Source organism: Ranitomeya variabilis, chromosome 2 (genome assembly GCF_051348905.1).
Source record: "Ranitomeya variabilis isolate aRanVar5 chromosome 2, aRanVar5.hap1, whole genome shotgun sequence".
Lineage (NCBI taxonomy): Eukaryota > Metazoa > Chordata > Amphibia > Anura > Dendrobatidae > Ranitomeya > Ranitomeya variabilis.
In genome coordinates, this window is record NC_135233.1 from 1078407181 (window position 1) to 1078695538 (window position 288358).

The 288358-nt window shown below is 46.3% G+C and overlaps 2 protein-coding genes across 2 annotated transcripts; both read right to left on the reverse strand.

Moving 5' to 3' along the window:
- Positions 1-47690: 47690 nt before the first annotated feature.
- On the reverse strand, positions 47691-185357 carry LOC143808709 (cytochrome P450 2K4-like). The gene is made up of 10 exons (XM_077291640.1): positions 185268-185357; positions 165700-165887; positions 164443-164608; positions 163645-163794; positions 158399-158559; positions 157548-157724; positions 154793-154934; positions 51529-51710; positions 48359-48500; positions 47691-48072 (listed from the first exon to the last, which is right to left on the reverse strand). Exons 2-10 carry the CDS (start codon positions 165871-165873, stop codon positions 47894-47896), a joined length of 1473 nt encoding a protein of 490 aa, XP_077147755.1. The 5' UTR covers positions 165874-165887; positions 185268-185357; the 3' UTR covers positions 47691-47893.
- A 62717-nt stretch (positions 185358-248074) lies between these two features.
- LOC143810211 (cytochrome P450 2K4-like) lies at positions 248075-270606 on the reverse strand. The gene is made up of 10 exons (XM_077293085.1): positions 270587-270606; positions 263995-264182; positions 261895-262057; positions 257908-258057; positions 257618-257778; positions 257237-257413; positions 256507-256648; positions 251772-251956; positions 249456-249597; positions 248075-248384 (listed from the first exon to the last, which is right to left on the reverse strand). The coding sequence occupies exons 2-10, from the start codon at positions 264166-264168 to the stop codon at positions 248206-248208; spliced, it is 1473 nt and encodes a 490-aa protein (XP_077149200.1). The 5' UTR covers positions 264169-264182; positions 270587-270606; the 3' UTR covers positions 248075-248205.
- Between the last annotated feature and the right edge of the window lie 17752 nt (positions 270607-288358).

Sequence of the window (288358 nt, forward strand, 5' to 3'; positions counted from 1 at the left end):
TTTCTGCCAATTAAACTGTGTAGTGTAATACAGTGGGCCTGATTTTCCTGCATTCTCCCACACATAAAAAAGGGAGATTTATAATGCTAGTGTGTTCATCTGCGTCAGTCCTGTTAGTGGCATATCTGACAGCCACTTTCTGCCAATCAAACTGTGTAGTGTAATACAGTGGGCCTGATTTTCCTGCATTCTCCCACACATAAAAAAGGGAAATTTATATTGCCAGTGTGTGCATCTGCATCAGTCCTGTTTGTGGCATATCTGCCAGCCACTTTCTTTACACAGAAAGTGGTCACAGTTCACAACAGTACCCCCCCCTTGAGGAGGGGTCACCGAACCCTCACCAAGACCCCCAGGGCGATCAGGATGAGCAGCATGAAAGGCATGAACCAAATCAGCCACATGAACATCAGAGGCGACAACCCAGGAATTATCCTCCTGACCATAGCCCTTCCACTTAACCAAATACAGAAGTCTCCGTCTAGAGATACGAGAATCCAAGATCTTCTCCACCACATACTCCAACTCGCCCTCAACCAAAACCCGGGGCAGGAGGCTCAACAGCAGGAACCACAGGCACCACGGACCGCCGCAACAAGGACCTATGGAACACATTATGAATAGCAAATAACACTGGAAGGTCCAAACGAAAAGACACCGGGTTAAGGATTTCCAAAATCTTATAAGGACCGATAAAGCGAGGCTTGAACTTAGGAGAGGAGACCTTCAAAGGAACATGCCGAGAAGACAACCAAACCAAATCCCCAACACGAAGTCGGGGACCCACACCGCGGCGGCGGTTGGCAAAACGCTGAGCCTTCTCCTGTGACAATTTCAAATTGTCCACCACATGGTTCCAAATCCGCTGCAACCTATCCACCACAGAATCAACCCCAGGACAGTCAGAAGGTTCAACCTGGCCCGAGGAAAAACGAGGATGAAAACCAGAATTGCAGAAAAAGGGCGAAACCAAAGTGGCAGAACTAGCCCTATTATTAAGGGCAAACTCGGCCAGTGGCAAAAAGGTCACCCAATCATCCTGATCAGCAGAAACAAAACATCTTAAATAAGTTTCCAACATCTGATTAGTTCGCTCGGTTTGGCCATTAGTCTGAGGATGAAAAGCCGACGAAAAAGACAAATCAATACCCATCTTGGCACAAAAGGATCGCCAGAATCTGGACACAAACTGGGATCCTCTGTCAGACACAATATTCTCAGGGATGCCGTGCAAACGAACCACATTCTGAAAGAACAAAGGAACCGAATCGGAGGAGGAAGGCAACTTAGGTAAGGGCACCAAATAGATCATCTTAGAAAAACGATCATACACCACCCAGATGACAGACATTTTCTGAGATACTGGAAGATCCGAAATGAAATCCATGGAAATGTGCGTCCAAGGCCTCTTCGGGATAGGCAAGGGCAAAAGCAACCCGCTGGCACGAGAACAGCAAGGCTTAGCCCGAGCACAAATCCCATAGGACTGCACAAAGGAACGCACATCCCGCGACAAGGAAGGCCACCAAAAGGACCTAGCCACCAAATCTCTGGTACCAAAAATCCCAGGATGCCCCGCCAACACCGAAGAATGAACCTCGGAAATAACTCTGCTGGTCCATCTATCAGGGACAAACAGTCTCTCTGGTGGGCAACGATCAGGTCTATCAGTCTGAAATTTCTGCAGCACTCATCGCAAATCTGGGGAAATGGCAGACAAAAACATTCCCTCTCTGAGAATACCAGCCGGTTCTGAGACTCCCGGAGAGTCAGGCACAAAACGCCTAGAAAGCGCATCAGCCTTCACGTTCTTCGAACCAGGCAGTTGGAGCGCCCCCACTGCCGCACGGCTGAGGGGTACCCGGTACCGGGCCTCAGAGTCTCTGTTCTGGGAGTTGTCACGGTGGCTAGACCCGATCCGTGGCCCTGCCGGTCAAGGGGACGTCCGGTGAAAAGTGGTGGAGAATGATGGTGTGGTTGTGAAGTGTCGGTCGCAGCAAATAATGAGGACACCAGGTTGCAGTCTCTTTACCTCTTTACTGAAGGTTTTAGAATCCTCAGTCCAGAGCGCTGTCAAAAGGGCTGTTTGAGACCGGCCGGTCCAAAGGCACATCAGGAGTTCTCTTTACAGGTGGGAATCAGTGTCTACCTTCTAGCGCTGTGTGTTGTAGTCCTTCCCTGCTGAGCTCCCGGGATAGTCCTCACAACTGATTCTGTCTGTCTCTGATGTTCGTTCTCTCCGTCCCCCAGGTGATATGGTAGGACGCACCCGTATGGTAGGCCTGGAGTTCTTCCGGGACCCTAGGGTCGCCCCTCTCCCACAGCTGCCTCCGTTGCCTGCTTAGGTGATTTTAGTGAGACAGCCCGCCTATGACTGACTGTCCTGCCGTGGTTTGCAGTAGTACTTAGAGTCTCTTACTTCCTCGGCGTTCCGGCCACCGACTGTTTGCGCCTCAGAAGGATGTTGCCTCGGTCTAACAGCACGACTCCTTCTGGTCCTAATGCCTCTTTTCTGTATTCCCGTTGTTCACTGGTTAGTTCTGCTCTTAGGAGTCTGCCAGGATCCCATCCCTGACAGGTCCTCTCACTAGCTCTTCCCAGTTACTTCTCCCTCTTCTTCCTGTCCAACCCCCAGTTTTACCAGAGTGTGAGGAGTGGCCTAGTAGATAGAACCACCCCCCCTGGTGGCCGGAGTGTGAAGTGTAGTGTGAGTGTTACCTGGTCAGAGAAACTCCTTTAGTGCAATCAGACGTAACATCACTCCCCTTAGTGGCAGAGCGACATTACTGCAACGACCAGGACTCTGGGGTGCTGCACTCCCCCCCGGTTAAATCCAGTACTCCCGGACTGGGAAAACAAGAACAACAATACATGTTAACAGAAAACACACAAAATTTTGAAATAGCATAAACAATTAAACATAACAGTGCTTCCCTTTATGGGAGGTGAGGACTCTTGAATGTTGCGAAAGTTAGGTCATGCACAGTTTATGACTCTCAGTTCAGTGGTTGAAACAGCGGGGACCCCGGGTAAACAAAGGGGCCCCCCTTGTGAAAGTTTTTGAGCAATTCACTGTCCATTACTCTATTGTCCATTTTAAAACCTGTAACAAAAGATATGCACACAAACATTTTCAACTAAATAGCAGCCCTCGCTAATACCTCCAAGTTTTGTAGCGGAGGGGAGTTTGGTTCTGAGTGCTGCGTGTGGACCTTCGCAGCGCAGGGGTTGCTATTGGCCTAACAGGGCCCGCTATGCTTGCTACCGCTGGTGTAGTGCACTGTCTTCTAGCTACACTTCTAGTGAGTCTGGGTAGCACTGGCAGGTTGGGGCTCTCAGAGCTGCTACTATCAACAGTGGGTACAGCAGATTCACCGATAGCAGAGGGAGGATTTGCTGGTTCAACGGTTGGCATGGCATCTTCAGGTAGGGCTTGTTGAGGTTGCGGGGCCGGATGATCTGGCACCTCCATTGTTTCTGGTGGGTCCGGCTGTTGAAACATTAGAACAGGTACCACGATGGCCTGATTTATCTGAGTCCAGGACTGGGGAAAGTCACCAAGGACGGTATGGATCATCTTCTCCTTTTCCACCAACGGGGAGATTCCTGGGGCCGTGTCCCTCTCCCTCAACTTGTCGGGGCAGACCTTAAGGTGATCCCTGGATACCGCTGTCGAGGTCTCCCCTCTGTCCTTGCTGATGAGACAGACCTTCGTGTTGTCGAAATCGGATGGCAGGATGGTATACGGTTCCGCTTCCCATTGGTCATCGAGCTTGTGTAGTCTCCTCTTTCGTTTAAGTACTTGCTCACCAGGTGACAGGGGAATCGCAGGAGCGTGCTGGTTGTAGTCCCTTTCTTGTTTTTGCCTAGCCTGGGTGAGACGTCTTTCCACACACTCCTGTACTTTGCGGTACCTTCGCTGCCTTTCTGCATCCCAATCTGCATCCGGTGAGGTATCTTCGGGGACTAGGACCCCCATGTCCAGATCAACGGGTAACTGGCTAGGCCTTCCCCCTCATTAGGTACGCTGGAGTACAGTTGGTGGAATTTACTGGGATGTGATTGTAGATATCCACCAAGTCAGGCAACTTTGTCGGCCACAGGTTCCGTTCCTCTATGGGCAAGGTCTTCAATAAGTCGATCACCACCTGGTTCATCTTTTCGCACATCCCATTGGTTTGAGGATGGTATGGCGTGGTTCGGATCTTCTTACACCCGTACAGTTGGCAGAACTCTTGGAACACTTCTGCTTCGAATGCTGGTCCCTGATCGGTTAGCACCTTCTCCGGGTAGCCATGGGGCCTACAAAAGTACTGCTGGAAGGCCTTGGCAGCAGTCCTGGCCGTTAGATCCTTGACAGGTACAACCACCAAAAATCTGGAGTAGTGATCTACGATGGTAAGAGCGTAGATATAGCCTGACCGGCTAGGTGTCAACTTCACATGATCCAGCGCGACCAGCCCGTTGGCTGCCACGGTCCTTCCTGCGTAGGCTACATGGACCGCACTCCCGACACCACTTCTCAATGGCTCTCTTCATGCCAATCCAATAGAACCTCCCTCGGAGTAGCCTCTCTAGCTTCCTCCATCCGAAGTGTCCGGCTCCATCGTGGTAGGCTCCCAGAACCATGGGCGCATCTCGCCTTGGCACCACTATCTGCCACACCAATTCATGAGTACGTGGATCGATGCTCCTCCTGCACAGCTTGCCATCATGGATAAACAGTTTGCTTCTCCCCTTCCACAGCTGTTGGGTTTCCTGTGGATCATCTGGGCCAGGATGCAACTGCCTGCGTCAAGAGCTCTTTCACCCGACGGACCGCGGGGTCACCATCCTGGGTCTCCGCTGTCATGAATCCCCAATGGCTAGGGATAGCACAGGACAAGCAAAGTATAACAAATATCGGACGAGCTCTAGGGTGATGGAACCTGGGCTGACCGCTGCCCTACGCCTGACAAACGCAACTAGAGATAGCCAGGGAGCGTGCCTACATTGGTTCTAGACGCCACGCACCAGCCTAAGAGCTAACTAGTACTGCAGAGAAAACAAAGACCTCACTTGCCTCCAGAGGAATTAACCCCAAAAGGTATAGTTGCCCCCCACATGTATTGACGGTGAAATGAGAGGAAGGCACACACATAGAGATGATGTATATAGCTTTAGCAAATTGAGGCCCGCTGAAAACTAGAAAGCAGAATGATACAAAAGGGGACTGAGCGGTCAGCAAAAAACCCTAAACGAAAAAACCATCCTGAGATTACAAGAACCCATGTGCCAACTCATGGCACATGGGGAGAACCTCAGTCCACTAGAGCAACCAGCTAGCATAGAGACATTCTAAGCAAGCTGGACCAAAAACCAAACAACTAAAAATCAGCACTTAGCTTATCCTGAAAGATCTGGGAGCAGGTAGGCAGGAACCAAACAGAGCACATCTGAACACATTGATAGCCGGCAAGGGAAATGACAGAAAGGCCAGGTAAAATAGGAAACACCCAGCCTCTGATGGACAGGTGGAAACCAAAGGCCGCAACCCACCAAAGTCACCCAGTACCAGCAGTAACCACCAGAGGGAGCCCACAAACAGAATCCACAACAGTACCCCCCCCTTGAGGAGGGGTCACCGAACCCTCACGAGAACCCCCAGGGCGATCAGGGTGAGCTCTATGGAAGGCGCGGACCAAATCAGTCGCATGAACATCGGAGGCGACCACCCAGGAATTATCCTCCTGACCATAACCCTTCCACTTAACCAAATACTGGAGTTTGCGTCTGGAAACACGAGAATCCAAGATCTTTTCAACAACATACTCCAATTCTCCCTCCACCAGCACCGGAGCAGGAGGCTCGACCGAAGGAACAACGGGCACCTCATACCTCCGCAACAATGACCGATGGAACACATTATGAATAGCAAACGATGCTGGGAGATCCAAACGAAAAGATACAGGGTTAAGAATCTCCGAGATCCTATAAGGACCGATGAACCGAGGCTTGAACTTAGGAGAAGAGACCTTCATAGGGACAAAACGAGAAGACAACCACACCAAGTCCCCAACAAGAAGTCGGGGACCCACGCGGCGACGGCGATTAGCAAACTGCTGAGTCTTCTCCTGAGATAACTTCAAATTGTCCACCACCTGATTCCAAATCTGATGTAGCCTGTCCACCACCACGTTCCACTCCAGGACAATCCGAAGATTCCCCCTGACCAGAGGAAAAACGAGGATGAAACCCCGAATTACAAAAAAAAGGAGAGACCAACGTGGCAGAACTAGCCCGATTATTAAGAGCAAATTCGGCCAGTGGCAAAAAAGCAACCCAGTCATCCTGATCAGCAGAAACAAAACACCTCAAATAAGTTTCCAAGGTCTGATTAGTTCGCTCCGTCTGGCCATTCGTCTGAGGATGGAATGCAGACGAGAAAGACAAATCAATGCCCATCTTGGCACAAAACGTCCGCCAAAATCTAGACACAAACTGGGATCCCCTGTCAGAAACGATATTCTCCGGAATCCCATGCAAACGAACCACGTTCTGAAAAAACAAAGGAACCAACTCAGAGGAGGAGGGCAACTTAGGCAAGGGCACCAAATGAACCATCTTAGAAAAGCGGTCACACACAACCCAGATAACGGACATTTTCTGTGAAACCGGGAGATCAGAAATAAAATCCATGGAAATGTGCGTCCAAGGCCTCTTCGGGATGGGCAAGGATAACAACAACCCACTAGCCCGTGAACAGCAAGGCTTAGCTCGAGCACACACTTCACAAGACTGCACAAAGGTACGCACATCCCTAGACAAGGAAGGCCACCAAAAAGACCTGGCCACCAAGTCTCTTGTACCAAATATTCCAGGATGACCAGCCAACACAGAAGAATGGACCTCGGAGATGACTCTACTGGTCCAATCATCCGGAACAAACAGTCTTTCTGGTGGACATCAATCCGGTTTATCCACCTGAAACTCCTGCAATGCGCGTCGCAAGTCTGGGGATACGGCGGGCAATATTACCCCATCCCTAAGGATACCAGCAGGCCCAGTGTCTCCAGGAGAGTCAGGCACAAAACTCCTGGAAAGAGCATCTGCCTTCACATTCTTTGAACCTGGCAGGTATGAAACCACGAAATTGAAACGAGAAAAAAATAACGACCAACGAGCCTGTCTAGGATTCAAACGCCTGGCAGACTCAAGGTAAATGAGATTCTTGTGATCAGTCAAGACCACCACGCGATGTTTAGCACCCTCAAGCCAATGACGCCACTCCTCAAATGCCCACTTCATGGCCAAAAGCTCCCGATTACCCACATCATAATTGCGCTCGGCGGGCGAGAATTTTCTAGAGAAGAAAGCACATGGCTTCATCACCGAGCCATTAGAACTTCTCTGTGACAAAACCGCCCCCGCTCCAATCTCGGAAGCATCAACCTCCACCTGAAAAGGAAGTGAAACATCTGGTTGACACAACACAGGAGCAGAAGAAAACCGGCGCTTAAGTTCCCGAAAGGCCTCCACGGCCGCAGGAGACCAATCAGCAACATCAGCACCCTTTTTAGTCAAATCAGTCAAAGGTTTAACAATACTGGAAAAATTAGCAATGAACCGACGATAAAAATTAGCAAACCCCAAGAACTTCTGAAGGCTCTTAACAGATGTAGGTTGTGTCCAGTCACAAATAGCCTGAACCTTAACGGGATCCATCTCAATAGTAGAAGGAGAAAAAATGTACCCCAAAAAAGAAATCTTCTGGACACCGAAGAGACACTTTGAGCCCTTCACAAACAGAGAATTGGCCCGCAAAACCTGAAACACCTTCCTGACCTGTAGAACATGAGACTCCCAGTCATCAGAAAACACCAAAATATCATCCAAATACACAATCATAAACTTATCCAGATATTCACGGAAAATATTGTGCATAAAGGACTGAAAGACTGACGGAGCATTGGAGAGTCCAAAAGGCATTACCAAATACTCAAAATGGCCCTCAGGCGTATTAAATGCGGTTTTCCACTCATCACCCTGTTTTATCCGCACCAGATTATACGCACCACGAAGATCTATTTTAGTGAACCACCTAGCCCCCTTAATGCGAGCAAACAAATCAGTAAATAATGGCAATGGATACTGGTATTTGACTGTAATCTTATTCAGAAGGCGATAATCTATACAAGGCCTCAGGGAACCATCTTTTTTTGCCACGAAAAAAAGACCTGCACCCAGAGGGGACGAAGATGGACGAATATGTCGCTTTTCCAAGGACTCCTTAATATAATTCCGCATAGCAGTATGCTCTGGCAGTGACAGATTAAATAAACGACCCTTAGGGAACTTACTGCCAGGAATCAATTCTATAGCACAGTCACACTCTCTATGAGGAGGGAGCGAATTGAGCTTAGGCTCCTCAAAAACATCTCTATAATCCGACAAAAACGCAGGGATCTCCGAAGGAATGGATGAAGCGATAGAAATCGGAGGTGCATCATCATGAACCCCCTGACATCCCCAACTTAGCACAGACATTGTTTTCCAGTCCAGGACAGGATTATGAGTTTGTAACCATGGCAGACCAAGCACTAGTACATCATGTAAATTATACAGTACAAGGAAGCGAATCACCTCCTGATGAACGGGAGTCATGCGCATGGTCACTTGTGTCCAATACTGCGGTTTATTCATAGCCAATGGTGTAGAATCAATTCCCTTCAGAGGAATAGGAACTTCCAGAGGCTCTAGACTAAAACCGCAGCGTTTAGCAAATGACCAATCCATAAGACTGAGGGCAGCGCCTGAATCCACATAGGCATCGACGGAAATGGAAGACAGTGAAAAAATCAGAGTCACAGACAAAATGAACTTAGACTGCAGAGTATCAATGGCAAAAGATTTATCAACCCTTTTTGTGCGTTTAGAGCATGCTGATATAACATGAGCTGAATCACCACAATAAAAACACAAACCATTTTTCCGCCTATAATTTTGTCGTTCACTTCTGGACTGAATTCTATCACATTGCATAGTCTCAGGTGCCTGTTCAGAAGACACCGCCAACTGGTGCACGGGTTTGCGCTCCCGTAAACGCCGATCAATCTGAATGGCCATAGCCATAGACTCATTCAGACCTGTAGGCGCAGGGAACCCCACCATAATATCCTTAATGGCCTCAGAAAGACCATTTCTGAAGTTTGCAGCCAGGGCGCACTCATTCCACTGAGTAAGCACCGACCATTTCCGAAATTTCTGACAATATATATCCGCTTCATCATGCCCCTGAGAGAGGGCTAATAAAGCCTTTTCAGCCTGAATCTCTAGGTTAGGTTCCTCATAGAGCAATCCCAATGCCAGAAAAAACGCATCCACACTGAGCAATGCAGGATCCCCTGGTGCCAATGCAAATGCCCAATTCTGAGGGTCGCCCCGTAGGAACGATATAACAATCTTGACCTGTTGAGCAGGGTCTCCAGAGGAGCGAGATTTCAAAGAGAGAAACAATTTACAATTGTTCCTGAAATTCAGGAAGGTAGCTCTATCTCCAGAAAAAAACTCTGGAATAGGAATTCTAGGCTCAGACATGGGAGTGTGAACAACGAAATCCTGTATGTTTTGAACCTTTGCAGCGAGATTACTCAGGCTGGAAGCCAAACTCTGGACATCCATGGTAAACAGCTAAGATCAGAGCCATTCAAGGGTTAAGAGGAGGTAAGAAGCAGCTAGACAGCAATTAAGGGCTAGGCAGCAAAACTCTGAAGGAAAAAAAAAAAATTCCCTTGAACACTTCTTTTTCTCCTACTTCAGCCCAAACAATTAACACTTTGTGGGCCGGCTATACTGTCATGAATCCCCAATGGCTAGGGATAGCACAGGACAAGCAAAGTATAACAAATATCGGACGAGCTCTAGGGTGATGGAACCTGGGCTGACCGCTGCCCTACGCCTGACAAACGCAACTAGAGATAGCCAGGGAGCGTGCCTACGTTGGTTCTAGACGCCACGCACCAGCCTAAGAGCTAACTAGTACTGCAGAGAAAACAAAGACCTCACTTGCCTCCAGAGGAATTAACCCCAAAAGGTATAGTTGCCCCCCACATGTATTGACGGTGAAATGAGAGGAAGGCACACACATAGAGATGATGTATATAGCTTTAGCAAATTGAGGCCCGCTGAAAACTAGAAAGCAGAATGATACAAAAGGGGACTGAGCGGTCAGCAAAAAACCCTAATCGAAAAAAACATCCTGAGATTACAAGAACCCATGTGCCAACTCATGGCACATGGGGAGAACCTCAGTCCACTAGAGCAACCAGCTAGCATAGAGACATTCTAAGCAAGCTGGACCAAAAACCAAACAACTAAAAATCAGCACTTAGCTTATCCTGAAAGATCTGGGAGCAGGTAGGCAGGAACCAAACAGAGCACATCTGAACACATTGATAGCCGACAAGGGAAATGACAGAAAGGCCAGGTAAAATAGGAAACACCCAGCCTCTGATGGACAGGTGGAAACCAAAGGCCGCAACCCACCAAAGTCACCCAGTACCAGCAGTAACCACCAGAGGGAGCCCACAAACAGAATCCACAACACTCCGCCCACCCGTGATGGGGCAGGGGATTCAGCGTGGCATCCGGTTGGTTCCTGTGCCTGTTCTTCACATGATGAGAGTTCTGAGTGGCTTTGGGGCGATGGAATGCAGGCAGCTCCACCTCTTCAAGTGCCTCTGGGTCTTCTCCCGTTTCTGGCAAATTGGGCATTCGGGACAAGGCATCGGCATTGGCATTCTTGTGTCCTGCCCGGTACTTGATGGTGAAATCATAGTTGGACAGCCGGGCCATCCACTGCTGTTCCAAGGCCCCGAGTTTGGCAGTATCCAGATGCGTTAGCGGATTGTTATCCGTGAAGATGGTGAATTTCGCGGAGGCCAGGTAGTGTTTAAACCTCTCTGTCACTGCCCAGACGATGGCTAGGAATTCCAGCTTAAAAGGAACTGTAGTTGTCAGGGTTTCTTTCCGTGGGACGGAGTTTCCTACTGGCGTAAGCGATCACCCTTTCTTTGCCTTTCTGGACCTGGGACAGCACGGCTCCTAATCCCACATTGCTGGCATCTGTGTACAGCACAAACGGTTGGTTGTATTCTGGGTAAGCCAGTACCTCTTCTCCCGTCAGTGCCGACTTCAAACAAGTGAAGGATTCCTCCAGCTCTTTGTTCCAATCAAAGGGGGTGTTCTTCCCCTTGGTCTTCTTTGGTTGGCCTACCAACAGGTTTTGCAAGGGTGCGGCCTTCTTGGTGAAGTCCTTAATGAACCTCCGGTAATAGCCTACCAGCCCGAGGAACTGCCGGACTTCGTGGAGGTCACTCGGCTTTGGCCAGTCCTTGATCACCGTGACCTTGTCGGGGTCTGGGGCCACTCCTTCGGCGCTCACCACATGGCCCAGGTACTGCACTTTAGGTTTCAGCAGATGACACTTGGACGGTTTCACCTTTAAGCCAAAGTTGGACAGGGCTTCAAACACCTCGGCCAGGTGCTTCAGATGGTCTTCGTAGGTCTTAGAGAAGACAATGACATCATCCAAACACAGCAGCATGGTTTCGAAGTTCATGTGTCCCAGGCAGCACTCCATCATCCTCTGGAACGTCCCGGGAGCATTGCACAATCCGAAGGGCATGTAATTGAATTCGCAGAGACCCATTGGCGTCGTGAAGGCCGTCTTCTCTTTGTCCGCCTCCGCTACAGGAACCTGCCAGTACCCACTGGTGAGATCTAAGGTAGAGAAGTAGTTAGCAGATTTTAAGGCATCCAGAGACTCCTCTATCCTGGGCAGTGGGTATGCGTCCTTATGTGTAATGCGATTCAACTGCCTATAATCAACACACATCCTCATTGTACCATCTTTCTTTTTAACAAGGACTAACGGAGCTGCCCAGGGGCTACAGCTGTCTCTCACCACCCCAGCCTCCTTCATTTCCCGCAACATGTCCTTGGCACACTGGTAATGAGCTGGAGGTACAGGGCGATATCTCTCTTTTATGGGTCGGTGATCTCCCGTGGGGATATGATGTTGGATCCCTTTCACCTGCCCAAAATCTAAGGGGTGTTTGCTGAATACCTGCTCGTACTCGTGTACCACCCTGTAGGCCCCCTGTTTTTGATGGGATGGGGTAGAGTCAGTGCCCACATGCAATTCCCGACACCAGTCTTTCGAGTGCCCTGCAGAACCGTTGTCCTCCGCCACGTTTGACGGGACCAAGGGTTCAGGTGTCTGTATCACACTATTATTAACAGTGAACAATTTGGCGAGCGTGGCATACCTGGTGAGGTGAACCTCTTCCTCCCCACAGTTGAGGACACGTACGGGCACTCTCCCCTGGCGAACGTCGACCACCCCCCGGGCTGTCAGAATAGTAGGCCTATTGTCTGAATATACGGGTTCTACCAAGGCCTGGTAGTCTTTTCCCCTGAGGCCTATGGCTGCCCGACACCAGATTAACATTTCACTCCGGGGGGGTATCGCGATGGGGTTTGAATCACTCACAGTGACACGACCAATCTCACCACCAGTCAGCTCTACCTGCTGTCTCTGCATCAGAGCTCTGATTTCCTTCTGCAGGGCACGTTGCTCACTGTGGCCAGCGGTTTCTGCCACCTGTTGCAACAACACAATAACTTCTGCAAGACAATTTTCTATAACATTAGTACCAAGAGTCATCATGGGATTACATTCTCGATGATCAATATCAACAATCACAATCCCTTGGGCTTTCAATTCCACCCGCCCCACCTTGATGGTGACCTCCTTATACCCCACTTGTTGCAACGGCTGACCATTACTGGCTATTATGGTGAAATCATCGTCAGGGCCACGAGTAATATCGGTGTCCTCCCAATACCGTTTATAAAGCACGTAAGGTATAGTCGTCACCTGAGAACCGGTGTCCAGCAAAGCGTTCAAAAGGATTCCATCAACCACTACAGGGAGAACTGGTCGTCCTCCAATGTACTTGGTTCTCCAATGCTGCGGGCCTGACCGTCCTACTCCTGGGGGTTGGCCCTTTGCCCCAGGGGTTGCTCATTTAAAGGACAGTACCTTGCAAGGTGGCCCACCTGGTGACAGCGGTGGCAGATGGGTCGTCCGTCCTGGTGGAAGCGATCGTCATTCCGGCCTCTGGTCGGCGGGGTCCTCCTCTGTCGCATCCAAGGGACATCCTCTGGTCGGGAGGCCAACTGGATCTTCTCCTTGGGGGCCTCCTGTAGGGACTGCACCGTTCGGGCCAGGGCAGCAACGCTCTTGGTTAGCTCCTGCATCTGGAGGCGAAGTCCTGCAGGGGAGTCATCCTCTAGGCTCTGGGCATCGGCCTCGGCGGCGACTGGGGCATCCGACGCCACCTCCTGGTGGTATGTGAGAGCGGGACGCCGGGGAGGTACTGCACGGCTGGGCTGTCACTCCTGCAATGCCTGGATAGCTTTATCTTTGAATTGCGCAAAAGTCAAGTCTGGATTTTGCATGGCCAGGAAGTGCAATTGGCCCCGCTGGTGACTGCACAGGAGCCCCTCAATGAACCGCTCCTTCAGGATTTTATCCTCATCCTGCATGCTGCCGCGGTCACTATGCTTAATGGCCCGCATCGCCTCCTGGAGATTAAGGGCATAGTCCCGTAAGCTATCCTGCGGTCTCTGTTTGTATCCATAGAAAGTCAGTTTAATTTCTGTAGCAGTGCGAGTATCGAAGGTAGCTTTAAGCTTTGCAAAAATCTGCTGTGCAGTTCCCTTATCCTCGGCGGGCCAGGACTTCAATTCCCTCAGAGCCGCCCCAAAGAGTTGGCCGGTTATCATATGAACCTTCTGCGGCTCTGTCAGGGGATAGAACTCGAGCAGGCTGCAGAGCCCTTCCTTAAAGTCAGTGAATGTATGCGACTCCCCAGAGTATCGTGGGAGCCAGGCCGCTCCGGGCAGGTACGGCATAGAGAAGGGCATTATGGCTTTTGTGTTAGCGGCAGCGTCCGACTGGCTGAGGGGAACAGTGGGTTCTGCGGCAACCGGTGGTTGTATTAGGGCCGCGGCTTCGCCCGCTGCGGGGCCCGGAGGTGCCCCTGCGTCCCCGGCTGCGGCCTCTTCCTCCGCTCCTCCCAACATGGCTGGCCCTTCCTCCACTAACCTGCTGGAGATCGGAGTTCCTCTTCCGGGATCGGCACGTTACCGCGCTTTCTCGTTCCGCGCTTCTTTTTGGCCGGTCCCGCCCATGATGCTGAGGCTCCTCCCGCCGTACACTGCGATGGCGAATCGTGGCGGGAACTCCTGGCGGCAATTGTCAACGCACAGTCTTTGCAATAAGTTACAGTCCAAGCACAATAAATCACAGTTCCAAGGCACACATGACCTGATTCTTCAGGTTTAAGTAGATCCTGTTCGTGACGCCAAGTTGGAGCGCCCCCACTGCCGCAGGGCTGAGGGGTACCCGGTACCGGGCCTCAGAGTCTCTGTTCTGGGGGTTGTCACGGTGGCTAGACCCGATCTGTGGCCCTGCCGGTCAGGGGGACGTCAGGTGAAAAGTGGTGGAGAATGATGGTGTGGTTGTGAAGTGTCGGTCGCAGCAAATAATGAGGACACCAGGTTGCAGTCTCTTTACTTCTTTACTGAAGGTTTTAGAATCCTCAGTCCAGAGCGCTGTCAACAGGGCTGTTTGAGACTGGCCGGTCCAAAGGCACATCAGGAGTTATCTTTACAGGTGGGAATCAGTGTCTACCTTCTAGCGCTGTGTGTTGTAGTCCTTCCCTGCTGAGCTCCCGGGATAGTCCTCACAACTGATTCTGTCTGTCTCTGATATTCGTTCTCTCAGTCCCCCAGGTGATATGGTAGGACGCACCCGTATGACGGGGTAGGCCTGGAGTTCTTCCGGGACCCTAGAGTCGCCCCTCTCCCACAGCTGCCTCCGTTGCCTGCTTAGGTGATTTTAGTGAGACAGCCCGCCTATGACTGACTGTCCTGCCGTGGTTTGCAGCAGTACTTAGAGTCTCTTACTTGCTCGGCATTCCGGCCACCGACTGTTTGCGCCTCAGAAGGATGTTGCCTCGGTCTAACAGCACAACTCCTTCTGGTCCTAATGCCTCTTTTCTGTATTCCCGTTGTTCACTGGTTAGTTCTGCTCTTAGGAGTCTGCCAGGATCCCATCCCTGACAGGTCCTCTCACTAGCTCTTCCCAGTTACTTCTCCCTCTTCTTCCTGTCCAACCCCCAGTTTTACCAGAGTGTGAGGAGTGGCCTAGTAGATAGAACAACCCCCCCTGGTGGCTGGAGTGTGAAGTGTAGTGTGAGTGTTACCTGGTCAGAGAAACTCCTTTAATGCAATCAGACATAACATCACTCCCCTTAGTGGCAGAGCGACATTACTGCAACGACCAGGACTCTGGGGCGTTGCACAGGTATGAGACCACAAAGTCAAAACGGGAGAAAAACAATGACCAACGAGCCTGTCTAGGATTCAGGCGCTTGGCAGACTCGAGATAAATCAGATTTTTATGATCAGTCAAGACCACCACACGATGCTTAGCTCCCTCGAGCCAATGTCGCCACTCCTCAAATGCCCACTTCATAGCCAACAACTCCCAATTACCAACATCATAGTTCCGCTCAGCAGGCGAAAATTTTCTTGAAAAGAAAGCACATGGCTTCATCACAGAGCCATCAGAGCTTCTCTGCGACAAAACGGCCCCTGCACCAATCTCAGAAGCATCAACTTCAACCTGGAAGGGAAGAGAGACATCCGGCTGTCACAAGACTGGCGCTGAAGTAAACCGGCGCTTCAGCTCCCGAAAGGCCTCTACGGCCGCAGGAGACCAATTAGCAACATCAGAACCTTTCTTGGTCATATCCGTCAAAGGTTTAACTGCGCTAGAAAAATTAGCGATAAAACGACGGTAAAAATTAGCAAAGCCCAAGAACTTCTGAAGGCTCTTAACAGACATGGGCTGAGTCCAGTCATGAATGGCACGGACCTTGACTGGGTCCATCTCCACAGTAGAAGGGGAAAAAATAAAACCCAAAAAAGAAACCTTCTGTACTCCAAAGAGACATTTTGAGCCCTTCACAAATAAAGCATTATCACTAATGTTGAGCGATACCGTCCGATACTTGAAAGTATCGGTATCGGAAAGTATCGGCCGATACCGGCAAAATATCGGATCCAATCCGATACCGATACCCGATACCAATACAAGTCAATGGGACTCATGTATCGGACGGTATTCCTGATGGTTCCCAGGGTCTGAAGGAGAGGAAACTCTCCTTCAGGCCCTGGGAACCATATAAATGTGTAAAAGAAAGAATTAAAATAAAAAATATCGCTATACTCACCTCTCCGACGCAGCCTGGACCTCACCGAGGGAACCGGCAGCGTTCTTTGTTTAAAATTCGCGCTATTACTTGGTTACGTGAATTCCCGGCTTGTGATTGGTCAGGTCGGCCATGTTGCCGGGACGCGGACCAATCACAGCAAGCCGTGACGAAATTACGTCACGGCTTGCTGTGATTGGTCCGCGTCCCGGCAATATGGCCGCCCTGACCAATCACAAGCCGTGACGTCACGGGAGGCTGGACACGCGCTCATTTTAAAATGGGCGCGTGTCCAGCCTCCCGTGACGTCACGGCTTGTGATTGGTTGCGCCCCGGTCAACCAATCACAAGCCGGGAGGCTGGACGCGCTCATTTTAAAATGGGCGCGTGTCCAGCCTCCCGTGACGTCACGGCTTGTGATTGGTTGCACCGCGGTCAACCAATCACAAGCCGGGAGGCTGGACGCGCTCATTTTAAAATGGGCGCGTGTCCAGCCTCCCGTGACGTCACGGCTTGTGATTGGTCAGGGCGGCCATATTGCCGGGACGCGGACCAATCACAGCAAGCCGTGACGTAATTTCGTCACGGCTTGCTGTGATTGGTCCGCGTCCCGGCAACGTGGCCGACCTGACCAATCACAAGCCGGGAATTCACGTAACCAAGTAATAGCGCGAATTTTAAACAAACAACGCTGCCGGTTCCCTCGCTGAAGTCCTGGCTGCGTCGGAGAGGTGAGTATAGCGATATTTTTTATTTTAATTCTCTCTTTTACACATTTTAACATTAATGTTGTTGCGATACCCGATACCCGATACCACAAGAGTATCGGAATCCCGGTATCGGAATTCCGATACAGCAAGTATCGGCCGATACCCGATACTTGCAGCATCGGAATGCTCAACACTAATTATCACGCAGAACCTGAAACACCATCCTGACCTGGTTCACATGGGACTCCCAATCATCAGAAAAAAACAAAATATCATCCAGATAAACAATCATAAATTTATCCAGATATTTTTGGAAGATGTCATGCATGAAGGACTGAAACACAGAAGGAGCATTAGAGAGTCCAAAAGGCATCACCAAGTACTCAAAATGACCCTCGGGCGTATTAAATGCTGTTTTCCATTCATCTCCCTGCTTAATGCGCACAAGGTTATATGCACCACGAAGATCTATCTTGGTGAATCAACTGGCACCCTTAATCCGAGCAAACAAATCAGACAACAATGGCAAAGGATACTTAAATTTGACTGTGATCTTATTCAGAAGACGATAATCTATACAAGGTCTCAAAGACCCGTCTTTCTTGGCCACAAAAAAGAATCCTGCACCAAGAGGGGAAGAGGATGGGCGAATATGTCCCTTCTCCAAAGACTCCTTTATATAACTCCGCATCGCGGCATGCTCTGGTACAGATAAATTAAAGAGTCGACCCTTAGGAAATTTACTACCAGGAATCAAATTAATAGCACAATCACAGTCCCTATGAGGAGGAAGGGCACTGGACCTGGGCTCACTAAATACATCCTGGTAATCCGACAAAAACTCAGGGGTCTCAGAAGGAGTGGAAGAAGCAATAGACACCAACGGAGTATCGCCATGAATCCCCCGACAACCCCAACTTGACACAGTCATAGCTTTCCAATCCAAAACTGGATTATGGGTCTGTAGCCATGGCAGACCCAAAACAACAACATCATGCAAATTATGCAGTACAAGAAAACAAATCACCTCCTGATGTACAGGAGTCATACACATGGTCACCTGCGTCCAATACTGAGGTTTATTCTCCGCCAATGGCGTAGCATCAATTCCTCTAAGAGGAATAGGAAATTCCAAAGGCTCCAGGACAAAACCACAGCGCCTGGCAAACGACAAATCCATCAGACTCAGAGCAGCACCAGAATCCACAAAAGCCATGACTGAGTAAGAAGATAATGAACAAATTAAGGTCACAGACAAAATAAATTTAGGCTGTAAAGTACTAATGGCGACAGGATTAGCAACTTTTTTTAAGCGTTTAGAGCATGCTGAGATAACATGCGTTGAATCACCACAGTAAAAACACAACCCATTTTGACGTCTATGATTTTGCCGTTCGGCTCTGGTCAGAATTCTGTCACATTGCATAGAGTCAGGTGTCTGTTCAGACAGCACCGCCAGAGGATTAGCAGATTTGCGCTCCCGCAAACGCCGATCAATCTGAATGGCCAGAGCCATTGAATCATTCAGACTTGTAGGGATAGAAAACCCCACCATCACATTCTTAATGGCTTCAGAAAGACCATTTCTGAAATTTGCGGCCAGGGCACACTCATTCCATTGAGTAAGCACGGACCATTTCCGAAATTTTTGACAATACACCTCAGCTTCGTCCTGACCTTGAGAGATAGCTAGCAACGCCTTTTCAGCCTGATTTTCAAGATTAGGCTCCTCATAAAGCAAATCAAGCGCCAGAAAAAACGCATCAACATTCACCAATGCAGGATCTCCTGGCGCCAGAGAGAAAGCCCAATCTTGAGGGTCGCCACGCAAGAAGGAGATAACAATTTTAACTTGCTGAGCGGAATCACCAGAGGAACGAGGTCTCAGAGACAGAAACAATTTACAATTATTCCTAAAATTCAGGAACTTAGATCTATCTCCAAAAAACAGCTCAGGGATAGGTGTCATGATCTCCATGGCCAGAGAACTAGCATAAGCCTCTAAAGGAACAAGCTCTTGGAAGATGTAACTGTACTGACCATGAACTAAACCTACCGCATCATCTAGAAGTAGCCAGGTAGCATGTCCTACTTTTTATCCCTATATGCCCAGCGCCGGCCGGAGAACTAAATAATGCTAGCAGAGGGAAATATAAGACCTGACTCACCTCTAGAGAAATGCCCAAAAGGAGACAGAGGCCCCCCACATATATTGGCGGTGATATGAGATGAAACAACAAACGCAGCAGGAAAATAGTTTTAGCAAATTTGAGGTCCGCTTTCTAGATAGCAGAAGACAGAAAGCATACTTTCATGGTCAGTAGAAAACCCTAACAAAACACATCCAGAAATTACTTTAGGACTCTGGCATTAACTCATAATACCAGAGTGGCAATTCCTGATCAACAAGAGCTTTCCAGACACAGTAACAAAACTGCAGCTGTGAACTGGAACCAAAATACAAAAACAAAACATGGACGAATGTCCAACTTATCTAGTAGATGTCTGGGAGCAGGAACAAGCACAGAGAGGCTTCTGATAACATTGTTGACCGGCAAGCATCTAACAGAGAAACCAGGTTATATAGCGACACCCAGATCTAATCAGAACAGGTGAACAGGGAAGATGATGTCACAAGTTCAATTCCACCAGTAGCCACCGGGGGAGCCCAGAATCCAAATTCACAACAGTACCCCCCCCTCAAGGAGGGGGCACCGAACCCTCACCAGAACCACCAGGGCGATCAGGATGGGCCCTATGAAAGGCACGAACCAGATCAGAGGCATGAACATCAGATGCAGTGACCCAAGAATTATCCTCCTGGCCGTATCCCTTCCACTTGACCAGATACTGGAGTCTCCGTCTGGAAACACGGGAGTCTAGGATTTTTTCCACAACGTACTCCAACTCACCCTCAACCAACACCGGAGCAGGAGGCTCAACGGAAGGCACAACCGGTGCCTCATACCTGCGCAATAACGACCGATGAAAAACGTTATGAATAGAAAAGGATGCAGGGAGGTCCAAACGGAAGGAAACAGGGTTAAGAATCTCCAATATTTTATACGGACCGATGAACCGAGGCTTAAACTTAGGAGATGAGACCCTCATAGGGACAAAACGAGAAGACAACCACACCAAATCTCCAACACAAAGCCGAGGACCAACACGACGGTGACGGTTGGCAAAAAGCTGAGTCTTCTCCTGGGACAACTTTAAATTGTCCATCACCTGCCCCCAGATATGATGCAATCTCTCCACCACCGCATCCACTCCAGGACAATCCGAGGATTCCATCTGACCGGAGGAAAATCGAGGATGGAACCCCGAATTACAGAAAAACGGGGAAACCAAGGTGGCAGAGCTGGCCCGATTATTGAGGGCGAACTCCGCCAATGGCAAAAAAGCAACCCAATCATCCTGGTCAGCAGACACAAAACACCTCAGATATGTCTCCAGGGTCTGATTAGTCCGCTCGGTCTGGCCATTAGTCTGAGGGTGAAAAGCAGACGAAAAAGACAAATCTATGCCCATCCTAGCACAAAATGCCCGCCAAAATCTAGACACAAATTGGGTTCCTCTGTCAGAAACGATATTCTCAGGAATACCATGCAAACGAACAACATTTTGAAAAAACAGGGGCACCAACTCGGAAGAAGAAGGCAATTTGGGCAGGGGAACCAAATGAACCATCTTAGAAAAACGGTCACACACCACCCAGATGACAGACATCTTCTGAGAAACAGGCAGATCTGAAATAAAATCCATCGAGATGTGTGTCCAAGGCCTCTTAGGAATAGGCAAGGGCAACAATAATCCACTAGCCCGAGAACAACAAGGCTTGGCCCGAGCACAAACGTCACAAGACTGCACAAAGCCTCGCACATCTCGTGACAGGGAAGGCCACCAGAAGGATCTTGCCACCAAATCCCTGGTACCAAAAATTCCAGGATGACCTGCCAACGCAGAAGAATGCACCTCAGAGATGACTTTACTGGTCCAATCATCAGGAACAAACAGCCTATCAGGCGGACAACGATCCGGTCTATCCGCCTGAAACTCCTGCAAGGCCCGCCGCAGGTCTGGAGAAACAGCTGACAAGATAACTCCCTCCTTAAGAATACCTGTGGGGTCAGAGTTGCCAGGTGAATCAGGCTCAAAACTCCCAGAAAGGGCATCCGCCTTAACATTCTTAGAACCTGGTAGGTACGATACCACAAAATTAAACCGAGAAAAAAATAATGACCAGCGCGCCTGTCTAGGATTCAGGCGCCTGGCGGTCTCAAGATAAATCAAATTTTTGTGGTCAGTCAATACCACCACCTGATGTCTGGCCCCCTCGAGCCAATGGCGCCACTCCTCAAACGCCCACTTCATGGCCAAAAGCTCCCGATTCCCAACATCATAATTCCGCTCAGCGGGCGAAAATTTACGGGAAAAGAAGGCACAAGGCCTCATCACGGCGCAGTCAGAACTTTTCTGCGACAACACTGCCCCAGCTCCGATCTCAGAAGCGTCGACCTCAACCTGAAAAGGAAGAGTCACATCAGGCTGACGCAACACAGGGGCAGAAGAAAAACGGCGCTTAAGCTCCTGAAAGGCCTCCACAGCATCAGGGGACCAATTAGCAACATCAGCACCCTGTCTAGTCAAATCGGTCAATGGCTTAACGACATCCGAAAAACCAGAAATAAATCGACGATAAAAGTTGGCAAAGCCCAAAAATTTCTGAAGACTTTTAAGAGAAGAGGGCTGCGTCCAATCACAAATAGCTTGAACCTTGACAGGATCCATCTCAATGGAAGAGGGAGAAAAAATATATCCCAAAAAGGAAATTTTCTGAACCCCAAAAACGCACTTAGAACCCTTGACACACAGAGAATTAGACCGCAAAACCTGAAAAACCCTCTTAACTTGCCGGACATGAGAGTCCCAGTCATCCGAAAAAATCAGAATATCATCCAGATACACTATCATAAATTTATCCAAAAAATCGCGGAAAATATCATGCATAAAGGACTGGAAGACTGAAGGGGCATTAGAAAGACCAAAAGGCATCACCAAATACTCAAAGTGGCCCTCGGGCGTATTAAATGCGGTTTTCCACTCATCCCCCTGCCTGATCCGCACCAAATTATACGCCCCACGGAGATCAATCTTAGAGAACCACTTGGCCCCCTTTATGCGAGCAAACAAATCAGTCAGCAACGGCAATGGGTATTGATATTTAACCGTGATTTTATTCAAAAGCCGATAATCAATACATGGTCTCAAAGAGCCGTCTTTTTTTGACACAAAGAAAAAACCGGCTCCTAAGGGAGATGACGATGGACGAATATGTCCCTTTTCCAAGGACTCCTTTATATATTCTCGCATAGCAGTATGTTCAGGCACAGACAGATTAAATAAACGACCCTTTGGGTATTTACTACCCGGAATTAAATCTATAGCACAATCGCACTCACGGTGCGGAGGTAGTGAACCCAGCTTGGGTTCTTCAAAGACGTCACGATAATCAGACAGGAACTCAGGGATTTCAGAGGGAATAGATGATGAAATGGACACCAAAGGTACGTCCCCATGAGTCCCCTTACATCCCCAGCTCAACACAGACATAGCTCTCCAGTCAAGGACTGGGTTGTGAGACTGCAGCCATGGCAATCCCAGCACCAAATCCTCATGTAGATTATACAGCACTAGAAAACGAATAGTCTCCTGGTGATCCGGATTAATACACATAGTCACTTGTGTCCAGTATTGTGGTTTATTATTAGCCAATGGGGTGGAGTCAATCCCCTTCAGAGGAATAAGAGTTTCCAAAGGCTCTAAATCATACCCACAACGATTGGCAAAGGACCAATCCATAAGACTCAAAGCGGCGCCAGAGTCGATATAGGCGTCAGTAGTAATAGATGACAAAGAGCAAATCAGGGTCACAGACAAAATAAATTTAGACTGTAAAGTGCCAATGGAAACGGATTTATCAAGCTTTTTAGTACGCTTAGAGCACGCTGATATAACATGAGTAGAATCCCCACAATAGAAACACAACCCATTTTTCCGTCTAAAATTCTGCCGCTCGCTTCTGGACAGAATTCTATCACACTGCATGCTTTCTGGCGTCTTCTCAGTGGATACCGCCAGATGGTGCACAGGTTTGCGCTCCCGCAGACGCCTATCGATCTGAATGGCCATTGTCATGGACTCATTCAGACCTGCAGGCACAGGGAACCCCACCATAACATCCTTAATGGCATCAGAGAGACCCTCTCTGAAAGTAGCCGCCAAGGCACACTCATTCCACTGAGTAAGCACAGACCATTTACGGAATCTTTGGCAGTAAATTTCAGCTTCATCTTGCCCCTGCGATAGGGACATCAAAGTTTTTTCTGCCTGAAGTTCCAAATGAGGTTCCTCATACAGCAAGCCCAAGGCCAAAAAAAACGCATCCACATTGCGCAACGCAGGATCCCCTGGTGCCAATGCAAAAGCCCAGTCTTGAGGGTCGCCGCGGAGCAAGGAAATCACAATCCCAACCTGCTGTGCAGAGTCTCCAGCAGAACGAGATTTCAGGGACAAAAATAGCTTACAATTATTTCTAAAATTCTGAAAGCTAGATCTATTCCCTGAGAAGAATTCCGGCAAAGGAATTCTCGGCTCAGATACCGGAGCATGAATAATAAAATCTTGCAAATTTTGTACTTTCGTGGTGAGATTATTCAAACCTGCAGATACACTCTGAAGATCCATTATTAACAGGTGAACACAAAGCCATTCAAAGATTATAAGGAGAGAAAAAAAAAAAGAAAGACTGCAGCATAGACAGACTGGCAAGTGATCCAATTAAGAGCACAGAAAAAAAAAAAAAAAAACTCTCAGCAGACTTCTTATTTCTCTCCTTTCTCAGCCAAGGATTTTAACCCTTTAGTGGGCCGGTCAAACTGTCATGATCTCCATGGCCAGAGAACTAGCATAAGCCTCTAAAGGAACAAGCTCTTGGAAGATGTAACTGTACTGACCATGAACTAAACCTACCGCATCATCTAGAAGTAGCCAGGTAGCATGTCCTACTTTTTATCCCTATATGCCCAGCGCCGGCCGGAGAACTAAATAATGCTAGCAGAGGGAAATATAAGACCTGACTCACCTCTAGAGAAATGCCCAAAAGGAGACAGAGGCCCCCCACATATATTGGCGGTGATATGAGATGAAACAACAAACGCAGCAGGAAAATAGTTTTAGCAAATTTGAGGTCCGCTTTCTAGATAGCAGAAGACAGAAAGCATACTTTCATGGTCAGTAGAAAACCCTAACAAAACACATCCAGAAATTACTTTAGGACTCTGGCATTAACTCATAATACCAGAGTGGCAATTCCTGATCAACAAGAGCTTTCCAGACACAGTAACAAAACTGCAGCTGTGAACTGGAACCAAAATACAAAAACAAAACATGGACGAATGTCCAACTTATCTAGTAGATGTCTGGGAGCAGGAACAAGCACAGAGAGGCTTCTGATAACATTGTTGACCGGCAAGCATCTAACAGAGAAACCAGGTTATATAGCGACACCCAGATCTAATCAGAACAGGTGAACAGGGAAGATGATGTCACAAGTTCAATTCCACCAGTAGCCACCGGGGGAGCCCAGAATCCAAATTCACAACAGATAGGTATTTTTGGTTCAGACATAGGACTATGAGTGACAAAATCCTGAATGCTTTGCACCCTTGCAGCAAGCTGATCCACACTAGAAGTCAGAGTCTGAAAATTCATGTCTGCAGCAGAGCTCAAAGCCACTCAGAGTATAAGGGGATGAAAGAAGCTAGACAGACTGCAGCAAGGAAAAACAACAAAAAAAACAAAAACTCAGAACTTCTTTTTAATCCCGCTTCTGCGATGCATTAAACATTTCCTTTTTGGCCTGGTATACTGTTATGATCCTAGTGGGAGAGGATCTCTTGTATTTCAGCTAAGTTAGCAAAACATTGAACCAGCTCTAGGGAGGTGGTAACTGGGCTGACCGCATACCTGATCCTATCCACACACACTAGAGGTAGCCGGTGAACATGCCTAAAAAATTCCTAGACGTCTCGAGCCAGCCTGAGAAACTGACTACCCTAGAGGGAGATTAAGACCTCACTTGCCTCTAGAGAAAGTAACCCCAAAGATATAGAAAGCCCCCAACAAATAATAACGGTGAGGTAAGAGGAAAACACAAACGCAGAGATGAAATCAGATTCAGCAAAATGAGGCCCACTAATACTAGATAGCAGAAAATAGAAAGTGGACTATGCTGTCAGCAGAAAACCCTGTAAAACATCCACGCTGAATATTCAAGAACCCTCGCACCAACTAACGGTGTGAGGGGAGAATATCAGCCCCCTAGAGCTACCAGCAAGCAGGAAATCACATTTTAGCAAGCTGGACTAGAAACATGCAAAAATACAAATGATCAAAAGTATGCAAACAACTTAGCTTCTCTTGCTAGAGACAGATGGCAAGGAGTCAGGAGGAATCAGATTTGGACTGAATACATAGATACCAGGCAAGAGACTGAGTCCTAAGGAGAACTAAATAGGAAACACCCACAGCTTAACGAAAAAGCTGAAGCCCAGGCCTGCAGAAAGACATGACTCATACAATACCGATCGTGACCATAAGAGGGAGCCCAGAAACACAGTTCACAACACCTCAGAGAAATAACCCCAAAGTTTAGACAGCCCCCCACAAATAATGACGGTGAGTTAAGGGGAAAATACAAACATAGAAATGAAAACAGGTCTAAGCAAAATGAGGCCCGCTAACACTAAATAGTCAGAAGATAGCAAGGGATCTGTGCGGTCAGTAAAAAGCCCTATCAAAAACTATCGACGCAGAGAACACAAGAACCCCCACACCGACTCACGATGTGAGGGGCGCACTCTGCACCCCAGAGCTACCAGCAAGCGAAAAATCACATATAAGCAAGCTGGACTGAACTCATCATATAGTGAGAAACATTTTCAAGGAAACAAGAGCAAAATGAACTAGCAAGACTTAGCTTCTCCAGGAGGAGACAGGTCACAAGGGAAGTCCAGGGAGGAAACAGAACCAGTACTGAGTACAACGACAGCCGACAAAAAGTAAAGGTCCAGGTGAATTAAATAGAGCAGGAAATGAGACAGCTGGGCCAGTTACAGACCAGCCGTATCGCTAAAGGCCACCAGAGGGAGCCCAAGAAGAGAACTCACACAGTACCACTCATGACCACAGGAGGGAGCCCGAGAACGGAATTTACAACAGTACCCCCCCTTGAGGAGGGGTCACCAAACCCTCACCAGAGCCCCCAGGCCGATCAGGACGAGCCAAATGAAAGGCACGAACCAAATCGGCCGCATGGACATCAGAGGCGACAACCCAGGAACTTCTGAAGACTCTTCACCGGTGTAGGTTGAGTCCAGTCATAAATAGCCTGGATCTTGACTGGATCCATCTCAATAGTAGAAGGAGAAAAAATAAAGCCCAAAAAGGGAACCTTCTGGACTCCGAAGAGACATTTAGAGCCCTTCACAAACAAGGCATTGGCTCGCAGGACCTGAAATACCATCCTGACCTGCTTCACATGAGATTCCCAATCATCAGAAAAGACCAAAATATCATCCAGGTACACAATCATAAATCTATCCAGATACTCTCGGAAGATGTCGTGCATGAAGGACTGGAACACAGAAGGGGCATTAGAAAGCCCAAAAGGCATCACCAAGTACTCAAAATGGCCCTCGGGCGTATTAAATGCTGTTTTCCATTCATCGCCCTGCTTTATACGCACAAGATTATACGCTCCACGAAGATTTATCTTGGTGAAACAACTGGCCCCCCTAATCCGAGCAAACAGATTGGACAACAGCGGCAAAGGATACTGAAATTTGACCGTGATTTTATTTAGAAGGCGATAATCAATAAAAGGTCTCAGAGAACCATCCTTCTTGGCCACAAAAAAGAACCCCGCACCCAAAGGGGACGAGGACGGGCGAATATGCCCTTTCTCCAAGGACTCCTTTATATAACTCAGCATAGCGGCATGTTCTGGCACAGATAAATTAAAAAGTCGTCCCTTAGGGAACTTACTACCAGGAATCAAATTTATAGCGCAATCACAATCCCTAGGAGGAGGTAGGGCACTGGATTTGGGCTCGTAAAATACATCCTGGTAGTCCGACAAAAATTCAGGGACTTCAGAATTAGTAGAAGAAGCAATTGACACCAAAGGAGCATCGCCATGAATTCCCTGGCAACCCCAACTTGACACAGACATTGCTTTCCAATCCAGGACTGGATTATGAGCCTGCAGCCATGGCAGACCCAACACGACAACGTCATGCAAATTATGTAACGCAAGAAAGCGAATCACCTCCTGATGTGCAGGAGTCATACACATGGTTACTTGAGTCCAGTACTGAGGTTTATTCTTGGCCAATGGCGTAGCATCAATTCCCTTTAGTGGAATAGGGAATTGCAAAGGCTCCAAGATAAAACCACAGCGCCTGGCAAAAGACAAATCCATCAAATTCAGGGCAGCACCTGAATCCACAAAAGCCATAACTGAGTAAGATGACAGAGAGCAAATCAAAGTAACAGACAAAATGAATTTAGGCTGTACAGTACCAATGGTGACAGACTTAGCGAAGCTCTTTATACGCTTAGAGCATGCTGAGATAACATGAGCAGAATCACCACAGTAGAAGCACAACCCATTCTGACGTCTGTAATTCTGCCGCTCAATTCTGGTCAGAATCCTGTCACATTGCATAGACTCAGGCTTCTGTTCAGAAAATACCGCCAGATGGTGCACAGGTTTGCGCTTCCGCAAACGCCGATCAATCTGAATGGCCAAAGACATTGACTCATTCAGACCCGCAGGCATGGGGAACCCCACCATAACATCCTTAAGGGCTTCAGAAAGACCCTTTCTGAAAATCGCTGCCAGGGCACACTCATTCCATTGAGTGAGCACAGACCATTTCCTAAACTTCTGACAGTAAATCTCTGCTTCATCCTGACCCTGAGAGAGAGCCAGCAAAACCTTTTCTGCTTGGTCTACTAGATTTGGTTCCTCATAAAGCAATCCAAGCGCCAGAAAAAACTCATCCACATTTAGCAATGCAGGATCTCCTGGCGCCAGAGAGAATGCCCAATCTTCAGGGTCACCACGTAACAAAGAAATAATAATTTTAACTTGCTGAACAGGGTCACCAGAGGAAAGAGGTCTCAGAGAAAGAAACAACTTGCAATTATTCTTGAAGTTCAAAAACCTAGATCTATCCCCAGAGAACAATTCAGGAATTGGTATTTTAGGCTCTGACATAGGACTACGAACTACATAATCCTGAATGCCTTGTACCCTTGTAGTGAGATGATCCACACTAGAGGACAGACTCTGAATGTCCATATTTGCAGCTGAATTCTGAACTACCCAGAGATTAAGAGGAGGAGAGAGGCTAAACATACTGCAGAGAAAAAAAAATGAAGTCAGGATTTCTCTTATCCCTCTTTTGCGATGCATTAACACTTTTTGGCCGGCTGTACTGTTATGGATCCTGGTGGTTAGGATCGCAAAACTGACCTGATAGGTAAACCAGACTATTAGGACAAGCTCTGGGGATGTGGGAGCTATACTGACCGCAACCCTGATCCTATCCACACACACGAAAGGCAGTCGTGGAGCGTTACCTAAAAACCTAGACGCCTCTTCACAGCCTGAGAAACTAGCTACCCCTAGAGAGAAAGCAAGCCTCACTTGCCTCAGAAAAATAACCCCAAAGTTTAGACAGCCCCACAAATAATGAAGGTGAGTTAAGGGGAAAATACAAACGTAGAAATGAAAACAGGTCTAAGCAAAATGAGGCCCGCTAACACTAAAAAGTCAGAAGATAGCAAGGGATCTGTGCGGTCAGTAAAAAACCCTATCAAAAACTATCCAAGAATACAAGAACCCCCACACCGACTCACGATGTGAGGGGTGCACTCTGCACCCCAGAGCTACCAGCAAGCGAAAAATCACATATAAGCAAGCTGGACTGAACTCATCATATAGTGAGAAACATTTTCAAGGAAACAAGAGCAAAATGAACTAGCAAGACTTAGCTTCTCCAGGAGGAGACAGGTCACAAGGGAAGTCCAGGGAGGAAACAGAACCAGTACTGAGTACAACGACAGCCGGCAAAAAGTAAAGGTCCAGGTGAATTAAATAGGAACCAGAATAGCAGGAAACGAGACAGCTGGGCCAGCTACAGACCAGCCGTATCGCTAAAGGCCACCAGAGGGAGCCCAAGAACAGAACTCACACAGTACCACTCATGACCACAGGAGGGAGCCCAAGAACGGAATTCACAACAACAGGGTGCCAATGGCAGTAGCTCTGAAGCGGAGGAGGAGCCACAGCAGGCATCAACATCGCAACAGCTTTCATCTGGCAGGCCCGTATCTGGCCAAAAACGTGTGTCAAAACCAAAAACAGTTGTAGGACAGCATGGCCATCCAGTTAAAGTAGCACAGTGTGCAATGCCTGAAAAGGTATTCGATAGTAAGAAGAGTGCAGTCTGGCAATTTTTTAACCAAGATCCGAATGATGAGCGCAAAGTGATCTGTAAGAAATGCTCAAGGACCTTTAGCAGAGGTCAGAATGTCAAAAATTTAAATACAACTTGCATGCGTAGACATTTAACCCCTTCATGACCCAGCCTATTTTGGCCTTAATGACCTGGCCGTTTTTTGCAATTCTGACTAGTGTCCTTTTATGAGGTAATAACTTAGGAACGCTTCAACGGATCCTAGCGATTCTGAGAATGTTTTTTAGTGACATATTGGGCATCATGTTAGTGTTAAATTTAGGTCGATAATTTCTGAGTTTATTTGTGAAAGAAACGGAATTTTGGCAAAAATTTTGAAAATTTTGCAATTTTCACATTTTGAATTTTTATTCTGTAAAACCAGAGACTTATGTGATACAAAATAGTTAATAAATAACATTTCCCACATGTCTACTTTACATCAGCACAATTTTGGAAACATTTTTTTTTTGCTAGGAAGTTATAAGCGTTAAAATTTGACCAGTGATTTCTCATTTTTACAACAAAATTTACAAAACCATTTTTTAGGGACCACCTCACATTTGAAGTCTTTTTGAGGGTTCTATATGGCTGAAAATACCCAAAAGTGACACCATTCTAAAAACTGAACCCCTCAAGGTGCTCAAAACCACATTCAAGAAGTTTATTAACCCTTCAGGTGTTTCACAGCAGCAGAAGCAACATGGAAGTAAAAAATGAACATTTAACTTTTTTTGTCACAAAAATGATCTTTTAGCAACAATTTTTTTTATTTTCCCAAGGGTAAAAGGAGAAACTGGACCACGATCGATGTTGTCCAATTTTATCCTGAGTATGCTGATACCTCATATGTGGGGGTAAACCACTGTTTGGGCGCACGGCAGGGCTCGGAAGGAAAGGAACGCCATTTGACTTTTTGAATGAAAAATTGGCTCCAATCTTTAGCGGACACCATGTCGCGTTTGGAGAGCCCCTGTGTGCCTAAACATTGGAGCTCCCCCACAAGTGACCCCATTTTGGAAACTAGACCTCCCAAGGAACTTATCTAGATGTGTGGTGAGTAGTGTTGAGCATTCCGATACCGCAAGTATCGGGTATCGGCCGATATTTGCTGTATCGGAATTCCGATACCGAGATCCGATACTTTTGTGGTATCGGGTATCGGTATCGAAACAACATTAATGTGTAAAATAAAGAATTAAAATAAAAAATATTGCTATACTCACCTCTCTGACGCAGCCTGGACCTCACCGAGGGAACCGGCAGCGTTGTTTGCTTAAAATGCGCGCTTTTCCTTCCTTCCGTGACGTCACGGCTTCTGATTGGTCGCGTGCCGCCCATGTGGCCGCGACGCGACCAATCACAGCAAGCCGTGACGTAATTTTCAGGTCCTTCTAGGCATTCAGTATTTTAAAATTACGTTCCGGCTTGCTGTGATTGGTCGCGTCACGGCCACATGGGCGGCACGCGACCAATCAGAAGCCGTGACGTCACGGAAGGAAGGAAAAGCGCGCATTTTAAGCAAACAACGCTGCCGGTTCCCTCGGTGAGGTCCAGGCTGCATCGGAGGGTGAGTATAGCAATATTTTTTATTTTAATTCTTTATTTTACACATTAATATGGATCCCAGGGCCTGAAGGAGAGTTTCCTCTCCTTCAGACCCTGGGAACCATCAGGAATACCGTCCGATACTTGAGTCCCATTGACTTGTATTGGTATCGGGTATCGGTATCGGATTAGATCCGATACTTTGCCGGTATCGGCCGATACTTTCCGATACCGATATTTTCAAGTATCGGACGGTATCGCTCAACACTAGTGGTGAGCACTTTCAACCCCCAAGTGTTTCACAGAAGTTTATAACGCAGAGCCGTGAAAATAAAAAATAATTGTTTTCCTCAAAAATTATGTTTTAGCAAGTAATTTTTTATTTTTGCAAGGGTAACAGGAGAAATTGGACCCCAATAGTTGTTGCCCAGTTTGTCCTGAGTACGCTGGTACCCCATATGTGGGGGTAAACCACTGTTTGGGCGCACGTCGGGGATTGGAAGGGAGGGAGCACCATTTGACTTTTTGAACGCAAGATTGGCTGGAATCAATGGTGGCGCCATGTTACGTTTGTAGACCCCTGATGTGCCTAAACAGTGGAAACCCCTCAATTCTAACTTCAACGCTAACCCCCAACACACCCCTAACCCTAATCCCAACTGTAGCCATAACCCTAATCACAACCCTAACCCCAACACACCCCTAACCAAAACCCTAACCCCAACACAGCCGTAACCCTAATCCCAACCCTAACCCTAATCCTAACCCTAATCCCGACCCTAACCGCAACTGTAACCCCAACACACCCCTAACCCTATCCGTAACCCTAACCACAAGCCTAATCTTAACCCTATTTCCAACCCTAGCCCTAATTCCAACCCTAACTCTAATTCCAACCCTAACCCTAAGGCTATGTGCCCACGTTGCGGATTCGTGTGAGATTTTTCCACACGATTTTTGAAAAATCTGCAGGTAAAAGGCACTGCGTTTTACCTGCGGATTTACAGCAAATTTTCAGTGTTTTTTTGTGCGGATTTCACCTGCAGATTCCTATTGAGGAACAGGTGTAAAATGCTGCGGAATTCGCACAAAGAATTGACATGCTGTGGAAAATACAACGCAGCGTTTCCGCACGGAATTTTCTGCACCATGGGCACAGCGGATATGGTTTTCCATAGGTTTACATGGTACTGTAAACCTCATGGAAAACTGCTACGAATTTGCAGCGGCCAATCCGCTGCGGATCCGCGGCCAATCCACTGCGCATCCGCGGCCAATCTGCTGCGGATCCGCACTCAAATCCGCACTGTGTGCACATGCCCTAATCCTAACCCTACCCCTAACCCTAACCTTAACCCTAGTTCTAACCCTAACCCTAGTGGAAAAAGAAAAAAATATATTTTCTTTTTTTTATTATTGTCCCTACCTATGGGGGTGATAAAGGGGGGGGGGGTTATTTATGATTTTATTATTTTTATCGCTGTGATAGAACTTATCACAGCAATCAAAGTGTACTTGTAACGAATCTGCCGGCCGGCAGATTCAGCGGGTGCACTGCGGATGCGCCCGCCATTTTGGAAGTTGGCGGTGCCCATGGAGAAGACGGACGGGCACCGGGAGCCTCGGAAAGTATAAGGGGGGGAGATCGGGGCACGGGGGGATGTCGGAGCACAGGGGGGTGGCATAGGAGCACGGGGGGAGCGGACAGGAGGACGGGGGAGCAGAGCACAGGACGGAGGGGACTACGGGACAGATCGGTGGCTTGGGGGGGGCGATCGGTGGGGGGGGGGGGTGCTCACATCAGGGTTTCCAGCCATGGCCGATGATATTGCAGCATCGGCCATGGCTGGATTGTAATATTTCACCAGTTTTTTAGGTGAAATATTACAAATCGCTCTGATTGGCAGTTTCACTTTCAACAGCCAATCAGAGCGATCGTAGCCACGGGGGCTGAAGTACCACTCCCCCTGTCCCTGCAGATCGGGTGAAATTGGAGTTAACCCTTTCACCCGATCTGCAGGGACGTGATCATTCCATGACGTCACATAGGCGTAATGGGTCGGATTGGCACGGGTTTTCATGACGCCTACGTGGCATCATGGGTCGGGAAGGGGTTAACCACCATGCACTTGCAAGCCTGGACTAACTACCAAACGTCTTGTAACATTGTTGCACCCGCTTACAATGAAGCTAGTCAGCAACGCTACATTGCTTCTCTCACTGTAAGCCCACCGTTTACGACACCACCAGCAGCAAATCGTCGCAAGGCCAAAGCAGTCAGGGAATCACCAGGTTGTTGGTAGGAATCACTGTATGTAGGCCAACAGCAAGAATACCATCACCAACCCTCTCTCATGTCTGCCTGCCATGTCTACCACCACCCCTGCTAGTTCCACTATATGCAGCTCTCCAGTCGAGCTCACCCTACAAGAGACTCTCATTAGGAAAAGGAAGTACTCAGCCTCTCATCCGCGTACACAGGGTTTGAATGTGCACATTGATAGACTAATCTCATTAGAGATGATGCCCTACCGGTTGGTTGAAAGTGAAGCTTTCAAAGCCTTGATGGCCTATGCAGTACCACGCTATGAGCTACCCAGTCGAAACTTCTTTTCGAGAAAAGCCATCCCAGCCCTCCACCAGCATGTCAAAGACCGCATTCTCCATGCACTGAGGCAATCATTCAGTAGAAAGGTGCACCTCACAACTGATGCATGGACCAGTAGGCATGGTCAGGGACTTTATGTGTCAATCATGGCACACTGGGTTAATGTGGTGGATGCAGGGTCCACAGGGGACAGCCACAGTGGGACAGTTCTGCCTAGCCCACGGTCTAGGAAACAGTTGGCAGTAGGCGTTAGACACTCCTCCTTCTCCTCTTCCAGCCAAAGCAAAAGCTTATCCACAGAGCGCAGTCGCATGACCACTCCATCCGCAGCTGCCAGAGTTGCACATGTGGTGTCCCATTATGGAACAGCTAGTGTTAAGCGTCAGCAGGCTGTGTTGGAAATGAAGTGGTTGGGCGACAACAGACACACCGTGGAAGTCCTGGCCGAGTTCTTGCAGCAAGAAACTCAGTCACGGCTGGCAGTGTACATCTTGAGGCAGGCAAGGTAGTCAGTGATAACGGGAGGAATTTTATGGCTGCCATAGCCATTTCAGAACTGAAACACATACCTTGCCTGGCTCACACCTTGAACCTGGTGATGCAGTGCTTCCTGAAAAGTTATCCGGGGTTACCCGCCCTGCTCCTGAAGGTGCGAAGACTTTGCTCGCACATCCGCTGGTCGCCCGTACACTCCAGCCATATGCAGAACCATCAGCGATCGTTGAAGCTTCCCCAGCACCGCCTAATAATCGACGTTGCAACAAGGTGGAACACTACACTGCACATGCTTCAGAGGCTGTGCGAACAGAGGCGTGCTGTCATGTATTTGTGGGAGGATACACATACATGGGCAGGCAGTTGGATGGCAGACATGGAGTTGTCTGGTGTGCAGTTGTCGAAGCTCCAAGACCTCTGTCAAGTCCTTCAGTGTTTTGAGGAATGCACATGGCTGGTCAGTGCGGACGACGCCATCATAAGCATGAGCATCCCACCAATGCGTCTGCTGATGCAAAGTTTGATGCACATTAAGGAGCAGGCGTCTGCAGCTGAGGAGGAGGGAAACCTTGATGACAGTCAGCCATTGTCTGCTCAGGGAAGTCTCGGGGACGAGGTTGGGGATGAAGAGGAGGAGGAATATGGGGATGATAATTTATTGGAGGAGGAAGCTTCTCAGGGGGGAATAGAAACTGTTGGTGGTGCAAGTTCAGGTACAGGTTTTTTGCGGGACACAAGTGATGTGGATTTGGCAGAAAGTGCTCCTCAACCCAGCACAAGCAGTGAATTGACACCTGGAACATTTGCCCACATGGCGGATTATGCCTTGCGTATCCTAAAAAGGGACCCCCGCATTATCAAAATGATGACCGATGACGATTACTGGTTGGCCTGCCTCCTGGATCCACGCTATAAAGGGAAATTGCAAAATATCATGCCACATGAGAACCTTGAGCAAATATTGGCTACCAAACAAGCAACTCTTGTAGACCATTTAGTTCAGGCATTCCCAGCACACAGCGGCGGTGATGGTTCTCACACGAGCTGCAGGGGGCAACATGCAAGAGGTGTTAGAGGAGCAAAAATCAGAAGTGGCGTTGGACAGAGGGGTTTTATGACCAGGATGTGGAGTGATTTCGCAATGACCGCTGACACGACAGGTACTGCTGCATCGATTCAAAGTGACAGGAGACAACATTTGTCCAGTATGGTTACTAACTATTTTTCCTCCCTTATCGATGTTCTCCCTCACACGTCATTTCCCTTTGATTACTGGGCATCTAAAATAGACACCTGGCCTGAATTGGCAGAATATGCATTACAGGAGCTCGCTTGCCTAGCTGCTAGTTTGCTATCAGAAAGAGTATTCAGTGCTGCTGGTTCAATACTGACAGAAAAAAGGACTCGTCTGGCTACCCAAAATGTTGATGATTTAACCTTCATTAAAATGAACCAATCATGGATTTCTAATTATTTTGACCCACCTTCCTCTGCTGACACCTAGCTTTCCTTTTAAAAAGGTTTTGCTTTTGGACTCCTCTTAGTGACTGCTCCAATTCCTCCATTTGCAGCTGCAGTATGTCATCATAGGCCATTTTAACACCTCCCTAAATGGCCTGACTCCCCCCACGGGGCCGTGATCACCACTTTGCGCAAGCACCCGTGCGAGTGCCGTTTGCCTGGACAGGTGGGTATGCCCACTTTTGGGCGACGGCACTGGCACAGGGTCCCTCATAGTACAATGACGTGTCTCTGGTGGTGGTTGTGCACACCCAACGTCAGACACACCGTCGTAACATGAGGGGCCCTGGGCCAGTACCGCCGTCCACAAGAGAGTGTTCCCCCCCAGCTCAAACAGTGCTCTACCACTTGCAAAATTACCTCTCACTGCTCCCCCACTGTTTAGTGTGTGCCGTTAAATCCTTCAATGGCACTGCCAATACCAATTTTTGGACATGATTGTTGCTAGTAAAAATATTCAGGGGCCATGTCCTACATTTACACCAGTTAATACTTTGCGCCAACTACCACTGTCTGCAAGTCAGCAGAGGAGCCCACGCCTGTACCTAGGTATTAAATATTCATTAAAAATAACACAATAAATACAGAATAGGTACCGGATACAGAGGGAAACAATTGAAGCACCATGTGATGGTACAATACACCAAAGGACTCATGTCCCCCTCACTGCAGCATGTACACCAACATTATTATAAGGGGCCCATGGCACTATAACGATTAAGATCAGTGTCCACAGAGTCATGAATAGCCGTATCAAACAGCATGGCCAGAGGCACCCATGGGTGGACTCTGGACCGCTCACTGCATTATTATCAGGTAAACTTATGTGTACATGGGTGCCTCTGGCCATGCTGTTTGATACGGCTATTCATGACTCTGTGGATACTGATCTTAATCGTTATAGTGCCATGGGCCCCTTATAATAATGTTGGTGTACATGCTGCAGTGAGGGGGACATGAGTCCTTTGGTATATTGCACCATCACATGGTGCTTCAATTGTTTCCCTCTGTATCCGGTACCTGTTCTGTATTTATTGTGTTATTTTTAATGAATATTTAATAAATTTTAACTTTTTATGGGATCTTGAACTGCATTTTGTGAGGTTGTTTATTTGTATCAGTGGCAGTTTCCCGAACTGATGCTTTGAGAGAGAGGGAGATATATATTCATGCTAAATATTTTTTGCACATAGATTGTAGCATTCTCATTGTTGCATGGATAATGTGTTTAACAACTTTGTTATTACTGTACCTAGGTATGCCACCTGTTTATTTGTGAATTTTTTTTTTTGCAAGACATTAACCTTACTTTATTATATTGGCCTACTAACTGTGTCGGACACTCTTTACAGTTGTCCTCCACTGAACAAAGCAATGCCGCCTGCGTACTCCTGTAACCTATTTTTAACTGCATTTTGCCTATTACTTTTTTGGCCCTACGAACTGTGTCTGCCCCTCAGTGCAATCGTCCTCCGCTGACCACACCAATGCTGCCTGTGTACCCCTGTAACCTATTTAAACCTGCATAGAGCCTACTTTTTTATTTTAGGCCTAGTAAGTCTGTCTGTGGTCCCTCCTTGCAATCGTCCTCCGCTGACCACACCAATGCTGCCTGTGTACCCCTGTAACCTATTTAAACCTGCATAGAGCCTCCTTTTTAATGTTAGGCCTAGTAAGTATGTGCCACTCCTTCCAATTGTCCTCCGCTGACCACACCAATGCTGCCTGTGTACCCCTGTAACCTTTTTTAAACTGCATTGAGCCAACTTTTTTGTTTAAGGCCTACTACTTGTGTCTGTCTGCGCCACTCAATACAGCTGTCCTTGTTGTGAATTGGACTTTTTGGCTCCCTCTTGTGGTCACTTGCGTCATGACACTTTGAGCTTCTTTCTCCAGCTTGGTACCTCCTGGCTCGTTAGTCCAGGGGCGTTGCTATTTAAGCTTCCTGGATTTTCAGTCTGGTGCCTGGCATCGTTGTAATCAGTTCCTTTCTGTTTGCTCCTGGCTGCTGGTCCTGGTTCTTGCAAAATAAGCTAAGTCCTGCTTCCTTATTTTTTGGTTATTTGCATTTGCTCTTATTTCTGTCCAGCTTGTACTAAATGTGATTCCTGATATAGCTGGAAGCTGTAGGGGGCTGATATTCTCCCCCCGTGCCGTTAGACGGTTCGGGGGTTCTTGAATATCCAGCGTGGAAATTTTGATAGGGTTTTTGCTGACCGTATAAGTCATCTTACTATATTCTGCTATTAGTCAGTGGGCCTCTCTTTGCTAAAAACCTAGTTCATCCTTACGTTTGTCTTTTCTTCTTACCTCACCGTTATTATTTGTTGGGGGCTTGTATCCAACTTTTGGGGTCTTTTCTCTGGAGGCAAGAAAGGTCTATCTTTTCCCTTCTAGGGTTAGTTAGTTCTCCGGCTGGCGCGAGACGTCTAGAACCAACGTAGGTACGTTCCCCGGCTGCTGCTATTTGTGGTGCTAGGATCAGGTATACGGTCAGCCTAGTTACCACTGCCCTATGAGCTGGTTTTTTGTGTTTGCAGACTTGGTAATAAGTTCTGAGACCCTCTGCCATTGGGGTCATAACAGTATGCCAGGCCAAAGGTGAATGTTTAATGCATTGCAGAAGTGGGATAATAAGAAAGGAAATTCTGAGTTTTTTTTTTTTTTTTCCCTCTTTCTTCCTCCCCTTTACCTCAGAGTGGCTTGAGCTTGCTGCAGACATGAATGTCCAGACCTTGATTACTAGTGTGGATCAGCTTGCTGCTCGTGTGCAGAGTATTCAAGATTTTGTTACCAGTAGTCCTATGTCAGAACCTAAAATACCTATTCCTGAACTGTTTTCTGGAGACCGATTTAAGTTTAGGAATTTCAGGAATAATTGTAAATTATTTCTATCTCTGAGACCCCGTTCGTCTGGAGACTCAGCTCAGCAAGTTAAAATTGTTATCTCTTTCTTGCGGGGCGACCCTCAGGATTGGGCCTTCTCGTTAGCGCCAGGAGATCCGGCATTGGCAAATATTGATGCGTTTTTTCTGGCGCTCGGGTTGCTTTATGAGGAACCCAATCTTGAAATTCAGGCAGAAAAAGCCTTGCTGGCTATCTCTCAGGGCCAGGATGAAGCTGAAGTGTATTGCCAAAAATTTCAGAAATGGTCCGTGCTTACTCAGTGGAATGAGTGTGCTCTGGCCGCAAATTTCAGAAATGGCCTTTCTGAAGCCATTAAGAATGTGATGGTGGGTTTCCCCATTCCTACAAGTCTCAATGATTCCATGGCGCTGGCTATTCAAATTGACCGGCGTTTGCGGGAGCGCAAAGCCGCTAATCCTCTGGTGGTGTTGTCTGAACAAACACCTATTTAATGCAATGTGGTAGAATTCAGACTAGAAATGAACGGAAAAATCATAGACGTCAGAATGGGTTGTGCTTTTACTGTTGTGATTCTACACATGTTATATCAGCATGCTCTAAACGCCTAACAAGGGTTGTTAGTCCTGTCGCCATTGGTAATCTGCAACCTAAATTTATTTTGTCTGTGACTTTAATTTGCTCATTGTCTTCCTACCCTGCTATGGCGTTTGTGGATTCAGGTGCTGCCCTGAGTCTTATGGATCTGTCATTTGCCAAGCGCTGTGGTTTTGTACTTGAGCCGTTGGTAAATCCTATCCCTCTTAGAGGTATTGATGCTACGCCATTGGCGGAAAATAAGCCGCAGTTTTGGACACAGGTAACCATGTGCATGACTCCTGAACATCGGGAGGTGATTCGTTTTCTTGTTCTGCATAAAATGCATGATTTGGTCGTTTTGGGTCTGTCATGGTTACAGACCCATAATCCAGTTTTGGATTGGAAGGCAATGTCTGTGTCAAGTTGGGGCTGTCAGGGAATTCATGGTGATTCCCCGCCGTTGTCTATTGCTTCCTCTACTCCTTCGGAAGTTCTTGAGTATTTGTCTGATTATCAGGATGTATTTAGCGAGTCCAGGTCCAGTGCTCTTCCTCCTCAAAGGGATTGTGACTGCGCTATAGATTTGATTCCAGGTAGTAAATTTCCTAAGGGAAGATTATTTAATCTGTCTGTACCTGAGCATACCGCAATGCGTTCGTATATCAAGGAGTCTCTGGAGAAGGGGCATATCCGTCCATCCTCTTCCCCTCTTGGTGCGGGATTCTTTTTTGTGGCCAAGAAGGACGGATCTTTGAGACCTTGTATAGACTATCGGCTTCTGAATAAAATCACTGTTAAATTTCAGTATCCTTTGCCTCTGTTGTCAGACTTGTTTGCCCGGATTAAGGGTGCCAGGTGGTTCACCAAGATAGATCTTCGTGGTGCGTACAACCTTGTGCGCATTAAGCAGGGAGATGAATGGAAAACTGCATTTAATACGCCCGAAGGTAATTTTGAGTACTTGGTGATGCCTTTTGGGCTCTCTAATGCTCCTTCTGTTTTTCAGTCCTTTATGCATGATATCTTCCGGAAGTATCTGGATAAATTTATGATTGTTTATCTGGATGATATTCTGGTTTTTTCTGATGATTGGGACTCCCATGTTAAGCAGGTCAGGATGGTGTTTCAGGTTTTGCGTGAGAATGCTTTGTTCGTTAAGGGCTCAAAGTGTCTCTTTGGAGTACAGAAGGTTCCCTTTTTGGGTTTTAATTTTTCCCCTTCTGCGGTGGAGATGGACCCAGTCAAGGTCCGAGCTATTCATGATTGGACTCAACCCACGTCAGTTAAGAGTCTTCAGAAGTTCTTGGGTTTTGCTAACTTCTACCGTCGTTTTATCGCTAACTTTTCTAGCGTTGTTAAACCTTTGACGGATATGACCAAGAAAGGTTCTGATGTTGCTAACTGGGCTCCTGCAGCCGTGGAAGCTTTCCAAGAGCTGAAGCGCCGGTTTACTTCGGCACCTGTTTTGTGCCAGCCTGATGTCTCACTTCCCTTTCAGGTTGAAGTGGATGCTTCTGAGATCGGGGCAGGGGCCGTTTTGTCGCAGAGAGGCCCTGGTTGCTCTGTAATGAGACCATGTGCTTTCTTTTCCAGGAAGTTTTCGCCTGCTGAGCGGAATTTTGATGTTGGCAATTGGGAGTTATTGGCCATGAAGTGGGCATTTGAGGAGTGGCGTCATTGGCTCGAGGGTGCTAAGCATCGTGTGGTGGTCTTGACTGATCACAAGAATCTGATGTATCTCGAGTCTGCTAAACACCTGAATCCTAGACAGGCCCGTTGGTCATTGTTTTTCTCCCGTTTTGACTTTGTGGTCTCGTACCTACCAGGTTCAAAGAATGTGAAGGCTGATGCTCTTTCAAGGAGCTTTGTGCCTGACTCTCCTGGAGTCTCAGAGCCAGCTGGTATTCTTAAAGAGGGAGTAATCTTGTCAGCCATTTCTCCGGATTTGCGACGTGTGTTGCAGAGATTTCAGGCTGGTAGACCTGACTCTTGTCCACCTGACAGACTGTTTGTTCCTGATAAATGGACCAGCAGAGTCATTTCCGAGGTTCATTCCTCGGTGTTGGCAGGGCATCCGGGGATTTTTGGCACCAGAGATTTGGTGGCTAGGTCCTTTTGATGGCCTTCCTTGTCACGGGATGTGCGGTCATTTGTGCAGTCCTGTGGGACTTGTGCTTGGGCTAAGCCTTGCTGTTCTCGTGCCAGCGGGTTGCTCTTGCCCTTACCTGTCCCGAAGAGGCCTTGGACACACATTTCCATGGATTTCATTTCAGATCCTCCAGTGTCTCAGGGCATGTCTGTCATCTGGGTGGTATGTGATCGCTTTTCCAAGATGGTCCATTTGGTGTCTTTGCCTAAGCTGCCTTCCTCTTCCGATCTGGTTCCTTTATTCTTTCAGAATGTGGTCCGCTTGCACGGCATTCCTGAGAATATCGTGTCTGACAGAGGATCCCAGTTTGTTTCCAGGTTCTGGCGATCCTTTTGTGCTAAGATGGGCATTGATTTGTCGTTTTCGTCTGCCTTTCATCCTCAGACTAATGGCCAAACGGAGCGAACAAATCAGACTCTAGAGGCTTATTTGAGGTGTTTTGTTTCTGCAGATCAGGATGATTGGGTGACCTTCTTGCCATTGGCTGAGTTTGCCCTTAATAATCGGGCTAGTTCCGCTACTTTGGTTTCGCCATTTTTCTGCAACTCTGGTTTTCATCCTCGTTTTTCCTCGGGACATGTTGAGCCCTCTGACTGTCCTGGGGTAGATTCTGTGGTGGATAGGTTGCAGCGGATCTGGAGTCATGTGGTGGACAACCTAAAGTTGTCACAGGAGAAGGCTCAGCGTTTTGCCAACCGCCGCCGCGGTGTGGGTCCCCGACTTCGTGTTGGGGATTTGGTGTGGCTGTCTTCTCGGTTTGTTCCTATGAAGGTCTCCTCTCCTAAATTTAAGCCTCGCTTCATCGGTCCTTATAAGATTTTGGAAATCCTTAATCCAGTGTCCTTTCGCTTGGATCTTCCGGTGTCGTTTGCCATTCACAACGTGTTCCATAGGTCTTTGTTGCGGTGCTACGTTGTGCTTGTGGTTCCTTCTGTTGAGCCTCCTGATCCGGTGTTGGTTGAGGGCGAGTTGCAGTACGTGGTGGAGAAGATCTTGGATTCTCGTCTCTCCAGACGGAGGCTTCAGTATCTGGTCAAGTGGAAGGGCTATGGTCAGGAGGATAATTCCTGGGTGGTCGCCTCTGATGTTCATGCGGCCGATTTGGTTTGTGTCTTTCACGCTGCTCATCCTGATCGTCCTGGTGGTCTTGGTGAGGGTTCGGTGACCCCTCCTTAAGGGGGGGTACTGTTGTGAATTGGACTTTTTGGCTCCCTCTTGTGGTCACTTGTGTCATGACACTTTGAGCTTCTTTCTCCAGCTTGGTACCTCCTGGCTCGTTAGTCCAGGGGCGTTGCTATTTAAGCATCCTGGATTTTCAGTCTGGTGCCTGGCATCGTTGTAATCAGTTCCTTTCTGTTTGCTCCTGGCTGCTGGTCCTGGTTCTTGCAAAATAAGCTAAGTCCTGCTTCCTTATTTTTTGGTTATTTGTATTTGCTCTTATTTCTGTCCAGCTTGTACTAAATGTGATTCCTGATATAGCTGGAAGCTCTAGGGGGCTGATATTCTCCCCCCGTGCCGTTAGACGGTTCGGGGGTTCTTGAATATCCAGCGTGGAAATTTTGATAGGGTTTTTGCTGACCGTATAAGCCATCTTACTATATTCTGCTATTAGTCAGTGGGCCTCTCTTTGCTAAAAACCTAGTTCATCCTTACGTTTGTCTTTTCTTCTTACCTCGCCGTTATTATTTGTTGGGGGCTTGTATCCAACTTTTGGGGTCTTTTCTCTGGAGGCAAGAAAGGTCTATCTTTTCCCTTCTAGGGTTAGTTAGTTCTCCGGCTGGCGCGAGACGTCTAGAACCAACGTAGGTACGTTCCCCGGCTGCTGCTATTTGTGGTGCTAGGATCAGGTATACGGTCAGCCTAGTTACCACTGCCCTATGAGCTGGTTTTTTGTGTTTGCAGACTTGGTAATAAGTTCTGAGACCCTCTGCCATTGGGGTCATAACATGTCCTCCTCTGAAAAAAGCTGAGCTTCAATTGTCAGGTTTTCAGCCTATAGGAATTTGAAACCTGCATTGGGGCTACTAGTTTGATTGGGCCTACTAACGGTGTCTGCCGCTCCCTGGTATTGTCCTCCACTGAACAAAGCTGAGCTTCAATCTTCAGGCTTTCGGCCTGTATTTTTTAATATGAAACTGCATTTGGGATACTAGTTTGGTTGGGCCTACTAACGGTGTTTGCCGCTCCTTGGTGTTGTCCTCCACTGAACAAAGCTGAGCTTCAATCTTCAGGCTTTCGGCCTATATTTTTAATATGAAACTGCATTTGGCCTACTAGTTTGGTTGGGCCTACTAACGTTGTCTGCCGCTCCCTGGTGTTGTCCTCCACTGAACAAAGCAGTGCCGCCTTTTTACTCCTGTTACCAATTTTGAACTTTATTTGGCCCACTATTATTTGGGCCTACTAACTGTGTCTGCCTCTCCTTACAGTTGTCCTCCACTGAATAAAGCAATGCCGCCTGGTTAGTCCTGTTACCAATTTTGAACTGCATTTAGCCTACTTTATTATTTGGGCCTATATCTGTGTTTCCTCCTCATCCTGCCCATTGCCCAGCCAGTGCTACATGAGTCTGCTGGTACATTGACCCAGACCACTACATTCCCCTTGCACTCTACACAGCCAGAATCTGACCCTGCTGAAAGTCAGGTTCCTCTTCCCGCATACTATACCACCTTACACGGGGACAAAGAGGAAGGCGCAGATGAAAGTGCAGGTTCCTTCATCAGGTGGGGAGGGCATACTCGCTGGCAACGTCACTGTCACAGGGCCCCTCATAGTACGCAAAAGTGTCTCTGCCGGTGGGAGGCGCCCCCGCCGTCAAACACAACGCCATACTTTGAGGGGCCCTGTGCTAGTGCCAATGCGAACGAGTGTGCCCCCTGCTTGCTCAGGATCACAGCACTTGCAAAGTTGAAATACTGACCTCTCCCTGCTCCACCGCCATGACGTAGTCCGCGTTTCCTGGGCCCACGAAAAACTTGAGCCAGCCCTACCCCCCCCCCCCCACAACTTTAGCCAAATGACCCCCAATTTTAAATGCCTAACTATTATTATAAGGTAAATTAAGATTCACAAGCTTAAGTGACACAAATTGATGTTTTTGACATTAAAATGGGCACTGTAGGCGTTTTCCTGTCCTCCACTCACTGCTGGCTTTGCTTCCCCATTGACTTGCATTGGGTTTCGAGTTTCGGTCGATCCCGACTTTGCGCGATAATCGGCCAATTTCACTCGACTCTTGATAAAGTTGGGTTTCGCGAAACCCGACTCGATCCTAAAAAAGTAAAAGTCGCTCAACTTTAATAAACAGTTTTAATGCGCAAATCAAGTTAGGCTTTTGGTGAACAAACAGTTATTGAACAGAAACTCGAACAGCTGAATTTAAGCAAATTGTTCGAGTTCGACGAACGACTCGAACACCGCCCAAAACAGCTCGAATTTGAAATTGGCGAACACTGCTCATCTCTACTTGTGACCATTACCTCTGACTTCCGGTCAATCAGAATCTGCAATCACAAGATGTTGGCTCGGGACTGGAGCAGTGCTGATAACAGATGAACGCAGAGGCTGGTAAATATAAAGACTCATTCACATTTGCGATTTTCATACATGGGTGCTATCTGTGCTTTTCGCTTATAACACTCGTACCAAGGTTTATTGGTCCATTTAGGGTCGCCGCCGTCATTAACCCAGTAGCTTACCGATTGGAGCTTCCTACAGTGTATAAGATACACAACGTGTTCCACAGATCGTTGCTAAAAAAGATGGTGGGTCTTGTGGACGCTACACCGTTGCCTTCTCCAGTCTTGGTGGATGGTAATTTGGAATTTGAAGTCTCCAAGGTGGTTGACTCTCGTGTAGTGCGCCACACTTTACAGTACTTGGTACACTGACGTGGTTATGGGCCTGAGGAGAGGTCTTGGGTACCAGCATTGGACATTCATGCGGATCGGCTGGTCAGTATGTTTCACCGCTGCCATCCGGACAAGCTGGGTCCTATAAGCCGTGAGGGCCCTGGGGTCCATCGTAAAAGGCGGGGTACTGTCATGTCGGATGCTGTTCATACCAGGGCATTCGACAGAGAGCGGTAATTCCGCTTTTGTCCACTATGTGCTCAGTGGCGTCGGCTAGATTTTACCTAGCTAGTCCGGGGTTAATTTAGCTGGTGCTAGGATTGGAAGCTGGGTCACGCCCACTGCCTTTAAATAGTTCTGCTGAACATTGGGCGTCGCCGATTATAGCTTCTGTCTTGTGCATCTCGGTCTGGAGTAGTGGTCTAGGAGAAGGAGTATCGTATCTGGTGTTGTATTTTCCTTTGTCATATTATCTCCTTCCTATATTTGTATTTGTTTTGCCCTGTGCACATTTAGTGTATTCCTGTGTGACTGCGGCGTGGTGCATATTTTCCGTTATCCTTGTCTGTGCTATCTGTGGGTATTGGTGTGTGGTCTCTTCACTGGGTGTTGGGTGGTCGTTTCAGCCTAGGGTTGAAACAGGAGACAGGGTGAGGATGGAGGCCCAGACATGCACACCATCAGTGTAAACACTGGGAGAGGGTCAGTCAGGGTTTCCCAAGTCTGAGGGAAATCGCAGGGGCCCAGGTTATTAGCTTTTGCCTACCTCGGCTTCCCGTGACAGAATTAGGGAGCAATGTGTTTGATGTAAGTGAAATAAAAACCCAAGCTGTTCTTTGACACATAAATTGGAAGTTGATCAACTCATCTTTTGACTATTCAAAATTAATTCTGCTATTTTGACACTATCTGGGGTCTGAATTATTTTTGGGACTTATCTGAAATCCTGAATTATTTTAAGGTCTCATATGGGCTAAGATTTGTGGCCATTAAATTTAGGATTTCAATCAACTTGGATGTGAAGACTTGGATCCGAATTCATTTATGGCCAACACATAAAGTAACACTCTGTAGCGGTATAGCATACAAACATGAAATATATGAAATTTGATCTGCCTTACTGCACTAGAAAATATGAAAAATTGAGAATATTTAGCACATAAATTGGCCAGTTCATGTGTGCCAGGAAGCCACGATAGGTTGATTATCTTTCTTGGGAACCTATCTATTTTGGATCCTCTCTTAGACTGAAATCTACATTTATATGGGAAGGTAGAATCCTCCTGTAATTAAAAACACCTGAGGCTGAGGGGTGGAGTGCTCAGTCATAAAGCCTATGTAATGTATACAAATATCACATCATATTTACATTAGATAGGTTCACAGCAACGAGATTTGCCTTATCGTGGAGGTGTTCTGTGGTTTTCTGTAGTAAGTGTGTGTTTATCTCTTGGTCCCTGATCCTGTTTAGTTTATTCCTCCATGTCCCTATCCTTCTCATTATTGTTGGTTAGTGCTTTTATATGATAGATGATGATTTTCTGTTATCCTACTTTTGTCTTTTATGTCCTGTTTACATTAAATTTCTGTCCCAGGCTCCTTGGGTTGAGGGAAGACCAGGGATTATCAGGAGCATAGTAAGGTTAAAATCTCGGGCCTCTCTACCATGAAGAGCACCAAGTCTGATTCTACGCCCACTGGGAGTGGCATTTTTTTTTTAAAGGAGGCATCTCCATGTGCCTTATTTTGCTACAAATAACAGACCCTGTATGTGTATGTGTATAGACTGTCCTGAGGAAGTGGTGTGACCACCACGAAATGCGCAGAAATAAAGTCTATTCTCTATTACATCTACTTGGTCTTCTCTGGTACATTATCCTGACAGGTGAGCAGCGCAGTCTGATGCCCCATTCTCTTCACCTAGCAAAAGATCCCTGTTCCAGGGACAGTTTGAGGCCCTCCTCCCCTACCTAAGACCGTCATAGCATGGCAGTCAAAATACAGCAAGATTAAACATGTGAATAAATGAAGTTAATTACCAGAAAGGTGGAAGAAGCACTTGTAAGATCATTACTTGTTTCTAGTGTCATCCGGCATCATTACATGCAAATATTCATATTCTTAATGTTCTGATTATATGTGTAGTCATCCTAGATGTTATACCTTGACATGACTTTAGCTTTTTTCTGGATCTAAAGAATACTGTATTGGGTGAAAAGTGGGTCATTTACTCATTTTCTATGTGAAGCAGAACTTTCTAATTACACCACATTGGATTTGATCACATTGTGATGTGCCTGAAACATTAGAAAGTCCACCAAACTGTAGATCTAGATATCTAGATCTAACTGAAAACTTTAAGCTTGGAACAAATGTATTGGGATGTTTTCCTCATGGCCTGTTAGATGAGTTTTCTCAATGTCTACAAAAAAATAGAACCCAAACTAAAACAAATTGTATAAAGTTTATTTTATTATTATTGTTTTTATTATTCTTATTATTATTCATTCATTTTTCATTGTTATTTTATTTAAAACTATTACAATACAAAAATTTCCTGATAGATGACGAAATTGTTGAATTATTTACAATAATTTTTTTTCTATGACGTGAAGTATCTTTTGCATTAGGATTGAAGGTGATCATAGTCTATCTGCGAGACACGGCACACATTTTATAAGGTTGTGGGGCATTTGTAACCCCCAGGGCAGGAGTAAGGTCCAGTTTCGCTCCAGGTGGTGGATGGAATGTGAAATTTTGCAGCAATGACGTAAAGAAGAGAAATATCTCCATTTTAGCCAAGGTCTCTCCAGCACAACTTCTTTTCCCTGTAAAGCAAACCAAAATAATAAATACATGAAGGTGTTATTAGATTCAAAGATCTTTTTATCTGTGTTTTTCCTAATATCTCCTTCAAAGTTGGTTCCATGGAAACATTATCCACTTGGAGACTAGGCCAATTTTGGCCTTGAGGGCATGCTCATTTTTTGTCAATGTAGCTGTAAGAGATTTTTTTTTTCTGAAGGAATAAGCATTGTATTGTTAGTAATAATTCTATTATTAATGCACTGATCTTATCCCTCCAAAGAATAAGCCATGTATTATTAACGATACCTATTGAAAATGCTATGAAGGCCTCATTCTTCTTGAAATTTCCATTGGAGTCAAGAAAATGTTCTGGGTAAAACTCATATGGTTTCTCAAAGTAATCTTTATCTCTGAGAGCCGAATGGAAAAGAGCAATCACGCATGTTCCCTGAAAGAAAAGGTTGCATAAAATTTATGGTAAGGAATACACATGTTGTAAAAACCCCCACAAAAGCAATACTATTTAAAAAATTGGAATGCAATTAATTTAGGAGGTACCATTTAAAGGGGATCCTTTAATGGATAAGTTCTATAGATGAGCTCATTTATTTGAGTGTAATTTAATAATACAATAATTTAACATAATTTCATAGCCTCCAGAATACAGATTTTCATGTAAATATGCCAGCTAGCTGCCCAGCAAAAGTTGAAAAAACCTCACTAATATTAAAGCTCACCTTTTTCCCTTTCCTCGCTGCTCAGCATCCGGTTCTCAGCGGTTCCTCTCTCCACCATCATGTCACATGCCCGGTTTCTTCATTCTAGAATGGGACTTCAGGCAGCGATCAAACCTTGGAGGTTACTATGAGTCGTAAAATTGTGATGGACCATGATGTCACAACTTATGCCACTTCGGCAGGGTGCACAGTAACCTCAGAGGTCTGCCTGAAAGTCACATCTATGAGCGAATAGGCCGGAGATGCAGAATTTTGTCAGATCTCATCACTAGTCAGTTGTAATCATCTCTAGATTTTATAAGGGAATACATTCTAACTTCATGGGCTGGGAGAAAGGAAAAGTTTTGTCCACCTCCTGTTTCTTGAGATGTGCTATGGTGCTTATTTGTACTTTTACAGTCAAAAAAGAAGAGTGGTGTATGTGCTTTGTAGAAGAATTGGAAGGTTTACCTTAAGAAAGGCGATTTGTGATTTAGCTTCTGTCCTTTCAGTGAAACATAATCTCATTGATAATGTACAACCTCTTGAGACCATTCTCCTTTTTAGTCCTATGTCTACCTAATGATGTCCTAATGTTTCTCTCTGCCATAGTTGTATCTTGTAAATGTTTGGCTTCCACTTAATCTTTCTGTTCCATAGCCTTCATAAACTGATGCTACAACACTATACCCTATCACATTTGAGAATTTTCTTGATGACCTAACACCTGTTCACCTTTATTTCCTTCTTTACTTTCCCATTTAAGACATACCGTATATACTCGAGTATAAGCCGACCCGAGTATAAGCCGACCCCCCTAATTTTGCCACAAAAAACTGGGAAAACTGATTGGCTCGAGTATAAGCCTAGGGTGGAAAATGCAGCAGCTACTGGTGAATTTCAAAAATAAAAATAGATGCTCCATACCGTTCATTATGGCCCCATAGCTGTGCCATATAGTGCTCTGCACCATTATTGCCCCATAGCTGTGCCATATAGTGCTCTGCACCGTTCATTATTGCCCCATAGCTGTGCCATATAGTGCTCTGCACCATTATTGCCCCATAGCTGTGCCATACAGTGCTCTGCACCATTATTGCCCCATAGCTGTGCCATATAGTGCTCCGCACCGTCCATTATTGCCCCATAGCTGTGCCATACAGTGCTCTGCACCATTATTGCCCCATAGCTGTGCCATATAGTGCTCTGCACCGTCCATTATTGCCCCATAGCTGTGCCATACAGTGCTCTGCACCATTATTGCCCCATAGCTGTGCCATACAGTGCTCTGCACCATTATTGCCCCATAGCTGTGCCATACAGTGCTGTGCCATACAGTGCTCTGCACCATTATTGCCCCATAGCTGTGCCATATAGTGCTCTGCACCATTATTGCCCCATAGCTGTGCCATACAGTGCTCTGCACCATTATTGCCCCATAGCTGTGCCATATAGTGCTCTGCACCGTCCATTATTGCCCCATAGCTGTGCCATACAGTGCTCTGCACCATTATTGCCCCATAGCTGTGCCATATAGTGCTCTGCACCATTATTGCCCCATAGCTGTGCCATATAGTGCTCTGCACCATTATTGCCCCATAGCTGTGCCATATAGTGCTCTGCACCATTATTGCCCCATAGCTGTGCCATATAGTGCTCTGCACCGTTTCCCCATAGCTGTGCCATATATATAGTGCTCTGCACCATTGCCCCATAGCTGTGCCATATATATAGTGCTCTGCACCGTTATTGCCCCATAGCTGTGCCATATAGTGCTCTGCACCATTATTGCCCCATAGCTGTGCCATATAGTGCTCTGCACCATTATTGCCCCATAGCTGTGCCATATAGTGCTCTGCACCGTCCATTATTGCCCCATAGCTGTGCTGCTGCTGCAATAAAAATAATAAAACACATACTCACCTCTCTTGCTTGCAGCTCCTCGGCGCCATCTTCCCGGCGTCTCCCTGCACTGACTGATCAGGCAGAGGGCGGCGCGCACACTATATGCGTCATCGCGCCCTCTGACCTGCACAGTCAGTGCGGAGAGACAGCGCCCGGCGTGTGGAACGTGGACAGGTAAATATGCGATACTTACCTGCTCCCGGCGTCCCGCTCCTTCCCCCAGACAGCTGGTCTTCGGTGCCGCAGCCTCTTCCTCTGTCAGAGGTCACCGGCACCGCTTCATTAGAGAAATGAATAGGCGGCTCCGCCCCTATGGGAGGTGGAGCCGCCTATTCATTTCTCTAATGAGCGGTCCCACGTGACCGCTGAACAGGGGAAGAGCTGCGGCACCCGGAGACCGTGGGACTGCAGGGACAGCGCCAGGAGCCCCGGAAGCAGGTAAGTATGCCTCAGCGCCCTCTCCCCCTCACCCGCCGACCCTGCCACAGACCGTGACTCGAGTATAAGCCGAGGGGGCACTTTCAGCCCAAAAATTTGGGCTGAAAATCTCAGCTTATACTCGAGTATATACGGTATTACTTAAGTCTTGTGTCTAGTTCTCGAAGTTGAGTTCTCATTCTCTAGTCTACTGTGTGTCACCATCCAGTAATGGATCTGCTTTCTACCTGTATAATCTTATTAGTCTTTTATCCTCTGGACTTTGCTGCTTTGTTCACAGATTACCTTCCTCTTTTCCAACATCCTTTTCTCTACGTCCATGTTTGCTCAGGTAATGTAGCTCATGTCTATGTCTGAAATTACAATACCATTCAATTTGTAATGGTCCAAAAGAATAAAAAAAAATGGTGGCACTACCTTTGGAATAAAATAGCCATGAAAAGTGACATCTTGAGAGGTAGAATGCGACACAATCGGCGCAATATCCCCAAACCTAAGGATTTCATGGATGACGGCATCAGTATACGGCATTTGTTTCCTGTGTTCTGTCTGAGGTTGTGCCGACCCGATGACTCGTTCAATTTCATTTTGCACTTTTACTGTCAAAACAGATATGTACAAATAAGTACACATTATATTCTATCTTAAAACACTTATAGAAGGCAGCAAAAAATAATTTCTAGGGGGTTGATTGATATATCTTAAAAAATAGTTGCAAACTGCTAAGAATAAACCATCAATATATTTTGCAATATCTATTGAAATTCAAGCAATATTCAAGAAATTGTGATAATGCAGAGCTTGTTTCCCATACCGAGCTCCTTGGAATCATGGAATTTTTCAGTAGACAAAAAACAACTTTGAGACTTCTTTACTTGAATGGGGTTGAGCTGCAGCACGAAGAGCAGCCACATCAAGAGACTATCACTGTGTCTAGCATAGAACAGACCATAATCTCCAGCGAGCACCATAGACTATTGGTTCTATCAAAGTCACAGACCTCTGGGACCCCCACAACTCAAACATTGATGTCCTTTTCTAAGGCAATCAATTTGTAATCCCAGAAACACCTTTAATACATTATTCTTTGATAACCAATTTAAGTTTACCTTCAAGGTCTTTCCTATAGATGCTATAATCTGGTACATTACCCATATGTTAGGGTTGAATTTCTAAATTTTATGGAAACTTTCTCCTATCACCACAGACATCTTGAGCATCTGCGCAATTTCTATAACTCTTGATCCACGTGACGCCACATCATTTGACCATGTCTTTCACTAGTCCCCAGCGGTAATCATTATTTTTTCTATTGGGATGTGTTAGGGCTGGCAGATTGCACCAAATAATATAAAGGAAGAAATATGGTGTGTTCGCAGCCCGGGGTCCACTGTGCAGAGATGACACCTGCTGTTCGGTAATGGCGGACTATACGGCAGTATAATATGAACACACACGGGTTAACGTCTCCCAGTAAGTAAGGAGGCGAACCCTGTTGCTTCACAGGGCCGCAACACCACTGAGTGAATGCTAGTGTTAGGTGAAAGGACTCTGCCCCAAGGACACAGGGTTAGAGTCCCTCTAGACCCACTAGCGCTTGGAGCCGCAACTGCAATGCCAGGGAGAAACCTAAATAATAAAGATTTAGCGCACTGAGTGTGTGCAGCACCGCTCTGATGGATGCCACTAACCGTCCTAGCTAGGGACCAGATCGCGCACTAGATGCATATGTGGCCACACTGGCAGATGCTGCTGAGACGACGCAGTACAATCATGCCTTGTGCAGGATGGCACAGACTGGCGCTAGTCAGTTCCAACACCCAAACCATATATAACAACGCTAAGGAGGGATTGATTAGGAGATTTCATCAGATATCAAAAACTCATCCACACACACACAGTATACGTTTTATACTAGTGCATGGCTGAGCGGCCATGCGATCCTTTTATAGCGGCGTCCTTCCGGGACCTTCCCAGTCATCCAATCAGGGCTGCTTCAGGACCTGAGCATGTAACCCCCGAGCTCCAATGGGAGGTCGTCCCATGGGCATGCTTTGTTGAGAAAAAGCAGGACTTAGTCCCAGGAATGTCTGCTCGCTGCTGATCACTGTTGGTTATAATAGCAGAACCAGGAATGATAGTGATAAACAGACGCACAGCATCAGGTTGAGCAAGATGCTGGGACCAGTGTCTCTGCTGAGCAGGCTCCTCTGTGGCAGGGGAAGAATGGGAGACCACAGAGGACATGGTTCGAGATTCCCCCTGTGCAATGTTGGGAGCACAAGACTTAACAGGATGTGAATTTTGTAGCCACTGTTGAAGGACATGGTCAGTTGATTATACCAGCAGACATCTTGTTAGGGCTGACAGAATGCACCACATAAATATAAAGATAGGAATAAGGTGTGTTGGCAGCCCCGGGTCCACCATGCAGAGATGTAAACTGCTTCACAGCAATGGCGGATACTTAATACCGAACACACACGGGTTAACCGTCACCCGGTGTGTACTGCAGTGAGCCCTGTTACTTCACAGAACTGCTAATTATATTTAGCGCATGGGGTGCGCCCAGAGCTGCACTGGCGATCGCCACTAACACACGCTAACTAGTTACACAGAAAAACGCCAAACTGATGCTAGCTACAGTGGAGAGTGGACTGAGTGCACAGTGGCGTACAGACAATGCCAATACTAGGCGCTCTCTCTGATTCCAATCACCCAATTCATAGGAAGCTTAGGAGCTTTCACCTGAGCCATAGATGCTTGCATACACACCACAATTATAGGATATACTAGCGCACGGCATTGCAATCCTTTTATAGCCTCACCCTGTCGAGATCTTGCTGATGGTCCAATCTGAGCTGCTTGAGGATCTGAGCATGTGACCACTGACCACCAATAGCGTTCGTCTCATGGGCATGCTCAGATGTAGAAAAGCAGGACTTAGTCCCAGGAGCTTCTGCTCGCTGCTGACTAATGCTGGTTAATCCAGATAGACTATGACCGAGGTGTATAGCATATCCCAGAAGATATCGTTCACAAAGTATTCATAGTGGCCGTCCATGGTGTTAAATGTCGTTTTTCCACTCGTCCCCCTCACGGATGCGTATCAAGTTATAGGCGCCCAGCAGATGTAATTTTGTAAGTACCCTTGCTCCTCGCAACCGATCAAAGAGTTCAGAGATTATAGGCAGATGATACTTTTTATGGTAATAGCATTAAGACCCCTGTAGTCAGTGTATGGATGTAATTTCCCACTCTTCTTCTGCACGAAGAAGAAATGAGCTCCTGCTGGTGACGCTGACTTCCTAATGAATCCTCTTTCCATATTCTCCTTGATATACTGAGAAATTGCCTCAACAGGGAGATTATCTCCTGATCAGCTGGAGACATGGTGAGATTGAGTGGGATGGTCTGGTGTGTGATCTGTGAGGGTAGTGTCGACCCATTTACCACTCGAACGTTGACTGGCTTGGTGAGCATCACCAGAGGTATTGGTATTACATGCCTTTGGGCAAAGGCCACAGACATGAAATTGCCCTCCGCCCCAGAATCCACACAAACCTCCACCCCGAGAGTGGATGGGCCTATTCTAAGTGTCCCCTTGAAAGACAATTTGGAAGAAAACGCCACTGTGTCTAGAGAGCCTCCTTCTACAGCCACTAGACGGGGACATTTTCCTTGCCACTGAGGACATCTGGAGGCAAAATGTCCTGACTGCCGGCAGACATGCCAAATCATGAGTGCATGAGCGATCCGGGACTTAGATCCCACTTGTGACACCTCCATGGCCTCTTGAGGCTCAGACGCCTGATCTGGGGATTCCAGAGGTCTGGCGAAGTTAGGAGCCAGCTGAAACATCTGCCGACACTAGGCTCACCGCAACCTTCGCTCAGAGAAACAAAGGTCGATGCGAGTGGATACGGATATTAGCTCTTCCAATGTGGCTGGAATCTCCCTAGTGGCCAGAGCATCTTTCACATGGTCACCAGCCCCCTCCAAAAGACAGGGATGAGGACTTTATCCTGCCACTCCAGCTCAGATGCTAAAGTCAGAAAGTGGACGGCAAAGTGACTGACCATGGATGAGCCCTGTGTCAATTCCAGCAGTTGGAGCACCGTATCATGGGTGACTCATGGTCCCAAGAAGACCTGCGACCACTGTGGGATCGGCCATGCTGTCGGCGGTCTTCGTACCAAAGTGGCGTTTCATGTGACACTTTTAGTGCCATTTCTCAGCCAATGAAGGAGGACGCAGAGTGTGGGCAGCATGATGACATAGGTCTCAGTCCCCACCATCTTAGAGAAGGGCATGACAGTGATTGGCTTGCTTTCTGCGGCATCACAGGGGCTATAAAGGGGCGTGCACGCCGACCGCCATCTTACTTCTGCCGATCTGAGCATAGGGAGAGGTTGCTGCAGCTTCGTCAGAAGCAGGGATATAGTTAGGGAGGGAGGATTAATCCCCAAACCGCTTGTGCTGTAGCGATTTCCACTGTCCAACACCACCTTTTCTTTGCAGGGACAGTGGAGGCTAGATGTTTGTGCTTCAGCTCTGTAGCTTATAAGGCTCCCTGATAGCTGCATTTCTGTTTGTATGCCGCTGTGCAAACCAATTGCTTTTTTAAAGCAAAAATCCTGTTGCTCCTTTCTACACAGTTCTATTGTTTATTTGTCCACACTTTTGTGTGCAGCAGTTCTTTTTATTGCTGCCATACTTGTCCTGAGATCATTGTAGGGAGATTGTTATTGTAGTATGGGCCCTTTTATATATATATATCTGCCTGCCACATTCTGCCACTTACATTGTGTAGTATAATACAGCAGGCCTGGTTTTTTCCAGCAGTCTCCCACATAGTAAAGGGAGATTTAAATTGCCCCTAAGTGGACCTGCGTCAGTTCTGTTTGTCGTATATCTGCCTGCCAAGTTCTGCCACTTACATTGTGTAGTATAATACAGCGGGCCTGGTTTTTAACAGCAGTCTCCCACGTAATGAAGGGAGATTTAAATTGCCCCTAAGTGGATCTGAGTCAGTTCTGTTTGTCGTATATCTGCCTGCCATGTTCTGCCACTTACATTGTGTAGTTTAATACAGCGGGCCTGGTTTTTGCAGCAGTCTCCCACACAAAAAAGGAAGATTTAAATTCTCAACAAGTTTATATACACCTTCTACCTTGTTTTATAGTACCATATAATGGTTGTTAGTTTGGTTACATTTTCCCAAAAATGAGGAAGTCTGGTGGAGGAGGCCGTGGGCGGTCATTGCCATCTGGTAATGATGGTGGTGGTGGTGGAGCATCTGATGGTAGTGGGAAAAGCAAAATAGCACCTAAGGCTCGAGTTGTTCAGACAGCGTCATCGTCTAGCTACACAAGGCCTCGAAGGCTCCCTTATCTGGGAGTAGGAAAACCCCTTTTAAAGCCGGAGCAGCAGGAACAAGGTTTGGCTTTCATTGCTGACTCAGCCTCTAGCTCTTTCGCCTCCTCTTCCGAAAGTTCGAAATATAAAAGCAGCGAGTCATCAGTGGATGCTCCCGGTCAGCAACAAGTCGCTTCCTTGTGTCCTTCACCCAAAGCAAAAGTGAAGGATGCAGCAGGCGACGCTACAGTTTACTCCTTGGAGATCTTTACACATACCGTACCAGGGTTAGAAAGGGAAATAGTTAACAGCCCATTACAAGATGAATCGGACATGGAGTGCACAGATGCACAGCCACAGCTAGATTATTATGCTGTTTCATTGACTCAGATCACTATATTGCCCTCGCAGTGTACTGAGCCAGTATCTGACCCTGATGAGACCATGGTGCCCCGTCCCAAACACTATAGCACCTTACACGGTGTCACAGAGGACGGTGCACAGGACATTGAAGAGGAGATAATAGATGACCCAGTTGTTGTCCCAGATTGGCAGCCATTGGGGGAACAGGGTGCCTCTGGCAGTAGCTCTGAATCTGAGGAGGATGATCCACAGCAGGAATCAACATCGCAACAGCTTTCATCTGGCAGGCCTGTATCAGGCCCAAAACGTGTGTCTAAAACAAGAACAGTTTTAGGACAGTATGGCCATCCGTTGAAAGTAGCACAGCGTGCAATGCCTGAAAAGGTATGCGATAGTAGGAAGAGTGCAGTGTGGCAATTTTTTCACCATGATCCGAATGATCAGTGCAAAGTTATCTGTTAGAAATGCTCAAAGACCTTTAGCAGAGGGAAGAATCCCCTAAATTGAAATACAACGTGCATGCGTAAACATTTAACCAGCATGCACTTGCAAGCCTGGACTAATTACCAATCGTCCTGTAACGTTGGTGCACCCGCTCAGAATGAAGGTAGTCAGCAATGCTACATTGCTTCCCTCACTGTAAGCCCACCGTTTAGGACACCACCTGCAGCAAATGTGGAGGAATCGTCGCAAGGCCAAGGCAGTCAGGGAATCACCAAGTTCTTGGGAGGAAACACTGCATGTTGGCCAACATCAAGAATACCATCACCAACCCTCTCTCAATCTGCCATGTCCACCACCACCCCCGCTTGTTCCACCATATGCAGCTCTCCAGTCCAGCTCACCCTACAAGAGACTCTCGTTAGGAAAAGGAAGTACTCATCCTCTCATCCGCATACACAGGTTTTGAACGCCCACATTGCTAGACTAATCTCGTTAGAGAGGATGCCCTACCAGTCGGCTGAAAGCGAAGCTTTCAAATCCCTGATGGCATATGCAGTACACTTTTTGCGAGAAAAGCCATCCCAGCCCTACACCAGCATGTCTCAGACCGCATTGTCCATGCACTCAGGCAATCAGTCAGTAGAAAGGTGAACCTCACAACAGATGCATGGACCAGTAGGCATGGCCAGGGATGTTACGTGTCCATCATGGCACACTGGGTTAATGTGGTAGATGCAGGGTCCACAAGGGACAGCCATAGTGGGATAGTTCTGCCTAGCCCACGGTCTAGGAAACAGTTGGCAGTATGCGATTGAAACACCCCTCCTCCTCCTCCAGAAGCAAAAGGTCGTCCACAGAGCGCAGTCGCCCTACCACTCCATCCGCAGCTGCCAATGTGGCACACGAGGTGTCCCATTATGGAACAGCAAAAGGTAAGCAGGCTGTGTTGGAAATGAAGTGTTTGGGTGACAACAGACACACTGTGGAAGTACTGGCCGAGTACTTGCAGCAAGAAACTCAGTCATGGCTGGGCAGTGTACATCTTGAGGCAGGCAAGGTAGTCAGTGATAACGGAAGGAATTTTATGGCTGCCATAGCCCTTTCAGAACTGAAACACATACCTTGCCTGGCTCACACCTTGAACCTGGTGGTGCAGTGCTTCCTGAAACGTTATCCGGAGTCACCAGCTCTGCTCCTCAAGGTGCGAAGACTTTGCACGCATATCCGCCGGTCGCCCGTACACTCTAGCCGTATGCTGAACCATCAGCGATCGCTTCCCCAGCACTGCCTAATAATCGATGTTGCAACAAGGTGGAACTCCACACTGCACATGCTTCAGAGGCTGTGCGAACAGAGGCATGCTGTAATGCATTTGTGGGAGGATACACATACACGGGCAGGCAGTTGGATGGCAGACATGGAGTTGTCAGGTGTGCAGTGGTCGAAGCTACAAGACCTCTATCAAGTCCTTCAGTGGTTTGAGGAATGCACATGGCTGGTAAGTGCAGATGACGCCATCATAAGCATGAGCATCCCACTAATGTGTCTGCTGATGCAAAGTTTGACGCACATTAAGGAGCAGGCGTCTACAGCCGAGGATGAGGGAAGCCTTGATGACAGTCAGCCATTGTCTGCTCAGGGAACTCTTCTGGATGAGGTGGCAGATGAAGAGGAGGAGGAGGAAGATGATGGGGGTGAATATTTATGGGAGGATGCTTCTCATGGGGCAATAGAAACTGGAGGCGTTGCAAGGTCAGGTACAGGGTTTTTGCGGGAGACAAGTGATGTTGATTAGCAAGAAAGTGCTCCTCAGCCCAGCACAAGCAGGGAATTGACAACTGGAACATTGGCCCACATGGCTGATTATGCCTTGCGTATCCTAAAAAGGGACCCCCGCATTATAAAAATGATGACCGATGATGATTACTGGTTGGCCTGCCTCCTAGATCCACGCTACAAATGGAAATTACAAAATATCATGCCACATGAGAACCTGGAACAAATATTGGCTACCAAACAAGCAACTCTTGTAGACAGTCAGGCATTCCCAGCACACAGCAGCGGTGATGGATCTCACACGAGCTGCAGGGGGCAACATGGCAGAGGTGTTAGAGGTGCACAAATCAGAAGTGGCGTTGGACAGGGGGGTTTTATGACCATGATGTGGAGTGATTTTGCAATGACCACAGACATGACAGGTACTGCTGCATCAATTCATAGTGACAGGAGACAACATTTGTCCAGTATAATTACGAACTATTTTTCCTCCCTTATCGATGTTCTCCCTCACACGTCATTCCCCTTTGATTACTGGGCATCTAAAAAAGACATCTGGCCTGAATTGGCACAATATGCATTACAGGAGCTCGCTTGCCCAGCTGCTAGTGTGCTATCAGAAAGAGTGTTCAGTGCTGCTGGTTCAATACTGACTCCACTGAACAAAGTTGAGCTTCAATTTTCAGGCCTTCAGCCCATATTAGATATTTAACTGCATTTGGCCTACTTGTTTGGTTGGGCCTACTAACGGTGACTGCCGTTGCTTGTTGTTCTCCTCCACTGAGCAAAGCTGAGCTTCAATTTTCAGGCTATATCAGATATTAAACTGCATTTGGCCTACTTGTTTGGTTGGGCCTACTAACGGTGTCTGCTGCTGCTTGGTGTTCTCCTCCACTGAACAAAGCTGAGTTTCAATTTTCAGGTGATATCAGATATTTAACTGCATTTAGCCTACTTGTTTGGTTGGGCCTACTAGCGATGTCTGCCGCTGCTTGTTGATCTCCTCCACTGAACAAAGCTGAGCTTCAATTTTCAGGCTATATCAGATATTAAACTGCATTTGGCCTACTTGCTTGGTTGGGCCTACTAACGGTGTCTGCCGCTTCTTGCTTTTCTCCTCCACTGAACAAACCTTAGCTTCAATTTTCAGGCTTTCAGCCTATATCAGATTTTTAACTGCATTTGGCCTACTTGTTTGGTTGGGCCTACTAACGGCGTCTACCGCTGCTTGGTGCTCTCCACTGAACAAAGCTGAGTTTAAATTTTCAGGCTAAATCAGATATTAAACTGCATTTGGCCTACTTATTTGGTTGGGCCTACTAACGGTGTCTGCCGCTCCTTTGCTTTTCTCCTCCACTGAAGAAAGCTGAGCTTCAATTTTCAGGCTTTCAGCTCATATCAGATATTTAACTGCATTTGACCTACTTGTTTGGTTGGGCCTACTAACGGTGTCTGCCGCTGCTTGGTGTTCTCCTCCACTGAACAAAGCTGAGCTTCAATTTTCAGCCTATATCAGTTATTAAACTGCATTTGGCCTACTTGTTTGGTTGGGCCTACTAACGGTGTCTGCCACTGCTTGTGTTTCTCCTTTACTGAACAAAGCTGAGCCGCAATTTTCATCCTGTTTCGAATATTAAACTGCATTTGGCCTACTTGTTTGGTTGGGTCTACTAACGGTGTCTGCCGCTGCTTGTTGTTCTCCACTGAACAAAGCAGTGCCGCCTGTTTACTCCTGTTACCAATTTTGAACTGCATTTGGCCCACTTTATTATTTGGCCCTACTAACTGTGCCTGCCACTCATTACAGTTGTCCTCCACTGAGCAAAGCAATGCCGCCTGTTTAGTCCTGTTACCACATTTCAACTGCATTTAGCCTTCTTTATTATTTGGGCTTATATCTGTGTTTGCTCCTCATCCTGCCCATTGCCCATCCACTGCTCGATGAGTCTGCTGGTACATTGACCCAGAACACTACAATTCCATTGCACTCTACACAGCCAGAATCTGACCCTGCTGAAAGGCAGGTTCCCCTTCCCGCATACTATACCACCTTACACGGGGACAAAGAGGAAGGTGCAGATGAAAGTGCAGGTTCCTTCATCAGGTGGGGGGCATACTTGTTGGCGATGTAACTGGCACAGGGCCCCTCATAGTACGCAAAAGTGTCCCTGCCGGTGGGAGGCACCCCTGCCGTCCAACACACTGCCATACTTTGAGGGTCCCTGTGCCAGTGCTAATGCGAACGAGTATGTACGAGTAATTTGCAGCACTTGCAAAGTTAAAATACTTACCTCTCCCTGCTCCACCGCCGAGACGTAGTCTGCGTTTCCTGGGCCCACGGAAAACTTGAGCCAGCCCTACCCCCCCACAACTTTAGCCAAATGACCCCAATTTTCAATGCCTAACTATTATTATAAGGCAAATTAAGATTGACAAGCTTAAGTAACAAGAATTGATGTTTTTAGCATTAAAATGGGCACTGTAGGTGTTTTCCTGTCCTCCACTCACTGCCGACTTTGCTTCCCCATTGACTTGCATTGGGTTTCGTGTTTCAGTCGGATCCCTGACTTTTCGCAATAATCGGCCGATTTCACCCGACCCGACTTTTGACAAAATCGGGTTTCGCAAAACCCGACTCGATCCTAAAAAAGTAAAAGTCGCTCAACTCTACTAAGCACCACATGATCGTCACTCTCCCACAGCGGCGTAGCCCACTTCAATGCCCTGTCCGACAGAAGGGAAATATTAAACCCCACTTCATCCCTCTTGGAGAGAAAAGGTGCAGCCAGTAGCACCAGGTGTATCACACACTGGTTCACGGATCCCCTACATGACTTGCTCTAACCTGAGAACCTCTCAGGCATGCTAGAGAGCCACCAACCTGCCCTCCAGCTGCTGGATGTACCGCTGTAGTTGCTGTTTGTCCGCCATTACTAACCAGACCATGGCGCTAGTATAATGTTAGGTTAATGGCAGACACTAAATGGTGGCACATTGGGTGACAAACCGCACAATGCAGAAGAGTTGTGGACAGCGCTGAAAGAGCATTCAGATGTTTGGATGACACCACTGAACCTACAGCCTGGCATGGTCATGTGTGACAATGGCCCGCTACCTGGAGCTGCCTGATCTACTAGTACGCCATCTTTCTGCCCATTTTAGAAAGTCAGCTACAGCTTCAGCCGCCCTTGCCGTTCTACAGCAGCGGTTTCAGCTTCAGGCTAACCCACTGTTGTGTGATGTCCCCACGTGCTGGAACTCAATGCTGCATATATTGGAAAGGATTTGTGGGCAGAAGAGGGTAGTTGTTGACTATCAACATCAACAAAGCCGTCAAATTTCAGGTCAGACTCCACACATAAGACCTCAGGAGTTAACATGGATGTCAGACATATGTAACATCTTCCAAAACTTTGAGGACTGCACCAAGATGATGAGCGGCGATGATGCCATAATTAGCATCACCATCCAGCTTCTCTGCATTCTGAAAAACTCTGCTCACAGTCAAAGAGGATACATTGCAGGCAGAGCACGAGGATATGGAGCAAGGAAACATACAGGGGGATTACACTCAGCCCAGCCTCATGTCTTCTCAACTTGTATTGGTAGGCAATGAGGAGGAGGAGGAAGAACAGGAGCTACTTTCATGTGCTATAGACGGTACTACAAAAACATCTGTATTAGCATCTGTTCAGCGGGGATTGCCTGAGGAGCATAAGGATGAGGAGGAGGACAGCATGGTCAGTCATCCTGTTGGTGAGGACACAGAAGTCTTGCCTGTTAGCAGTCTGGCATGCATGGCTGACTTTATGTTTTGCTGCATTTCATGTGATCCTCGGATTATAAAAATTTTGGGTGACACTCATTACTGGTTGGTGACACTTCTAGACCCACGCTACAAGGAGAACTTTCAATCTCTTCTGCCTGAGGCAGAGAGGTGTACAAAAATGTTGCCGTACCACAGGGCCTTAGTAGCAGAATTACTTAGAAAATTCCCATGTGACAACGCTGGCTGCAGCAGGTTTTTTCGTGCAGCCAATGACTCCAAGAGGGAGAGACAGAAGTATAATCCAGCTCAGGCAGGAGAACAATGGCCAAGTTCAGGGACAGTTTTCTCAGACCCTCCCATCGTGGCGGCACAGAGGCAAGGGGTGCTGTTGTGAACTATGTTTCTGGGCTCCCTCTAGTGGTCACAAGCGGTATGGTATGAGTCTTGTCTTTCCTCAGGCTTGGACTCAGCTGTTTTGTTAAGCTGTGGGTGTTTTCCTATTTAGCTTTCCTGGAAACTCAGTCTTGTGCCTGGTATCGATGTATTCAGTCCAAATTGGTCTCCTCTTGATTCCTTGCCATCTGTCTCAAGCAAGAAAAGCTAAGTTCTGTTTGCATACTTTGGATCATTTGCATTATCAATGTTTTTTGTCCAGCTTGCCCAAGATGTGATTTTCTAGCTTGCTGGTAGCTCTAGGGGGCTGATATTCTCCCCCCACACCGTTAGTCGGTGCGTGGGTTCTTGAATATTCAGCGTGGATGTTTTTGTACGGTTTTCTGCTGACCGCATAGTTCACTTTCTATTTTCTGCCTATCTATATTAGTGGGCCTCACTTTGCTGAATCTAGTTCATCTCTACGTTTGTGTTTTCCTCTTACCTCACCGTTATTATTTGTTGGGGGCTTTCTATATCTTTGGGGTTAATTTCCCTAGAGGCAAGTGAGGTCTTATTTTCGCTTTAGGGGTAGTCAGTTCTCCGGCTGGTTCGAGACGTCTAGGAACAACGTAGGCACGTTCACCGGCTACTGCTAGTTGTGTGTTAGGATCAGGTATGCGGTCAGCCCAGTTTCCCACTCCCTAGAGCTGGTTCTATGTTTTTGCGGACTTAGCCGGAATACCAGAGATCCTCTCCCACTAGGATCATAACAGTATACCAGGCCAAAAGGAAATATTTAATGCATTGCAGAAGCGGGATTAAAAAGAAGTTCTGAGTATTTTTTTTTTTCCCTTATTCTCTGAGTGGCTTGGAGATCTGCTGCAAACATGGATGTTCAGACTCTGATTACTAGTGTGGATCAGCTTGCTGCAAGGGTGCAAGGCATTCAGGATTTTGTTATTCGTAGTCCTATGTCTGAGCCAAAGATACCTATTCCTGAGCTATTCTTTGGAGATAGATCTAAGTTTTCGAATTTTAGGAATAATTGTAAATTGTTTCTGTCTTTGAGACCTCGTTCCTCTGGTGATTCTACTCAGCAAGTTAAAATTCTTATCTCCTTCTTACGTGGTGACCCTCAAGATTGGGCCTTCTCACTGGCGCCAGGAGATCCTGCATTGGTGAATGTAGATGCGTTTTTTCTGGCGCTTGGATTGCTTTATGAGGAGCCTAATCTTGAAAATCAGGCAGAAAAGGCGTTGCTGGCTATCTCTCAGGGTCAGGATGAAGCTGAGGTGTATTGTCAAAAATTTCGGAAATGGTCCGTGCTTACTCAATGGAATGAGTGTGCCCTGGCCCCAAATTTCAGAGATGGTCTTTCTGAGGCCATTAAGAATGTGATGGTGGGTTTTCCCATTCCTACAAGTCTGAGTGATTCTATGGCTCTGGCCATTCAGATTGATCGGCGTTTGCGGGAGCGCAAATCTGCTAATCCTCTGGCGGTGCTGTCTGAACAGACACCTGACTCTATGCAATGTGACAGAATTCAGACCAGAGCCGAACGGCAAAATCATAGACGTCAAAATGGGTTGTGTTTTTACTGTGGTGATTCTACAAATGTTATCTCAGCATGCTCTAAACGCTTAAAAATAGTCGTTAATCCTGTCGCCATTGGTATTTTGCAGCCTAAATTTATTTTGTCTGTGACTTTAATTTGTTCATTATCTTCTTACTCAGTTATGGCTTTTGTGGATTCTGGTGCTGCCCTGAGTCTGATGGACTTGTCGTTTGCCAGGCGCTGTGGTTTTGTCCTGGAGCCTTTGGAAATTCCTATTCCTCTTAGAGGAATTGATGCTACGCCATTGGCAGAGAATAAACCTCAGTATTGGACGCAAGTGACCATGTGCATGACTCCTGTACATCAGGAGGTGATTTGTTTTCTTGTACTGCATAAAATGCATGATGTTGTCGTTTTGGGTCTGCCATGGTTACAGGCCCATAATCCAGTTTTAGATTGGAAAGCTATGACTGTGTCTAGTTGGGGTTGTCAGGGGATTCATGGCGATTCTCCGTTGGTGTCTATTGCTTCTTCTACTCCTTCTGAGATCCCTGAGTTTTTGTCAGACTATCAGGATGTATTTAATGAGCCCAGGTCCAGTGCCCTGCCCCTTCATATGGATTGTGACTGTGCTATAGATTTGATTCCTGGTAGTAAATTTCCTAAGGGACGACTCTTTAATTTATCTGTGCCAGAGCATGCCGCGATGCGGAGTTATATAAAGGAGTCTTTGGAGATGGGTCATATTCGCCCATCCTCTTCCCCTCTTGGTGCAGGATTTTTTTTTGTTGCCAAGAATGACGGGTCTTTGAGACCTTGTATAGATTATCGTCGTCTAAATAAAATCACGGTCAAATTTCAGTATCCTTTGCCATTATTGTCTGATTTGTTTGCTCGGATTAAGGGTGCCAGTTGGTTCACCAAGATAGATCTTCGTGGTGCGTATAACCTTGTGCGTAATAAGCAGGGAGATGAATGGAAAACAGCATTTAATACGCCCGAAGGCCATTTTGAGTACTTGGTGATGCCTTTTGGACTTTCTAATGCTCCTTCTGTGTTTCAGTCCTTCATGCATGACATCTTCCGGAAGTATCTGGATAAATTTATGATTGTTTATCTGGATGATATTCTGTTTTTTTCTAATGATTGGGATTCCCATGTGAAGCAGGTCAGGATGGTGTTTCAGGTTCTGCGTGATAATGCTTTATTTGTGAAGGGCTCAAAATGTCTCTTTGGAGTACAGAAGGTTTCCTTTTTGGGTTTTATTTTTTCCCTTTCTACGGTGGAGATGGACCCAGTCAAGGTCCGAGCCATTCATGACTGGACTCAGCCCACGTCTGTTAAAAGTCTTCAGAAATTCTTGGGCTTTGCTAATTTTTACCGTCGTTTTATCGCTAATTTTTCTAGCGTAGTTAAACCTTTGACGGATATGACCAAGAAAGGTTCTGATGTTACTAATTGGTCTCCTGCAGCCGTGGAAGCCTTTCGGGAGCTGAAGCGCCGGTTTACTTCAGCGCCAGTCTTGTGCCAGCCAGATGTCTCACTTCCCTTCCAGGTTGAAGTTGATGCTTCTGAGATTGGTGCAGGGGCTGTTTTGTCGCAGAGAAGCTCTGATGGCTCTGTGATGAAGCCATGTGCTTTTTTTTCAAGGAAATTTTTGCCTGCTGAGCGGAACTATGATGTCGGTAATCGGGAGTTGTTGGCTATGAAGTGGGCATTTGAGGAGTGGCGACATTGGCTCGAGGGAGCTAAGCATCGTGTGGTGGTCTTGACTGATCACAAGAATCTGATGTATCTCGAGTCTGCCAAGCGCCTGAATCCTAGACAGGCTCGTTGGTCGTTGTTTTTCTCCCATTTTGACTTTGTGGTCTCGTACCTGCCTGGTTCGAAGAACGTGAAGGCTGATGCTCTTTCTAGGAGTTTTGTGCCTGACTCTCCGGGAGTCTCAGAGGCGGCTGGTATTCTCAGAGAGGGAGTTATTTTGTCTGCCATTTCCACAGATTTGCGACGAGTGCTGCAGAAATTTCAGGCTGATAAACCTGATCATTGCCCACCAGAGAGACTGTTTGTCCCTGATAGATGGACCAGCAGAGTTATTTCCGAGGTTCATTCTTCGGTGTTGGCGGGGCATCCTGGGATTTTTGGTACCAGAGATTTGGTGGCTAGGTCCTTTTGGTGGCCTTCCTTGTCACGGGATGTGCGTTCCTTTGTGCAGTCCTGTGGGATTTGTGCTCGGGCTAAGCCTTGCTGTTCTCGTGCCAGCGGGTTGCTTTTGCCCTTGCCTATCCCGAAGAGACCTTGGTCGCACATTTCCATGGATTTCATTTCAGATCTTCCAGTATCTCAGGGAATGTCTGTCGTCTGGGTGGTGTGTGATTGTTTTTCCAAGATGGTCCATTTGGTGCCCTTGCCTAAGCTGCCTTCCTCCTCCGATTTGGTTCCTTTGTTCTTTCAGAATGTGGTTCGTTTGCATGGCATTCCTGAGAATATCGTGTCTGACAGAGGATTCCAGTTTGTGTCCAGATTCTGGCGATCCTTTTGTGCTAAGATGGGCATTGATTTGTCTTTTTCGTCGGCCTTTCATCCTCAGACTAATGGCCAAACCGAGCGAGCTAATCAGACGTTGGAAACATATTTAAGATGTTTTGTTTCTGCCGATCAGGATGATTGGGTGACCTTTTTGCCACTGGCCGAGTTTGCCCTTAATAATCGGGCTAGTTCTGCTACCTTGGTTTCCCCCTTTTTCTGCAATTCTGGTTTTCATCCTCGTTTTTCCTCGGGTTAGGTTGAGCCTTCTGACTGTCCTGGGGTGGATTCCGTGGTGGATAGGTTGCAGCGGATTTGGAACCATGTGGTGGACAATTTGAAATTGTCACAGGATTAGGCTCAGCGTTTTGCCAACCGCCGCCGCGGTGTGGGTCCCCGACTTCGTGTTGGGGATTTGGTTTGGTTGTCTTCTCGGTATGTTCCTCTGAAGGTCTCCTCTCCTAAGTTCAAGCCTCGCTTTATCGGTCCTTATAAGATTTTGGAAGTCCTTAACCCGGTGTCTTTTCGTTTGGACCTTCCGGTGTCGTTTGCCATTCATAATGTGTTCCATAGGTCTTTGTTACGGCGGTACGTGGTGCCTGTGGTTCCTGCTGTTGAGCCTCCTGCTCCGGTGTTGGTTGAGGGCGAGTTGGAGTACGTGGTGGAGAAGATCTTGGATTCTCGTATCTCTAGACGGAGGCTTCAGTATCTGGTTAAGTGGAAGGGCTATGGTCAGGAGGATAATTCTTGGGTTGTTGCCTCTGATGTTCATGCGGCCGATTTGGTTCGTGCCTTTCACGCTGCTCATCCTGATCGCCCTGGGGGTCTTGGTGAGAGTTCGGTGACCCCTCCTCAAGGGGGGGGTACTGTTGTGAACTATGTTTCTGGGCTCCCTCTAGTGGTCACAAGCGGTATGGTATGAGTCTTGTCTTTCCTCAGGCTTGGACTCAGTGGTTTTGTTAAGCTGTGGGTGTTTTCCTATTTAGCTTTCCTGGAAACTCAGTCTTGTGCCTGGTATCGATGTATTCAGTCCAAATTGGTCTCCTCCTGATTCCTTGCCATCTGTCTCAAGCAAGAAAAGCTAAGTTCTGTTTGCATACTTTGGATCATTTGCATTATCAGTGTTTTCTGTCCAGCTTGCCCAAGATGTGATTTTCTAGCTTGCTGGTAGCTCTAGGGGGCTGATATTTCCCCCCACACCGTTAGTCGGTGCGGGGGTTCTTGAATATTCAGCGTGGATGTTTTTGTACGGTTTTCTGCTGACCGCATAGTTCACTTTCTATTTTCTGCCTATCTATATTAGTGGGCCTCACTTTGCTGAATCTAGTTCATCTCTACGTTTGTGTTTTCCTCTTACCTCACCGTTATTATTTGTTGGGGGCTTTCTATATCTTTGGGGTTAATTTCCCTAGAGGCAAGTGAGGTCTTATTTTCGCTTTAGGGGTAGTCAGTTCTCCGGCTGGTTCGAGACGTCTAGGAACAACGTAGGCACGTTCACCGGCTACTGCTAGTTGTGTGTTAGGATCAGGTATGCGGTCAGCCCAGTTTCCCACTCCCTAGAGCTGGTTCTATGTTTTTGCGGACTTAGCCGGAATACCAGAGATCCTCTCCCACTAGGATAATAACAGGGTGCTGTCACAAGAACTGCAATGTTTGGGAAGATGGTGAGGGAGTACCTTGCAGATTGTACAAACGTCCTCCGTGATTCCTCTGTGCCTTTTAATTATTGGGTATCCAAGCTGGACACGTGGCATGAATAGGCTCTCTACACCTTGGAGGTCCTGGCATGCCCTTCTGCTAGCATTCTGTCAGAGCGGGTTTTTAGTGCTGCTGGTGGAATTATAACAGATAAGCGCATCCGCCTGTCAACTGAAAATGCTGACAGGCTGACTCTTATCAAAATGAACAAGGCCTGGATTGGGAAAGGCTTCTGAACACCACCAAGTAAAACAAGCGAAACATAACTTCAAATACATTCTCTGTTTTGGGGAGGTGTATTCTCATGCACCTCTTCACAACCACACATGGGTATACGCTTCCAGATTTGGTCTGATTGTCTTTCTCCTCCTCTTTATCCTCCTCCTCTTCATCCTCCTCATCCAGAACCACTATAGCACCAGGGTGAACGTGGTCTGTACGGTGCATTTTGGCCAAGGGTGCTGTGATGGCACTCTTATTTTTGAAAAAAAGCACAAAACATTGGGGAATTGGTCATGACTAGTGTTGAGCATTCCGATACTGCAAATATCGGGTATTGGCCGATATTCGCTGTATCGGAATTCCGATACCGAGTTCCGATATTTTTGTGATATTGGAAATCAGAATCGGAAGCTCCTATAAGTTCCCAAGCGTGTGCGGTGCGTATGGTTCCCAGGGCCTGGGGGAGAGGAGACTCTCCTTTAGGCCCTGGGATCCATATTCATTTAAACAATAAAGAATAAAAATAAAAAATATGGATATACTCACCCTTCCGACGGACCTTGGACCTCAGCGGTGCAAGCGTCTGCCTCCGTTCCTAAGAATGCAGTGAGTGTAGGACCTGCGATGACGTCACGGCTTGTGATTGGTCGCGTGAGCGGTCACGCGACCAATCACAAGCTGCGACGTCATCAAAGGTCCTTCACTCTGCATTCTTAGGAACGGAGGCAGACATTTGCAGCGGTGACAGCCAGGGGCCGTCCGAGGGTGAGTATATCCATATTTTTTATTTTTATTCTTTATTTTTTACATGAATATGGATCCCAGGGCCTGAAGGAGAGTTTCCTCTCCTTCAGACCCTGGGAACCATCCAGGATCACTTCCGATATTTGTGTCCCATTGACTTGTATTGGTATCGGGTATTGGTATCGGCGATATCCGATATTTTTGGGATATCGGCCGATCCAATCCGATACCGGTACTTTCAAATATCGGAAGGTATCGCTCAACACTAGTCATGACATTTCTTTGCACCTACTTCTTAACTCGGTCTCCTGCAATCTGTCCTGTACCTGCCAGTATATCACCAGGGTGAACGTGCTCATTACTGTTATAGGCCGTTGATGTTTGGGCTAGGGGCATGCGATAGCACTAGTGTATTTTTAAAAAAGGCACTGCATTAAAAGTCTTGGAGAACCACACCACTACATTAGCCCTAATTCTTAACTCTGACTCCTGCGCTGTCTCTTTCTTATCTCCGACGATATGACCTGGGTGCATGTGCTCAGTACTGTTATGGGCCGGTGAATTTTTGGCACGGGAGCTGTGAAGGCACTATTTCATTTTGTAAAAACAGGACCCCACATTGGGCAATTGGGCATTACATTACATTGGGCCTACTTCTTCATTCTGTCACCTGCAATGAATCCTTTAACTGCCACTAGATTGCCAGGGTTATTGTGCTCTGTACGGTGCATTTTGGGCAAGAGGGCTGTGATGACCCTCTTTTATTTTTTTAAAAATGGTCCCCACATTGGAGAATTGAGCATGACATTCCATGACATTTTTAACTTGGTCTCCTGCAATCTAAAAAGTACCTGCCTCTAGATGACCAGGGTGAACGTGTTCAGTACTGTTATAGGCCATTGAAGTTTGGGCTAGGGGCATGCGATGGCACTAGTGTATTTTTAAAAAAGGTACCCCCATTGGAGAATTGTTTGGCAGATCATGCACTGCATTAGAAGTCGCAGAGACCCACACCACTACATTGGCTTTAATTCTTAACTCTGTTTCCTGCAATCTGCAATCTTCGATGACATGACCAGGGTGCACGTGGTCAGTACTGTTATAGGCCAGCGATTTTTGGGCACAGGGGCTGTGAAGGCACTATTTCATTTTGTAAAAACAGGACCCCAAAATGGGGAATTGGGCATTACATTACATTGGGCCTACTTCTTAAGTCTGTCTCCTGCAATGTCAACATAAAATTACCACTCAACTTAGGATGCTGGAACAGAAGAATTTATTTTGCAGTATACTCAAAACGTTAGTCTCTAGCGGTGGACTCCGTGTCTGGCGGCATGCACGCCTACACCTCGCTCTCCTAAAGCATTTCTCTCTGCATACCTCGGCTGTAGTCCCCCAGCATAGAATTTGTGTGGCCCACTGACTTCTGGCCCCATTCATCACATGTATTCCGTATACATAACTGAAGAAGGTTGTCAGGACTCTGAACATTTTTTACCTTTTGTGCATTACTGCCCTTTTCCAACATGGCGTCTTTGGTCTCATGTGCACTTGTCTTCCTGCTATAAAACTCCACCCCAGCCTTCAGTCTGTGCTAGATTATTCTGCTTTGCATCCAGCTCCTGATTACTCCCTGGCCTTTCACCTGCACCTGCTCCTGCGAACCTGTGTTGGAGATTCTGCCACTCTGCTCTGAGTTCCTGCTGCATACACCAGTGTTCAGTAATCCTCCTTCATCTGCTGCTCATGTTACTTCCATCTGCATTTGCTGGACATGTAAGCTGTTTCTGCTCTGCAAAACCTGAGACTATTAACCAGGCCTCCCTGGTTGAGCCAAGATATGATTTGAACTGCCTAATAGCATATCTGTGTCTGGACTAAGTCAAGGATCTATTCGTGTCAAGTTTCCTCAAGAATAACTGTGCTTCATAGACTTTGTTTGTTTGCATCTACCTCTGAAGTTTCCTATTGACTGCTAAGCTGCATTTATTATTTGCACCAAGTGTTGTGGACTTGAGTTTCTCTCTGCACCTGCTTGAATCACCGTGTGATAATATAAACTTTACCACTTATAAACTGTGTCCTGTTGTCTTGTTCCACGCAAAGAGTCTCCTGAATTATCCCTTATAATTATTACAGGATAATCTAGCCATAAAAAAAAGGAGACTGCTGGAACAATGACTGCAGAGAGCAGATTAGAGCAGTTGTTTTCCATAATTAGATCACTGCAGAAAGATGTGGAAGGTCTGCAAAAGAAGTTTGGAAGCTTTGAACACAATCAACAAGTGTTTGGACAAACTTTGCAGGACTTGAGCAATCGCATGGCAGCCCAGGAAAACAAACTTGCTGGCATAGAGTCCCAGTATGGACGGGCTTTTCAGGACATAAGCACGCAAATAGCTGCACAAGTGACTTTACCTTCTGGGCAACCGCCAACAGCTAGCCCACCTAAGTTGCCCCCATTCAGATTTAATGGTGATCGTGACAAATTTCGTGGCTTTGTGAATCAATGTATGCTATATTTTGATGTGCGTGCTGACCGTTTTCCTACTGATAGATCCAAAGTATTGTGTGTAATAACTAGTGTTGAGCATTCCGATACCGCAAGTATCGGGTATCGGCCGATACTTGCGGTTATCGGAATTCCGATACCGAGATCCGATACTTTTGTGGTATCGGGTATCGGTATCGAAACAACATTAATGTAAAAATGTGTAAAAGAGAGAATTAAAATAAAAAATATTGCTATACTCACCTCTCCGACGCAGCCTGGACCTTACCGAGGGAAGCGGCAGCGTTTTTTGTTTAAAATTTGCGCGTTTACTTCCTTACGTGAAGTCCCGGCTTGTGATTGGTCGCGTGCCGCCCATGTGGCGGCGACGCAACCAATCACAGCAAGCCGTGACGTAATTTCAGGTCATTCAGTATTTTAAAATTACGCTCCGGCTTTGTGATTGGTTGCGTCGCAGTCACATGGGCGACGCAACCAATCACAGCAAGCCGTGACGTAATTTCAGGTCCTTAAGGATTTTAAAATTACGTCCCGGCTTTGTGATTGGTTGCGTCGCAGTCACATGGGCGACGCAACCAATCACAAGCAGTGACGTCACGGGAGGCTGGACACGCGCGCATTTTAAAATGCGCGCGTGTCCAGCCTCCCGTGACGTCCCGGCTTGTGATTGGTTGCGTCGCGGTCAACCAATCACAAGCCGGGAGGCTGGACACGCGCGCATTTTAAAATGGAAAGTGGATTTCCAGTTCAGCTATGATTGACTCTGGTGCAGGTGGCAATTTCATGGATATCACATTTGCCAAGGAACATGGTATTAAAATTCAGCAAAGAGCCTCTCCAATTACCATTGAAACAGTGGATGGATCACCTTTAATCTCTGGGCCTGTGGATCAGGAGACCGTACCCCTTGAAATTTTGTTGGAGCCTAATCATCAGGAGCAACTTTTTTTCTTGCTAATTCCTTCTCCTCATTTTCCTGTGATTTTAGGCATTCCTTGGTTGCGTTCTCAGAACCCAATTATCAACTGGGAGACCAAGGAGATTATCTTTCCAACAAGGAGCAACTCAGCGTTAACAGAAGCTGTCCCTGAGTCCACGGCTACGGAACCACATGTACAGGTATCTTTTTTACCTCCAGCATATAAAGAGTTCTCTGACCTCTGTGACAAGAAGAATGCAGATCAACTTCCTCCACACAGGCATTATGACTGTTCCATTGAGTTGCTTCCTGGGGCAGATATTCCTTTTGGTCACGTATACCCTTTGGCGGCACCTGAACTTCAAGCCTTAAAAGAGTATATTGATGAAAATCTGGCCAAAGGCTTCATACGTCCTTCTTCCTCATCAGCAGGGGCACCCATTTTTTTTGTAAAGAAGAAGGTTGGGACCCTGAGACCCTGTGTTGACTATCGGGAACTCAATAAGGTAACCGTACGAAACCGATACCCTTTGCCTCCGATTCCTGAATTACTGGAAAGAGTTCGCCATGCTAAGGTGTTCTCTAAGCTGGATCTTCGTGGGGCTTATAATTTGGTGTGTATTCGTCCAGGGGATGAGTGGAAGACAGCATTCAGATGCAGGTATGGACACATGGAATCTCTTGTGATGCCCTTCGGGCTTTGTAATGCCCCTGCAGCATTTCAACACCTTGTTAAAGACATCTTCAGAGATTTGTTGGACCAGTTTGTGGTGATCTATTTGGACGACATACTAATCTTTTCTGACTCTCTACAGGAACATGAAGAACATGTCAAAACTGTTTTAAGACGTCTGAAAGAGAACCAACTGTATATCAAGCCGGAGAAATGTGAGTTCCATCATTCTGAGATACAGTTCTTGGGTTATATCATCTCTCCCCAGGGGCTAAACATGGAATCTGGTAAGATTCAGGCTATCCTTGACTGGCCGGCACCCAAGAACGTTAAGGAGGTCCAACGTTTTATTGGTTTTGCAAATTTCTACAGACGCTTCATTCGAAATTTTTCTGATATTTTCTGTCCCATTACTTCCTTGACAAAGAAGGAAAAGCCCTTTAAGTGGTCATCACAGGCTCAAGAAGCTTTTGATCGGCTGAAGATCTGTTTCACATCAGCACCGCTGTTGATACACCCAGATCCAACACATCCTTTCATTGTGGAGGTGGACGCTTCTGATAATGCTTTGGGGGCTATTCTCTCCCAAAGAACTGGAGAGAAGGGTCTGCTACATCCTTGTGCTTTCTTTTCTTATAGACTTACCTCAGCAGAGAAGAATTATGACATGGGAGACAAGGAATTGCTGGCTATTATTGCGGCTTTCAAAGAATGGAGGCATCATCTGCAAGGAGCTGCACAACAGATCATAGTGCTAACTGACCATCGCAATCTAGAGTTCCTTAGATCCGCTAGATGTCTTTCTCCTCATCAGGCTCGTTGGAACCTATTCCTAAATCAATTTAACTTTGTTATCTCGTACCATCCAGGTTCTCGTAATGGGAAGGCTGATGCTTTATCCCGAATCCATGCTGCGGATTCCATACCTGGAGCCCCGTCCAAGACCATTCTATCTGATGCCAATTTCATCGGAGTTATCCACGATCAGTACTTGTGGAAGGAGTGCAGGGAGGCCTATGAAGGTGATGTATTTCTGGCCAACCCACCTGTGGATAGTAATCTTGTCTTTAAGGGTGGCATGTGGTTCAGAGATCGACGTATCTATGTCCCGGAGGTCGTCCGTCTGCAGATCCTCAAGTTGGTACATGACTCCAAGTTGGCTGGTCACAGGGGGATACAGAAGACACAAGAGTTCCTGAGCTGATTCTTCTGGTGGCCAACTTGCCTGAAGGATACCAAGGACTATGTTCTCTCTTGCGAGGTATGTGCCCGTTACAAGACTCCTCATGTGGCACCTATGGGTCTTCTACAACCATTACCTGTTACATCCCGCCCTTGGGGGTCTATATCAATGGACTTTATTGTGGAGCTGCCTACATCGGGGGGCATGAATACAATCATGGTGGTAGTGGATCGCCTGACTAAAGCTGCTCATTTTGTTCCGTGCACCTGCCTCCCCTCTGCTAAAGATACAGTGAACTTGGTTGTACAGAATGTCTTTCGGTTGCATGGGGTGCCGGATGAGATCATCTCTGACCGTGGAGTATAGTTCACTTCAAGATTCTGGAAGTGGTTTTGCTCTGCACTCAATATTAATGTCTGTTACTCTTCTGCTTACCACCCCCAGACAAATGGTCAGACTGAGCGTACCAACCAGACACTGGAACAATATCTAAGATGCTATGTCAGCCATCTCCAGGATGATTGGCTGAAGTTGTTGCCGTTAGCCAAATTTTCATATAATAATTCTCAGAGCGCCTCCACTAAATTTACACCTTTCTTTGCCAATCTGGTTATCATCCATGTATTTTACCTAGGTCTCCAATTAGTTCTCCGGTTCCAGCAGTGGAGGAAAGGCTGACTGCGATGAGACAAAATCTGGAGGTTCTGAAGGAGTCCCTGACCACGGCTCAAGAACATTATAAGAGATCGGCTGATAGATTCCGTAAACCTGCACCCATGTTCAAGGTAGGAGATTCCGTGTGGTTAGCAACTAAGAATCTAAAGTTAAATGTTCCTTCAAAAAAACTTGGACAGAAATTCATTGGCCCTTTCAAGGTCAACGGTATTGTGAGCTCTGTGGCCTGCCGGCTGAAGCTACCTAGGACAATGAAGGTACACCCAGTTTTTCATGTATCTTTACTAAAGCCTGTATCTCCTAATACCTTCCAGGGATGTGTTGGGCCATCTCCACAGCCTGTGGTGATTGATGGGCAAGAACAATTTGTGGGGGAGGAAATTATTGATTCCAGGATTCGCAGGAATCGGCTCCAATATCTGATAAGATGGCAGGGATATCCCCCTGAGGAAGACTCTTGGGAACCTGTTGAAAACATCAATGCCCAACAGAAGATTTCTCGTTTTCATCAGAGATTCCCTGAGAAACCAGGTCCAGGATCGTCCTGAGGCCGCTTCTAAGGAGGGAGTAATGTCAGGACTCTGAACATTTTTTACCTTTTGTGCATTACTGCCCTTTTCCAACATGGCGTCTTTGGTCTCATGTGCACTTGTCTTCCTGCTATAAAACTCCACCCCAGCCTTCAGTCTGTGCTAGATTATTCTGCTTTGCATCCAGCTCCTGATTACTCCCTGGCCTTTCACCTGCACCTGCTCCTGCAAACCTGTGTTGGAGATCCTGCCACTCTGCTCTGAGTTCCTGCTGCATACACCAGTGTTCAGTAATCCTAATTCATCTGCTGCTCATGTTACTTCCATCTGCATTTGCTGGACATGTAAGCTGTTTCTGCTCTGCAAAACCTGAGACTATTAACCAGGCCTCCCTGGTTGAGCCAAGATATGATTTGAACTGCCTAATAGCATATCTATCTGTGTCTGGACTAAGTCAAGGATCTATTCGTGTCAAGTTTCCTCAAGAATAACTGTGCTTCATAGACTTTCTGTTTGTATCTACCTCTGAAGTTTCCTATTGACTGCTAAGCTGCGTTTATTATTTGCGCCAAGTGTTGTGGACTTGAGTTTCTCTCTGCACCTGCTTGAATCACCGTGTGATAATATAAACTTTACCACTTATAAAACTGTGTCCTGTTGTCTTGTTCCATGCAAAGAGTCTCCTGAATTATCCCCTATAATAATTACAAAGGTTCATGTTGAACTGAAACGTTTTGAGTAGTGTTGAGCGATACCGTCCGATACTTGAAAGTATCGGTATCGGATAGTATCGGCCGATACCCGAAAAGTATCGGATATCGCCGATACCGATACCCGATGCCAATACAAGTCAATGGGACACCAAGTATCGGAAGGTATCCTGTATGGTTCCCAGGGTCTGAAGGAGAGGAAACTCTCCATCAGGCCCTGGGATCCATATTAATGTGTAAAATAAAGAATAAAAATAAAAAATATTGATATACTCACCTCTCCGACGCAGCCTGGACCTTACTGATGTAACCGGCAGCCTCTGTTCCTAAGAATGAGTGCTTGAAAGACCTTAGATGACGTCGCGGCTTGTGATTGGTCGCGTGAGCGGTCACGTGACCGCCACGCGACCAATCACAAGCCATGACGTCATCTATGGTCTTTCAAGCGCTTGAAAGACCTTAGATGGCGTCGCGGCTTGTGATTGGTCGCGTGGCGGTCACGCGACCGCTCACGCGACCAATCACAAGCCGCGACATCATCTAAGGTCTTTCAAGCGCTCATTCTTAGGAACGGAGGCTGCCGGTTACATCGGTAAGGTCCAGGCTGCGTTGAAAAGGTGAGTATATCAATATTTTTTATTTTTATTCTTTATTTTACACATGAATATGGTTCTGATACCGATTCCCGATACCACAAAAGTATCGGAACTCGGTATCGGAATTCCGATACCGCAAGTATCGGCCGATACCCGATACTTGCGGTATCGGAATGCTCAACACTAGTTTTGAGTATACTGCAAAATGAATTCTTCTGTTCCAGCATTCTAAGTTGAGTGCTAATTTTTATATTGATTAAGTATATGGCATGGGAGCATAACTATAGCACCACTTTGTAGCTGTGCTCACGGTGTTGTTTCACATACAAATGTCTCCTGCAATGTGTCCTTTAACTGCCAGTAGATGACCACAGTGAACATGGTCTGTACGGGGCATTTAGGTTTAGGGGGCTGTGATGGCACTATGTTAATGAGTCCAAAAAGGACCCCACATAGGGGAACTGGGCATGGCATTCCATTGGGCATACTTAACTCTGAATTCTGCAATGTCTCTTGTTTAACTGCCACTAGATCACCAGGGCGAATGTGCTTTGTACTGTTATAGGCCGGTGAAGTTTGGTCAAGGGAGGCTGTGATGGCACTAGTCTATTTTTACAAAAGGTACCCCCCCATTGGTGAAACCACATCCTTCTTGGAAAACACTTCAGAACATTTGTGTACCTTAAAGAGCTCACTTGAAAAGCTCTTTTTTGTGTTGCCTGGTTGCTAACGTTGGACACAATACACTTCATATAAATTTGATAAAGCAATGCTTTTACTTTGCCTCAGTAGTTCATTAAAAATATAGCTTTGTCCACTATATTTGTTTATCTCCTTGTGAGCCTTAACTTTCTCTGCCTCAAATGAAGAATAAAAATATACAAATGGCGATTTGTGAACAAGATTGAAATACTGTACACCGAATGGATTCAGACAATCACATAGCTGCATTTCTTGTAAAACATTTAGAGATTTGACAGACAATGCTCATAGTGACACAATCTTAATGAATGTTTGTTTATTCACTTCACAAACAGTTCTAAGCCTCTATATGTTTGCTGTTTGTCATTGTAAAACATTAAAGGCCCAAGTTTTGTGACGCAACAGCGACCTCCATAGCGATCTCGCTATGTGTGACACGTACCAGCGATCAGGCCCCTGCTGCGAGATCGCTGGTCGTGTCAGAATGGCCTGGACCTTTTTTTGGTCGTTGAGGCCCCGCTGACATCGCTGAATCGGTGTGTGTGACACCGATCCAGCGATGTCTTCACTGGTAACCAGGGTAAACATCGGGTTACTAAGCGCAGGGCCGCGCTTAGTAACCCGATGTTTACCCTGGTTACCAAAAAAAACAAACAGTACATACTCGCCTTTCGGTGTCCAGGTCCCTTGCCGTCTGCTTCCTGCTCTCACTGACTCCCGGCCGTACAGTGAGAAGTGAGAGCACAGCAGTGACGTCACCGCTGCGCTCTCACTGTACGGCGGCACTCAGTCAGAGCAGGAAGCAGACGGCAAGGGACCTGGACACCGAAAGGCGAGTATGTACTGTTTGTTTTTTTTGGTAACCAGGGTAAACATCGGGTTACTAAGCGCGGCCCTGCGCTTAGTAACCCGATGTTTACCCTGGTTACCCGGGTGCTGCAGGGGGACTTCGGCATCGTTGAAGACAGTTTCAACGATGCCGAAGTCGTTCCCCTGATCGTTGGTCGCTGGGGAGAGCGGTCTGTGTGACAGCTCCCCAGCGACCACACAGCGACTTACCAACGATCACGGCCAGGTCATATCGCTGGTCGTGATCGTTGGTAAATCGCTTAGTGAGACGGGGCCTTAAGGTTTACTGAAACTATGCTGGTGGTGGTTTGCTCAAAATCCTTGTGGCTTTTATTTTCTTGGGGTTAATGGCCCCTCGTCTGATGACTCCATGATATCTCAGTTTCACCCAACCTTGAAAAGTGGCCACTTGAAGGTGTGGCTGAAACTAGAGTTACTACATAGTGTAAATCACTATATAAGACCAGAGAAACATGACTAAGACAGATGCCAAAACTGGGGTGCCTGTACATGTACAGTGTGCTGATACCTGCATAATTGGGGACGCCCATGCAGTGTAGGTAATCTCCCAGGGGTTCTCTGTCTTGGTGTTGCTTCTCTGATATTCCAGATGGATGATGTTTAAAAGCCTCTTGGTGATGATCTAACTATACTGTATGTAGTTAATCTTCATATATACATAATATCACATTTATTTTATCCTTATACGTACTTATTAACCTGTGTATGTTAACACATACAAAAGTGTACGTACTCACATTATTCAATCATAATATTCCTTGAATTTTGTAGTTTGCAATAAAATTGCCTTGTATTGCACGTATCTGCCTTTTTTAAAGCCGTATCTGAACCTTAGTGTTAAAAACATGTCAAATAAAATTGAAAAATTCTCATGTAAATAATTGTGCAAAGAGGGAACCATCATACCATTAAAAAATATGAGTGCATTTTCCTGGGCCCATCTAGTCTGTGGGTTCCAAGGCCTAATGGGGTGCATATGATTATGCAGCAGGGCTCGCCTTCCTGCCAATGTATAAGACAAAGGAGTATGGTGCACAAAATGCATATTGTGAAGTGGATTATCGTGGGCACATCCACTATGTGGGTTCCAAGGCCTAATGGGGTGTATATGACTATGCAGCAGGGCTCGCCTTCCTGACGTTGAATAAAACAAAGAAGCATGGAGCACAAAATGCATATTGTGATGCGGATTTTCATGGGCCCATCCACTATGTGGGTTCCAAGGCCTAGTGGGGTGCATATGACTCACTATGCAGCAGGGCTCGCCTTGCGGCCAATGTATGAAACAAAGGAGTATGGAGCACAAAATGCATATTGTGAAGAGGATTTTCATGGGCACATTCACTATGTGGGTTCCAAGGCCTAATGGGGTGAATATGACTGACTATGCAGCATGGCTCGCCTTCCTGGCAATATATAACACAAAGGAGTATGGAGCACAAAATGCATATTGTGAAATGGATTATCATGGGCACATCCACTATGTGGGTTCCAAGGCCTAATGGGGTGCAGATGACTATGCAGCAGGAATCGCCTTCCTGCCAATGTATAAAACGAAGGAGTATGGAGCACAAAATGCATATTGTGAAGCGGATTTTCATGGGCACATCCAGTATGTGGGTTCCAAGGCTTATTGGGGTGCTTATGAATTGGTAGCAGGGCAGGCCTTGCATTCAATGCAACATTTTATTCAGGAGGCCCTCCGGGACATCTTATGAAAGGGGTATTGTGGTGAGTCGTAATTCTTGGCAGCCCATCCACTCACAGCATATGCTACAATAGCTTAGGAGACCCACTGTTTCATAATGGCCCTTTAAGAAGATCAATGCCACCTGATGCACCAGTAAAAACAGGCCCTGTGACTTTAAGAGTCCCTCCTTCGTACATGAAACAAGATGGGTCTGCTTATGTGTCACACACCACATGGCCAGCTAGGGATGTTAAATGTTACAATGACATTTCCCAGTGAATGCATTTGTAGTGGTTGAAAGCAATGTTAAATTTGAAAAACTCTTCAAAAACGCTGCATCTGAACTAAGCCTAAGTGGGAGAGGAAATTTTCAGTCTGGGGTTAAATATTTGGCCTTACAGGCAAGTCATTAACCTGCAAAGGATGTACCTTCACATATTTTAAAACAAAACCAATTTTGGTTTTCTTTTCATGTGTTTTTTGTGTCACCAGGAAAAATGGCACTCTCAAAAAAAATGATTAAGGCTGTGAACTAGGAGTCAGCAATAGGGTTGAGCGACTTTCATTTTTTTAAGATCGAGTCGAGTTTTGTGAAACCCGATTTTGTCCAGAGTCGAGTCGAGTGCAGTCAGCCGATTGTCGCTAAAAGTCGGGGATCGACCGATACACGAAACCCAATGCAAGTCAATGGGGAAGCATAGTCGGCAGTGAGTGGAGGCCAGGAAAACACCTACAGTGCCCATTTTAATGCCAAAAACATCCATTCTTGTTTCTGAAGCTTGTCAATCTTAATTAACTAATAGTTGGGCATTGGAACTTGGGGGTCATTTGGCAAAAGTTGTTGGGGGTAGGGCTGGTTCAAGGTTTTAATGGGCCCAGGAAACGTGGACTACGTCACGGCGGTGGAGCAGGGAGAGGTAAGTATTTCAACGTTGCAAGTGCTGTGATCATGAGCAAGCAGGGGGGCCCACTCGTTCGCATTGGCACTGGCACAGGGCCCCTCAAAGTATGGCGGTGTGTTTGCATGGCGGGGGCGCCTCCTACCAGCAGCGACACTTTTGCATACTCTGAGGGGCCCTGTGCCAGTGACGTCGCCAACGAGTATGCCCCCCCCCACCTGATGAAGGAACCTGCACTTTCATCTGCACCTTCCTCTTTGTCCCTGTGTAAGGTGGTATAACATGTGGGAAGGGGAACCTTACTTTCAGCAGGGTCAGATTCTGGCTGTGTAGAGTGCAAGGGGAATGTAGTGGTCTAGGTCAATGTACCAGCAGACTCATCTAGCAGTGGCTGGGCAATGGGCAGGATGAGGAGGAAACAGATATAGGGCCAAAAAATAAATTAGGCTAAATGCAGTTCAAAATTGGTAACAGGACTAAACAGGCGGCATTGCTTTGTTCAGTGGAGTAGCAAACCCAAGAGCAGCAAACACTTTTTCAAGGGCCCAACCACACCAGTAGGCCAAATGCAGTTTAATATCTGATACTATAGGCCAAAAGCCAGAAGGTAGAAGCTCAGATGTATTCAGTTGAGGACAAACACCAGGCAGGGGCAGACACCGTTAGTAGGCCCTAAACACCATTTTTTTAAAAAATAAACAGCACTTAATGAGAGCCAAAAGGTTGAAGCACAGCTTTATTCAGTTGAGGACAACACCAGGGAGGGGCAGACACCGTTAGTAGGCCGGAACCACCAATTTGTTTAAAACCAGCAGTTAATCAGAGCCAGAAGGTAGAAGCTCAGCTTTATTCAGTTGAGGACAACACCAGGGAGGGGCAGACACCGTTAGTAGGCCCTAAACATCATTTTTTTAAAACACAGCACTTAATGAGAGCCAGAAGGTAGAAGCTCAGCTTTATTCAGTTGAGGACAACACCAGGGAGGGGCAGACACCGTTAGTAGGCCCTAAACACCATTTTTTAAAAACACAGCACTCTATGAGAGCCAAAAGGTTGAAGCTCAGCTTTATTCAGTTGAGGACAACACCAGGCAGGGGCAGACACCGTTAGTAGGCCGGAACCACCAACTTGTTTAAAACCAGCAGTTAATCAGAGCCAGAAGGTAGAAGCTCAGCTTTATTCAGTTGAGGACAACACCAGGGAGGGGCAGACACCGTTAGTAGGCCCTAAACACCATTTTTTTAAAACACAGCACTTAATGAGAGCCAAAAGGTTAAAGCACAGCTTTATTCAGTTGAGGACAACACCAGGGAGGGGCAGACACCGTTAGTAGGCCCTAAACACCATTTTTTTAAAACACAGCACTTAATGAGAGCCAAAAGGTTGAAGCACAGCTTTATTCAGTTGAGGACAACACCAGGCAGGGGCAGACACCGTTAGTAGGCCGGAACCACCAATTTGTTTAAAACCAGCAGTTAATCAGAGTCAGAAGGTAGAAGCTCAGCTTTATTCAATTGAGGACAACACCAGGGAGGGGCAGACACCGTTAGTAGGCCGTAACCACAAATTTGTTTAAAAACAGCAGTTAATCAGAGCCAGAAGGTAGAAGCTCAGCTTTATTCAGTTGAGGACAACACCAGTCAGGGGCAGACACCGTTAGTAGGCCGGAACCACCAATTTGTTTAAAACCAGCAGTTAATCAGAGCCAGAAGGTAGAAGCTCAGCTTTATTCAGTTGAGAACAACACCAGGGAGGGGCATATACCGTTAGTAGCCCGGAACCACAAATTTGTTTAAAAACAGCAGTTAATCAGAGCCAGAAGGTAGAAGCTCAGCTTTATTCAGTTGAGGACAACACCAGGGAGGGGCAGACACCGTTAGTAGGCCCTAAACACCATTTTTTAAAAACACAACACTTAATCAGAGCCAGAAGGTAGAAGCTCAGCTTTATTCAGTTGAGGACAACACCAGGCAGGGGCAGACACCGTTAGTAGGCCGGAACCACCAATTTGTTTAAAACCAGCAGTTAATCAGAGCCAGAAGGTAGAAGCTCAGCTTTATTCAGTTGAGGACAACACCAGGCAGGGGCAGACACCGTTAGTAGGCCGGAACCACCAATTTGTTTAAAACCAGCAGTTAATCAGAGCCAGAAGGTAGAAGCTCAGCTTTATTCAGTTGAGGACAACACCAGGGAGGGGCAGACACCGTTAGTAGGCCCTAAACACCATTTTTTTAAAACACAGCACTTAATGAGAGCCAAAAGGTTGAAGCACAGCTTTATTCAGTTGAGGACAACACCAGGCAGGGGCAGACACCGTTAGTAGGCCGGAACCACCAATTTGTTTAAAACCAGCAGTTAATCAGAGCCAGAAGGTAGAAGCTCAGCTTTATTCAGTTGAGGACAACACCAGGGTGGGGCAGACACAGTTAGTAGGCCCTAAACACCATTTTTTAAAAACACAACACTTAATCAGAGCCAGAAGGTAGAAGCTCAGCTTTATTCAGTTGAGGACAACACCAGGCAGGGGCAGACACCGTTAGTAGGCCGGAACCACCAATTTGTTTAAAACCAGCAGTTAATCAGAGCCAGAAGGTAGAAGCTCAGCTTTATTCAGTTGAGGACAACACCAGGCAGGGGCAGACACCGTTAGTAGGCCGGAACCACCAATTTGTTTAAAACCAGCAGTTAATCAGAGCCAGAAGGTAGAAGCTCAGCTTTATTCAGTTGAGGACAACACCAGGGAGGGGCAGACACAGTTAGTAGGCCCTAAACACCATTTTTTAAAAACACAACACTTAATCAGAGCCAGAAGGTAGAAGCTCAGCTTTATTCATTTGAGGACAACACCAGGCAGGGGCAGACACCGTTAGTAGGCCGGAACCACCAATTTGTTTAAAACCAGCAGTTAATCAGAGCCAGAAGGTAGAAGCTCAGCTTTATTCAGTTGAGGACAACACCAGGCAGGGGCAGACACCGTTAGTAGGCCGGAACCACCAATTTGTTTAAAACCAGCAGTTAATCAGAGCCAGAAGGTAGAAGCTCAGCTTTATTCAGTTGAGGACAACACCAGGGAGGGGCAGACACCGTTAGTAGGCCCTAAACACCATTTTTTTAAAACACAGCACTTAATGAGAGCCAAAAGGTTGAAGCACAGCTTTATTCAGTTGAGGACAACACCAGGCAGGGGCAGACACCGTTAGTAGGCCGGAACCACCAATTTGTTTAAAACCAGCAGTTAATCAGAGCCAGAAGGTAGAAGCTCAGCTTTATTCAGTTGAGGACAACACCAGGGTGGGGCAGACACAGTTAGTAGGCCCTAAACACCATTTTTTAAAAACACAACACTTAATCAGAGCCAGAAGGTAGAAGCTCAGCTTTATTCAGTTGAGGACAACACCAGGCAGGGGCAGACACCGTTAGTAGGCCGGAACCACCAATTTGTTTAAAACCAGCAGTTAATCAGAGCCAGAAGGTAGAAGCTCAGCTTTATTCAGTTGAGGACAACACCAGGCAGGGGCAGACACCGTTAGTAGGCCGGAACCACCAATTTGTTTAAAACCAGCAGTTAATCAGAGCCAGAAGGTAGAAGCTCAGCTTTATTCAGTTGAGGACAACACCAGGGAGGGGCAGACACAGTTAGTAGGCCCTAAACACCATTTTTTAAAAACACAACACTTAATCAGAGCCAGAAGGTAGAAGCTCAGCTTTATTCAGTTGAGGACAACACCAGGCAGGGGCAGACACCGTTAGTAGGCCGGAACCACCAATTTGTTTAAAACCAGCAGTTAATCAGAGCCAGAAGGTAGAAGCTCAGCTTTATTCAGTTGAGGACAACACCAGGCAGGGGCAGACACCGTTAGTAGGCCGGAACCACCAATTTGTTTAAAACCAGCAGTTAATCAGAGCCAGAAGGTAGAAGCTCAGCTTTATTCAGTTGAGGACAACACCAGGGAGGGGCAGACACCGTTAGTAGGCCCTAAACACCATTTTTTAAAAACACAGCACTTAATGAGAGCCAAAAGGTTGAAGCACAGCTTTATTCAGTTGAGGACAACACCAGGCAGGGGCAGACACCGTTAGTAGGCCGGAACCACCAATTTGTTTAAAACCAGCAGTTAATCAGAGCCAGAAGGTAGAAGCTCAGCTTTATTCAGTTGAGGACAACACCAGGCAGGGGCAGACACCGTTAGTAGGCCGGAACCACCAATTTGTTTAAAACCAGCAGTTAATCAGAGCCAGAAGGTAGAAGCTCAGCTTTATTCAGTTGAGGACAACACCAGGGAGGGGCAGACACCGTTAGTAGGCCCTAAACACCATTTTTTAAAAACACAACACTTAATCAGAGCCAGAAGGTAGAAGTTCAGCTTTATTCAGTTGAGGACAACACCAGGCAGGGGCAGACACCGTTAGTAGGCCGGAACCACAAATTTGTTTAAAAACAGCAGTTAATCAGAGCCAGAAGGTAGAAGCTCAGCTTTATTTAGTTGAGGACAACACCAGGCAGGGGCAGACACCGTTAGTAGGCCGGAACCACCAATTTGTTTAAAACCAGCAGTTAATCAGAGCCAGAAGGTAGAAGCTCAGCTTTATTCAGTTGAGGACAACACCAGGGAGGGGCAGACACCGTTAGTAGGCCGGAACCACCAATTTGTTTAAAAACAGCAGTTAATCAGAGCCAGAAGGTAGAAGCTCAGCTTTATTCAGTTGAGGACAACACCAGGGAGGGGCAGACACCGTTAGTAGGCCCTAAACACCATTTTTTAAAAACACAACACTTAATCAGAGCCAGAAGGTAGAAGCTCAGCTTTATTCAGTTGAGGACAACACCAGGCAGGGGCAGACACCGTTAGTAGGCCGGAACCACCAATTTGTTTAAAACCAGCAGTTAATCAGAGCCAGAAGGTAGAAGCTCAGCTTTATTAAGTTGAGGACAACACCAGGCAGGGGCAGACACCGTTAGTAGGCCGGAACCACCAATTTGTTTAAAACCAGCAGTTAATCAGAGCCAGAAGGTAGAAGCTCAGCTTTATTCAGTTGAGGACAACACCAGGCAGGGGCAGACACCGTTAGTAGCCCGGAACCACAAATTTGTTTAAAAACAGCAGTTAATCAGAGCCAGAAGGTAGAAGCTCAGCTTTATTCAGTTGAGGACAACACCAGGGAGGGGCAGACACCGTTAGTAGGCCCTAAACACCATTTTTTAAAAACACAGCACTTAATGAGAGCCAAAAGGTTGAAGCACAGCTTTATTCAGTTGAGGACAACACCAGGCAGGGGCAGACACCGTTAGTAGGCCGGAACCACCAATTTGTTTAAAACCAGCAGTTAATCAGAGCCAGAAGGTAGAAGCTCAGCTTTACTCAGTTGAGGACAACACCAGGGAGGAGCAGACACCGTTAGTAGGCCCTAAACACCATTTTTTAAAAACACAACACTTAATCAGAGCCAGAAGGTAGAAGCTCAGCTTTATTCAGTTGAGGAAAACACCAGGCAGGGGCAGACACCGTTAGTAGGCCGGAACCACCAATTTGTTTAAAACCAGCAGTTAATCAGAGCCAGAAGGTAGAAGCTCAGCTTTATTCAGTTGAGGACAACACCAGGCAGGGGCAGACACCGTTAGTAGGCCGGAACCACCAATTTGTTTAAAACCAGCAGTTAATCAGAGCCAGAAGGTAGAAGCTCAGCTTTATTCAGTTGAGGACAACACCAGGGAGGGGAAGACACCGTTAGTAGGCCCTAAACACCATTTTTTAAAAACACAACACTTAATCAGAGCCAGAAGGTAGAAGCTCAGCTTTATTCAGTTGAGGACAACACCAGGCAGGGGCAGACACCGTTAGTTGCCCGGAACCACAAATTTGTTTAAAAACAGCAGTTAATCAGAGCCAGAAGGTAGAAGCTCAGCTTTATTCAGTTGAGGACAACACCAGGCAGGGGCAGACACCGTTAGTAGGCCGGAACCACCAATTTGTTTAAAACCAGCAGTTAATCAGAGCCAGAAGGTAGAAGCTCAGCTTTATTCAGTTGAGGACAACACCAGGGAGGGGCAGACACAGTTAGTAGGCCCTAAACACCATTTTTTAAAAACACAGCACTTAATCAGAGCCAGAAGGTAGAAGCTCAGCTTTATTCAGTTGAGGACAACTTGAATTAGGGACTGAAGACAGACTTAGCAGGCTGTCCCCTGTGTGGACCATGCATCCAATACATTAACCCATTGAGCCACAAAGGACACGTAACCTTCCGTGGCTATGCCTACAGGTCCATGTGTCTGTTGTCAGGTGTACCTTTGGACTCACAGATTGACAGAATGCAAGGACAATGCGGTCTTTAACATGCTGGTGGAGGGGTGGGATGGCTTTTCTCGCAAAAGAATTGTCAACTGGGTAGCTCATAGCGTGGTACATCGTAGTCCATCCTGGCTTTATTAATATTAAATAAAATAAAAAAATAGGCTCTATGCACTTTATAATTGGTTCCAGGGGTACACGGGCAGCAGTGGTCTGGTCAGTGGAGTCCTAGTGGAAGGAGGGACCGCAGACAGGCTTCGAAGGCCTAACACAATAAAATGGGCTGGCTGGAGGCACTTTATAATTGGTTCCAGGGGTACACGGGCAGCAGTGGTCTGGTCAGTGGAGGCCTAGTTGAAGGAGGGACCGCAGACAGGCTTCGAAGGCCTAACACAATAAAATGGGCAGGCTGGAGGCACTTTATAATTGGTTCCAGGGGTACACGGGCAGCAGTGGTCTGGTCAGTGGAGGCCTAGTGGAAGGAGGGACCGCAGACAGGCTTCGAAGGCCTAACACAATAAAATGGGCTGGCTGGAGGCACTTTATAATTGGTTCCAGGGGTACACGGGCAGCAGTGGTCTGGTCAGTGGAGGCCTAGTGGAAGGAGGGACCGCAGACAGGCTTCGAAGGCCTAACACAATAAAATGGGCTGGCTGGAGGCACTTTATAATTGGTTCCAGGGGTACACGGGCAGCAGTGGTCTGGTCAGTGGAGGCCTAGTGAAAGGAGGGACCGCAGACAGGCTTCGAAGGCCTAACACAATAAAATGGGCTGGCTGGAGGCACTTTAGAATTGGTTCCAGGGGTACACGGGCAGCAGTGGTCTGGTCAGTGGAGGCCTAGTGGAAGGAGGGACCGCAGACAGGCTTCGAAGGCCTAACACAATAAAATGGGCAGGCTGGAGGCACTTTATAATTGGTTCCAGGGGTACACGGGCAGCAGTGGTCTGGTCAACGGAGGCCGATTGTAATGATTGTCTGCCAGTTAGTAGTCAAAAACAACAATTAAATGTGAATGTCTCGCATTAAAACAAAACAAAAACACTAAAGGGTGCAATCATTAGGTTCAGGGGTGGGATCCTCTGTGTTGTTTCAGACCTACTAATTTAGCGCAAAGTATTTACTGTGGTAAATAGAGGACACTGCCCCTGACTATGTTAAGTACCATCATACATGTCAACACAATGGTATTGTCAGTGGCAGGTATGGAAGGATGTCAGCGCATAGACTAAACATTGGTGGAAGTGTGAGAGATAACTGTGGAAGTGGTAGAGCAATGTTTGACCTGGGGGTGGGTGAACTCTCTTGTGGCCGGCGGTACAGGCCCAGGGCCCCTCATGTTACAACAGTGTGTCTGACGTTGGGTGCGCACCACCACCGCCAGAGATACTTTATTGTACTATGAAAGACCCAGTAGCAATGCCGTCGACCAAAAGCGAGCACACCCACCTCTTCAGACAAACAGCAGTCTCACGGGTGCTTGCGCCAAGTCGCGATACCACGGCCCCGTGTGGGGAGTTTGGCCATTTAGGGAGGTGTAAACATGTCGTATGCTGGACAATCAGCTGCAGAAAATTAGACATTAGAAAAGTAATTCACAGTAGTCCACAGGCAAGAGCTTTTCATAGGAAAGCTAGGTGTCGGCCGGGCAAGGTGGGGCAAAAGATTTTGAAATCCAGTTGTGGTTCATTTTAATGAATGTTAGATCGTCAACATTTTGGGACGAGTCCTTTTTTCGGTTAATATTGAACCTGCAGCACTGAATACTCTTTCTGATAGGACACTTGCTGCCGGGCAAGCAAGCTCCTGCAATGCATATTCTGCCAATTCTGGCCAGGTGTCTAATTTTGATGCCCAGTAATCAAATGGGAATGACGGTTGAGGGATAACATCGATAAGGGATGAAATATAGTTAGTAACCATACTGGACAAATGTTGTCGCCTGTCACTTTCAATTGATGCAGCAGTACCTGTCCTGTCTGCGGTCATAGCAAAATCACTCCACAACCTGGTCAGAAAACCCCTCTGTCCAACGCCACTTCTGATGTGTGCACCCCTAACACTCCTAGTCTGCTGCCCCCTGGAGCTCGTGTGAGAACGATTACGTGCGCTGTGTGCTGGGAATGCCTGAAGCAAACGGTCAACAAGAGTTGATTGTTTGGTTGCTAATATTAGTTCCAAGTTCTCATGTGGGATAATATTTTGCAATTTGCCTTTATAGCGTGGATCAAGGAGGCAGGCCAACCAGTAATCGTCATCGTTCATCATTTTCGTAATGCGTGTGTCCCTTTTTAGGATACGTAAGGCATAATCCGCCATGTGGGCCAAAGTTCCAGTTGTCAAATCTCCGGTTGTGATTGGTTGAGGGGCAGTTTCAGGCAAATCTACGTCACTTGTGTCCCTCAAAAAACCAGAACCCGGCCTTGCCATGCAACCAATTTCCAGTGCCCCCGGGAAAGCTTCCGCATTAAAAATATACTCATCCCCATCATCCTCCTCATCCTCCACCTCCTCTTCGCCCACTACCTCGTCCTGTACACTGCCCTGACCAGACAATGGCTGACTGTCATCAAGGCTTTCCTCTTCCTCTGGTGCAGACGCCTGATCCTTTATGTGCGTCAAACTTTGCATCAGCAGACGCATTAGGGGGATGCTCATGCTTATTATGGCGTTGTCTGCACTAACCAGCCGTGTGCATTCCTCAAAACACTGAAGGACTTGACACATGTCTTGTATCTTCGACCACTGCACACCTGACAACTCCATGTCTGCCATCCTACTGCCTGCCCGTGTATGTGTATCCTCCCACAAAAACATAACAGCCCGCCTCTGTTGGCACAGTCTCTGAAGCATGTGCAGTGTTGAGTTCCACCTTGTTGCAACGTCTATGATTAGGCGATGCTGGGGAAGGTTCAAAGACCGCTGATAGGTCTGCATACGGCTGGAGTGTACAGGCGAAAGTCGGATATGTGAGCAAAGTCCACGCACTTTGAGGAGCAGGTCGGAGAAACCAGGATAAGTTTTCAATAAGCACTGCACCACCAGGTTTAAGGTGTGAGCCAGGCAAGGAATGTGTTTCAGTTGGGAAAGGGAGATGGCAGCCATGAAATTCCTTCCGTTATCACTCACTACCTTGCCTGCCTCAAGATCTACTGTGCCCAGCCACGACTGCGTTTCTTGTTGCAAGAACTCGGACAGAACTTCCGCGGTGTGTCTGTTGTTGCCCAAACACTTCATAGCCAATACAGCCTGCTGACGCTTGCCAGTAGCTGGCCCATAATGGGACAACTGGTGAGCAACAGTGTCATCTGCCGATGGAGTGGTTGGCCGACTGCGGTCTGTGGAAGAGCTGTAGCTTCTGCAGGAAGACGAGGAGGAGGAGGAGGAGGGGGTGCAAATGACTACAGCCAACTGTTTCCTAGACCGTGGGCTAGGCACAACTGTCCCGAAATTGATGTCCCCTGTGGACCCTGCATCAACCACATTCACCCAGTGTGCCGTGATGGACACATAACGTCCCTGGCCATGCCTACTGGTCCATGCATCTGTAGTCAGGTGCACCTTTGTACTCACAGATTGCCTGAGTGCATGGACGATGCGCTGTTTAACATGCTGGTGCAGGGCTGGGATGGCTTTTCTGGAAAAAAAGTGTCGACTGGGTAGCTCGTATCGTGGTTCAGCGTACTCCATCAGGGCTTTGAAAGCTTTGCTTTCAACTAACCAGTAGGGCATCATCTCTAACGAGATTAGTCTAGCTATGTGGGCGTTAAAACCCTGTGTACGCGGATGCGAGGATAAGTACTTCCTTTTTCTAACCAGAGTCTCATGTAGGGTGAGCTGAACTGGAGAGCTGGAGATCGTGGAACTTTCGGGTGTGCCGGTGTACATGGCAGACTGAGAGATGGTTGGAGACGGTATTGTTTCCGCCGGTGCCCTAGATGCAATATTTCCTCCTACAAAACTGGTGATTCCCTGACCCTGACTGCTTTTGGCTGGCAAAGAAACCTGCACAGATACTGCCGGTGGTGCGGAAAACAGTGGCCTTACAGTGACGGAAGGGATGTTGCGTTGCTGACTAGCTTCATTGGCCGAGGGTGCTACAACCTTAAGGGACGTTTGGTAGTTAGTCCAGGCTTGAAAATGCATGGTGGTTAAGTGTCTATGCATGCAACTAGTATTTAGACTTTTCAGATTCTGACCTCTGCTTAAGCTAGTTGAACATTTTTGACAGATGACTTTGCACTGATCAATTGGATGTTGTTTAAAAAAATGCAAGACTGCACTCTTCCTAGCATCGGATCCCTTTTCAGGGATTGCAGACTGAGCTTTAACCGGATGGCCACGCTGTCCTCCAACAGGTTTTGGCTTTGACACTCGTTTTGGGCCAGATACGGGCCCGGTAGATGGAACCTGTTGCGATGTTGATGCCTGCTGCGGCCCCTCCTCCACCTCCGCTTCTGAACTACTGCCGCCTGCACCCTGTTCCCCCAATGGCTGCCAATCGGGGTCAACAACTGGGTCATCTCTTACCTCCTCTTCGAGCTCGTGTGCAACTTCGCCTGTGTCACCGTGTCGGTCGGTGGTATAGCGTTCGTGGCGGGGCAACATAGTCTCATCAGGGTCTGATTGTGGATCAGTACCCTGAGAGGGCAATGTGGTGGTCTGAGTCAAAGGAGCAGCATAGTACTCTGGCTGTGGCTGTGCATCAGTGCACTCCATGTCAGAATCTACTTGTAATGGGCATGGCCTTTTAAGTGTTTCACTTTCTAAGCCAGGGACGGTATGTGTAAAGAGCTCCATGGAGTAACCCGTTGTGTCGCCTGCTGCATCCTTCTCTCTTGTTGTAGTTTTTGCTGAAGAGGACAAGGAAGCGACTTGTCCCTGACCGTGAACATCCACAAGCGACGCGCTGCTTTTACATTTACCAGTTTCAGAAGAGGAGGCAAAAGAGCTAGAGGCTGAGTCTGCAATGTAAGCCAAAACTTGCTGTTGCTGCTCCGCCTTTAAAATCGGTTTTCCTACTCCCAGAAAAGAGAGCGTTCGAGGCCTTGTGTAGCCAGACGACGAAACTGGCTCCACAGCTCCAGACTTAGGTGGAATATTTTTATCCCCACGACCACCTGATGCTCCACTACCACTACCATCATTATCAACTGACAATGAACGCCCACGGCCACGACGACCTCTTGCACCAGACTTCCTCATTGTTTTAAAAACTTAACCAAAGTAACTTTATTTGTTGCTGTCAAAGAACTTACACGGTGAGCTATAACTTCAGTATGATTTCAATATCCCTTAACAGGTTGGTGAGACCACAAGGAAAATCAGGCACAATGTTACACACTCTGTTTTCTGTGGCACCAAATCACAGAGATGCCACACACGCAGGACTGTCACACAAGCACAAATGTCAATTTTAATCTCCCACTGTTTTATTTTTTTTTTCTTTTTCAGGGAGACTTTAGAAACCAAATAATGAAAAATAAATAGGCTTTCTATGGCCCACTGAGTGAGAGATGGCACACACAGGAGTCAGGAGTGGCACACAAGCCCTGACTGAGGCCAATATTTTTCTCCCACTGATTGATGTAGTGTTTTTTTTTCAGGTAGATTTTAGAACCCAAATTAAGCAAAAAAATAAATAGGCTTTCTATGGCCCACTGAGTGAGAGATGGCACACACAGGAGTCAGGAGTGGCACACAAGCAGAAAGGGCAATATTAATCTCCCACTGTTTTATTTTTTTTCTTTTTCAGGGAGACTTTAGAAACCAAATAATAAAAAATAAATAGGCTTTCTATGGCCCACTGAGTGAGAGATGGCACACACAGGAGTCAGGAGTGGCACACAAGCAGAAAGGGCAATATTAATCTCCCACTGTTTTATTTTTTTTTTCTTTTTCAGGGAGACTTTAGAAACCAAATAATAAAAAATAAATAGGCTTTCTATGGCCCACTGAGTGAGAGATGGCACACACAGGAGTCAGGAATGGCACACAAGCCCTGAGGCCAATATTAATCTCCCACTGATTGATGTAGTGTTTTTTTTTCAGGTAGATTTTAGAACCCAAATCAAGCAAAAAAATTAATAGGCTTTCTATGGCCCACTGAGTGAGAGATGGCACACACAGGGATGGCACTCTAGCAGAAATGCCAATCTTAATCTCCCACAAAAAAACAAAAAACAAAACAGGGACTGTCCTACAATTACTATCTCCCTGCAGTAATCTCAGCCAGGTATGGCAGGCAGCAATAAGGAGTGGACTGATGCACAAATTAAATAAAAAGTGTGGACAAACAAAAAAGATAGCTGTGCAGAAAGGAAGGAACAAGAGGATTTGTGCTTTGAAAAAAGCAGTTGGTTTGCACAGTGGCGTACACACAGCAATACAGCTATCAGGGAGCCTTCTAGGGCAGCCCAATGAGCTACAGCGCTGAGAGAAAAAAAAATGTAGCTTCCACTGTCCCTGTGTAGGGGACGGGGATCTGTCGAGCCATACAGACGGGTGGAACCATTGTTGCCGGGAGTCGGGGTTCCGGGGGATGGATTTGAAGGGCGGAGAGGCCAGGCTGAGGTGACAGGAGACAGAGTGATGCAGGGAGAGGGAGGGATAAAAAGGAAAGAGCGCAAAAGCAGGGGGAGAGAAGCGCGGGAAAACTCTGAGGAGAGGGAACTGCAGCGCAGTTGTCGTGTGTGTGCAGGCCGCAGAGAGACTTGTTGGAAGCAGGGGGAGAACGTGCAGCAGACGTTGCGGGCAATTACCAGAGCCCCCAGAAAGCGGCGGATCCGTCGTCAGCGACCCCCAAAGCGGAGGGGTAGTGCTGATCATCTCAGAGACAGTATCACCACGCTCCCCGGGAGTATCTTGCCAGAAAGTGCTCCGGTTCCTCCTGGGTTTGTCACAGCTGTCACTGATACGGATTACTCCGCCAATTCTCCTCGAAAAGACTCCTCTTTGGACTTGGAAACCGTTACCCCGGATCAACGTCCGCCTGCAGGTGGTGACGCAGCACCACAACAGACATTCTGGACTCGAATTTGCACCTGGGCTCGTCGACAGAGGACACCTCCTTCCCCCGCCATCAGGACTACGTCGCTGATGGAGCCTCACCATCAGGACTGTATCGCTGAAACAGCGCTGATAAGTGAACTTTGTTGACTTTTACCTGTTAGGGGGTCACTAGTGAAGCGCTGTCGCGTTCCGCGGGTATAGTTCAGGGCGCCTATATAGTAGATAGGATTTACTGTGAAATTGTGATCGTGTATTTAAGTTCCCTGCGTGGAAAACTGTTGTTATCTTTGTTGGGTTGGAAGTTAAAGGAAAGTTAAAAACGTTACTTGCTTTCTGGCTCCTTTTTGTCCCTGCATCCTTCTTTACCTGCGGTCTCTATATTTGGCGTAGTCGGCAGGATGCAGGATCCAAAGAGGGAGCCAGAAGATACGGAGGATGGGGCTGGGCCGAGAGCGTCTCTCTCATTGGGGGCCATGTTAAATAATCTGCCCAAGTTTAATGGGAGCAACATGTTGTTGTGGAGCTGGACTGAAAGGATGCGGGGGCTGCTGAGAATGCATCCTATGACCCCGGCCCTGGAAGCAGAGGTGGCCATTATGGCCTTAGACGGAGAGGCCCGGGATTCAGTGATGTTGAGACCCCCCACAGAGCGGAATACTTTTACCCGGGTGTTAAATGTGTTAGAGGGGACGCACGGGGATCCCACCGACGTGGGAGAGCTGCGGGCCCGGTTGTTTAGACGGCGACAAAAAGAGGGCGAGACTGTCACTCAGTACATGAATGCTCTGCAAGAGCTAAACATTGCAATCGTGCGGAAAGATGGTATGGGGATGGGACATGTTGACGTGACCCTGCGCGACCAGCTGGTGACGGGACTGAGAGATGAGTTGACCAAACAGGCTCTACGTGAACGAGTGCGGGTCGACCCGCGCCTGACTTTCTCCGACATAGGCAATGAAGCCCGCACCCGGGAGCAAGAGAGGGGGGTGACGGTCCCGACAGGAGAGACTCGGGTTATCCAGACCGCCACCGCAGGAGAGGGTGAGCCGTCGTGGGTCCAAGAGATGCGGCAGGAGCTAAAACATCAGAGACGAACTGGCTGAAGTTAAAAAGGATGCGCGAAGCCCAAGGGAGTTACCCCGGGGGCAAGGGTCTGGGAGTCCAGCTCGTGGCGCTCGTCCAGGATATTATCCGGTCCCCGGTGCTTGCTATGGTTGCGGGGAGGCCGGACATTTCGCACGGGAGTGCCCCCAGAGAGGGAGGGCCTCGTCTCGTCGGGCGTTAAACTAGAGGGCTCCGAGCTAAGGGGACGACGCTCGGAGCCAGAGTCCCCGCGGATGGGTGGTGAAAGTCCCGGAAATTTGGTTGCCAGCTGCCCCCTGGTTTGGGCAGAGTTTGAAGGGCGGGCTGTACGTTGTCTGGTGGACACCGGGTCCCAAGTCACGACTATGCCCGAGGCTTATTTTAGAAAACACTTTCCTTTGACAGTCAGACCCCAATGGGGTCCCGTAATTCGGTTACAGGCCGCCAATCAGCTGCCCATCCCAGTGGAAGGGGTCACCTGGATGCAAATATCTTTATGTGGGAAGGACCTGGGCCGCCGGGGGGTTGTGTTAACACGGGGAGATCCCAGCCCACAACATACCGTGACTTTGGGGATGAACGTATTGAAAGATTTTGGCAGTTTTCTGTTAGGGGAGACTACGCAAGAGACACTCAATCAGTGGGGGACCAGTACACCTCAGGGCTCCGTGTTCAGACAGTTAGTGAGGGAAGTCCGGGTACAAGAGACCTGTCAGGAGGGAGACATACTAGGGAGAGTAATTACTTCCCCGACAGCAAAGGTGACGTTCCCCCCAGGAAAGACTGTTATATCCCTGCCCATACGAGCTCGCATCCCTCTAGAAGGAGTACAAGTACAGATTGAGCCCACTTTTACATCCCCTTTGCCCACAGGACTGCTGGTGGCCCGATCTCTGGCTACTGTTAAAAATGGGGCCGTACCAGTGCGATGTGTGAACGTGGACGAACACGATGTCGTGCTACGGGTCCGAAGTGAGATGGCCAAAGTCTTACGACCTTTAGAAGTGATGCCTCCTCCAGATACTTTGCAGTTAAAGGTGGATTCCCCTGATCCCTGGATGGTCAGTGTCTGGTCTACGCAGGATCCTGAGCCGATAGCGTTTCTAAAGGGTCAAACTATTCTGGAGCACATGCGGACAGAATTATCGGGCCTGGATCCATCACAGATCTCACAAGTGCAGCGACTCCTTGGACATTATGCTAAAGTGTTCGCACAACATGAAGATGATTTTGGCTGTACCACGGCCATCGAACATGGAATTCCGACCGGGGATACAGTGCCCATCAGGGAGCGGTACAGACAGATTCCCCCGCAGATGTACCAGGAAGTAAAGACGTTGTTAGGCCAGATGCTACAAAAAGGAGTGATCCGCGAGAGTCAGAGCCCGTGGGCTGCCCCGATCGTGCTGGTGCGGAAAAAGGACGGCACGCTCCGGTTCTGTGTGGACTACCGTAAGCTAAATGCATGCACCGTCCGAGACTCTTATCCACTTCCCCGTATTGAGGAGTCTCTCTCCGTGCTGGGTCGGGCCAAATATTTTTCCACCTTAGACCTAACCAGCGGATACTGGCAGGTCCCGATGTCAGAAGCAGATCGTCCTAAGACAGCGTTTATCCTGCCCATGGGACTATTCGAGTTCAATCGAATGCCGTTTGGGCTGGCCAACGCTCCAGGCACCTTCCAACGACTAATGGAGCGGTGTCTGGGGGAATTGAACTTCGAGGCCACTCATTTATCTGGATGACATCATCTATGCCCCAACATTCGAGGAACATCTGTGCCGACTGGAGCAGGTACTAGACCAGTTACTGAAATACGGGCTTAAGGTGAAGCCCCAGAAGTGTCACTTGTTCCGGGAACAGATCGAGTACCTGGGGCATGTGATGTCCGCCGAAGGAGTCCGGCCATCACAGGAGAAGATTGCCGCAATCCAGGAGTGGCCCACACCGGAGACCGCCAAGGATGTACGGGCGTTCTTGGGCCTCGCTGGGTACTACCGGCGCTTCGTGAAGAACTTTGCTCACCGCTCTCACAATCTACAAGTCCTGCTGAAAGGAAGCTCCCCCAAGGAACGGGGAAAGAAGATACAATGGCAGGAGCCACAAGAAGCAGCGTTCCGGGACTTGAAAACAGCTCTCATGGAGCCGCCGGTGTTGGCTTATGCGGACTTTTCGCAACCGTTCATCCTACACACCGACGGCAGCTCTCAGGGATTGGGGGCTGTGTTGTCTCAGATTCAGGATGGGCGGGAGAGAGTGATCGCCTATGCAAGTCGGTCTCTTCATGACTCTGAGTTGAACCTGGACAATTACAGTTCTTTCAAGATGGAGCTGCTGGCCGTGGTGTGGGCTATGACGGAGCGGTTCGCTGAGTACCTGGCCGGTTCTGAGGTGCTGATACGCACGGATAACAACCCATTGGCACATCTGGAAAATGCGAAATTGGGTGCCCTGGAACAGCGCTGGGTAGCCCGGATGGCCAAGTACAGATACCGGATCCTCTACAAGCGAGGAGCAGAGAATGTGCATGCTGACGCATTATCTTGTCTGCGGAGGAACACCCCAAGAACTAACCGAGATGAGGAGCTGGAGGGAGAAGAAATCCCCTACGTCATCGGGAGCGCTGCTCGGACGGCTGTGAGCCGGGAGCAGACCGGGAACGGAACGGCTACAGGACTGTTGGTTCAGAGTCGGGACGAATGGATACGGCTGCAACAGGAAGACCAGGAACTAGCTCCATTGCGACAGTGGGTAACGAATGGTCTATTGCCCGTGAGAACTCCTGGACAAACCCTCCCGTCAGACCTGAACCTTCTTCTGCGGCAATGGGAGCGCCTAACTCTTCAGGAAGGGCTCTTATGCCACTTAACCATGGCTCAGGCAGATTCCGGGCTGACGTGGCAGATGGTCTTACCAGGGCCCGTGGTGGCCGCAGTTGCTAAAGAAGCTCATGAGTCTGGGGCACACTTCGGAGTGAAGAGGACGTTTAAGTGGCTGCAAACTCGGTTCTATCATCCTCGGCTGCTCGCGGAAGTACAAACTGCCTGTAGGCAATGTCGACAATGTGAGTTAACCAAGTCATCGGAGGAAAGGGCGCCTGTGCAGAGCATCCTGACGTCTGCCCCATTTGAAGTATTGATGATAGACTACATCACTATTGGAGCAGCGCATCAAGGCTTCGAACACTGCCTCGTTATGGTGGATCATTTTTCAAAGTTCGCAGTAGTCACCCCTACCCGCGATCAGACAGCTGAGTCTGCGGCAAGCGCTGTCTGTAAGAACTTTATTCAAGTGTACGGCTGTCCGAGGCGAATACATTCGGATCAAGGAGCCTGTTTCTTGGGCAAAGTCATGGATGAGCTGCATCGCCTCTATGGCATTGATAAGTCACGCACCACACCGTATCACCCCCAAGGAAATGGGGCTTGTGAGCGGTTTATCAGAAAACCCGCTGGCCGGAGTATGTGTCTGACCTAGTGTGGGTCTACAACAATAGAGTTCATCAAGTCACAGGACGCACCCCGTATGAAGTGGTCTTTGGGCGCCCAGGGAAAGGCGTGACAGATCTGGAACTGTCTTCGGAGGAAGAAGGCCCCCGAACAGGGATGGCTTCGTGGGCGCGTGATCATCGACATCGGCTGCAGACCTTACACCGGATGGTGCAGACTCGAATTCGGGAAGTGGAGCATCGGAGCACCCCTACAGCAAAACCCCCAGAGTTCCGGCCAGGTGATCGAGTACTCGTTCAAGAGCAAAGACCCCAAAACAAGTTAGACCATCGTTGGGAAAAGACACCCTATCGGGTGCTTCGCCGTATAGATCCGCATGGACCTGTATATGAAGTGCGGTCTGAGGTCCCCGGAAGTACAGATACTCGCATTCTCCATCGCAACATGCTCCGTTTGTGTCGCTCTGTTGACTCGGACACCCCAGAATCCGCAATCAGGGAAGAGCCACCTACGACTGAGTCCCCCAACAACCATGGTGGGATGGAGAGGATGATGAAGAAGAAGAACAGCGTCAAAAGACTCCCCCTATCTTGACTACTACACTACCCCTGATCAGTCGCCCCTCAAATAGTATCTCAAATAGGTTTCCAAGGTCTGATTGGTTAGCTCCGTCTGTCCATTTGTCTGAGGGTGAAATGCCGCAGAAAAAGACAAATTAGTGCCCATTCTAACACAAAAGGACCTAGACAAAACCTAGAAACAAACTGGGTACCTCTGTCAGACACAATATTCTCTGGAATGCCATGCAAACGAACCACATGCAGAAAAAATAAAGGAACCAAATCAGAGGAGGAAGGCAACTTAGGCAAAGGTACCAAATGGACCATTTTAGAAAACCAGTCACAAACCACCCAGATGACAGACATCTTCTGAGAAACGGGAAGATCAGAAATAAAATCCATGGAAATATGCGTCCAGGGCCTCTCAGGGATAGGCAAAGGCAAAAGCAACCCACTAGCACGAGAACAGCAGGGCTTAGCCCGGGCACAAGTCCCACAGGACTGCACGAAGGAACGCACATCCCGTGACAAAGAAGGCCACCAAAAGGACCTGGCAACCAAATCTCTGATACCAAAGATCCCAGGATGACCAGCCAATACAGAACAATGAATCTCAGAAATCACCTTACTAGTCCATCTATCAGGAACAAACAATTTCCCTACAGGACAGCGGTCGTGTCTATCAGCCTGAAACTCCTGAAGCACCCGCCGCAAATCAGGGGAGATAGCAGAAAGAATCACCCCCTCCTGGAGAATACCAGCCGGCTCAAGGACTCCTGGAAAATCAGGCAAAAAACTCCTAGACAGGGCATCAGCCTTTACATTCTTAGATCCTGGAAGATACGAGACCACAAAATCAAAACGGGAGAAAAACAAAGAGCAGCGAGCCTGTCTAGGATTCAACCGCTTGGCAGACTCAAGGTAAATCAGATTCTTATGATTGGTCAAGACCACAACACGATGCTTAGCTCCCTCAAGCCAATGTCACCCCTCCTCAAATGCCCACTTCATAGCCAAAAACTCCCGATTGCCGACATCATAATTACGCTCAGCAGGCGAAAACTTTCTGGAGAAGAAAGCACACAGTTTCAACACAGAGCCATCAGAACTTCTCTGAGACAGAACAGCTCCTGCCCAAATCTCAGAAGCGTCAACCTCAACCTGAAAAGGGAGTGAAACATCTGGCTGACGCAACACAGGGGCAGAAGTAAAACGACGCTTAAGCTCCTGAAAGGCCTAAACAGCCGCAGAGGACCAATTCACCACATCAGCACTTTTCTTGGTCAAATCGGTCAGAGGTTTAACCACAGTAGAAAAATTAACAATGAAGCGGCGATAAAAATTAGCAAAGCCCAAAAATTTCTGAAGACTCTTCACAGATGTGGGCTGAGTCCAATCATAAATAACCTGGACCTTAACAGGGTCCATTTCAATAGCCGAGGGAGAAAAAATGAAACCCAGAAAAGACACCTTCTGAACTCCAAAAAGGCACTTAGACCCCTTCACAAACAGTGCATTAGCACGAAGAATCTGAAATACCATCCTGACCTGCTTCACATGAGATTCCCAATCATCGGAAAAAAACAAAATATCATCCAAATATACAATCATGAATTTATCCAGATACTCCCGGAAAATATCATGCATAAAGGACTGAAACACAGATGGAGCATTAGAGAGCCCGAAAGGCATCACAAGATATTAAAAATGGCCTTCGGGCATAATAAATGCTGTTTTCCATTCATCACCCTGTTTAATGCGGACAAGATTATACGCCCCCCGAAGGTCAATCTTGGTAAACCAGCTAGCCCCTTTAATCCGAGCAAACAAATCAGAGAGCAAAGGTAAAGGGTACTGGAATTTGACCGTAATCTTATTGAGAAGGCGATAATCTATACAGGGCCTCAAGGAGCCATCCTTCTTGGCAACAAAAAAGAACCCGCTCCCAACGGTGACGAAGACGGGCGAATATGCCCCTTCTCCAAGGACTCCTTTACATAACTCCGCATAGCGGCATGCTCTGGCACAGACAGATTAAAAAGTCGGCCCTTAGGGAACTTACAGCCAGGAATCAAATTAATAGCGCAATCACAGTCCCTATGAGGAGGCAGGGGACTGGATTTGGGCTCCTCAAATATATCCTGGAAATCCGACAAAAACTCAGGAACTTCAGAAGAAGGGGACGAGGAAATTGACATCAGAGGAATGTCACTAGGGTTGAGCGAAACGGATCGTTCATTTTCATAAGTCGCCGACTTTTGGCAAAGTCGGCGTCTCATGAAACCGAGCCGATCCCAGCGTTGCATCGGCCATGCGGTACGCGACTTTTGCGCCAAAGTCGCATTTCGATGACGCTAAAAGCGCCATTTCTCAGCCAATGAAGGTGGACGCAGAGTGTGGGCAGCGTGATGACATAGATCTCAGTACCCACCATCTTAGAGAAGGGCATTGCAGTGATTGGCTTGCTTTCTGCGGCATCACAGGGGCTATAAAGGGGCGTTCCCGCCGACCGCCATCTTACTGCTGCTGATGTGAGCATAGGGAGAGGTTGCTGCCGCTTCTTCAGAAGCGGGGATAGTGATAAGCAGGGTGCATAAAGCTACAAACCGCTTGTGCAGTAGCGATTTCCACTGTTCAACACCACCTTTTGTTTGCAGGGACAGTGGAAGCTACTTTTTTTTTCCTCAGCGCTGTCGCTCATTGGGCTGCCTTAGAAGGCTCCCTGACCCTGATAGCTGCGTTGCTGTGCCTGTGTGTGTACGCCGCTGTGCAAACCAACTGCTTTTTTCAAAGCACAAATCCTGTATTTCCTTCCTTTCTGCACAGCTATCTTGTGTGTTTGTCCACACTTTTGTGTGCAGCAGTCCTTTTTCTAGCTGCCTGCCATACTTTTCTGAGATAACTGCAGGGAGATAAATATTGGCAACTCTGCCTCCGTGCCAGTCCTGTGGGTGGCATCTCTCTCTCATTGTGTGGCACCGAAAACGAAAACCACTGTGTGATACTTGGCCATTTGTTTTTTTTTTTGGCTACATTCTCCCTTTTCCAAAAAAATAAAAATTAGTGGGAGATAAATATTGGCAAGTCTGCCTCCGTGCCATTGCTGTGGGTGGCATCTCTCTCTCATTGTGTGGCACCGAAAAAAACACTGTGTGATACTTGGCCATTTTTTTTTTTTGGCTAAATTCTCCCTTTTCAAAAAAAAATTGTTAGTGGGTGATAAATATTGGCAAGTCTGCCTACGTGCCAGTCCTGTGTGTGGCATCTGTCTCTCATTGTGTCCCACCGAAAAGCAGTGTGTAATACTGGGCCTTTTTGTTCTTTGGGGGTAAATTCTGCCTTTTCAAAAAAAAATAGTTAGTGGGTGATAAATATTGGCAAGTCTGCCTCCGTGCCAGTCCTGTGTGTGGCATCTGTCTCTCATTGTTTCCCACCGAAAAGCAGTGTGTAATACTGGGCCTTTTTGTTTTTTTTTTGGGTAAATTCTGCCTTTTCAAAAAAAAATAGTTAGTGGGTGATAAATATTGGCAAGTCTGCCTCCGTGCCAGTCCTGTGTGTGGCATCTGTCTCTCATTGTGTCCCACCAAAAAGCAGTGTGTAATACTGGGCCTTTTTGTTTTTTTGGGGTAAATTCTCCCTTTTCAAAAAAAAATAGTTAGTGGGAGATAAATATTGGCAAGTCTGCCTCAGTGCCAGTCCTGTGTGTGGCATCTGTCTCTCATTGTGTCCCACCGAAAAGCAGTGTGTAATACTGGGCCTTTTTGTTTTTTTGGGGTAAATTCTCCCTTTTCAAAAAAAAATTGTTAGTGGGTGATAAATATTGGCAAGACTGCCTCCGTGCCAGTCCTGTGTGTGGCATCTGTCTCTCATTGTGTCCCACCGAAAAGCAGTGTGTAATACTGGGCCTTTTTGTTTTTTGGGGGTAAATTCTCCCTTTTCAAAAAAAAATAGTTAGTGGGAGATAAATATTGGCAAGTCTGCCTCAGTCCCAGTCCTGTGTGTGGCATCTGTCTCTCATTGTGTCCCACCGAAAAGCAGTGTGTAATACTGGGCCTTTTTGTTTTTTTGGGGTAAATTCTCCCTTTTCAAAAAAAAATAGTTAGTGGGTGATAAATATTGGCAAGTCTGCCTCCGTGCCAGTCCTGTGTGTGGCATCTGTCTCTCATTGTGTCCACCGAAAAGCAGTGTGTAATACTGGGCCTTTTTGTTTTTTTGGGCTAAATTCTCCATTTTCAAGAAAAAATTGTTAGTGGGTGATAAATATTGGCAAGTCTGCCTCCGTGCCAGTCCTGTGTGTGGCATCTGTCTCTCATTGTGTCCCACCGAAAAGCAGTGTGTAATACTGGGCCTTTTTGTTTTTGGGGGGTAAATTCTCCCTTTTAAAAAAAAAATAGTTAGTGGGAGATAAATATTGGCAAGGATGCCTCAGTGCCAGTCCTGTGTGTGGCATCTGTCTCTCATTGTGTCCCACCGAAAAGCAGTGTGTAATACTGGGCCTTTTTGTTTTTTGGGGGTAAATTCTCCCTGTTCAAAAAAAAATAGTTAGTGGGAGATAAATATTGGCAAGTCTGCCTCAGTGCCAGTCCTGTTTGTGGCATCTGTCTCTCATTGTGTCCCACCGAAAAGCAGTGTGTAATACTGGGCCTTTTTGTTTTTTGGGGGTAAATTCTCCCTTTTCAAAAAAAAAAAGTTAGTGGGAGATAAATATTGGCAAGTCTGATTCAGTGCCAGTCCTGTGTGTGGCATCTGTCTCTCATTGTGTCCCACCGAAAAGCAGTGTGTAATACTGCGCCTTTTTGTTTTTTTGGGATAAATTCTCCCTTTTCAAAAAAAAATTGTTATTGGGTGATAAATATTGGCAAGTCTGCCTCCGTGCCAGTCCTGTGTGTGGCATCTGTCTCTCATTGTGTCCCACCGAAAAGCAGTGTGTAATACTGGGCCTTTTTGTTTTTTGGGGGTAAATTCTCCCTTTTCAAAAAAAAATAGTTAGTGGGAGATAAATATTGGCAAGTCTGCCTCAGTGCCAGTCCTGTGTGTGGCATCTGTCTCTCATTGTGTCCCACCGAAAAGCAGTGTGTAATACTGGGCCTTTTTGTTTTTTGGGGGTAAATTCTCCCTTTTCAAAAAAAAATAGTTAGTGGGAGATAAATATTGGCAAGGTTGCCTCAGTGCCAGTCCTGTGTGTGGCATCTGTCTCTCATTGTGTCCCACCGAAAAGCAGTGTGTAATACTGGGCCTTTTTGTTTTTTGGGGGTAAATTCTCCCTTTTCAAAAAAAAATAGTTAGTGGGAGATAAATATTGGCAAGTCTGCCTCAGTGCCAGTCCTGTGTGTGGCATCTGTCTCTCATTGTGTCCCACCGAAAAGCAGTGTGTAATACTGGGCCTTTTTGTTTTTTTGGGGTAAATTCTCCCTTTTCAAAAAAAAATTGTTAGTGGGTGATAAATATTGGCAAGACTGCCTCCGTGCCAGTCCTGTGTGTGGCATCTGTCTCTCATTGTGTCCCACCGAAAAGCAGTGTGTAATACTGGGCCTTTTTGTTCTTTGGGGGTAAATTCTCCCTTTTCAAAAAAAAATTGTTAGTGGGAGATAAATATTGGCAAGTCTGCCTCAGTCCCAGTCCTGTGTGTGGCATCTGTCTCTCATTGTGTCCCACCGAAAAGCAGTGTGTAATACTGCGCCTTTTTGTTTTTTTTTGGTAAATTCTCCCTTTTCAAAAAAAAATAGTTAGTGGGTGATAAATATTGGCAAGTCTGCCTCCGTGCCAGTCCTGTGTGTGGCATCTGTCTCTCATTATGTCCACCGAAAAGCAGTGTGTAATACTGGGCCTTTTTGTTTTTTTGGGGTAAATTCTCCCTTTTCAAGAAAAAATTGTTAGTGGGTGATAAATATTGGCAATTCTGCCTCCGTGCCAGTCCTGTGTGTGGCATCTGTCTCTCATTGTGTCCCACCGAAAAGCAGTGTGTAATACTGGGCCTTTTTGTTTTTTGGGGGTAAATTCTCCCTTTTCAAAAAAAAATAGTTAGTGGGAGATAAATATTGGCAAGTCTGCCTCCGTGCCAGTCCTGTGTGTGGCATCTGTCTCTCATTGTGTCCACCGAAAAGCAGTGTGTAATACTGGGCCTTTTTGTTTTTGGGGGGTAAATTCTCCCTTTTAAAAAAAAAATAGTTAGTGGGAGATAAATATTGGCAAGGATGCCTCAGTGCCAGTCCTGTGTGTGGCATCTGTCTCTCATTGTGTCCCACCGAAAAGCAGTGTGTAATACTGGGCCTTTTTGTTTTTTGGGGGTAAATTCTCCCTGTTCAAAAAAAAATAGTTAGTGGGAGATAAATATTGGCAAGTCTGCCTCAGTGCCAGTCCTGTTTGTGGCATCTGTCTCTCATTGTGTCCCACCGAAAAGCAGTGTGTAATACTGGGCCTTTTTGTTTTTTGGGGGTAAATTCTCCCTTTTCAAAAAAAAATAGTTAGTGGGAGATAAATATTGGCAAGGTTGCCTCAGTGCCAGTCCTGTGTGTGGTATCTGTCTCTCATTGTGTCCCACCAAAAAGCAGTGTGTAATACTGGGCCTTTTTGTTTTTTGGGGGTAAATTCTCCCTTTTCAAAAAAAAAAAGTTAGTGGGAGATAAATATTGGCAAGTCTGACTCAGTGCCAGTCCTGTGTGTGGCATCTGTCTCTCATTGTGTCCCACCGAAAAGCAGTGTGTAATACTGCGCCTTTTTGTTTTTTTGGGATAAATTCTCCCTTTTCAAAAAAAAATTGTTATTGGGTGATAAATATTGGCAAGTCTGCCTCCGTGCCAGTCCTGTGTGTGGCATCTGTCTCTCATTGTGTCCCACCGAAAAGCAGTGTGTAATACTGGGCCTTTTTGTTTTTTGGGGGTAAATTCTCCCTTTTCAAAAAAAAATAGTTAGTGGGAGATAAATATTGGCAAGTCTGCCTCCGTGCCAGTCCTGTGTGTGGCATCTGTCTCTCATTGTGTCCCACCGAAAAGCAGTGTGTAATACTGGGCCTTTTTGTTTTTTTGGGGTAAATTCTCCCTTTTCAAAAAAAAAATTGTTATTGGGTGATAAATATTGGCAAGTCTGCCTCAGTGCCAGTCCTGTGTGTGGCATCTGTCTCTCATTGTGTCCCACCGAAAAGCAGTGTGTAATACTGGGCCTTTTTGTTTTTTTGGGGTAAATTCTCCCTTTTAAAAAAAAAATAGTTAGTGGGAGATAAATATTGGCAAGTCTGCCTCAGTGCCAGTCCTGTGTGTGGCATCTGTCTCTCATTGTGTCCCACCGAAAAGCAGTGTGTAATACTGGGCCTTTTTGTTTTTTTGGGGTAAATTCTCCCTTTTCAAAAAAAAATAGTTAGTGGGAGATAAATATTGGCAAGTCTGCCTCAGTGCCAGTCCTGTGTGTGGCATCTGTCTCTCATTGTGTCCCACCGAAAAGCAGTGTGTAATACTGCGCCTTTTTGTTTTTTTGGGGTAAATTCTCCCTTTTCAAAAAAAAATAGTTAGTGGGAGATAAATATTGGCAAGTCTGCCTCAGTCCCAGTCCTGTGTGTGGCATCTGTCTCTCATTGTGTCCCACCGAAAAGCAGTGTGTAATACTGGGCCTTTTTGTTTTTTTGGGGTAAATTCTCCCTTTTCAAAAAAAAATAGTTAGTGGGAGATAAATATTGGCAAGTCTGCCTCAGTGCCAGTCCTGTGTGTGGCATCTGTCTCTCATTGTGTCCCACCGAAAAGCAGTGTGTAATACTGCGCCTTTTTGTTTTTTTTGGGTAAATTCTCCCTTTTCAAAAAAAAATAGTTAGTGGGAGATAAATATTGGCAAGTCTGCCTCAGTCCCAGTCCTGTGTGTGGCATCTGTCTCTCATTGTGTCCCACCGAAAAGCAGTGTGTAATACTGGGCCTTTTTGTTTTTTTGGGGTAAATTCTCCCTTTTCAAAAAAAAATAGTTAGTGGGAGATAAATATTGGCAAGTCTGCCTCAGTGCCAGTCCTGTGTGTGGCATCTGTCTCTCATTGTGTCCCACCGAAAAGCAGTGTGTAATACTGCGCCTTTTTGTTTTTTGGGGTAAATTCTCCCTTTTCAAAAAAAAATTGTTATTGGGTGATAAATATTGGCAAGTCTGCCTCCGTGCCAGTCCTGTGTGTGGCATCTGTCTCTCATTGTGTCCACCGAAAAGCAGTGTGTAATACTGGGCCTTTTTGTTTTTTTGGGGTAAATTCTCCCTTTTCAAGAAAAAATTGTTAGTGGGTGATAAATATTGGCAATTCTGCCTCCGTGCCAGTCCTGTGTGTGGCATCTGTCTCTCATTGTGTCCCACCGAAAAGCAGTGTGTAATACTGGGCCTTTTTGTTTTTTGGGGGTAAATTCTCCCTTTTCAAAAAAAAATAGTTAGTGGGAGATAAATATTGGCAAGGATGCCTCAGTGCCAGTCCTGTGTGTGGCATCTGTCTCTCATTGTGTCCCACCAAAAAGCAGTATGTAATACTGTGCCTTTTTGTTTTTTGGGGGTAAATTCTCCCTTTTCAAAAAAAAATAGTTAGTGGGAGATAAATATTGGCAAGTCTGACTCAGTGCCAGTCCTGTGTGTGGCACCTGTCTCTCATTGTGTCCCACCGAAAAGCAGTGTGTAATACTGGGCCTTTTTGTTTTTTGGGGGTAAATTCTCCCTTTTAAAAAAAAAATAGTTAGTGGGAGATAAATATTGGCAAGTCTGCCTCAGTGCCAGTCCTGTGTGTGGCATCTGTCTCTCATTGTGTCCCACCGAAAAGCAGTGTGTAATACTGGGCCTTTTTGTTTTTTTGGGGTAAATTCTCCCTTTTCAAAAAAAAATAGTTAGTGGGAGATAAATATTGGCAAGTCTGCCTCAGTGCCAGTCCTGTGTGTGGCATCTGTCTCTCATTGTGTCCCACTGAAAAGCAGTGTGTAATACTGGGCCTTTTTGTTTTTTTGGGGTAAATTCTCCCTTTTCAAAAAAAAATTGTTAGTGGGTGATAAATATTGGCAAGTCTGCCTCAGTCCCAGTCCTGTGTGTGGCATCTGTCTCTCATTGTGTCCCACCGAAAAGCAGTGTGTAATACTGCGCCTTTTTGTTTTTTTTGGGTAAATTCTCCCTTTTCAAAAAAAAATAGTTAGTGGGAGATAAATATTGGCAAGTCTGCCTCAGTCCCAGTCTTGTGTGTGGCATCTGTCTCTCATTGTGTCCCACCGAAAAGCAGTGTGTAATACTGGGCCTTTTTGTTTTTTTGGGGTAAATTCTCCCTTTTCAAAAAAAAATAGTTAGTGGGAGATAAATATTGGCAAGTCTGCCTCAGTGCCAGTCCTGTGTGTGGCATCTGTCTCTCATTGTGTCCCACCGAAAAGCAGTGTGTAATACTGCGCCTTTTTGTTTTTTGGGGTAAATTCTCCCTTTTCAAAAAAAAATTGTTATTGGGTGATAAATATTGGCAAGTCTGCCTCCGTGCCAGTCCTGTGTGTGGCATCTGTCTCTCATTGTGTCCACCGAAAAGCAGTGTGTAATACTGGGCCTTTTTGTTTTTTTGGGGTAAATTCTCCCTTTTCAAGAAAAAATTGTTAGTGGGTGATAAATATTGGCAATTCTGCCTCCGTGCCAGTCCTGTGTGTGGCATCTGTCTCTCATTGTGTCCCACCGAAAAGCAGTGTGTAATACTGGGCCTTTTTGTTTTTTGGGGGTAAATTCTCCCTTTTCAAAAAAAAATAGTTAGTGGGAGATAAATATTGGCAAGGATGCCTCAGTGCCAGTCCTGTGTGTGGCATCTGTCTCTCATTGTGTCCCACCAAAAAGCAGTATGTAATACTGGGCCTTTTTGTTTTTTGGGGGTAAATTCTCCCTTTTCAAAAAAAAATAGTTAGTGGGAGATAAATATTGGCAAGTCTGCCTCAGTGCCAGTCCTGTGTGTGGCATCTGTCTCTCATTGTGTCCCACCGAAAAGCAGTGTGTAATACTGGGCCTTTTTGTTTTTTTGGGGTAAATTCTCCCTTTTCAAAAAAAAATAGTTAGTGGGAGATAAATATTGGCAAGTCTGCCTCCGTGCCATTCCTGTGTGTAGCATCTGTCTCTCATTGTGTCCCACCGAAAAGCAGTGTGTAATACTGGGCCTTTTTGTTTTTTTGGGGTAAATTCTCCCTTTTCCAAAAAATATTGTTAGTGGGTGATAAATATTGGCAAGTCTGCCTCCGTGCCAGTCCTGTGTGTGGCATCTGTCAATCATTGTGTCCCACCGAAAAGCAGTGTGTAATACTGCGCCTTTTTGTTTTTTTGGGGTAAATTCTCCCTTTTCAAAAAAAAATAGTTAGTGGGTGATAAATATTGGCAAGTCTGCCTCCGTGCCAGTCCTGTGTGTGGCATCTGTCTCTCATTGTGTCCCACCGAAAAACAGTGTGTAATACTGGGCCTTTTTGTTTTTTTGGGGTAAATTCTCCCTTTTCAAAAAAAAATAGTTAGTGGGAGATAAATATTGGCGAGTCTGCCTCAGTGCCAGTCCTGTGTGTGGCATCTGTCTCTCATTGTGTCCCACCGAAAAGCAGTGTGTAATACTGCGCCTTTTTGTTTTTTGGGGTAAATTCTCCCTTTTCAAAAACAAATTGTTATTGGGTGATAAATATTGGCAAGTCTGCCTCCGTGCCAGTCCTGTGTGTGGCATGTGTCTCTCATTGTGTCCACCGAAAAGCAGTGTGTAATACTGGGCCTTTTTGTTTTTTGGGGGTAAATTCTCCCTTTTCAAGAAAAAATTGTTAGTGGGTGATAAATATTGGCAATTCTGCCTCCGTGCCAGTCCTGTGTGTGGCATCTGTCTCTCATTGTGTCCCACCGAAAAGCAGTGTGTAATACTGGGCCTTTTTGTTTTTTGGGGGTAAATTCTCCCTTTTCAAAAAAAAATAGTTAGTGGGAGATAAATATTGGCAAGGATGCCTCAGTGCCAGTCCTGTGTGTGGCATCTGTCTCTCATTGTATCCCACCGAAAAGCAGTATGTAATACTGGGCCTTTTTGTTTTTTGGGGGTAAATTCTCCCTTTTCAAAAAAAAATAGTTAGTGGGAGATAAATATTGGCAAGTCTGCCTCAGTGCCAGTCCTGTGTGTGGCATCTGTCTCTCATTGTGTCCCACCGAAACGCAGTGTGTAATACTGGGCCTTTTTGTTTTTTTGGGGTAAATTCTCCCTTTTCAAAAAAAAATAGTTAGTGGGAGATAAATATTGGCAAGTCTGCCTCAGTGCCAGTCCTGTGTGTGGCATCTGTCTCTCATTGTGTCCCACCGAAAAGCAGTGTGTAATACTGGGCCTTTTTGTTTTTTTGGGGTAAATTCTCACTTTTCAAAAAAAAATTGTTAGTGGGTGATAAATATTGGCAAGTCTGCCTCCGTGCCATTCCTGTGTGTAGCATCTGTCTCTCATTGTGTCCCACCGAAAAGCAGTGTGTAATACTGGGCCTTTTTGTTTTTTGGGGTAAATTCTCCCTTTTCCAAAAAAAATTGTTAGTGGGTGATAAATATTGGCAAGTCTGCCTCCGTGCCAGTCCTGTGTGTGGCATCTGTCAATCATTGTGTCCCACCGAAAAGCAGTGTGTAATACTGGGCCTTTTTGTTTTTTGGGGGTAAATTCTCCCTTTTCAAAAAAAAATTGTTAGTGGGTGATAAATATTGGCAAGTCTGCCTCCGTGCCAGTCCTGTGTGTGGCATCTGTCTCTCATTGTGTCCCACCGAAAAGCAGTGTGTAATACTGGGCCTTTTTGTTTTTTGGGGGTAAATTCTCCCTTTTCAAAAAAAAATAGTTAGTGGGATATAAATATTGGCAAGTCTGCTTGAGTGCTGCTCCTGTGTGTGCCATCTGTCTCAAATTATTGGGGCGCAGAAAACCTAATGTGTAACATTGGGCCTGATTTTCCTTTCAGTGTCAGGCACCTATAAAGGTATATATAAATCCTACAGAAGCTTGAGTTCAAGTTATAAGTTGTTTTACAGTAACAAATAGCGTTACTTTAGTTACGTTTTGCAAACAATGAGGAAGTCTAGTGGAAGAGGTCGTGGCCGTGGGCGGTCATTGTCAGCTGGTAATGATGGTAGTGGTGGTGGTGGAGCATCAGGTGGTCGTGGTAAAAGCAGTACAGCACCTAAGTCTCGAGTTGTTGAGCCAAAAACGTCATCTGCCTACACAAGGCCTCGAACGCTCTCTTTTCTGGGAGTAGGAAAACCACTTTTGAAGCCGGAGCAGGAGGAACAAGTATTGGCTTTCATTGCTCACTCTGCCTCTAGCTCTTTCGCCTCCTCCTCGGAAAGTGCCAAATGTCAGAGCAGTGCATCATCAGTGGATGCTCCCGGTCAGGAACAAGTCGCTTCCTTGTGTCCTTCACCCAGAACAACAGTGAAGGATGCGTCAGTCGACACAACAGGTTACTCCATGGAGCTCTTTACACATACCGTTCCTGGGTTAGACAGTGAAACAGTTAACAGGCCATGCCCATTAGAAGTTGAATCGGACATGGAGTGCACAGATGCACAGCCACAGCCAGATTACTATGCTGTTCCTTTGACTCAGACCAGAACATTGCCCTCGCAGTGTACTGAGGCAGAATCAAACCCAGCGGAGACTATGGTGCCCCATCACGAACGCTATACCACTGGCTTACATGGTGACACAGACGAAGTTGCACACGACATAGAAGAGGTCATAGATGACCCAGTTGTTGACCCCGATTGGCAGCCATTGGGGGAACAGGGTGCAGGCGGCAGTAGTTCTGAAGCGGAGGAGGAGGAGCCACAGCAGGCATCAACATCACAACAGGTTCCATCTGCCGGGCCCATATCTGGCCAAAAATGCGTGGCAAAACCAAAACCATTTGGAGGACAGCGTGGCCATCCGGTCAAAGAAGCTCAGTCTGCAATGCCTGAAAAGGTATCCGATAGTAGAAAGAATGCAGTCTGCCATTTTTTTTAACAACATCCAAATGATCAGCGCAAAGTCATCTGTCAAAAATGTTCAACTACCTTAAGCAGAGGTCAGAATCTTAAAAGTCAAAATACAAGTTCCATGCATAGACATTTATCCACCATGCATTTGCAAGCCTGGACTAACTACCAAACGTCCCTAAAGGTTGCAGCACCCTCGGCCAATGAAGCTAGTCAGCAATGCTACATCCCTTCCCTCACTGTAAACCCACCATTTCCCGCACCACCTGCAGTATCTGTGCAGCTTTCGTCGCCAGGCCAAAGCAGTCAGGGAATCACCAGGTTTGCAGTAGGAAACACTGCATGTAGGGCACCAGCAAGAATACCATCTCCAACCCTCTCTCACTCACCCATGTCCACCGGCACCACCGCTAGTTCCACGATCTCCAGCTCTCCAGTCCAGCTCACCCTACATGAGACTCTTGTTAGGAAAAGGAAGTACTCATCCTTGCATCCGCGTACACAGGGTTTGAACGCCCACATTGCTAGTCTAATCTCTTTAGAGATGATGCCCTACCGGTTAGTTGAAAGCGAAGCTTTCAAAGCGCTGATGGACTACGCTGTACCACGCTACGAGCTACCCAGTCGACACTTCTTTTCTAGAAAAGCCATCCCAGCCCTCCAACAGCATGTTAAAGACCGCATCGTCCATGCACTCAGGCAGTCTGTGACTACAAAGGTGCACCTGACAACAGATGCATGGACCAGTAGGCATGGCCAGGGACGTTACATGTCCATCACGGCACACTGGGTGAATGTGGTGGATGCAGGGTCCACAGGGGACAGCAATATTGGGACAGTTCTGCCTAGCCCATGGTCAAGGAAAGAGTTGGCTGTAGGCGTTCGCCCCCCCTCCTCCTCTTCCTCATCCTCCTGCAGAAGCGAGAGCTCGTCCACAGACCGCAGTCACACATCCACTCCATCCGCAGCTGCCACTGTTGCACACCAGGTGTGCCATTATGGGACAGCTAGTGGCAAGCGTCAGCAGGCTGTATTGGCAATGAAGTGTTTGGGCAACAACAGACACACCGCGGAAGTTCTGTCCAAGTTCTTGCAGTAAGAAACTCAGTCATGGCTGGGCACTGTACATCTTGAGGCAGGCAAGGTAGTGAGTGATAACAGAAGGAATTTCATGGCTGCCATAGCCCTTTCCCAAATGAAACACATTCCTTGCCTGGCTCACACCTTAAACCTGGTGGTGCAGTGCTTCCTGAAAACTTATCTGGGGTTACCCGACCTGCTCCTCAAAGTGCGCAGACTTTGCTCGCATATCCGCCTTTCGCCCGTACACTCCAGCCGTATGCAGAACTATCAGCGGTCTTTGAACCTTCCTCAGCATCGTCTAATCATCGACGTTGCAACAAGGTGGAACTCCACACTGCACATGCTTCAGAGACTGTGCGAACAGAGGTGTGCTGTTATGTTTTTGTGGGAGGATACACATACACCGGCAGGCAGTTGGATGGCAGACATGGAGTTGTCAGGTGTGCAGTGGTCGAAGCTACAAGACCTGTGTCAAGTCCTTCAGTGTTTTGAGGAATGCACACGGCTGGTTAGTGCAGACAACGCCATAATAAGCATGAGCATCCCCCTAATGCGTCTGCTGATGCAAAGTTTGATGCACATACAGGAGCAGGCGTCTGCAGCCGAGGAAGAGGAAAGCCTTGATGACAGTCAGCCATTGTCTGGTCAGGGCCATGTAGAGGACGCGGTAGCGGGCGAAGAGGAGGAGGAGGACAAGGAGGATGATGGGGATGAGTACTTTTTTAATGAGAAAGCTTCTCCTGGGCCAACAGAAATTAGTGGCGTTGCAAGGCCGGGTTCTGTTTTTTTAAGGGAGACAAGTGACGTAGATTTGCCTGTAACTGCCCCTCAAACCAGCACAACCGCAGATTTGACAACTGGAACTTTGGCCCACATGGCGGATTATGCCTTACGTATCCTCAAAAGGGACCCACGCATTCTTAAAATGATGACCAATGACGATTACTGGTTGGCCTGCATCCTTGACCCTCGCTACAAAGGCAAATTGCAAAATATTATGCCACATGAGAACCTCGAACAAATATTAGCAACCAAACAAGCTACTCTTGTAGACCGTTTGATTCAGGCATTCCCAGCACACAGCGCCGGTGACGGTTCTCACACAAGCTGCAGGGGGCTACAGGGCAGAGGTGTTAGAGGTGCACAGATCAGAAGTGACGTTGGACAGAGGGGTTTTCTGACCAGGTTGTGGAGAGATTTCGCAATGACCGCAGACAGGACAGGTACTGCAGCATCTATTCAAAGTGACAGGAGACATTTGTCCAGTATGGTTACTAACTATTTTTCATCCCTTATCGATGTTCTCCCTCAACCGTCATTCCCATTTGATTACTGGGCATCCAAATTAGACACCTGACCTGAATTGGCAGAATATGCATTGCAGGAGCTTGCTTGCCCAGCAGCTAGTGTGCTATCAGAAAGAGTATTCAGTGCTGCTGGTTCAATATTAACCGAAAAAAGGACTCGTCTGGCTACCCAAAATGTGGATGATCTCACCTTCATTAAAATGAATCACTCCTGGATTTCAAATTATTTTGCCCCACCTTTCCCGGCTAACACCTAGCTTTCCTATAAAAAGGTCTTGCTTGTGGACTGGTCTTACTGAGTGTTCCAATCTCTTAATTTGCAGCAGCTGTTTGTCCAGCATACGACATGTTTACACCTCCCCCAATGGGAAAACTTCCACCACGGGGCCGTGGTCTCGCCACTTGGCGCAAGCACCCGTTACAGTGCTGTTTGTCTGAAGAGGTGGGTGTGCCCGCTTTTGGTCGACGGCACTGCCACTGGGTCCCTCATAGTACAATGTAGTGTCTCTGGCGGTGGTGATGCGCACCCAACGTCAGACACACCGTTGTAACAAGAGGAGCCCTGGGGCGGTACCGCCAGCCACAAGAGAGTTCCCCCCCCTCAGCTCAAACTGTGCTCTACCACGTGCAAAATTATCTCACACAGCTCCACCAATGTTTAGTCTATGCGCTGACATCATTCAATGCCTGGCACTGACAATACCATCGCATGGCCGCTGCGGCGGTGGTCGCCGCACGGCTCCGCTCCGTTACGGCGTTAGGACCCACTACGAGGTTTGCCGTGAAGGGGCAGTGGGCTTCATACAGTCTGATCAGAATGTTAAACTGAAAACCTCATGTTCAGTATTTAAATTTTTGCCTAGCGGCTTTAGATCAACGTATGATTTTGGGATGTGCGGTTCATGCTCTTTTTTTTTCCTTTTGCACATAGCATGTACTTGTCTCTTTTTTTGGACCAGCACTCCTCCCATTTGGCTCAGGTGATATTAATTAGCAGGAGACTGCAAAGTAAGGGGTCTAGCCCATTTTGGCTCTCACTGAAGAGCTGGAGGAAGGTGAGTTTAAATACTCCTTTTCATTTTGGTGCTGGTGCTGTGTGGCGGCCATTGTTGCTGTGGCTTTGTGCTGGTGGGGCGGCGCGGTCTGGAGTCTTGGGGGCTCAGTCTCGCAGCATGGGTGCTGTGGGGCAACAGGCCGTCCGCCCTGCTGGTGCATGGCCGCTGCGGCGGTGGTCGCCGCACGGCTCCGCTCCGTTAGGGCGTTAGGACCCACTACGAGGTTTGCCGTGAAGGGGCAGTGGGCTTCATACAGTCTGATCAGAATGTTAAACTGAAAACCTCATGTTCAGTATTTAAATTTTTGCCTAGCGGCTTTAGATCAACGTATGATTTTGGGATGTGCGGTTCATGCTCTTTTTTTTTTTCCTTTTGCTCCTTACAATCCACCTCCGCTGACCACAATGCTGCCTGTGTATCCATGTAACCGATTTAAAACTGCCTTGAGCCTATTTTTTGTTCTTTTAGGCCTTCGTTAGCCTGTCTGCCGTCCCTCCTTGCAATACTCCTCCACTGACCACACCACTGCTGCCTGTGTACCCCTGGAACCTATTTAAAAGTTCATAGAGCCTATTTATATATTTTATTTAATATTAATAAAGCCATGATGGACTACGCTGTACCACGCTACAAGCTATCCAGTCGACACTTCTTTTGCGAGAAAAGCCATCCCAACCCTCCACCAGCATGTAAAAGACCGCATTGTCCATGCACTCTGGCAATCTGTGAGTACAAAGGTGCACCTGACAACAGACCCATTGACCTGTAGGCATGGCCACGGAAGGTTACGTGTCCATTACGGCGCAATGGGTTAATGTGGTGGATGCATGGTCGACAGGGGACAGCCTACTAAGTCTGTCTGCAGTCCCTAATTCAAATTGTCCTCCACTGTCTAAATCTGAGCTTCAACCTTCTGGCTCTCATTAAGTGCTGTTTTTTAAAAGATTGGTGGTTAGGGCCTACTAACGGTGTCTGCCCCTCCCTGGTGTTTTTCCTCAACTGAATAAAGCTGAGCTTCAACCTTCTGGCTCTCATTAAGTGCTGTTTTTTTAAAAACTTGGTATTCAGCCTACTAACGGTGTCTGCCCATCCCTGGTGTTTGTCCTCAACTGAATAAAGCTGAGCTTCAACCTTCTGGCTTTCGGCCTATAGTATCAGAAATTAAACTACATTTGGCCTTCAACTTTGGTTACGGCCTACTAACGGTGTCTGCCCCTCCCTGGTGTTTTTCCTCAACTGAATAAAGCTGAGCTTCAACCTTCTGGCTCTCATTAAGTAAAATTGGTGGTTACGGCCTACTAACGGTGTCTGCCGCTCCCTGGTGTTGTCCTCATCTGTATAAAGCTGAGCTTCAGTCTTTAGGCTTTTGGCCTAAAGTATCATATATTAAAATGCATTTGGTATACTAGTGTGGTTGGGCCCTTAAAACAGTGTCTGCTGCTCCTGGGTTTGCTACTCCACTGAACAAAGCAATGCCGCCTGTTTAGTCCTGTTACCAATTTTGAACTGCATTTATCCTACTTTATTCTTTGGCCCTATATCTGTTTCCTCCTCATCCTGCCCATTGCCCAGCCACTGCTAGGTGTCTATTTTAGATGCCCAGTAATCAAAGGGGAATGACGTGTGAGGGAGAACATCGATAAGGGAGGAAAAATAGTTCTTAACCATACTGGACAAATGTTGTCTCCTGTCACTTTAAATTGATGCAGCAGTACCTGTCGTTTCTGCGGGCATTGCAAAATCACTTCACAACATGGTCATAAAACCCCTCTGTCTAACGCCACTTCTGATTTGTGCACCTCTAACACCTCCTGCCATGTTGCCCCCTGCAGCTCGTGTGACAACCATCACCGCCGCTGTGTGCTGGGAATGCCTGAACCAAACAGTCTACAAGAGTTGCTTGTTTGGTAGCCAATATTTGCTCAAGGTTCTCATGTGGCATGATATGTTTTAATTTCCCTTTATAGCGTGGATACAGGAGGCAGGCCAACCAGTAATCGTCATCAGTCATCATTTTTATAATGCGGGGGTCCCTTTTTAGGATACGCAAGGCTTAATCAGCCATGTGGGCCAATGTTCCACGTGTCAATTCACTGCTTGTGCTGGGTGGAGGAGCACTTTCTTGCAAATCAATATCACTTGTTTCCCGCAAAAACCCTGTACCTGACCTTGCAACGCCACCAGTTTCTATTGCCCCCTGAGAAGCATCCTCCTCCCATAAATATTCATCCCCATCATCCTCTTCCTCCTCCTCTTCATCCGCAACCTAGTCCAGGAGAGTTCCCTGAGCAGACAATGGCTGACTGTCATCAAGGCTTCCCTCATCCTCGGCTGCAGACGCCTGCTCCTTAATGTGCGGTAAACTTTGCATCAGCAGGCGCATTAGTGGAATGCTCATGCTTATGATGGCGTTGTCTGCACTTACCAGCCATGTGCAGTCCTCAAAACACTGAAGGGCTTGACAGAGGTCTTGTAGCTTTGACCACTGCACACCTGACAACTCCATGTCTGCCATCCAACTGCATGCCCATGTATGTGTATCCTCCCACAAATACATTACAGCATGCCTCTGTTCGCACAGCCTCTGAAGCATGTGCAGTGTGGAGTTCCACCTCTTTGCAATGTCGATTATTAGGCAATGCTGGGGAAGCTTCAGCGATCGCTGATGGTTATGCATACGGCTGGAGTGTACGGGTGACCGTCGGATGTGCTAGCAAAGTCTTCGCACTTTTAAGAGCAGGGCTAGTAACCCCGGATAACTTTTCAGGAAACACTGCACCACCAGGTTCAAGGTGTGAGCCAGGCAAGGTATGTGTTTCAGTTCTGAAAGGGCTATGGCAGCCATAAAATTCCTTCCGTTATCACTGACTACCTTGCCTGCCTCAAGATGTACACTGCCAGCCGTGACTGAGTTTCTTGCTGCAAGTACTCTGCCAGTACTTCCGCAGTGTGTCTGTTGTCACACAAACACTTCATTTCCAACACAGCCTGCTGACGCTTACCTCTAGCTGTTCCATAATGGGACACCTTGTGTGCAAGACTGGCAGCTGCGGATGGAGTGGTAAAGGGAATGTGCTCTGTGGACGAGCCTACTGCCAACTGTTTCCTAGACCGTGGGCTAGGCAGAACTGTCCCACTATGGCTGTCCCTTGTGGACCCTGCATCCACCACATTAACCAAATGTGCCATGATTGACACGTAACGTCCCTGGCCATGCCTACTGGTCCATGCATCTGTTGTGAGGTGCACCTTTCTACTGACTGATTGCCTGAGTGCATGGACAATGCGGTCTTTGACATGCTGGTGGAGGGCTGGGATGTCTTTTCTCTCAAAGAAGTGTTGACTGGGTAGGTCATAGCGTGGTACTGCATAGGCCATTAGGGCTTTTAAAGCTTCGCTTTCAACCAACCGGTAGGGCATTATCTCTAACGAGATTAGTCTAGCAATATGGGCGTTCAAACCCTGTGTATGCGGATGAGAGGATGAGCACTTCCTTTTCTTAATGAGAGTCTTTTATAGGGTGAGCTGGACTGGAGAGCTGCATATGGTGGAACTAGCGGGGGTGGTGGTGGACATGGCAGATTGAGAGATTGTTGGTGATGGTATTCTTGCATTTGGCCTACATGAAAAGGATCTCCTTCCTTTTCCTGTTCGTCTACGCCTTGACACAGCGGTTCCGTGCTCCGAGTCTCTGGGAATGTCGGTTATGGTGAGCTGGACTTTGTTTTTTCTTATTTGGCCTACATACAGTGTTTCCTACCAAGAACCTGGTGATTCCCTGACAGCTTTGGCCTTGCGACGATATCTCCACATTTGCTGCAGGTGGTGTCCTAAACGGTGGGCTTACAGTGAGGGAAGCAATGTAGCGTTGCTGGCTACCTTCATTCTGAGTGGGTGCACCAACGTTACAGGATGTTTGGTAGTTAGTCCAGGCTTGCAAGTGCATGCTGGTTATTGCATTTAAATTTTGAAGATTCTTCCCTCTGCTAAAAGTTTTTGAGCATTTCTTACAGATCACTTTGCACTGATCATTCGGATCTTGGTTAAAAAATTGCCACACTGCACTCTTCCTACTATTGCATACCTTTTCAGGCATTGCACGCTGTGCTAATTTTACCAGATGGCCACGCTGTCCTAAAACTGTTTTTGTCTTTGAAACATGTTTTTGGCCTGATATGGGCCTGCCAGATGAAAGCTGTTGCGATGTTGATGCCTGCTGCGGATCATCCTCCTCCGCTTCAGAGCTACTGCCAGCGGCACCCTGTTCCCCCAATGGCCGCCAATCTGGGTCAACAACTGGGTCATCTGTCACCTCCTCTTCAATGTCCTGTGCACCTTCCTCTGTGTCACCGTGTAAGGTGCTATAGCATTTGGGACGGGGCACCATAGTCTCATCAGGGTCACATTCTGGCTCAGTACACTGCGAGGGCAAAGTAATGATCTGAGTCAATGGAACAGCATTATAATCTAGCTGTGGCTGTGCATCTGTGCACTCCATGTCCGATTCATCTTGTAATGGGCTGTTAACTATTTCTAGGGTTGAGCGAAACGGGTCGTTCATTTTCAAAAGTCGCCGACTTTTGGCTAAGTCGGCGTCTCATGAAACCCGATCCGACCCCTGTGCTTGTCGGCCATGCGGTACGCGACTTTCGCGCCAAAGTCTCGTTTCAATTACGCAAAAAGCGCCATTTCTCAGCCAATGAAGGTGAACGCAGAGTGTGGGCAGCGTGATGACATAGGTCCTGGTCCCCACCATCTTAGAGAAGGGCATTGCAGTGATTGGCTTGCTGTCTGCGGCGTCACAGGGGCTATAAAGGGGCGTTCCCGCCGACCGCCATCTTACTGCTGCTGATCTGAGCTTAGGGAGAGGTTGCTGCCGCTTCGTCAGAAGCAGGGAGAGCGTTAGGCAGGGTCCACTAACCACCAAACTGCTTGTGCTGTAGCGATTTCCACTGTCCAACACCACCTTCGGTGTGCAGGGACAGTGGAAGCTATTTTTTTTTTTTTTATCTCAGCGCTGTAGCTCATTGGGCTGCCCTAGAAGGCTCCGTGATAGCTGTATTGCTGTGTGTACGCCACTGTGGAAACCAACTGCTTTTTTCAAAGCACATATCCTCTTGTTCCTTCCTTTCTGCACAGCTATCTTTTTTGTTTGTCCACACTTTTTATTTAATTTGTGCATCAGTCCACTCCTATTGCTGCCTGCCATACCTGGCTGAGATTACTGCAGGGGAGATAGTAATTGTAGGACATTTTTTTTTTTTTGTGGGAGATTAAGATTGGCATTTCTGCTACAGTGCCATCCCTGTGTGTGCCATCTCTCATTCAGTGGGCCATAGAAAGCCTATTTATTTTTTTGTTTTTTTTAATATTATTGGGTTTCTAAAGTCTCCCTGAAAAAAAAAAATACATAAAAAAACAGTGGGAGAGTAATATTGCCCTTTCAGCTTGTGTGCCAGTCTTGACTCCTGGGTGTGCCACCTCTCTCTCTCAAATTGTGGGCCATAGAAAGCCTATTTATTTTTTTGCTTGATTTGGGTTCTAAAATCTATGTTTACAAAAATCACTACATCAATCAGTGGGAGAAAAATATTGGCCTCAGTCAGTGCTTGTGTGCCACTCCTGACTCCTGTGTGTGCCATCTCTCACTCAGTGGGCCATAGAAAGCTTATTATTTTTTTTTTTAATTATTATTTGGTTTCTAAAGTCTCCCTGAAACAAACAAAAAAAAAATTAAAAAACAGTGGGAGAGTAATATTGCCCTTTCAGCTTGTGTGCCAGTCTTGACTCCTGTGTGTGCCACCTCTCTCTCTCTCTCATTCAGTGGGCCATAGAAAGCCTATTTATTTTTTATTTTTTTTTAATATTATTGGGTTTCTAAAGTCTCCCTGAAAAAAAAAAAGAAAAACATAAAAAAACAGTGGGAGAGTAATATTGCCCTTTCAGCTTGTGTGCCAGTCTTGACTCCTGGGTGTGCCACCTCTCTCTTTCAAATTGTGGGCCATAGAAAGCCTATTTATTTTTTTGCTTGATTTGGGTTCTAAAATCTACGTTTAAAAAAATCACTACATCAATCAGTGGGAGAAAAATATTGGCCTCAGTCAGTGCTTGTGTGCCACTCCTGACTCCTGTGTGTGCCATCTCTCACTCAGTGGGCCATAGAAAGCTTATTATTATTTTTTTTATTATTATTTGGTTTCTAAAGTCTCCCTGAAACAAAAAAAAAAAAATTAAAAAAACAGTGGGAGAGTAATATTGCCCTTTCAGCTTGTGTGCCAGTCTTGACTCCTGGGTGTGCCACCTCTCTCTCTCTCTCATTCAGTGGGCCATAGAAAGCCTATTTATTTTTTATTTTTTTTAATATTATTGGGTTTCTAAAGTCTCCCTGAAAAAAAAAAGAAAAACATAAAAAAACAGTGGGAGATTAATATTGCCCTTTCAGCTTGTGTGCCAGTCTTGACTCCTGGGTGTGCCACCTCTCTCTCTCAAATTGTGGGCCATAGAAAGCCTATTTATTTTTTTGCTTGATTTGGGTTCTAAAATCTACGTTTAAAAAAATCACTACATCAATCAGTGGGAGAAAAATATTGGCCTCAGTCAGTGCTTGTGTGCCACTCCTGACTCCTGTGTGTGCCATCTCTCACTCAGTGGGCCATAGAAAGCTTATTATTTTTTTTTGTATTATTATTTGGTTTCTAAAGTCTCCCTGAAACAAAAAAAAAAAAAATTAAAAAACAGTGGGAGAGTAATATTGCCCTTTCAGCTTGTGTGCCAGTCTTGACTCCTGGGTGTGCCACCTCTCTCTCTCTCTCATTCAGTGGGCCATAGAAAGCCTATTTATTTTTTATTTTTTTTTAATATTATTGGGTTTCTAAAGTCTCCCTGAAAAAAAAAAAAAACATAAAAAAACAGTGGGAGAGTAATATTGCCCTTTCAGCTTGTGTGCCAGTCTTGACTCCTGGGTGTGCCACCTCTCTCTCTCAAATTGTGGGCCATAGAAAGCCTATTTATTTTTTTGCTTGATTTGGGTTCTAAAATCTACGTTTAAAAAAATCACTACATCAATCAGTGGGAGAAAAATATTGGCCTCAGTCAGTGCTTGTGTGCCACTCCTGACTCCTGTGTGTGCCATCTCTCACTCAGTGGGCCATAGAAAGCTTATTATTTTTTGTTTTATTATTATTTGGTTTCTAAAGTCTCCCTGAAACAAAAAAAAAAAAATTAAAAAACAGTGGGAGATTAATATTGCCCTTTCAGCTTGTGTGCCAGTCTTGACTCCTGGGTGTGCCACCTCTCTCTCTCAAATTGTGGGCCATAGAAAGCCTATTTATTTTTTTGCTTGATTTGGGTTCTAAAATCTACCTTTAAAAAAATCACTACATCAATCAGTGGGAGAAAAATATTGGCCTCAGTCAGTGCTTGTGTGCCACTCCTGACTCCTGTGTGTGCCATCTCTCACTCAGTGGGCCATAGAAAGCTTATTATTTTTTTTTTAATTATTATTTGGTTTCTAAAGTCTCCCTGAAACAAACAAAAAAAAATTTAAAAAACAGTGGGAGAGTAATATTGCCCTTTCAGCTTGTGTGCCAGTCTTGACTCCTGGGTGTGCCACCTCTCTCTCTCTCATTCAGTGGGCCATAGAAAGCCTATTTATTTTTTATTTTTTTTTAATATTATTGGGTTTCTAAAGTCTCTCTGAAAAAAAAAAAGAAAAACATAAAAAAACAGTGGGAGAGTAATATTGCCCTTTCAGCTTGTGTGCCAGTCTTGACTCCTGGGTGTGCCACCTCTCTCTTTCAAATTGTGGGCCATAGAAAGCCTATTTATTTTTTTGCTTGATTTGGGTTCTAAAATCTACGTTTAAAAAAATCACTACATCAATCAGTGGGAGAAAAATATTGGCCTCAGTCAGTGCTTGTGTGCCACTCCTGACTCCTGTGTGTGCCATCTCTCACTCAGTGGGCCATAGAAAGCTTATTATTTTTTTTTTATTATTATTTGGCTTCTAAAGTCTCCCTGAAACAAAAAAAAAAAAATTAAAAAAAACAGTGGGAGAGTAATATTGCCCTTTCAGCTTGTGTGCCAGTCTTGACTCCTGGGTGTGCCACCTCTCTCTCTCTCTCATTCAGTGGGCCATAGAAAGCCTATTTATTTTTTTTATTTTTTTAATATTATTGGGTTTCTAAAGTCTCCCTGAAAAAAAAAAGAAAAACATAAAAAAACAGTGGGAGAGTAATATTGCCCTTTCAGCTTGTGTGCCAGTCTTGACTCCTGGGTGTGCCACCTCTCTCTCTCTCAAATTGTGGGCCATAGAAAGCCTATTTATTTTTTTGCTTGATTTGGGTTCTAAAATCTACGTTTAAAAAAATCACTACATCAATCAGTGGGAGAAAAATATTGGCCTCAGTCAGTGCTTGTGTGCCACTCCTGACTCCTGTGTGTGCCATCTCTCACTCAGTGGGCCATAGAAAGCTTATTATTTTTTGTTTTTTTATTATTTGGTTTCTAAAGTCTCCCTGAAACAAAAAAAAAAAAAATTAAAAAACAGTGGGAGATTAATATTGCCCTTTCAGCTTGTGTGCCAGTCTTGACTCCTGGGTGTGCCACCTCTCTCTCTCAAATTGTGGGCCATAGAAAGCCTATTTATTTTTTTGCTTGATTTGGGTTCTAAAATCTACCTTTAAAAAAATCACTACATCAATCAGTGGGAGAAAAATATTGGCCTCAGTGCTTGTGTGCCACTCCTGACTCCTGTGTGTGCCATCTCTCACTCAGTGGGCCATAGAAAGCCTATTTATTTTTTTGCTTGATTTGGGTTCTAAAATCTACCAGAAAAAAAAATAAAACATCAATCAGTGGGAGATTAATATTGGCCTCAGGGCTTGTGTGCCACTCCTGACTCCTGTGTGTGCCATCTCTCACTCAGTGGGCCATAGAAAGCCTATTTATTTTTTTGCTTGATTTGGGTTCTAAAATCTACCATAAAAAAAAATAAAACATCAATCAGTGGGAGATTAATATTGGCCTCAGGGCTTGTGTGCCACTCCTGACTCCTGACTCCTGTGTGTGCCATCTCTCACTCAGTGGGCCATAGAAAGCCTATTTATTTTTTTGCTTGATTTGGGTTCTAAAATCTACCAGAAAAAAAAATAAAACATCAATCAGTGGGAGATTAATATTGGCCTCAGGGCTTGTGTGCCACTCCTGACTCCTGTGTGTGCCATCTCTCACTCAGTGGGCCATAGAAAGCCTATTTATTTTTTTGCTTGATTTGGGTTCTAAAATCTACCAGAAAAAAATAAAACATCAATCAGTGGGAGATTAATATTGGCCTCAGGGCTTGTGTGCCACTCCTGACTCCTGTGTGTGCTATCTCTCACTCAGTGGGCCCTAGAATGTCTTTTTATTTTTTTAGTATTTGGTTTCTAAATTGTCCCTGAAAGAAATCATTTGATCTTATTTGGTTTCTAAAGTCTCCCTGAGAAAAAAAAAAAAAAAAAAAAACGTGTGAGATTAATATTGACATTTGTGCTTGAGTGACAGTCCTGCGTGTGTGGCATCTCTCATTCAGTGGGCCATAAAAAGCCTATTTATTTTTTTGTTTTTTTTAATATTATTGGGTTTCTAAAGTCTCCCTGAAAAAAAAAAATACATAAAAAAACAGTGGGAGAGTAATATTGCCCTTTCAGCTTGTGTGCCAGTCTTGACTCCTGGGTGTGCCACCTCTCTCTCTCTCATTCAGTGGGCCATAGAAAGCCTATTTATTTTTTATTTTTTTTTAATATTATTGGGTTTCTAAAGTCTCCCTGAAAAAAAAAAAATACATAAAAAAAACAGTGGGAGAGTAATTTTGCCCTTTCAGCTTGTGTGCCAGTCTTGACTCCTGGGTGTGCCACCTCTCTCTCTCTCATTCAGTGGGCCATAGAAAGCCTGTTTATTTTTTTATTTTATTTTTTTTTTATTAGTATTTGGTTTCTAAATTGTCCCTGAAAAAAACATTTTATCTTATTTGGTTTCTAAAGTCTCCTTGAGAAAAAAAAAAAAAAAATTAGGTAGGAAAATAATATTGACATTAGTGCTTGAGTGACAGTCCTGCGTGTGTGTCATCTCTGTGATTTTGTGCCACAGAAAACAGAGTGTGTAACATTGTGCCTGATTTTCCTTGTGGTCTCACCAACCTGTTAAAGGATATAGAAATCATACTGAAGTTATAGCTCACCGTGTAAGTTGTTTGACAGCAACAAATAAAGTTACTTTGGTTAATTTTTTAAAACAATGAGGAAGTCTGGTGCAAGAGGTCGTGGCCGTGGGCGTTCATTGTCAGCTGGTAATGATGGTAGTGGTAGTGGAGCATCAGGTGGTCGTGGGGATAAAAATATTCCACCTAAGTCTGGAGCTGTGGAGCCAGTTTCGTCGTCTGGCTACACAAGGCCTCGAACGCTCTCTTTTCTGGGAGTAGGAAAAACGCTTTTAAAGCCGGAGCAGCAACAGCAAGTTTTGGCTTACATTGCAGACTCAGCCTCTAGCTCTTTTGCCTCCTCTTCTGAAACTGGTAAATGTAAAAGCAGCGCATCGCTTGTGGATGTTCACGGTCAGGGACAAGTCGCTTCCTTGTCCTCCTCAGCAAAAACTACAACAAGAGAGAAGGATGCAGCAGGCGACACAACGGGTCACTCCATGGAGCTCTTTACACATACCGTCCCTGGCTTAGAAAGTGAAACACTTAACAGGCCATGCCCATTACAAGTAGAATCTGACATGGAGTGCACTGATGCACAGCCACAGCCAGAGTACTATGCTGCTCCTTTGACTCAGACCACCACATTGCCCTCTCAGGGTACAGATCCACAATCAGACCCTGATGAGACTATGTTGCCCCGCCACGAACGCTATACCACAGACCGACACAGTGACACAGACGAAGTTGCACACGAGCTCGAAGAGGAGGTAATAGATGACCCGGTTGTTGACCCCGATTGGCAGCCATTGGGGGAACAGGGTGCAGGCAGCAGTAGTTCAGAAGCGGAGGTGGAGGAGGGGCCGCAGCAGGCATCAACATCGCAACAGGTTCCATCTGCCGGGCCCCTATCTGGCCCAAAACGCGTGTCAAAGCCAAAACCTGTTGGAGCACAGCGTTGCCATCCGGTTACAGCTCAGTCTGCAATCCCTGAAAAGGGATCCGATGCTAGGAAGAGTGCAGTCTGGCATTTTTTTAAACAACATCCAATTGATCAGCGCAAAGTCATCTGTCAAAAATGTTCAACTAGCTTAAGCAGAGGTCAGAATCTGAAAAGTCTCAATACTAGTTGCATGCATAGACACTTAACCACCATGCATTTTCAAGCCTGGACTAACTACCAAACGTCCCTTAAGGTTGTAGCACCCTCGGCCAATGAAGCTAGTCATCAACGCAATATCCCTTCCGTCACTGTAAGGCCACCATTTTCCGCACCACCGGCAGTATCTGTGCAGGTTTCTTTGACAGCCAAAAGCAGTCAGGGTCAGGGAATCACCAGTTTTGTAGGAGGAAATATTGCATCTAGGGCACCGGCGGAAACAATACCGTCTCCAACCGTCTCTCAGTCTGCCATGTCCACACACCCGCAAGTTCCACGATCTCCATCTCTCCAGTTCAGCTCACACTACATGAGACTCTGGTTAGAAAAAGGAAGTACTTATCCTCGCATCCGCGTACACAGGCTTTTAACGCCCACATAGCTAGACTAATCTCGTTAGAGATGATGCCCTACCGGTTAGTTGAAAGCGAAGCTTTCAAAGCCCTAATGGAGTACGCTGAACCACGATACGAGCTACCCAGTCGACACTTTTTTTCCAGAAAAGCCATCCCAGCCCTGCACCAGCATGTTAAACAGCGCATCGTCCATGCACTCAGGCAATCTGTGAGTACAAAGGTGCACCTGACTACAGATGCATGGACCAGTAGGCATGGCCAGGGACGTTATGTGTCCATCACGGCACACTGGGTGAATGTGGTGGATGCAGGGTCCACAGGGGACATCAATTTCGGGACAGTTGTGCCTAGCCCACGGTCTAGGAAACAGTTGACTGTAGGCGTTCGCACCCCCTCCTCCTCCTCCTCCTCGTCCTCCTGCAGAAGCTACAGCTCTTCCACAGAACGCAGTCGGCCAACCACTCCATCGGCAGATGACACTGTTGCACACCAGTTGTCCCATTATGGGCCAGCTACTGGCAAGCGTCAGCAGGCTGTATTGGCTATGAAGTGTTTGGGCGACAACAGACACACCGCGGAAGTTCTGTCCGAGTTCTTGCAACAAGAAACGCAGTCGTGGCTGGGCACAGTAGATCTTGAGGCAGGCAAGGTAGTTAGTGATAACGGAAGGAATTTCATGGCTGCCATCTCCCTTTCCCAACTGAAACACATTCCTTGCCTGGCTCACACCTTAAACCTGGTGGTGCAGTGCTTATTGAAAACTTATCCTGGGTTCTCCGACCTGCTCCTCAAAGTGCGTGGACTTTGCTCACATATCCGACGTTCGCCTGTACACGCCAGCCGTATGCAGAATTATCAGCGGTCTTTGAACCTTCCCCAGCATCGCCTAATCATAGACGTTGCAACAAGGTGGAACTCAACACTGCACATGCTTCAGAGACTGTGCCAACAGAGGCGGGCTGTTATGTTTTTGTGGGAGGATACACATACACTGGCAGGCAGTAGGATGGCAGGCATGGAGTTGTCAGGTGTGCAGTGGTCGAAGATACAAGACATGTGTCAAGTCCTTCAGTGTTTTGAGGAATGCACACGGCTGGTTAGTGCAGACAACGCCGTAATAAGCATGAGCATCCCCCTAATGCGTCTGCTGATGCAAAGTTTGACGCACATAAAGGAGCAGGCGTCTGCACCAGAGGAAGAGGAAAGCCTTGATGACAGTCAGCCATTGTCTGGTCAGGGCAGTGTACAGGACGAGGTAGCGGGTGAAGAGGCGGTGGAGGACGAGGAGGATGATGGGGATGAGTATATTTTTAATGCGGAACCTTTCCCGGGGGCACTGGAAATTGGTTGCATGTCAAGGCCGGGTTCTGGTTTTTTGAGGGACACAAGTGACGTAGATTTGCCTGCAACTGCCCCTCACCCAATCACAACCGGAGATTTGACAACTGGAACTTTGGCCCACATGGCGGATTATGCCTTACGTATCCTAAAAAGGGACACACGCATTACAAAAATGATGAACGATGACGATTACTGGTTGGCCTGCCTCCTTGATCCACGCTATAAAGGCAAATTGCAAAATATTATGCCACATGAGAACTTGGAACTAATATTAGCAACCAAACAATCAACTCTTGTTGACCGTTTGCTTCAGGCACTCCCAGCACACAGCGCACGTGATCGTTCTCACACGAGCTCAAGGGGGCAGCAGACTAGGAGTGTTAGGGGTGCACACATCAGAAGTGGCGTTGGACAGAGGGGTTTTCTGACCAGGTTGTGGAGTGATTTTGCTATGACCGCAGACAGGACAGGTACTGCTGCATCAATTGAAAGTGACAGGAGACAACATTTGTCCAGTATGGTTACTAACTATTTTTCATCCCTTATCGATGTTCTCCCTCAACCGTCATTCCCATTTGATTACTGGGCATCAAAATTAGACACCTGGCCAGAATTGGCAGAATATGCATTGCAGGAGCTTGCTTGCCCGGCAGCAAGTGTCCTATCAGAAAGAGTATTCAGTGCTGCAGGTTCAATATTAACCGAAAAAAGGACTCGTCTGGCTACCCAAAATGTTGACGATCTAACATTCATTAAAATGAACCACAACTGGATTTCGAAATCTTCTGCCCCACCTTGCCCGGCCGACACCTAGCTTTCCAATGAAAAGCTCTTGCCTGTGGACTACTGTGAATTACTTTTCTAATGTCTAATTTACTGCAGCTGATTGTCCAGCATACGACATGTTTACACCTCCATAAATGGCCAAACTCCCCACACGGGGCCGTGGTATCGCGACTTGGCGCAAGCACCCGTGAGACTGCTGTTTGTCTGAAGAGGTGGGTGTACTCGCTTTTGGTCGACGGCATTGCTACTGGGTTCCTCATAGTACAATAAAGTGTCTCTGGCGGTGGTGGTGGCCACCCAACGTCAGACACACTGTTGTAACATGAGGGGCCTTGGGCCTGTAACGCCGGCCACAAGAGAGTTCACCCACCCCCAGGTCAAACATTGCTCTACCACTTCCACAGTTATCTCTCACACTTCCACCAATGTTAAGTCTATGCGCTGACATCCTTCCATACCTGCCACTGACAATACCATTGTGTTGACATGTATGATGGTACTTAACATAGTCAGGGGCAGTGTCCTCTATTTACCACAGTAAATACTTTGCGCAAAATTAGTAGGTCTGAAACAACGCAGAGGATCCCACCCCTGAACCTAATGATTGCACCCTTTAGTGTTTTTGTTTTGTTTTAATGCGAGACATTCACATTTAGTTGTTGTTTTGGACTACTAACTGGCAGACACTCATTACAATCGGCCTCCGTTGACCAGACCACTGCTGCCCGTGTACCCCTGGAACCAATAATAAAGTGCCTACAGCCAGCCCATTTTTTTATGTTAGGCCTTTGAAGCCTGTCTGCGGTCCCTCCTTCCACTAGGCCTCCACTGACCAGACCACTGCTGCCCGTGTTCCCCTGGAACCAATTATAAAGTGCCTACAGCCAGCCCATTTTATTATGTTAGGCCTTTGAAGCCTGTCTGCGGTCCCTCCTTCCACTAGGCCTCCACTGACCAGACCACTGCTGCCCGTGTACCCCTGGAACCAATAATAAAGTGCCTACAGCCAGCCCATATTATGATGTTAGGCCTTCGAAGCCTGTCTAAGGTTCCTCCTTCCACTAGGCCTCCACTGACCAGACCACTGCTGCCCGTGTTCCCCTGGAACCAATTATAAAGTGCCTACAGCCAGCCCATTTTATTATGTTAGGCCTTTGAAGCCTGTCTGCGGTCCCTCCTTCCACTAGGCCTCCACTGACCAGACCACTGCTGCCCGTGTTCCCCTGGAACCAATTATAAAGTGCCTACAGCCAGCCCATTTTATTATGTTAGGCCTTTGAAGCCTGTCTGCGGTCCCTCCTTCCACTAGGCCTCCACTGACCAGACCACTGCTGCCCGTGTTCCCCTGGAACCAATTATAAAGTGCCTACAGCCAGCCCATTTTATTATGTTAGGCCTTCGAAGCCTGTCTGCGATCCCTCCTTCCACTAGGCCTCCACTGACCAGACCACTGCTGCCCGTGTTCCCCTGGAACCAATTATAAAGTGCCTAGAGCCTATTTTTTTATTTAAGTTAATATTAATAAAGCCAGGATGAACTACGATATACCACGCTATGAGCTACCCAGTTGACAATTCTTTTGCGAGAAAAGCCATCCCACCCCTCCACCTGCATGTTAAAGACCGCATTGTCCTTGCATTCTGTCAATTTGTCAGTCCAAAGGTATACCTGACAACAGACACATGGACCTGTAGGCCTGGCCACGGAAGGTTACGTGTCCTTTGTGGCTCAATGGGTTAATGTATTGGATGCATGGTCCACACAGGGGACAGCCTGCTAAGTCTGTCTGCAGTCCCTAATTCAAGTTGTCCTCAACTGAATAAAGCTGAGCTTCAACCTTCTATTCCAAATTACCATTTTTAAAAATGCAATTGGCTGTTCCGGCCTACTAAAGGTGTCTGTCTGCCCCTGCCTGGTGTTGTCCTCAACTGAATAAAGCGGAGCTTCAACCTTCAGTTCCAAACATACAACAAAAAACTGGTACAATACAAAAAGTGGCCTCCAGCTACAAAAACTTTCTCCTACAAGTAGTTAACTGACAGTTTTTTTACCAGTGAAAACACAGATATGGCATCCAACGAGTGTTGTCCTGTCTCGTCTTCTTTATATTATTGCCAAGAAGCTGCAACTGAATAAAGCTGTGCTTCAACCTTCTGTTCCAAATTACCATTTTTAAAAATGCAATTGGCTGTTCCGGCCTACTAAAGGGGTCTGTCCCTGCCTGGTGTTGTCCTCAACTGAATAAAGCTGAGCTTCAACCTTCAGTTCCAAACATACAACAAAAAACTGGTACAATACAAAAAGTGGCCTCCAGCTACAAAAACTTTCTCCTACAAGTAGTTAACTGACAGTTTTTTTACCAGTGAAAACACAGATATGGCATCCAACGAGTGTTGTCCTGTCTCGTCTTCTTTATATTATTGCCAAGAAGCTGCAACTGAATAAAGCTGTGCTTCAACCTTCTGTTCCAAATTACCATTTTTAAAAATGCAATTGGCTGTTCCGGCCTACTAAAGGTGTCTGTCCCTGCCTGGTGTTGTCCTCAACTGAATAAAGCGGAGCTTCAACCTTCAGTTCCAAACATACAACAAAAAACTGGTACAATACAAAAAGTGGCCTCCAGCTACAAAAACTTTCTCCTACAAGTAGTTAACTGACAGTTTTTTTACCAGTGAAAACACAGATATGGCATCCAACGAGTGTTGTCCTGTCTCGTCTTCATAATATTATTGCCAAGAAGCTGCAACTGAATAAAGCTGTGCTTCAACCTTCTGTTCCAAATTACCATTTTTAAAAATGCAATTGGCTGTTCCGGCCTACTAAAGGGGTCTGTCCCTGCCTGGTGTTGTCCTCAACTGAATAAAGCTGAGCTTCAACCTTCTGTTCCAAATTACCATTTTTAAAAATGCAATTGGCTGTTCCGGCCTACTAAAGGTGTCTGTCCCTGCCTGGTGTTGTCCTCAACTGAATAAAGCTGAGCTTCAACCTTCTGTTCCAAATTACCATTTTTAAAAATGCAATTGGCTGTTCCGGCCTACTAAAGGGGTCTGTCCCTGCCTGGTGTTGTCCTCAACTGAATAAAGCTGAGCTTCAACCTTCTGTTCCAAATTACCATTTTTAAAAATGCAATTGGCTGTTCCGGCCTACTAAAGGGGTCTGTCCCTGCCTGGTGTTGTCCTCAACTGAATAAAGCTGAGCTTCTACCTTCTGCCTCTTATTAACTGCTGTTTTTTAAAAAAATTGGCTGTTGCGGCCTACTAAAGGTGTCTGCCCCTCCCTGGTGTTGTCCTCAACTGAACAAAGCTGAGCTTCCACATTCTGGCTTTCGCCCTATACTATCAGATATTAAACTGCATTTGGCCTACTAGTGTGGTTAGGCCCTTGAAACAGTGTCTGCTGCTCTTGGGTTTGCTACTCCACTGAACAAACCAATGCCGCCTGTTTAGTCCTGTTACCAATTTTGAACTGCATTTAGCCTACTTTATTCTTTGGCCCTATATCTGTTTCCTCCTCATCCTGCCCATTGCCCAGCCACTGCTAGATGAGTCTGCTGGTACATTGACCTAGACCACTACATTCCCCTTATACTCTACACAGCCAGAATCTGACCCTGCTGAAAGTAAGGTTCCCCTTCCCGCATGTTATACCACCTTACACAGGGACAAAGAGGAAGGTGCAGATGAAAGTGCAGGTTCCTTCATCAGGTGGGGGGGCATACTCGTTGGCGACGTCACTGGCACAGGGCCCCTCAGAGTACGCAAAAGTGTCGCTGCTGGTGGGAGGCGCCCCCGCCATGCAAACACACCGCCGTACTTTGAGGGGCCCTGTGCCAGTGCCAGTGCCAACGAGTGGGCCCTGGCTGCTTGCTTAGGATCACAGCACTTGCAAACTTTACATACTTACCTCTCACTGCTCCACTGCCGTGACGTAGTTCACGTTTCCTGGGCCCACTAAAACCTTGAACGAGCCCTACCCCCCACAACTTTTGCCAAATGACCCCCAATTTCCAATGCCCAACTATTATTATAAAGTTAATTAAGATTGACAAGCTTCAGAAACAAGAATGGATGTTTTTGGCATTAAAATGGGCACTGTAGGTGTTTTCCTGGCCTCCACTCACTGCCGACTATGCTTCCCCATTGACTTGCATTGGGTTTCGTGTTTCGGTCGATCCCCGACTTTTAGCGATAATCGGCCGACTGCACTCGACTCGACTCTGGACAAAATCGGGTTTCACAAAACCCGACTCGATCTTAAAAAAATGAAAGTCGCTCAACTCTAACTATTTCCCTTTCTAACCCTGGCACGATATGTGTAAAGAGCTCCATGGAGTAAACTGTAGTGTCGCCTGCCGCATCCTTCACTTTTGCTTTGGGTAAAGGACACAAGGAAGTGACTTGTTCCTGACCGGGAGCATCCACTGACGACTTGCTGCTTTTATATTTCGAACTTTCTGAAGAGGAGGCGAAAGAGCTAGAGGCTGAGTCAGCAATGAAAGCCAAACTCAGGCCCTGTGTATTACACTACACAATGTAAGTGGCAGAAAGTGGCCGGCAGATATACGACAAACAGAACTGATGCAGATCCACTTAGTGGCAATTTAAATCTCCCTTTTTTGTGTGGGAGACTGCTGCAAAAATCATGTAAACAAGACACAACCAACAGCACCAGAATGCTGGGATGCACGCTCCAAAGTTCAAGGATCCAATTTGAACGATACTCACAACTGTCCTGTATACATTGCCAAAAATACATAAAGACTTGGTGAACCCCCCCGGACGCCCAATTGTGTCGGGGAGGGGTTCTATGTGTCATAAGGTATCAATTTTCCTTGATAGAATTTTACGTGGTTATGCTACTTCTGCCCGCTCCTACATTAGGGACACCAACGATTTTTTGGAGAAATTAAAGGATGTCAGGGTGGGTGCCTCCACCATCTTGGTATCCTTTGATGTAGTTTCCCTATATACGTCAATTGAACATGAGAGGGGATTAAGTGCTGTCGGTGTTGTGCTGTCGGGCTCGGACGTGGCCCCAGCTTGTGCACAGTTGGTCCTCACCTTGCTGGAGTTCATCCTCAGGAGGAATTTTTTCCTCTTTGGGGATGATTATTATCTCCAGTTGAGGGGTACCGCCATGGAGTCCAATGTGGCCCCCACTTATGCTAACATCTATATGGCGGTACTTGAGGACCAATTTGTGTACAATTCCATCTACTGGCGCCATGTCCGAGCCTGGTGGCGCTACATCGATGACATTTTCTGTATATGGGAGGGGACCGAGATTGACCTTTTTGATTTCTTATCTGAGTTAAATAATGTACATCCACAATTGAAATTTACTGTGACACACTCGTCTGACAGGATACAGTTTCTAGATACTATGGTATACAAACAGGATGAGAAACTGTATACAGACCTGTTCGTGAAGGCAACGGATAGAAATAGCCTTTTAGAATATGGTAGTTACCATCCGAGGAGGATGATGGATTCGCTCCCTTGGAGCCAGCTATTACGGGTACGTCGCATTGTCTCTGATGAGGACATATGTGATATTAGGTTGGAGGAGATGTGTGACAAATTTATACATAGAGGCTATCCCAAAAAGAAGGTCATTTCCCATAGGACTCGGGTGACCGAATTGACTACTGGTGAGTTACATACTCAAAAAAACAAGACAATGCAGAAACGGGTCCCTTTTGTGTCCACTTATTGTCCAGCAAGTGGGGGGATTGCTAATATTTTGAATAAGCATTGGGGTCTTTTGAATAGAGGGTTACCGCAGATTAAAGAATTTCACTCACGGCCTATTCTTTCATATAGGAGGGGACGTAATCTAAAAGACAGGCTGGTAAGGTCGGATGTTGGGACCAGGAAGGTTGCCCTCCAAAGGACTTTATGTCCACCCAGGATGGGCAACTTTCCTTGTCTCAATTGTGCCTGCTGCAGCAACATGCTGAAGGGTGATAGTTTTTTCCACCCTCAAACAGGGAAAAGATTTCTGATTAGAGATTGTTATACGTGCTCCTCAAGTTATGTAATCTACCTAAAGGCCCCGTCTCACTAAGCGATTTACCAACGATCACGACCAGCGATACGACCTGGCCGTGATCGTTGGTAAGTCGCTGTGTGGTCGCTGGGGAGCTGTCACACAGACCGCTCTCTCCAGCGACCAACGATCAGGGGAACGACTTCGGCATCGTTGAAACTGTCTTCAACGATGCCGAAGTCCCCCTGCAGCACCCGGGTAACCAGGGTAAACATCGGGTTACTAAGCGCAGGGCCGCGCTTAGTAACCCGATGTTTACCCTGGTTACCAAAAAAAACAAACACTACATACTCGCCTTTCGGTGTCCAGGTCCCTTGCCGTCTGCTTCCTGCTCTGACTGAGATCCGGCCGTACAGTGAGAGCAGAGCGCAGCGGTGACGTCACTGCTGTGCTCTCACTTCTCACTGTACGGCCGGCAGTCAGTGAGAGCAGGAAGCAGACGGCAAGGGACCTGACGGACATCAGAAGGCGAGTATGTATTGTTTTTTTTTTTTTTTACATTTACGCTGGTAACCAGGGTAAACATCGGGTTACTAAGCGCGGCCCTGCGCTTAGTAACCCGATGTTTACCCTGGTTACCAGTGAAGACATCGCTGGATCGGTGTCACACACACCGATTCAGCGATGTCAGCGGGGCCTCAACGACCAAAAAAAGGTCCAGGCCATTCCGACACGACCAGCGATCTCGCAGCAGGGGCCTGATCGCTGGTACGTGTCACACATAGCGAGATCGCTATGGAGGTCGCTGTTGCGTCACAAAACTTGTGACTCAGCAGCGATCTCGCTAGCGATCTCGCTATGTGAGACGGGGCCTTAATAGTATGTCCCTGTGGACTGATGTATGTAGGTGAGACTACAATGGAGATTTGAGCCCGCATAAGCAAACATAAGAGCACAATAAGAACTAAACTACTCGAATTACCAGTCCCTAAACATTTTGACGAGTGTCGACACTCTGTTAATCAGCTTAGATTCAGAGTGATCGATGGGGTCCCTACATTGAGAAGGGGTGGGAATAGGGTACAGTTGCTGAAGCAGAAAGAACTGAGATGGATCTCCATTTTGGAGACATTGCAACCAAAAGGGTTGAATATTGAATACAATTTACAAATATGTATTTCCTAATTCCTTCCCTCTTTAGGTGGTGCCTAAATCTGTATATTTGCTTTTAACATTGGTTTTTAATTTTTTTCACTAGGACATATATGGGACTAAATGTGCAATGAGTGTTGTCCTGTTATCTGATTTGATTGCAAAGTGCCCCCTGTTGGTTTTCTTTTTCCCTTTTCTTTATATGTTTAATCGCCATTGACCCTGGTTGCCATGGAGTTGGCTGGGTCTGTTCCTCCCGTGCATGGAAGGGTTAAACTGCGTCACTTAGAGGTTAGGGATGTGGCTGGGCGGTTCGCCCGGGCTCCTCCCTTCCTCTGGTGCGGCTGCATGTGAGCCCTGACATTGCTGGGAGTGTTCTGATCTGATGCGGCTGGCGCATGCGCTGTGGGGCCCTTCGGTGCGGCGGTCATGTGACCTCTTGCACGTGATGTGCCCTCACGCTGTCTCTGGCGGCTTCCGATCGGCGGATTTTAAGGTAGATATGAAAAGGTTTTTTATGATGTGAGGGCATTTATAACTCATAGGTGGTGCACTGACAAGATGATCAGATGTGATCGAAGGCTGCACACCGCAGAGATGAGACTGAAACACTCGGTGGACGGTTACTATGACAACCGGAACAGCAAGACTGTGATTGGCCTACGGCTTGAACAGCGGATTAGTCCCTATTAAATATTGAGAATTTTTTGCACCATATGATATGTTATTAATGTGTGTTTCACACTGTGGTTTTATATTTGTGTTTCACATATGTTTTTTGTACTTATTTATATAAATGTATTAGGGCCACCCTCTGTTAGTGATTGGTGCTGGTGTTGGCTCCACACTATTTAAGGTGGTCAGGTGAGGTATAATGTATACTTGATAAAGGCCAATATGGCCGAAACGTTGTATGTTTCTATGGCAGAATAAAGACTCTTTTTGACAAACTTTTCACCTGGAACGGATGCTGCTGCAAAAATCAGTCCCACTGCATTACACTACACAATGTAAGTGGCATAACGTGGCTGGCAGATATACGAAAAACAGAACTGATGCAGATCCACTTAGTAGCAATTTAAATCTCCCTTTTTTGTGTGGGAGACTGCTGCAAAAATCAGGCCCACTGCTTAACACTACACAATGTAAGTGGCAGAACATGGCTGGCAGATATACGACAAACAAAACTGACACAGAACCACTTAGTGGCAATTTAAATCTCCCTTTTTTGTGTGGGAGACTGCTGCAAAAATCAGGCCCACTGTATTACACTACACAATGTAAGTGGCAGAAAGTGGCTGGCAGATATACGACAAACAGAACTGACGCAGATCCACTTAGTGGCAATTTAAATCTCCCTTTTTGGTGGGGGAGACTGCTGCAACAATCATGCCCAGTGTATTACACTACACAATGTAAGTGGCAGAACATGGCTGGTAGATACATGAAAAAGGGACTGTACTACAATAACAATCTCCCTACAATGATCTCAGGACAAGTATGGCAGCCAGCAATAAAAAGGACTGCTGCACACAAAAGTGTGGACAAATAAACAATAGAACTGTGCAGAAAGGAGCAACAGGATTTTTGCTTTTAAAAAAGCAGTTGGTTTGCACAAGGGCGTACAAACAGCAATGCAGCTATCAGGGAGCCTTATAAGCTACAGAGCTGAAGCACAAAAATCTAGCCTCCACTGTCCCTGCAAAGAAAAGGTGGTGTTGGACAGTGGAAATCGCTACAGCACAAGCGGTTTGGGGATTAATCCTCCCTCCCTAACTATATCCCTGCTTCTGACGAAGCTGCAGAAACCTCTCCCTATGCTCAGATCGGCAGAAGTAAGATGGCGGTCGGTGTGCATGCCCCTTTATAGCCCCTGTGACGCCGCAGAAAGCAAGCCAATCACTGTCATGCCATTCTCTAAGATGATGGGGACCGAGACCTATCATCACGCTGCCCACACTCTGCGTCCACATTCATTGGCTGAGAAATGGCCTGAAAGCGTCATATGAAAAGCGACTTTGGTGCGAAGATCGCCGACAGCATGGCCGATCCCACGCTGGCATCGGGTCGGGTTTCACGAAACCCGACTTTGCCGAAAGTCCGCGATTTTTCAATTTGTCCGATCCGTTTCGCTCAACCCTAATTTTGACTACTGTATTAAGGATAAATAGGATAGTCTAGAGAGAAGAAGAATGATAAATAGTAAACTGCAGTTGTCAAGAATAGAATCAGAGCAACAGTAAGAGTTTTTGAGGTTTCAAAGGTGAGAAATGGTTGAATTCTGAAGAATTTTTTGAGGTGCAGGTGATTTGGGCATGTTAGTGATTGGATATAGAGAGTGAAGTAAAGATCTGACAATATTATATCCACCATGTGTATCCTATATTTTTATACTTTGTCTATAAATATGTGGATGTGCGATTGCATTGAACATGTTACAATGTCTGAGCTAAATAACAAAAGCGCATTTCTTACTTCAATTCTTTGAGAAGCTATTTGTAAGGCCGGCCCATGTGGACTCACTCATGCTCTCTTCCATTGTGCTCAATGATATGATAATGATTAGTGATGAGTGAGTATACCAGTTGCTTGGGTTTTCCCGAGCACACTCGGGTGATCTACGAGTATTTGTTAGTAGTGTTGAGTAGGGTTGAGCGAAACGGGTCGATCATTTTCAAAAGTCGCCGACTTTTGGCTAAGTCGGCGTCTCATGAAACCCGATCCGACCCCTGTGCTTGTCGGCCATGCGGTACGCGACTTTCGCGCCAAAGTCGCGTTTCAATGACGCGAAAAGCGCCATTTCTCAGCCAATGAAGGTGAACGCAGAGTGTGGGCAGCGTGATGACATAGATCCTGGTCCCCACCATCTTAGAGAAGGGCATTGCAGTGATTGGCTTGCTGTCTGCGGCGTCACAGGGGCTATAAAGGGGCGTTCCCGCCGACCGCCATCTTACTGCTGCTGATCTGAGCTTAGGGACAGGTTGCTGCCGCTTCATCAGAAGCAGGGAGAGCGTTAGGCAGGGTCCACTAACCACCAAACCGCTTGTGCTGCAGCGATTTCCACTGTCCAACACCACCTTCGGTGTGCAGGAACAGTGGAAGCTATTTTTTTTTTTTTTTCCCCTCAGCGCTGTAGCTCATTGGGCTGCCCTAGAAGGCTCCGTGATAGCTGTATTGCTGTGTGTACGCCACTGTGGAAACCAACTGCTTTTTTCAAAGCACATATCCTCTTGTTCCTTCCTTTCTGCACAGCTATCTTTTTTGTTTGTCCACACTTTTTATTTAATTTGTGCATCAGTCCACTCCTATTGCTGCCTGCCATACCTGGCTTACATTACTGCAGGGAGATAGTAATTGTAGGACAGTTTTTTTTTTTTTTTTGTTTGTTTTTTGTGGGAGATTAAGATTGGCATTTCTGCTACAGTGCCATCCCTGTGTGTGCCATCTCTCACTGAGTGGGCCATAGAAAGCCTATTTATTTTTTCCGTGATTTGTGTTCTAAAATCTACCTCAACACAGAAACACTACATCAATCAGTGGGAGAAAAATATTGGCCTCAGTCAGGGCTTGTGTGCCACTGCTGTGTGTGCGCTATCTCTCATTCAGTGGGCTATAGCAAGCCTATATTTTTTTTTTTTTTTTTTTTTTAATATTATTTGGTTTCAAAAGTCTCCCTGAAAAAAAAAAAAAACCTAAAAAAACAGTGGGAGAGTAATATTGCCCTTTCAGCTTGTGTGCCAGTCTTGACTCCTGGGTGTGCCACCTCTCTCCCTCTCATTCAGTGGGCCATAGAAAGCCTATTTATTTTTTTTTTTAAATATTATTGGGTTTCTAAAGTCTCCCTGAAAAAAACAAAAAATACATAAAAAAACAGTGGGAGAGTAATATTGCCCTTTCAGCTTGTGTGCCAGTCTTGACTCCTGGGTGTGCCACCTCTCTCCCTTTCATTCAGTGGGCCATAGAAAGCCTATTTTTTTTTTTTTAATATTATTTGGTTTCTAATTCTCCCTGAAAAAAAAAAAAAAACCTAAAAAAACAGTGGGAGAGTAATATTGCCCTTTCAGCTTGTGTGCCAGTCTTGACTCCTGGGTGTGCCACCTCTCTCCCTCTCATTCAGTGGGCCATAGAAAGCCTATTTATTTTTTTTTTTAAATATTATTGGGTTTCTAAAGTCTCCCTGAAAAAAACAAAAAATACATAAAAAAACAGTGGGAGAGTAATATTGCCCTTTCAGCTTGTGTGCCAGTCTTGACTCCTGGGTGTGCCACCTCTCTCCCTTTCATTCAGTGGGCCATAGAAAGCCTATTTTTTTTTTTTTTAATATTATTTGGTTTCTAATTCTCCCTGAAAAAAAAAAAAAAACCTAAAAAAACAGTGGGAGAGTAATATTGCCCTTTCAGCTTGTGTGCCAGTCTTGACTCCTGGGTGTGCCACCTCTCTCCCTCTCATTCAGTGGGCCATAGAAAGCCTATTTATTTTTTTTTTTTAATATTATTGGGTTTCTAAAGTCTCCCTGAAAAAACAAAAAATACATAAAAAAACAGTGGGAGAGTAATATTGCCCTTTCAGCTTGTGTGCCAGTCTTGACTCCTGGGTGTGCCACCTCTCTCCCTTTCATTCAGTGGGCCATAGAAAGCCTATTTTTTTTTTTTTTTTAATATTATTTGGTTTCTAATTCTCCCTGAAAAAAAAAAAAAAACCTAAAAAAACAGTGGGAGAGTAATATTGCCCTTTCAGCTTGTGTGCCAGTCTTGACTCCTGGGTGTGTCACCTCTCTCCCTCTCATTCAGTGGGCCATAGAAAGCCTATTTATTTTTTTTTTTAAATATTATTGGGTTTCTAAAGTCTCCCTGAAAAAACAAAAAATACATAAAAAAACAGTGGGAGAGTAATATTGCCCTTTCAGCTTGTGTGCCAGTCTTGACTCCTGGGTGTGCCACCTCTCTCCCTTTCATTCAGTGGGCCATAGAAAGCCTATTTTTTTTTTTTTTAATATTATTTGGTTTCTAATTCTCCCTGAAAAAAAAAAAAAAACCTAAAAAAACAGTGGGAGAGTAATATTGCCCTTTCAGCTTGTGTGCCAGTCTTGACTCCTGGGTGTGCCACCTCTCTCCCTCTCATTCAGTGGGCCATAGAAAGCCTATTTATTTTTTTTTTTAAATATTATTGGGTTTCTAAAGTCTCCCTGAAAAAACAAAAAATACATAAAAAAACAGTGGGAGAGTAATATTGCCCTTTCAGCTTGTGTGCCAGTCTTGACTCCTGGGTGTGCCACCTCTCTCCCTTTCATTCAGTGGGCCATAGAAAGCCTATTTTTTTTTTTTTTTTAATATTATTTGGTTTCTAATTCTCCCTGAAAAAAAAAAAAAAACCTAAAAAAACAGTGGGAGAGTAATATTGCCCTTTCAGCTTGTGTGCCAGTCTTGACTCCTGGGTGTGTCACCTCTCTCCCTCTCATTCAGTGGGCCATAGAAAGCCTATTTATTTTTTTTTTTAAATATTATTGGGTTTCTAAAGTCTCCCTGAAAAAACAAAAAATACATAAAAAAACAGTGGGAGAGTAATATTGCCCTTTCAGCTTGTGTGCCAGTCTTGACTCCTGGGTGTGCCACCTCTCTCCCTTTCATTCAGTGGGCCATAGAAAGCCTATTTTTTTTTTTTTTAATATTATTTGGTTTCTAATTCTCCCTGAAAAAAAAAAAAAAACCTAAAAAAACAGTGGGAGAGTAATATTGCCCTTTCAGCTTGTGTGCCAGTCTTGACTCCTGGGTGTGCCACCTCTCTCCCTCTCATTCAGTGGGCCATAGAAAGCCTATTTATTTTTTTTTTTAAATATTATTGGGTTTCTAAAGTCTCCCTGAAAAAACAAAAAATACATAAAAAAACAGTGGGAGAGTAATATTGCCCTTTCAGCTTGTGTGCCAGTCTTGACTCCTGGGTGTGCCACCTCTCTCCCTTTCATTCAGTGGGCCATAGAAAGCCTATTTTTTTTTTTTTTTTAATATTATTTGGTTTCTAATTCTCCCTGAAAAAAAAAAAAAAACCTAAAAAAACAGTGGGAGAGTAATATTGCCCTTTCAGCTTGTGTGCCAGTCTTGACTCCTGGGTGTGTCACCTCTCTCCCTCTCATTCAGTGGGCCATAGAAAGCCTATTTATTTTTTTTTTTAAATATTATTGGGTTTCTAAAGTCTCCCTGAAAAAACAAAAAATACATAAAAAAACAGTGGGAGAGTAATATTGCCCTTTCAGCTTGTGTGCCAGTCTTGACTCCTGGGTGTGCCACCTCTCTCCCTCTCATTCAGTGGGCCATAGAAAGCCTTTTTTTTTTTTGGTTTTTTTAATATTATTTGGTTTCTAAAGTCTCCCTGAAAAAAACAAAAAAAACATAAAAAACAGTGGGAGAGTAATATTGCCCTTTCAGCTTGTGCGCCAGTCTTGACTCCTGGTTGTGCCACCTCTCTCTCTCTAATTGTGGGCCATAGAAAGCCTTTTTTTTTTTTTTTTTTAATATTATTTGGTTTCTAAAGTCTCCCTGAGAAAAAAAAATAAATAAATTAGGTGGGAGATTAATATTGACATTAGTGCTTGAGTGACAGTCCTGCGTGTGTGTCATCTCTGTGATTTTGTGCCACAGAAAACAGAGTGTGTAACATTGTGCCTGATTTTCCTTGTGGTCTCACCAACCTGTTAAGGGATATTGAAATCATACTGAAGTTATAGCTCACCGTGTAAGTTGTTTGATAGCAACAAATAAAGTTACTTTGGTTAAGATTTTAAAACAATGAGGAAGTCTGGTGCAAGAGGTCGTCGTGGGCGTTCATTGTCAGCTGGTAATGATGGTAGTGGTAGTGGAGCATCAGGTGGTCGTGGGGATAAAAATATTCCACCTAAGTCTGGAGCTGTGGAGCCAGTTTCGTCGTCAGGCTACACAAGGCCTCGAACGCTCTCTTTTCTGGGAGTAGGAAAACCGCTTTTAAAGGCGGAGCAGCAACAGCAAGTTTTGGCTTACATTGCAGACTCAGCCTCTAGCTCTTTTGCCTCCTCTTCCGAAACTGGTAAATGTAAAAGCAGCGCGTCGCTTGTGGATGTTCACGGTCAGGGACAAGTCGCTTCCTTGTCCTCCTCAGCAAAAACTACAACAAGAGAGAAGGATGCAGCAGGCGACACAACGGGTCACTCCATGGAGCTCTTTACACATACCGTCCCTGGCTTAGAAAGTGAAACATTTAACAGGCCATGCCCATTACAAGTATATTCTGACATGGAGTGCACTGATGCACAGCCACAGCCAGAGTACTATGCTGCTCCTTTGACTCAGACCACCACATTGCCCTCTCAGGGTACAGATCCACAATCAGACCCTGATGAGACTATGTTGCCCCGCCACGAACGCTATACCACCGACCGACACAGTGACACAGACGAAGTTGCACACGAGCTCGAAGAGGAGGTAATAGATGACCCAGTTATTGACCCCGATTGGCAGCCATTGGGGGAACAGGGTGCAGGCGGCAGTAGTTCAGAAGCGGAGGTGGAGGAGGGGCCGCAGCAGGCATCAACATCGCAACAGGTTCCATCTGCCGGGCCCGTATCTGGACCAAAACGCGTGTCAAAGCCAAAACCTGTTGGAGCACAGCGTTGCCATCCGGTTAAAGCTCAGTCTGCAATCCCTGAAAAGGGATCAGAGTCTAGGAAGAGTGCAGTCTGGCATTTTTTTAAACAACATCCAACTGATCAGCGCAAAGTCATCTGTCAAAAATGTTCAACTAGCTTAAGCAGAGGTCAGAATCTGAAAAGTCTAAATACTAGTTGCATGCATAGACACTTAACCACCATGCATTCTCAAGCCTGGACTAACTACCAAACGTCCCTCAAGGTTGTAGCACCCTCGGCCAATGAAGCTAGTCAGCAACGCAACATCCCTTCCGTCACTGTAAGGCCACCATTTTCCGCACCACCGGCAGTATCTGTGCAGGTTTCTTTGCCAGCCAAAAGCAGTCAGGGTCAGGGAATCACCAGTTTTGTAGGAGGAAATATTGCATGTAGGGCACCGGCGGAAACAATACCGTCTCCAACCGTCTCTCAGTCTGCCATGTCCACCGGCACACCCTAAAGTTCCACGATCTACAGCTCTCCAGTCCAGCTCACCCTACATGAGACTCTGGTTAGAAAAAGGAAGTACTTATCCTCGCATCCGCGTACACAGGGTTTTAACGCCCACATAGCTAGACTAATCTCGTTAGAGATGATGCCCTACCGGTTAGTTGAAAGCGAAGCTTTCAAAGCCCTGATGGAGTACGCTGAACCACGATACGAGCTACCCAGTCGACACTTTTTTTCCAGAAAAGCCATCCCAGCCCTGCACCAGCATGTTAAACAGCGCATCGTCCATGCACTCAGGCAATCTGTGAGTACAAAGGTGCACCTGACTACAGATGCATGGACCAGTAGGCATGGCCAGGGACGTTATGTGTCCATCACGGCACACTGGGTGAATGTGGTGGATGCAGGGTCCACAGGCGACATCAATTTAGGGACAGTTGTGCCTAGCCCACGGTCTAGGAAACAGTTGGCTGTAGGCGTTCGCACCCCCTCCTCCTCCTCCTCGTCCTCCTGCAGAAGCTACAGCTCTTCCACAGAACGCAGTCGGCCAACCACTCCATCGGCAGATGACACTGTTGCACACCAGTTGTCCCATTATGGGCCAGCTACTGCCAAGCGTCAGCAGGCTGTATTGGCTATGAAGTGTTTGGGCGACAACAGACACACCGCGGAAGTTCTGTCCGAGTTCTTGCAACAAGAAACGCAGTCGTGGCTGGGCACAGTAGATCTTGAGGCAGGCAAGGTAGTGAGTGATAACGGAAGGAATTTCATGGCTGCCATCTCCCTTTCCCAACTGAAACACATTCCTTGCCTGGCTCACACCTTAAACCTGGTGGTGCAGTGCTTATTGAAAACTTATCCTGGGTTCTCCGACCTGCTCCTCAAAGTGCGTGCACTTTGCTCACATATCCGACGTTCGCCTGTACACGCCAGCCGTATGCAGACCTATCAGCGGTCTTTGAACCTTCCCCAGCATCGCCTAATCATAGACGTTGCAACAAGGTGGAACTCAACACTGCACATGCTTCAGAGACTGTGCGAACAGAGGCGTGCTGTTATTTATTTGTGGGAGGATACACGGGCAGGCAGTAGGATGGCAGACATGGAGTTGTCAGGTGTGCAGTGGTCGAAGATACAAGACATGTGTCAAGTCCTTCAGTGTTTTGAGGAATGCACACGGCTGGTTAGTGCAGACAACGCCGTAATAAGCATGAGCATCCCCCTAATGCGTCTGCTGATGCAAAGTTTGACGCACATAAAGGAGCAGGCGTCTGCACCAGAGGAAGAGGGAAGCCTTGATGACAGTCAGCCATTGTCTGGTCAGGGCAGTGTACAGGACGAGGTAGCGGGCGAAGAGGAGGTGGAGGACGAGGAGGATGATGGGGATGAGTATATTTTTAATGCGGAAACTTTCACGGGGGCACAGGAAATTGGTTGCGTGTCACGGCCGGGTTCTGGTTTTTTGAGGGACACAAGTGACGTAGATTTGCCTGCAACTGCCCCTCAACCAATCACAACCGGAGATTTGACAAGTGGAACTTTGGCCCACATGGCGGATTATGCCTTACGTATCCTACAAAGGGACACACGCATTACGAAAATGATGAACGATGACGATTACTGGTTGGCCTGCCTCCTTGATCCACGCTATAAAGGCAAATTGCAAAATATTATGCCACATGAGAACTTGGAACTAATATTAGCAACCAAACAATCAACTCTTGTTGACCGTTTGCTTCAGGCATTCCCAGCACACAGCGCACGTGATCGTTCTCACACGAGCTCCAGGGGGCAGCAGACTAGGAGTGTTAGGGGTGCACACATCAGAAGTGGCGTTGGACAGAGGGGTTTTCTGACCAGGTTGTGGAGTGATTTTGCTATGACCGCAGACAGGACAGGTACTGCTGCATCAATTGAAAGTGACAGGAGACAACATTTGTCCAGTATGGTTACTAACTATTTTTCATCCCTTATCGATGTTCTCCCTCAACCGTCATTCCCATTTGATTACTGGGCCTCCAAATTAGACACCTGGCCAGAATTGGCAGAATATGCATTGCAGGAGCTTGCTTGCCCGGCAGCAAGTGTCCTATCAGAAAGAGTATTCAGTGCTGCAGGGTCAATATTAACCGAAAAAAGGACTCGTCTGGCTACCCAAAATGTTGACGATCTAACATTCATTAAAATGAACCACAACTGGATTTCAAAATCTTTTGCCCCACCTTGCCCGGCCGACACCTAGCTTTCCTATGAAAAGCTCTTGCCTGTGAATTACTTTTCTAATGTCTAATTTGCTGCTGCAGATTGTACAGCATACGACATGTTTACACCTCCCTAAATGGCCAAACTCCCCACACGGGGCCGTGGTATCGCGACTTGGCGCAAGCACCCGTGAGACTGCTGTTTGTCTGAAGAGGTGGGTGTGCTCGCTTTTGGTTGACGGCATTGCTACTGGGTCCCTCATAGTACAATGTAGTGTCTCTGGCGGTGGTGGTGCGCACCCAACGTCAGACACACCGTTGTAACATGAGTGGCCCTGGGGCGGTCCCGCCGGCCTCAAGAGAGTTCCCCCCTACCCCAGCTCAAACTGGGCTCTACTACGTGCAAAATTATGTCGCACAGCTCCACCAATCTTTAGTCTATTCGCTGACATCATTCAATGTCTGGCACTGACAATACAAATTTGTAGACATCTATGATGCAACTTAAAGTAGTCTGTGTCTGTGTCCTATATTGGCACCATTAAATAGTTACTGCCAAATTACTATGTCAGAAACACAGCAGATGAGCCCACCCCTGTACCTAAGTATGCCATCTTTTTTTTTGTTTTGGTTGTTTTGCGAGACATTAACATCTATTTATATTTTGGGAGTACTGGGACAGACACTCCTTGCACTACTCCTCCACTCAGCACCAAGCTGCCTGCCCGTGTATCCATGTAACCGCTGTAAAACTGCCATGAGCCTATTGTTTGTTATTTTAGGCCTTTGATAGCCTGTCTGCGGTCCCTACTCCTCCACTGACCACCAAGCTGCCTGCCCGTGTATCCATGTAACCGCTGTAAAACTGCCATGAGCCTATTGTTTGTTATTTTAGGCCTTTGAAGCCTTTCTGCGCTCCCTCCTTCCACTAGTCCTCCACTGACCAGACCACTGCTGCCCGTGTACCCCTGGAACCAATTTTAAAGTGCCTACAGCCAGCCCATTTTATTGTGTTAGGCCTTCGAAGCCTGTCTGCGGTCCATACTTCCACTAGGCCTCCACTGACCAGACCACTGCTGCCCGTGTACCCCTGGAACCAATTTTAAAGTGCCTACAGCCAGCCCATTTTATTGTGTTAGGCCTTCGAAGCCTGTCTGCGGTCCATACTTTAAATACTCCTCCACTCACCACCAAGCTGCCTGCCCGTGTATCCATGTAACCGCTGTAAAACTGCCATGAGCCTATTGTTTGTTATGTTAGGCCTTTGATAGCCTGTCTGCGGTCCTTACTTTAAATACTCCTCCACTCACCACCTAGCTGCCTGTGTATCCATGTAACCGATGTAAAACTGCCATGACTGCCTACTGTTTGTTATTTTAGGCCTTTGATAGCCTGTCTGCGGCCCCTACTTGCAATACTCCTCCACTGACCACAATGCTGCCTGGAGTGCCTGCCTGTGTATCCATGTAACCGATGTAAAACTGCCATGACTGCCTACTGTTTGTTATTTTAGGCCTTTGATAGCCTGTCTGCGGCCCCTACTTGCAATACTCCTCCACTGACCACAATGCTGCCTGGAGTGCCTGCCTGTGTATCCATGTAACCGATGTAAAACTGCCATGACTGCCTACTGTTTGTTATTTTAGGCCTTTGATAGCCTGTCTGCGGCCCCTACTTGCAATACTCCTCCACTGAGCACAATGCTGCCTGGAGTGCCTGCCTGTGTATCCATGTAACCGATGTAAAACTGCCATGACTGCCTACTGTTTGTTATTTTAGGCCTTTGATAGCCTGTCTGCAGCCCCTACTTGCAATACTCCTCCACTGACCACACCAATGCTGCCCGTGTACCCCTGGAACCTATTTAAAAGTTCATAGAGCCTAGTTATATATTTTATTTACTATTAATAAGGCCATGATGGACTACGCTGTACCACGCTACAAGCTAACCAGTCGACACTTCTTTTGCGAGAAAAGCCATCCCAACCCTCCACCAGCATGTAGAAGACCGCATTGTCCATGCACTCTGGCAATCTGTGAGTACAAAGGTGCACCTGACAACAGACGCATGGACCTGTAGGCATGGCCACGGAAGATTACGTGTCCATTACGGCGCAATGGGTTAATGTGGTGGATGCATGGTCCACAGGGGACAGCCTACTAAGTCTGTCTGCAGTCCCTAATTCAAATTGTCCTCCACTGTCTAAATCGGAACTTCCACCTTCTGGCTTTCGGCCTATAGTATCAGAAATTAAACTGCATTTGGCCTTCAACTTTGGTTAGGGCCTACTAACGGCTTCTGCCCCTCCCTGGTGTTGCCCTCAACTAAATAAAGCTGAGCTTCAACCTTCCGGCTCTCATTATGTGGTTTTAAAAAAAAAAATGGTGGTTAGGGCCTACTAACGGCTTCTGCCCCTCCCTGGTGTTGTCCTCAACTAAATAAAGCTGAGCTTCAACCTTCCGGCTCTCATTAAGTGGTTTTAAAAAAAAAAAAATTGGTGGTTAGGGCCTACTAACGGCTTCTGCCCCTCCCTGGTGTTGTCCTCAACTAAATAAAGCTGAGCTTCAACCTTCCGGCTCTCATTATGTGGTTTAAAAAAAAAAAATGGTGGTTAGGGCCTACTAACGGCTTCTGCCCCTCCCTGGTGTTGTCCTCAACTAAATAAAGCTGAGCTTCAACCTTCCGGCTCTCATTAAGTGGTTTTAAAAAAAAAATGGTGGTTAGGGCCTACTAACGGCTTCTGCCCCTCCCTGGTGTTGTCCTCAACTAAATAAAGCTGAGCTTCAACCTTCCGGCTCTCATTAAGTGGTTTTAAAAAAAAAATGGTGGTTAGGGCCTACTAACGGCTTCTGCCCCTCCCTGGTGTTGTCCTCAACTAAATAAAGCTGAGCTTCAACCTTCCGGCTCTCATTATGTGGTTTTAAAAAAAAAAAAAATGGTGGTTAGGGCCTACTAACGGCTTCTGCCCCTCCCTGGTGTTGTCCTCAACTAAATAAAGCTGAGCTTCAACCTTCCGGCTCTCATTAAGTGGTTTTAAAAAAAAAAAAAATGGTGGTTAGGGCCTACTAACGGCTTCTGCCCCTCCCTGGTGTTGTCCTCAACTAAATAAAGCTGAGCTTCAACCTTCCGGCTCTCATTATGTGGTTTTAAAAAAAAAAATGGTGGTTAGGGCCTACTAACGGCTTCTGCCCCTCCCTGGTGTTGTCCTCAACTAAATAAAGCTGAGCTTCAACCTTCCGGCTCTCATTAAGTGGTTTTTAAAAAAAAATGGTGGTTAGGGCCTACTAACGGCTTCTGCCCCTCCCTGGTGTTGTCCTCAACTAAATAAAGCTGAGCTTCAACCTTCCGGCTCTCATTAAGTGGTTTTAAAAAAAAAAAAATTGGTGGTTAGGGCCTACTAACGGCTTCTGCCCCTCCCTGGTGTTGTCCTCAACTAAATAAAGCTGAGCTTCAACCTTCCGGCTCTCATTATGTGGTTTAAAAAAAAAAAATGGTGGTTAGGGCCTACTAACGGCTTCTGCCCCTCCCTGGTGTTGTCCTCAACTAAATAAAGCTGAGCTTCAACCTTCCGGCTCTCATTAAGTGGTTTTAAAAAAAAAATGGTGGTTAGGGCCTACTAACGGCTTCTGCCCCTCCCTGGTGTTGTCCTCAACTAAATAAAGCTGAGCTTCAACCTTCCGGCTCTCATTAAGTGGTTTTAAAAAAAAAATGGTGGTTAGGGCCTACTAACGGCTTCTGCCCCTCCCTGGTGTTGTCCTCAACTAAATAAAGCTGAGCTTCAACCTTCCGGCTCTCATTAAGTGGTTTTAAAAAAAAAATGGTGGTTAGGGCCTACTAACGGCTTCTGCCCCTCCCTGGTGTTGTCCTCAACTAAATAAAGCTGAGCTTCAACCTTCCGGCTCTCATTATGTGGTTTTAAAAAAAAAAAAAATGGTGGTTAGGGCCTACTAACGGCTTCTGCCCCTCCCTGGTGTTGTCCTCAACTAAATAAAGCTGAGCTTCAACCTTCCGGCTCTCATTAAGTGGTTTTAAAAAAAAAAAAAATGGTGGTTAGGGCCTACTAACGGCTTCTGCCCCTCCCTGGTGTTGTCCTCAACTAAATAAAGCTGAGCTTCAACCTTCCGGCTCTCATTATGTGGTTTTAAAAAAAAAAATGGTGGTTAGGGCCTACTAACGGCTTCTGCCCCTCCCTGGTGTTGTCCTCAACTAAATAAAGCTGAGCTTCAACCTTCCGGCTCTCATTAAGTGGTTTTTAAAAAAAAATGGTGGTTAGGGCCTACTAACGGCTTCTGCCCCTCCCTGGTGTTGTCCTCAACTAAATAAAGCTGAGCTTCAACCTTCCGGCTCTCATTAAGTGGTTTTAAAAAAAAAAAAATTGGTGGTTAGGGCCTACTAACGGCTTCTGCCCCTCCCTGGTGTTGTCCTCAACTAAATAAAGCTGAGCTTCAACCTTCCGGCTCTCATTATGTGGTTTAAAAAAAAAAAATGGTGGTTAGGGCCTACTAACGGCTTCTGCCCCTCCCTGGTGTTGTCCTCAACTAAATAAAGCTGAGCTTCAACCTTCCGGCTCTCATTAAGTGGTTTTAAAAAAAAAATGGTGGTTAGGGCCTACTAACGGCTTCTGCCCCTCCCTGGTGTTGTCCTCAACTAAATAAAGCTGAGCTTCAACCTTCCGGCTCTCATTAAGTGGTTTTAAAAAAAAAATGGTGGTTAGGGCCTACTAACGGCTTCTGCCCCTCCCTGGTGTTGTCCTCAACTAAATAAAGCTGAGCTTCAACCTTCTGCTCCAAATTACCATTTTAAAAAATGCAATAGGCTTTTCCGGCCTACTAAAGGTGTCTGCCCCTCCCTGGTGTTGTCCTCAACTGAACAAAGCTGAGCTTCCACATTCTGGCTTTCGCCCTATACTATCAGATATTAAACTGCATTTGGCCTACTAGTGTGGTTAGGCCCTTGAAACAGTGTCTGCTGCTCTTGGGTTTGCTACTCCACTGAACAAAGCAATGCCGCCTGTTTAGTCCTGTTACCAATTTTGAACTGCATGTAGCCTACTTTATTCTTTGGCCCTATATCTGTTTCCTCCTCATCCTGCCCATTGCCCAGCCACTGCTAAATGAGTCTGCTGGTACATTGACCTAGACCACTACATTCCCCTTGTACTCTACACAGCCAGAATCTGACCCTGCTGAAAGTAAGGTTCCCCTTCCCGCATGTTATACCACCTTACACAGGGACAAAGAGGAAGGTGCAGATGAAAGTGCAGGTTCCTTCATCAGGTGGGGGGGCATACTCGTTGGCGACGTCACTGGCACAGGGCCCCTCAGAGTACGCAAAAGTGTCGCTGCTGGTGGGAGGCGCCCCCGCCATGCAAACACACCGCCGTACTTTGAGGGGCCCTGTGCCAGTGGCAATGCGAACGAGTGGGCCCCCCCTGCTTGCTCAGGATCACAGCACTTGCAACTTTTAAATACTTACCTTTCCCTGCAACACCGCCGTGACGTAGTCCGCATTTCCTGGGCCCACGAAAAACTTGAGCCAGCCCTACTCCCCCCACAACTTTCCCCCAATTCCCTATGCCCAACTATTATTATACAGTTAATTAAGATTGGCAAGCTTCAGAAACAAGAATGGATGTTTTTGGCATTAAAATGGGCACTGTAGGTGTTTTCCTGGCCTCCACTCACTGCCGACTATGCTTCCCCATTGACTTGCATTGGGTTTCGTGTTTCGGTCGATCCCCGACTTTTAGCGATAATCGGCCGACTGCACTCGACTCGACTCTGGACAAAATCGGGTTTCCCAAAACCCTACTCGATCTTAAAAAAATGAAAGTCGCTCAACCCTAGTGTTGAGCATTCAGATACCGCAAGTATCGGGTTTTGACCGAGTTCCATTATTTTTGTGATATCGGAAATCAGAATTGGAAGTTCCCAGTGTATGGTTCCCAGGGTCTGGAGGAGAGGAGACTCTCCTTCAGGCCCTGGGATCCATACTCATGTAAAAAATAAAGAATTAACATAAAAAATATGGATATACTCACCCGTCCGGCGGCCCCTGGACCTAAGCGCTGTAACCGGCAGCCTCCGTTCCTAAGAATGAGGAGTTTAGGACCTGCGATGATGTCGCGGCTTGTGATTGGTCGCATGACCGCTCATGTGACTGCTCATGCGACCAATCACAAGCTGCGACGTCATCGCAGGTCCTAAACTCCTCGTTCTTAGGAACGGAGGCTGCCGGTTACATCGGTAAGGTCCTGGGGGTGCCGGAGGGGTGAGTATATCCATATTTTTTATTTTAAATCTTTATTTTTTACATGTATATGGATCCCAGGGCCTGAAGGAGAGTTTCCTCTCCTTCAGACCCTGGGAACCATCCAGGATACCTTCCGATACTTGTGTCCCATTAACTTGCATTGGTATCGGGTATCGGTATCGGCGATATCCGATATTTTTCGGATATCGGCTGATACCATCCGATACCAATACCATTGGGTATCGGAAGGTATCGCTAAACACTATTTGTTAGTGCTCGGAGATTTAGTTTTCGTCGCCTCAGCTGCATGATTTACGACTGCTAGACAGCCTGAATACATGTGGGAATTCCCTAACAAACAGGCATTCCTCCCATGTATTCAGCCTGTCTAGCAACCGTAAATCATGCAGCTGCGGCAAGGAAAACGAAATCTCAGAGCACTAACAAATACTCGGAGACCACTCGAGCGTGCTCTTAAAACCCGAGCAATGAGTATACTCGCTCATCACTGATAACATGTCAAAAAATAAATAATATTGGTGAAGAAACTTATGTGATCTTAAGTTGTATACTCAGTATATTTTTAATCTTTTAATATCCTTTTAATTCATTTCTTACATTGAATTTCTGGATATTTCATCATCAGAAGGATCCCCCAACTCAATGTGGTGGATGTGGTGTCCATTCCAGCCCCAAACAAATCTGCCACTAGAGTAGTTAAATTCTCATTGTGATAAAACTGTATGGATTCTGGTTTTCCCTGGAGAAAAAAAAGTAATATGAAATGCTGAATATTGTCTTTTATCTATTTTTTTCTAGAGTACTCATTTAAATATTTAAATACTATACTAGAGAATAATCTAGAGTATTATTACTGGAAGTAGCCATCTCCTGTCATTCCTAGGACATAGACCCAATTTCTAGTTAATAAACCCAACCTTAAGACAAAGTATCACTGATCCTGAAATTATCCGACAACTTACATCATTGAGACAAGAAACCCCAGTAGCACGTATTCGAAATTCACAAGTTCCACCATCACCTTTCTCAACAGACTGTTCACAAATCCACCATCCATGTCCAAATTTAATGGGCTTGGTAACCTGAGCCACCATAAGTGGACCTTTAACATTTTTCTGGCCTATTCTCTAAGTCAAACCGTATTTCTAATATAATGGAAACTGTGTTATCCTAGCTTTAATTTCTTTATTTTGACTAAATCATGGATAATCTTCAGAGGTTATGTATGTTCCCATCAGGAGCTCAAGAATACAGCAGGAAACTTGACCAGCAATATGGAAACATAATGATCGACAACTCCTTTAAGCTTGTTCCAAGGATATGGCACATTATCCAGAGTAAGCAAAGTAAACCTAGATTATCAAAGTAAATCTTCAAAGAAGGAAGTCAACACCCTGAACCTTATTTAAATGACTTTCCAGGTTTAGGATTAAGGTATTTATGTCATCCAATAGGCCACTGTCCATTCTCTATTTGTAAAACTAAATCTCCTCCATAGCTCTTTGAACTGTGGAAGCAGCACATTTTGACTCGCAACCATTCTGACTTAAACACAATTTTCACTAGGGTAGCTACATATTCACGCATATTTTATTTGTATTCTTCATTTTGCTTCCTGATGGAGTGGTGTACAACTTTATACAACATGAGTAATCTTCTGTAAACATATTGCAGCATTTTTCTCTGGTAGATTATCGCTTTCCTAGCTGATTAATCTGCAAAAATGTTACAGATCTTCTGCTTCTGATTGATCTTTCTGCTCTTCCTTCTCTTTTTTCAAATAAGAGAAATCAGCAGGGAGAGGAGGTAGTTGTAGCATGTGCATTGTCAGGTAGGGCAGATAAAGCATGCTACAGAAAAGGTGGTAAGCACTAGAGTTGAGCAAATTTTTCAAAATTTGTTTCCGATTATGATCGGCGGCGAATATTGTTTTTACAATATTTGCCAAATGTCAATGGGAGTAGAAATGACCGAATCTTTTTGGAACCGATCATCAAACATAAATTCGGCACAAATAGGGTACCAATATGGCACAGATATGGCAAATTCAGATTGGGCGACCGATTCCGAACATATTCGCTTATCACACCCATAACAGAAAAACCTGAAACTTGAAGCAACCTGTATATTGGGGATCTTAAAATGAATGAAAGAGATTTCAGACTGAAACTTGCTGCAATTTAACCACTAACACATGTCAAAGATGTTCATAGCCTTTAATGTGAAATGAACCACTTCTGAGAAGGAAAGTCAATGCGTTTCTTGAATTGTATAAGATCATAGCTCTGATATCATGTTCCATAACGTTGCTGCAATGATTATTGCTGCAAAGATTATTTTCCAATTGTGCTTTAAAAAATTCTTTATTCTTCTGGTTTCAGATACTGTGCTACTGTAGCATTTGTAACCTAATCGTTCTTAGGATCATGAATTGAATGAGTGCAGCCTGTTTCAACCAATGGTTAATAAAATTTACATGACATATTTCTATTAATTTCCTTTTGCCTGGCAGATGCATTTTGTAATATACTGTACATTTTCCCAAGACCTCTGAAGGTCCTGCCATTTATTCAAGATCTTGTTCTCAGCTATAGGCAGTGGCAACAGTGATATCAATGACAAAAACAAAAAGAAGCATTCAATTTCTCAACATGGCTTACTCCCCTCTGAGAAGTCCTCCAAGCTCTAACCACTTTCTAAGAAGTAAATGCTTTGAACAACAAGGAACCTTTGAGAGGTTGGTTCTTGTAGCCTTAATTAGCAGTTTGTGCCAAATTTGTGGGCTAATCTAACACGTTTATTACAAGTACTTTGTTGTGTAAGATGAATAATTTTTCAGACAATGGAAAATCGGCTTAAAAAAACCTATCTTAAATTACCACTTCCCCAGTCCGGTGAGGAGTGGTATTTCCATACTGTGGACCACTGGAGGCCTCATTGAGGATGAACTGGTTCATATGTTTCGCAGAGTATTGTGAACATGATTCTTACTTGGTTATGTTGTTTGCATAATAAATTCACCATGTTGTGTAAAGTTTTAGTTAACCCATTACTTGCCAAATTAAAATTTGTACAAGTACGGATTTTTCAGAAAAGGGCATCCCAATATTCAATTAAAAATGACAATGACATGATTTCCTATTTTGAAAACTTTCATTTTACAAACACAACACAAAAAATTGGACCTAATTATAAAAATTATAAAATCTTAGCTGCTAGAAGTTAAATATTAGTTGTCACAAAAAAAGGACATTGGTAGATAATAGGTTAAAGTGTTCTACTTTTGTCTTTTTGTACATTATTTTTTTTTAATAATATTACATTTTATGAACATGTAAAATGTTCATTGTACCTCTTGCTGCTTGGCCAAGAAGGCATCGATGAGGTTCCTTTGGTCATTCACATCCAGCTCTTTCTTCTGTTTCGTAAGTGTTTTTGTTATGAAGTTATTAATTTCTTTACTATTTTTTAAAATAGTTTTGTGAGCTCCAGGCAGCCATTTCACAAAAAATGGAAAACTGTTGTACAGCTTCAGTATACATGAAAAGACAAGAAAAGAAACAAAAATCTTGAAGAATATGTTCTAATGAAATTATGGAACATTAGATAACAAAACAAATAAATATAAGATAATAAAAAAAAACAGTTGTCCCACTCTAAATGTGTGGTGTATCGTCTCCCACTCTAAATGTGTGGTTTCTCGGCTCTCTTGAATGTGATCACCTGAATTAAGCTCTCAGGAAGCTGTTAGTTGCTCACTAGCAGAATTCATTCTCCTCTGCATATGAGCAACTCTCTTGATTTATTGAGTCCAGAACAAGTTGTTAGGCACTTTGCTTCATTTTCAAAAGGCACTCTCTACATCGGGTGAGCAATGGTTCCTCCACCTCAGATGTAACCTTCAACTAGTGCTCCACTTGGCAAATATGCCCAATCCTCACTTGACTTTGTAATATACACAGGCATCCTGAGGCTCCAATACACTCACATGCCCTCTGTAACTGACTCCGGATGACTGAACACTGATTCTTAAATAACCTAGGCCACGCTCATGGTTACATGCTAACATTGGCCACCACAAAAAATGCTCCTCCCAGTCTACCATGAAAGCATACTTAGCACATTAACCTCTGAGAAATGTAAAATCAATTAGGCATTGTCCCTACTGATTGAACCTTCATACATTCCAGAACAATTACTTACCATGACCCAGGGGCTGGTTAAAAGTTTTACATTCTGATTGATTAAACCCATAAGCCGCAGTATTGTTGGATCCTCAAAATCAAATCTTTTGCTCAAGAGTATGGACACAATTATATTAGTTACAGCAGCATAAATACCGTTGACGTTATCAAAGGGCTTTCCTGAAAGTAAGGGGATAAAATATAAAACATTTTTTATATTTCTTTGTTTTATTGATGCGTTGCATATTTGATTACATTCTTTATTACATGATCTTGAATTTACACTTGAGATGTCACCTCAACCCGTAGAGGTGCTTTCTTCTGTATCACTACATTTATAGGCTATATTGTATATAATTAATAGGCAATCCCAATTTGCAATACATGGCAGAAGTAAAAAATGAATTGGAAGCCAAAGGTGACTGTTATCAATCCCTTAACTCATTTCGACTTCAAGTTAGCAAAAGATGGTAACTGATAACCGGCCCTGTGCGACAGTGGTCCATGTTCTTCCAATTGATGTTTTTCCCAGAAGTATATATGCCATGTATATCAGTGGTGTGAAAAATTGTTTGCCCCTTTTTGATTTCTTATTCTTTTGCTTGTTTGTCACATTTAAATGTTTCAGATCACCAAGAAATGTAAATTTTAGACAAAGATGACACAAATAAACAAAAAAGTGGTTTTTAAATGAAGGTCTTTATTATTTGTGGAAAAAGAAATCCAAACCTACAAGGCCCAGTGTGAAAAAGTGATTGCCCCCTAAAACTGGTTGGGCCACCCCTAGCCGCAACAACTGCAATCAATCATTTGCGATAACTGGCAACACATTTTTTACAATGATCTGGAGAGATTTTGACCCACTCCTCTTAGCAGAATTGTTTTGATTGGCTCACATTGGAGGGTTTCAGAGTGTGAACCACCTTTCTAAAGGTCATGTCACAGCATATAAATTGGATTAAGGTCAGGACTTTGACTAGGTCACTCCAAAGTCTTAATTTTTTCTTTTTAGCCATTTAGAAGTGGACTTGCTGGTATGTTTTATACCATTGTCTTGTAGCATAACCCAAGCGTGCTTTAGCTTGAAATCACCAACTATTGGCTAGACATTCTCTTTCTGGATTTTTTGGTAGACAGCAGAATTAATTTTTCCATTTACCTCAGCAGGTCTTCCAGGTCCTGAAGCAGCAAAACAGCCCCAGACCATGACATTACCACCATCATATTTTACTCTTGGTATGATGTTCCTTTTCCGAAATGATGTGTTACTTCTACATCAGAAGTTTTGGGACATACACCTTCAAAAAAATTCAACGGTCTCATCAGTCCACAGAGTATTCTCCACTTTGCACTAACGAGGGGCAGTACCCCGAAACAGTGTCTGCAAATTGAGATTCTGGTTTGGCTATTATCCTAAGTCATGTGACAAGGCTCGTTAAAGGGTCGACATTGACTGTTAGGATTGCCACTTCCAATAGGTGGCACTAGAGTTCTAGTCCTCTTCCTCTCTGAACAGACAATTTGAAAGTTAAATAAAGATGTATTATTGAACAAAAAAAGATTTGTGATGTCATGTCTTGTCCAACCTCCTCTTTTACATTTGATAGATAGACAGATGGATATATAGAAAGATAGATAAATATATAGATAGAAGGAACGAGATAGATAGATGTAGATAGATATATGGATAGTTAGGCTACTTTCACACATCAGTTTTATTCCGTCAGGCAGGATGCGGCGAAATTTTGACAAAATGGATCCGTTGCAAATAGTGAAAAACTGATGCAACTGATCTGTTTTTTGACAGAGAGTGAGAACGGAAAATGTGCATGATTTGAATGGAAACATGCATGAAAAAACGGATTCGGAGGCCAGATTCATCATTTCACACCTCAGTTTCATACATTTTTCGCAGGATCCTTTCTTCTATATGTTTTCTCCATCTGCCGGAAACAGCTTTTCTGATGGATCCGGCAAAAAACGGATGAAAGGTGTGGCCATCAAGCGCAATTTGGTGCTAATACAACTCTATGAGAAAAAAACGGTTCTGGCGGAAAAAAAACGGATCTGTTGTTTTTAAAACTCGCCAGATTGTGCCTGACGGCAAAAACCTGATGTGTGAAAGTAGCCAGATAGATATATGGATAGACACTGTATATCTATGTATCTATAGATATAACTATCTAAAAATATATCTATAGAAATATACAGCCATAGTTATATCTATAGATATATCCATAGATATCCATCTATAGATATATAGATTTATCCATAGATATATCCATAGATATATAATAGCAAGGCCTATGTTTCTTAATGAACGTTTAATTAAAAAAAAAACTGAAAAAAAAGGCTTGGGCTCCTGCGCAATTTTCTGCACCCGAGGGGGAAAGCCGACAGCCGGGGGCCAATATTTGTAGCCTGGGAAGGGGTTAATACCAATGGCCCCTCTCAGGCCATGAATATCAGCCCGCAGCTGTCTGCGGAGCCTTTACTGGCTATTAAAATAGGGCAACCCCCAAAAAAATGACATGGGGTCCCCGTATATTTTATAGCCAGAAAGGCTACGCAGACAGCTGTGGGCTAATATTCACAACTTAGAGAGGGGCCATGGATATTGCCCCCCTGGCTACAAATACCAGCCCACAGCCACCCCAGAAATGGCACATCTGTAAGATGTGCCAATTCTGGCACTTAGCCCCTCTCTTCCCACTCCTGTGTAGCTGTAGGATATGGGGTAATAAGGGGTTAATGTCACCTTGCTAATGTAAGGTGACATTAAGCCTGGTTAATAATGGAGAGGCATCAATAAGACACCTATCCATTATTAATCCTATAGTAGTGAAAGGGTTAAAAAAATAAAGACACAGCCAGAAAAAAGTATTTTAATATTCTTAAGTTAACCATACTTACCATACTCGCTCGCCTGCAAAAAATTTAAAATAATAAACCGTATACTCCCTGTCCAATGCAGTCCAATTAATAACAAGTGTCCCACAACAATCTCCTCTATAGAACAGTGACATCGGGTGATGTCACTACTCTACAGACCTTCAGTGACACACTGACAGGAGACAATGGCTCCTGCAGTGCTTCACTGAGAGGGTACTATAGTTCAGAGTCTCACTTTATGGCATTGCTGCGTGGGAACTTTCTCAGACAGCAGTGCCAAAAGTGAGACTAGGGACTATTATTTACAGTGGCGGAGGAATACAGTGTGGAAGGATACCTTCCTCCTGTCATTGTAATCCAGGAGCCCCTAGAGAGCGGTCGCATCAGCTGATGATGCTGCTCTCACTGGACACTCGTTTTTATTGGATATCTGCGGATCAGGGAGTATACTGTTTGTTTGTTGTTTTAATATTTTTTACAGGTGACTATGGCTTTGGGGATCAAGGTGACAAGGTGATGGATGGTGAGTATGTACTCTATGTTGTATGTTCTGTATGTCTATATCTATGTATTTTATGTAATGTATGAATGTACTGTATGTGTTGTATGTTATATGTTGTATGTACTGTATGTTGTATGTACTGTTATATGTTGTATGTTGTACGTACAGTATTGTTATATGTTGTATGTTGTATGTACTGCTGTATGTTGTATGTTGTACAGTATGTACTGTTGTGTGTAGTCGTATGTTGTATGTACTGTTATATGTTGTATATTGTATGTACTGTTATATCTTGTATGCTCTATTATATGTTGTATGTACTGTTATATGCTGTATGTAATGTTATATGTTGTATGCTGTATGTTCTGTTATATGTTGTATGTTGTATGTACTGTTGTATGTTGCATGTCCTGTTGTATGTACTGTTGTATGTCGTGTGTACTATTGTATGTTGTATACTGCATGCATTGTTGTATGATGTATGTTGCATGTACTGTCATATGTTGTATGTTGTATGTACTGTTGTATGTTGCATGTCCTGTTGTATGTACTGTTGTATGTATTGTTGTATGTTGTATGCTGCATGCACTGTTATATGTTGTATGTTGCATGTACTGTCATAAGTTGTATGTTCTGTTATATGTTGTATGTACTGTTGTATGTTGCATGTCCTGTTGTATGCACTGTTGTATGTTGTATGTACTGTTGTATGTTGTATGTTGCATGCACTGTTGCATGTTGCATGTGCTGTTGTATGTTGTATGTACTGTTGTATGTTCTATTATATGATGTATGTTGTATCTATGTTGTATGTACTGTTGTATGTTCTATTATATGATGTATGTTGTATGTATGTTGTATGTACTGTTGTATGTTCTGTTATATGTTGTATGTACTGTTGTATGTTTGTGTTTTTTTTTTTTTACATTCAACACATTAGCCGGATGATGGGACTACTACTGTCCCATCATTGGCTAATGTGTCAATCACTGTCACTGTAGCAGGCATAGCCCGACGGGACTTGAAGTCCCATCGGACAATGCCTGCACACACACCCCCCGACAGACACGGCAGACCCTCGACAGCCCCGCACAGACCCCCAACAGCCCTGCACAGACCTCCAACAGCCCACACAGACCTACGACATCCATGGCAGACAAATAGACCCCTGACAGCCCACACAGACCCCCGACAGCCCTGGCAGACCCCCGACAGCTCCTCACAGACCCCCGACAGCCTGCACAGAACACCAACAGCCCCGACAGACCCCTGCCAGCCCGGCAGACCCCCAACAGTCTGCACAGACCCCCAACAGCACCGTCAGCCCTGCACAGACCCCAGACAGCCCCGCAGACCCACACACACACGCAGACCATGCCGCACAGACACGCACAGTCTCCGCCCACACTCCGCCCACACACTTCCCTCCTCCCAATTTGCAGCATTGCCCCCGCAGCTAAACCGCAGATCTTTTTTACATCTGCAGTTTTGCTGCGGATGTGCCTGACTCAGTGCAAGTCAAAGGGTGCAGAAATGCTGCAGATCTGCACAAAGAATTGACATGCTGTGGAAAAAATAACGCTCCGTTTCTGCTCGTTTTTTGCATGTGCACAGTGGATTGGGTTTTCCATAGGTTTACATGCCACTGTAAACTGCATGGAAATCTGCTGCAGATCTACAGCGTCAAAAACGCAGCGAATTCGAGGTAAAATCCACAACATGTCAACATGGCCTAAGTGTGACACACATGGAAAATAATAGGAAATCAGGAAGGACGCAAACATTTTTTCACATCACTGTATTTGGCTTTAATGTATAATTCATCAACCTCAGATGCAGTATTTTCCCAGGTGACATACTACAAAACTCACCTTCATATGATTTTAGCTTTTGTATTAAATACTCAGCCTCCTCAACGATCTTGTCCTCTATGGTCTTCCTTCCCACTCCATAATCTCGTAGTGTGGAGAGTGTGAATCTTCTCATCACTTTCCAGTTCTCTCCATTGGAAAATAGAATACCTAAAGATGATCGGATGGACAAGCGATATGTACTAAAATTGATATTTAAGGCTTGACAGGTCCATCACAAAACCAAGAAATTATTTGGTGGACCACAAAACAAAATAAAACCCCAAATAAAACTGCTTATTAGTCAGTCAGAGAAAAAAACAACTCACCTGTAACGAAGAGAGCCCAAAAATATATATTTTTATAACAATTTTAATCAGGTAAGTTTTCTAGTTATCCTTAAGATTCCAAGTTCAGTCAAATATTTAAGTTCAGATGTAGAAATAGGAGGAGTAGAACTAGTATTAGACTTCAAAGACCTCTATCCTCTGGTCCAGAACATTTGCAGATTTAACCTAACCCCACCACATATGATTTCTCCATGGACTTACACTACTCTCTGTGCCAATAAAAAGCATTAACATAATAGTCAATCAGCAGCCACCCAACTCATCTTCAGTGCCACCACAAGAGAAAAGGGGCATTACACAAAGCCCTATGAAATCAAGATCATCTTGATGTAGTATATGAACATGACTGGTTCTCCAAGGAGGTTTTACTCTTTATAGCAGTTTTTTCTAGTTAATAGATGAGTATTTAAGACAGAGAATGTTCTTAATAACAAGCTAAAAAAATGTTATAAATAAAACAAAGACTTACCATAGCCTTTTCCTTTAGCCTCTAAAACCAATGGAGTATTTGGCTTTTCTGCAAAATAATCTGCATTGTTGACGAAAGCATCTTTAATGGTATCATAACCACATAAGACGATGGATTTTGACATTCCTATCTGGATACTAAAGACTGGGCCATACTCCTTAGCCAACTGTGAATACAAGAATAATCATACAATCAACAATTTCCTGAAATTGCTTTACCCTTTTTTATGTTCACTCATTATCGGAGGCAGACATTACAGTAGACGTTATAGATTACGGGAGACTAACATCTATTTTGGGAATCCTAATATGGTTAACTAACATTTAGAGGATTTAGTCATAGAAATATAGATGCGAGCGCTTAGGGTTCTCCTCCTTACATACCGGGTGAAGCTAACCCGCGTGTGTTCACATTATACCGCCATATACTGTCTGCCATTACCGAGCAGCAGGTGTCATCTCTGCACGGTGGACCCTGGGCTGCGAACGCACCTCATATCTTCCTTAATATTATTTGGTGCTTTCCGCAAGCCCTAACACAAGGTCAGGTATAAGTGCAAAAAAACACTGTGCAACAGCACAATTCAAGGAAACCGGTCACTCAATTCATACAGCTCAAACCACAGCCATCAGGAATCATAGTCTTGCTGTACATTTATATATTCTTCTATGAAATGGTTCAGCATTTCAGAAGGACCATAATTACCACAACCAGGGATGAGACTTGTCACTCCAGATATAGTGAAAGACCTGTCAATGAAGAGCCGGCCTGAGGTGGTGGCGGACTAGTCTCATCTCCGGCTATAGTCCTAGGCCAGATGTTCTACATGTATTTTCTATGCAGCAATGACGTGTATTAGAGAAGAATATAGCTGTCTGCAATCGTGAAGGCAGGCTCAGATTCATGCCGCCCCCAGTATGACAGGTTGTTAAATGGATGAATTCCACTATTACTGCACATTTGAAAAAAGTTGCAGTTTTGATCCAAGTTACGTAAAGAGATCTCATTGGATGGAGCCCAACTCTACTGAGCCATCTCTTTATTTGCCTAGTGCCTATTCACACTGAGCTAATAAAATTAAATCATTATGATACTACAATGAAATAATTTATAGAACCCCTGGTATTGACTTTTCCATTGATTGTAAACCATCTATGGCCTGTATTCACAATGGAAATAGCCCTCTCTTCCTGATATTCGCTCCTTCATTTTCTTTATACAAAACACACCAGACACAAAGTGGTTAATCAGTATTACCTGCATAAATGTGATATGAGGTTTTCTTATGTCCATTATGTGGATGTTTCCAATGATCGGTAAAGGTTTAGGTCCAGGTGGGAAATTTTTGTCATTTCCTTGTTTTTGGTTCCTAAATGTGTTCACCAAAAATAAGATGACAACGACGGAGAGGAGAACAGTGACCAGGTCCATGGTGAAATGGGGTTCTGTAAAGGTTTAAAGTGAGATAGAAAGATAAGAGTTTGATTGAAAATTATATAGGTTCACAAAGATTATTTCATTACTGGAGAAAAATAAACAATAAATCTACTTATGACTTGTAAGAGTAACTACAAGAAAAACAAAACTGACCACGGTGAGTCTATCTGCAAAATCTTCTGCATGATATGAATTATTCTAGAGAAAACTTCCAAAAAAGGTATAAAGAGATAGATATGAAATTAATTGTAAACTGCATTATTGTCATAGGTAGGGTTGAGCGAAACGGATCGGTCATTTTCATAAATCGGCGACTTTAAGGCAAAGTCGGGTTTCATGAAACCCGAAACGATCCTAGTGTGGGATCGGCCATGCGGTACACGATCAGAGCGCCAAAGTCGCGTTTCATATGATGCTGTTACCGCCGTTTTTCAGCCAATGAATGAGGACGCAGAGTGTGGGCAGCGTGATGACATAGGTCCTGGTCCCCACCATCTAAGACACGGGCATGGCAGTGATTGGCTTGCTGTCTGCGGCGTCACAGGGGCTATAAAGGGGCGTGCACGCCGACCGCCATCTTACTTCTGCCGATCTAAGCATAGGGAGAGGTTGCTGCAGCTTCGTCAGAAGCAGGGACAGAGCTAGGGAGGCAATGTTAACCCCCAAACCGCTTGTGCTGGAGCGATTTTCACTGTCCCACACCACCTTTTTGTGCAGGGACAGCGGAGGTCGTATTTTAGTGCAGCAGCGCATAGCTGTGTGCACGGTGCTGTGCAAACCAACTGCTTTTTTAAAAGCAAAATTCCTGTTGCTCCTTTCTGCACAGTTACCTATCTTGTTTATGTGTCCACATTTTTCTGTTCAGAAGTCCTTTTTATTGCTGCCATACTTGTCCTGAGCTCATTGTAGGGAGCTTGTAATTTATTTATTTTTTTTGGAAATAATAATTCCAGCCACTTTCTGGCACGTTCATAGTGTTGTGTTATACCACTGGGCCAGAGTTGTGGTTCTGTGTCTCCCCCCCAAAAAAAAGGGAGATTAAAATTTGCACACAGTGTATATTCTGCTGTACTGCTAGTGTGTTGTATATCAGGCAGACACTTTCCTCCAAGTTCATAGTGTTGTGTTGTCCCACAGGGCCAGAGTTAGGGTTCAGTGTCTCCCCCCAAAAGCAAGTCATCTTTCAGGCAAGTTATGTGTCAGCAGGGGAAGGTGGGGCAAAAGAATGTAAAATCCATGATTGGTTAATTTAAATGAAGGTTAGCTAATCAACATTTTTGGTAGGCAGACGTGTCCTTTTTCCGGTCAGTATTGAACCAGTAGCACTTTACACTCTTTCTGAAAGCACACTGACAGTAGGGCAATCGAGGTTCTGTAATCCATATTCTGGCAATTCAGGCCAGGTGTCTAGTTTAGATGCCTGGTAATCAAAGGGGAATGACCGGTGAGGGAGAACATCGATAAGGGCGGAAAAGTAGTTTGTAACCATACTGGACAAATGCTGTCTCCTGTCACTTTGGATCGATGCAGCTGTCCCTGTCGTGTCAGCGGTCATTGCGAAATCATTCCACAACGTTGTCGTAAAACCCCTCTGTCCAACGCCACTTCGGATTTCTGCACCTCCAGCACCTCTGCCATGTTGCCCCCTGCAGCTCGTGTGAGAACCATCACCTGCGCTGTGTGCTGGGAATGCCTGAACCAAACGGTCTACAAGAGTTGCTTGTTTGGTAGCCAATATTTGACCTAGGTTCTCATGTGGCATGATATTTTGCAGTTTTCCTTTATATCTTGTATCCCGGAGGCAGGACAACCTGTTGTCGTCATCGGTCATCATTTTAAAAATGCGGGGGTCCCTTTTTAGGATATGCAAGGCATACTCAGCCATGTGGGCCAATGGTCCAGGTGTGAATTAACTGTTTCTGCTGGGTTGAGGCCCACTTTCTTGCAAATCAACATCACAAGGGTCCCTCAATAAACCTGTACCAGACCTTGCAATGCCACCAGTTTCTATTGCCACCTGAGAATCATCCTCCTCCCATACATATTCATCCCCATCATCCTCCTCCTCAACCTCTTCGTCCGCCAATTCGTCCTGGACAGTTCCCTGAGCAGACAATGGCTGACTGTCATCAAGGCTTCCCTCCTCCTTGGCTGCAGATGCCTGCTCCTTAATGTGCGTCAAACTTTGCATCAGCAGACGCATAAGTGGGATGTTAATGCTTATGGTGGCGTCGACCACTGCACACCAGACAACTCCATGTCTGCCATCCAAGTGCCTGCCCGTGTATCCTCCCACAAATTTATAACAGCACGCCTCTGTTCGCATAGCCTCTGAATCATGTGCAGTGTGGAGTTCCACCTTGTTGCAACGTCGATTATTACGCGTGCTGGGGAAGATTCAGCGATCGCTGATGGTTCAGCATACGGCTGGAGTGTATGGGCTGATAACTATGGATAATTTTTGTGGAAGCCCTGCACCACCAGGTTAAAGGTGTGAGCCAGGCAAGGTATGTGTTTCAGTTCTGAAAGGGCTATGACAGCCATAAAATTCCTTCCGTTATCACTGAATACCTTGCCTGCCTCAAGATGTACACTGCCCAGCCATGACTGAGTTTGTTGCTGTAAGTACTCCACCAGTATTTCCGCGGTATGTCTGTTGACGCCCAAACACTTCATTTGAAACACAGCCTGCTGACGCTTACCGCTAGCTGTTCAATAATGGGACACCCCGTGTGCAACACTGGCAGCTGCGCATGGAGTGGTAGGGCGACTGCGCTCTGTGCACGAGCTTTCGCTTCTGGAGGAGGAGGAGGAGTGGCGAACACCATATGCCAACTTTTTCCTGAGACTGTGGGATAGGCTGAACTGTCGCACTATGGCTGCCCCCTGTGGACCCTGCATCCTACACATTAACCCAGTGCGCCGTGATGGACACGTAAAGTCCCCGGCCATGCCTACTGGTCCATGCATCTGTTGTGAGGTGCACCTTTCCACTGACTGATTGCCTCAAGGCATGGACAATGCGGTCTTTGACATGCTGGTGGAGGGCATGGATGGCTTTTCTCGCAAAGAAGTGTCGACTGGGTAGGTCATAGCGTGGTACTGCATGGGCCATCAGGTCTTTGAAAGCTTTGCTTTCAACCAAACGGTAGGGCATCATCTGTAATGAGATTAGTATAGCAATGTGGGCGTTCAAATCCTGTGTACGCGGATGAGAGGATGAGTACTTTCTTTTCCTAACGAGAGTCTCTTGTAGGGTGAGCTGGACTGGAGAGCTGCATATGGTGGAACTAGCGGTGGTGTTGGTGGTGGACATGGCGGATTGAGAGAGAGTTTGTTATGGTATTCTTGTTGTTGGCCAACATACAGTCTTTCCCTGACTGCTTTGGCCTTACGACGATACCTCCACATTTGCTGCTGGTGGTGTCCTAACTGGTGGGCTTACAGTGAGGGAAGCAATGTAGCATTGCTGACTACCTTCACTCCGAGCAGGTGCACCAACGGTATGGGACATTTCGTAGTTAGTCCAGGCTTGCAAGTGCATGGTGGTTAAATGTCTAAGCATGCACGTTGTATTTAAATTTTGAAGATTCTTCTCTCTGCTAAAGGTCTTGGAGCATTTCTTACAGATATATTTTGACGGATCATTCTGATCTTGGTTAAAAAACTGCTACACTACACTCTTCCTACTATCGAAAACCTTTTCAGGCATTGTGCGCTGTGCTACTTTCATCGAATGGCCACGCTCTCCTAAAACTGTTCTTGTTTTTCGCAAACATTTTTGACCTGATATGGGCCTGCCAGATGACAGCTGTTGCAATGTAGATGGCTGATGCGGATCATCCTCCTCCGCTTCTGAGCTAGTGGCAGCGTCACCCTCTTCCCCCAATGGCTGCCAATCTGGGTCAACAACTGGGTCATCTATCACCTCCTCCTCAATGTCATGTGCACCTTCCTCAGTGTCACCGTGTAAGGTGCTATAGCGTTCAGGACAGGGCACCATAGTCTCATCAGGGTCACATTCTGGCTCAGTAAACTGCGAGGGCAATGTAGTGATCACAGTCAATGGAACAGCATCACAATCTAGCTGTGGCTGTGCATCAGTGCACTTCATGTCCGATTCTTCTTGTAATTGGCAGTGTACAATTTCCCTTTCTAACCCAGGCACGGTATGCGTAAAGAGCTCCATGGAGTAACCTGTAGTGTCGCCCGCTGAATCCTTCACTTTTGGTTTGGGAGAAGGACACAAGGAAACATCTTTTTCCTGATCGGGAGCATCCACTGACGACTGGCTGCTCTTACATTTAGAACTTTGGGAAGAGGAGGCGAAAGAGCTAGAGGGTGAGTCAGCAAGGAAAGACAACACTTTTTCCTGCTTCTCTGGCTTTAAAAGCTGTTTTCCTACTCCCAGGTAAGGGAGCCTTCGAGGCCTTGTGTAGCCAGATGAAGATGCAGGCTGAACACCTACAGCCTTAGGTGCTACTGTGCTTTTGCCACTACCACGAGATGCAGCACCACTAGCAGCATCAGTACCAGCTGGCAACCCCCGCCCACGGCCTCTTCCAGCAGACTTCCTCATTTTTTGGGGGGAGACACTGAACCACAACTCATATTACACCGTCATTATATGAGGTGCCCTGTGCCAGTACCGCCGCCCACAAAAGAGTGTTCCCTGTTGTGAATTCTGCTTTTGGGCTCTCTCCGGTGGTTGTAGGTGGTAATGCAGTTGTCTCTGGGTTGCAGCCCTGGTCAGGTGTATCCGCTGATTGCGGTTCTGTTTTGAATTCCGCTCTTGGGCTCCCTCCGGTGGTTGTAAGTGGCACTTTTGTGAGTTCTGCTCTTGGGCTCCCTCCGGTGGTTTTAAGTGGTACGGCTGCTCCTTGGATCTAGTAGTCAGCAGCTGCTTCCACTGATTGTCTTTCTGGCTCGGCTATTTAGCCTGGTTTTATCCTTCAGCCAGTGCCAGTTGTCAATGGTTCCTGCTTGGATTCACATCTCTGCTTGGATTTCCCTGATATTCTGACCCGTTCAGCAAATATAAGTCCTTGCTTTGTTCTTTTGCAGTCCACTTGTTATGGGCTTAATCGTTCTGCACTTTCTATGTTTTTTCTAGTCCAGCTTGTGAGTATTGATTTATTCAGTTAAGCTGGAAGCTCTGGGAAGCAGATTTACCCTCCACACCTTTAGTCAGGTGTGGAGATTTTTGTAAACTCTGTGGTGGATTTTTCTAGTTTTTAATACTGACCACACAGTATTCTGTTCTATCTATCTAGCTAGACTGGCCTCCTTTGCTACATCTTGGTTTCATTCTGCGTATGTCATTTCCCTCTCCACTCACACTCAATATTTGTGGGGGGCTGTTCTATCCTTTGGGGATTTTCTCTGAGGCAAGATAGCTTTCCTGTTTCTATCTTTAGGGGTAGTTAGTCCTCCGGCTGTGATGAGGTGTCTAGGGAGTGACAGGAACATCCCACGGCTACTTCTAGTGTTGTGTTAAGCTCAGGAACTGCGGTCAGTACAGATACCACCTCCTCCAGAGCAGGTCCCATGTCGTTCCTAAACCACCAGTTCATAATAGGTTCTGACTGGGGTATTTAGGCGTGCAGGATTCATTAGTCTTTGCCAGTTGTTTATTGTTTTTGGAGGTTTTGTCCTTGCCTGGTTCCTTCTGCCTTGCTGCCAAATTTGCAAAGATAAGTGTCTGGTTTTTGTGGCACACATACTGTGTGCTTAACAATTTAGTGCTATTCAGTGTTTTTTTGTCCAGCTTAAATTGTATCAGTATTTTCTCAGTCTTGTATATAGTAAAATACACCGGCGCTCCAAAAGGTGTTTAAATGTGAGGGTGAGCGGAGCTGCTGGTGCCTGGACGGCTACTGTGCCAAGCCTGTCATATAGGGGGAAAACTTGGTATGATAAAATGTAGGTCACCGCGCTACCTAACTCAAAGAAGAAAGGCTGAGTATATAGTATATAGTGCCCCCAAAAAGAAATAAAATAAAGGACTTACTTAAACGCTGTGGGTGCTGATGATAAGTCTGTGGGAGCGGGTCTTGGTCGAGATGGAGCTAGGAGAAAGTGGCTGCTCCTCCGTGCATGTAGAAGAGAGGATCCGATCAGCAGTGTGGGATGGCAGGGCTGCGGGGAGCATCCTCCCCTGTTGGCGCCTAGCCACCACGCGCACCAGAGAGGTAAACAGGCGGCGTCTCAGTCAGAGAACGCCGCTACGCTGCAGCGGGGGATGAGGGGGCGTGGTCTGGGTGACGTCACCCGGAGCTGCAGAGAATGAGCAGGAGACGGATGCCCAGCAGGGCCTCTAGGCGCCAACAGGGGAGGACGCTCCCCGCAGCCCTGCCATCCCACACCGCTGATCGGATCCTCTCTTCTACATGCACGGAGGAGCAGCCACTTTCTCCTAGCTCAATCTCGACCAAGACCCGCTCCCACAGACTTATCATCGGCACCCACAGCGTTTAAGTAAGTCCTTTATTTTATTTCTTTTTGGGGGCACTATATACTCAGCCTTTCTTCTCTGAGTTAGGTAGCACGGTGACCTACATTTTCTCAGTCTTGCTGGATTCTCAGGAGTTGCAGATATACATTCCATGTCTTTAGTTAGATTGTGGAACTTTTTGTATTTTCTGCTGTGGATATTTTTAGAGTTTTAATACTGACCGCTTAGTAATCTGTCCTATATTTCCCTGTTTAGCTAGAGTGGCATCTTTTGCTGAAATCTGTTTTCTGCCTGTGTGTGTCTTTCCTCTCCTATTCACAGTCAATATTTGCGGGGGGCTGCCTATCCTTTGGGGTTCTGCTCTGAGGCAAGATAGTATTCCTATTTCTATCTATAGGGGTATTTAGTCCTCCGGCTGTGTCGAGGTGTCTAGGGCTTGTTAGGCACACCCCACGGCTACTTCTAGTTGCGGTGTTAGTTCAGGGTTTGCGGTCAGTACGGATTCCACTTCTCCTGAGAAAGTCTCATGCGGCTCCAAAGTCACCGGATCATAACAGTACAACTGGCCAACAATGAGTTAAATGCATCTCAGAAGAAGGGAAGAAAGGTGTTGAGTCATTTTTTTTTCTGTAGTCTGTTTTGCCTGTTTCTCCCTCTTTTTCCCTGGGTGGCTGAGGAGTCTTGTGTTAGCATGGATGTTCATGAATTAGCTTCTCGTTTAGACCAGCTTGCTGCTAGGGTGCAGGGAATTTCTGATTATATTGTTCAGACTCCTGTTTTGGAGCCGAAGATTCCTACTCCTGATTTGTTTTTTTGGTGACAGGTCTAAATTTCTGAGTTTTAAAAACTGTAAACTGTTTTTTGCTTTGAGACCTCGATCCTCTGGTGATTCCATTCAGCAGGTTAAAATCGTTATTTCCCTGCTGCGTGGCAATCCACAGGATTGGGCATTTTTCCTGGAATCTGGGAGTCCTGCTTTGTTTAATGTAGATTCCTTTTTGCAGGCTTTAGGACTATTGTATGATGAACCTAATTCTGTGGATCAAGCGGAGAAGACCTTGTTGGTTCTGTCTCAGGGCCAAGAGGCGGCAGAATTGTATTGTCAGAAATTTAGAAAATGGTCTGTGTTGACTAAATGGAATGATGATGCTTTGGCGGCAATTTTCAGAAAGGGTCTTTCTGAATCCATTAAAGATGTTATGGTGGGGTTTCCCACGCCTGTCGGTCTGAGTGATTCTATGTCTCTGGCCATTCAGATTGATCGGCGCTTGCGGGAGCGCAGAACTATGCGTACTGTGGCATTGTCCTCAGAGCAGAGTCCTGAGCCAATGCAGTGTGATAGGATTCTGTCTAGAACAGAACGACAAGGATTCAGATGTCAGAATAAGTTGTGTTATTATTGTGGCGACGCTTCTCATGTAATTTCAGTCTGCCCTAAGCAGACAAAGAAGATCGCTAGTTCATTTACCATTAGTACTGTACAACCTAAATTTCTGTTATCTGTGTCCCTGATCTGCTCATTGTCATCATTTTCTGTCATGGCGTTTGTGGATTCAGGTGCCGCTTTGAACTTAATGGACTGAGTTTGCCAGATGTTGTGGTTTTCCCTTGCAGCCTTTGCAGAACCTTATTCCTTTAAGAGGCATTGATGCTACACCTTTGGCTAAAAATAAGCCCCAGTTTTGGACTCAGGTGACCATGCAAATGGCGCCAGCCCATCAGGAAGATTGTCGATTTCTGGTGTTGCATAATTTGCATGATGCTATCGTGCTGGGTTTTCCGTGGTTGCAGGTACATAATCCTGTGTTGGATTGGAAGTCTATGTCTGTGACTAGTTGGGGTTGTCAGGGGGTTCATAATGAGGTTCCTTTAATGTCCATCTCCTCTTCTTCCTCTTCCGAAATTCCAGAGTTTTTGTCTGATTTTCAGGATGTATTCGATGAGCCCAAGTCCAGTAGGGACTGTGATTGTGCTATTGATTTTATTCCAGGCTGTAAGTTTCCTAAGGGCCGACTTTTCAACCTGTCTGTGCCTGGACATACCACTATGCGGAGTTATGTTAAGGAGTCTTTGGAGAAAGGGCATATTCGGCCATCTTCTTCACCGATGGGAGCAGGTTTTTTTTTGTTGCTAAGAAGGATCGCTCCTTGAGACCCTGTATTGATTATCGCCTCTTGAATAAGATCATGGTCAAATTTCAATACCCTTTACCCTTGCTTTCCGATTTGTTTGCAAGGAATAAGGGGGCTAGTTGGTTTACAAAGATTGACCTTAGGGGGGCGTATAATCTTGTTCGTATTAAGCAGGGTGATGAATGGAAAACTGTGTTCAATCTGCCCGAAGGCCATTTTGAATACCTTGTGATGCCGTTCGTGCTCACTAATGCTCCATCTGTTTTTCAATCTTTCATGCATGATATCTTCCGGACTTATATTGATAAATTCTTGATTGCATATCTGGACGATATTTTGATTTTTTCTGATGATTGGGAGTCTCATGTGGAGCAGGTCAGGATGGTGTTTCAGATCCTTCGTGACAATGCTTTGTTTGTGAAGGGGTCTAAGTGTCTCTTTGGGGTTCAGGTTTCTTTCTTGGGTTTTATTTTTTCTCCTTCATCTATTGAGATGGACCCGGTTAAGGTTCAGGCCATTCATGATTGGATTCAACCCATGTCCGTAAAGAGCCTTCAGAAATTTTGGGGTTTTGCAAATTTTTATCACCGTTTCATTGCTAACTTTTCCAGCGTGGTTAAACCCTTGACCGATTTGACGAAGAAAGGTGCTGATGTGGCGAATTGGTCCTCTGCGGCTGTTTCTGCGTTTCAGGAGCTTAAACGTCGATTTACTTCTGCTCCGGTGTTGCGTCAACCTGAGGTTTCTCTTCCGTTTCAGGTTGAGGTTGACGCTTCTGAGATTGGGGCAGGGGCCATTTTGTCTCAGAGGGATCCTGCTGGTTCCTTGATGAAACCATGTGCCTTCTTTTCCCATAAATTTTCGCCTGCTGAACGCAATTATGATGTCGGCAATCGGGAGTTGTTGGCTATGAAGTGGGCATTTGAGGAGTGACGACATTGCCTTAAGGGAGCTAAGCACCGTATTGTGGTCTTGACCGATCATAAGAATCTGATTTACCTTGAGTCTGCCAAACGGTTGAATCCTAGACAGGCTCGATGGTCTTTGATTTTTTCCCGTTTTGATTTTGTGGTCTCGTATCTTCCGGGTTCTAAGAATATTAAGGCTGATGCCCTTTCTAGGAGTTTTTTGCCTGATTCTCCTGAGGTCCTGGAACCGGTCGGTATTCTTTAAGAAGGGGTGGTTCTTTCTGCCATTTCCCCTGATTTACGACGGGTTCTTCAGGAATTTCAGGCTGACAGACCTGACCGCTGTCCAGTGGGGAAACTGTTTGTTCCAGACAGATGGAGTAGTAGAGTGATTTCTGAGGTTCATTGTTCTGTGTTGGCTGGTCATCCTGGTATTTTTGGTACCAGAGACTTGGTTGGTAGGTCCTTTTGGTGGCCTTCTTTGTCACGTGATGTGCGTTCTTTTGTCCAGTCCTGTGGGACTTGTGCGCTGGCCAAGCCTTGTTGTTCCGGTGCTAGCAGGTTGCTTTTGCCGTTGCCGGTCCCTGAGAGGCCTTGGACGCATATTTCTATGGATTTTATTTCTGATCTTCCGGTTTCCCAGAATATGTCGGTTATCTGGGTTGTTTGTGACCGGTTCTCTAAGATGGTTCATTTGGTGCCTTTGCCTAAATTGCCTTCCTCCTCAGATTTGGTTTTGTTGTTTTTCCAGCATGTGGTTCGTTTGCATGGTATTCCGGAGAATATTGTGTCTGACAGAGGTTCCCAGTTTGTTTCTAGGTTTTGGCGAGCCTTTTGTGCTAGGCTGGGCATTGATTTATCTTTTTCCTCTGCATTTCATCCTCAGACAAATGGCCAAACCGAGCGAACTAATCAGACCTTGGAGACTTATTTGAGATGCTTTGTGTCTGCTGATCAGGATGATTGGGTGGCCTTTTTGCCATTGGCCGAGTTGGCCCTTAATAATCGGGCTAGTTCGGCTACTTTGGTTTCGCCTTTTTTTTGTAATTTTGGTTTTCATCCTCGTTTTTCTTCTGGGCAGGATGAGCCTTCTGACTATCCTGGTGTGGATTCTGTGGTTGACAGGTTGCAGCAGATTTGGACTCATGTGGTAGACAATTTGGTGTTGTCTCAGGAGAAGGCTCAACTTTTTGCTAACCGTCGTCGGGGTGTTGGTCCCCAGCTTCGTGTTGGGGATCTGATCTGGTTGTCTTCCCGTCATGTTCCTATGAAGGTTTCTTCTCCTAAGTTTAAGCCTCGGTTTATTGGTCCTTATAGGATTTCTGAGATTATTAACCCGGTGTCTTTTTGATTGGAGCTTCCGGCCTCTTTTGCTATCCATAATATCTTCCATAGATCTTTATTGCGAAAATATGTGGCACCCGTTGTTCCCTCTGTTGATCCTCCGGCCCCTGTGTTGGTTGATGGGGAGTTGGAATATGTGGTTGAGAAGATTTTGGATTCTCGTTTTTCGAGGCGGAGGCTTCAGTATCTTGTTAAATGGAAGGGTTATGGCCAGGAGGATAATTCTTGGGTTTTTGCCTCCGATGTCCATGCTGCTGATTTGGTTCATGCTTTTCATCTGGCTAGTCCTGATCGGCCTGGGGGCTCTGGTGAGGGTTTGGTGACCCCTCCTCAAGGGAGGGGTACTGTTGTGAATTCTGCTTTTGGGCTCCCTCCGGTGGTTGTAGGTGGTAATGCAGTTGTCTCTGGGTTGCAGCCCTGGTCAGGTGTATCTGCTGATTGCGGTTCTGACCGGGGTATTTAGGCGTGCAGGATTCATTAGTCCTTGCCAATTGTCCATTGTTTTTGGAGGTTTTGTCCTTGCCTGGTTCCTTCTTGGTTAACAATTTAGTGCTATTCAGTGTTTTTTTGTCCAACTTAGATTGTATCAGTATTTTCTCAGTCTTGCTGGATTCTCTGGAGTTGCAGATATACATTCCTTGTCTTTAGTTAGAATGTGGAACTTTTTGTATTTTCTGCTGTGGATATTTTTAGAGTTTTAATACTGACTGCTTAGTATTCTGTCCTATCTTTCCCTGTTTAGCTAGAGTGGCCTCTTTTGCTGAAATTTGTTTTCTGCCTGTGTGAGTCTTTCCTCTCCTATTCACAGTCAATATTTGTGGGGGGCTGCCTATCCTTTGGGGTTCTGCTCTGAGGCAAGATAGTATTCCTATTTCTATCTATAGCGGTATTTAGTCCTCCGGCTGTGTCGAGGTGTCTAGGGCTTGTTAGGCACACCCCACGGCTACTTCTAGTTGCGGTGTTAGTTCAGGGTTTGCGGTCAGTACAGATTCCACTTCTCCAGAGAAAGTCTCATGCGGCTCCAAAGTCACCGGATCATAACAGTTCCCCCCCCAGATTGAACTGTGCTCTACCACTTGCAATACTACCTCTCCCAGCTCCACCACTGTGTAGTCTGTGCGGGTAAAACCTGAAATGGCACTGCCAATATGAATTATTTGAAATGATAGATGATAGTTAAAATATACAGGGTGTTATGAACTGGTGGTTTAGGAGCGACATGCGACGAGCTCTGAGCAGGTGGTAACTATACTGACCGCAGTTCCTGAGCTTAGCACAACACTAGAAGTAGCCGTGGGATGTTCCTGTCACTCCCTAGACACCTCATCACAGCCGGAGAACTAACTACCCCTAAAGGTAGAAACAGGAAAGCTATCTTGCCTCAGAGAAAATCCCCAAAGGATAGACAGCCCCCCACAAATATTGACTGTGAGTGGAGAGGGAAATGACATACGTAGAATGAAACCAAGATGTAGCAAAGGAGGCCACTTCTAGCTAGATAGATAGTACAGGACAGAATACTGTGCGGTCAGTAATAAAAAACTAGAAAAATCCACCACAGAGAATACAAAAAACTCCACACCTGACTAAAGGTGTGGAGGGCAACTCTGCTGCCTAGAGCTTCCAGCTTAACTGAATAAATCCATACTGATAAGCTGGACAAGAAAGAAAAACATAGAATGTGCTGAACAATTAAGTCCACAACAAGTGGACTGCAAAAGAACCAAGCAAGGACTTATCTTTGCTGAACTGGTCAGAATATCAGGGAAATCCAAAAAGAGATGTGACTCCAAACAGGAACCATTGACAACTGGCACTGGATGAAGGATAAGGCCAGACTAAAATAGCCAAGCCAGAAACACAATCAGTGGAAGCAGCTGCTGATGCTAAATCTAAGGAGCAGCCATACCACTTAAAACCACCGGAGGGAGCCCAAGAGCAGAACTCACAAAAGTGCCACTTACAACCACCGGAGGGAGCCCAAGAGCGGAATTCACAACAACAGGGGCCCTGGACTCCATTTAATACTTTGCGCCTACTACCACTGTCTTTATTATTTGGGCCTACTAATGGTGTCTGCCACTCCTTGCTTTTCTCCTTGACTGAACAAAGCTGAGCCGCCAGTTTACTCCTGTTTCGAACATTAAACTGCATTTGGCCTACTTGTTTGGTTGGGCCTAGTAACGGTGTCTGCCGCTGCTTGTTGTTCTCCTCCACTGAACAAAGCAGTGCTGCCTGTTTACTCTTGTTACCAATTTTGAATTGCATTTGTCCCACTTTATTTCTTGGGCCTACTTACTCTGTCTGCCACTCATTATAGTTTTCCTGCACTGAACAAAGCAATGTCGCCTGTTTAGTCCTGTTACCAATTTTGAACTGCATTTAGCCTACTTTATTATTTGGGCCTATATCTGTGTTTCCTCCTCATCCTGCCCATTGCCCAGCCACTGCTAGATGAGTCTGCTGGTACATTGACACAGACCACTACATTCCCCTTGCACTCTACACAGCCAGAATCTGACCCTGCTGAAACTCAGGTTCCCCTTCCCGCATACCATACCACCTTACATGGGGACAAAGAGGAAGGTGCAGATGAAAGCACAGGTTCCTTCAACAGGTGGAGGGCATACTCATTGGCGACATCACTGGCACAGGGCCCCTCATAGTACGCAAAACTGTCTCTGCCGGTGGGAGGCGCCCCCGCCGTCAATCACAGCGCCGTACTTTGAGGGCCCCTGTGCTAGTGGCAATGCGAACGAGTGTGCCCCCCCTGCTTGCTCAGGATCACAGCACTTGTAAAGTTGAAATACTTAGCTCTCCCTGCTCCACCGCCGTGAAGTATTCCACATTTCCTGGGCCCAAGAAAAAATTGAGCCAGCCCTCCACCACCCCCCCCACAACTTTAACCAAATGACACCTAATTTTCAATACCTAACTATTATTATAAGGTAAATTAAGATTGTCAAGCTTAAGTAACAATAATTGATGTTTTTGACATTAAAATGGGCACTGTAGGTGTTTTCCTGGCCTCCTCTCACTGCCGACTTTTATTCCCCATTGACTTGCATTGGGTTTCGTGTTTCAGTCGGCCCCCGACTTTTCGCAATGATCGGCTGATTTCACCCGACCCGACTTTTGACAAAGTCGGGTTTCGCGAAACCCGACTCAATCCTGAAAAAGTAAAAGTCGCTCAACCTTAGTCATAGGACTAAACTTATGAAATTGAGGCACTTAGAGCATAAATTTGTTGATTTGTCTGTACCCCCCAGCTAAGGCAAGTTGTACCTTTCTGTCATGGAACCCTAATTCTATCAGACTCACTTATTATAGACTCAGACATGGGAGAAATTTTCAACCCAATAAGGAGGCAGTCATCAAATGCCCTGAAAATGTTTAGCCTTTAGTCAGATATGTCTGATAGAGTAGGTTGAGCCCACCAAAAAAGGTAGCCTAGCCATGGCTGGTGGGCATATATGACTTTGCCAATTTCTAAGTATATTCTAAATAGCAGTAATGTATCCAAATTTCTTGTATGCTATGATATAGAATATTTGTTTACACACAGTATGCAGCTTCTCTTTTTAGTAGATAGATAGGTATGAAATTAATAGTAAACTGCTAAATAGACTAACGCACCGAATAGATTAACCCCTTCACGACATGCGCATGTCGTGTCTCCCCCTTTTGATGTGAGCCCACATCAAAGTCGCGAAATGTCAGCTGTTTTGTACAGCTGACAAGTGCGCGCAATAGGGGCAGGTGAAATCGCGATTCACCCGCCGCTATTAAACTGTTAAATGCCGCTGTCAAACAATGACAGCTGCATTTAGCTACCGCTTCCGGCCGCGTGGCCAAATATGAGCACATCACCCACCCCCGTCACATGATCCTTGAGACCTCTATGGTTACTGATGCAGGCCTGCTGTGAGCGCCACCCTGTGGACGGCGCTCATAGCAAGCCTGCATTTCAGCTACATAGCAGAGATCTGATGATCGCTGCTCTGTAGCTGAGCCGATCCAGTGGTGCCAGTTTCTAGCCTCCCATGGAGGCTATTGAATCATGGCAAAAATATATATTTTTTTTTTTAAAATGGGAAAACAAAAATAAAAAAATATAAAAGTTTAAATCACCCCCCTTTCGCTCCATCCAAAATAAAACAATGAAAAAAAATCAAACCTACACATATTTGGTATCACCATGTTCAGAATCGCTCGATCTATCAATTAAAAAAAGCATTAACCTGAACACTAAACAGCGTAGCAAAAAAAAATTTAGAAACGCCAGAATTACTGTTTTTTGGTTGCCGCGACATTGCATTAAAATGCAATAACGGGCGATCAAAAGAATGTATCTGCACAAAGGTGGTATGATTAAAGACATCATCTTGACATGCAAAAAATAAGCCCTCAACCGACCCCAGATCACAAAAAATGGAGACGCTACGGGTATCGGAAAATGGTGCATTTTTTTTTTTTTTTCTTTTTCAAAATCTTGAATTTTTTTTCACCACTTAAATAAAAATAACCTAGTCATGTTAGGTGTCTATGAACTTGTTAATGACCTGGAGAATCATAATGGCAGGTTAGTTTTAGCATTTGGTGAAGCTATCAAAAAAGCCAAACAAAAAAACAAGTGTGGGATTGCACTTTTTTTGAAATTTCATCACACTTGGAATTGTTTTCCCGTTTTCTAGCACAAGACATGGTAAAACTAATGGTGTCGTTCAAAAGCACAACTCATCCCGCAAAAATTAACCCTCACATGACCATATTGACGGAAAAATAAAAAAAGTTATGGCTCTGGGAAGGAGGGGAGCGAAAAAAGAAAATGCAAAAACTAAAAAGGGCAGTGGCGGGAAGGGGTTAAAGATGGTAAAGGTGCGTTCGCAGCCCGGGGTCCACAGTGCAGAGATGGAACCTGCTGCCAAGTAATGGCGGCACTATATGACTGTACTACGCCTGAGTAAATTTGGGTTCAGACGCCCGGTAAGAACTAAAGCGACCTCTGTTGCTTCACAGAGTCGCAGTGAAACAAATGAAACGCTGGGCCCTGTTAGCGAACACAGGATGCAGCAGACGAACGCTGCAATTCACCCCCCCATGCTGGTGACTGATCTCGCTCTGACTCTCGGTGGCTTTTGAGCCCGTGCCTGAGGACGCCCCGAGTCAGATGCTGAGATCAAGGGGGAATTCCCACCCTACACTGACCGGTTATCAGGATAAGTTCAGATTACAGCACAGAGTGCGTGCAGTGCCGTGCAGGCAGACACTGCTGGTTTGACACAGTACAGATCGTGCTCAGGTGTAGGATAGCACTGTCAGGCACTAGGTAGCTCCAACATTCATGAACATTCAACAACACAAGGAATGGAAATGATTAAGGCGCAATCACCAGAACAAGCATACATACACACATGATAATAGGTTTATACTAGCGCATGGCTGTGCGGCCATGCGGACCTTTTATAGCTGTAGCACTCAAGGACCTTCCTAGTGGTCCAATAGGAGCTGCTACAGGACCTGAGCGTGTGACCCTCGACCTCCAATGGGAGGACGTCCTGTGGGCATGCTCAGTATTGGAAAAGAGGGCGCAGAAAGAACTGCTCGCTGCTGATCAGTACTGGCTACAAAGGCAGAGCCTGGAAAGGCAGCAGTAACCAAGCGCACAGTATCAGATTGAGCCAGACGCTAGGACCAATGTCTCCGCTGTGCAGACTCCACTGCGGCTGGAGGAGAGTGGGAGACTGCAGCGGACATGGTTCGAGATTCCCCCTGTGCAGCGGTGGGAACTCGACACCTAACAGGTACTTAGAGCATAAATTTATTAATTTGTGTGTGCCCATCAGCCACAACAAGGCATACCTTTCTTTCATGGAACCCTAACTCTACCAAACTCACCTTTTATAAGCTGAGGAATACTCAGCCCACAAGGTAGGGAATCCCCAACTGCAAATGCCCTTAAAATGTTTTGACTTTTGACCAGGGAGAGGTAAGTCTAATAGAAAAGACTAGGGAACCATTAGGGAAAGCTCAACTTATAGTGGCTGGTGGGCACAAATCAATAGTCTGATATCACAATAATGCAGTCCAAATTTCATTAATTCAGCTTTGGCTAATATTTTGATTAGTGTGATGCTGCACTTTTTGATAGATAGATCTTTTTAGTTGTTTGCTACAATATATCTATGGGTCTGGATTTTAAGTCGAGAACATTTTCTAGACCAGGGGTCTCTAACATGTGGCCCATGTTCTGCATTCGGCCCCTAAGGCTGCTTTATGTGGCCTGCAAGCACTATAGAACCCTTGACAACTGTGGCCCAGTCCATTGTTTGCAGATGTCAGCACTTTATCTCAGTTGAATGTAAGTCCAATGACGCACAATCAATTGAAATGTGTTCCCGCACAGAGACAAGCTCTCTGCACAGCAATACCGATGCCAGATACTGGCCAATCAGAAGCCAGCAGCTGACATTAGTGCAGCGGATTATGACATCACTCCCATGCGCCGACACATTGATGTCAGCTGCTGGCTTCTGATTGGCTGGTGGCTGGCATTATTATATCTGGGCAGCAACACATTGCAATTGAATATGCGTCCAAGGATGCACAATTAGCTGAAATAAGGGTCTGACATTGTTGCCCCCCTGAAGCGGGCCGCGATTGTCAAAGGTTGTACAGTGCCTGTAGGTTGCATAGACAGAAAGGATGCCGAGAGGACAGAGGACTGGTGAGAATATTTTTGTTTTGTTTTATGTGTATGTGAAGAACGGCAATTTATTGAGCATTAGTACAATATGGAGACCTGGATGAGGACATTACTACAAGATGAAGATGAGGATGGGCATATTATTACAAGAAGAAGACCAGGATGGGGCACTACTATAATAAGGTGACCAAGATGGGTCATTATTGATATGGGGACCAGGAAGGGGACATTACTACAAGAAGCTGACCAGGATGGGAACATTACTACAATATGGGGACCAGGAAGGGGACATTACTACAAGAAGCGGACCAGGATGGGAACATTACTACAAGAAGCTGACCAGGATGGGAACATTACTACAATATGAGGACCAGGATGGGGACATTACTACAAGAAGCGGACCAGGATGGGGACATTACTACAAGAAGCGGACCAGGATGGGGACATTACTACAATATGAGGACCAGGATGGGGACATTACTACAATATGGTGACCAGGAAAGGGACATTACTACAAGAAGTGGACCAGGATGGGAACATTACTACAAGAAGCTGACCAGGATGGGAACATTACTACAATATGGGGACCAGGAAGGGGACATTACTACAAGAAGCGGACTAGGATGGGAACATTACTACAAGAAGCTGACCAGGATGGGAACATTACTACAATATGAGGACCAGGATGGGGACATTACTACAAGAAGCGGACCAGGATGGGAACATTACTACAAGAAGCTGACCAGGATGGGAACATTACTACAAGAAGCTGACCAGGATGGGAACATTACTACAATATGAGGACCAGGATGGGGACATTACTACAATATGGTGACCAGGAAAGGGACATTACTACAAGAAGTGGACCAGGATGGGAACATTACCACAAGAAGCTGACCAGGATGGGAACATTACTACAAGAAGCGGACCAGGATGGGAACATACTACAATATGGGGACCATGATGGGGACATTACTACAAGAAGCGGACCAGGATGGGTACAATACTATAAGAAGGGGACAAGGTTAGAGCATTTCTACAAGATGGGGACCATAACAGGGCACATTACTACACTACTACTATGTTTGCCAGAATTAGTAAATGGTATATGATGCTAATTGTAAGACAATACTAGTGTATGTGGCCAATTAGGGGAAACAAAATTGAAAAAAATTTTTTAAAAAAAAGCAAAAGCAAAATCAAAGCATGAAAAAATATTTTGTCACTAAAAATGCTGTTTTATATATAAACTAAAGTAAACAGAAAAGGTGCACGTTTGTTATGGCCAAATTCATAAGCACCCAATCTCTAAAACTGTAACCATAACCCATACGATGAATGCCATTTCAAAATATAAAATAAACATGGCAAAATGTCCGAAAAAATGATCAGAATGTGCATAGAAAAAAATGGTTTCATTAAAAATGGCACTTTAGCCTGCAAATAATGCAGCCCCCAAGTTCAGTTTTTTTCTATGTGAGGCCCATATACCCAGATAAGTTTGAGACCCCTGATCTAGACTGAGCACAGTTGTAGCCACTTCTTTGCTAAGAGCAGGACAAGCAATGGACAGGGTATAAAACATGTGAATGCAAATAGTGGTGTCATTCATTACAGTATTGTATCATCTTGAAAAAAGTGAAGAAAGAAACACAAGAGTTGTATTCATCAAGTATTTTCACCAATTTTCTGGCATCAATATGTAACAAATTTTATCCCTAGTAGTGACAACGAAGCCTCAAGGAAAACTTATTTAAAAATCGCATTAATGCCAAATTCTATATGCAAGAGGTAAGAAATCATGAAAAGTGTAGGACAATATTGAGAATGTGTCCTCATCTTACCTGTCCTGTGGTGAGGCGTACAGTCTTCTCTCTTCTGCCTTTTATATCAGTGTTGAACTTTAACTCCACCCGTACTTAACCTATAGGGCGCTGTGAGAAAAAGAGTCAGCAGCAGTTTTCATTAACCTGTCTACATTTCAAATACACCGGAGTTCCCTGCATAACATATTAAAGGGAGCCTGTCAGTGCGTTTTTATATATAGAGTTATTGATGTGGCTAAATTTGTGATTGTTCCCTAATAATAACGATACCTTTTTTGTAGAGCTTTGATGTACCAGTCAAGAGAAATCTAGTTTAGAAGAAATATGCAAATCAAGAAGGAAGTGCACAGAGGACGTGTGACTACAATTTGACTACTTCAAGTGCAGTGACACGCCCCCAGAGCACTTCCTGTCTGATTTTCACATGTCTTCTACAGTAGATTTCTAATGACCAGCACATCAAAACTTTTTAAAAAAAGGTATCATTGTTATTGTGGGACAAATTGTTAGGACTGGCGGAATGCAGCAAATAATAGTAATAGGGAATATGAGGTGCGTTCGCAGTCCGGGGTCCACCGTGCAGAGATGACACCTGCTGCTGAGTAATGGTGGACTGACGCTTGCTCACACGTGGATTAGACCTCACCCAGTGTGAATAGAAGCGATCTCTGTTGCTTCACAGAGTAGAGGCTGAAAGACACTAGAGGGATCACTATGAATCACCCCCACTAAGCTAGTGATTGGACCTGCTCTGACCCTTGGTGGCTTTTGAGCCTGCGCCTGAGGATGCCCTGAGTAAGATGCGGAGTCCAAGCGGGAATTCCCACCCTACACTGACAAGCTGTCAGGAAAGCGCACTGATTGCGCATGGTGCCATATAAGCGGGCACTGCAAAGGCACTGTAATGTGTGCTTAGTGTGCAGATGGCACTGTCGGGCGCTAGATATCAAACATCCACCATACGCGATCAAACAACAACACTAGGAAGGAGGATGATTAAAGAGCGACTTTCGCACATCTACACACAAACGTTTTCAAGTATACACTAGCGCATGGCTGAGCGGTCATGCAAACCTTTTATAGCAGTAGTGCTATGGGACCTTCCAGATGGTCCAATAGGAGGTGCAACAGGACCTGAGCATGTGACCCCCAACCTCCAATGGGAGGTCGTCCCGTGGGCATGCTCAGTATGGGAAAAGCAGGACTTAGTCTCAGAAAGACCTGCTCGCTGCTGATCAGTGCTGGCTAAAAATGCAGAGACTGGAAAGGCAGCAGTAACCAGTTGCAAAGTATCAGCTTGAGCCAGACAGTGGGACCAACGTCTCCGCTGAACAGGCTCCACTGTGGCTGAGAAGAATGGGAGACTGCAGCGGACATGGTTCGAGATTCCCCCTGTGTGGAGGCAGGAACTCAACACCTAACATGGCCCCCCTCCCTGAGCCTCACTACGTTCAAAGGCTGCAGTAAGCAGCGGAGCCCGAATGTGGTTCACAGGTTCTGTCCGCTGGGCCGGGACCCTTCCAGTCCACCAGATAGAATTTTTTGCCACATACCACCTTGCACCCCAAGATAGCGTTCACCTCATAATCGTCCGCGGACAAACCCGATGTCCCAGCAGATGACTCAGAAAACTGTTACACGTGAACGGGCTTTAAGAGGGACACATGAAAGGTGTTGGTGATACCCAGGCGTGGAGGAAGAGCCAGACAATAAACCACAGGGTTAACCTGTTCCAGAACCTTGAAAGGAAAGGCCCTAAGTAGGGAGGCACAAACTTAGTGGACTCAACTCGCAGCCTGATATGGCAGGCGGAGAGCCACACTAAGGCTACTTTCACACTAGCGTTAACTGCATTACGTCGCAAATGCGTCGTTTTGCCGAAAAAACGCATCCTGCAAAAGTGCTTGCAGGATGCTTTTTTTCTGCATTGACTAACATTAGCGACGCATTTGCGACGCAATGACACACGTAGCTACCGTCTTGCGACGGTCGCGCCGTGCTGTTGCGGACCGTTGGGAGCAAAAAACGTTACATGTAACGTTTTTTGCTCCCGACGGTCCGCTTTTTCCGACCGCGCATGCGCGGCCGGAACTCCGCCCCCACATCCACGCACTTCCCCGCACCTCACAATGGGGCAGCGGATGCGCAGGAAATATGCATCCGCTGCCCCCGTTGTGCGGCGGGGACAACGCTAGCGTCAGGGACCTCGGCCCGACGCACGGCGACGGGCCGAGCCCGACGCTAGTGTGAAAGTAGCCTAAGTCGCCAGGTGCAAAGGTCGGAGCAGGAAGCCAATGTGCTTCGGCAGAGACCCTCATTCTCTCCTTGGAAGCCAGAATAGCATCCTGTGTATGGTTCCAGATGTCCCATACTTCCACTGCCCAGTCTGCCACCCTAGAGTCAGCAGAAGACACAGGCATGGGCATAGGAACCCGTGGATGCTGGCTGTAATTAAGGAGGAATGGGGCCTGCCCAGTGGAGTCGGCTATGATGTTGTTCAAGGCAAATTCTGCCCAAGGTAGCAGGGATGCCCAGTCATCCTGCTTGGCTGAGACAAAATATCGGAGATATGTTACAAGGGTCTGGTTGGCCTTCTCTACCAACCCATTCATCTCGGGATGGTACGCTGAAGAGAGATTCAGCTCAAAACTAAGTAGGCGACAAAGCTCTCTCCATAACCGAGCCGCAACCTGGGGACCCTGGTCACTGACAATCTTGTCAGGCATACCGTGTAAATGGAAGACATGTTTGGCAATCAACGCCGCCAAGGCTCGTGCAGAAGCACCAATTGCACCATTTTAGAGAAATGATAGGTAAGTACCCAAATAATGGTGCAGCCACAGGACTTGTGTAAGCCTACCACAAAGTCCATCCTGACCATCTCCCAGGGCCTATCAGCCACCAGTAGGGGGTAGAGTAACCCAGCAAGCCATTGTCGAGGAGACCTATTCTTGGCACAGGAGACGCACGCCTGAATATAGTCTCTAACATCACGGGCCATATGCGGCCACCGGTATGTCCTTGACAGCAGCTCAGATGTCCTTTTGATCCCAAAATGTCCACCCACCCTGGATGAGTGAGCCCAAGAGAGAACCTCCATTCGCAAACTGGGTGGAACGAAAATCTTGCCCGGAGGCACAGACTCTAGCGACACCGGAGCCACAGTTCTCAGACTCCCAGAGGGAACAATTAGCCGAGGCTTCTCCTCTGATGACACTACTGAGCGGGAGAGAGCATCGGCATGAATGTTCTTCTCCCCAGATAGGAAATGAAGGGTGAAGTGGAACCGGGAGAAGAACAGGGACCATCTGGCCTGACGAGAATTCAGCCGCTGGGCTGTCTGCAAATATACCAAATTCTTATGGTCAGTGTAGACTTGGAAGAGAAAGCGAGCCCCTTCCAGAAGGTGTCTCCATTCTGAAATAGCCAACTTCATTGATAACAACTCCCTGTCCCTGATGGAATAATTCCTCTCCACCGGAGTGAAGGTCTTGGAGAAAAAGAAGCAAGGATGCTTCCGACCTTGAGCGTCCTTTTGGAAGAGGACCGCTCCAGCTCCGACAGATGAGGCATCCACCTCAATAATAAAAGGCTTTTCTACATCGGGACGATGCAGAATGGGAGCGCTAGCAAAGCGGGGCTTAACAAATAAGAAGGCTTTGGAGACCTCCTCTGACCACAATTTGGTATTTGCTCCCTTCTTGGTGAGGGCTACCAAGGGAGCTACCAAAGTTGAGAAGTGGGGGATGAACTGATGATAATAATTAATAAACCCCATAAAGCGAGGTACTGCTTTGAGAGAATGGGGTTCCTGCCAGTCCATCACTGCTTGTAGCTTGGCAGAATCCATAGCTAATCCCCGGGCTGAGATGATATAACCCAGGAAAGGCAAGGACTCCTGCTCAAACACAGTACTCCAACTTGGCGTAGAGGGAGTTTGCCCGTAGGAGATCGAAAACTCTGCAAACATCTTTCCGGTGGGAATCAATAATTGGAGAGAAGATGAGAATATCATCCAGATAGACCACCACTGAGGTGGAAAGCATATCCCGGAAGATGTTGTTTACAAAGTCTTGGAAGACGGCTGGGGCATTACAGAGCCCAAAGGGCATCACCAGATGTTCATAGTGCCCATCTGTGGTATTAAAGGCTGTCTTCCACTCGTCAATCTCACGGATACGACTCAGGTTGTAGGCACCCCGCAGAACTAGCTTAGTAAATACCCTAGCTCCCCGGAGCCTGTCGAAGAGCTCAGATATCAGGGGAAGAGGGTACTTATTCTTAATGGTAATGGCGTTAAGACCCCTGTAGTCTATACATGAACGTAATTCTCCTCTCTTCTTCTGCACGAAGAAGAATCCCACCCCCGCAGGTGACACTGACTTCCTTATGAAACCTCTTGCCAGATTCTCCTATATGTACTGTGACATTGCCTCCATCTCCGGGAGAGACAGGGGATAGACATGTCCCTGAGGAGGATCTGCCCCTGGCAAGAGGTCTATAGGACAGTCATAAAGGCGGTGAGGTGGAAGAGTCTCTGCAGCTTTCTTGGAGAAAATGTCTGCATAGGACCAGTAGTGTTGGGGAAGAGAACTAAGATCTGTAGGTTTCTCTGTGGTGGCAAACTGAACACACTCCCTCTGACATCTACCTTCACAGGATTTACTCCATTCCAGAATTCTCCCAGAGGACCACTCAATATGTGGGGAGTGGCAACGCAACCAAGGTATACCTAGAAGAATCTCATCTATTCCCTTGGGAATGACCAGAAGGGAGATGATCTTCTGATGAGATGGAGACATGGTTAAAGAAAAGGCGATAGCCTGATGTGTGATCTGTGATGGTAGTGCCGACCGATTCACCACTCTTACGGTCACTGGTTTGGCTAGCATAACCAGGGGTATTGCGTGCCGTTGGGCAATGGAAGAAGACATGAAATTTCCCTCCGCCCTGGAATCCACACAAAGCTCAACCGTAAACGTGGAAGGGCCAAAAGTAATTGTCCTCTTGAGGGACAATTTGGAGGAAAACGCCACTGTGTCTAGTGAACCTCCTTCTACAGGTACTAGACGTGGTCGCTTCCCTGCCACTGTGGAAAATTCTTGGAATAATGTCCCGACTGCTGGCAGACACTACAGACCATGGGTGTTCGAGCAGCCTGAGACTTAGAACCTGCTTGAGATACCTTCATGGCCTCATAGGGCTCGGACGCCTGGACAGGTGACTCCAGAGGTTTGGCGAAGGTAGGCACCAACTGAAACCTCTGTCTACACTGGGCTAGCTCCAACCTTCACTCATTAAAACGGAGGTCTATGCGAGTGATTAAAGTTATTAACTCCTCCAGTGTAGTGGGAATCTCCTTAGTGGCCAAGACACCCTTTATATGGTCAGCCAGTCCTCTCCAAAACACTGGAATCAGGATGTTATCTGGCCACACCAGCTCAGATGCTAATGTCCGGAAGTAAACAGCAAAATGGCTGACCAAGAACGAACCCTGTGTCAATGCCAATAGTTGAAGCGCCCAATCATGGGTGATGTGAGGTCCGATAAAGACCTGTTTCAGAGTGTCCAGGAACCTGGGAGCACTCTGCACCACATAATCGCCACGCTTCAACAGCAGTGTTGTCCACTCCAGCGCCCTGCCCGACAGAAAGGATGTAATAAATCTCACTTTAGCCCATTCCGTGAGAAAATGTGCAGCCAGGAGCTCAAGATGTATAGCGCGTTGGCTCACAAATCCCCAGCACAGCTTACTGTCTCCAGCAAACTAATAATGTCAGAGCAGGGGTGGCAGAGGACAGACTGGCTGCAGCCGCGCTTGCAGCCTGAACAGCGACTGCAGTAACATCCACAGCCGAGTTTGTGCACTCAAGAGCCACCAGCCTACCCTCCAGCTGCTGAATGTACCATTCTAATCGCTGTACATCCGCCATTGCTAGCCAGACGCTGGTGCTAGTGTAATGTTAGGACTGGCAGAATGCACCAAATAATAGTAATAGGGAATAATAGGGGTGTGTTCGCAGTCCGCGGTCCACCGTGCAGAGATGACACCTGTTGCTGAGTAATGGCAGACGGACGCTTGCTCACACGTTGGTTAGACCTCACCTAGTGTGAATAGAAGTGAACCCTGTTGCTTCACAGTGTCATCACAAATATGCTGTGCCCTGTTAGCGGTCACAGGGTGCAGCTGAAAGACACTAGTGGGATCACTATGAATCACCCCTGCTAAGCTGGTGATTGGACCCGCTCTGACCCTCGGTGGCTTTTGAGCCTGCGCCTGAGGACACCCTGAGTTATATGCTGAGTCTAAGCGGGAATTCCCACCCTACACTGACAAGCTGTCAGGAAAGCGCACTGATTGCGCATGGTGCCGTACAAGCGGGCACTGCAAAGGCACTGTAATGTGTGCTTAGTGTGCAGATGGCACTGTCGGGCACTAGATATCGAACATCTACCATACGCGAGCAAACAACAACACTAAGAAGGGGGATGATTAAAGAGCGACTTTCGCACATCTACACACACATGTTTTCAAGTATACTTTAGCGCGTGGCCGAGCGGTCATGCAAATCTTTTATAGCAGTAGTGCTACGGGACCTTCCAGATGGTCCAATAGGAGATGCAACAGGACCTGAGCATGTGACCCCCGATCTCCAATGGGAGGTCGTCTCGTGGGCATGCTCAGTATGGGAAAAGCAGGACTAAGTCCCAGAAAGACCTGCTCGCTGCTGTTCAGTGCTGGCTACAAAGGCAGAGCCTGGAAAAGCAGCAGTGACCAGTCGCACGGTATCAGCTTGATCTTTAGTTTGAAAATTGGGATCCTAATTAATATAAAATCATGTAAGCCCAGCGTAATCAGTATCAGCTTGAGCCAGATGCTGGGACCAACATCTCCACTGTGCAGACTCCACTGTGGCTGGAGAAGAATGTGAGACCGCAGCGGACATGGTTCGAGATTCCCCTGTGTGAAGGCAGGAACTCGACACCTAACACAAATTCCAATAAAATCGGAGCACGAATTTTATGTGTAAATTGACCTACAGGTACTTTTCAAAAGGGAAATATTTTATGGAGATAACAAAGGTTTCATAGGAGATCCTTACAATTATCACTGATGTCATATTTATCATACCATTCTGACAATTTATGAAGTCATTTTGTAAATTTGAGTTTTTGCAAAAATGATCTTTCCATTAAATTGCCATAGTTAGTCCACATATTATTCCTGACACTTCTCTTAAGGAGGAAGAACTTGCTTCACCCCTTGACTTGTTGCTCGTAAAGTTATCTAGTCAGTCTACAATCTTCTCTCTCTTTCCAGGATCCCTGCTGATCTCTCACTTTTACACCTCATAAAAAAGCAAAATCCAGCACAAACAACATTTGACACAATGAAAAGTAGAAATAAAATCTGTAGTGACAAGTAATAATACTTCAGAAAACTAGCTGATTTTGTTGCTTGGTGACTTTTGACGGTATTTATTGATTATTGTCCTCTTATCATTTTTTTCAGGTTTATTCTTCATCTTCACATTTCCAAAGTCAGAACATTCTATTATTCCATCAACTTAGCAATATGAGTGCTTTATACAATCATTTTAATAGAGGGAGTCGAAGTAGCCCTTGGGCTTGAGGAAGCCCAAAATCCCCACTGCCATATAAGAAGACACCAGTATGAAGAATGATGCACACTAGGTGCGAGCTATCGGGTAGATTTTATGTTGACTCAAATGTTACATAACTTTATTAACCCCTTCATGACCGTGGGATTTTTCGTTTTTCCATTTTCGTTTTTCACTCCCCTCCTTCCCAGAGCCATAACTTTTTTATTTTTCCATCAATTTGGCCATGTGAGGGCTTATTTTTTGCGGGACGAGTTTTAATTTTGAATGACACCATTGGTTTTACCATGGCATGTACTAGAAAACGGGAAAAAAATTCAAAGTGCGGTGAAATTGCAAAAAAAGTGCAATCCCACACTTGTTTTTTTGTTTGTTTTTTTGCTAGGTTCACTAAATGATAAAACTGACCTGCCATTATGATTCTCCAGTCAGTACGAGTTCATAGACACCTAACATGTCTAGGTTATGTTTTACCTAAGTGGTGAAAAAAAATTCCGAACTTTGCAAAAAAATAAATAAATAAAATTGCGCCATATTCCGATACCCGTAGCGTCTCCATTTTTCGTGATCTGGGGTCGGGTGAGGGCTTATTTTTTGCGTGCCGAGCTGGCGTTTTTAATAATAGCATTTTGGTGCAGATACGTTCTTTTGATCGCCCGTTATTGCATTTTAATGCAATGTCGCGGCGACCAAAAAAACGTAATTCTGGCGTTTCGATTTTTTTTCTCGTTACGCCATTTTGCGATCAGGTTAATGCTTTTTTTTTCTTGATAGATCGGGTGATTCTGAATGCGGCGATACCAAATATGTGTATATTTGATATTTTTTTTATTGATTTATTTTGATTGGGGCGAAAGGGGGGTGATTTAAACTTTTATATTTTTTTTATCTTTTTCACATTTTTTTTTACTTTTTTTTTTAACTTTTGCCATGCTTCTATAGCCTCCATAGGAGGCTAGAAGCAGGCACAGCCCGATCGGCTCTGCTACATAACAGCGATCATCAGATCGCTGCTATATAGCAGAATTGCAGGTGTGCTGTGAGCGCCGACCACAGGGGGGCACTCAGCCACCGGCGATCAGTAACCATAGAGGTCTCAAGGACCTCTATGGTTACCTTCCTGACTCATCGCCGACCCCCGATCATGTGACGGGGGTCGGCGATGCGCTCATTTCCGGCCGCCCGGCCGGATGCGGTAGTTAAATGCCGCTGTCTGCGTTTGACAGCGGCATTTAACTAGTTAATAGCGGCGGGTGATCGCGATTTCACCCGCCGCTATTGCGCGCACATGTCAGCTGTAAAAAACAGCTGACATGTCGCGACTTTGATGTGCGCTCACCGCCGGAGCGCACATCAAAGCAGGGGACCCGACATCGGACGGTATAGTACGTCCGATGTCGGGAAGGGGTTAATCTCCTCTCCGTGGATTTCATAGTGGCAGCATATTGGCTGCCTCTATATTATAAGGCCATTGACTGCATTTAGGTATATTGAGAGCAAAATAGCTTTTGCGGTAATATAATATTACTAGCTGTTTCCAGCCAGCTAATGCTCGGCACGCTCATTGCTAGCTAATTAACGCTGCTGGGTAATGTGTGGGGATGGAGCCTCATGTGGTAAAGTGTGGGGACGGAGCCCCGTGTGGTAATGTGGGGGGGCGGGATTATGTGTGGTGATGTGGTGGGGGGCGGGATTATGTGTGGTAATGTGGTGGGGGGCCGGGATTATATGTGGTGATGTGGTGAGGGGGAGGGATTATGTGTGGTGATGTGGTAGGGGGGCGGTAATGTGGTGGGGTGCAAGATTATGTGTCGTAATGTGGTTCGGGGCTGGATTTTCTGTCCTAATGTGGTGGGGGGCGGGATTATGTGTGGTGATTTGGTGGGGGGGCGGGATTGTGTGTGGTGATGTGGTGGGGGCGGGATTATGTGTGGTAATGGGGTGGGGGGCAGGACTGTGTGTTGTGATGTGTGGGGGGCGGGATTATGTGTGGTGATGTGGTGGAGGGGTGGGATTATGTGTAATGATGTGGTGGGGGCAGGATTATGTATGGTGATGTGGTGGAGGGGTGGGATTAGGTGTGGTGATATGGTGGGGGATCATGTGTGGTGATGTGGTGGGGGCGTAATTATGTGTGGTGATGTGTTGGGGGAGCAGGATTATGTGTGGTGATGTGGTGAGGGGCCGGGATTATATGTGGTGAGGGAGAGGGATTATGTGTGGTGATGTGGTAGGGGGGCGGGATTATGTGTGGTAATGTGATGGGGGGCGGGATTAAGTGTGGTAATGTGGTGGGGGGTGGTAATGTGGTGGAGTGCAAGATTATGTGTGGTGATGTGGTGGGGGGTGGGATTGTGTGTGGTGATGTGGTGTGGGCGAGATTATGTATGGTGATGTGGTGGAGGGGCGGGATTATGTGTAATGATGTGGTGGGTGGCGGGATTATGTATGGTGATGTGGTGGAGGGGCAGTATTATGTGTGGTGATGTGTTGGGGGCGGGATCATGTGTGGTGATGTGGTGGGGGGTGTAATTATGTGTGGTGATGTGTTGGGGGGCGGGATTATGTGTGGTGATGTGGTGGGGGGCAGGAATATGTGTGGTGATGTGGTGGGGAGGCGGGATTATGTGTGGTGAAGTGTTGGGGGGCCGGATTATGTGTGGTGATGTGGTGGGGGCGGAATTATGTGTGGTGAAGTGGTGGAGGGGTGGGATTATGTGTGGTGGTGGGGGCGGGATTAGGTGTGGTGATGTGGTGGGGGCGGGATTATCTGTGGTAATCTGGTGGGGGGCGGGATTGTGTGTGGTGATGTGGTGGGGGCGGGATTATGTGTGGTAATGGGGTGGGGGCAGAATTATGTGTGGTGAAGTGGTGGAGGGGCGGGATTATGTGGTGGTGGGAGCGGGATTAGGTGTGGTGATGTGGTGGGGGGCGGGATTATCTGTGGTGATGTGGTGGGGGGCGGGATTGTGTGTGGTGATGTGGTGGGGGCGCGACTGTGTGTGGTGATGTCTTGGGGGCGGGATTATGTGTGGTGATGTGGTGGGGGGCGGTATTACATGTGGTGACATGCTGGGTAGTCGAGATTATGTATGATGTTGTGGGGGGCAGGATTATGTGTGGTGATGTGGGGGGTGGGATTATGTGTAGTGATGTGGTGGAGGGGTGGGAATATGTGTAATGGTGGAGGGGTGGGATTATGTGTGTTGATGTGGTGGGGGGTGGGATTATGTGTGCTAATGTGGAGGGGGCATAATTATGTGTGGTGATGTGTTGGGGGGTAGGATTATGTGTGGTGATGTGTTTGGGGGGCGAGATTATGTGTGGTGATGTGATGGGGGGCGGGATTATGTGTGGTAATGGGGTGGGGGGCGGGATTATGTGTGGAAATGTGCTGGGGGGCGGGATTATTTGTTGCGATGTGGTGGGGGTGGGATTATGTGTGGCGATGTGGTGGAGGGGCGGGATTATGTGTGGTGTTGTGTTGGGGGGGCGAGATTATGTGTGGTGATGTGGTGGGGGCAGAATTGTGTGTAGTGATGTGGTGGGGAGGCGGGATTGTTTGTGGTGATGTGGTGGGGGCGGTATTATGTGTGGTAATGGGGTGCGGGGCTGGATTATGTGTGGTGATGTGGTGGGGAGGCGGGATTATGTGTGGTAAATGGGTGGGGGGAAGGAATGCGTGGTGATGTGGTGGGGGGCGTGATTATGTGTGGTGGTGGGGGTGGGATTTATGTGTGGTGATGTGGTGGATGGGAGGGATTATGTGTGGTGATGTGGTGGGGGGCAGGATTATGTGTGGTAATGGGGTGGGGGGGCGGGATTATGTGTGGAAATGTGCTGGGGGCGGGATTATGTGTGGCGATGTGGTGAGGGCGGGATTATGTGTGGCGATGTGGTGGAGGGGCGGGATTATGTGTGGTGATGTGGTGGGGGGCGGGATTTATGTGTGGTGATTTGGTGGAAGGGTTGGGATTATGTGTGGTGATGTGGTGGGGCGGGATTATGTGTGGTGATGTGCTGTAGGGTGTGATTATATGTGATGATGTGGTGGTGGGGGCGGGTCTATGTGTGGTGATGTGTTGGGGGTCAGGATTATGTGTGGTGATGTGGTGGGGTGGCAGGATTATGTGTGCTGATGTGTTGGGGGGGCGGGATTATGTGTGGTGATGTGGTGAGGGGGCGGGATTATGTGTGGGGATGTGGTGTGGGTCGGGATTATGTGTGGTAATGGGGTGGGCGGGCGGGATTATGTGTGATAATGGGGTGGGAGGGCAGTATTATGTGTGGTGATGTTAATCTGTGGTGATTTGGTGGGGGGCGGGATTATCTGTGGTAATGGGGTGGGGTTGGGATTATGTATGGTGATGTCTTGAGGGAATGGGGTTATGTGTGGTGATGTGGTGGGTCAGGGTTATGTGTTTTAATGGGGTGGAGGCAGGATTATGTGTGGTGATGTGTTGGGGCAGGATTATGTGTGGTGATGTGGTGGGGGAGGGATTATGTGTGGTAATGGGGTGGGGTGCGGGAATATGTATGGTAATGTGGTGGGGGGTGGGATTATGTGTGGTAATGTGGTGGGGGGTGGGATTATTTGTGGTAATGTGGTTTGGGGGGGCGGGATTATGTGTGGTGATGTGGTGGGGGGCAGGATTATGTGTCCTGATGTGATGGGGGGTGGGATTATCTGTGGTGATGTGGTGGGGGTGGGATTGTGTGTGGTGATGTGCTGGGGGGAGATTATCTGTGGTGATGTGGTGGGGGCGGGATTGTGTGTTGTAATGTGGTGGAGGGGTGGGATTATGTGTGGTGATGTGGTAGTGGGCGGGATTATGTGTGATAATGGCGTTTGGGGGCAGGATTGTGTGTGGTAATGGGGTGAGAGGGTGGGATTATGTGTGGCAATGTTTATGTGTGGTGATGTGGTGGAGGGGCGGGATTATCTGTGTTTATGTGGGGGGGCGGGATTATGTGTGGTTATGGGGTGGGGGTGGGATTATGTGTGGTGATGTGTTGGGGGAACGGGATTATGTGTGGTGATGTGGTGGGGCGACGGGATTATGTGTGGTAATGTGGTGGGGGGGCGGGATTATGTGTGGTGATGTGGTGGAGGGGCGGGATTGTGTGTGGTGATGTGGTGGGGATGGGATTATGTGTGGTGATGCGGTGGAGGGGCGGGATTATGTGTGGTGATGTGGTGGGGGGTGGGATTATGTGTGGTGATGTGGTGGGGGGCGGGATTATGTGTGGTGATGTGTTGGGGTGGGATTATGTGTGGTGATGTGTTGGAGGCCGGGATTATGTGTGGTGATGTGGAGGGGGCGGAAATATTTGTGGTAATGGGGTTGGGTGCGGGATTATGTGTGGTAATGTGATGGGGGTGGGATTATATGTGGTAAGGTGGTGGGGGTGGGATTATGTGTGGTAATGTGGTGGGGGGGCGTGATTATGTGTGGTAATGTGGTGGAGAGGATTATGTGTGGTAATGGGGTGGGGAGGCGGGATTATGTGTGGTGATGTGGTGGGGGGATGGAATTATGTGTGGTAATGGAGTGGGGGTGGGATTATGTGTGGTAATGGGGTGGGGGGCGGGATTATGTGTGGTAATGGGTTGGGGAGGGGGATTGTGTGTGGTAATGTGGTGGGGGGGCAGAATTGTGTGTGGTGATGTAGTGGGGGGCTGGATTATGTGTGGTGTTGTGGTGTGTAGGCGGGATTTTGCGTGGTAATGTGGTGGGGGGCAGGATTGTGTGGTAATGTGGTGGGGGCGAGATTATGTTTCCTGATGTGGTGGGGGGGCGGGATTATCTGTGGTGATGTGGTGGGGCGGGATTGTGTGTGGTGATGTGGTGGGGGGGGCAGGATTATCTGTGGTGATGTGGTGGATGCGGGATTGTGTGTGGTAATGTGGTGGGGGGCGGAATTATGTGTGGTGTTGTGGTTGGGGGCAGGATTGTGTGTGGTAATGTGGTGGGGGGTGGGATTGTGTGTGGTAATGTTGTGGGAGGTGGACATGTGTGTGGTAATGTGGTGGGGGGCGAGATTGTGTGTGGTGATGTGGTGGGGGGACGGGATTGTGTGTGTTGATGTGGTGGGGGGACGGGATTGTGTGTGGTGATGTGGTGGGGGCGGGATTGTGTGTGGTAATGGGGTGGGGGGTGGGACTGTGTGTGGTGATGTCTTGGGGGTGGGATTATGTGTGGTGATGAGGTGGGGGGTGGGATTATGTGTGGCGATGTGGTTGGGGGCGGTATTATGTGTGGCGACGTGCTGGGGAGGCGAGATTATGTATGATGTTGTGGGGGGCAGGATTATGTGTGGTGATGTGGGGGGTGGGATTATGTGTAGTGATGTGATGGAGGGGTGGGATTATGTGTAGTGATATGGTGGAGGGGTGGGATTATGTGTGTTGATGTGGTGGGGGGTGGGATTATGTGTGGTGATGTGGTGGGGGCATAATTATGTGTGGTGATGTGTTTGGGGGTAGGATTATGTGTGGTGATGTTTGGGGGGGGCGAGATTATGTGTGGTGATGTGGTGGGGGGCGGGATTATGTGTGGTAATGGGGTGGGGGGGCGGGATTATGTGTGGAAATGTGCTGGGGGGCGGGATTATTTGTGGCGATGTGGTGGGGGTAGGATTATGTGTGGCGATGTGGTGGAGGGGCGGGATTATGTGGGGTGTTGTGTTGGGGGCGAGATTATGTGTGGTGATGTGGTGGGGGCAGAATTGTGTGTAGTGATGTGGTGGGGAGGCGGGATTGTTTGTGGTGATGTGGTGGGGGCGGGATTATGTGTGGTAATGGGGTGCGGGGCTGGATTATGTGTGGTGATGTGATGGGGAAGCGGGATTATGTGTGGTAAATGGGTGGGGGGAAGGCATGTGTGGTGACATGGGGGGTGGGATTATGTGTGGTGATGTGGTGGGGGCGGGATTTTGTGTGGTAAAGGGGTGGGGGGCGGGATTATGTGTGGAAATTTGCTGGGGGGCGGGATTATGTGTGGTGATGTGGTGGGGCGGGATTATGTGTGGTGATGTGCTGTAGGGTGTGATTATGTGTGATGATGTGGTGGTGGGGGCGGGTTTATGTGTGGTGATGTGTTGGGGGTCAGGATTATGTGTGGTGATGTGGTGGGGTGGCAGGATTATGTGTGCTGATGTGTTGGGGGGGCGGGATTATGTGCGGTGATGTGGTCAGGGGGCGGGATTATGTGTGGGGATGTGGTGTGGGTCGGGATTATGTGTGGTAATGGGGTGGGCGGGCGGGATTATGTGTGGTAATGGGGTGGGCGGGGTGGGCGGGCAGGATTATGTGTGGTGATGTTTATCTGTGGTGATTTGGTGGGGGGCGGGATTATCTCTGGTAATGGGGTTGGGTTGGGATTATGTATGGTGATGTCTTGGGGGAATGGGGTAATGTGTGGTGATGTGGTGGTGGGTCAGGGTTATGTGTTTTAATGGGGTTGGGGCAGGATTATGTGTGGTGATGTTTATCTGTGGTGATTTGGTGGGGGGTGGGATTATCTGTGGTAATGGGGTGGGGTTGGGATTATGTATGGTGACGTCTTGGGGGAATGGGGTTATGTGTGGTGATGTGGTGGTGGGTCAGGGTTATGTGTTTTAATGGGGTGGGTGCAGGATTATGTGTGGTGATGTGGTGGGGAGGGATTATGTGTGGTAATGGGGTGGGGTGCGGGAATATGTATGGTAATGTGGTGGGGGGTGGGATTATGTGTGGTAATGTGGTGGGGGGTGGGATTATGTGTGGTAATGTGGTTTGGGGGGGCGGGATTATGTGTGGTGATGTGGTGGGGGGCAGGATTATGTGTCCTGATGTGGTGGGGGGTGGGATTATCTATGGTGATGTGGTGGGGGCGGGATTGTGTGTGGTGATGTGCTGGGGGGAGATTATCTGTGGTGATGTGGTGGGGGCGGGATTGTGTGTTGTAATGTGGTGAAGGGGTGGAATTATGTGTGGTGATGTGGTAGTGGGCGGGATTATGTGTGATAATGGTGTTTGGGGGCAGGATTATGTGTGGTAATGGGGTGAGAGGGCGGGATTATGTGTGGTAATGTTTATGTGTGGTGATGTGGTGGAGGGGCGGGATTATCTGTGTTTATGTGGGGGGCGGGGATTATGTGTGGTAATGGGGTGTGGGGTGGGATTATGTGTGGTGATGTGTTGGGGGAGCGGGATTATGTGTGGTGATGTGGTGGGGCGATGGGATTATGTGTGGTGATGTGGTGGAGGGACGGGATTATGTGTGGTGATGTGGTGGAGGGGCGGGATTGTGTGTGGTGATGTGGTGGGGGGTGGGATTATGTGTGGTGATGTGGGGGGGGCAGGATTATGTGTGGTAATGTGGTGGGGGTGGGATTATGTGTGGTGATGCGGTGGAGGGGCGGGATTATGTGTGGTGATGTGTGGGGGGTGGGATTATGTGTGGTGATGTGGTGGGGGGCGGGATTATGTGTGGTGATGTGTTGGGGTGGGATTATGTGTGGTGATGTGTTGGAGGCCGGGATTATGTGTGGTGATGTGGTGGGGGCGGGAATATTTGTGGTAATGGGGTGGGGTGCGGGATTATGTGTGGTAATGTGATGGGGGTGGGATTATGTGTGGTAAGGTGGTGGGGGTGGGATTATGTGTGGTAATGTGGTGGGGGGGCGTGATTATGTGTGGTAATGTGGTGGAGAGGATTATGTGTGGTAATGGGGTGGGGAGGCGGGATTATGTGTGGTGATGTGGTGGGGGGGTGGAATTATGTGTGGTAATGGGGTGGGGGGCGGGATTATGTGTGGTAATGGGGTGGGGAGGGGGATTATGTGTGGCAATGTGGTGGGGGGCAGGATTGTGTGGTAATGTGGTGGGGGCGAGATTATGTTTCGTGATGTGGTGGGGGGGCGAGATTATGTTTCGTGATGTGGTGGGAGGGCGGGATTATCTGTGGTGATGTGGAGGGGCGGCATTGTGTGTGGTGATGTGGTGGTGGGCGGGATTATCTGTGGTGATGTGGTGGGGGTGGGATTGTGTGTGGTAATGTTGTGGGGGTGGGCATGTATGTGGTAATGTGGTGGGGGGCGAGATTGTGTGTGGTAATGTGGTGGGGGGCAGGATTGTGTGTGGTAATTATTCTGTCTGGTAATGTGGTGGGGATGGGATTGTGTGTGGTAATGGGGTGGGGCAGGATTATGTGTGGTAATGTGGTGGGGGCAGAGCTGCTGTGCAGGGGGCGGGATTAGTGAGTAATCACGATTAGTGTTGAGCATTCCGATACTGCAAATATCGGGTATCGGCTGATATTTGCTGTATCGGAATTCCGATACCGAGTTCCGATATTTTTGCAATATCGGAAATCGCAATCGGAAGTGTGCGGTGCGTATGGTTCCCAGGGTCTGGTGGAGAGGAGACTCTCCTTCAGGCCCTGGGATCCATATTCATGTAAAAAATAAATAATAAAAATAAAAAATATTGATATACTTACCCCTCCGTCGGACCCTGGACCTTCGCGATGTAAACGGCAGCCTCTGTTCCTAAGAATGCAGGGAGTTAAGGACCTTCGATGACGTCGCGGCTTGTGATTGGTCACGTGAGCGGTCACATGAGCGGTCACGCGACCAATCACAAGCCGAAACGTCATCGAAGGTCCATCACTGTGCATTCTTAGGAACGGAGGCAGACGCTTGGACCGGTGAGAGCCGGGGCCGTCGAACGGGTGAGTATATCCATATTTTTTATTTTTATTCTTTATTTTATACATGAATATGGATCCCAGGGCCTGAAGGAGAGTTTCCTCTCCTTCAGACCCCGGGAACCATTCTGATATTTTGTGTCCCATTGATATGCATTGGTATCGGGTATCGGTATCGGCGAGATCCGATATTTTTTGGATATCGGCCGATCCAATCTGATACCGATACCTTTGCATATCGGAAGGTATCGCTCAACACTAATCACGATGCCTCTTATATACTGTATATAGATATTTTCACTACTGTTATTAACAATCCCTGCATACATTTTACTCAATGTTCCTTTAAGACTACAAGTTTTGTGTAGCAGAGAAAAACTCATTTCACCTTTTTCTCTGTTTATATCCTGCTTATCTACTATGTTCTTTGGCAACTCTCCAGGTTGTCCCTACCTGCACATACTGTAGTTGTATAATACGGTTGTTCCATGAGCAAAGTACACCTCCATCACATACAATATTCGGACTAACGAGTTCACATACAATGTGCCTGTCAGGCGCCTGCTGGAAAAATACCTATAATATCTAATGTTTGCAATTTCAGTGCTCTAAAAGTGATCAGTGACCTTCATAGGGATGTAATAAAAGAGACTACACATAATCAGTTGCAAAAAAAAACATTTACTTAACATAAAACTAATAACTATGAAATACAAACTTTTCAAAACTCCCGCCAAATAGTCCCTAGTTCGACTCTCTCAAAAAAATGTACAAAGAAAATTTTTGAACACAAACTTAATTTTAAGGTACCTTAAGTACTATTAAAAACATAGTCAATCAGAAGTAGATGCTGAGGTTTCCCCAGAAAAGTCACACTTGCAGAGCAAATAGCAAGAATTACACACCATTTTTGCATGTGTCAGGCAAATTGCTTTATGACATTTGAGACATTCATAATTTGAAAGCCTTCTGGTTCCGCTTTCTTTTATAAAATCTCCCTTATTTCTATGAAATATCCTCACATTTTGTGCTATACATTCATAAAACAAGCTAAATAAACTATTGTGATGAATAAAAACATAAAATACCAACCTTACTGAACGTGACGTATTCACATACAATGAGCCTGAGAGATCTGTGCAGCTATATCCTCTCCCCTGAAGCTCTGAAATCCAACTGTGATATCAGGTTTCACAGACCTTCAAGAGACAGGAGACTACCTGGAGGGAGGGGCTTTCCTCACAATCTGGTGAGGAAGGAGAAATGAAAGTAAAAGAGAAGCGCCTGTCAGATCAGTTGTATGTGACGGAGGGTTAAATAACAATTCTTGGAATAATAAGTTCCACAATTGGATGCATTGAGAAATGAATGTCCCTGTGCTGAAATAATCTTTAAATGTGACCCTGCTATACAATGTGTTATTTCCTGTGTCCCACCATGTAGAGCTGCTCCAGTTGATGGTTGGGACATAGCACAGATCTTGACCAGGGAAAGCATGAGTTTCTTATCATAATTCAGTATACAGACAACACAGCAGAGGCTTACAGCGGAGGTAACACATTTTCCTGCCTGTTTTATCACAGGAGCGAGTGTTTCTGCAAAGTCACTAGTCCTGTGAGCTCATCACAAATCAGTGGTGTAGTAGCTTAAATGGACACTGGCTTAAAAAAAAATTAAGAACCTTATTTATCACAACAATACTGCTAGATGTTGAAGAAAATTAGTTACTGAACATGTAACTAACAGACAGTATAGCAATATGGTTAAGGTTTTTGGTCAGGGAGAAAATATTTTTGTAAAAAAACAAAAATGTGAATTTGAAAATATTATACACACAGTTAACTTTTTGCATGCCTGCTTGACTATTCCGAGTTGGCAACTATACATTCCCTGAAGGTAATATGCAGCATAATTTGATGGAGAAGGAATATAATAAGTAGGAGGATGATGCGCATCAGTAGGTGTACAAGAATGGGGACATAGAGTTCATACAGGTAAGGGTCAATTCTAACAGGTTGACAATCAGAGTGAAAATAATGGTGATGACGATGCTGGCCGTGGGAACCAACCATTGCAACAGGTGATGAAAATGGGTTGGATCCATTTGTCGTGCAGGCTAGTAGAGCAAGCTACAGGCTTGATGGATGACAGTCATATTGTTACCATTAAGTAAAGGGTTGACTGTTGGATAGCCTTGCTTTTCGTTCCTTGCTACAAAAAAAAAAATGGTGAAAATTCTCCTACCTTTGAAAGGGAGTCCACATTTTTTCACAACTAGTTTAGAAGTCGCTACTTCTTCACTTTCAAAATTTCTAAGCACACCTGTTTTTGTTTCCTAAATATATGAATAATTTTAGACACCTTGCATTAAAGCTTTCTGTATAAGGAGCAGCACCCATATTTCTAAGTTCCCAACTCACGCGCTGTGAAGTCTCAGAGGGAATATTAATGCCAACCGTAATAATCACTAAAGGCAGCAACAGGCGACGCGAGTTCTTGAGTGAAGAAGTGGCTGTTGTGTCCTCCTGAGAGGGAAAAGTGAGCCAAGTTTAGAGGTAAAACCAGAACATCTGGTGTAGGCGGGTAAACACGGCAAAAACACGGCGGGTAAAAACGGCAGTTTATAGAGTGCAAGTGAGTTTCTAAGTGGAATGGTTTACAATGAAAGTGACTTTTTCTAAGAAGTCAATGATAAAGTTATATATATAACCTCGTTTGCCTTAGCTCGCTACCTTATCAGCTTATCAAAAGCCATAGCTTAGGACGGTCACTAAACTATCGGTCAAAATCCCGCAGAGCATGAATTGACCCTAAAACAGTTTACACAGCTTTAAGTTATACTTATTTCCAATGTCCTTTCTAATAATGTATTAAATTGACAGCAAAGCTAATTCTCTCCCTACATTCCCAATAATGTTATAACAAGCACGATAATATACAAATGTGTATAGTCGGTATAACTATATAGCGCATTTTGGTACCCGATCTTAAGTCTCAATTATTGTAATTTTTTTGTTAGGTGTGAATTAATTTTGGGGTTTCACCTTGACTCTAAATTAATATTAGAAAATGAATACTGTATAAAGGAATAGCACAACAAGAATAGGCATGAGAAGTAATATTTTTTAAATGCTTTTTCCTTTTTATCCCTCGTAGCCAAAGAACTAGAACAATGTGAAGTGAAGCAAAACAGTGTATCAGGTAAAGTACACGTCATCAGGCCAGTGGTAGAAAAAATCATAGGTTGTTGGGGAGCGTTCCCAAACTCCACTCCTCAAGAGGCAGCAAGAGATCATAATTTCAGGATTTCCTTAGTATTGCCCAGGTGATAATTCAATCACCTGTGCAATATTAAGTAAATGCTAAAATCAAGTACAGTTGGTGACCTTGAGGACTGAAGTTGGGGAAAAATTATGGTTAAGAATGCATAAAAAACATTATTTGTTGTGGCCTATTCTGCTCCTTTATTCACTATTATTTTTCTGATGAATTAGGGAACAATGTGTGTGTGTGACGTAAGTGAAATAAGAACCCAAGCTGTTCTTTGACACATAAATTGGAAATTGATCAACTCATCTTTTGGCTATTGAAAATTAATTCTGTTGTTTTGGTTCTATCTGGGGTCTGAATTATTTTTGGGCCTTTCCTGGAATCCTGAATTATTTTAAGGTCTCATCCGGGCTAAGATTTGTGGCCATTAAATTAAGGATTTCAATTAACTTGGATGTGGAGACTTGGATCCGAATTCATTTATGGCCAACTCATAAAGTAACACTCTGTAGCGCTATATCATAGAAACATGAAATATATGAAATTTGATCTGCATTATTGCACTAGAAAATAGCAAAAAATTCATAATATTTGACGCTTAAATTGGCCAGTTAATGCGTACTGGGAAGCCACGATAAGTCGATTATCTCTCCTGGGAACCTATCTATTGTGAATCCTCTCTTAGACTGAAGTCTACTTTTATATAGCAAGGTAGGATCCTCCTATTATTAAAAACACCTGAGGCTGAGGGGTGGAGTGCTCAGTCATAAAGCCTATGTATACAAATATCACATTAGATTCACATTGGATAGGTTCTCAGTAACGAGATTAGCCTTATCGTGGAGGTGTTCTGTGGTTTTCTGTAGTAAGTGTGTGTTTATCTCCACGTCCCTGTTCCTGTTTAGTTTATTCCTCCCTGTCCCTATCCTTCTCCTTATTGTTGGTTAGTGCTTTTGTATGATAGATGATGATTTTCTGTTACCTCTCTTATGTCTTTTATGTCTTGTTTACATTAAATTTCTGTCCCACGCTCCTTGGATTGGAGGAAGACCAGGCATTATTAAGAGCATAGTAAGGTTGAAATCTCAGGCCTCTCTACCATCAAGAGCACCCCCGGGACAGGGATAGCTAGGGTACCAGTTCCAGGTACAGTTTGAGGCCCTCTTCCCCTACCTAAGACCGTCATAGCATGACAGTTCAAATACAGCAAGATTAAACATGTGAATAAATGAAGTTAATTACCAGAAATGCAGAAGATATGTTTGTGAGATCATTAGTTGTTTCTGGTATCATCCGGCATCATTACATACAAATATTCCTATTCTTAATGTTCTGATTATATGTGTGGTAATCCTAGATGTTATACCTTGACATAACATTAGGTTTTTAAGGATCTCAAGAATATTGGCTGAAAAGTGGCACATTGATTCTTTTTTTATGTGAAGCAGAACTTTCTAATTACACCACAGTGTAGTTGGATAACACTGTCATGTGACTCAGACATAAGAAATTCCACCAAACTGTAGATCTAACTGAAAACTTTAAACTTGGAACTAATGTAGCTCAATACTGGGATCATGGCCTATTTGATGACTTTCCTCAATCTCCACAAAAAAATAGAACCCAATCTAAGACAAGTTGTATACAATTTTTTTTATTATTATTGTTATTATTATCATTCATAATAATAGTTTATTTTTCATGTTATCATTTGATTTAAAAATATTACGATGCAAAAAATGTATGCAGAAACATTTCCTGATAGATGACAAAATTGTTGAATTATTTACAATAATTTTTTTTCTACGATGTGAAGTATCCTTCACATTAGGATTGAAGGTGATCATAATCTATCTGCGAGACACGGCATACATTTTATAAGGTTGTGGGGCATTTGTAAACCCCAGGGCAGGAGTAAGGTCCAGTTTCGCTCCAGGTGGTGGATGGAATGTGAAATTTTGCAGCAATGATGTAAAGAGAAATATCTCCATTTTAGCCAAGATCTCTCCAGCACAACTTCTTTTCCCTGTAAAGCAGTCCAAAATTATAAATACATGAAGGTGTTAATAGATTTAAAGATCTTTTTATCTGTGTTTTTCCTAATATCTCCTTCAAAGTTGGTTCCATGGAAACATTATCCATTTGGAGACTAGGCCAATTTTGGCCTTGAGGGCATGCTCATTTTTTGTCAATGTAGCTGTAGGAGATTTTGCTTTCTGAATTAATAAGTATTGTATTGATAGTAATAATTCTATTATTAATGCACTGATCTTATCCCTACAAAGAATAAGCCATGTATTATTAACGATACCTATTGAAAATGGTATGAAGGCCTCATTCTTCTTGAAATTTCCATTTGAGTCAAGAAAATGTTCTGGGTAAAACTCATATGGTTTCTCAAAGTAATCTTTATCTCTGAGAGCCGAATGGAAAAGAGCAATCACGCTTGTTCCCTGGAAGAAAAGGTTACGTAAAATGTATGTTAAGGAACATAAATGCTGGGAAAAAAACACAGAAGCAATACTACTTAAAAAATTGGAATGCAATTAATTTAGGCAGTGCCATTTGAAGGGGATCCTTTAATGGATAAGTTCTATAGATGAGCTCATTTATTTGAGTGCAATTTAAACAAGAATTTTACATAATTTCATTTCCTCCAGAATACAGATTTTCATGTAGATATGCCAGCTAGCTGCCCAGCAAAAGTTGAAAAAAACCTCACTAATAGTGTTGAGCGATACCTTCCGATATCGGAAAGTATCGGTATCGGAAAGTATCGGCCGATACCGTCAAAGTATCGGATCTAATCCGATACCGATACCCGATCCCAATGCAAGTCAATGGGACGAAAATATCGGAATTAAAATAAACCCTTTATACACTTGTAGGTTCATTCTACATGAAGGAAAACAACTAAGAATAATGTAGGATGTATTGGGGGACGTGGCGGAGATATTAAAGGCACAGAGGTTTAGCCCAATGTAATAGAATAGCAGGATTTTGCGTTTTTTTTTATGACGTTCGGCGTTAGAAAGAATTTGACTATGTTAATTTTTTTTTTAATGTCAGATATTGATGTTTCACTGCTTCCACGCCCTTCACCTTTTTTTTTACTTCTCCCACGCTTTCTTCTTAATTATCCTCATCATCAGCTTCTTTGACATCAACTTCTTCACCTTATTCATCTTCTTCTTCATCTTCTACCTATTATTTTTTGGGTTACATTGTTCATATTGTTTTTAGTTTACTATTATCTTCATCATATTCTACTTCTTCATCATATTCTTATTTGTGACAGGCATTCCCGTAGTTGTTATCTATAAAAGTTTGAAGATTACACCTTCCGTTCTGCCTGTCACAAAACAGTTACATTTGTCCGCGTTCAGTTTGGCCTGCAGCATCAGGCTTTATCCAGGGGCACCACGAGGAGGAAAGGACTCACCCCCATACACTGCTTAGTCTTCTTCTGCTTATAATTTACATAATATTTTTTGCTCTGATATTTTGTGTTATGCTTAATGTCCTTCTGCTCTTTGTTCTGCAGCCTCTTGTTCTTCTGCTTCTCGGTCTTCCAGGTCGTCGTCGTCTCCAGGGTCGTCGTCTCCGGGGTCGTCGTCATCGGGGTGGTCTCCGGGGTCGTCGTCATCGGGGTGGTCTTCAGGGTCATCGTCTCCAGGGTCGTCGTCATCACGGTGGTTGTCGTCTCTGGTGTCGTCGTCATCTTAGGGGTGGTCTTCCGGGTCATCGTGTTTAGTCTCTTGAACTTGGAAATGTAGCAGAAGGTACAAGAAGGCTGAGAAAATGCCGAGAACCAGCTGATGGAACTGGAACTCGGATGGCTACCCGAAGGTCCAAGAGCCAATGGAACGACCGAGGACCAGCTGACGTTACTGGAACCCGGTTACTAAGCAGGAGGTACCTGTGCTGAAAGCACTACCAAGGACCACCTGACGTTGGTGGAACTCAGATACCCAGAGGGAGGCACCTAAGCCAAAGGCTCTGCCCGGAACCAGCTGACGGTACTGGAACCAGGATGGGGAGCAGAAGGTACAAGAGCAAAAGACACTGCCGAGAACCAGCTGACGGTGCTGGAACCCGGATGGGTAGCCGAAGGTCCAAGAGCCAATGGAACTACCGAGGACCAGCTGACGTTACTGGAACCCGGTTACTAAGCAGGAGGTACCCGTGCCTGAAAGCACTACCAAGGACCACCTGACGTTGGTGGAACTCGGATACCAAAGGGAGGCACCTAAGCCAAAGGCTCTGCCCGGAACCAGCTGACGGTACTGGAACCAGGATGGGGAGCAGAAGGTCCAAGAGCAAGTGTCTGCGTGGCTTTTGCAGGACACGTTGCCGGCTGCACAGCAGGGGAACAGCTGGCGGTGCTGGACCCCACTGACACATTGGCGAGGTGTTTGGCTCTGTGCAGCCAGCACTTCCGGACAGCAACTAGCGGTGTTGGAGCCCGGGCTCTGCAGGGGGAGCAGAGTGTAGGCCGAAGCCTACTTGAACCAATTTCAAAGGTAACCTTTAACCCCCCCTCAGGGGTTAGAAAGTAGAAGAGCCACAGCTTATGCAGCAGTAGTGCTGCACAAGTCAAAGGTTGCTCTTTTAATTTCGCTCCTTGCACACGCTGAATGAAACACGTATAACATTTAGCCCTTTATACAGTCAAACTGTGTTGGAGGCGCGAGTTCCCTTTGTAATGAGACGCAGCACAGATGTCAAGAATCCCACCTTGGTGCTGGGTGCAGCCTCCTGAGCGTTGTTATTTGCTGTACAGGAGTCTGCGCTGTCGTGTTATCCCCTGGCCTAGCGCTGTTAGCGCTGCCCATCTTCTGACCTCATTTAATGTTGGCTGGTGCGGTTCGCGATGCCCATGAATCACAGCCCCGCAGTGTATTGACATAGTTAAAACACTGCGGGGCTGGGATTCATGGCCTGGCGCAGTACATATGTTCGCCTCTCGCTTGGGTTCTTACACCTGCTTCAGACTATGTGGCGTCAGCTGATCCCTTATCGCATGCCACGGCCATGAAGCCGCACAGTCTGAAGAAGGCGGAAGGAGATGAGGGACAGGCGAACTGATGCACTGCTCATGCCCATCAAACACACCCTCGCAGTCCCAATAAATAAGACACCGAGGGGCGTTGTGTGGGTCAGGGCGGCCGCAGAGGCGCAGGCAGCCAAACAATGATGCCAGAAGACGGGCAGCGCTACCAAGGGGGTTGCAGCGTGTCATTACAAAGGAAAGTCACACCACCGGGACGGTCAAATGGTCACACAGAGGACACATTGCAGACGTGTTTTCAGTTCCACATGTGCGAGGAGAATACGTTTCTGAGCCACCTTGCACACATGCAGCATTACCGCTGTACAAGGTGGCTGGATAACGTAAAAACGCCTGGGGGAGGGGGGACAGGTTCCCTTCAATTTCAGTTCTTGTGTCTGCGTGGCTTTTGCAGGACACGTTGCCGGCTGCACAGCAGGGGAACAGCTGGCGGTGCTGGACCCCACTGACACATTGGCTGGTGTTTTTCTCTGTGCAGCTAGCACATCTGGGCCCCAACTGGCGGTTTGTTAGAGCCCAGGGTCAGCAGGAGGAGGAGGAGCAGGAGCAGGGGGAGGGGAGTGTAGGCCGAAGCCTGCACTGGCGGCAGCTTTGGGTCTGTTGTGTCTGCGTGGCGGTCGCAGGACACGATGCCGGCTGCACAGCAGGGGAACAGCTGGCGGTGCTGAACCCCACTGACACATTGGCGAGGTGTTTTTCTCTGTGCAGCTAGCAGTACCGGGCCCCAACTGGCGGTGTTGGAGCCCCGGGCTCTGCAGGGGGAGCAGAGTGTAGGCCGAAGCCTACTTGAACCAATTTCAAAGGTAACCTTTAACCCCCCCTCAGGGGTTAGAAAGTAGAAGAGCCACAGCTTATGCAGCAGTAGTGCTGCACAAGTCAAAGGTTGCTCTTTTAATTTCGCTCCTTGCACACGCTGAATGAAACACGTATAACATTTAGCCCTTTATACAGTCAAACTGTGTTGGAGGCGCGAGTTCCCTTTGTAATGAGACGCAGCACAGATGTCAAGAATCCCACCTTGGTGCTGGGTGCAGCCTCCTGAGCGTTGTTATTTGCTGTACAGGAGTCTGCGCTGTCGTGTTATCCCCTGGCCTAGCGCTGTTAGCGCTGCCCATCTTCTGACCTCATTTAATGTTGGCTGGTGCGGTTCGCGATGCCCATGAATCACAGCCCCGCAGTGTATTGACATAGTTAAAACACTGCGGGGCTGGGATTCATGGCCTGGCGCAGTACATATGTTCGCCTCTCGCTTGGGTTCTTACACCTGCTTCAGACTATGTGGCGTCAGCTGATCCCTTATCGCATGCCACGGCCATGAAGCCGCACAGTCTGAAGAAGGCGGAAGGAGATGAGGGACAGGCGAACTGATGCACTGCTCATGCCCATCAAACACACCCTCGCAGTCCCAATAAATAAGACACCGAGGGGCGTTGTGTGGGTCAGGGCGGCCGCAGAGGCGCAGGCAGCCAAACAATGATGCCAGAAGACGGGCAGCGCTACCAAGGGGGTTGCAGCGTGTCATTACAAAGGAAAGTCACACCACCGGGACGGTTAAATGGTCACACAGAGGACACATTGCAGACGTGTTTTCAGTTCCACATGTGCGAGGAGAATACGTTTCTGAGCCACCTTGCACACATGCAGCATTACCGCTGTACAAGGTGGCTGGATAACGTAAAAACGCCTGGGGGAGGGGGGACAGGTTCCCTTCAATTTCAGTTCTTGTGTCTGCGTGGCTTTTGCAGGACACGTTGCCGGCTGCACAGCAGGGGAACAGCTGGCGGTGCTGGACCCCACTGACACATTGGCTGGTGTTTTTCTCTGTGCAGCTAGCACATCTGGGCCCCAACTGGCGGTTTGTTAGAGCCCAGGGTCAGCAGGAGGAGGAGGAGCAGGAGCAGGGGGAGGGGAGTGTAGGCCGAAGCCTGCACTGGCGGCAGCTTTGGGTCTGTTGTGTCTGCGTGGCGGTCGCAGGACACGATGCCGGCTGCACAGCAGGGGAACAGCTGGCGGTGCTGAACCCCACTGACACATTGGCGAGGTGTTTTTCTCTGTGCAGCTAGCAGTACCGGGCCCCAACTGGCGGTGTTAGAGCCCAGGGTCAGCAGGAGGAGCAGGGGGAGCGGAGTGTAGGCCGAAGCCTGCACTCGAGCAAGTTGAAAGGAAACCTTTAACCCCCCCCCCCCCCAGGCGTTTGTAGCTGAAAGAGCCATTGTGTACAGCACTAATGCTGGAAAAGGTAAACTTAGCTCTTTTAATTATGGTCCTTGCACATGCGGAACCTAACAGTTATGAAATGTGTCCCCTCACAGCGTTAAACCGTCCGGTAGGTGGAACTTTCCTTTGTCGTGTGACGCAGCACAGCCATCATTTTTACCCCCTTGGCGCCGTGCGCCGCCTCCTCAGCGTTGTTTGAATCTGTCCCGGAGCCTGCGCTGTTAGGTTAGCCCTTGGCCATGCACACATTTTGCGCTGCCCGTCTTCTGACATCATTTGGTGTCAGGCTGGCTGCGCCTGTGCGGGTGCGCTGGCCGAGATCCCGCCTCGCAGTGTCGTCTAATGTAATCCCACCGCGGGCCTGTGATCCGTGCCCGTGCGCAGTGCATATCCTCGCCTCTCACTCCCCTCCCTACGGCTTTTTCAGACTGTGCGGTGTCACGGCCGTGGCATGCTATTAGGGACCAGCTGACATCGCACAGTCTGAAGAAGCCGTAGGGAGGGGAGTGAGAGGCTAGGATATGCACTGCGCACGGGCACGGATCACAGGCCCGCGGTGGGATTACATTAGACGACACTGCGAGGCGGGATCTCGGCCAGCGCACCCGCACAGGCGCAGCCAGCCTGACACCAAATGATGTCAGAAGACGGGCAGCGCAAAATGTGTGCATGGCCAAGGGCTAACCTAACAGCGCAGGCTCCGGGACAGATTCAAACGGCGCCAAGGGGGTAAAAATGATGGCTGTGCTGCGTCACACGACAAAGGAAAGTTCCACCTACCGGACGGTTTAACGCTGTGAGGGGACACATTTCATAACTGTTAGGTTCCGCATGTGCAAGGAGCACCACGAAAAGAGGCACTTTTTCCCTTTGCATCATTACTGCTGCACAAGGTGGCTCCTTCAGTAACAAACGCCTGGGGGGGGGGGGGGACAGGTTCCCTTAAAGTAAACTTGTTGTGACTGCGTGGCGGTCGCAGTACACGTTGCCGTATACACAGCAGGGGAACAGCTGGCGGTGCTGAACCCCACTAACACATTGGCGAAGTGTTTGGCTCTGTGCGTACAGCACTTCTGGACGGCAACTGGCGGTGTTGGAGCCCAGGGACAGGTGGAAGAGGAGGAGGTTGGAGGAGGTTGGAGGAGGTAGGAGGGATTGCCACACACACAGCAGGGGAACAGCTGACGTTACTGAACCCCAATAACAGAGGAGGGACTGTTGACTGTGCGTACAGCACTTCTGGACGGCAACTGGCGGTGTTGGAGCCCAGGGACAGGTGGAGGAGGAGGAGGAGGTTGGAGGAGGTTGGAGGGATTGCCACACACACAGCAGGGGAACAGCTGACGTTACTGAACCCCAATAACAGAGGAGGGACTGTTGACTGTGCGTACAGCACTTCTGGACGGCAACTGGCGGTGTTGGAGCCCAGGGACAGGTGGAGGAGGAGGAGGAGGTTGGAGGAGGTTGGAGGAGGTAGGAGGGATTGCCACACACACAGCAGGGGAACAGCTGACGTTACTGAACCCCAATAACAGAGGAGGGACTGTTGACTGTGCGTACAGCACTTCTGGACGGCAACTGGCGGTGTTGGAGCCCAGGGACAGGTGGAGGAGGAGGAGGAGGTTGGAGGAGGTTGGAGGGATTGCCACACACACAGCAGGGGAACAGCTGACGTTACTGAACCCCAATAACAGAGGAGGGACTGTTGACTGTGCGTACAGCACTTCTGGACGGCAACTGGCGGTGTTGGAGCCCAGGGACAGGTGGAGGAGGAGGAGGAGGTTGGAGGAGGTTGGAGGAGGTAGGAGGGATTGCCACACACACAGCAGGGGAACAGCTGACGTTACTGAACCCCAATAACAGAGGAGGGACTGTTGACTGTGCGTACAGCACTTCTGGACGGCAACTGGCGGTGTTGGAGCCCAGGGACAGGTGGAGGAGGAGGAGGTTGGAGGAGGTAGGAGGGATTGCCACACACACAGCAGGGGAACAGCTGACGTTACTGAACCCCAATAACAGAGGAGGGACTGTTGACTGTGCGTACAGCACTTCTGGACGGCAACTGGCGGTGTTGGAGCCCAGGGACAGGTGGAGGAGGAGGAGGAGGTTGGAGGAGGTTGGAGGAGGTAGGAGGGATTGCCACACACACAGCAGGGGAACAGCTGACGTTACTGAACCCCAATAACAGAGGAGGGACTGTTGACTGTGCGTACAGCACTTCTGGACGGCAACTGGCGGTGTTGGAGCCCAGGGACAGGTGGAGGAGGAGGAGGTTGGAGGAGGTAGGAGGGATTGCCACACACACAGCAGGGGAACAGCTGACGTTACTGAACCCCAATAACAGAGGAGGGACTGTTGACTGTGCGTACAGCACTTCTGGACGGCAACTGGCGGTGTTGGAGCCCAGGGACAGGTGGAGGAGGAGGAGGAGGTTGGAGGAGGTTGGAGGAGGTAGGAGGGATTGCCACACACACAGCAGGGGAACAGCTGACGTTACTGAACCCCAATAACAGAGGAGGGACTGTTGACTGTGCGTACAGCACTTCTGGACGGCAACTGGCGGTGTTGGAGCCCAGGGACAGGTGGAGGAGGAGGAGGTTGGAGGAGGTAGGAGGGATTGCCACACACACAGCAGGGGAACAGCTGACGTTACTGAACCCCAATAACAGAGGAGGGACTGTTGACTGTGCGTACAGCACTTCTGGACGGCAACTGGCGGTGTTGGAGCCCAGGGACAGGTGGAGGAGGAGGAGGAGGTTGGAGGAGGTTGGAGGAGGTAGGAGGGATTGCCACACACACAGCAGGGGAACAGCTGACGTTACTGAACCCCAATAACAGAGGAGGGACTGTTGACTGTGCGTACAGCACTTCTGGACGGCAACTGGCGGTGTTGGAGCCCAGGGACAGGTGGAGGAGGAGGAGGAGGTTGGAGGAGGTTGGAGGGATTGCCACACACACAGCAGGGGAACAGCTGACGTTACTGAACCCCAATAACAGAGGAGGGACTGTTGACTGTGCGTACAGCACTTCTGGACGGCAACTGGCGGTGTTGGAGCCCAGGGACAGGTGGAGGAGGAGGAGGAGGTTGGAGGAGGTTGGAGGAGGTAGGAGGGATTGCCACACACACAGCAGGGGAACAGCTGACGTTACTGAACCCCAATAACAGAGGAGGGACTGTTGACTGTGCGTACAGCACTTCTGGACGGCAACTGGCGGTGTTGGAGCCCAGGGACAGGTGGAGGAGGAGGAGGAGGTTGGAGGAGGTTGGAGGAGGTAGGAGGGATTGCCACACACACAGCAGGGGAACAGCTGACGTTACTGAACCCCAATAACAGAGGAGGGACTGTTGACTGTGCGTACAGCACTTCTGGACGGCAACTGGCGGTGTTGGAGCCCAGGGACAGGTGGAGGAGGAGGAGGTTGGAGGAGGTAGGAGGGATTGCAACACACACAGCAGGGGAACAGCTGACGTTACTGAACCCCAATAACAGAGGAGGGACTGTTGACTGTGCGTACAGCACTTCTGGACGGCAACTGGCGGTGTTGGAACCCAGGGACAGGTGGAGGAGGAGGAGGAGGTTGGAGGAGGTTGGAGGAGGTAGGAGGGATTGCCACACACACAGCAGGGGAACAGCTGACGTTACTGAACCCCAATAACAGAGGAGGGACTGTTGACTGTGCGTACAGCACTTCTGGACGGCAACTGGCGGTGTTGGAGCCCAGGGACAGGTGGAGGAGGAGGAGGTTGGAGGAGGTAGGAGGGATTGCCACACACACAGCAGGGGAACAGCTGACGTTACTGAACCCCAATAACAGAGGAGGGACTGTTGACTGTGCGTACAGCACTTCTGGACGGCAACTGGCGGTGTTGGAGCCCAGGGACAGGTGGAGGAGGAGGAGGAGGTTGGAGGAGGTTGGAGGAGGTAGGAGGGATTGCCACACACACAGCAGGGGAACAGCTGACATTACTGAACCCCAATAACAGAGGAGGGACTGTTGACTGTGCGTACAGCACTTCTGGACGGCAACTGGCGGTGTTGGAGCCCAGGGACAGGTGGAGGAGGAGGAGGTTGGAGGAGGTAGGAGGGATTGCCACACACACAGCAGGGGAACAGCTGACGTTACTGAACCCCAATAACAGAGGAGGGACTGTTGACTGTGCGTACAGCACTTCTGGACGGCAACTGGCGGTGTTGGAGCCCAGGGACAGGTGGAGGAGGAGGAGGAGGTTGGAGGAGGTTGGAGGAGGTAGGAGGGATTGCCACACACACAGCAGGGGAACAGCTGACGTTACTGAACCCCAATAACAGAGGAGGGACTGTTGACTGTGCGTACAGCACTTCTGGATGGCAACTGGCGGTGTTGGAGCCCAGGGACAGGTGGAGGAGGAGGAGGTTGGAGGAGGTAGGAGGGATTGCCACACACACAGCAGGGGAACAGCTGACGTTACTGAACCCCAATAACAGAGGAGGGACTGTTGACTGTGCGTACAGCACTTCTGGACGGCAACTGGCGGTGTTGGAGCCCAGGGACAGGTGGAGGAGGAGGAGGAGGTTGGAGGAGGTTGGAGGAGGTAGGAGGGATTGCCACACACACAGCAGGGGAACAGCTGACGTTACTGAACCCCAATAACAGAGGAGGGACTGTTGACTGTGCGTACAGCACTTCTGGACGGCAACTGGCGGTGTTGGAGCCCAGGGACAGGTGGAGGAGGAGGAGGAGGTTGGAGGAGGTTGGAGGGATTGCCACACACACAGCAGGGGAACAGCTGACGTTACTGAACCCCAATAACAGAGGAGGGACTGTTGACTGTGCGTACAGCACTTCTGGACGGCAACTGGCGGTGTTGGAGCCCAGGGACAGGTGGAGGAGGAGGAGGAGGTTGGAGGAGGTTGGAGGAGGTAGGAGGGATTGCCACACACACAGCAGGGGAACAGCTGACGTTACTGAACCCCAATAACAGAGGAGGGACTGTTGACTGTGCGTACAGCACTTCTGGACGGCAACTGGCGGTGTTGGAGCCCAGGGACAGGTGGAGGAGGAGGAGGTTGGAGGAGGTAGGAGGGATTGCCACACACACAGCAGGGGAACAGCTGACGTTACTGAACCCCAATAACAGAGGAGGGACTGTTGACTGTGCGTACAGCACTTCTGGACGGCAACTGGCGGTGTTGGAGCCCAGGGACAGGTGGAGGAGGAGGAGGAGGTTGGAGGAGGTTGGAGGAGGTAGGAGGGATTGCCACACACACAGCAGGGGAACAGCTGACGTTACTGAACCCCAATAACAGAGGAGGGACTGTTGACTGTGCGTACAGCACTTCTGGACGGCAACTGGCGGTGTTGGAGCCCAGGGACAGGTGGAGGAGGAGGAGGTTGGAGGAGGTAGGAGGGATTGCCACACACACAGCAGGGGAACAGCTGACGTTACTGAACCCCAATAACAGAGGAGGGACTGTTGACTGTGCGTACAGCACTTCTGGACGGCAACTGGCGGTGTTGGAGCCCAGGGACAGGTGGAGGAGGAGGAGGAAGTTGGAGGAGGTTGGAGGAGGTAGGAGGGATTGCCACACACACAGCAGGGGAACAGCTGACGTTACTGAACCCCAATAACAGAGGAGGGACTGTTGACTGTGCGTACAGCACTTCTGGACGGCAACTGGCGGTGTTGGAGCCCAGGGACAGGTGGAGGAGGAGGAGGTTGGAGGAGGTAGGAGGGATTGCCACACACACAGCAGGGGAACAGCTGACGTTACTGAACCCCAATAACAGAGGAGGGACTGTTGACTGTGCGTATAGCACTTCTGGACGGCAACTGGCGGTGTTGGAGCCCAGGGACAGGTGGAGGAGGAGGAGGTTGGAGGAGGTTGGAGGAGGTAGGAGGGATTGCCACACACACAGCAGGGGAACAGCTGACGTTACTGAACCCCAATAACAGAGGAGGGACTGTTGACTGTGCGTACAGCACTTCTGGACGGCAACTGGCGGTGTTGGAGCCCAGGGACAGGTGGAGGAGGAGGAGGAGGTTGGAGGAGGTTGGAGGGATTGCCACACACACAGCAGGGGAACAGCTGACGTTACTGAACCCCAATAACAGAGGAGGGACTGTTGACTGTGCGTACAGCACTTCTGGACGGCAACTGGCGGTGTTGGAGCCCAGGGACAGGTGGAGGAGGAGGAGGAGGTTGGAGGAGGTTGGAGGAGGTAGGAGGGATTGCCACACACACAGCAGGGGAACAGCTGACGTTACTGAACCCCAATAACAGAGGAGGGACTGTTGACTGTGCGTACAGCACTTCTGGACGGCAACTGGCGGTGTTGGAGCCCAGGGACAGGTGGAGGAGGAGGAGGAGGTTGGAGGAGGTAGGAGGGATTGCCACACACACAGCAGGGGAACAGCTGACGTTACTGAACCCCAATAACAGAGGAGGGACTGTTGACTGTGCGTACAGCACTTCTGGACGGCAACTGGCGGTGTTGGAGCCCAGGGACAGGTGGAGGAGGAGGAGGAGGTTGGAGGAGGTTGGAGGAGGTAGGAGGGATTGCCACACACACAGCAGGGGAACAGCTGACGTTACTGAACCCCAATAACAGAGGAGGGACTGTTGACTGTGCGTACAGCACTTCTGGACGGCAACTGGCGGTGTTGGAGCCCAGGGACAGGTGGAGGAGGAGGAGGTTGGAGGAGGTAGGAGGGATTGCCACACACACAGCAGGGGAACAGCTGACGTTACTGAACCCCAATAACAGAGGAGGGACTGTTGACTGTGCGTACAGCACTTCTGGACGGCAACTGGCGGTGTTGGAGCCCAGGGACAGGTGGAGGAGGAGGTTGGAGGAGGTTGGAGGAGGTAGGAGGGATTGCCACACACACAGCAGGGGAACAGCTGACGTTACTGAACCCCAATAACAGAGGAGGGACTGTTGACTGTGCGTACAGCACTTCTGGACGGCAACTGGCGGTGTTGGAGCCCAGGGACAGGTGGAGGAGGAGGAGGTTGGAGGAGGTAGGAGGGATTGCCACACACACAGCAGGGGAACAGCTGACGTTACTGAACCCCAATAACAGAGGAGGGACTGTTGACTGTGCGTACAGCACTTCTGGACGGCAACTGGCGGTGTTGGAGCCCAGGGACAGGTGGAGGAGGAGGAGGAGGTTGGAGGAGGTTGGAGGAGGTAGGAGGGATTGCCACACACACAGCAGGGGAACAGCTGACGTTACTGAACCCCAATAACAGAGGAGGGACTGTTGACTGTGCGTACAGCACTTCTGGACGGCAACTGGCGGTGTTGGAGCCCAGGGACAGGTGGAGGAGGAGGAGGAGGTTGGAGGAGGTTGGAGGGATTGCCACACACACAGCAGGGGAACAGCTGACGTTACTGAACCCCAATAACAGAGGAGGGACTGTTGACTGTGCGTACAGCACTTCTGGACGGCAACTGGCGGTGTTGGAGCCCAGGGACAGGTGGAGGAGGAGGAGGAGGTTGGAGGAGGTTGGAGGAGGTAGGAGGGATTGCCACACACACAGCAGGGGAACAGCTGACGTTACTGAACCCCAATAACAGAGGAGGGACTGTTGACTGTGCGTACAGCACTTCTGGACGGCAACTGGCGGTGTTGGAGCCCAGGGACAGGTGGAGGAGGAGGAGGTTGGAGGAGGTAGGAGGGATTGCCACACACACAGCAGGGGAACAGCTGACGTTACTGAACCCCAATAACAGAGGAGGGACTGTTGACTGTGCGTACAGCACTTCTGGACGGCAACTGGCGGTGTTGGAGCCCAGGGACAGGTGGAGGAGGAGGAGGAGGAGGTTGGAGGAGGTTGGAGGAGGTAGGAGGGATTGCCACACACACAGCAGGGGAACAGCTGACGTTACTGAACCCCAATAACAGAGGAGGGACTGTTGACTGTGCGTACAGCACTTCTGGACGGCAACTGGCGGTGTTGGAGCCCAGGGACAGGTGGAGGAGGAGGAGGTTGGAGGAGGTAGGAGGGATTGCCACACACACAGCAGGGGAACAGCTGACGTTACTGAACCCCAATAACAGAGGAGGGACTGTTGACTGTGCGTACAGCACTTCTGGACGGCAACTGGCGGTGTTGGAGCCCAGGGACAGGTGGAGGAGGAGGTTGGAGGAGGTTGGAGGAGGTAGGAGGGATTGCCACACACACAGCAGGGGAACAGCTGACGTTACTGAACCCCAATAACAGAGGAGGGACTGTTGACTGTGCGTACAGCACTTCTGGACGGCAACTGGCGGTGTTGGAGCCCAGGGACAGGTGGAGGAGGAGGAGGTTGGAGGAGGTAGGAGGGATTGCCACACACACAGCAGGGGAACAGCTGACGTTACTGAACCCCAATAACAGAGGAGGGACTGTTGACTGTGCGTACAGCACTTCTGGACGGCAACTGGCGGTGTTGGAGCCCAGGGACAGGTGGAGGAGGAGGAGGAGGTTGGAGGAGGTTGGAGGAGGTAGGAGGGATTGCCACACACACAGCAGGGGAACAGCTGACGTTACTGAACCCCAATAACAGAGGAGGGACTGTTGACTGTGCGTACAGCACTTCTGGACGGCAACTGGCGGTGTTGGAGCCCAGGGACAGGTGGAGGAGGAGGAGGTTGGAGGAGGTAGGAGGGATTGCCACACACACAGCAGGGGAACAGCTGACGTTACTGAACCCCAATAACAGAGGAGGGACTGTTGACTGTGCGTACAGCACTTCTGGACGGCAACTGGCGGTGTTGGAGCCCAGGGACAGGTGGAGGAGGAGGAGGAGGTTGGAGGAGGTTGGAGGAGGTAGGAGGGATTGCCACACACACAGCAGGGGAACAGCTGACGTTACTGAACCCCAATAACAGAGGAGGGACTGTTGACTGTGCGTACAGCACTTCTGGACGGCAACTGGCGGTGTTGGAGCCCAGGGACAGGTGGAGGAGGAGGAGGAGGTTGGAGGAGGTTGGAGGAGGTAGGAGGGATTGACACACACACAGCAGGGGAACAGCTGACGTTACTGAACCCCAATAACAGAGGAGGGACTGTTGACTGTGCGTACAGCACTTCTGGACGGCAACTGGCGGTGTTGGAGCCCAGGGACAGGTGGAGGAGGAGGAGGAGGTTGGAGGAGGTTGGAGGAGGTAGGAGGGATTGCCACACACACAGCAGGGGAACAGCTGACGTTACTGAACCCCAATAACAGAGGAGGGACTGTTGACTGTGCGTACAGCACTTCTGGACGGCAACTGGCGGTGTTGGAGCCCAGGGACAGGTGGAGGAGGAGGAGGAGGTTGGAGGAGGTTGGAGGGATTGCCACACACACAGCAGGGGAACAGCTGACGTTACTGAACCCCAATAACAGAGGAGGGACTGTTGACTGTGCGTACAGCACTTCTGGACGGCAACTGGCGGTGTTGGAGCCCAGGGACAGGTGGAAAAGCAGAGGAACACAATGTAGGCCAAAGCCTGAGAAAGTCAAAAGGGAACCTTTAACCCCCCCCCCCAAGGCGTTTGTAGCTGAAAGAGCCAGCTTGTGCAGCACAAAAGATGCAAAAGGAAAAGGTGGCTCTTTTCATCATGCTCCTTGCACACGCAGAACTAAACACTTATAAAATGTGTCCCCTGAAACCGTGAAACCGTCCCGGAGGTGGGACTTTCCTTCGTAATATGACGCAGCACAACCGTCATTCCTACCCCCCCGGCGCCGCGCCCCGGCTCCTCAGCGTTGTTTGATTCCGTCCCGGAGCCTGCGCTGTTATGTTATCCCGTGGCCAGGCACACTTAGCGCTGCCCATCTTCTGACATCATTTGGTGTCAGGCTGGCTGCGCCTGTGCGGCCGCGCTGGCAGAGAGCCCGCCTCGCAGTGTCTTCTGATTTAATCCCACTGGGGGCCTGGGATCCATGGACATGCGCAGTGCATATCCTCGCCTCTCACTCCCCTCCCTACGGCTTCTTAAGACTGTGCGGTGTCACGGCCGTGGCATGCTATTAGGGACCAGCTGACACCGAACAGTCTGAAGAAGCCATAGGGAAATGAGTGAGAGGTGGAGGTTCAGATATGCACTGCGCATGTCCATGGATCCCAGGCCCCCAGTGGGATTAAATCAGAAGACACTGCGAGGCGGGCTCTCTGCCAGCGCGGCCGCACAGGCGCAGCCATCCTGACACCAAATGATGCCAGAAGACGGGCAGCGCTAAGTGTGCCTGGCCACGGGATAACATAACAGCGCAGGCTCCGGGACGGAATAAAACAACGCTGAGGAGCCGGTGCGCGGCGCCGGGGGGGTAGGAATGACGGCTGTGCTGCGTCACATTACGAAGGAAAGTCCCACCTCCGGGACGGTTTTACGGTTGCAGGGGACACATTTTATAAGTGTTAAGTTCTGCGTGTGCAAGGAGCTAAACAAAAATAGCTACCTTTTCCTTGTGCAGCATTACTGCTGCACAAGGTGGCTCTTTCAGTAACAAACGCCTTGGGGGGGGGACAGATTCCCTTACATTTCAGTTGTTGTGTCAGCGTGGCGGTCGCATGACACATTGCCGGCTACACAGCTGGGGATCAGCTGACGTTACTGAAACCCAATAACACTGGGTCGTATGTTTTGACTGTGCAGACGGCACTTCTGAGCCTCAACTGGCGGTGTTGGAGCCCAGGAATTAAAGTTCAGGTGGTAGAAAGATGAACACAACAGGAGACCTGGATAACGTATACAGTGACCTAATTATTTAATCAGGAGGAGGAGTGGCAAATTCCTGCGAGATCCAGGCCTTGTTCATTTTCAGGAAAGTAAGCCGGTCAACGTTATCGGAGGATAGTCGCATGCGACGGTCAGTTAGTACACCACCTGCAGCACTAAAGACACGTTCCGATAATACACTGGCCGCAGGGCAAGACAGCACCTCCAATGCATACTGGCTTAGCTCTGGCCATGTATCCAGCTTTGAGACCCAAAACTTGAAAGGGGAAGAGCCGTCTGGGAGTACAGCAAGAGGGCAAGACATGTAGTCTGTCACCATCTGACGGAACCGTTGCCTCCTGCTGACTGGAGCCGTCTGTGATGGTGTAGACTTTTGTGGGGGGCACAGAAAACTGTGCCACAGTTGGGCCATACTGGTCTTGCCTTGGGCAGAGGCACTGCTTCTGCTCCCTCTTTGTGCAGAGCCTCCACCACTGCCTGGACGCACTGAGCTGCTTTGGAATGCACTAGCAGCACTTCTCTCAGTTGGAATGGAGAAGATGATGGAATTGACCAGTGTGTCTTGGTACTCCCGCATTTTTCGCTCACGGTTCAACGGTGTGATGAGGCTTTCTACGTTGTCCCGGTAGCGAGGATCGAGGAGGGTGAACACCCAATAATCAGACATGTTGAGAATGTGGGCGATGCGGCGGTCGTTTCTCAGGCACTGCAGCATGTAATCCACCATGTGCTGCAGACTGCCAACTGCCCAAGAAACGCTGTCCCCTGCTGGAGGCGTGATCTCTGCCCGCTCGTCATCACCCCACCCTCGCTGTACACACTGAGTACTGGACAATTCGGTAACTCCCTCCTCTGGACGGACGTCTTCCTCCTCCATTGACTCCTCCTCATCCTCCTCACAAACTGTCCCCTGCCTAAGCGTTTGTGAGGAACCACGTGGCGCTGACTGTCCAGAAGATGATGGAAATGGTGAATCCTCATCCTCCACCTCTTCCACAACATCATCCCTTAGCGCTTGCAGTGATTTTTCAAGCAGGCAGATAAGGGGGACAGTCATGCTGACTAGTGCATCATCTGCACTCGCCATCCGCGTGGAATAATCAAAGGGACGCAAAACCTGGCAGACGTCATTCATAGTGGCCCACTTTGTGGTTGTGAAGTCTGTACGGCGCTGAGTGCGACTTCTTTGCGCCTGAAGCAGCTGGTACTCCATTACAGCTTGCTGCTGCTCACACAACCGCTCCAACATATGTAACGTGGAATTCCACCTGGTAGGTAGGTCACATATGATGCGATGTTCCGGCAGGCGGTGTCGGCGCTGCAGAGCCGCAATGCGCGCTTTTGCCGTGCTGGAACGCCGCAAGTGAGCACACTCTAGGCGGACCTTGTGCAGCAGTGCATCAAGATCCGGATAGTCCCTCAAAAAGCTCTGCACGACCAAATTGAGCACATGTGCCAGACATGGGATGTGAGTGAGGTTGCCGAGGCCCAGAGCTGCCACCAGATTTCGGCCATTATCACACACTACCATGCCTGGCTGGAGATTCGCTGGCACAAACCACACATCGCTCTCCTGCTTGATGGCATTCCAGAGCTCCTGCGCTGTGTGGCTACGATTCCCCAAAAAAATTAATTTCAAGACGGCCTGTTGACGTTTGGCCACGGCTGTGCTCATGTCGGTCGTAACAGGTACACGTTCATCACGGGTCCATGTGGAGGTGGACTGTGACGGCTCCTGCAGCGATGATTCTGAGGAACTGGTGTAAGAGGAGGAGTCAATGCGTACAGAATGGATTCCTGCAATCCTTGGAGTGGGCAGGACACGTCCTGCGCCACTCGCACGGTCTGTACCCGGCTCAATGACATTAACCCAATGGGCAGTGAGGGAAAGGTATCGCCCCTGTCCATGTTGACTGGTCCACGCATCGGTGGTGAGGTGGACCTTGCTACTGACGGCGTTCAGTAGCGCGTGTTTTATGTGTCCCTCCACATGCTTGTGCAGGGCAGGGACGGCTTGCCTGCTGAAGTAAAAGCGGCTGGGCACATTGTACTGTGGGACTGCCAATGACATCAAGTCACGGAAGCTGTCAGTCTCCACCAGCCTGAATGACAGCATTTCCAGTGACAGAAGTTTGGCAATGCCTGCAGTCAGAGCCTGTGCTCGTGGGTGGTTTGATGAGAAAGGCCGCCTTTTCTCCCATGCCTGTACTACCGATGGCTGTAGACTGGGCTGGGAGTGTGTGGATGACTGGGAAAGTGGTGCTGCGGGTGGAATTACAGCGGGTCTCTGGACAACAGGGCCAGAGGTTCTTCCACGGCGATCCTGGGAGGAAGCCGAACCAGCTGCGTGTGAGCTAGAGGAAGAGGCAACACGAGCTGAAGAGGTGGTAGCTGCCGCTGTTGGTTGGCCTACCTCTTCAGTGTGTTTTTCTAACAACGCCGGGTGCCTGGTGCGCACATGTTTCCACATGTTGGAGGTATTGAGGCTGCTGACATTTCGACCTCTTTTGACTTTGTGATGACACACGTTGCATCTGACATAGCAAATGTCATCTGCAACTGTGTCAAAAAAGGACCAGGCACTGCAAGTCTTGGGAGCGCCCTTTTTGGCTTTTGGAAGAGACATGCTCCTAACGTGTGCCAAAGCGGAGGCTGCAGGATCCGCAGTCTTCCCCCTCCCTCTCCCTCTTTGGGCCGTACGGGGAATCTCTTCCTCAGAGCTGCTCCCACCACCTTCCTGTCCCTCACGCCAAGATGGGTCGAGGACCTCATCATCTACACTACCCTCTGCCCCAAACTGCTCCTCCTGGGTAGTCTCAGCAGCAGAGCACGCACCAGTAAGTGGCACCTGAGTGTCATCATCAGCTGATGCGGCCTGCGATGTGGTGACCGGAGCCACTGGCCCACCCGCCTCTTCAGAGGAAGACAGAAAAAGCTGTTGGGCATCACTGCACCCTGCCTCTTCTTCCATTTCTCCAATGCTGCTTGGCTGGCCCCCTGTTTCCAAGCCAAGAGATTCAGAGAACAGAAGTAGAGACGGCTCCTGTCCTGGGCTCTCTGTCTGCCTGGGCAATTTGGCAGGTGGTGAAGAGACAGATGGCTGCTCTCCAGTGCTCTGTGTCTGAGAGGATGTGGCACTAATGGAAGTTGATGCATTAGCTGCCATCCATCCGACAACGGCTTCAATTTGGTCTTCACGCAGCAGCGGTGTACGGCGCTCTGACACAAAGCTGCGCATGAACGACTGTTGCCTGGTGAAAGTGGGTGCTGATGAGTCACCGGTGCCCGCAGCAGGCACAGAATCCCCACGTCCCCTCCCTGCTCCGCGCCCACGCCCACGTGCCTTACTCACTGCCTTCTTCATCTTGGTTGACTGATAAAGATAAGCAGAAAAGTACTAACGGATTTGTGTGCTTATTCCTGAGCAACTCCTCCTAACAGGTATAAGAAACACTAATTTTCTAAAGTGTGGACTAGACTTTAATATGAGCTAATGTGGCCTACACAAATGTAAAGTGGTGTAACTGGTGTGTTTGGTGAACTTTATTATTTATTTCTTTTTTGGGGGCTGAACTGACAACAGATAGAGCTGCAGTCACACAGAGACCGTGCAGACAGACGTAAACGGCGCTGCAAGGCCCAAAAACCCTCCTCTACTTTATCCTATGTAGTGTTTTTCAACAAATTAGCTGGAGACGGGTGGAAAGACACTAATAGGATTTTTTTAAATTAATTAGCAGCAGACTACACTACTTGAAAAAAAATTAAAATTGATTTGGCGGTATGACGCAGTGAACAACCCTGAGCTGGAGACAACCAGGCTACGGCTGCTCACAGACTACAGGGCGAGCTGCAGTCACACGGAGACCGTGCAGACAGCCGTAAACGGCGCTGCAAGGCCCAAAAACCCTCCTCTACTTTATCCTATGTAGTGTTTTTCCACAAATTAGCTGGAGACGGGTGGAAAGACACTAATAGGATTTTTTAAAATTAATTAGCAGCAGACTACACTACTTGAAAAAAAATAAAAATTGATTTGGCGGTATGACGCAGTGAACAACCCTGAGCTGCAGACAACCAGGCTACGGCTGCTCACAGACTACAGGGCGAGCTGCAGTCACACGGAGACCGTGCAGACAGCCGTAAACGGCGCTGCAAGGCCCAAAAACCCTCCTCTACTTTATCCTATGTAGTGTTTTTCCACAAATTAGCTGGAGACGGGTGGAAAGACACTAATAGGATTTTTTTAAATTAATTAGCAGCAGACTACACTACTTGAAAAAAAATAAAAATTGATTTGGCGGTATGACGCAGTGAACAACCCTGAGCTGCAGACAACCAGGCTACGGCTGCTCACAGACTACAGGGCGAGCTGCAGTCACACGGAGACCGTGCAGACAGCCGTAAACGGCGCTGCAAGGCCCAAAAACCCTCCTCTACTTTATCCTATGTAGTGTTTTTCCACAAATTAGCTGGAGACGGGTGGAAAGACACTAATAGGATTTTTTTGAATAAATTAGCAGCAGACTACACTACTTGAAAAAAAAAAAAAAAAAAAGAACAGTATGAGGCAATGAACCACCCTCCCTGAACTGAATACAACCAGCTATGGATGGCCTATGTGGCTGCACTCAGACTAGAGAGTGGGCTGCACTCACACACACACACACACAGACCTTGCAGATCGCTGTGAAAACAGCGCTACAAGGCAAAAGCAAGGTGAATAGTAGGTGAACACAGCGGTTGCTAAATTAGCCTTTGGAAAGCACAAAGAAGCAAATCGCTATCTCTAAACTGTCCCTCAGTCAGCAAACAGCGTCCTGTCACTAACTGAATTCACAGCAGAGTGATCGGAAAATGGCGCCAGCGACTTTTAAACTGCATCATGACATCATTTCAGCAGCCAATCACAGCCTTGCCAGTAGTTTCATGCCCTCCATGCTAAACAGGATGTGCCCACACTTGGAATCATTCTCATTGGCTGAATTTCTGAATTTTGAATCTTGGAACTTCCGATTCCGGTATCCGATACGCGGCAAGTATCGGAATACCGGTATCGGAATTCCGATACCGCAAGTATCGGCCGATACCCGATACTTGCGGTATCGGAATGCTCAACACTACTCACTAATATTAAAGCTCACCTTTTCCCCTTTCCTCGCTGCTCAGCATCCGGTTCTCAGTGGCTCTTCTCTCCACCATCATGTCACATGTCCAGTCTCTTCATTCTAGAATGGGACTTCTGGCAGCGATCAGACCTTGGAGGTTACTATGTGTCGTAAAATTGTGATGGACCATGATGTCACAACTTATGCCACTTCGGCAGGGTGCACAGTAACCTCAGAGGCCTGATTATACCTGAAAGTCACGTCTATGAGCGAAAAGACCGGAGATGCAGAATTTTGTGAGATCTCATCACTAGTCAGTTGTAATCATCACTAGATTTTATAAGGGATTACATTCTAACTTCATGGGCTGGGAGAAAAGAAACGTTTTGTCCACCTCCTGTTTCTTGAGATGTGCTATGGTGCTTATTTGTACTTTTACAGTCAAAAAATAAGAGTGGCGTATGTGCTTTTTAGAAGAATTTGAAGGTTTACCTTAAGAAAGGCGATTTGTGATTTAGCTTCTGTCCTTTCAGTCAAACATAATCTCATTGATAATGCACAACCTCTTGAGACCATTCTCCTTTTTAGTCCTATGGCTACCTAATGATGTCCTAATGTTGCTCTCTGCCATAGTTGTATATTGTAAATGTTTGGCTTCCACTTAATCTTTCTGTTCCATAGCCTTCATAAACTGATGGGTAGTGTTTAGCATTCCGATACTGCAATATCGGGTATCAGCTGATATTCGCGGTATCGGAGTTCCAATACTGAGTTCCGATACTTTTAGAACAAAAATACCGGAATCGAAACTTCCCATAATGTAATCAGCCAGTATGATTTTATTCAGCCAATGAGGAATCCTAAGAACGGTGGGCACATCCTGTTATGTATGTAAGGCATGTTAACCCCTTCATGACCCAGCCTATTTTGACCTTAATGACCTGGCCATTATTTGCAATTCTGACCAGTGTCCCTTTATGAGGTAATAACTCAGAAACTCTTTAACGGATCCTAGCGGTTCTGAGATTGTTTTTTTCGTGACATATTGTGCTTCATGTTAGTGGTAAATTTAGGTCTATAATTTTTGCATTTATTTGTGAAAAAAATGGAAATTTGGCGACAAATTTGAAAATTTTGCAATTTTCTAATTTTTATTTTTATTCTGTTAAACGAGAGAGTTATGTAACACAAAATAGTTAATAAATAACATTACCCACATGTCTACTTTACATCAGCACAATTTTGGAAATAAAATTTTTTTGCTAGGAAGTTATAAGGGTTAAAATTTGACCAGCAATTTCTCATTTTTACAACAAAATTTACAAAACCATTTTTTTAGGGGCCACCTCACATTTGAAGTCAGTTTGAAGGGTCTATATGGCTGAAAATACCCAAAAGTGACAACATTCTAAAAACTGCACCCCTCAAGGTGCTCAAAACCACATTCAAAAAGTTTATTAACCCTTCAGGTGCTTCACAGCAGCAGAAGCAACATGGAAGGAAAAAAATGAACATTTAACTTTTTAGTCACAAAAATGATCTTTTAGCAACAATTTTTTTATTTTCCCAAGGGTAAAAAGAGAAACTGAAAAACAAAAGTTATTGTACAATATGTCCTGAGTACGCCAATACCCCATATGGGGGGGAACCACTTTTTGGGCGCACGACAGGGCTCAGAAGGGAAGGAGCGCCATTTGACTTTTTCAACGAAAAATTGGCTCCAATCTTTAAAGGACACCATGTCGCGTTTGGAGAGCCCCTGTGTGCCTAAACATTGGAGCTCATCCAACAATTGACTCCATTTTGGAAACTTGACCCCCCAAGGAGCTTATCTAGATGCATAGTGAGCACTTTTATCCCCCAGGTGATTCACAAATTGATCCTTAAAAATGAAAAAGTACTTTTTTTTTTACAAAAAAATTTTTTAGCCTCAATTTTTTCATTTTCACATGGGCAGCAGGATAAAATGGATCCTAAAATGTGTTGGGCAATTTCTCCTGAGTACATTGATACCTCATATGTGGTCACAAACCACTGTTTGTGCACACGGCAGGGCTTGGAAGGGAAGGAGCGCCATTTGACTTTTGAATGAAAAATTGGCTCCAATTGTTAGCAAACACCATGTCGCGTTTGGAGAGCCCCTGTGTACCAAAAGATTGGAGCTCCCCCACACTTGACCCCATTTTGGAAACTAGACCTCTCACGGAACTAATCTAGATGTGCGGTGACCACTTTAAACCCCAAAATGCTTCACAGAAGTTTATAACGCAGAGCCGTGAAAATAAAAAAATCATTTTTCTTTACTCAAAAATTATTTTTTAGCCCTCAATTTTTTATTTTCACAAGAGTAACAGGAGAAATTAGACCCCAAAAGTTGCTGCCCAGTTTGTCCTGAGTATGTTGGTACCCCAGATGTGGGGGTAAACCACTGTTTGGGCACACGTTGGGGCTCAGAAGGGAAGAAGTGACGTTTTGAAATGCAGTCTTTGATGGAATTGTCTGTGGGAGTCACGTTGCATTTGCAGAGCCCCTGATGTGCCTAAACAGTAGAAACCCCCCACAAGTGACCCCATTTTGGAAACTAGACCCCCCAAGGAACTTATCCAGATGTGTTTTGAGCACTTTGAACACCCAAGTGCTTCGCAGAAGTTTATAACGCAGAGCCGTGAAAATAAAAAATCATTTTTCTTTCTTCAAAAATTATGTTTTAGCAAGCAATTTTTTATTTTTGCAAGGGTAACAGGAGAAATTGGACCCCAATAGTTGTTGCCCAGTTGGCCTTAGTATGCTGGTTCCCCACACGTGGGGGTAAACCACTGTTTGGGGGCGCACGTCAGGGCTCGGAAGGGAGGGAGCACCATTTGACGTCATGAAAGTCGATACATGCCAGAGCTTAGCCAGTATGCATTGGAGGTGCTGGCTTGCCCTGCCGCCAGTGTATTATCGGAACGCATCTTTAGTGCTGCAGGTGGTGTACTAACAGACCGTCGCATGCGACTATCATCCGATAACGTTGATCGGCTTACTTTTTTGAAAATGAACAAGGCCTGGATCTCACAAGAATTTGCCACACCTCTTACCGATTAAATAATTGGTTGCCAACAGTATCCAGGTCTCCAGCTATGTTCATGTTTCAACCACCTGAACTTTAATCCCTGGGCTCTAACACCGCCAGTTGTTGCCCAGAAGTACCGGCTGCACAGACAACACATGACCCAGTGTTATTGGGTTTCAGTAACGTCCGCTGATCCCCTGCTGTGTATCCGGCAACGTGTCCAGTGACTGCCACGCTGGCACTACAACAGCAATTAAAGGGAACCTGTCCCCCCACAGGCATCTGTAACTGAAAGAGCCACCTTGTGTAGCACAAATGCTGCACAAGGAACAGGTGGCTCCTTTAGTTCTGCTTCTTGCACACGCTGCACTTAACACTTATAAAATATGTGTCCCCTCATACCATGAAACCGTCCCGTAGGTGGGACTTTCATTTGCTATGAGATGTAGCACAGCTGGCATTCATACCCCCATGGTGCCGAGCGCCGCCTCCTCAGCATTGTTTGCATCTGTCCCACAGCCAGCGCTGTTATGTTTAACCTTGGGCATGCACAGTTAGTGCTGCCTGTCTTCTAACATCATTTGGTGTCATGGTAACTGTGCCTGTGCGGCCGCACCGCCCGAGAAAATGCCTTGCAGTGTCTTCTAATTTAGTCCCACTGCAGGACTGGGATTCCTGGGCATGCACAGTGCATATCTTCACCTCTCCCTCTTCTCCCTCCGCCTTCTACAGACATTGTGACGTCAGCTGATCCCAATTCACATGCCACGGCCGTGACGCTGCACACTCTGAAGAAGGCGGATGGAGAGTAGTGAGAGGCGAAGATATGCACTGCGCATGCCCAGGAATCCCAGCCCTGCAGTGGGACTAAATCTGAAGACACTGCGAGGCGGTTTCTCGGGTGGTGCGGCCGCACAGGCACAGTTACCATGACACTAAATGATGTTAGAAGACGGGTAGCGCTAACTGCGCATGGTCAAGGTTTAACATAACAGCGAGGGCTCCGTGACAGATTCAAGCAACACTGATGAGCCGGCGCCTAGCGTCATGGGGGTGTGAATGCCGGCTGTGCTGCGTCTCATCATGACGGAAAGTACCACCTGTGGGACAGTATCAGGGGACACATTTTATAAGTGTTTAGTTGACCGTGTGCAAGGAGCATAATTAAAAGAACCACCTTGTGCTGCACAAGTTGGCTCTTTCAGTTGCTAACGCATGGGGGGGTTAAAGGTTCACTTTTAACTTGACCCAATTAGGCCTCGGCCTACACTCAGCTCCTCCTGCTGTCCCTGGGCTCTAACACCGCCAGTTGGTGCCTGGAAGTGCTGGCTGCACAGTTAACTCTTGCTGCCGTGTTATTGGGGTTTATTAACGTCACCTGATTCCCAGCAGTGTATCTGGCAAAACAAATCTGCTCCTCCTGCTGTTCCTGGGCTCTAACACCACCAGTTGGTGCCTGGAAGTGCTGTTTGCACAGTCAACAGTCGCTCCTCTGTTATTGGGGTTCAGTAACGTCAGCTGTTCCCCAGCTGTGTGTGTGGCAATACCTCCAATCTGCTCCTCCTGCTGTCCCTGGGCTCTAACACCGCCAGTTGGTGCCTGGAAGTTCTGGCTGCACAGTTAACATGTGCTGCCGTGTTATTGGGATTCAGTAACATCAGCTGCTCCCCTGCTGTGTATCCAGCAACGTGTCATTCGACCGCCACGCTGGCACACTAACAGACATTTACATGCCTCCAGTGCAGGCTTCGGCCTACACTCTGCTCCTCCTGCTGTCCCTGGGCTCCAACACTGCTGGTTGCTGCCCGGAAGTGCTGTTTGCACAGAGACAAACAAATCGCCAATGTGTTAGTGGGGTTCAGTAACACCTGCTGCTCCCCTGCTGTGTATCCAGCAACGTGTCATGCGACTGCCACGCTGGCACAACTACTTAAATTTAAGGGAACCTGTCCCCCCCAGGCATTTGTTACTGAAAGAGACACCTTATGCAGCAGTAATGCTGCACAAGGAAAGGGTGCCTCTTTTTGTTGTGCTCCTTGCACACGCTGAACCTAACGCTTATGAAATGTGTCTCTTCACACCGTTTAACCATTCCGGAGGTGGAACTTTCCTTTGTAATGTGACGCAGCACAGCCGTCATTCCTACCCCCTTGGTGCCATGCGCCGCCTCCTCAGCGTTGTTTCATTCTGTCATGGAGCCTGCGCTGTTATGTTATCCCTTGGCCATGCACACTTAGCGCTGCCCGTCTTCTGACATTATTTGGTGCCAGGCTGGCTGCGCCTGTGCGGCTGCGCTGCACAAGATCCCGCCTCACAGTGTCTTCTGATTTAATCACACTGAAGGCCTGGGATCCATGGGCATACACAGTGCATATCTTCACCTCAGGCTATCACTCATCTCCCTCCGCCTTCTTCAGACTGTGCACCGTCAGCTGATCCCTAATATCATACCACGGCCGTGACGCCGCACAGGCTGAAGAAGCCGGAGGGAGGGGAGTGAGAGGCGAGGATATGCACTACACATGCCCATGGATCCCAGGCCCGCAGTGGGACTACATTAGACGACACTGTGAGGCGGGATCTCTGGCAGCGCGGCCGCACAGGCGCAGCCAGCCTGACACCAAATGATGTCAGAAGACGGGCAGCGCTAAGTGCGCCTGGCCAAGGGATAACTTAACAGTGCAGGCTCCGTGACAGAATCAAACAACGCTGAGGAGGCGGCGCGCGGCGCCAAGGGGGTAGGAATGACGGCTGTGCTGCGTCACATTACAAAGGAAAGTCCCACCTCCGGGACGGTTTTACGGTGTGAGGGGACACATTTCATAAGTGTCTAGTTCAGCGTTTGCAAGGAGCACAATTAAAAGAGCCACCTTTTCCTTTTGCAGCATTAGTGCTGTACAAGATGGCTCTTTCAGCAACAAACACCTGGGGGGGGTTAAAGTTTCCCTATCAACTTGCTCCAGTGCAGGCTTCGGCCTACACTCTGCTCCTCCTGCTGTCCCTGGGCTATAACACCGCCAGTTGGTGCTTGGAAGTGCTGGCTGCACAGAGAAAAACACCAGCCAATGTGTCAGTGGGGTTCAGTAACGCCAGCTGTTCCTCTGCTGTGTAGCCGGCATCGTGTCCTGCAAACGCCACGCAGACACAACAGACCTAAAACTGTCTCCAGTGCAGGCTTCAGCCTACACTCTGCTCCCTCTCCTCCTCCTGCTGTTCCTGGGCTCTAACACCGCCAGTTGGTGCTCGGAAGTGCTGGCTGCACAGATAAAAACACCAGCCAATGTGTCAGTGGGGTTCAGTAATGCCAGCTGTTCCCCTGCTGTGTAGCCGGCATCATGTCCTGCATACGCCACACAGACACAACAACTGAAATTAAAGGGAACCTGTCCCCCCCAGGCATTAGTATGTATAACAGCCACCTTGTACAGCAGTAATGCTGCATTTGTACAAGGTGGCATATTAAGTTATTCTCCTTGCACACGTCGAACTCAACACGTATAAAATGTGTCCCCTGATACCATTAAACCGTCCCTGAGATGTGACTTTCCTTTGTAATGACACGCAGCAACCCCCTTGGCGCCATGCGCTGCCTCTTCATCAGCATTGTTTGAATCTGCCTCGGACCCTGCACTGCTATGTTCAACCTTGCTCATACGCAGGTAGCGCTGCCCGTCTTCTGACATCATTGGTTGGCAGGCTGGCTGCGCCTGTGCGGCCGCCCTGCTCGGCACAACGCCCCTCGGTGTCTTATTTACTTTGACTGCGAGGGTGTGATTGATGGGCATGAGCAGTGCATATCTTCGCCTGTCACTCATCTCCTTCCGCCTTCTTCAGACTGTGCGGCTTCATGGCCGTGGCATGCGATAAGGGATCAGCTGACGCCGCACAGTCTGAAGCAGGTGTAAGGACACGAGTGTGAGAGGCGAACATATTTACTGCGCAAGGCTATGAATTCCAGCCCCGCAGTGTGAATAAATGAAAAGACACTGCGGGGCTGGGATTCATGGCCATCGTGACCGCACCGGCTGACATCAAATGATGTCAGAAGACGGGCAGTGCTAACAGCGCATGGCCAAGGGATAACACAACACAGCAGACTCCTGGACAGCAAAAAGCGACGCTCAGGAGGCTGCGCCCAGCACCAAGGTGGTATTTTTGACAGCTGTGCTGCATCTCATTAAGAAGGAAAGTCCCGTCTCCAGGACAGTTTGACTGTATAAGGGGCTAAATTTTATACGTGTTTCATTCAGCGTGTGCAAGGAACAAAATTAAAAGTGCAATCTTTTACTTGTGCAGCATTACTGCTGCACAAGGTGGCTCTTCTAGTTTGTAACACCTGAGGGGGGTTTAAAGGTTCCCTTTAAAATTGGTTCAGTTAGGCTTCGGCCTACACTCTGCTCCTCCTGCTGTCACTGGGCTCTAACACCACCAGTTGGTGCTCAGAAGTGCTGGCTGCACAGAGAAAACACTCGCCACTGTGTCAGTGGGTTCAGCAATGCCAGCTGTTCCCCTGCTGTGTAGCCGGCAACGTGGTGTCCTGCAAACGCCACACAGACACAAAGCTGCCGCCAGTGCAGGCTTCGGACTACACTCTGCTCCTCCTGCTGACCCTGGGCTCTAACACCGCCAGTTGGTGCTCGGAAGTGCTGGCTGCACAGAGAAAAACACCCGCCAATGTGTCAGTGGGGTTCTGCCATGCCAGCTGTTCCCATGCTGTGTAGCCGGCATCGTGTCCTGCAAACACCATGCAGACACAAAGCTGCCACCAGTGCAGGCTTCGGCCTACTTTCTGCTCCCCCTGCTGACCCTTTGCTCCAACACCGCTAGTTGGGGTTCTAGGAAGACAATCTTGAATAGGTCTCCATTCCTGGTTCCAGTACCGTCAGCTGGTTCCGGGTAGAGCCTTTGGTGCCTTTGGTGCCTCCTTCTGGGTATCCGAGTTCCACCAATGTCAGGTGGTCCTTGGTAGTGCTTTCAGGCATGGGTACCTCCTGCTTAGTAACCGGGTTCCAGTAACATCAGCTGGTCCTCGGTAGTTCCATTGGCTCTTGGACCTTCGGCTACCCATCCGGGTTCCAGTACCATCAGCTGGTTCTCGGCAGTGTCTTTTGCTCTTATACCTTCTGCTCCCCATCCTGGTTCCAGTACCGTCAGCTGATTCCAGGCAGAGCCTTTGGCTTAGGTGCCTCCTTCTGGGTATCCAAGTTCCACCAACATCAGGTGGTCCTTGGTAGTGCTTTCTGGCACGGTTACCTCTAGCTTAGTAACCGGGTTCCAGTAACGTCAGCTGGTCCTCCGTAGTTCCATTGGTTCTTGGACCTTCGACTACCCATCCGGGTTCCAGTACAGTCAGCTGGTTCTCGGCAGTGTCTTTTGCTCTTGTACCTTCTGCTCCCCATCCTGGTTCCAGTACTGTCAGCTGGTTCCGGGCAGAGCCTTTGGCTTAGGTGCCTCCTTCTGGGTATCCGAGTTCCACCAACGTCAGGTGGTCCTTGGTAGTGCTTTCTGGCACGGGTACCTCCTGCTTAGTAACCGGGTTCCAGTAACGTCAGCTGGTGCTCGGTAGTTCCATTGGCTCTTGGACCTTCGGGTAGCCATCCGAGTTCCAGTTCCATCAGCTGGTTCTCGGCATTTTCTCAGCCTTCTTGTACCTTCTGCTACATTTCCAAGTTCAAGACCCTAAAGACGACAACCCTGAAGACCACTCCTAAGATGACGACGACAGCAGAGACGACAACCACTGAGATGACGACCCTGGAGACGATGACCCTGAAGACCACCCCGATGACGATGACCCCGATGATGACGATGATGACCCCGGAGACGACGACCCTGGAGACGACGACATGGAAGACCGAGAAGCAGAAGAACAAGAGGCTGCAGAACAAAGAGCAGAAGAACATTAAGCATAAGACTAATCATCAGAGCAAAAGATATAATCTAAATTATAAGCAGAAGAAGACTAAGCAGTGTATGGGGGTGAGTCTGTTCCTCCTCGTGGTGCCCCTGGATAAAGCCTGCTGCTGCAGGCCAAACTGAACACAGACAAATCCTGTTTTAAATCTTTTGCGACAGGCAGAACGGAAGGTGTAATCTTCAAACTTTGATAGATAACAACTACAGGAATGCCTGTCACACATAAGATTTTGATGAAGAACAGGAATATGAAGGAGATTATGAACTTGAATATGGAGAAGAATAAGAGTTGAATGAGAAGAATATGAAGATTTTTTTAAAAAAGGAATAGGAAGAAGGTGAAGAAGAAGAGGAATAAGGTGGAGAAGAAGTTGATGAAAAAGATGCTGCTGCTGAGGATGATGAAGAAGAAAGTGTGTTAGAATTAAAAAAAGGTGCAGAGCATGGAAGTAGAGAAACATAAATATCTGACAATCTAAAAAATCTAAACATAGTCAAAATCTTTGTAACTCCGAACGTCTTAAAAAATTTATAATTCCTGCTATTCCATTTGAATGGGCTAAACCTCTATGCCTTTAATGTCCTCTCCACCTTCTCCGATACATTCTATGTTATTCTTAGTTGTTTTCCTTCATGTGGAATTAGGCTACAAGGAAATAAAGGGTTTATTTTAATTCCGATATTTTGCTCCCATTGACTTGCATTGGTATCGGGTATCGGTATCGGCGAGATCCGATATTTTGCCGGTATCGGCCGATCCAATCCGATACCGATACTTTCGAATATCGGAAGGTATCGCTCAACACTAGCCACGATACATGAAGGGCTACACCTACAGTACTCGATCAATTAATATACCCGAGCACCCTGATGCTTGATGGAGTATCGAGCAGTGGCAAGCATGTTCATTCATCACTATCCCAGACTTCTTAACCCCACCGAATGACAGCAGTGGAACATAAAGCCAATTCAAATGTTATTTTTTGTGTAATCCCATGTACTCCTTCTAACCCCCCCAAAAAGGAATATGATTCATGGTTTCTTCTTTTTCTTGTCCTTCTCCTCCACCATATCAACAGGGTTATCCTGCTGCCTTCTCTCATAATTTTTAGAAGTTAAATAGGCGTCCCTCACCCATAATTTTTAGGGGGTCATTAGACGGCCCCCGCTCTTAATTATTCCAGGGTATGTATGGTGCCTTTCTTCATCATTTTTATAGGATGAGTATGAGACCAACTTCTACAATTAAAACTGTGAAAGACATGGTTTCTGAGGCCGTCCTCTAAGGGTCTTCCAGGGGGTATTGCAGTCCCTCCTAATTTTTGGCAGCTCTTTTAGTGCACAGGCTTCATTAGTCTAGGAGTCCGACTACCTAACAATTTTAACAGAATGGAGGGCTAATAAATAAATGTATTTATTTTACGTTATTACAGATGAATAATAAACTCATGATAGTAATTATTTCACAATGAACATCAACATTTATTATCATAAAACACACATAGATGGTGATATGTAAGAAAATAATATATCTAAAGCATGACAATTGTCCCTAACAGCCAGCTACATGGGTACTGAGGTAGTAGTCTCATATGTATTCCTGGTACCTCTGGAGGGTTCGATAGCTTCTATTCCACCTCCACCTCTTGGGGGCAACAAAGCTAAGGTCCCGCACATTCCCAATTGTATTATATATATCTACAAGTATTAATCCCTTTCTGACATACTGTAGGTCGTAATAGTACGCCGATGTTGGACTTCCCCTGTTTGGTGTAGGCTCCGGCACTGAGCCTGCACCTTTCCAGGCATATCACAGCTTATTTGTACAGCTGACATGTGCCCGCAATGGTCACAGGTGCAATCACGATCCACCCGTGGCTGTTAACTAGTTAAATGCCGCTGTCAATCTCTGACAGCGGCACTTAACTCGCACTTACCAGAATCGTGTCACTAATCATGCCCATCCTCACCCGTGCCACATGACCGCAGGTCACTGATGGGTTGGCATGACAACGTGGTTTCTGCAGCAGACCCCTGTGGTTGTCATTGTCAGATTGCTATAAGCACCACCCAGTAGGTGCTCATAACAAGTGAGCATTTCTGTTACACACAGGTGATCTGATCATCCTCTGTGTGTAAGCAGAGGTAATAAGACAACTGCAGTTTCTAGTCTCCCATGGAGACTATTAAAGATGGAAAAAGCAGAAAAAACCTAAAAAATATAAAATATTATAAATTAATATATAATATACAGTGGGGCAAAAAAGTATTTAGTCAGTCAGCAATAGTGCAAGTTCCACCACTTAAAAAGATGAGAGGCGTCTGTAATTTACATCATAGGTAGACCTCAACTATGGGAGACAAACTGAGAAAAAAAATCCAGAAAATCACATTGTCTGTTTTTTTATCATTTTATTTGCATTTTATGGTGGAAAATAAGTATTTGGTCAGAAACAAAATTTCATCTCAATACTTTGTAATATAGCCTTTGTTGGCAATGACAGAGGTCAAACATTTTCTGTAAGTCTTCACAAGGTTGCCACACACTGTTGTTGGTATTTTGGCCCATTCCTCCATGCAGATCTCCTCTAGAGCAGTGATGTTTTTGGCTTTTCGCTTGGCAACACGGACTTTCAACTCCCTCCAAAGGTTTTCTATAGGGTTGAGATCTGGAGACTGGCTAGGCCACTCCAGGACCTTGAAATGCTTCTTACGAAGCCACTCCTTCGTTGCCCTGGCGGTGTGCTTTGGATCATGGTCATGTTGAAAGACCCAGCCACGTTTCAACTTCAATGCCCTTGCTGATGGAAGGAGGTTTGCACTCAAAATCTCATGATACATGGCCCCATTCATTCTTTCATGTACCCGGATCAGTTGTCCTGGCCCCTTTGCAGAGAAACAGCCCCAAAGCATGATGTTTCCACCACCATGCTTTACAGTAGGTATGGTGTTTGATGGATGCAACTCAGTATTCTTTTTCCTCCAAACACGACAAGTTGTGTTTCTACCAAACAGTTCCAGTTTGGTTTTATCAGACCATAGGACATTCTCCCAAAACTCCTCTGGATCATCCAAATGCTCTCTAGCAAACTTCAGACGGGCCCGGACATGTACTGGCTTAAGCAGTGGGACACGTCTGGCACTGCAGGATCTGAGTCCATGGTGGTGTAGTGTGTTACTTATGGTAGGCCTTGTTACATTGGTCCCAGCTCTCTGCAGTTCATTCACTAGGTCCCCCCGCGTGGTTCTGGGATTTTTGCTCATCGTTCTTGTGATCATTCTGACCCCACGGGGTGGGATTTTGCGTGGAGCCCCAGATCGAGGGAGATTATCAGTGGTCTTGTATGTCTTCCATTTTCTAATTATTGCTCCCACTGTTGATTTCTTCACTCCAAGCTGGTTGGCTATTGCAGATTCCGTCTTCCCAGCCTGGTGCAGGGCTACAATTTTGTTTCTGGTGTCCTTTGACAGCTCTTTGGTCTTCACCATAGTGGAGTTTGGAGTCAGACTGTTTGAGGGTGTGCACAGGTGTCTTTTTATACTGATAACAAGTTTAAACAGGTGCCATTACTACAGGTAATGAGTGGAGGAAAGAGGAGACTCTTAAAGAAGAAGTTACAGGTCTGTGAGAGCCAGAAATCTTGATTGTTTGTTTCTGACCAAATACTTATTTTCCACCATAAAATGCAAATAAAATGATAAAAAAACAGACAATGTCATTTTCTGGATTTTTTTTTCTCAGTTTGTCTCCCATAGTTGAGGTCTACCTGTGATGTAAATTACAGACGCCTCTCATCTTTTAAGTGGTGGAACTTGCACTATTGCTGACTGACTAAATACTTTTTTGCCCCACTGTATATATATATATATATATATATATATATATATATATATATATATATATATATATATACACATCGGGTATTCTAGAATATATATGTAGCTTATTTATGAAGATTTCAGAATAATACAATGAATACACAGAATTTGGCTGGCCGGGCGCGACCAATTAGCGTAGCGTGGTTCAAATCCTGCACCAATTTGCGGCTGTAGTGCGCATGTCGCTGATTGTTTGCTGCCGGCCACGTAGTATATAGCACAGCCACGTAGTATATAGCAGCCTACAAAGCATATAACACAGCCACGTAGTATATAACACAGCTCACGTAGTATATAGCAGCCCACATAGCATATAACACAGCCACGTAGTATATAACACAGCTCACATAGTATATAACAGCACACATAGTGTATAACACCGCCACGTAGTATATAACACAGCCCACATAGTACAGTATATTGAACAGCCACGTAGTATGTAGCACAGCCCACATAGTATATTACACAGCCCATGTAGTATATAACACAGCTCACATAGCATATAACACAGCCACGTAGTATATAACACAGCTCACGTAGTATATAACACAGCTCACGTAGTATATAACAGCACTCGTAGTGTATAACACAGCCACGTAGTATATAACAGCCCACATAGTACAGTATATTTAGCAGCCACGTATTATGTAGCACAACCCACGTAGTATATTGCACAGCCCACGGAGTATATTGCACAGCCATGTAGTATAGTGCACAGCCACATAGTATATTGCACAGCCTACGTAGTATATAGCACAGCCACGTAGTATATTTCACAGCCCACACAGTGTATTACACAGCCACATTGTATATTACACAGCCCACATAGTATATAGCACAGCGACGTAGTATAAAACACAGCCTATGCAGTATATAACACAGCCCATGTAGTCCCACATAGTATATAGCACAGCCAAGTAGTATATAGCACAGCCATGTAGTATATTGCACAGCCACGTAGTACATTGCACAGCCACATAGTATATTGCACAGTCAACGTAGTATATTGCACAGCCACGTAGTACATAGCACAGCCCATGTAGTATATAACACAGTCCATGTAGTATATTACACAGCCCACATAGTATATAGCACAGCCACGTAGTATATTGCACAGCCAACACAGTATATAACATAGCCCATGCAGTATAAAGCACAGCTCACACAGTATATTACAGCCACATAATATATTACACAGCCCACGTAGTATATTGCACAGCTGACGTAGTAAATAGCACAGCAACGTAGTATATAACACAGTCCATGCAGTATATAACACAGCCCATTTAGTCCCATGTAGTATATAGCACAGCCAAGTAGTATATTGCACAGCTACTAAGTATATTGTACAGCCACGTAGTATATTGCACAGCCACGTAGTATATTGCACAGTCCACATAGTATATAGCACAGCCGTGTAGTATATTGCACAGCCGATGTAGTATATAGCACAGCCCATGCAGTGTATAACACTGCCCACGTAGTATATAACACAGCCCACGCAGTATATAGCAATGCGGGCACCATATCCGTGTTAAAAAAAAATTTAAATAAAAAATAGTTATATACTCACCCTTCTACAGCCCCCGAATCCAGCCCAGGCCTTTCCCACTCCTCGCGCGCCGCTCCGGTCCCAAGGGGCAATAACACATGATGATGTAGCAGTCTTGCAAGACCGCTACATCATCTCCGGTCATTGCCACAATGCATTCTGGGGACCGGAGCGGCGTGCGAGGAGCGGGAAAGGCCTGGGCTGAATCCGGGGGCCGTCGGAGGGTGAGTATATAATGATTTTTTGATTTTTTAATTCTTTTTAGCATTATATGTTTTTACTATTGATGCTGCATAGGCAGCATCAATAGTAAAAAGTTGGTCACACAGAGGGTTAATGGCAGCTTTAACAGACTGCCTTACACCGCATTATGCTGCGGTGTAAGTCAGTCCTTTTAACGCTATATGGGCGCTGACTGGGGGGGGGGGGGAGTATGGAGGGGCCAATCAGCGACGTGGGATGTCCCTGACAGACAGACAAACATATAGATGACTATCACATTATATATAATTTCTCTTTGCCCCTTCTTTCAACCAAACTCTTAGGGTTCATATCTCTTATGTACATCTTTACCTTTCCGTAACGTTCCCATTATTCATTGCAGTCTCGGGTACCTTACTACCAAGGGTCCCTCTCTACATTTTCTACCCTCTACCCTGGCACCAAACAACCAAGGTAATACATGCCTATCTTTTCTTGTGTAATTTAAATGTATTCATTGCTGTTACATTGTGCTATCACTTTATAATAATCATTACTGGTTGCTCTTGTCTCTACTCTTAATGCATTTTTCTGTATTGGCAACTACTATTATTGATGCGATCAAACTCACTGTGCCATCTTATGTATATAATGTATATTTTGTATATAATATTCAGTACCTTATACCCTGTTTTCTTATTTCCTTAGTAACCCCCATGACTAAGACCCAGGAGGGTCGAAACTTTGGGTTTTGTGTCTAAGTATTTCACTTCACTGCTTGTGGCTTTATATCTATTTTTGAATAAACTGTGTAAACACGTTTGCAAAACTAACAAATAAGATTGTGCGGTGAATCTCTACTACTACGCTCTGGGACTATCATGGTCCGTTCCGCCTGCACCTCGTACTCTAGACCAGAGTGCACACCATTTTCTCCTTATCTCACAGACAGACAAACAGACAGACAGACAGACAAACACGGAAGTTGACCTTAGATGATTATATAGATAGAAAAGTTCAAATCACCCCCCTCTCGCCCCATTCAAAATGAAGCAATAAAAGAAAAATCAAACATACACAAATTTAGTATCATGAAGTACAGAATTGCCTGATCTATCAATAGAAAAAAATAATTAACCGAATTTCGAAATGGCGTAATGAGAAAAAAAAGTAAAAACCAAAGAATTAAGTTTTTTGGTCGAAACTACATTGCAACAACAGGCGATTAAAAGATTGAATCTACACCAAAATGGTATTAATAAAAACATCAACCAGGCACGCGAAATTAATCCCTCACGCAGCCCCAGATCACAAAAAATGGAGATGCTACAGGTGTCAGAAAATGGCAGTATTTTTTTTTACCAAATTTTGGATTTGTTTTCACCACTTAGATAAAAAAGAACCTAGACATGTTTGGTGTCAATGAACTCATAATGACCTGGAGAATCATAATGGCAGGTCAGTTTTAGCATTTGGTGAACATGGTAAAAAAAATAAAAGTGGAATTGGACTTTTTTTGCTATTTAAGGGTATGTTTCCACGTTCAGGAAACGCTGCTTGTTTGACGCTGCGCAGCGCTGCAGCGTCAAACAAGCAGCGTCCAGATGTTCCAGCATAGTGGAGGGGATTTGATGAAATCCCGTCTCCACTATGCGTGGAAACCCGCACGCGGCGGCCCTGCGACTACGGACATGCTGCGCGTCTTTTCAGATCGCAGCATGCCCGTACACCTTGCGGGGACGCAGCGTCCCCGCAAGGCATATCACAGGGCCCTATGGGACAGAGCGATCATCCCGGATGTGAAGAGTTAACACATCCGGCATGATCGCGTCCCAGAAAGGGGGCGGGGCTTAGCGCCGAGCGGCTTCGCCGCTGCGGCGATACCGTCGGCCGTACGGAACGTGGAGACATAGCCTTACAGCACTTGGAGTTTTTTTTCCCTTTTTCCAGTACATAATATGTTAAAACCAATGATGTTGTTCACAAGTACAGCTTGTCCCTCAAAACACAAGTCCTCACATGGCCACATTGATGGAAAAATAAAAAAGTTATGGCTCTGATAAGAAGGGGAGCAAAAAATGAAAATGAAAAAATGGAAATACCTCTGGTCATGGAGTGCATAATATAGGTGTGTAATGTCATCATTAAGATATCAGGACTAGTGTTGAGCATTCCGATACTGCAAATATCGGGTATCAGCCGATATTCGCTGTATCGGAATTTCGATACCGAGTTCCGATATTTTTGTGATATCGGAAATCGGAATTGGAAGTTCCTATAAGTTCCCAGGCGTGTGCGGTGCGTATGGTTCCCAGGGTCTGGAGGAGAGGAGACTCTCCTTCAGGCCCTGGGATCCATATTCATGTAAAAAATAAAGGATACAAATAAAAAATATGGATATACTCACCCCTCTGACAGACCCTGGACCTCAGCGGTGCAACAGGCAGCCTCCATTCCTAAGAATGCAGTGAGTGTAGGACTTGCGATGACGTTGCGGCTTGTGATTGGTCGCGTGAGCGGTCACATGAGCGGTCATGCGACCAATCACAAGCCGTAACGTCATCGAAGGTCCTTCACTCTGCATTCTTAGGAACGGAGGCAGACGCTTGCAGCGGTGACAGCCAGGGCTCATCCAAGGGTGAGCATATCCATATTTTATATTTGTATTCTTTATTTTTTACATGAATATGGATCCCAGGGCCTGAAGGAGAGTTTCCTCTCCTTCAGACCCTGGGAACCATCCAGGATACCTTCTGATATTTGTGTCCCATTGACTTGTATTGTATATCCGATATTTTTTGGATATCGGCCGATCCAATCCGATACCGATACTTTCAAATATCGGAAGGTATCACTCAACACTAATCAGGACATTAACAACTTTTTCTTGGAGCTCTTTCCAAAAGTTTCTGCGATCTGTGGTTTAAATTCATTTAGCAATCTCCACTTTCCTCTATTATTTGGACTAGAATTGAGCAAGTGAATCTGTTCTAAAAGACTCATTTTGTCTTGTAAGTTTCCTTCAAAATTCAGGCTCTGAATGATCCAAATATTTAGGGATTCAATTCACGAACATCATGCAATTTTAAAGCTCAGAAGGTTTGCAAAAAACAACGATCTCAACTTTCTTGGGGTCTCCTCCCCTTGCTTAATCCACTGCCACAGTTCTATGCTTGAACTTAGAATTCTCTCCTTTGTGTTTCTTTCTTGAGTCCAGCACATTTCCTAGTTGACTAGACCCAACAGTGGTCATATGGGGCATAGCACACTTGGAGAAAGTGATGTGCATCACAGACTACTTGACAGTTTTGCGCATGCTCAACCATGGAAATATCAAAGATAAGACTAAGGACGGGAGTAGAAAGCCTAGGACTGTGCAGGAAGCTGTGGTGGCAGGACAGGCAAGAAGAAGGCTCAAGAGAAGTAAACATAAAATTCAATTATTTTTCACCCTCTCCTATCAAATTCCATTTGCAACTAATTTTCTCATGGGGAATCAAATCTACCCATCACCTTCACTTTCACATGGATCTGGTGAATGTTTAGAGATAGGTGGGCATTCAAACATTTTGGATTCCAACACCTGCTAAATATGAAGTCTGGGAATCTGCCTAAGCCAAAGTATGTTCCTCATACATGCGTACAGTAACACTAAACTGAACATCAATTGTGGCCAAGTAGTACACCTGGATTTCCTGGAGAATACAGTCTGAGGACCAGAAGATCTTTACTTTAGGGTGTTTTTCTATTGGCCTTGACTCAGAAGTAGAAGAGCTACCTATTGGAAAATTTGCGAAAGTATGAGTTCTCACATGAGCCTTGACCAGGGCTATTATCAGATTAATTCATGATGGCTCATATAGACTGGTGAAGAACAGGTCAAGTAGCAGCAAATGAACATTATGGACATTCAAGATGAAAACATAACTATGGAGAAATTGCAATAAAGTTTTGTGGATCTGTTATAATTATGGTGGAAAGGGACCTGGATTTACCTGGAGAATACAGACTGAAGACCAGAAGATCTTTACCATGTGGTATTTTTATATTGGCCTTGACTCAGAAGTAGAAGAGTTACCTATTGGAAAGTTTGTGAAAGTATGAGGTCACATGAGCCTTGACTAGTGTTATTATCAGATCAATTCATGATGGCTTATATAGACCAGTACAGAACAGGCCTCAAACTTCAATTATTTGTTTCCTATGAATTGACGTATCCATGACATTGGGACTGATGGTCGCAAAAAGACTAAAAAAAATCACAGCAATATCCAGTAAGTATACCTGTGTCCAGTCCTATTCAGTAAAATGCTCATTGGGAAATTATATGAGGGCTCACATGAGTCTTGACTAGTGCTATTATCAGATCAATTCATCATGGCTCATATAGACTGGTGAAGAACAGGTCAAGCAGCAGCAAATGGACATTATGGACATTCAAGATGAAGACATAACTATGGAGAAAGTGCAATAAAGTAATGTGGGTCTATCATAATTATGGTAGAAAGGGACATGCAAAAAGATAAAACAAAATCACAGCAACATCCTCTGTCCATCACATGTTAATGTTCCTAATATTCTGGTAGATTTCAAAATGTAGATCCCAAACTGCATTTAGTTTTTTCCTATGAATTGACATATCCATCACATTAGGACTGAAGGTGATCACTGATCATAGTCTATCTGCGAGACACAGCACAGATTTCATAAGGTAGGGGGGCATTTGTTGACCCCGTGGCAGGAGTAAGGTCCAGTTGGGCTCCAGGTGGTGGATGGAATGTGAAGCTTTGCAACAATGATGAAAAGAAGATAAATATCTCCATTTTAGCCAAGGTCTCCCCAGCACAACTTCTCTTACCTAGAAAAGAATACAAATACACAACTGAATTCAGATGTAAATCATCTTTTTTTGCTCAAGCGGATTGGAGCTACCATGACATCTATGTGGTGAGACGACAGGAAGGTGCTCCCTCTTCCAACCCAATGACTCCTCTACAGGGTACCAATTGCATAATTACTTACATACCAACATTTCCTACACCACCAGTGGGAATTCCTTAAGAATTCTGGACATCACCCACTTTTGGGATATGTTTCAATAAACTCCAACGATCTTCCAGTCTGCTTTACTGGATTGTCTTGGCAAAATCAACACTTTTGGCAAGTATGCAAAAGGTCTCCAACTGCCATTGCAATCTATAAATGGTCTGTGGGTCTGTAATTTATGGAACCTATTAAAGGGGTTTCCACTTATCGGGGAAAACCGTCTAAGTTGCTTTATATTGCTGTGAAAAATAACAATGGACTTAAAAAAAACAACTGGTGGTGCTGTAGATATAAAATAAGAGCAAAACAAGACACTTTTGACTTTGGTGAGTTAAAGCGCCACTGTGGCATTTTTTTTCCATTGCTGTCAATGGCTATGTCTTACCGTGCACGGATCCTGGTCTGATCATGCCTAATAAATATTGTAAAAAATATATATTTAAAAAAGACCTTTTCCCAGGTCAAAAATGACTACATTTTGCTCTTATTGTTTTCCAACTATGCTCTTTATCAAGGATGCAGTGACAACAGGGTAAATAGGCAAAAACTAGAGACACGCCCCTGAGGAACACGGAGTGCTGCCTTTTTGTAAATTTCTTAAAAAATAGCTCTAAATAATAAGGTCCTTGTCTGTGGAACTGTACAGCAAATCGTAAATAAAAAAAACATAACAATAGTGGTGGTAGTGGAAATAAAATAAATGAAAGAACTGAAGACTTTTGATCTGTTGACAGATTTTCATAAAAAAAATATTATTGGAAACAGAAAACAGAAATATCTATATGAAAGTGGTAATGTCTCATTTATAGGGAGTGTTGCTTTGAAAAAAAAGGTTAATCAAGTTAATGTATACATTCAGTTTTAGATTTAGTGTCCTTGTTACCTATGGAGAATGGTATAAAGGCCTCATTCTTCTTAAAGTTTCCAGTAGAGTCAAGAAAATGTTCTGGATAAAATTCTTCTGGTTTTTCAAAGTAATCCTTATCTCTGAGAGCTGAATGGATCAGTGCGATTACAGTTGCTCCCTGGAAGAAAAAAAAATGACATAGTAGGATATAATATGGAATAATAAAATAGGTCATAGTAAATAAAATACTAAATAGGTTCCAATGGGAAAGAACTGTATTTCATTATTTTTCCATAATCAATTATAGAAATGAAACAAGAAACTCTGTAATATATCTTATCAAAGAAATCTGCTTCTTTCTCCCACTGGACTGATCTCTCAGTCTCAATTTCTGGGTAAAATTTGTAAAACGGATTTGTCCATTACTGAAATAGGAGATGACAGTTGGTGCCTCTAAAATCCTATGCCGAGGGGAGGGGCTAGAGGCAGACACAAACATAGAACCTCATGAGCTCCAACTGTCATCTCCTGTCTAAGCAAATGGAAAATCTCTATCCACTTAACATACACTTTACCCATGAATTGGAGAGTTTTGAGAGTAAAAGATCAGTCCAGAAGGAGAAAGAAGCAGTTTTCTCTAATAAGATATTATAAAGTTTCTTATTTTTTCATGTACTAATAATTTATGTAGAAAAAAGTTAAAACAACGGTTACTTTATAAAGGGGTAAGTACATTCTGACTGCAAAGTTTGTATGATTAAACAATTCAGTTATGGCTGGATGCCAGATATCGGCTATGTCTGGTTATGTTACCCTTTCCACTTTAGGCCTCATTCAGAATTCTGTTTTTTTTCACATAGGTGGAAAAAACGGGGAGATGTTCATCAATATTTGGACCATATGTCTGTTTTTACCATCAGTGTTTAATAAATAATTTTCTTATATATATAAAAAAAATGTAAAATTAAAATTGAAAAGCTTCTCCTACCCATTACAAAATTAATTATGGACAAAACATGGATGACTCGTGACTTCACTCATTTTCTCAGACTTGTAAACGTTATATGGCTGACAATGATTCAAATAAAAATTTGCTATGTTTCCTCGATTTATTTTTGCCAACACATGATCTGCAAAAAAACATGGATGTATGAACATGAATGTCCGAACATAAGTATGGATACTATCCGTGAAAAAAATGGATTTCTAAGCTGTAGGGCTTGTAGACCTTTGGACTAAGCCTATGGTAGGGTTTACCCTCCTCTTACAGGAGATAATCAATGGTAGGACCAGTGTCGGACTGGGGTACCAAGAGCCCACCAGTAACCAACTCCAGGGCCCCACTTTTCAGGAACATGTCAATATGACTTTATCCTCATTCACAACTTTCTATTGCAATAAAATGGGTTGATTGTTGAATAAAAAAGTTGCCGCCTTTGTCTGTATGCAGTAATTTAAGTACATTGTGCCAAGAACTGCTCATCTAAGAGGGTGGTGGCCCAATGGAGGATTCTCCTGTTCTCCTGTAGGCCAGTCCGAGCCTGGTAGGAGCAGATGATACAGTCTTACCTTAAAGAGGTTGTCCATTCTCTCATCAATTGAACCCTAGTGCAGAAGTATTTTTGTAAAAACCTCTTGTTGTCCTCTCTGCCTGTGGGCGGCGCTATTGCTGTCAGCTCACCTGGCCTCACGTGACCCCAGATGCAGCTACAGTTAGGCAATGCTGTGTCCACCTCTTCTTAACTTCTGAGATTGAATGTATAGCTATATTCATCTTACCCTTTTGCGCCCTAGATTTTTACACTAAGGAGCACTTATTTTCCATTTATCTCTTACCCTCATCATAGGGGATTCTTTACCTGGGGTTTTCTTTTCTGTAAGAGCAGTGAGACTAAAGAGCTATCGGCCACATGATATCATGATGATTAATTAAACAAATTTGTCTAGGGTCTAGAATTAGATGCCTTTCATTAAAAATATAATATCACTATGGGTACTATATTTCCAAAGTTGCAAATAGATGGATTTATTTTGATCGTAACATCAGATGTTAGGAAGGACATTTTTTTCCCTACATAGAAAAATTGGCCTCGGCCTCAGTGAGGATTCTGTTGGTAGGAATATTGGTTGGACTTGCTAGACTTTTTTTTCAACATTATCAAATACTATCGTTTGTAAATAAGAATTTTGAAGGGTCACAACTATTACAGAAATATACTGTATCTGATACACTGTTCTTTATGTGTTGTTATGATTAGCCCTAAAGATAGGGATTAGGCCAATGGCAGGTTCTCACATCACCATTTAATAAAATGATCCAACAAGAGAAAATAGATGACAGCACTACAGTACCTTTGGAATAAAATAGCCTCTGAAGGTGACATCTTGAGAAGTTGCATGTGGAACAGCAGCCGGTGAGATGTCTCCAAACCTCTGGATCTCATGAATGACGGCGTCTGTGTATGGCATCTCTTTCCGATGCTCCATTTGAGGTTGGGCAGATCCGATCACTCGTTCAATTTCATTTTGCACTTTCTCTGTCACGGTAGAGATTTATATATATATATATATATATATATATACACATTTTGTTGTAGTTACCAATTTGCACAATAATCTGGATGTATTCAATAGTATGCACAAGATGAAGAGACATGTCAGGACTAGGGTTGAGCGACTTTCAATTTTTTGAGATCGAGATCTCAAAAGTCATGTCGAGTGAAATTGGCCGATCTTATTGAAAAGTCGGGGTCGGGGATCGGCCAAAACACGAAACCCAATGCAAGTCAATGGGGAAGCATACTTTTTTAATATTTAATTCAGCGCGATAATGTTGAAAAGCCGGTAATTCAATTGCCGGCTTTTCATTTCTCCTGCCTAAACCTGACATGATATGAGACATGGTTTACATACAGTAAACCATGTCATATCCCCCTTTTTTTTGCATATTCCACACTACTAATGTTAGTAGTGTGTATGTGCAAAATTTCGGCGCTGTAGCTTGTAAAATAAAGGGTTAAATCGCGGAAAAAATTGGCGTGGGCTCCCACTCAATTTTCTCCGCCAGAGTGGTAAAGCCAGTGATTGAGGGCAGATATTAATAGCCAGGAGAGGGTCCATGGTTATTGGCCCCCCCTGGCTACAAACATCTGCCCTCAGCCACCCCAGAAAAGGCACATCTGGAAGATGCGCCTATTCTGGCACTTGGCCACTCCCTTCCCACTCCCGTGTAGCAGTGGGATATGGGGTAATGAAGGGTTAATGCCACCTTGCTATTGTAAGGTGGCATTAAGCCAGATTAATAATGGAGAGGCGTCAATTATGACACCTATCCATTATTAATCCAATTGTATGAAAGGGTTAAAAAAACACACACACATTATTAAAAAGTATTTTAATGAAATAAACACACAGGTTGTTTTAATATTTTATTGCTCTCTTAATCCAGCTGAAGACCCTCGCTTGGCAAAATAATAAACTCACTATATACATATCCTCTGATGAACTGTCACGTCCCACGAGTTAATCCATCTGAAGGGGTTAAAATATTTTACAAGCAGGAGCCCTGCTAATACAGCTGTGCTCTGTGCCTGTAAGCCCCGGCGAATGAAGAAAATGTAGGTCAATGACCTATAGTTACCTTCAGTCGCAGTGATGCGTCCCCTGCAGGTTGTCCTCATATGAGCTCGTGCATGGGAAAAAGTTCCCAGGCTGCAGTTCACGAGGAATTACCAGCTTTTCACATATATCGCGCTGAAGTAAATATATTATATATATATATATATATATATATATATATATATATATATAAACGAAACCCGACTTTGCAGCGAAGATCGCCGACGGCCGACCCGATGCCACAGTGAGATCGGGTCGGGTTTCACGAAACCCGACTTTCCCAAAAGTCGGCCGACTTTTGAAATTGGCCGATCTGTTTCGCTCAACCTAGTCAGGACCTATGAAGGACCTACAGACACAATTGTATCTTATAACTGCTGGCCTCTTAGTCTTCACCATTCACACTAGTTAGAACCTTTATTGTATATTTCTATAACATTTGTTAAATATATTATTATTGTTTGTCCAAACTTTGAGTTTCTATTTTCTTTAATACTATCGTCTGATAATCCAGAACAAGGAAATCAGCAAATCTGCCAAGATTCTAATTCAGCAGCTTTACTTTTATTTGGCTGCGAAATTTCGGAAAAAAAATCTAATTGTCTAAAAGAGTTTAAAAAAAACTCTTATCACCAACTCTGCTTGGCTCTCCCCAACCTCTGAGGTTCTGGTTATCTCCCATGTCTTCTTTCTTCTGTCATCTTTCCTATATCTTCTTTTATTTCCAGACCTCTGATGCTGAAGCTCTTTATTAGGCTCCGAGCCATCCATGACGGGCATTACACTACACATGACCATGACATGACATGACATGACCCCCTCCCTACTCCCCTCCAGTCAGCACCAGTGTGTCACCCCATCCCAGACCAACTTTTTACTATTGATGCTGCCTATGCAGCATCAATGGCAAAAAGATATAATGTTAAAAATAATTTAAAAAAATTAAAAATTGTGCTATTCTCACCTTCCGCTGTCCACCGATGCGTGATGCTGCCACCAGCTTCCGTTCCCAGTGATGCATTGTGAAATTACCCAGGTGACTTAGTGGTCTTGCGAGACATCTAAGTCATCTGGGTAATTTCGCAATGCATCACTGCGAATGGAAACTGGCGGCAGCATCGCACACATCGGCACAGCTTCGCTGATCGCCGGTGGGTGAGTATATAACTATTTTTTATTTTATTTTTTTTTGTTTACAGGGATATGGTGCACATACTGAAATATACTATGTGGGCTGTGTTATACACTGCGTGGGCTGTGTTATATACTGCATGGCCTGTGTTATATACTACGTGGGCTGTGCTATATATAGTTACATAGTTACATAGTTATTAAGGTTGAAGGAAGACTGTAAGTCCATCTAGTTCAACCCATAGCCTAACCTAACATGCCCTAACATGTTGATCCAGGGGAAGGCAAAAAAAAACCCATGTGGCAAAGAGTAAGCTCCACCATGGGGAAAAAAATTCCTTCCCGACCCCACATACAGCAATCAGACTAGTTCCCTGGATCAACGCCTTATCAAGGAATCTAATATATATACCCTGTAACATTATACTTTTCCAGAAAGGTATCCAGTCCCCTCTTAAATTTAATTAATGAATCACTCATTACAACATCATACGGCAGAGAGTTCCATAGTCTCACTGCTCTTACAGTAAAGAAACCGCGTCTGTTATTATGCTTAAACCTTCTTTCCTCCAGACGTAGAGGATGCCCATATTACATGGGCTGTGTTATATTCCATGTGGCTGCTATATACTACGTGGGCTTTTTTATATACTGTGTGGCCTGTGCTATATATTACGTGGGCTGTGCTATATATTATGTGGGCTTCCTGTGCTATATACTACGTGGGCTGCTATATACTACGTGACTGTGCTATATACTACGTGGCTGTGCTACCTACTACCTGGCTGTCTGTGTTAAGTGGGCTGTGCAATATACTACGTGGGCTGTGTTATACACTACATGGGCTGTGTTTTATACTGCATGGGCAGTGTAATATACTGCGTGGGCTGTGTTATATACTGCGTGGGCTGTGTTATATACTATGTGGGCTGTGTTATATATATATGTGTGGGCAGTGTTATATACTACGTGGCCTGTGTTATATACTGCATGGACTGTGCTATATATTACGTGGGCTGTGTTATATACTACATGGCTGCTATATACTATGTGGCTGTGCTATATACTACAAGGTTGTCTGTGTTTCATGGGCTGTGCTATATACTATGTGGCTGCTATATACTACGTGGCTGTGCTATATACTACATGGCTGTGTTATATACTATGTGGCTGTGTTATATACTACGTGGCTGTGCTAAGCGCGACGTATATACATACATACATACATATTCTAGAATACCCGATGCGTTAGAATCGGGCCACCATATAGTATATCATAAATGTCCAAGAAGGGATTGCTCCTAATGAATTTTACATAACTTTTTTCAAAACGTTCCTTTTCCACGTAGAGCTCTGAAACACTTCGTGTTTTTGTGACCATGTAATGCGGCATCACATGGTCACATCCTCCCATACCAAAACCTCAAAATATTTTTGTCCATAAGGCTGTTACTTCCATGACTACTATTTTAAAAAAGAAAAGGTTGAAAATTATCATGGAGCAAAGGAGACCGGTGGAGGGGAGGAGAGGTCTTCTTCAGAAGGTCGGTATATTGCAATTTTTAAAACAATAGGAAGTTCTACCCAATGCATTTCCACATTTCTGTTTAGCTTCATGTCATTGAAAGAATCACCACCGACTGTCAGAACTAAGTGTCCTACAACACACTGCTTTGCATCATGACTCCTCAGTTTTTAACTTGGAGGTCATCATATATACAAATTTTGTGAACATTTATGTTCCAGTGACACAAAGCTAACATCATCAATCGGAACTGTATCTACCTCTGGAACCTAGAGTGTCCCAAAGGCCTCATTGCCATAAAGAACACCCTAGGGAAGAATTTTTATAGATGTTATATTGGCGACTAGGAGCATGTTTTGCATTTGCATCTACTTTTATTTATTTTGTTCTGGACAACTTTGGAAAAATCACTGAAAGTCAACTTTTTTTATAGGCAAATTGGAAAACCAAAAATTAACCATGCAGATGATATGACATATGTCCATAACCTCATCAAACAAATATGCAGTAAACATCACTTACACAAATGAGACAAGCTCCTTTGGCTTGAAAAATAATCAGAAACCCATCCATATAATTAATGGCATTTGTCAAAGTTCCTTATTTTTACAAACAGAATTTCCCAAAAGATGTGAAAACAGTTGCTCAAACAGACTTCTCTAGCAAAATGTGGGCCTACTTGTCCTAGCAAATATTCTTGAGACAAAGGAGCTCTATCTCACTTGTGCTTTCTTCTACATATCTTAATAACATGTTAAAAAATAAATAAATTTAAAGTTAAAATATCTACATGATTGAAATCATAGATCTTACTTTGAATTTCCGGATATTTCATCATGAGCAGAATCCCCCATCTCAATGTGGTTGATGTGGTCTCCATTCCAGCTCCAAACAATTCTCCCACCAGAGAAGTTAAATTATCATTGTGGAAATATTTTATGTTTTCTGATTTTCCCTGTAAAAAATGTTTAAACAATTCCAAAAAAGTTCATGTATATAAAAGAAATTAGTCTGAGAAACTGCCGTCATGCCACACTGGGAAAAATGAGTCCTCCCCAATTCTTGTCTTGAAGAATAAAAGAAGCAGTGAAGATTGGCGAGTGCTGTGTTTATTTTCATCTTTGTATAAAGATGATTTAGGCTTCTCTGCCTGGTGCTTATCATTTGATCCTCTTCTTTCCTCTTAGCACCCTACATCTCCGGCCTCAGCACTGTAGGCCAGGATGTCCATCTGCAATCAAGTTTGGAGGTCTCTGCATGAGGTAAGAATGCGACATAATGACACTTTGATGTCATGATGTGCGCTGTGATCTTACAATTCTCAGTGACTGGGCCAGAGGTACTTGTTTATAGAGAAGAGGATGGTGATGTGGAGTGCAATGCCAGAAAGAACAATATCAGAAAGCTGGCACTGAGCAGCGAGTAGCAGGGTAGTTGGAAAGTAGGAGATGAAATGAGTATTCGTTTTTTTTGTTTTTTTTTTACATCTCACATTTATTATGCTCTGTATCTGGAAATATACCTGGTGACACGTTGATCATACCTCTTGTTGCTTGGCCAAGAAGGCATCGATTAGGTTCCTCTGGTTATTTACATCCAACTCTTTCTTCTGTTTGGTAAATGTTCTTGTTATAAAATTCTCAAACTCTTTAAGATTTTCAAAAATTGTTTTGTGAGCTCCGGGAAGCAATTTTGCAAGTAATGGAAAACAGTTGTACAGCTATGGCATACAAGCAATAAAAAGGAAAAAATATATATTTACAAGTTGAACTGGAAGAATGATAAAATGTGCTTTAAGTCCTTATTCACGTCTTAAAAATATAACATGTTATTTTATTACATAGACAGAAGGACCAAAAAGACAAATAGACAAATCGGTTGGTCGATGGAAGTCATATGAAAGACCAATATATAAATCACTTACGACGACCCAGGGGCTACTTTGAATCTTCACATTTTCATTGACTAATCCCATAAGCCTCAGTATGGTCGGATCTTCATAGTCAAATCTTTTACTCAGGAGAATGGACACGATTATATTGGTTACAGCAGCATAAATACTGGCAACATTATCAAAGGGCTTGCCTGAAAAAAGCAAACAATTGTTTTTATATTATTTTAGAATGTTAATAATTCTTGGACAAGATATTGATTTAATGATAACAAGATGTTAGGGTGAGGAATTGCTAAGGAAAGGATGAACTAATTTCTCACCATCATAGGACTTTAACTTCTGAATTAAGTATTCCGATTCCTCAGTGATCTTGTCTTCTATGGTTCTTCTCCCCATTCCATAATCTCGTAGAGTTGAGAGTGTAAATCTTCTCATTGCTTTCCAGTTTTCACCAGTGGAAAAGACGATACCTGAGTGCAGTGAATACACATTATGTGATGGGTGTTGTCTATACATTGGCTTAACCAAGGCAAATCTCGTTTACTTAATTTCCCTGAAAAACATCAGTAGCCTACTGGATGAGCGTATCCAATATGTCATGAAATTCGACTTGCATCACATTTATTTGATGGAAAGTAAAAATAGATACAGAGGTGTGTTAACACTAAGCTTCAGCACCATAAAAAGAGAAAAATAACTCATAATGATTAGTGTGAATTTTAAAAACATGATATAAAGGTACAAAAAAAAGTTAAAAAGATAAGGATCCATAAGCTGATGTGTTTCGGGTTAAGGACCCTTAAATATAGCTGTCAGCTATAGTCAACTGTTATGATTTAGAGTTGAAACCTGAAATGCATAATCTCATAGGTCCTTATCTTTTTAACATATTGAATATCTTTACACCATGTTTTTTAAAATAATGTAATTTTCTGTTTACCTGATGCTGAATTTCAGTGCTAACTGATCTCTGTACTCATTTTGATCTGGAAGCCAATTTGGTGTTTTGCCTACACTCCCTGCACCAAATCCAAACCAAAGACTGTCTTTTCTAGGGCTTGTTATGTAGAATTTGTACAGATCTCGTTTTTGCCACTGAAACTCTCAAAGTTGAATATAGCACACATTGCAAATCTAAAGTACACTCTAAGTCCAAATAAAATGTACTGTAGGCGAAAAAATAAATCTATCTATCTATCTATCTATCTATCTATCTATCTATCTATATATATATATATATATATATATATATATAGACAAGAATCAGAAGACAGCAATGAAAATAGATGTGGCAGTGCTGAGTGACAGCAACATCAGAAAGAAGGAATATGAGAAGCTGGAGAAATATTAGGGCCTCAAAGGAAACTGGAGAAGATGTGGAAGGTGAAGGAAACAGTGATCCCAGTGGTGATAGGAGCACTTGGAGCAGTGACACCTAAGTTGGAAGAATGGCTACAACAGATCCCAGGAGCAACATCTGAGGTCTCCGTCAAGAAAAGTGCAATGCTGGGAACAACTAAGATCCTGCACAGAACCCTCAAACTCCCAGGCCTCTGGTAGAGGACCCGGGAATGAAGAAGGACAACAAAGACCGCCCCCATTTGGGGGTTAGAAGGAAGTTTGTTTTTATATATGTTTTCGATCCGGTCATCCTCTTTACTCTGGCACAATTTGCTCATTTGCGATCAGGCATCTTTTTCACTTCAATCACTTGGACTAGACTTTTCCATGTAATAAAATCATGGAACGAACGACATCATAACATCATGTAAGGCCTTATGCAATGCTATGACATGAAATCATTGAGGAAGTCTAGTGAGTGTTGGATACACTGAAGATACCAGGTGCTGGAGGAAGAGACCACTTCTGAATGAAGAAAAGCACACCAAAGGCAAAAAAGGAAAATCAGACTGAAGAAGATGACCATACTGAAAAAGAAGTTGCAACAAACTGAATGGACTGAAAAAGACAACTGGAATGGACCAACAAGACAAGGAAGGGCTGCATGAAGCCCAAAGAGATGCACAAACATTTTGGATTTTTATGTAACATTCCGTGAAATATTCACCTTGAACCAATTCTCTCATCTCTAATGATGGCATTGTTTGGGAAATCAATGGCGGTATTATTAAACTACTACATGGCGGTGTAATATAGGTTCGTCCAGGTAATATTTGGATACTGTTCACTATACAGTGATAGAATGTGAGCTGTGTACGGGAGTATTATCTTTTTTCTCTATGTTGGAAATACAAAGGTTAAAGTAATGACAGTAACTATCTTACAGTATATTATCAAGAGATTTTACCTACTTTCCTATTAAATGTGTTTGAGTCTTATGTCATATTTCCAGAAATTCTGGTTTATTGAGCAGGCATAGAAGAGTGTATAAAACGCCAAACTCCCTTGTAAAGAAAAAAGACTTAAATAAAGTTAGTTTTGGATAAATCTTTTTATTAGTAAAGTTTCTAAATTGCTCCTTATGTTCTTAACGTGATCCAACATTTAGAGATGTAGCTATGAGAATTTTCGAGGTAGTAATGAGTTCAAAACCCTTGATGCTTCAGGGGACCAACATAAATATATATATATATATATATATATATATATATATATATATATATATATATATATATATATATATATATATATACACACACAGTACAGACCAAAAGTTTGGACACACCTTCTCATTTAAAGATTTTTCTGTATTTTCATGACTATGGGAATTGTACATTCACACTGAAGGCATCAAAACTATGAATTAACACATGTGGAATTATATACTTAACAAAAAAGTGTGAAACCACTGAAATTATGTCTTATATTCTAGGTTCTTCAAAGTAGCCACCTTTTGCTTTGATGGCTGCTTTGCACACTCTTGGCATTTTCTTAATGAGCTTCGAAAGGTAGTCACCGGGAATGGTCTTCCAACAATCTTGAAGGAGTTCCCAGAGATGCTTAGCACTTGTTGGCCCTTCTGCCTTCACTCTGCGGTCCAGCACACCCCAAACCATCTCGATTGGGTTCAGGTCTGGTGACTGTGGAGGCCAGGTCATCTGGCGTAGCACCCCATCACTCTCCTTCTTGGTCAAATAGCCCTTACACAGCCTGGAGATGTGTGTTTGGCATCATTTTTCTGTTGAAAAATAAATGATGGTCCAACTAAACGCAAACCAGATGGAATAGCACGCCGCTGCAGGATGGTCTAATGTCCATTCCTTGTGTTCTTTAGCCCAAACAAGTCTCTTCTGCTTGTTGCCTGTCCTTAGCAGTGGTTTCCTAGCAGCTATATTACAATGAAGGCCTGCTGCACAAAGTCTCCTCTTAACAGTTGTTGTAGAGATGTGTGTGCTGCTAGAACTCTGTGTGGCATTGACCTGGTCTCTAATCTGAGTTTCTGTTAACCTGTGATTTCTGAGGCTGGTGACTTGGATAGAGTTATCCTCAGAAGCAGAGGTGACTCTTCATCTTCCTTTCCTGGGGCGGCCCTCATGTCAGCCAGTTTCTTTGTAGCGCTTGATGGTTTTTGCAGTTGTACTTGGGGACACTTTCAACGTTTTCCCAATTTTTCGGACTGACTGACCTTCATTTCTTAAAGTAATGATGGCCACTCGTTTTTCTTTACTTAGCTGCCTTTTTCTTGCCATAATACAAATTCTAACAGTCTATTCAGTAGCACTATCAGCTGTGTATCCCCCAAACTTCTGCACAACGCAACTGATGGTCCCAACCCCATTTATAAGGCAAGAAATCCCACTTATTAAACCTGACAGGGCACACCTGTGAAGTGAAAACCATTCCAGGTGACTATCTCTTGAAGCTCATCAAGGGTGTGCAAAGCAGTCATCAAAGCAAAAGGTGGCTACTTTGAAAAACCTAGAATATAAGATATAATTTCAGTTGTTTCACACTTTTTTGTTAAGTATATATTTCCACATGTGTTAATTCATAGTTTTGATGCCTTCAGTGTGAATGTACAATTTTCATAGTCATGAAAATGCCGAAATTTTTTTAAATGAGATGTGTCCAAACTTTTGGTCTGATCTGTATATATAGCATTGGGACAGAGAAATGTCATGCTACATTTCTCGTAAAGTAAAAAATCTCTTATCAATAATATCCGGTTTACAGAGGCTCTCTAGATGTTATGCAAGGGCCTGGCTGGTCCACCATACCCGAGACATTGTTTATTATAGCCCTTCTCTCCTGCTGATTGATGACAGCCTTGGACAGGAGACTCGCCCTGTAACAGAGGATCTCCTTTAATATAAAAGAAAAATGTTACAACCAAGACAGAGACTCACCATGGCCTTTAGATGCTTCTGAAAACAACGGTATACTTGGCCTTTCTGAAAATAATTCTGAGTGGTTAATTAGAGCATCTTTAATGGTCTCATATCCGCAGAGGACGATGGATTTTGACATTCCAATCCGAAAACTGAAGACCGTGCCGTACTTCTTGGCCAACTATAAATACAAGAGGGATCATAAAAATTGCAAAATGTCCTAGAATTTCCTTAACACCCTCTCAATAAACATCTAGCCAGTTATGACTATAGCAATTAAGTAGTTCTTTAATTTTTATACGTTTCAACCTGCAATATCCTGTGTTTCCAAATCTATCATAAGATGGATTCCACTTGGATCCTACATACGAGAAGGTCTGTTAAAGTTTGTGCAGAAAATATAAGACAAGTTGTTAGGTGTCGAGTTCCCACGGCTACACAGGGGAAATCTTGAATCATGTCCTCTGCGGTCTCCCATTCTTCCCCAGCCACAGTGGAGCCTGCTCAGCAGAGATATCGGTCCCAGCGTCTGGCTCAAGCTGATACTGTGTGTCTGGTTACTGATCTGTCCCAGGTTCAGCCATTGTAACCAGCATTGATCAGCAGCGAGCAGATATTCCAGGGACTAAGTCCTGCTTTTCATCTACTGAACATGCCCATGGGACGACCTCTCATTGGAGGCTGGAGGTCACATGCTCAGGTCCTGTAGCGGCTCTGATTGGACCACTGGCAAGGTCCCGGAAGGCTGCATCTATAAAAGGTTTGCATGGACGCTCGGCCATGTGCTAGTATAAACCTAATGTTGTGTGTGGGGAAGCGTGTATGTTTTCTGGTTAAAGCTCCTAATGTTCCCCTACCTAGCATTGTTGTATTTGGTTTGGGTGTGTGGAGCTGACTAGCGCCAGATAGTGCAATCCAGCACAAGAGTACGAAATTCTACATCAAATTCAGCAGCATTAGCCTGTGTGGCACTGTGCGCAACTAGTGCGCCTTCCAGGCCCTGGTTATGTGGTTAGTGGTGTATGCCAGAGTGGCGCTGTGTGCACCTAGTGCGCTAAATCTATTAGCATTTATTTTACCCCTGGCACCGCAGTTGCAGCGCCGAGCACTACTAGGTCTAGAGGGACTCTAACCTGTGTTCTTGGGGTAGAGTCCTGTGACCAAACACTAGCATTCACTCTGTGGTATTGCGGCCCTGTGACGCAACATGGTTCTCCTCCTTACATACCGGGTGACGCTAACCCACGTGTCTTCACATTATACCGCCATAAACTGTCCACCATTACTGAGCAGCAGGTGTCATCTCTGCACGGTGGACCCTGGGCTGCGAACGCACCTCATATCTTCCTTAATATTATTTGGTGCTTTCCACAAGCCCTAACACAAGGCCAGGTACAAGTGAAAAAAAACACTGTGCAACAGCACAATTCAAGGGAACCGGTCACGCAATTCATACAGCTCAAACCACAGCCAGCAGGAATCACAGTCTTGCTGTACATTTATATATTCTTCTATGAAATGGTTCAGCTTTTCAGAAAGACCATAATTATAAGATTTGGCCTGGGACCACAACCAGGGATGAGACTTGTCACTCCAGATATAGTGAAAGACCTGTCAATGAAGAGCCGGCCTGAGGTGGTGGCGGACTCGTCTCATCTCCGGCTATAGTCCTAGGCCAGATGTTCTACATGTATTTTCCATGAAGCAATGACGTGTATTAGAGAAAAATATATCTGTCTGCAATCGTGAAGGCAGGCTCTGATTCACGCCGCCCCCAGTATGACAGGTTATTGAATGGATGAATTCCACTGTTACTGCACATATGAAAAAAAGTTGTAGTTTTGATCCGAGTTGAGTAAAGAGATCTCATTGGATGGAGCCCAACTCTACTGAGCCATCTCTTTATTCGCCTAGTACCTACTCACACTGAGCTAATAACATTAAATCATTATGATACTACAATGAAATAATTTATAGAACCCCTGGTATTGACTTTTCCATTGATTGTAAACCATCTATGGCCTGTATTCACAATGGAAATAGCTCTCTCTTCCTGATATTCGCTCCTTCATTTTCTTTATGCAAAACACTAGAAACAAAGTGGTTAATCAGTGTTACCTGCATAAATGTTATATAAGGTTTTCCTATGTCCATTATGTGGATGTTTCCAATGATCGGTAAAGGTTTTGGTCCAGGTGGGAAATTTTTGTAATTTCCTTGTTTTTGGTTCCTAAATGTGTTCACCAAAAATAAGATGACAACGACAGAGAGGAGAACAGTGACCAGGCCCATGGTGAAATGGAGTTCTGCAAAAGTTTAAAGTGAGATAGAAAGATGACAGTTTGATTGAAAATTATATAGGTTCACAAAGATTATTTCATTACTGGAGAAAAATAAACAATAAATCTACTTATGACTTGTAAGTGCAGTGCCCCAGAGTCCTGGCCATTGCAGTACTGACGCTCCGCCACTAAGGGGAGTGATGGTACGTCTGATGGCACTAAAGGAGTTCACCTGACCAGGTATCACAGTCACACATTACACTTCACACTCTGGCCACCAGGGGGAGCAAAGGGTTCTATGTATTAGGCCCCTCCTCACACTCTAGTAAAACTGGGGGCTGGATAGGAAGTTAGACAGAAGCTGACTGGGTTTGATCCAGGCAACATCCTGTGGCAGAGGGTGTTGCGGGGGAAGATTCAGGGGGGTCTCTGTCAGGGGTGGGATCCTGACAGTGGCCTAGCGAAAAGGACAGATTGTTACGGAGCCACCCCTGCACCCGTTGCGGTGGCATCTTAAGAAAGGACACGAAGAGAGGTCTATTGTGGAGAAGTGAGAAACGAGATCACAGCACAAAGGAGAATAGAACCAGTAGGAGTCGTGCCTTAATTCACCTAAGAAGACATAGGAGGCAATTGTGGGAGAGGAGCATCTCTAGGGTCCCAGAATAACTCCAGGCCTACCCGTCATACGGGTGCGTCCTAGCCATATAATCTGGGGGACGGAGAAGAACATCAGAAACAGACACAACAGTTGTGAGGACTATTCCGTGGTGCTCAGCAGGGAGGTACTACAACACCCAGGCGCTAGAAGGTAGGCACTGATTTCCACCTGCAAAGGGAACTCTGGATGTGCCTTCGGACTGGCCGGTCTCAGCCAGCCCTGTTAGCAGTGCTCTGGATTGTGGATCCCGAAGCCTTCAGTAAAGAGGTAAAGAGACTGCAACCCTGTGTCCTTGTTATTCATCGCGACTTGCACCACGCACCACCACCACACCTTTCATTGGACACCCCTTAGCAGGGTCACGGGCCGGGTCTAGCCACCGTGACAACCCGAGGACCGAGACAGAGAGGCCCGGTACCGAGTACCCCGCAGCCCTGCGTCTGGAGGCGCTTCATAAGAGTAACTACAAGAAAAACAAAACTGATCACGGTGAGTCTATCTGCAAAATCTTCTGCATGATATGAATTATTCTAGAGAAAACTTCCAAAAAAAGGTATAAAGAGATAGATATGAAATTAATTGTAAACTGCATTATTGTCATAGGACTATTCTTATGAACTTGAGGTACTTAGAGCATAAATTTGTTGATTTGTGTGTACCAACCAGCCAAGGAAAGTTGTACCTTTCTTTTATGGAACCCTAATTCTGTCAGACTCACTTATTATAGACTCAGACATGGGAGAAATTTTCAGCCCAATAAGGAGGCAGTCATCAAATGCCCTGAAAATGTTTAGCCTTTAGCCAGATATGGCTAATAGAATAGGTTAAGATCCCACCAAAAAAGGTAGCCTAGACATGGCTGGTGGGCACACATGACTTTGTCAATTTCTAAGTATATTCTAAATAGCAGTAATGCATCCAAATTTATTCAGCTTTTTCTGCAGCTTCTCTTTTTAGTAGATAGATAGGTATGAAATTAATTGTAAACTGCCATATAGACTATACTTATAAAAGTGAGGTACTGTTATGGCTGGCGGAACGCACCGAATAGATTAACCCCTTCACGACATGCGCCGTACTAGTACAGCGCATGTCGTGTCTCCCCCTTTGATGTGGGCTACAGCGGTGAGCCCACATCAAAATCGCGACATGTCAGCTGTTTTGTACAGCTGACATGTGCGCACAATAGCGGCGGGTGAAATCGCAATTCACCCACCGCTATTAACTTGTTAAATGCCGCTGTCAAACGCTGACAGCGGCATTTAACTACCGCTCCCGGCCGCGTGGCAAAAAAATGAGCGCATCACCGACCCCCGTCACATTATCAGGGGTCGGCGATGCATCTGGATAGTAACCATAGAGGTCCTTGAGACCTCTATGGTTACTAATTCAGGCCTGCTGTGAGCGCCCCCCTGTGGTCGGCGCTCATAGCAAGCCTGCAATTCAGCTACATAGCAGCGATCTGTGTTATGATCCGGTGACCTTGGAGCAGCATGAGACTTTCTCTGGAGAAGGTGGAACCTGTACTGACCACAAACCCTGAATTTAAAACACCGCAACTAGAAGTAGCCGTGGGATGTACCTAACAATCCCAGACACCTCGACACAGCCGGAGGACTAAATACCCCTATAGATAGAAATGGGAATACTATCTTGCCTCAGAGAAAATCCCCAAAGGATAGACAGCCCCCCACAAATATTGACTGTGAAAGGAGAGGAAAAACACACGCAGACTGAAAACAGGATTTAGCAAAGGAGGCCACTCTAGCTAAATAGAAAAGGATAGGACAGAATACTATGCGGTCAGTATTAAAACACTGGAAAATATCCACAGCAGAAAATACAAAAACTCCACATCTAACTAAAGATATGGAATGTATATCTGCATCTCCAGAGAATCCAACTTGACTAAATAAACCCTTACACAGACTAAGCTGGACAAGAATAAACATTGAAAAGCACTGAACTGTAAGGCCCACAGCATGTGGGCTGCAGAAACAAAAAACAGAACTTATCTTTGCTGAATTTGGGCAGCAGGGCAGGAGGAACCAGACAGAGATGTGAAACCTCCAAGAACAATGGACGACTGGCAAGGACTAATGGATCCTGCACACCTAAATACCCAGTGAGAAAGCAATAAGCAGGGACACATGAGCAGAATTACAACCCAGGGACAACTGCATTACCACCAACAACCACCAGAGGGAACTCAAGAGCAGAATTCACAACAGATCTGATGATCGCTGCTATGTAGCTGAGCCGATCCAGTTGTGCCAGCTTCTAGCCTCCCATGGAGGCTATTGAAGCATGGCAAAAGTAGAAAATAAAATGTTTTTAAAAATATGAAAAAATAAATAAAAAAATATAAAAGTTTAAATTACCCCCCCTTTCGCCCCATCCAAAATAAAACAATAAAAACAAAATCAAACCTACACATATTTAGTATCGTCACGTTCAGAATCGCTCGATCCATCAATAAAAAAAGCATTAACCTGATCGCTAAACTGTGTAGCGAGAAAAAAATTAGAAACTTCAGAATTACTTTTTTTGGGTCGCCGTGACATTACATTAAAATGCAATAACGTGTGATCAAAACATCGTATCTGCACAAAAGTGGTATGATTAAAGACGTCAGCTTGACACGCAAAAAATAAGCCCACACTCGACCCCAGATCACGAAAAGTGGAGACGCTACTGGTATCGGAAAATGGCACTTTTTTTTTTTTTTTTTTTTAAGCACAGTCTTTAATTTTTTTTCACCACTTAAATAAAAAATAACCTAGACGTGTTAGGTGTCTATGAACTCGTACTGACCTGGAGAATCATAATGTCAGGTCAGTTTTAGCACTTAGTGAAGCTAGCAAAAAAGCCAAACAAAAAACAAGTGTGGGACTGCACTTTTTTTGCAATTTCACCGCACTTGGAATTGTTTTCCCATTTTCTAGTACAAGACATGGTAAAACCAATGGTGTCGTTCAAAAGTACAACTCGTCCCGCAAAAAATAAGCCCTCAAATGACCATATTGACAGAAAAATAAAAAAGTTATAGCTCTGGGAAGGAAGGGAGCGAAAAAAGAAAACGCAAAAACTAAATAGGGCAGTGGCGGGAAAGGGTTAAAGATGGTAAAGGTGCGTTCGCAGCCCTGAATCCACCGTGCAGAGATGGAACCTGCTGCTAAGTAATGACGGCACTATATGACGGTACTACGCCTGAGTAAATTCGGGTTCAGACACCCGGTAAGAACTAAAACGACCTTTGTTGCTTCACAGAGTTGCAGTGAAACAAAAGAAATGCTGTACCCTGTTAGCGATCACAGGATGCAGCAGACGAACGCTAGTGGGATCCCTGAGACTCACCCCCACTAAGCTGGTGATTGATCTCGCTCTGACCCTCGGTGGCTTCATTCACGTACATTCAACAACACAAGGAATGGGAATGATTAAGGCACAATCACCAGAACAAGCATACATACACACATGATAATAGGTTTACACTAGCGCATGGCTGTGCGGCCATGTGGACCTTTTATAGCTGTAGCACTCAAGGACCTTCTTAGTGGTCCAATAGGAGCTGCTACAGGACCTGAGCGTATGACCTCCAATGGGAGGTCGTCCTGTAGGCATGCTCAGTATTGGAAAAGCAGGACTTAGTCCCTGAAACGCCTGCTCGCTGCTGATCAGACCGCAGCAGACATGGTTCGAGATTCCCCCTGTGCAGCGGCGGGAACTCAAACTCCTAACAGGTAGTTAGAGAATAAATTTATTAATTTGTGTGTGCCCATCAGCCACAACAAGGCATACCTTTCTTTCATGGAACCCTAACTCTACCAAACTCACCTTTTATAAGCTGAGGCATGAGAGGAATACTCAGCCCACAAGGTAGGGAATTGCCAACTGCAAATGCCCTTAAAATGTTTTAACTTTTGACCAGGGAGAGGTAAGTCTAATAGAAAAGACTAGGCAACCATTAGGGAAAGCTCAACTTATAGTGGCTGGTGGGCACAAATCAATAGTCTGATATCACAATGCAGTCCAAATTTCATTAATTCAGCTTTGGCTAATATTTTGATTAGTGTCATGCTGCACTTTCTGATAGATAGATCTTTTTAGTTGTTTGCTACAATACATCTATGGGTCTGGATTTTAAGTCGAGAACATTTTCTAGACATGGGGTCTCTAACATGTGGCCCATGTTCTGCATTCGGCCCCTAAAGCTGCTTTATGTGGCCTGCAAGCACTATAGAACCCTTGACAACTGTGGCCCAGTCCATTGTTTGCAGATGTCAGCACTTTATCTTAGTTGAATGTAAGTCCAATGACGCACAATCAATTGAAATGTGTTGCCGCACAGAGACAAGCTCTCTGCACAGCAATACCGATGCCAGATGCTGGCCAATCAGAAGCCAGCAGCTGACATTAGTGCAGCGGATTATGACATCACTCCCATGCGCCGACACATTGATGTCAGCTGCTGGCTTCTGATTGGCTGGTGGCTGGCATTATTATATCTGGGCAGCAACACATTGCAATTGAATGTGCGTCCAAGGATGCACAATTAGCTGAAATAAGGGTCTGACATTGTTGCCCCCCTGAACCGGGCCGCGATCGTCAAAGGTTGTACAGTGCCTGTAGGTTGCATAGACAGAAAGGATGCCCAGAGGACAGGTGAGAATTTTTTTTTGTTTTATGTGTATGTGAAGAACGGCAATATATTGAGCATTAGTACAATATGGAGACCTGGATGAGGACATTACTACAAGATGAGGATGGGCATATTATTACAAGAAGAAGACCAGGATGGGGCACTACTATAATAAGGTGACCAAGATGGGTCATTATTACTAGATGAGGACCAGGATGGTAACATTACTACAATATGGGGACCAGGAAGGGGACATTACTACAAGAAGCGGACCAGGATGGGGACAATACTATAAGAAGGGGACAAGGATAGAGCATTTCTACAAGATGGGGACCATAACAAGGCACATTGCTACACTACTACTATGTTTTCCAGAATTAGTAAATGGTATATGATGCTAATTGTAAGACAATACTAGTGTATATGGCCAATTAGGGGAAACAAAATTGAAAAAATTTTAAGAAAGAAGGAAAAGCAAAATCAGAGCATGAAAAAATATTTTGTCACTAAAAATGCTGTTTTATATATAAACTTAAGTAAACAGAAAAGGTGCACGTTTGTTATGGCCAAATTCATAAGAACCCAAGCTCTAAAACTGTAACCATAACCCATACGATTTATGCCATTTCAAAATATAAAATAAACACATCAAAAATGTACGAAAAAATGATCAGAATGTGTATAGAAAAAAATGGTTTCATTCAAAATGTCACTTTAGCCTGCAAATAATGCAGCCCCCAAGTTCAGGTTTTTTTATGTGAGGCCCATATACCCAGATAAGTTTGAGACCCCTGATCTAGAATGAGCACAGTTGTATCCACTTCTTTGCTAAGAGCAGGACAAGCAATGGACAGGGTATAAAACATGTGAATGCAATTAGTGGTGTCATTCATTACAGTAATGTATCATCTTGAAAAAAGTGAAGAAAGAAACACAAGAATTGTATTCATCAAGTATTTTCACCAATTTTCTGGCATCAATATGTAACAAATTTTATCCCTAGTAGTGACAACGAAGCCTCAAGGAAAACTTATTTAAAAATCCCATTAATGCCAAATTCTATATGCAAGAGGTAAGAAATCATGAAAAGTGTAGGACAATATTGAGAATGTGTCCTCATCTTACCTGTCCTGTGGTGAGGCGTACAGTCTTCTCTCTTCTGCCTTTTATATCAGTGTTGAACTTTAACTCCACCCGTACTTAACCTATAGGGCGCTGTGAGAAAAAGAGTCAGCAGCAGTTTTCATTATCCTGTCTACATTTCAAATACACCGGAGTTCCCTGCATAACATATTAAAGGGAGCCTGTCAGTACGTTTTTATATATAGAAGTATTGATGTTGCTAAATTTGTGATTGTTCCCTAATAATAATGATACCTTTTTTGTAGAGCTTTAATGTACCAGTCAAGAGAAATCTAGTTTAGAAGAAATATGCAAATCAAGAAGGAAGTGCATCGAGTACGTGTGACTACAATTTGACTACTTTAAGTGCAGTGACACGCCCCCAGAACACTTCCTGTCTGATTGTCACATGTCTTTTACAGTAGATTTGTTATGACCAGCACATCAAATCTCTATAAAAAGGTATCATTGTTATTGTGGGACAAATTGTTAGGACTGGTGGAAAGCAGCAAATAATAGTAATAGGGAATATTAGGCGTGTTCGCAGTCCGGGGTCCACCGTGCAGAGATGACACCTGCTGCTGAGTAATGGTGGACTGACGCTTGCTCACATGTGGGTTAGACCTCACCCAGTGTGAATAGAAGCGAACTCTGTTGCTTCACAGAGTCGAAGCTGAAAGACACTAGAGGGATCACTATGAATCACCCCCACTAAGCTAGTGATTGGACCCGCTCTGACCCTCGGTGGCTTTTGAGCCCACGCCTGAGGACGCCTTGAGTAAGATGCAGAGTCCAAGTGGGAATTCCCACCCTACACTGACAAGCTGTCAGGAAAGCGCACTGATTGCGCATGGTGCCGTATAAGCGGGCACTGCAAAGGCACTGTAATGTGTGCTTAGTGTGCAGATGGCACTGTCGGGCGCTAGATATCAAACATCCACCATACGTAAGCAAACAACAACACTAGGAAGGGGGATGATTAAAGAGCGACTTTCGCACATCTACACACACATGTTTTCAAGTATACACTAACGCATGGCCGAGCAGCCATGCAAGCCTTTTATAGCAGTAGTGCTACGGGACTTTCCAGATGGTCCAATAAGAGGTGCAACAGGACCTGAGCATGTGACCCTCAACCTCCAATGGGAGGTCATCCCGTGGGCATGCTCAGTATGGGAAAAGCAGGACTTAGTCTCAGAAAGACCTGCTTGCTACTGATCAGTGCTGGCTAAAAATGCAGAGACTGGAAAGGCAGCAGTAACCAGTTTCACAGTATCAGCTTGAGCCAGATGCTGGAACCAACGTCTCCGCTGAGCAGGCTCCAATGTGGCTAGAGAAGAATGGGAGACTGCAGTGGACATGGTTCAAGATTCCCCCTGTGTGGAGGCAGGAACTCAACACCTAACATGGCCCCCCTCCCTGAGCCTCGCTACGTTCAAAGGCTGCAATAAGCAGCGGAGCCTGAATGTGCTCCACAGGTTCACAGGTCCTGTCTGCTGGGCCCGGACCCTTCCAGTCCACCAGATAGAATTTTTTGCCACATTCCACCTTGCACCCCAAGATAGCGTTCACCTCATAATCGTCCGCGAACAAACCCGATGTCCCGGCAGATGACTCAGAAAACCGTTACACATGAACGGGCTTTAAGAGGGACACATGAAAGGTGTTGGTGATACCCAGGCATGGAGGAAGAGCCAGACGATAGACCACAGGGTTAACTTATTCCAGAACCTTGAAAGGAAAGGCCCTAAGTAGGGAGGCACAAACTTAGTGGACTCAACTCGCAGCCTGATATTGCGGGCGGAGAGCCACACTAAGTCGCCAGGTGCAAAGGTCGGAGCAGGACGCCAATGTGCATTGGCAGAGACCCTCATTCTCTCCTTGGAAGCCCGAATAGCATCCTGTGTAGGAATGGGGCCTGCCCAGTGGAGTCGGCTATGGTGTTGTTCAAGGCAAATTCTGCCCAAGGTAGCAGGGATGCCCAGTCATCCTGCCTGGCTGAGACAAAATGTTAGAGATATGTGACCAGAGTCTGGTTGGCCTTCTCTACCAACCCATTCGTCTCGGGATGGCACGCTGAAGAGAGATTCAGCTCAAAACTAAGTAGGCGACAAAGCTCTCTCCAGAACCAAGCCGCAACCTGGGGACCCCGGTCACTGACAATCTTGTCAGGCATACCGTGTAAACGGAAGACATGTTTGACAAACAACGCCGACAAGGCTCGTGCAGAAGCACCAATTGCACCATTTTAGAGAAATGGTAGGTAAGTACCCAAATAACGATGCAGCCACGGGACTTGGGTAAGCCTACCACAAAGTCCATCCCGACCATCTCCCAGGGACTATCAGCCACCGGTAGTGGGTAGAGTAACCTAGCAAGCCATTGTCGAAGAGACCTATTCTTGGCACAGGAGACGCATGCCTGAATATAATCTCTAATGTCACGGGCCATATGCGGCCATCGGTATGTCCTTGACAGCAGCTCAGATGTCCTTTTGATCCCAAAATGTCCACCCACCCTGGACGAGTGAGCCCAAGAGCAAACCTCCATTCACAAATTGGGTGGAATGAAAATCTTGCCCGGAGACACAGACTCTAGCGACACCGGAGCCACAGTTCTCAGACTCCCAGAGGGAACAATTAGCCAATTCTCCTCCTCTGATGACATCATTGAGCGGGAGAGAGCATCGGCATGAACGTTCTTCTCCCCAGATAGGAAATAAACGGTGAAGTGGAACCGGGAGAAGAACAGGGACCATCTGGCCTGACGAGAATTCAGCTGCTGGGCTTTCTGCAAATATACCAAATTCTTATGGTCAGTGTAGACTTGGAAGGGAAAGCGAGCCCTGTCATGGTTCCCAATGGCAGGGACATAGGCAAAAACAGGACTAGCTCTAGGAAGATGGAATCTAAGCTGACCGCGATGCTGAACCTCACGCACAACTACCAGTAGCCGGGGAACGTACCTGCGTTTTATCCCTAGACGTCTCGCACCAGCCGGAGATCTAGCTACCCCTAGTAGAGGAAACACAGACCTGGCTTGCCTCCAGAGAAAACCCCAAAGTGATAGTAGCCCCCAACATATAATGACGGTTAGTTAAGAAGAAAACACATACGTAGTATGAATACAGGTTCAGCAAAGAGAGGCCCACTAACTAGATAGCAGAAAATACAAAAGTGGACTTCGCGGTCAACTCAAAACCCTACAAAATACCATCCTGAAATGATTTTAAACTCCGGTATCAACTCATGACACCGGAGTGGTCATTTCAGTTCGCTAGAGCTTCCAGCAGCAAGATTCATATAAATGCACGCTGGACAAAAGGTACAAATGATCCAAATGAACGCTGGACAAAACTTTCACAAAAAGTACAGATGATCCAACTTATCTGAATCAGCAGACTTGGAGCAGGTAGCAAGTAACAGAGGAGCTCTGGTAACATTGATAGCCGGCAAGTAAATGACTGAGAAGCCAGACTATATAGGAGACTCCCATTTCCTGATGGGAACAGGTGCACTGGAGATAAAAGACAGAAGTCAACCAGTACCACCAGTAGCCACCAGAGGGAGCCCACAAACAGAATTCACAACAGTACCCCCCCCTTGAGGAGGGGGCACCGAACCCTCATGAGAACCACCAGGGCGATCTGGATGAGCCCTATGAAAGGCGCGAACCAAATCAGAGGCATGAACATCAGAGGCAGTCACCCAAGAATTATCCTCCTGACCGTATCCCTTCCATTTAACCAAATATTGAAGTCTCCGTCTGGAAATGCAAGAGTCCAAAATCTTCTCCACAACATACTCCAATTCACCCTGCACCAGCACAGGAGCAGGAGGCTCAACAGAAGGAACAACCGGTACCTCGTACCTCCGCAACAAAGACCGATGGAAGACATTATGAATAGTGAAAGATGCTGGTAGGTCCAAACGAAACGATACAGGATTAAGAATCTCCAAAATCTTATAAGGACCTATGAACCGAGGTTTAAACTTAGGAGAAGAGACCTTCATAGGGACAAAACGAGAAGATAACCACACCAAGTCCCCAACGCGAAGACGATTACCAGCACGACGACGACGATTAGCAAACCGCTGAGTCTTCTCCTGGGACAACTTCAAGTTGTCCACCACATGACTCCAAATCCGGTGCAGTCTATCCACCATCGTGTCCACTCCAGGGCAATCCGAAGATTCCACCTGGCCAGATGAGAAACGAGGGTGAAACCCCGAATTGCAAAAGAAAGGAGAAACCAGAGTGGCAGAACTAGCCCGATTATTAAGGGCAAACTCTGCCAACGGCAAAAAGGCGACCCAGTCATCCTGATCAGCAGACACAAAACACCTCAAATAAGTCTCCAAGGTCTGATTAGTTCTCTCTGTCTGGCCATTCGTCTGAGGGTGGAATGCAGACGAAAAAGACAAATCAATGCCCATCCTGGCACAGAACGCCCGCCAAAATCTAGACACAAATTGGGATCCCCTGTCAGAAACGATGTTTTCCGGGATACCATGTAAACGAACCACATTCTGAAAAAATAGAGGAACCAACTCAGATGAAGAAGGCAACTTGGGCAAGGGTACCAAATGAACCATTTTAGAAAAACGGTCACACACCACCCAGATGACGGTCATTTTCTGAGAAACCGGGAGATCCGAAATAAAGTCCATAGAGATGTGCGTCCAAGGCCTCTTCGGAATAGGCAAGGGCAACAACAATCCACTAGCCCGAGAACAGCAAGGCTTGGCCCGAGCACAAACATCACAAGACTGTACAAAAGTACGCACATCCCGAGACAGGGAAGGCCACCAGAAGGACCTGGCCACCAAATCTCTGGTACCAAAGATTCCAGGGTGGCCTGCCAACACAGAAGAATGAACTTCCAAGATGACTCTACTGGTCCACTCATCTGGAACAAACAGTCTCCCAGGCGGACAACGATCAGGCCTATCCACTTGAAACTCCTGCAAAGCACATCGCAAGTCTGGAGAGACAGCAGACAATATCACCCCATCCTTAAGGATACCCGTAGGCTCACAATCACCAGGGGAGTCAGGCTCAAAACTCCTAGAAAGGGCATCTGCCTTCACATTTTTTGAACCTGGTAGATATGAGACCACGAAATTAAACCGGGAGAAAAACAACGACCAGCGCGCCTGTCTAGGATTCAGACGCCTGGCAGACTCAAGGTAAATCAGATTCTTGTGATCAGTCAAGACCACCACCTGATGCCTAGCACCCTCAAGCCAATGACGCCACTCCTCAAAGGCCCACTTCATAGCCAAGAGCTCACGATTACCAACATCATAATTTCGCTCGGCGGGCGAAAATTTTCGAGAAAAGAACGCACATGGTCTCATCACCGAACAATCGGAACTTCTCTGCGACAAAACCGCCCCCGCTCCGATCTCGGAAGCATCAACTTCGACCTGAAAAGGAAGTGAAACATCAGGCTGGCGCAACACAGGGGCAGAAGAAAAGCGGCGCTTAAGCTCCCGAAAGGCCTCCACAGCCGCCGAGGACCAATTGGCAACATCAGCACCCTTCTTAGTCAAATCCGTTAGAGGCTTAACAACACTTGAAAAACCAGTTATAAATCGACGATAGAAATGAGCAAAGCCCAAGAATTTCTGAAGACTCTTAAGGGAAGTAGGTTGCGTCCAATCACAAATAGCCCGAACCTTGACAGGATCCATCTCAGTAGAAGAAGGGGAAAAAATGTACCCCAAAAAAAGAGATCTTCTGAACCCCAAAAATACACTTTGAACCCTTTACAAACAAAGAATTGGCCCGCAAAACCTGAAAAACCTTCCTGACCTGTTGAACATGCGACTCCCAGTCATCAGAAAAAATCAAAATATCATCCAAATACACAATCATAAATTTATCCAGATATTCACGGAAAATATTGTGCATAAAGGACTGAAAGACTGAAGGGGCATTAGAAAGACCAAAAGGCATTACCAGATACTCAAAATGGCCCTCTGGCATATTAAATGCAGTTTTCCACTCATCTCCCTGCTTAATCCGCACCAAATTATACGCACCCCGAAGGTCAATCTTAGAAAACCACCTTGCCCCCTTAATACGAGCAAACAAATCAGTCAACAGTGGCAAAGGATACTGATATTTGACTGTAATCTTATTCAACAGCCGATAATCAATACAAGGCCTCAGGGAACCATCTTTTTTACCCATGAAAAAAAAACCTGCTCCTAAAGGGGATGAGGATGGATGGATATGTCCCTTTTCCAAGGACTCCTTAATATACTCTCGCATAGCAGCATGCTCTGGCACAGACAGATTGAACAAACGACCTTTAGGAAATTTGCTGCCAGGAATCAAATCTATAGCACAATCGCAATCCCTGTGAGGAGGGAGCGAACTAAGTTTAGGCTCCTCAAAAACATCACAGTAGTCAGACAAAAATGCCGGAACCTCAGAGGGAGTAGATGAAGCAATGGAAACCAAAGGTACTTCCCCATGAGCCCCCTGACATCCCCAGCTTAATACGGACATTGTTTTCCAGTCAAGAACTGGGTTATGAATTTGTAGCCATGGCAATCCAAGCACTAAGACATCATGCAAATTATGCAACACAAGGAATCGAATCACCTCCTGATGGTCTGGAGTCATACACATAGTCACTTGTGTCCAGTATTGAGGTTTATTCCTAGCCAATGGTGTGGAGTCAATACCCTTCAAAGGGATAGGGACTTCCAGAGACTCTAGACTAAACCCACATCGCCTGGCAAAGGACCAATCCATTAGACTCAGGGCGGCGCCAGAGTCCACATAGGCATTCACGGTAATAGATGATAACGAACAAATCAAAGTCACAGACAAAATAAACTTAGACTGCAAAGTGCCAACTGCAAGAGACTTATCAACCCTTTTTGTGCGTTTAGAGCATGCTGATATAACATGAGCAGAATCGCCACAATAAAAGCACAACCCATTTTTACGCCTATAATTCTGCCGTTCACTTCTGGACAGAATTCTATCACATTGCATATTCTCCGGTGCCTGCTCAGAAGACACCGCCAAATGGTGCACAGGTTTGCGCTCCCGTAAACGCCGGTCAATCTGAATAGCCATTGTCATGGACTCATTCAGACCTGTGGGCGTAGGAAACCCCACCATGACATCTTTAACGGCGTCAGAGAGACCCTCTCTGAAATTCGCCGCCAGGGCGCACTCATTCCACTGAGTAAGCACAGACCATTTTCGAAATTTTTGACAATATATCTCAGCTTCATCATGCCCTTGAGAGAGGGCTATCAAGGCTTTTTCAGCCTGAATCTCCAAATTAGGTTCCTCATAGAGCAACCCCAGCGCCAGAAAAAACGCATCCACATTGAGCAGCGCAGGGTCCCCTGGCGCCAATGCAAATGCCCAATTCTGGGGGTCACCCCGCAGCAAGGAAATAACAATCTTAACCTGCTGAGCGGGGTCTCCAGCGGAGTAAGATCTCAGAGAAAGATACAATTTACAATTGTGCTTAAAATTCAAAAAACGAGATCTATATCCAGAAAAAAACTCTGGTATAGGAATTTTAGGTTCAGACATAGGAGCATGTATGACAAAGTCTTGTATATTTTGAACCTTAGAAGCAAGATTATTCAGATTTGAAGCTAAACTCTGGATATCCATTTCTCAGCAGCTGAGATCTGAGCCATTCAGGGATTAAGAGGAGGGAAAAGCAGCAGACAACAATTATGGCTAGACAGACTTCAGAGTAAAAAAAAAAAAGGTGTCAGAAACTTCTTTTCTCTCCTTCTTCAGCCAATACTTTTAACACAGTGAGGCCGGCTATACTGTCATGGTTCCCAATGGCAGGGACATAGGCAAAAACAGGACTAGCTCTAGGAAGATGGAATCTAAGCTGACCGCGATGCTGAACCTCACGCACAACTGCCAGTAGCCGGGGAACGTACCTGCGTTTTATTCCTAGACGTCTCGCACCAGCCGGAGATCTAGCTACCCCTAGTAGAGGAAACACAGACCTGGCTTGCCTCCAGAGAAAACCCCAAAGTGATAGTAGCCCCCAACATATAATGACGGTTAGTTAAGAAGAAAACACATACGTAGTATGAATACAGGTTCAGCAAAGAGAGGCCCACTAACTAGATAGCAGAAAATACAAAAGTGGACTTCGCGGTCAACTCAAAACCCTACAAAATACCATCCTGAAATTACTTTAAACTCCGGTATCAACTCATGACACCGGAGTGGTCATTTCAGTTCGCTAGAGCTTCCAGCAGCAAGATTCATATAAATGCACGCTGGACAAAAGGTACAAATGATCCAAATGAACGCTGGACAAAACTTTCACAAAAAGTACAGATGATCCAACTTATCTGAATCAGCAGACTTGGAGCAGGTAGCAAGTAACAGAGGAGCTCTGGTAACATTGATAGCCGGCAAGTAAATGACTGAGAAGCCAGACTATATAGGAGACTCCCATTTCCTGATGGGAACAGGTGCACTGGAGATAAAAGACAGAAGTCAACCAGTACCACCAGTAGCCACCAGAGGGAGCCCACAAACAGAATTCACAACAGTACCCCCCCCTTGAGGAGGGGGCACCGAACCCTCATGAGAACCACCAGGGCGATCTGGATGAGCCCTATGAAAGGCGCGAACCAAATCAGAGGCATGAACATCAGAGGCAGTCACCCAAGAATTATCCTCCTGACCGTATCCCTTCCATTTAACCAAATATTGAAGTCTCCGTCTGGAAATGCAAGAGTCCAAAATCTTCTCCACAACATACTCCAATTCACCCTGCACCAGCACAGGAGCAGGAGGCTCAACAGAAGGAACAACCGGTACCTCGTACCTCCGCAACAAAGACCGATGGAAGACATTATGAATAGTGAAAGATGCTGGTAGGTCCAAACGAAACGATACAGGATTAAGAATCTCCAAAATCTTATAAGGACCTATGAACCGAGGTTTAAACTTAGGAGAAGAGACCTTCATAGGGACAAAACGAGAAGATAACCACACCAAGTCCCCAACGCGAAGACGATTACCAGCACGACGACGACGATTAGCAAACCGCTGAGTCTTCTCCTGGGACAACTTCAAGTTGTCCACCACATGACTCCAAATCCGGTGCAGTCTATCCACCATCGTGTCCACTCCAGGGCAATCCGAAGATTCCACCTGGCCAGATGAGAAACGAGGGTGAAACCCCGAATTGCAAAAGAAAGGAGAAACCAGAGTGGCAGAACTAGCCCGATTATTAAGGGCAAACTCTGCCAACGGCAAAAAGGCGACCCAGTCATCCTGATCAGCAGACACAAAACACCTCAAATAAGTCTCCAAGGTCTGATTAGTTCTCTCTGTCTGGCCATTCGTCTGAGGGTGGAATGCAGACGAAAAAGACAAATCAATGCCCATCCTGGCACAGAACGCCCGCCAAAATCTAGACACAAATTGGGATCCCCTGTCAGAAACGATGTTTTCCGGGATACCATGTAAACGAACCACATTCTGAAAAAATAGAGGAACCAACTCAGATGAAGAAGGCAACTTGGGCAAGGGTACCAAATGAACCATTTTAGAAAAACGGTCACACACCACCCAGATGACGGTCATTTTCTGAGAAACCGGGAGATCCGAAATAAAGTCCATAGAGATGTGCGTCCAAGGCCTCTTCGGAATAGGCAAGGGCAACAACAATCCACTAGCCCGAGAACAGCAAGGCTTGGCCCGAGCACAAACATCACAAGACTGTACAAAAGTACGCACATCCCGAGACAGGGAAGGCCACCAGAAGGACCTGGCCACCAAATCTCTGGTACCAAAGATTCCAGGGTGGCCTGCCAACACAGAAGAATGAACTTCCAAGATGACTCTACTGGTCCACTCATCTGGAACAAACAGTCTCCCAGGCGGACAACGATCAGGCCTATCCACTTGAAACTCCTGCAAAGCACATCGCAAGTCTGGAGAGACAGCAGACAATATCACCCCATCCTTAAGGATACCCGTAGGCTCACAATCACCAGGGGAGTCAGGCTCAAAACTCCTAGAAAGGGCATCTGCCTTCACATTTTTTGAACCTGGTAGATATGAGACCACGAAATTAAACCGGGAGAAAAACAACGACCAGCGCGCCTGTCTAGGATTCAGACGCCTGGCAGACTCAAGGTAAATCAGATTCTTGTGATCAGTCAAGACCACCACCTGATGCCTAGCACCCTCAAGCCAATGACGCCACTCCTCAAAGGCCCACTTCATAGCCAAGAGCTCACGATTACCAACATCATAATTTCGCTCGGCGGGCGAAAATTTTCGAGAAAAGAACGCACATGGTCTCATCACCGAACAATCGGAACTTCTCTGCGACAAAACCGCCCCCGCTCCGATCTCGGAAGCATCAACTTCGACCTGAAAAGGAAGTGAAACATCAGGCTGGCGCAACACAGGGGCAGAAGAAAAGCGGCGCTTAAGCTCCCGAAAGGCCTCCACAGCCGCCGAGGACCAATTGGCAACATCAGCACCCTTCTTAGTCAAATCCGTTAGAGGCTTAACAACACTTGAAAAACCAGTTATAAATCGACGATAGAAATGAGCAAAGCCCAAGAATTTCTGAAGACTCTTAAGGGAAGTAGGTTGCGTCCAATCACAAATAGCCCGAACCTTGACAGGATCCATCTCAGTAGAAGAAGGGGAAAAAATGTACCCCAAAAAAAGAGATCTTCTGAACCCCAAAAATACACTTTGAACCCTTTACAAACAAAGAATTGGCCCGCAAAACCTGAAAAACCTTCCTGACCTGTTGAACATGCGACTCCCAGTCATCAGAAAAAATCAAAATATCATCCAAATACACAATCATAAATTTATCCAGATATTCACGGAAAATATTGTGCATAAAGGACTGAAAGACTGAAGGGGCATTAGAAAGACCAAAAGGCATTACCAGATACTCAAAATGGCCCTCTGGCATATTAAATGCAGTTTTCCACTCATCTCCCTGCTTAATCCGCACCAAATTATACGCACCCCGAAGGTCAATCTTAGAAAACCACCTTGCCCCCTTAATACGAGCAAACAAATCAGTCAACAGTGGCAAAGGATACTGATATTTGACTGTAATCTTATTCAACAGCCGATAATCAATACAAGGCCTCAGGGAACCATCTTTTTTACCCATGAAAAAAAAACCTGCTCCTAAAGGGGATGAGGATGGATGGATATGTCCCTTTTCCAAGGACTCCTTAATATACTCTCGCATAGCAGCATGCTCTGGCACAGACAGATTGAACAAACGACCTTTAGGAAATTTGCTGCCAGGAATCAAATCTATAGCACAATCGCAATCCCTGTGAGGAGGGAGCGAACTAAGTTTAGGCTCCTCAAAAACATCACAGTAGTCAGACAAAAATGCCGGAACCTCAGAGGGAGTAGATGAAGCAATGGAAACCAAAGGTACTTCCCCATGAGCCCCCTGACATCCCCAGCTTAATACGGACATTGTTTTCCAGTCAAGAACTGGGTTATGAATTTGTAGCCATGGCAATCCAAGCACTAAGACATCATGCAAATTATGCAACACAAGGAATCGAATCACCTCCTGATGGTCTGGAGTCATACACATAGTCACTTGTGTCCAGTATTGAGGTTTATTCCTAGCCAATGGTGTGGAGTCAATACCCTTCAAAGGGATAGGGACTTCCAGAGACTCTAGACTAAACCCACATCGCCTGGCAAAGGACCAATCCATTAGACTCAGGGCGGCGCCAGAGTCCACATAGGCATTCACGGTAATAGATGATAACGAACAAATCAAAGTCACAGACAAAATAAACTTAGACTGCAAAGTGCCAACTGCAAGAGACTTATCAACCCTTTTTGTGCGTTTAGAGCATGCTGATATAACATGAGCAGAATCGCCACAATAAAAGCACAACCCATTTTTACGCCTATAATTCTGCCGTTCACTTCTGGACAGAATTCTATCACATTGCATATTCTCCGGTGCCTGCTCAGAAGACACCGCCAAATGGTGCACAGGTTTGCGCTCCCGTAAACGCCGGTCAATCTGAATAGCCATTGTCATGGACTCATTCAGACCTGTGGGCGTAGGAAACCCCACCATGACATCTTTAACGGCGTCAGAGAGACCCTCTCTGAAATTCGCCGCCAGGGCGCACTCATTCCACTGAGTAAGCACAGACCATTTTCGAAATTTTTGACAATATATCTCAGCTTCATCATGCCCTTGAGAGAGGGCTATCAAGGCTTTTTCAGCCTGAATCTCCAAATTAGGTTCCTCATAGAGCAACCCCAGCGCCAGAAAAAACGCATCCACATTGAGCAGCGCAGGGTCCCCTGGCGCCAATGCAAATGCCCAATTCTGGGGGTCACCCCGCAGCAAGGAAATAACAATCTTAACCTGCTGAGCGGGGTCTCCAGCGGAGTAAGATCTCAGAGAAAGATACAATTTACAATTGTGCTTAAAATTCAAAAAACGAGATCTATATCCAGAAAAAAACTCTGGTATAGGAATTTTAGGTTCAGACATAGGAGCATGTATGACAAAGTCTTGTATATTTTGAACCTTAGAAGCAAGATTATTCAGATTTGAAGCTAAACTCTGGATATCCATTTCTCAGCAGCTGAGATCTGAGCCATTCAGGGATTAAGAGGAGGGAAAAGCAGCAGACAACAATTATGGCTAGACAGACTTCAGAGTAAAAAAAAAAAAGGTGTCAGAAACTTCTTTTCTCTCCTTCTTCAGCCAATACTTTTAACACAGTGAGGCCGGCTATACTGTCATGGTTCCCAATGGCAGGGACATAGGCAAAAACAGGACTAGCTCTAGGAAGATGGAATCTAAGCTGACCGCGATGCTGAACCTCACGCACAACTGCCAGTAGCCGGGGAACGTACCTGCGTTTTATTCCTAGACGTCTCGCACCAGCCGGAGATCTAGCTACCCCTAGTAGAGGAAACACAGACCTGGCTTGCCTCCAGAGAAAACCCCAAAGTGATAGTAGCCCCCAACATATAATGACGGTTAGTTAAGAAGAAAACACATACGTAGTATGAATACAGGTTCAGCAAAGAGAGGCCCACTAACTAGATAGCAGAAAATACAAAAGTGGACTTCGCGGTCAACTCAAAACCCTACAAAATACCATCCTGAAATTACTTTAAACTCCGGTATCAACTCATGACACCGGAGTGGTCATTTCAGTTCGCTAGAGCTTCCAGCAGCAAGATTCATATAAATGCACGCTGGACAAAAGGTACAAATGATCCAAATGAACGCTGGACAAAACTTTCACAAAAAGTACAGATGATCCAACTTATCTGAATCAGCAGACTTGGAGCAGGTAGCAAGTAACAGAGGAGCTCTGGTAACATTGATAGCCGGCAAGTAAATGACTGAGAAGCCAGACTATATAGGAGACTCCCATTTCCTGATGGGAACAGGTGCACTGGAGATAAAAGACAGAAGTCAACCAGTACCACCAGTAGCCACCAGAGGGAGCCCACAAACAGAATTCACAACAGAGCCCCTTCCAGAAGGTGTCTCCATTCTGAAAAAGCCAACTTTATTGCTAACAACTCCCTGTCCCTGATGGAATAATTCCTCTCCACCGGAGTGAAGGTCTTGGAGAAAAAGAAGCAAGGATGCTTCCGACCTTGAGCGTCCTTTTGGAAGAGGACCGCTCAAGCTCCGACAGATGAGGCATCCACCTCAATAATAAAAGGCTTATCTACATCAGGACGATGCAGAATGGGAGCGCTAGCAAAGCGGGACTTAACAGATAAGAAGGCTTTGGAGACCTCCTCTGACCACAATTTGGTATTTGCTCCCTTCTTGGTGAGGGCTACCAAGGGAGCTACCAAAGTTGAGAAGTGGAGGATGAACTGACGATAATAATTAATAAACCCCATAAAGCGCTGTACCGCCTTGAGAGAATGGGGTTCCTGCCAATCCATCACTGCTTGTAGCTTGGCAGAATCCATAGCTAATCCCCGGGCTGAGATGATATAACCCAGGAAAGGCAAGGACTCCCGCTCAAACACACAGTACTCCAACTTGGCGTAGAGGGAGTTTGCCCGTAGGAGATCAAAAACTCTGCAAGCATCTTTCCGGTGGGAATCAATATTTGGAGAGAAGATTAGAATATCATCCAGATAGACCACCACTGAGGTGGAAAGCATATCCCGGAAGATGTTGTTTACAATGTCTTGGAAGACAGCTGGTGCATTACAGAGCCCAAAGGGCATCACCAGATGTTCATAGTGCCCATCTCTGGTATTAAAAGCCGTCTTCCACTCGTCAATCTCACGGATGCGAATCAGATTGTAGGTACCCCCCAGATCTAGCTTAGTAAATACCCTAGCTCCCCGGAGCCTGTCAAAGAGCTCAGATATCAGGGGAAGAGGGTATTTTTTCTTAATGGTAATGGCGTTAAGACCCCTGTAGTCTATACATGGACGTAATTCTCCTCTCTTCTTCTGCACGAAGAAGAACCCCACCTGTTATGATCCTTAGTGGCTGAGGATCACAGATCTGACCAGCTAAGTAACTGAACATAGGACGAGCTCTGGGGAGGTGGCAACTGGACTGACCGCAATCCTGATCCTATCCAATACACACTAAAAGTAGCCGTGGAACATTTCCTAAAATCCTAGACGTCTCTTCACGGCCTGAGAAACTAGCTACCCCTAAAGAGAGAAAGCAAAGACCTCACTTGCCTCAGAGAAAATACCCCAAAGATATAGAAAGCCCCCCACAAATAATAACGGTGAGTTAAGGGGAGAATACAAACGTAGAAATGAAACAGATTTAGCAAATGAGGCCCGCTAATCACTAGATAGCAGAAGATAGATAGGAAACTGTGCGGTCAGTAAAAAACCCTATACAAAATATCCACGCTGAGAGTTCGAGAACCCCCACACCAACTAACGGTGTGAGGGGAGAAACTCAGCCCCCTAGAGCTACCAGCAAGCGAGGAAATCACATATTAGCAAGCTGGACAGAACTCATCATAAACAAAGAAACATATTGAACACAGATGAGCAAAAAATGAACAAACAGAAACTTACCTTCTCTTGGAGAGACTGATAACGAATGTAGTCAGGAGAGATCAGAATAGCACTGAATACATTGACAGCAGGCAATGAATGAAGGTCCAGGTGAGCTAAATAGGAAACCAACTAGCAGATGACAAGACAGCTGATCCCAGCCACAGACCCGCAGAATGACAAAAAGAGCCACCAGAGGGAGCACAAAGATAGCACTCACACAGTACCACTCATGACCACAAGAGGGAGCCCAGAACAGAGTACACAACAGTACCCCCCCCTTGAGGAGGGGTCACTGAACCCTCATCAAAACCCCCAGGGCGATCAGGATGAGCCACATGGAAGGCATGAACCAAATCGGCCGCATGAACATCAGAGGCGACCACCCAGGAATTATCCTCCTGACCATAGCCCTTCCACTTAACCAAATACTGAAGTCTCCTGTTGTGAACTATACTTTTTGGCTCCCTCTTGTGGTCACTAGCGGTATGGCACTTGGATATTCTTTCCCCAGGTTTGTAGTCACCTGGTTCGTTAGACCCTGGGTGTTCCTATTTAAACTTCCTGGATTTTTAGTCCAGTGCCTGGCATCAATGTAATCAGTCCTTGTCTGGTTGCTCCTGTCTACTGGTCCTGATTTTTGCAAGATAAGCTAAGTCCTGCTTTCTTATTTTTGTTCATTTGTATTGTTCAGTTTTTTGTCCAGCTTGTTCATAATGTGATTCTTGTTTTTGCTGGAAGCTCTTAGGGGGCTGATATTCTCCCCCCACACCATTAGTCGGTGCGGGGGTTCTTGGATATTCAGCGTGGATATTTTTGTAGGGTTTTTCGCTGACCGCATAAGTCCGCTTTCTATATTTCTGCTATTATATAGTAGGCCTCTCTTTGCTGAATCTAGTTCATACTTACGTTTGTCCTTTCTTCTTACCTCACCGTTATTATTTGTTGGGGGCCTGTATCTACTTTGGGGTACCTTTCTCTTGAGGCAAGTGAGGTCTGATTTTCTCTGAAAGGGTTGGTTAGTTCTTCGGCTGGCGCGAGACGTCTAGAACCAACGTAGGTACGTTCCCCGGCTGCTATTAGTTGTGGGCTAGGATCAGGTATGCGGTCAGCTCAGTTACCACCTCCCTATGAGCTGGTTTTTTATGTTTGCAGACTTTGCTGAAAACCCTGAGATCCTCTACCATTGGGATCATAACAGCCTCCGTCTAGAAATACGAGAATCCAAGATCTTCTCCACCACGTACTCCAATTCTCCCTCAACCAGCACCGGAGCAGGAGGCTCAACAGAAGGAACCACGGGCACCACATACCTCTGCAACAAAGACCAATGGAACACATCATTAATGGCAAACGATACTGGGAGGTCCAAACGAAATGACACAGGGTTAAGGATTTCCAAAATCTTATAAGGACCGATGAAACGAGGCTTGAACTTAGGAGAGGAGACCTTCATAGGAACATAACGAGAAGACAGCCACACCAAATCCCCAACACGAAGTCGGGGACCCACACAGTGACGGCGGTTGGCAAAGCGCTGAGACTTCTCCTGTGACAACTTCAAATTGTCCACCACATGGTTCCAAATCTGCTGCAACCTATCCACCACAGAATCCACCCCAGGACAGTCAGAAGGCTCCACCTGACCCGAGGAAAAACGAGGATGAAAACCAGAATTGCAAAAAAATGGCGAAACCAAAGTAGCAGAACTAGCCCGATTATTAAGGGCAAACTCTGCCAATGGTAAAAAAGTAACCCAATCATCCTGATCAGCAGAAACAAAACATCTCAAATAAGTTTCCAAGGTCTGATTAGTTCGCTCGGTTTGGCCATTCGTCTGAGGATGGAAGGCCGACGAAAAAGACAAATTAATGCCCATCTTAGCACACAAGGTCTGCCAAAATCTGGACACAAACTGGGATCCTCTGTCAGACACAATGTTTTCTGGGATGCCGTGCAAACGAACCACATTCTGAAAAAACAGAGGAACCAAATCGGAGGAGGAAGGCAACTTAGGCAAGGGCACCAAATGGACCATTTTTGGAAAAATGATCACACACCACCCAGATGACAGACATTCTCTGAGAGACTGGAAGATCCAAAATAAAATCCATGGAAATGTGCGTCCAAGGCCTCTTCGGGACAGGCAAAGGCAAAAGCAATCCACTGGCACGAGAACAGCAAGGCTTAGCCCGAGCACAAATCCCACAGGACTGCACAAAGGAACGCACATCCCGTGACAAGGAAGGCCACCAGAAGGACCTAGCCACCAAATCTCTGGTACCAAAAATCCCAGGATGACCCGCTAACACCGAAGAATGAACCTCGGAAATAACTCTGCTGGTCCATCTATCTGGGACAAACAGTCTCTCTGGTGGACAACAGTCAGGTCTATCCGCCTGAAATTCCTGCAGCACTCGTCGCAAATCTGGGGAAATGGCAGACAAAATCACTCCCTCTCTGAGGATACCAGCTGGCTCTGAAACTCCAGGAGAGTCAGGCACAAAACTTCTTCGAACCAGGCAGGTACGAGACCACAAAATCGAAACGGGAGAAAAACAACGACCAACGAGCCTGTCTAGGATTCAGCCGCTTAGCAGACTCGAGATAAATCAGATTTTTGTGATCAGTCAAGACCACCAAACGATGCTTAGCCCCCTCGAGCCAATTTTGCCACTCCTCAAATGCCCACTTCATTGCCAACAACTCCCGATT

Bases quoted from the DNA above. Each gene is read 5' to 3' on its own strand.
- LOC143808709 (XM_077291640.1), bottom strand. From the start codon at position 165,873: ATGGACCTGGTCACTGTTCTCCTCTCCGTCGTTGTCATCTTATTTTTG. The intron at 158,560-163,644 runs GTGAGTTTTGTA...CCTTACTTTCAG, and splicing joins AAAGCTAAAATCATATGAAG to GAAAGCCCTTTGATAACGTC. The intron at 51,711-154,792 runs GTAAGAAATGAA...CTGTTTTGACAG, and splicing joins GAAATATCCAGAAATTCAAT to TAAAAGTGCAAAATGAAATT.
- LOC143810211 (XM_077293085.1), bottom strand. From the start codon at position 264,168: ATGGGCCTGGTCACTGTTCTCCTCTCTGTCGTTGTCATCTTATTTTTG. The intron at 257,414-257,617 runs GTAAGTGATTTA...TGTATGCCATAG, and splicing joins AAAGTAGCCCCTGGGTCGTC to CTGTACAACTGTTTTCCATT. The intron at 248,385-249,455 runs GTAACAAGGACA...ATTCTTTTCTAG, and splicing joins CTTTATACCATTCTCCATAG to GTAAGAGAAGTTGTGCTGGG.